The 288,358-nt window shown below is 33.3% G+C and overlaps 3 protein-coding genes across 4 annotated transcripts; 2 read left to right on the plus strand and 1 right to left on the minus strand.

Annotated features, from left to right (window-relative positions):
- Positions 1–19,999: 19,999 nt before the first annotated feature.
- Positions 20,000–89,662, plus strand: LOC118195999 (uncharacterized). Of its 2 annotated transcripts, XM_035367355.2 has the most exons (23): positions 20,000–20,233; positions 23,541–23,759; positions 33,122–33,901; positions 35,039–35,431; positions 49,430–49,810; positions 51,926–52,315; positions 55,525–55,896; positions 60,864–61,262; positions 62,673–62,891; positions 65,885–66,109; positions 68,272–68,511; positions 68,625–68,864; positions 68,969–69,208; positions 69,402–69,641; positions 69,742–69,972; positions 70,057–70,272; positions 70,397–70,618; positions 71,818–72,051; positions 76,477–76,719; positions 79,373–79,735; positions 84,169–84,351; positions 84,536–84,814; positions 89,420–89,662. In XM_035367355.2, the coding sequence occupies exons 1-23, from the start codon at positions 20,176–20,178 to the stop codon at positions 89,485–89,487; spliced, it is 6,435 nt and encodes a 2,144-aa protein (XP_035223246.1). In that variant the 5' UTR covers positions 20,000–20,175; the 3' UTR covers positions 89,488–89,662. The 2 variants fall into 2 exon arrangements, with proteins under 2 accessions (XP_035223246.1, XP_035223247.1); XM_035367356.2 differs by lacking the exon at positions 49,430–49,810 and having other exon boundaries at positions 20,001–20,233.
- Positions 89,663–95,397: 5,735 nt separating this feature from the next.
- LOC118205588 (nose resistant to fluoxetine protein 6-like) lies at positions 95,398–155,219 on the minus strand. The gene is made up of 15 exons (XM_085816803.1): positions 154,286–155,219; positions 149,347–149,561; positions 148,974–149,088; positions 142,826–142,922; positions 142,403–142,503; positions 139,538–139,708; positions 138,225–138,318; positions 134,769–134,852; positions 133,052–133,220; positions 128,868–128,947; positions 107,983–108,105; positions 102,916–103,036; positions 100,819–101,005; positions 99,475–99,617; positions 95,398–97,233 (listed from the first exon to the last, which is right to left on the minus strand). The coding sequence occupies exons 1-15, from the start codon at positions 154,611–154,613 to the stop codon at positions 96,976–96,978; spliced, it is 2,286 nt and encodes a 761-aa protein (XP_085672929.1). The 5' UTR covers positions 154,614–155,219; the 3' UTR covers positions 95,398–96,975.
- Positions 155,220–204,342: 49,123 nt separating this feature from the next.
- LOC146997151 (zinc finger BED domain-containing protein 5-like) lies at positions 204,343–209,596 on the plus strand. The gene is made up of 4 exons (XM_085817822.1): positions 204,343–205,011; positions 205,061–205,760; positions 205,824–205,902; positions 209,443–209,596. Exons 1-4 carry the CDS (start codon positions 204,343–204,345, stop codon positions 209,594–209,596), a joined length of 1,602 nt encoding a protein of 533 aa, XP_085673948.1.
- The last annotated feature ends 78,762 nt before the right edge of the window (positions 209,597–288,358 follow it).

Here is a 288,358-nt window from a genome sequence, read left to right on the forward strand (position 1 = left end):
AAGTCGAAAAATTAGCATATCAGCTGAACGAAGAGGCAGAGCGCACAGAAAGACCAATCAGAAGATTAAGTAAAGTGATGTACGGTAGCACATGCGTAGATATGCAGGTAGACGTAATGGGGGAGTGTCTGAGTAGTATAAAGCATGCTGTCGGTGTAAGATCAGTATTTCTGGCAAAGAGATTACACGCCGTATAGCAGTTAAAATCACACCTAGTTGCTGCCTCAGCGAGAAATGGCGAATAATCAATCTGTTAGACGACATCTGGATGCTTTTACCCGAGGTCGAACCATTGGGAAGTTGGAGAAAGGCCGCAGTGTGACAAGTGTGGCTGTAGAGTTCGGAATTGCTCACAGCGTCGTTTCACGACTTTGAAGACAATTTCAAACTACAGGAACAGCTATGCGGGGGTTTAGTAGTGGTCGTCCACGAGGAACCACACCCGCAGATGACCGTTATATTGCCTTACAGGCTAGAAGAAACAGGCGGCAGACAGCGGGAGAAATCGCTAGACACACGACACAGGCGACTGGACGACCGATATCGCGTTTTACCGTGGCCAGAAGACTGCACGGTGGTGGTCTGTTTGCACAACGCCCTGTACGGTGTGTACCTCTAACGCCTGCCCACCGGAGAAGGCGTTCTCCGTAGTGCCGGGAACACCGGAATTGGAGAGACAATGAATGGGGACGAGTACTCTTTACAGATGAGAGCAGATTCAGTCTGAGTAGCGATTCTCATCGCATACTCATCTGGAGAGAGCGGGAAGCCGCAATCATCCCTCGAACATCATTGAAAGGGACAGTTATGGAGGTGGCGGTGTTCTCGTTTGGGGAGGCATCATGCTTGGTAGTCGTACAGACCTTCACATCTTCGACGCAAGTTCAGTCAATGGGACCCGTTATTGTAACGAGATTCTTCTTCCATATGTGCGTCTTTTTAGAGGCGCTATGGGTCCGCAGTTCCTTTTCATGGACGACAATGCACCATGTCATCGCACAGTAGCTGCCGAACAGCTCTTAGAGAATGAGGATATTGAACGTATGGATTGGCCGGCACGATCTCCGGATCTCAATCCCATCGAGCATGTATGGGATTTTCTAGGCAGACGCTTGGCAGCTCGTACCTTACCACCAGTAACGATTCCGGAGCTTCGATTGGCGCTGCAAGACGAATGGGCAGCAATGCCTCAACAACTCATTAACACCCTCATTCTCAGCATGGGAAGACGCTGTGAAACCTGCCTAGCAGTCAGGGGAGATCATATCCCCTATTAAAGACCGGATGTTTCTTGGTGGACACCCATCACAGGGAGTTTTCGGCCTTCAGTCGCATTGCGCTCCATGCTACTTTTTCAATAAAGCTTCTTTTTATCCCTCTGATTTCTCTTTTAGTAAGTGTTGCTTACATTACTCATGTCCTTACGTATTGGGGATCTTACGGTATTAAATGTGTTGATTTGGAAAGCTTTTGTACAAAGTTATATTGAAAAAACCGTCTCGTCCTTAATTTTTGCACACCAGTGTAGGTTAATTGGAAAAGTCGGAGAGAAGAAAAATTAGCAAACGCCTTCGCCGGGAATCGAACCACCGACCTCTGGAATACCGGCCCAGTGTGCAGAACCACTGCACCCCGAAAGCACGCTAGGAAGGCGGGAGAAATACCTTATAACTCTTTTAAAATTGTTTTGTGATATTGCTGTTGAATTGAATTTTATGATTTAAGTGCCAAGAATTTTTATGATTTATGCCAATTGATTTTTATGATTAAGTGGTATTTAATAAATAAAGGTAACACACAAAACGTTAAAAAAAAGTCCCTTTGGGCGTAATATAAAATCTGAAAACTTTCAGATTTTTTTATATTAAATTTCTCTTTTAGTTTTCTTTTTTCCCTTTAATGCTGCACAAAATATTAAATTCGATAACAGTTGTTATTTTGAAAACTCCATGTAAAATTAAAGAGTCTGTTCTTGAAATTAATATTATAAGGTTTATCTTATTTATTAACCATGCAGAAATTTTGTATGCAAGTTATTAAATTATGTCTTGCTGAAAAACAATTGAATAAAACTAATTAACTGCTTAATTTTCTATCTTGCTAAAAAAAGGGCCAGTATCCAATATAAGAATTCTAGACTTTTCACCAATCACATTAAACTCAGGGATATCATCATAAAAGAATGTATATTTTCATTCTAATATATAAAAGTTTTCACAAAAATAGGTACATTGATTAGTGATAGTCAGTGAGGATTAACATATGATTTACATTCAAAATTTAAAAGATTCTACGGAAATGAATACTTTTTTATCGATACCTGTTTTTAAATGTAGTTACAACGCTTCAGACGCTCATCCTTCGAAATTTTGCATCTTCTGCATATTTTCTCGAACCTCACAAGCAAAACTGCACTTTTTCCAAATAATCTTCTAAAATGAGAAATTTAATGCATATAAAAAGCTTCAGAAAAATGTATTTAAGCGAAATTTGAATTTTTCTGGCAGCTTAAAAATGTTGGACGACCACCAATATTCTATTATGTAAAAAACTAAAGCTGTCATTCACAATAGACTATATGATACTGCATTGATCATGCATATTTTCAAGAACTTTTTTCCTCTGAATAAAATTTCCTTTGGCAATTTTCTAGGAAAAATATATTGCATTCTATTTTATTCTATTATACATTACGAACGAACAATAGCAGATAATACACTATATAAATAGGCACTGTTATTCTCACATATATATATGTGAAACATATTCATACGTGAAAACTAAGAAGTTTATGTTTCAGTAAGTAGTTGTCACATATACACTGCGAAAAAAAAAGGGGCAGTTCTAAATCTCCCGTTCTACATGGCCGATTGACGAAATTCAACTTGCGTTTTTCATGCCTCGAAAGCACGACTTACGATGTGTATTACGTTTATATATAGCATTGTTTTAGTATAGGTATATTGACACAAAATCGGACTTTTTGTGAAATGACATGCCAATTTTTTCCATGTTTCGATTCTACGACTCAAATTACGCCAAACTGACAAATTTTGTCAAAATCGTACGAATACTTTTTTTTAAAATTAGCTCTCAAAATTTTAGCTCCTAAATATTAATTGAATTTGATAATATTTATTAATATCTCTTTTTATTAAACTCACTTGATTCTTTCTTCCAGAATTCGAAATTTAGGATTAATCCTAATATAATTCGCACATTTTCTTATTTATTTTAAAAATTTGTATATTTAAATATTTTTTAAAAATTTTTCGAAAAATGTTGCATTATAACCTATACAATTTTTAACATCATCTTAAAGTAGATGTATTTCTAAGCATATCAGAACGAAAAATTAGAGATTTTTATTCAAATTTTCTTAATATACACGAGAATTTATATTTTATTGAGTTTTGAAATTTGGCGTTTTTAATAGAAACGATAATCACAAAAATATGGTTTACGCACTTTGTTAAAATTATTTGAAAGAATGCACGATGGTCCTTTTTTCCTCTCAATGAAAAAAAGGAAAGTAGGTTACTATAAATAAAGAATTTCGCCAAATGAATTATTCTTGGCTCAAGCTGAAAAAAATGCACTAAGAGAAATAATTAACTTTCTTCATAAATTTCTCACCAAAAATTTCAAAATTTAATATCTAGGCAATTCAAAATATGGAAAATCTGATGTATTATTTCAGAAAAAGTCTGATTTTGTGTCAAAATATCTATGTTAAAAATACTATATATAAATCTAATATATATCTTAAGTCGCGCTTTCCAGACATGAAACACGCAATTTGAATTTCGCCAATCGGCCCAGTAGAACGGGAGAGAGTACTGTCCTCTTTTTTTTTTTTTTTTTTTTTTTTTTTTTTTTTTTTTTTTTCGGAGGGGGGGACTCCAAAGGAGCTTAGTTCCTGAAAGGCTGTTGGTCTCGTTTTGCGATTTTGTGTTGAAAACTTTAAGAGGCTGTATCACTTTTCGATCGTTGCCATCAAATACTATTGCCCTATGTTCGTTTTTATTGAAGAAATTTCGTTTATATTTGAAGAAATTAAATATTCGTATTTAATTTCGTATTGTGATAAAACAACGGTACCTAGAGCCGTTGTTTGTCGTATTGTTTGTCGTATTGTGTCGTATTGGGATATTTGGACGTACTTAGAGCCATCCAATTTTGAATGACGTAATCCTGCTGCGAATATGGGCAGCTGAAAGCTCAAATTTGAAATTTGGAATTTGTTTTATTATCGCTTTCATATTTTGTAAACCTTTAACGAATTTTAGAGTAACAAATTAAACGATTTAAAAGCGAGCAGTGGCAACACTCTACGGGGGGGGGATAACATGTTTATATCCAGCGCGCATAACTGTGTATCGGAAATTCGAAAGATATGCTCATTTTTATTTTGTGACATTGCTGTTGAACTGCGTTTTATGGTTTTAGTGCAAAAAGCATGATATTTAATAAATAGAAGTAGCATACAAAACTTTAAAAAAACGCCCTTTTGTGCAATCTGAAAGGTTTCAGATTTTTGTTTGGCGCAGTTTACCTCTGAGGTCATAGTCGCTTCCTGTAAATTGTGATTAATGTTTGATAATTTGAAACAATTAACTCAAGCAAGCTGAAGCGTAATGCATTGGTTATTGAAATCGAAATACAAATGTTACAAAATATTGTTAAAGGAGACTTTGTAAGTCTGATACGTAAAGAATTGAATGTTGGAATATATATAGTGAATAACTGACTCGAAAATCATAAATCTTTTGAAGTTTTCAACATTTTAATATAAACTGGAAAAGTATTTTTAAGGAGGTCATAATAAAAAAATACCCAAACATACGATGAAATTATTTATATGAAACGAACATAAATGTCATATGTATTAAACCGTATTAGCACTGTTTAAAGTATACTTTTACAGATTAACCAGCAATCGTTTATGCAGTATAACTCTGGATCCCATATGAACCGATTAAGAGAATGTACTATGTATATAAACTGAGCATGAAGAAGACCGGTTTATTGACTACGTATTTAGAAATGATATTTTAAAAGTTCAAGATGAAAGAAATTTAAATGAGTACCTCATTAATTATAGCACATGTGAAATGTTGATGATATTTGTGCTTTTATATTTATTTGAAGTTTCACAAAGTGTAGTTTTCCTTAATTTTTGAAATTGTATCATTTATGTATTAATTTTTAATTGGTAAATTTTGGACTAACTTTATGCTTCAAAATTATTTTTCGAATATTAATAATTGAAACATTCATGATATGTTTGTGTTTGACTAGAGACCAATCAATCATTTAGTTAAATGTTTTGGCACCCTTTCTGTTATCGGGACTGTATTAAAAAATAAATGTATGTATGTGCGTATACATGCGTACGTACATATATACATGCATAGGTAAACACATCCATCCTTACATGCATACATAGATACAATTCTGAATTCGGTTCCGATAACGGAAGAGTACAGAAGTATTTTTGAACAAAGGAGTAAAATATTTAGAAAAATTCAGAATTCAAATATAAATGGTGTAATAAATTGTTTTTAAGGATAATGCTTCTCATTGTATTAAAAAAATGTTTTAACTAGGAATATCAGAAAGGTTATCTTCTTTGATTTCTTCCTTCAGGACTTTATGAAAAATCAATAGATTGCTGAAAGGTAAATCACCAGTAAGTGAATACAGCTATTCTCTTATATAAAAATGTTACCTACTGTTGCCATCTGCTTACACAAACACAAACATTTTACTTAATTTAGAAAAATGAGATGGAAATATCGTTGTTTCAATACCAAATTTTACTCCAATAGGCTTTATCATTGATTTTTTACATAATGCTGTACAAAAGTAAGCCAGAAATTTCGTAGGATTTCCATAATGTATGGCACTAGGAAGTTTTTCTTTAATCATATTAATTGTATCGCCATAATGAACCTTACATACATGCCATATAAAACTATTAAAAAGTAAATTTTTAACGGTTCACTTCGTTTTACTTCTGCAAAAAAATTGCTGTTGCAGTACATAAATTAAATAAAATTTCTTCAATAAAATAAAATAAATTACAAACGGAATGAAAATAATAACACTTGAAAGAGTCTGACACGTGCTACTAAATAAATAAGTAAAATATTAAAGAAAATTTGCTACTTAACATAATTTTACTAAGTATAAAGACAAAAATACATTGCGGCCTTTTTCTCACATTAACTACAGCTTTTAAAGTAAATCTTCATCACTGCTTGTTTCAGTAAACAAAATTAATTATTTTACGGGTTTGTTACTTCAGTAATTTTATCCTTTTAGTTCAAAACATAATCAAGCATAGAAAAACAAATATATATTCTTTCATATATGTATAGAAATAAAGAAATGGAATTAAATAATAAAATTTCGTCTTCGCTTACGATTCAGCGTATCCAATTATCATGTGTTGAAAATTTTTTATTTTCTTTTAATTGATTTGAAGAACATAAATGAAAAAATTGCACGAGTTTTAATTACTTTCCTCTATAAAATAATATATTACACGGATCTAAAAACACTCAAATTAAAAGTTTTTCTGCGATAAAATAAAGAATTTTCCCCCAAAGACGTGCTGTTAATATAAGCGTAGCCCTAAATTAAATACAAATGGACAAAGTCTGGGCCGCTCATTTCATTATCTTTTCAACGTGCTAAATAAAAGATAAAAAATTCATTTCAGATTACCTTGGAAATTTGTTTTGCAGCAGTCAAAACGATAGCAATGAAAAAAAAAATGAATGAAATTATTCAACAAAAAATTTTTCTAACTCATCTTTGGATTCTAAAATTCGCGATAACAGCATTCAGAAAGTGTCACTCACTGGCGACATAAATTATTCACACAAATCTCATAATACCCGGAAGGTATGCGGGAAGATTTGTTTGAAACGGAAATATGTTTCGTTGGTCTGAACATTATCGCCCTTTTTAACATTATTTTTCTGTTTCTTTTCAGCTCTTTGGAAATTCTTTGAAAAAAGTCACCAAGCATTTTGCATTATATTGCTTGCACCGTAAATATAATGCACCAGTTTCGAAATAATCTTATTTGCAATACTTATTATTGCTATGCTTGTAGAGACATTAGGTATTTTTTGAAGGAGGCAAGATGAGCAATCGCATTCGCCGGGAATCGAACCACGGAGCTCTGGAATACCGCCCCAGCGTGCAGAACCACTTTATCACGAAGGCACGCTAGGAAGGCGGGAGAAATACCTCATGTGCTTTTTATTTATTATGATAGTAATATCCTCGGCAGTACGCAAGAAATACAAATTTGCATACAGTCAACACAACGGATCTGCAAAATAGTTTTCTTCGAGAGGAACATGTGTAATGTTTAACTGACTTCGTTCTTTGAAAAATCAAGTTGATTCTCGTATATCTCAGAAAATACTCATCTTTCTGTCTGACGGCAGTGAGTGCCGTGATCCAGTATTTGGTACAGGCACAAAAATAATTGAGAAAAAAAATGTATATAAGTGAAACAGGTGACAGATGAGAGCGAGTCCGGACACTCGAACGGTTTACAAAGACTGTTCGTTTATAGTCCAAATCAGGAATTGTACAACACAAGGACTTGCTGTCGCCCCATGAGCGCGCGTGTTTCATAGGAACTTTTGACTGTACACGGCCGGCCATACAGGAGCAAGCTATAAGACAATTGTTTCATACAAGATGTTGTTACACTGATTTTTTACACTGTTAATGCTCTTTGTTATACGGATACTGTAACTGATATTTAAAAATTTTACGTTGATAATTTTACACTGATATTTAAACATTTTCGTTGATACTTGGGCATTTCATACTGATTCTACTCTGAGATGTATTAGTTTCTCACTGTTGTGTGTAATATAATTGAAACAGCGGAAAGTTCAGAACTGTGGTTTTCGCTTGGTGCCCACTAATTTTAAAGGTTGAGGAAAACGAAACTAATTTTGGTTTGGTTTGATAGATTGTAAAATAGAAAGTACACAAGGACTATCTCCCTAAGGGGATGCATGCTCGGCCACTGGTGGGTGAAAACAAAACTAGAGTTCTTTAGATCAGAGTTTCCCAATCAGAGCTGTCCCGAAGCAGGGTTCCAAATATTGTTACGGCCTGCCTCATTGATTAAAAAGTATGTAAGTAGCGACAGGCAATCTGATTGTTAAGGCTTCTGCAAGAAATAAGAAAACAGCAAGTACATAATAAAAGGAAAATAATTTGTTTTCCTGATGATTCGATATTGTACTCGGGTAACATCGGCGGGGAAAGCATGTGTGACTCATACAAGACTAGCCGATGATAACTGAAAAACTGCCTTTCGCTGTGCGGCTAAGCTCTATTAGACTTTCCAGACGTCTTCAATAGTTGCATGAATTTCTTTGTCACTTGCATGACCAGTTCAGTCGTTAAAAATTATATTTAAATTTAAAAGAAATTAACTTTTTCAGTTAGCAGTTTTCGTTAAACTGTACATTGACATTACATGGCTATGCATAGCCGAACAGTCAACCGGGCATAGCCAAATAGTCAAGACGGCTTTTCAATTGACAAGAACTATAATCTAGTGTGACTGTGTCTGCTTCAGTGATGTAAGAAATGTAGGATTGGTGCTTGTGTGTATTTTTCATTTTATTTTATTACACTATTATTAATTTTTACTGCTATTTTATTAGTATTTTATTCGGTTTTGTTGCACAGTGTTTAGAATCTCGTACGAAATTTCAGCGGACTGATAAAGAAATGCAAGAAAGATTTGTTTTTGCAATGAAAGTTTTATTTATCAATGGGATTTTCGTGGACTGATGGTTCAGAATGTCTTCTTCCACTGCGTCCCTTTTATGGTAAAAAAAGGTTTGAACACAGCAATGGGTACAACGAAACTGAACAGATATTTCGTGACAAATTCTACAAATATAAATGTTAAAACTGTTCATTATTTTGAAGCTCTGTAAAAATCTCGAAGTACAGCTTTGTAAATACATTTAGAGTTGGTAAAAATGTTCAGGAAGCAAATTATTTGATAGCAGAGATTATTGTTCAGAAAAGAAAATCACACAGGCGATAAGAATCTGATAATGCCAGCATGTAAAATAATAGTGGGTAAAAATGTTAGGAGAAGATGCACTAAGGAAAACTGAAAATATTTCACTTTTGAACACAATGAATCAATGCTTTGTCAAATGATGCTGAAGAGGTTTTTTGTGATAAACTGAAAAATGATAGTTTCTCAATTAAAGTGGGCGAGTCAACAGATTTGCAGACCAACAAATGTTATGTTCTAGCATTTGTAAGATTTGTTAATGAGGGAGAAAGTCAAGATAACTTCCTGTGCTTTAAACAGTTATTTGAGACGAGCACAGCTATAGATAAATTTAATATTTTATCTGTATGTCTGGAAAAAGATCTTTTTTGTAAGAATTTGTATTGGCACTTGTACGGATGGTACTACTTCGTTGGTTAGCTCCATAAAAGACTTTGTTACTGTTATGAAAGAAAAAATTCCAATTATTGTTTCCGCACATTGTTTTATTCATAGGGAAATGTTGATGTAAAATTTGTTGGTAATGAATTACAAGCGATATTTGATTATGTTATAAAACGAGTGAACGAAGCCACTCGAGAATTTTTTAAAAGCTCTGTGGAAACATGCCTAAAGACGACTCAAATCTGTTTTTATAGACCAAAATTCGGTGCTTAAGTAGAGGCAACGATTTTAATTGAGATTTTGAGCTAAAGAAGAAATGCAGGCACATTTCCAACAAAACGACGAACAAGATTTTAATAAATAATTTGAGGATCAAATGTGTGTGCAGATGTTAGCTTATTTAAATTGTTTTAATCACTTGAATAAATTAAATAAGTTACTGCAAGGCGGCGGAGAAAACATACTAACTTCAAATGATGAAATTTTTTGATTTAAAGGAAATTATAATTACGGAAAGATTTTGCTGTTAAAGGAGATCTTGATATTTTTTAATTACTAGCGGGATTTGAAATTTGATGGATACCAACAAATTTCAAGTCTTATTGTGTCTTACCTATAGGAGCTGTAAAAGAAAAATTATTATTATTTTCCATCCCTATCTATCCCAAAACTATACGATTATCCCAAAACTATACGATTGATATATTGTATCCCAAAACTATACGATTGAGGGAGGAATCCGTTGTCTCGCACTTCCGTTCATCCTCAGAACCTAGCTATAAAAGAAGCAGAATAACTCTGTGATTCTCAATCGGGTGGTGAAAAAACATCAACTCAATCGCTGGGAAGAGCCTGTACTTGGATGAATTCCATCATGACATAGATTCCTCTCTACTGTTTTCTATGAAATCAAATAAATAAAAATCAGGCCTTTGTGTGAGCAAATCCATCTTTGCTAATGATATTTTGTTATCTTCGAGTAATCTGAGTTCCATAAATCTTGGAATCAACGCTCCAGAATTCGCCATTGTCTTCAGAGGGAAATTTCTAGTGACAGAATGAGATTTTATGTCATATGCTCAAATAGCAAATTTATTTAATTTTACTGATGCACAACAATTCTCAGCTTATTTCATGGTACAGTAGAAGTCCGATAATCCGGCACGTTCGGGACCGGCTCGGTGCCGGACTACCGAAAATTCCGGTCTATCGGGCGGTAATTATAAGAAAAATTAGGTTAATAATTAAACTAAAAATACAGTATGCAAATGCATACAACAAAGTTTATTTTACATTTCATATAATGTATGTACACGTACTGTAAAACATATTTCACTTAGATTTAAAAAAGTCTCGAATGTCTTTTTGTTTTCTTGACTTTTGGCGTTTAGTATAAAATTTATTTCTAATGATATGGAAATCAATAATTTCTGAAGCACTGTAGCTAGTACTAGCCTCGGCAAAAGAGATAAACTTATTTAGTGATTCTGCAGCTTCTGCCCAGCTGATTTTTTCCTTTTCTTCCGTTTCGGCATCTGAGTCATTTTCTTCAAGATTTTGAGTAGGCTGAGGGTTTACTACAATGTTGATAATGTCCTCATCGGTTAGTTCTTGTTCAACAGGCTCATTCTCGTCGATTAAAAGCCACTCCTCTACCTCATCTTCAGGCAGGTTTTTCAAGGGATTGTCAGTACTTCTAACGACATCCAAAACTTTGGTCAGAGCGTCTTGATGGTTTTCTTCCTCATCAGTCTGTAGAGTTAGGTCAGATGCAGGGTTTGCAGCTGGCCAAAGTTTTCTCCAGCATTTTTGGAGTGTTGTATTTTTTACCTGGTTCCAAGACTGTGCAATAGCATAGACGGCATCTTTTACTGTAAACTTTTTTTGAAAATCAGTCACGTCACAGTCGGCATTTAACAGGCCTTGAATAAAAGACCTTCTATAAAAGCATTTAAAATTTTGAATAACCCCTTGGTCCATGGGTTGAATCAAAGATGTTACGTTAGGTGGGAGCAGAGTAGCAACAATATTTCCAGAAACTAACTCATCTACTGGCGGATGGGCTTTGCAATTGTCCAAAAGAAGGATGGCTTTAGTATCTTCTGGTAGACCAAGGCTTTTGAAGGATTCCTTGACCTCAGGCACAAAGTGGTGATAAAACCAGTCTTTAAAGAGGGCGGCAGTTATCCACGCATTTGATTGAGCATCGTATTGGACAGGCAAGTGTGTAACATTCTTAAAAGCCCTGGGTTTTGCAGATTTACCTATCACAAAAAGGGTCACTCGGTGGTTTCCAGACGCATTAGCACATAGCAAAACGGTTAATCTGTCTTTGTTTTTTTTTAAACCCTTGGCTACTTTTTCTCCTCCCCCAGCTAGTGTAGATGTTGGTAAACATCGCCACAATAGCCCTGTTTCATCAGCATTGTAAATCTGTTCAGGTGTTAAATCATTATCAGCCACGATTTTCTCAAACTCGTCTTTGTATTTTTCTGTAGAGTTTTGGTTTGCTGAAAGGGTTTCTCCAGTTACATCAAGTCTTCGAATTCCATGCCGAAACTTAAAGTTTCTGAGCCAACCATCAGAATAATTACATTCACTTTCAGCAACTCCTAAATCTTGGCCGAATTTCTTTGCCTTTTCAACAATCATTGGCCCTGTTACCGGCTTTCCTTCAGAACGTACTGCACTAAACCATTTGAACAATACACTATCTAGCTGTTCCAGTTTTGGTTTTTTTAATGTTTGTCTAGAAGCCAATTTTTCAGTTGTTACCGATTGAGAAGCAAACTTCATTAGTTCATCTTTTTGTTTTTTAATGTCATAAATAGTTGATTAGCCAATATTAAACTCATTCATTAAAACATTTCTATTCTCGCCTTTTTCTAGCCGTTTGATGATTTCTAGTTTCTGATTGAGAGTCAGTGTTACGTGTTTTCGTTTCTCTCCTTTTGAACTCGAAGGCTTAGGTTTTGAAAACATGGTCACTGTACAGTTAGAACGAAAATCACTTTTTTTATAAACAGTTTCAAAAGTTACGTTTACTGCGATGTGAAAGGACACAAAACAACAACGCACAAAAAAATGGCGAAGACGCTTCGTGATTGATTAACGGAGCTGCACTGCACCTGAATTTGTTGTCACAGCTGAGACTAGCCGACCGCTAATTGTTTCCGAACAATACCGAGCGCTTCCGGATGATCTCGAACTACCCCGAAAACTTCCGAATAGCTCTCGAGCGGTTTTATTTGCTTTAAAGACACACTTTTGGAGAAAACCAAAATTTTTACAATTTTCCGGAGCGATGCCGGACTATCGGGCATTCCGGACTGTTGGATGCCGGACTAATGGACTTCTACTGTAACATAAAAACCTTCCAGATCATAATACTTTCTTCGACGTTTGTACAGTGGGTAGAATTAATCTGAAAGTAATTTCTTAAGTCTCTTAAGCTTAATATTTCTATCTTTTCCAACCTTTATGCTTTTATCATTTTGAAACAGCGTAAATGTGGATTCACTTCACTGCACATTATTTCCTATTGTTCTGAATAGTTTGCATTTTTCTGAATGTAATTTATCTTTGGGTTGTATATTTTCTGCTCCTGCTTCTGCAAGCCAATAATTTGACATTCTTTTTTTCCATAACGCAATTTTTTGGTATCATAACACTCATGTTTTCATCACAAAAACATCATTAGCCACGATTGCTTTGAAATGACCAATTGTAATATTTTAAGGCAGTGTTAATTAAAGAATACATTTCACGTAAAATTATACAGTTTTGTAAATATTTAACCAATTTTTTTCACGCTTAATATTTTTACTTTCAAATTTATACTGTGCTTTTAAATTTCTATTTTTTATCAGATACAAGACACCTAGTGTCCCTAAAAAAGAAACCACAGCCTGAATTCTTTCAAACGTTGATCCTAAGCTTACAATTACTTTGCGTTTTAATAAGTACGAATCTTTTTAAAAAGATTTTCAGTTATGCTTGTGAGTGTGTTTTTTGTCCATATATATGTTTAATTTTAAAGTGCATAACTGTTTTGTATGGCTTTATTATTGAGGTGAAAACATTTTTATCAGTAAGACGGTCATTATACTATAATAAAATGCAAAACGCTCTTATTTCAATAAGATAAGAAATATTCTTTATCATCATGTGTGAAACTTGAAGATATATGTGCGAATAATAGTTTTATTAGGTAGGCTATAAATTAATAGCATAGTACTTCGTCACTTAACATGTAGCCTGCTGTTCTCAATTGAACTATAAGTTCAGCTGAAAACTTTTTAATATTTGTTTGAAACAGCACTGTGAAAAGATCTATTCGTTAACTCAAATATTCCTGCAAATTTTGAAAATTGCATACCTATTTTGTTAATGTTTGTAAATCCTGTTGTATTAAAACCGTGTACAAAAACTTCCGAAGTCCTGAAACTTTGTTCTAAAAATGCTTTGCTTCGAGAAACTTTGTAATTCAAAACTTGTGTCTAAACTATATCTAGAACTTTATTTTCCAACACTTCGTCAAATCTATAAATCGGTATTATTGAGCGCAAGGCTAAATGAATAAAATCCTAAATATGGCACAAAATGATATCTGTTTAGCTGTGAACTTTATCAGCTGAGCATTAAAAATGCATAGGTATCAAGCTTAAGATTGCCAGCACTACCACTACTCTTTGCGTCTCAGATTTTACTGAACAATCTTATTCTGAACTTTTGATTAAAAACAAGTTAAAATTCAAATGTAATTTCCACCAACTCAGAGAAGAAATGTTTATTAAAACTGCTGTTGTGCCAAGTCATAAAATATGCATAAATATAAGTAACATGATTCTTAGACAAAAATCCCGAAGGCTAAGAAAATGTCATCTTAGCGTATTAATTGGAATAAGATGTTAATTGGATTACTGCGTCGTAAAGTTAGGTTTCAAAGCCGAATAATGTGAAACCCTGCATTTTTCATAATTCTTATTTGAAATATTAGCGAAACAGATGCACAGTGAGTGCCAGAGTTAAGCTTATCAATGAATATGTCCTTAATTTTACTAGTTACCATTTTCTGCATTTAAAAATTAAAATCTTCTTAAGAAGAGAGGATTATCTTTCATTTTCTATCATATGTAACCTGAACCTCATTACAAAAACAATTTTTCGCCTCAGAAACTCTAGACTACAGCATTTGGCACGCCAAATGATGGTTCAAAAATCCCATAATCATTGCTTTATGGATCAGTATATAAAATATGAAATTTCGCTGTTTATAGAGTACTGCGTTAAACAGGGTAATGTAATTTCTTGAAATGAAGTATATAAAGACTTGGAAGTTTCAAGCCTTTAGTTAAATGCCCTTAGTTAATGCAGTAAAAATCAAAAATAATTCTTAATTATTGTAATGCTCTTGGACCTATGTGACTATGAGCGTGGGCTAATGATGTGAACTTTAAATCAAAATTGTTAAAGAGAAATTTAATTTAATTCATTATGATCATTTTTACACATGTCATATCTATATGATTGCTTCTGTTACTCCTTGAAATTCTGTTAACATCTTAATAAAACCCATATACTAGCGCTCCATGATTTTATTAAAAAATTGCGTATTGATAAAACAATATAGATAAAAATATTTTATAGTTAACTTTCTACAACTATCTTTCTGAACTAACTAACTATCTAACTTTCTGAAATGCTGTAAAGAAATAATGGTTTAAAATATTGTAAAAAGATCTCAAGGGTTAAAAATAAAAACAAAGGTGATCTGCCAGCCGTGTGGTGGCCTACCGTCTTGTAGCATGTTCAGAATCAAAGAAAATTATAACATTAGCGTACTAAACTACACAGAAAGCAGCAATAAATAAATAAAAACAAATTATATACTTTTATTATATTACCAGAGGATTTATTACTTTGTCAGACTATTATAATAAATTAAACAACATTATCAGAAGAAAGCATTGATATGGTCTTTAAGAGGACCTTACTTTTAACACACAAAAAAGCACTTCAAAAGATATTGTTCAAACGATATTATTTGATTCACACAAATACTGCACATGTATCTCTCAACATGACCAGAATTTTTTTTAGTTCTTGAGAGATCTCCAATAATATTCATCAAGGTAATGATGCAGCATCGCAGATATTGTCCTAATCATATGCTGTAAAGTATCTGTTTAAGATAACTTTATAAATTTTCTGTGTTCTTAGTGTTGGCAGTATGGCAACATCGACAAAATTCGTCTAATGATTTGCCGTCTGGTGGGTGTATCATGTGATTAGTACTGTTACGAATTTTGCAGATATGTAAAGAATTTTGATGAAATTATATTAAATTCTAGTACTAAATTCTAGTACTCTCTCCGTAATATAAAAGGCCTAAAAAATGTGAAGCTTTACCAGAAAAATAAGGTTACAGAGTCAAGTCCATTTACCAGCTGGCGAAAAATTAATTAACACTTAAGCAGATAACACAGGCGCCAGTGTGACGCCAAGCTGGCGATGGCCCTAGATACTAAATTTTGTCTCAGCCATAATTCGCCAAAAGTAGCCAAATTTGGCTATCATTTGTCGAAATTTTAGTCAGGTCCCTGTATAACTGTAATTGCATAACTATAATTGATCCCTAAGTGAAACCATAACCGTATCCGACTCTTATTTGTAGCTTTAACCGTATATGCTTCCAGTAATTTCGAGAAATGGAAGGTACTAGAGATTTCCCAGCGGACGGGTAAAAATTATATGAGGCAGGAGAGAGCACCAGTGTCAGTTTAGTTCGGAGTTTAGCTCACAGTATTGAGAGATAACTATGCGAGTTACGCACTGAGCCTTTTTTGTTTAACACTTTAGTAGTTTGAAGTGGTAACTACTTGTTGTTCGCTGGCATACTCAAAAGTGTTATACGTGTATCTTTGTGGAACGTTTCAGAATTGTAAAGTGTTTCTTTCGAGAAAATAAATTTTACCAAGCAATTCATCGGTTAGGTATGTATTCAATCCATTGCGAACTCGTACGCACGTAACAGTACTCATAAACAAAGGCAATACAAGGTAGATTATCAGTTGTTATATATACAGTCCGGTAGGTCGCCTGTAGTGAGAATACCAAAAATACTCCTTATGCTATAAATTTCGTATAGTATTCTCAAAAACACACGCCATTTATTTAAAACATTCATGCAGTAAAGTCAGCCTATTTGAGTTTGTACTCTTTTTAATCTAAGCAGATTGAACTTCATTACCAAACCAGTCAGCACATTTCTCATCACGACCTAATTATTTTTATTACTGTAATATAAGACTAAAGAACTCCAGAAACCCCTTGAAGTACTATTTCAAGAATGCTTTCATCCAATCGGTCTTCAACATTTGTATTTCAACTAAACGGTAATCAAAGTAATTCAACTGATTATTATAACGTTAAAAGACGGGCCTGAATTGTCATTTGAACACTGATAGTTATTCGTTAACGGCTGCACAGACAGGAAATGAAATAATTAGTATACACATTTTAAGACTGAGATGAATGATTGATGCATCCTGTATCATAATGCCGAATTCTGCAGCATGAATTACAGCATTCCGAGTAAGAATAAAATTCATGAATGCGAAATGTTTAGCTACTGTTTTCTACAGAAATAATTTTCTGCTATGTTTTTGCTGCTAGGTTTAATGAATAAAATACTAATGATATAGGTTTCTCTATGAACATAATCAGCAGAGAATTAAAAATACATAGGAATCGAAGCTTGGAGATTAAATGCCTTGAAGCATTTAGTGAATACGAATATTTAATTTAATAGAGAAATCAGAGTTTTCGATGATCATTTGTAAACGCATTTGATGGTCTTGTGTAGTTTCTCAGCTTTTTTGCTTAACATTTCACTAAGCTTTCACCGTTACATTTCCAGGTTTTGTGGTTATTTAAATCTGATTTCTAAAACCCTGATTCTGTTTAAGTGCACGTTATCAGTCACAGAATCTAAAGCCAAATATTAATTTGACTAACAGTATAATTTTTGTTTAGTTATGAGAGCAGTACTATTAACAAATTATAATACAACTACCAATATCGATATTTATTTATGTCCTCAGAAATGCTCATAATTTTTCAGTGATGGCCTTTGCTAAAAGCGGTTACCACGATAATTTACTACACACTAAAAGGCAAGAAAACTCACAGACCTATCAGATATTTAACAGGTCCTTCAAGAGAGCATAATACGCCGAGAAACATTGACTTTGTAAATATACAAAGGTATTCTGTAAGCAGTGAACGTCATACTTCGTGTAAAGCAGTTCATAACTTTTTTCTATTCCGAGATGAAGAATTTCTAGGTTCACAAACATTTCCATAACATCCCAGGTGGGGTTCACAACTTAGGTGGCCATTAAGACTCCAAACTTAGATCGGTGATTTTCTTTAACCTTAATCTGGTACCCCTAGACATATCTGTATGCAAACGGATCCGTTAGAAGAGGCCAAACCGATCGTATAGAAATGTGGATCTGAATGGTTATAACTCGTTAAAAATAATGTACCCTAGGTTGTTGACTTGTCGAATTTAAGAAATTATAAGGTTTGTTTTAGATGCACAAATTCTTCCATCTTCCGAAAACGATTGGAAATACGACTGATCAGATCAAGGAACTCGTTTGCAAAGATTAAATGCCCAGTATCCCAGTCGCTGAGCTCAGCTATGCTGCATGGCTCTGTGTACAGTGCATTCATAAGTTTTACTCTCGTTTGAGCGTCGGATCCCAAAGCCCTTTTACTGGAGACTTACTCTACTCACTAAGACCCTCGCACTGAACTCCATTGTTACTGCAGGATGTGTTTTTCTTTCCTATCGCGTAACATTATTTTTGCCAGTTAGTGCTGGTTATGTTCATCCAAAGTCCTTTAAATGCCACACTTTGTCAAGAGCTCAGAATTTTAGCATAATTGTAGTGACGGTACAAAGTTAGTTTAAGTGAGTTTCTGCCATTATATCATAGTCAAAATAGCTCAAATTGCCAAAATTTGTTATTCTGCTGTGTCACTACAGACAGTGTTGCATTCCTATTGCGTCGAAAGAGCTTTCCCAGTTAGTGCTGGTAGTGTTCATTCTTAAATTATATGCATTCTTAAATTTGTAGCAAAATTTGAGAACTTGAGACAAAATTCAAGTTATTTCCTCTGACATAGGAAATTTTTAATGTGCTTAAACGCGGATGTTACATGTTAGTGGGGTTCTACGTATAAATCAAATATGCGCTATGAATCGCTCCTTTGAGATATGAAAAATACAAGCTAAATTTTGCTGATCTACTTACTAGAACGTGATGTGTAGAAATGACCAATCTCTTTTTTTTCCCGTAGTATACAATTCTCCGTCATAATAAATAACTATATTATTTTTAACAGGAGAATTCTACACCTTTCTCAATAAAACGGATTTTTTTCCGCCGTGTCCAATATTTATGATTGTGGAGAACTAACTGTACTAAGAAATGGCTCAGAAGGCAAATAATTTTAAGATGGTCTCATTAAAATTCCCTTACACTTCGTTATATAAAAGGAAATTAGAGGTTTAACATAAATTGAGAAATTTTGTTTCTGTTATCAAAGATCCTATAACTCAGAAACATGTGATATCTTTTATAAACGAGCAACCCGCGAAGAATGTCATTTTGGACAAGCTATTGAGTCAATACATAACTTTAACGACCAGCTGAATTAAAACTGAAAAAGAGAGATAGGAAACATCTTCCAGACTTTGCTTTTACGAGACAAATATAATGAAAAATATTCGTGAATAGCATATTCTGTGGTCAAAATAATAACGGAAATATTATATTGTCATCTTTTTCAGATTTTAGCATAAAAATATAAAGAGAGAGAGAAAACTGTTTCTTTTGAATTGTGTATACACCCTAAAATGCAAAACACTTTTCACATTTTCAAAACTTTTGGGTTTTGTTATTCTGAACAATCATGTAGTTGTAAGTTCTAAATAAAGAAATCGGTATAGCCGTTAATACCTTTATTAATATAAATTTTAATGCGAAACTGCAAGCCGAGGAATTTTTATTTTTAACATCAATTGCCCCTACTGCCCTTCAAACTTACGGGGAACCTAACGGACCTACAATTTTTTTCCCTTTCAACTGTACGTTTTCTTTTTGAAAAGTAAACTATGAAACTATGTCAAGCTTTTGTCCAACTTTCACTAACCTTTCAATGTTGCATTCCTGTGTTTTGATTATTAAAATTTGATCTCAAACTTATCTAAAATCCTGAAGCTGAAAGAATGCATGCTATCAGTCAGGGAATGTGAAAATGAATCCTATTATCATTCGGTACACATCCTTAATGTGCAATACCTTTAATCCTACAAAGGCTTAAGGTGTCTGATGAAAATTTGAAATCCGTTTATGGCATGCAAAAGCCTCGATGTTTTAGGACGTTAACTCAGCATTTTTATGAAGGACTGATATAATTTTTACCCTGTTATTTAAATGATAGTGTAAGTTGAAAAGAAAGTTCATTCAGCGACAGAGCGTGCCTTTTCTCTGAGAGCCATATTAATATCATTTATAAAACTCTTTTGTTAGCGTGTCTGATCATCAGTATTGTAATTACATCGTCCATAACAAGAGGAGAATTTAAATGCAAATGCAGTATTTCAGTACTCTCGATTAGACTGCAGATCTATTAAGATGAAAATATTTCTCATTTTTGTTTCAATTCTGTTTATAACTTCTGTTCTTGCAGAAGGTAGGTAATTCGTTTCATTATATTTAAGTTTAAATAATTGTGTATTATAAATAGTACGCGTATTATTTAATAAATTAAATCTGGTTTAATACAATTGTAAATTGAAGAATTTTAACTTAGACTGAGGAATTCTTTTCTGTTATTAAAAAAAAAGAACTGCAGCTCAGAAATTGACACATGTTGCATTTTTAGAAGTAAAAGCATATTAGCCTATGTATTCTCGCTTCTGTATAACACAGAACTTTTAAGCATATCCGATATTATTATTACCATCATTCTTTTATCGAGCAGGAATAGTTCCAATTGTTGCTTGTATTCACATTTACGATACCAAAACTATCTCTAGAAACATTTATGTTAACTAATTAAGTATTTATTTTCGTATCTTTATTTAAAGCTTTAAATTAAAATTTTTAATCAATATTTAAGCCCCAGTGACTTTATTCTTAATAATGAAATTTAATTTGTTGGCCCAAAAGGACTGTTAATCTCGAAACACGACTTTGCGTCGATAATTTTAAATGGCGTCCACTGTAAATGCATTGTTTTGCATTTTATTCGATTCTGTTTGGCATTTGGCAAAATATAAGATGTTTATCGTTCAACTTTAATAGGTGTGTTATTGATTACTGAACTAATTATTTAAAATTATTTTACTAGTTAAGTAAGTAATAATTTAAAACTAGTTATTTAAAAGCAATTAATGCCATTTTTAAGAACATTATTTTTACACTTTTAATCTGATTGATATTAAACAAAATGCAATAAATTAATAATGTATTTAATTAAAATATTACAAATGTTTTCAGAATTAATTTGTGTATTTTTCACTTCAAAATTTATAGATTATGAGGTTTTACTTGATCTGGAATTATTAACCGCATCAGACTAGAAGTAAATTATCTCTTATGTCTAAAGACACAACAAGTCATGAAAGGGTTTAATGACTTTTGTTGTTAAACAGAAATTAGAACATGAATGCACGTTCTTGCGCTAACAATAGCAATGATATCTGTAGCATATTAGTATGTAAATAAACATATCCCATATTAGTATGCAAACAAATAACCTACATTCGTGGTGATGCAACTAAAAGAACAATCAAATTCAATTTAAAACTGGATTAGTTGTGAAAGCCTACACAATTTAAATCTTGTTCTAAGCTGTCTCAGTAGCTCTACTGGCGTATCAGATTCAAATGTCGGCAGTGATATAACGCAAAGTCGAATAATTATAGCTTATCAGAGCTAGAAAGGACTAAACGTAGACTGAACGTGCAGGATAGAAACACGCTCTGTCTTACAATCCAAACGCCTCAGTTTAAATACTAGCTAAATTCATCTACCTTCTGGTGAAGAAATGAAAAGAAGAAGCTATTGTAAAGGCTGACATAATAAATATCTGGTTAGTTTAAACAGAAATCTTACAAGATATATTAAATACCCATTATAATCTAAAGGCATATTCTCCATATAACTATTCAACATTTCTCTGTTCTACCTGGGTCTTCTCTATTAATAATCTTTGATAAAAAATCATATTACACTTTAAAAAAGGCCATTCTGGATCACCGTTAATATCTGGATGCTTTCGTATATTTTTCTTGTTTTAATACGTTTTTAATTTTCAAAAAGTATTTTAGGAATACTTTTTATAGTATGCGGTATGAGAATATTAACATCAAGACGTATTTTTTAATATTTCGTATTAAAAATGCAAAACCTACAACTCCATTAGTTATGAATGCTGGAGTGATTTACCTCACCTATTTGATCTAACCAGAACAAGTCAACGAATTTTATCGTATCAAGGAGCGCAAGTCGTTGGCATGAGTCTTGAGTACCCCCCCCCAATGTGACAGTACCCATCTCGGCCCCAGTTTTAAAAACAGCCCATCGGGCGATGAGTTCGAGAGTCTTCCACCTCTCTTCTCTTACTACCAAACAACTCGAGACTCTTGACGGCTCCCTTGCCATACAGACACTACACATTAATAAATATTCATGCTTTCTGTGGGATTCGAACATAAATTCAACGAACGATATAACATCCAGGAACACTAACAACACTACCGATCCGTGTGTTATAGACTTGATATTTCTAATTTCTTTATGTTTGTGAAACAATCTTATCACGCAAACGTTCATAATATCCCCCCCCCAATATATTAGATTTATCAACTTTATTTTACTTAATTAATTCTAAGCATTCTTTTTATTGTCCAAAACTATTCGTATTCCGATAGAAGATCTAATATTTTTCTTGTAATTTATTCAATTATTAATAATTTTCTATACAAGTCAATGTTGCAATAATGGCCATACAGTAATAATAACAGTCGCTTAATTACCTTTTTGTTTCGTGTTGTTTAATATCGCTGATTTTATCCTAGAACGTTAGTAACAGCTTTACCAGTAATGCGTTTTAAACGTAGTTGGCTAAAAATCTTAGTTTCCTACTTTAGTTTTTAGTTTAATACAAAACTGAAAGTGTCATTTACTAAAAGACAAAACAATCCTAAGAACACTTTTTATTAGATACAATTTTATATTAACTAATAAATATGGATATATTTACTTGCATACTAATATGGTATATATATTTATTTGTGTACTAATATGGTATATATTTATTTACAGGCTAACATAGTATAGATTTATTTGCATACTGAAATTGGATATATTGTGTTTATTTGCTTATCATGTGACTTTATATTCCGGAAATAAGAAGGCTGTTTAACCACTGATAGTAGTATAATAACTAAGTTTGGGATTCAGCTGCAGAAAAGCAAGTAATGGTTGCCTGCTTCCGGACAATGTCGTCTAACCAGGTTTCTTAACTTGACTTAGGTAATAAATTAGCAGACATAATTACATACAGTGAGAAAGAAAACGAGCGTAAAGTCCGCTTATTTAATAGAAACTCTTCTACGGTCGGTAAACGAGATTAAGATAAAACACTAATGTCCACTGATCTTGTCCACATGAAATCTGTCATCACAAGCATTATGCTTCATCTCATGAATTTGATAAGTGGAAAAAGAACTTCTAAATGAACTTGCTTCCTATATCTGACATTTCAGTATAAAATAAAAATCGGAAAAGGAGAAAAAAGAACACCCCCCCCCCAAAAAAAAGAAGAGGAAACTAACAATTAGTCAGAAAATATTCATCGGCTTACATTAAGTGTCCAGTTAACAATTATATATAATTTAATTGTAGAAAAAACGATTAATTGAAAGCAACCTTGAGAAAATTACCTTTATTACCTGCAATTTTTCCAATATTTCCTTTCTTGCGTTCAATAGGATCTGCTGTAGCTTCTGGTCCTTTATGTCGGGGCCGCATATGCGATGACAGGCCTGAATGTCCGAGGACAACATGTCGGTGCATTTATCCCAGTCGACTCTACTGCGACGTCTATTATCATTGTCTTAATGGAAAACCATACCAGTACATATGCTCTCCCGGTTTGTACTTCAATAATGACACTCTGTCCTGTGACTACAGCTATAATGTGAACTGCAGTGAGTATGATTTCTCTAACTTAATTAAAGCTTGGTTTAGCTTTTCTAATAATACTAAAATTAGCTATAACGTTAGAGTTTGGTGTCCTTGTCCTTAACTTTCACTAGTGATTAAAAATTTCAAGTTTTTGTACATAAAAATATTCACTCATCATTGCATTGATAAATTGTTTTTATTACTATTTCATTGTTACTTATATATCAGCCACATATAGAAACATTTATGTTTTTGCATGAGCGTGATACATATGCATGATATATTTAGTTTACGAAAACTTAATTACTAATTTGTTTTAGTCCAAACAGGACGTTAACCCCGAAAGGGGTATTTATCAGTCTCAAAAGCATATTTTGCGCTGAATCACTATAAACGGCGTACTACTTTTCAAATTGCTCTCACCAAATATTATCGCCCTGTATTATATTTTAAAAATTAAATAATGAAGAATCTTCATAAATGTATGCATGCTTCTCGCATTGTGATAAAACAACGGTACTTCCAATTTTGAATTCAATTTTGAATAACGTAATCCACCAATAGGCATCTTGAAGCAAAAATTTGAAATTTGGAATTTGTTTTATGATCGATTTCATATTTTGTAAAACTTTAACGCACTTTTGATTAACAAACTCAAGGATTTCAAAGCGAGCCATGGCAACTCGTACAGAGAAAAACATATTTATCTCCAGCGCGTGAGTTTCTGTATCGGAAATTCTAAAGGGGATATGCTCAATTTAAAACTATTTTTCGATACTACTGTTGAACTGAATTTTATGGTTTAAGTGCGAAGAACGTGATATTTAATAAATAAATGTAACAGATAAACTGTTCAAAAAAAAAAAAAAAAAAAAAAAAAAGCCTCTTTGGACGTAATTTAAAATCTGAAAGCTTTCAGATTTCTTTATTTTTTATTTATTTTTACATCTGTGACATTTTCTATCAAGCTTTGTTTCTGAAGAAGACAGCCAATGCATTAAATTCTTTTTTTGCCTTAGCTCTCGGGCTGTATTTCTGTTGGTTATTTCATACTGATTAAAAGAATAAAAGAGAATACTTTATTTGCTTGCTTTAGAAAGAGGGGAGCCATTATTTGCCACAAGTTACACTGAAAGCTTGCATTTCAGCGTATCCGTACTGCTTTTATTTATATGCTGTTCACTTTTATTTGGTTAAACAAAAATGAATTATAATAGAAATGAAATAGGATATAGAATAGAATAGAAATGTAGAACCCCTAAAAGAGAAATGAATTTCTATTTTGGGGAAGCGATATCTTAATATAGTTTAACCCTCTCACGATGAGGGCAGATATAAAGGAATCATGTCTGTAAAAGTAAGAGGTCATTGATTTAATTTTATTGATATTTGCCTAGATTTATCTCATTGCAAATTTTTTAACATGATAATATGATTTTGTTTACTGCTGAAAAATAAAATGCCTTTATAGTTCAGCTCAATAGATTTTACTGTAATCATCAAAATACACATGTTAAAGCATGTTCGTTAATCATTTTGAAAATATTTATTATTTAAACAGCTGGTATAATTTCTACAATTAATTCTGATATTAAATGAATTTGTATCATTTTAGTAAGTAAGTTAAAAGATACTCTTCAAATTTCAGAAAGAAAGGTTTTTAGGAGAAAGAATATATGCAGATAATTTATGCCCTTTTAAGAAAGTATGTAAAAAAGATCTCATAGGATCTATTGAGAGTAAAAAAGAATAGTTAAATCATACGAAATAAGATTTGCTATGAAGCTCCTTCAAACTAAACGTGAGGTTCTTTAACCCACGAGGAAAATTAATAAGCATTCAGAAAAATTATAATGTATTTAATTAAACTAATGAACAAAACAGAACGCAAAAATCAAAAATTTTATCTCAAAAATAAAAAAAAATCGCATTATATAAAAAAGACCTAAAATTTAATTTATATTTCCTAATTCCTTATTTTCCTAAAGTGAAATGCATTAGAAATGGAATATAACTTCAACAGCATTCTATAAACAAACACAATTCGAGTTATAAAATATTAGGGTTAGGAAATGATTATTGAAATTTCCTATTTACCGTCCGATAAATGAAGAAATAGAAAAAAAAACTCTCTTTTTCTCACATCCATTATCTACAACTTGAATGACATCATAGCAGAAAAGTTTTAGAAAAACCTTTTTTGAAGTTGATTAATTACACGCATACGAGACCCTGAGAAATGACGCATCAATACTGAAATTTGTATGAAAGAAAGCAACCAATTTCCTTTAAATCTAATGAGTTGTATTTGTAAAGAAGAAGGAGAGAGAAGTTTTAAAATTTTAATAAGTGAGTGATATTCTTATACCAATTTTAAAATTCCGTATTTTTAAAAACGAGTTTCCTCTAAATTATTTTAAATTGCACCTTAATGTAAAACATAATTTTAAGATGATCAAGAATAAAAAGAGCATTGAATGAAAACTAAACTGCACAGAAAATTTTCTGGCGCGGTACTATAAATAGCATAACTAAATAATGATGGGACTTATAATTAGTTTTATTTATAATAAATTTAGTTTAGGTAAAAGTTTATAATTAATATATTTAATATAAAAGTTAACTGCATTTTCAAGTATTTTAAATAGAAGATTTATTATTAATCAAAATTAAATACTTAATCCAGTAGGTACTGAGGTATATGCTTTAAATTTAATATCCATGGAATTTACTTTGACTTTTCTCATTTGTTTCCTTTTCAAAATGCATGATCCATCTATTATATATAACCGTAAAACTATAATTGCCGTAAACTAATAATGTAATATGTTCATAAATGTTAGTTAAAAGTATTACGCATTCAAAATTAAAAAGGTTTAATTATGAACTATAGTAATAAATTATAATATATTTGTTATAAAACATTCATAATAATTACATTTTAATGCTGTGCACTAAGAGTATGGCATTCAAAATGAAATAAACAGAAATAGCAATAATTATTAAGTAAAATGTATTTTATTCCTTATTCATTTAGTCAGCAGCTATTGCAAGGATTCTGCTCTTTTTTATTTATTTTATTTTTTATTTTAATTATATTTAATTACATAGATAGAAAAGTACGAAGGTGTAAATCTTTCAACTGTTTTCAGATTCTAAGATTAAAAAACTTTATTAATACTGTTGTAGTAACTGATACAAATATATCATATTCTATAAAGCGCCCTTGTAAATATACCAAATCAGTAATGATTTTCTTAAAAACATTTTTATTATATTAGATTCTATATATTCTTTATGATTCTTTCCTTAACAGCCTTTTTTTTATCAAGCATTTTAAGTATTATAATTGTATTATACAAATTTCTTATTTGATTTATCATGTTTCACTATTCAAAGAGTTCCCGCGATTTCATGGTATAGATAACTAAATATGATAACAGCATCATGACTAAACCATAATATATATAATGAGCTTTCAAAAATGTTATTTCAGTAGATATAACTTATGTTAAAGTATGCAAAATTTGTTTCGCATAACAGGACTAACATAAATTCTCTTCACGTTATTTGTGTTACTGTACTTCATGGAATGTTAAAAATCATACAGAGTTATTTTTTAAATGAAATTTTATAAATATCTATGTTTCACAAATCTTTTAAATAAATACAAAACTTCATACAGATAAAATTAATATTTTACAAAAATGTATTCATTGACTGAATTTTTATATTTAAAATCTACTTTCCCTTGAGCATTCTGCGAGAAACTACAGCTTATTTTGTTATGAACCTACGCCGTATAACATACAATATTTTGCTTGCTTTTATTTCGCTTCAACATAGAGCCAGCGTTACATAGGCACAATATAAAATATTTTGATGAAAATTGCGTCTTTAAACTTACTGTTAATACCGAAAAATTTCAAAACTCTTACAATGAAAATGAGTTTACACCTTTACTTCCATGTTTTAATTGTTTCAATTATTTTAGATTTCAATTCCGTTTTTATATGCTTTCTGCTGTTCTGAATATGCTTAAAACTATATATTAGAAACAGAATTTCATTTCTCAAGTTAAGAATATTCTTGTTTTAAAATTTTTAATTTAAATTTATTAGGATCAATTTTAAGTCCAAGACCAAAGAAAAAAAAAAAAAAGAGGTGTTTTATAACTTTAGTTTACCGTCTGACATCCAAAAAAGTGTTTATAATGAAAAATTCCAAACATTTTTCAAATACTGAAAATATTCAATATAAAATTTCATTGAAATGGAAAAGCAATGCCATCTTTCTATGAAAATTTCCATTTAAAGCCTGAATGTTAAGTCTGCTAATTAAAAACTTCATCCTGAAAAGTTCAAGTATAGAACAAAAAATCGTGTATTTAAAATAAGCTGTTCAATGTTATAATAAATATTGTTTAAAATTAGCCATCAAATGATCAAGGAGATGAGCCTCTCACGATATTATTTCATCAAAAATTAAAGCCCGGTGGAAACTATGCATTTATTAAATAAAACAAATCGTTATGTTATGCATTTATTTTCCCTCAGTTGCTTGTGCGCAATTGTATGCAACTGGTCTTTGAGGTAAATACTATAATATATTTTATCAAGTCACAAAATTCCCATACAGTGAATAGTGGTATTTCCATCCATATTTTAAAATTACCATATTGCTCATAAAATGTTAGGAATCTGAACTTCCCTTTTCCCCTTATATTCCCAGAATCTACATAAGGTCTTTGAGGTAAATAAGCTGTTCAATGTTATAATAAATATTGTTTAAAATTAGCCATCAAATGATCAAGGAGATGAGCCTCTCACGATATTATTTCATCAAAAATTAAAGCCCGGTGGAAACTAGGCATTTATTAAATAAAACAAATCGTTATGTTATGCATTTATTTTCCCTCAGTTGCTTGTGCGCAATTGTATGCAACTGGTCTTTGAGGTAAATACTATAATATATTTTATCAAGTCACAAAATTCCCATACAGTGAATAGTGGTATTTCCATCCATATTTTAAAATTACCATATTGCTCATAAAATGTTAGGAATCTGAACTTCCCTTTTCCCCTTATATTCCCAGAATCTACATAAGGTCTTTGAGGTAAATAAGCTGTTCAATGTTATAATAAATATTGTTTAAAATTAGCCATCAAATGATCAAGGAGATGAGCCTCTCACGATATTATTTCATCAAAAATTAAAGCCCGGTGGAAACTATGCATTTATTAAATAAAACAAATCGTTATGTTATGCATTTATTTTCCCTCAGTTGCTTGTGCGCAATTGTATGCAACTGGTCTTTGAGGTAAATACTATAATATATTTTATCAAGTCACAAAATTCCCATACAGTGAATAGTGGTATTTCCATCCATATTTTAAAATTACCATATTGCTCATAAAATGTTAGGAATCTGAACTTCCCTTTTCCCCTTATATTCCCAGAATCTACATAAGGTCTTTGAGGTAAATAAGCTGTTCAATGTTATAATAAATATTGTTTAAAATTAGCCATCAAATGATCAAGGAGATGAGCCTCTCACGATATTATTTCATCAAAAATTAAAGCCCGGTGGAAACTATGCATTTATTAAATAAAACAAATCGTTATGTTATGCATTTATTTTCCCTCAGTTGCTTGTGCGCAATTGTATGCAACTGGTCTTTGAGGTAAATACTATAATATATTTTATCAAGTCACAAAATTCCCATACAGTGAATAGTGGTATTTCCATCCATATTTTAAAATTACCATATTGCTCATAAAATGTTAGGAATCTGAACTTCCCTTTTCCCCTTATATTCCCAGAATCTACATAAGGTCTTTGAGGTAAATAAGCTGTTCAATGTTATAATAAATATTGTTTAAAATTAGCCATCAAATGATCAAGGAGATGAGCCTCTCACGATATTATTTCATCAAAAATTAAAGCCCGGTGGAAACTATGCATTTATTAAATAAAACAAATCGTTATGTTATGCATTTATTTTCCCTCAGTTGCTTGTGCGCAATTGTATGCAACTGGTCTTTGAGGTAAATACTATAATATATTTTATCAAGTCACAAAATTCCCATACAGTGAATAGTGGTATTTCCATCCATATTTTAAAATTACCATATTGCTCATAAAATGTTAGGAATCTGAACTTCCCTTTTCCCCTTATATTCCCAGAATCTACATAAGGTCTTTGAGGTAAATAAGCTGTTCAATGTTATAATAAATATTGTTTAAAATTAGCCATCAAATGATCAAGGAGATGAGCCTCTCACGATATTATTTCATCAAAAATTAAAGCCCGGTGGAAACTATGCATTTATTAAATAAAACAAATCGTTATGTTATGCATTTATTTTCCCTCAGTTGCTTGTGCGCAATTGTATGCAACTGGTCTTTGAGGTAAATACTATAATATATTTTATCAAGTCACAAAATTCCCATACAGTGAATAGTGGTATTTACATCCATATTTTAAAATTACCATATTGCTCATAAAATGTTAGGAATCTGAACTTCCCTTTTCCCCTTATATTCCCAGAATCTACATAAGGTCTTTGAGGTAAATAAGCTGTTCAATGTTATAATAAATATTGTTTAAAATTAGCCATCAAATGATCAAGGAGATGAGCCTCTCACGATATTATTTCATCAAAAATTAAAGCCCGGTGGAAACTATGCATTTATTAAATAAAACAAATCGTTATGTTATGCATTTATTTTCCCTCAGTTGCTTGTGCGCAATTGTATGCAACTGGTCTTTGAGGTAAATACTATAATATATTTTATCAAGTCACAAAATTCCCATACAGTGAATAGTGGTATTTCCATCCATATTTTAAAATTACCATATTGCTCATAAAATGTTAGGAATCTGAACTTCCCTTTTCCCCTTATATTCCCAGAATCTACATAAAGGAGACAGAATTGATTGGGATTAAAAACAGAAGTGTAGAAGCTCTTCTCTGAGAGCTCATCTATTGCAAAAAGGACTTTGAATGGAAATATAGCATTGAAATCAAAACATATTTCATTTAACTTACCAGTACCTTGAATAATGCTCGTACATAAGGATATATACATTATACAAACATTAAAAACTCAATTACGATCGGTATCCTTGAAAAATAAATAACGATGTCTTAGTAGAAACGACGATGTCTTAGTAGAAAAAAAAATAAGAAAACAGCTTTCTATCAAGTTGACTGATTAAGTCTAAAAATTAAGGGTACACGGCCTTAGGCCCTCAATTCCTTGCTTTCTATGCAAGCATGAAATATTCTTGCTATGCATGCTCTTATACAATAGCATTCTTAAGTCAGTTCGAAAATTCTTTGAATTTATGTTTCATAAACCAAATACAATTATTTACAATTATGAAATTTGTAATTCAATTTAGTTCACTAAATTCAGCTGGTGTAAAATAGATTATTATTTTGGTCAGTATTTACTACGCTTTATCTGTAGTATATATCTAATCCGTTATCAGCATGTTAATTATTACATAAAGTACTTACTACTTGTTTCGTGCTAAAAAGACTGTAGTGTGAGACATCTTTCTACAGAAAGATAATTTCCAAAATTTTTTATATTTTGGCAAAATGTTTTTTTTAAGATTAAACTTTAAGTAATTATTTTTAACTTTTCACTTTAAACTGTTGTGTATTGTTACGTGTAGACACATGGTAACATATTTAACAACGAAATATGTTTAGCTTTTGCTTTTAATACTTTCTTTGCAGGAATTGGCGATTTTTCTAGTTTTTAAGCCGCATTTTAAAAATTTGGCAGCCATCAAATAATGTTTTATTGTCAATTAAATGTTTCGCTAATGTATAATTCTTGAATACCTGATTCATAAATACTTTTGCTCGCAAAATAAAGAGCTAATCGACTTTCTTTTTTAGCATGATTCAAAATTCTGGTTTGGATTTTCGAATAGCAATATATTTTTGCAGACGATCTAACAGAAAATAAAGTAAAAATTGTTTTAATATAAATAAAATGTAACAGAGAAAGCGCAACAGACCTTAAAAAATAATAAGAAAAAATCTGAAATTCGCGCATTTATTTACCATATACGGAAAACTTGTTTTCACAAAATCAGAAAATCCTCTGACATTCGCACTGCAATAAAGTTGTTTCACTCTTGATAATCTATAAGGCAATAGAATTATAATATTTATATGATTGTTTAAAGTAAAGATATACTTTTTTCTTACTTAATTTGAACTAACGGGAAAACTTTAATTCTCTCTCTCAGTTCTAAAAATCTTAATAACTTCTCTGGATTGCTTCATTTCTAGATCATTCCATTTTGCATGGCCTGCGCAGCGCTGATGACTTTTAACTTAAACCAAAACATTCCTCTTTGTGTGCTTCTGTCTGGCATAACTACGCACTTTAGCTTTTGCCTCTGTGCCGCTTAGACGCTGTTTCATTCTGCTCTGTTCCTATCGCAACAGTATCAAAAATGTAAATTTTCTTGAATAGGCACGATTAGATTGCCAAGTGAACTGTGGCCACAAATATCAATTGCAAATAAAAATGGAATTACATACATATTGCATACATATTACATACATACACACACACTATATATGTATGTATGTATGTATGTAAAATATAAAAAATACGACGGCTCGTCTAATTAACTTTCCACAATTTCAGGATCTTCCCCCTAGAGCAGTATTTTCGAGAACATTCAAGCATATTACGTAACCACTCCTATAAATGAAGAATTCGCGCCATTTTGCGTCAGAGATCGCTTTCTCCCTCTACTGCTGTTAAGATCTATGCTGACGCTCTTCTCATCTGCCTCCCTTTGTTTGGACAGTATGTCACAGTAAATTTAAAGTTAATACTATTTAGTTGAAATTACTATCGCATAAGACATCTTGAATGATTTGCGATTTGCATTGAATAAAGAAATGGAGCTAAAAGTTAAGTTCTTCTGTGCCTTCAATTCTGATGTTTTCCACTTTTGCCACGACCACACCCAGACTCTGAAGTGACCAGATTGCTAAGCTTTATCATTTTCAGTGCCTGACTACCACAATATTACATATATATATCAGAAACTTAATTAATTTAGTAGAAGTAGGTTAAATCATCCTAGGAAAATTTTAAAATTGTATCAAAAGAAACCTATTAAATTTCATCATGAAGCAAAAGTTAAGCCTATCCTATTTTTGAAACAATACTAAAAGTTTCCGCAAGTATAATGCTTCATTCAAGAAATGCGTACGTAATTTCTCTCTGCTTAAGCATTTCATTTCTTTTGTTATTTAATACTTTCTCTTTAAGCTTAAGATAATCTTTGAATTAAAAATTTTATTTATATTAATTATTATTTATTACTGTATTATATTTCAGCGCTTGGAACTTCACCTGCAGCAACTCACACTACTAGTTCCATGCCTCCAACAGAGATAACGAATGCAACAATCAGGAGTACTACAGAGGAAGCTACAACTACTGAAGCTCCTGTGACAACTATACAAGAAATTACGACAAAAACAGAAATCAGCACAACTCAAAAAGTCTCAACGACTTTAGTTCCATCGACACATAAAGAAGAAACCACAGTAACTGCGGTTAGCACAACTGAAGGAAAAAAAGCAACGACTATACTTAGTACTACTGAGAAAGAAACAACTCCTGCTGATATCAGCACAGGAAAAGAACCAACAACAACTACTAGAATCCGTACAACCAAAGAAGCAAAAACTCCAGAAATGAGTACAGTATCCGAAGACAAATTAACCACTAAGAATTTTAGAACAACTCTTGAAGATACTACAACTACGAAGAATGCAACAAAAGCAACAGAAGCCACAAAACCATCTAATATAACTAATGTACCGGTTACATTAACCACAACTGAGACTTTCTCAACTGAAAAAGTCTTCACAAACAGCAGTTTTACTACCAAAAGCGTTGAAAAAACAACGGAAAAAATGGTAAGTGCAAGTACAGTCCCTCCATCTCTTGAATTCAGCTGTCCCTCGCGGTTTGGTTTGTTTCCCGACTCAAGAAGCTGTTTCAGATTTTATCATTGCTCACATTGGGTTCCTCACCACAAATGGTGCCCTTCTGGTCTTCATTTCAATCCCACATTAAGAGTCTGTGACTGGCCTTATCGAGCAGGATGTGGTAAGTCGATTTTAATTCCATTTGAAATTATCATTTGAACAGTTTTAATCTCATTTAAAGTTTATTACCGCAAATTTTAATCTTCATAAATTTTAATGAATAGTTGTTGTAATATTGTTCTGTATTTGCAAGAAAGTTTTCAGTTATTTATTTTGAGAAAATTTATGAGACCTTATTTAAAAAAAAAAAAAAAAAAAAAAAAAAAAAAACACCTAATGTCGGATTCTAACGGCTTATCAGTTGCTTGTAATATAAAAGCTATTTTCATTTTAAGAAGTTATAATTATAGGATTAACGGATTTCCACCCTTCGGAATTTTTTAAGAAGTTATAATTATAGGATTGCGAATTTACTCATTCGCGATAACGTGAAAGCAACTGCGTTGGGGCACTCCGCGTGTTGTGTAAGATCTTTAACTTCACAATCACTAAAATGATTCAATTGTTTGAGTATTAACACCGTCTACAGGATTGATAAAGGTTTTATGTGGTTTACATTTCAATGATCATATCCTCAGAGATCTTTACTATAGGGGGGGGGGAAGTCTAAAGTTTAATTTGAACCTTTACTTCCATAATTCACTTACTCCCTTGAGCATCAATTAAAAAGCTCGTAAAATATGGCCAAAAAGAAAGATCCTGACGCTTATTTAAGAGCTGAAGTCTCTAACGCTTCGTTCAGACGAATGTTTTATTATCATAAAGCTTTCTGTTTTAAGGCATTAAGTCCAAAGTCCATTCACACCTGTTTAACAAGGTTTAAGCCATAACTAGACAGGGAAGGAAACCCTGCACATGCGTAGCTGACTCAGCGAAACCGTTGACCGATGTTTGCTTCGTTGTGTTCCAATGACACTTGCAAACTGATGTTTACACACATTTTATTAACACAATAATAATTTTATTTTGTGTACTTTTCTTTGTTCCGTATAGCTTAATTCGTATGATATGTCATTTATGACGAATGTGACCACCATAATATAGACAAGTTATCTTAATTAATTTTCAAAGGTGTAAATTTTCATTAATAAACTTTCATTATTTCTTTTCATTACATATGCATTATTGTTTCCATTATATATACATACTTATTAGATATTTGTAAATAACTTCTGATTTGTTTTATATTTATTAACAGGTAAAATACAACCATCTACGATAATCGATATTCAGCCAACTCCAGGAATTCCTGGTGAAAAAAATATTACTCACTGTGATTGTGACTGTTGCGAAATTCCAGTACCAGGGGAATGCAATGCTTATATATTGTGCATTGACAAAACAGCTTTCAAATTAACGTGTGATAAAGATTTGTATTTCAATCCAATGACTGGTACTTGCGATTTACAGAAAAATGTGCATTGTGAAACTGATGTGAAATGCTTGAAGCCTTTTGGGAGATTTTCGTATCCAAATTCGTGCAGTCATTTTATAGAATGTCAGAATGGACTAAAAACTGTCAAAAGTTGCCCCGAAGGGCTGAAATTTGATAACGTCACACAGATGTGCAGTTGGACTGGATCATGTGGAGGTAAGAAAACTCTAATTTCTAACATTTGCACTAGATGGCAGCAGTAAGTCAGGAGCTGTTCGTTTTCGTAGAGTAGGTTTAATTAAATTCACCTGTTCTCAAATTATTTACAAGTTTTCGTTCTCAAATGAAGTAAAAGATCTGCAAATATTCATCAGAAATTTTGAAGAATGCTCCAAATCTTTCATACTGATAATTTAAGAGTTTTATTCACATAAGTTTCACATAATAATTAATCAGTCAATGTCAAACATTGCAGGCTTAAATTTTTGGATTTCCTTTCTTTAATTCTGTATTTTAATGTCCAGATTTAAAATTAATTCCTAATTATTACATTTAAAGGGTAATTTTATTTATACGAAATTTAAATATTTATAAAAATTATATTAGTATTTTTACCTAATCCCCGAACTTATAGTATTCATTCAACATATTTAAGAATTTTGATATCTTCGCATTGTCCTTGACAACTTTTACAATTCAGTCTTATTAATAATCTCACGTATAAATGATCCGACCTGATAAATTCACAACAAAGTTTTCTAAATCAATTCTTCTTTAGAGAAATTATAACTTAATACATTTAGTTGTTTACTTGTTTAGACCTTAACAGTTTTAATTTTGAAAAAAAAATTCAAATTAAAAACTAGGCAAATCACTTTTTTTTTTTTTTTTTGTTTATTTATATATTTTTAATAATATAAAGTAAGCGAACTGCAAAATAAACACTGTGGCAAAAAATTCTTAATTAAAAAAATTCTTAAATTTAGTTTAAGCAAAATTTATTTTATTTAAAAGTGGAAGATACTTATCTACTTATATTCGCCAATTATTACTAATTTTCTGCAAAACATATACAAATCTTTATAATAGTATTATAACAAATAAATATTTTATTTTAGTTTCAAATAAGCAAATAGTTTATTTCTGTATCGGTAGATGGCAGCATAACTGTTCGTTATTTTAGTTTTAAATTAGGTAAAGAAACGATTAAGAAAATTGCTAAATTCTCAATTAATTTATAAAACACACTTTTAAAATAATAACAAATATCTTACTTTTAATTAAAATTTTTTTAAATCCAGAAATAAGAATATAAGTATAGTGAGACTGAAGCTGGACTAGTATTGGCAGAAAATTTTCTAAGTATGTAAAAACGTAGTGTGAATTAGTGTTACGTCCAGGCACGTGTTATCAATGGATTAATTAGTTCATGTTAATTCCGTGACGTTTCTAGAGAGGAATATTTTCCAGTTAAATTTTAGTTAACATTTAATGTTTAAAAAAAAGCACACTATTTTCCATACACGTGCCGTTCAAGTATAGTGTTTTCACGCGTACTGCTCGCATTGCATTTGTTCTAGAGGTCTTTTGCGTTTTTTCCCGTTCGCTTTTGAAAAGTAAAATTAGTAAAAAGGACAAAATTTATTATTTAATGTTTTAATTTTTCACAACTTTCTTCAAAATTGCACTGTTATCTCGTAGTACTATAGCTGATAATTGATGTCGCGAAGTTTACTAAGCATTTTTTTTTTTTTTTTTTCAATTTTTTGAAAAGAGGTGACATGTTTCTGTTCGACGGTGGAAAAACTGCCAGAAGAAATGATTCCTCCATTATGGGAAGAACATAAATCTTTTATTTCAACATTTTTTCCATAAATTTGATTAGTAACTGAGAAAAGATTTAATTACGCTAATTTGGTCTTTCCTCTGCAGTTAAAAAATTAACGGTTTACACAGTAAAAAATAAGTTAAAACCGTGAAAAAATATATATATATATTTCCCTTTTTTTTTATATTTTGTTTGAATAACTTTAAATAAAATATCATCAAACTATTAAATTCTTTTCAGGAAGGACTGTTTTTATGATTAACATTAGTAATATTATTACTTTAAAAAAGAGAGAAGGGTTGCCTCAGTAAGAAGTTTTGTTTTGGGCTTTCATTATTCTAAATTGGTCCTGGTTTCAACGAGTGATGTCACAATGTATGTCATCTGCACTATCCAACCATATTATATGAGATTTATACTTTCAAGTTCACAGTGTCATCTGCACATCCAACTACATTACATGGGACCTTATGCTTTCACACGCACACACACACACACACACACAAAAAATAAATAAATAAATAAATAAATAAAAACAAAGATATAAATATCACCAGGTATTTTCCGTTCCTAGAAAGAAGAAGAATTATGCCCTATCATTCCAATAAAGCATTATAAATTTTCAAAATACACCAAAACTATTCATAAATTGCGAAATAGATTTTTCTTTTGTTACTTTTTTGTTCTTTTTTAAAACAAATTTTTATTCACTTATTTATTTGCTGTGCGTCAAAGTAAAAAATATTAATTAATTTGTTATAAGAAGATAATTTTCAATGCTCCCTTCTAATTTTAATCAATTTAACGCAGCATATTTTGCATTAATATTTATCCCCTGCTTGTAATAAACATATATATTATATACATTAACTATATAAATATGTATATAAATTTAAACTTATGAAAAATTAAACTATAATTTTAGATCATAAATTGCATTTATAATAATAGCACAAAATGAGAGAATCTGCAATCCTGCTAACATTTTTATCACGGTTGACAACTCGGTTGTATTAATTTTAATGCTATGTAAAAAACCTCTAGAATTATTTATTTTTAACCCAAAAGAGCTATTAGTGTCGAAACGCGATTTTGCACTGTTTCACTTTTCATTCTGTTGCCATTGGAAAAAACGTAAGATATTATTCTTTCGTATTTAATTATATTCTTTCATATTTTATAAATATATCTATTTTTTATTAACAAAGTACACAATTTACAAGCAATAGATGCGTATCTAGAATATATCATTATTTTATTTTTTAGTTTGACTGATATAAATAAAAAGGAGTTTAATTCATGATACATATCTATATCAAAACAATAAATATTTTTATAAAATTACATAACTTATTTGTTCTCTTTTTAAACAGACAGAAGATATGTATCTTTCCTATGCTATGATATGTATCTTTCCTAATCTAAATGCATATTCATCTAATATCCTATCAAATGTTTTACTGTTTCCCATGGGCCATCTCTGTCTGTAGTCTGTATTGGTAAATCGTATTAAACTTTAAAAGAGCCCATTTGGACGATCGTTGAAATCTGAGCCATTTCAAATTCTTTTTCCTTTGTTTCCTTTGTTCATAGGTGAAAAAACTGAGAATCATTAAAAATTAACATAGCGATACTTTGTAAGCATTTTTTTATTCCATATGAATCTTAATTCCTCCACTAACGGAATTTCATTTTTTGCAAACCTAAAAATAAATGAAAGATAAATTTTCTAGTTTTTATTCAGATTTAGTTATTTGTTTTTCCACTCAATGCCTATTCATAATGTTCTTTGTCAAAAATGATAAGAAAGTATAGTTGGGAAAACTCCTTCACGTCATAAGTCAGATTTTTTGTATCAGACGTTGAAAGTCTTGCTTACCAACCCTATAATAATAATCTATAGTTATTGCATGTTTTATCGTTTAATTGTAATCATTTAGTAACTGACCCTTTTAATTTTTTATTACCTGTTCCTATTTCTAAAATTTCACCCACCAAAGAATTTCTTGTTGAATAAAAATTAGCAAATAAGCAAATCATTTATTTAAATATCCCTATATGACAGCAATGTCAACAGATATTTTATTGACAGTCAATGAAATATTGTTAAGTAGTTCTTGATGATTGTCAGTATTTTGTCACCCAATAAACATTTCATTAATTCCGGGAGATTTATATTTTATTCTTAAATGGGAGAACTCATATCATGTTTATTTTTTTAATTGCTAATTATATTCTTGCCATTCGCGTAATTTACATATATTAAAGTAACTAATAGCATCATCATTAAACGACTGTCAGAAGTTAGTAGGTTTGAAATAACGGAAAATCTAAAACGAAACGAAGTTTATTTGACTCTTCTGAAGTTTATGGGAAAGTTATTCTTCTAAGTCACAGACTTAATATATAGTCAGATTATAGCATTATCAGTAAATTATAAGATTATAGCATATAAAGTAAATTTTAATTTTATAATAAGTACTTTAGAAGAACCCTTCAACACACTTGTACCGTAGTAGGTATGAAGATTTTTTACTTCCTTGTACGAAGTAAAAAGGAAGTATTGTAATAGCGAAAAGTTTCAGACAGCATATTTCAACGAAAATATCCATTTTGACCGCTATCGAATGCAATTTAACGATGTTTTTGCGTGATATCTGTACGTAAGGACAGAATAAAATACTCTTTTCCTTCAAAAAAATTAAAAACTGCTTCAAAATTAATTCTGAAGAGAATTTTTCGTGGCGTCTGTACGAACGTATGTACGTACGTACGTGCGTGAGTACGTACGTATCTCGCATAACTCAAAAACGAGTAGCCTCAGGACTTTGAAATTTTGTATACAGGACTGCTATAACATGTAGATGTGCACCTCGTATTTTGGTTGCAATCGACCGCACCAAACGTATATAAATATATTTATATATATATCCACTCTATTACCCGGCTCAGTGATCTCAGTTTCTTTACTCTTATATGTTTGTAAATTGGACATTTTTTGCTTTAAAAATGATTGAATTATGTTGTTTTTATCTTCCGGTTAAGGTTTTATGCCTTTAGTAAATCTGTGTGCACTATTTTTAGAATTATCAGCAATTTTAAAGTTGTTTAATTGCCGCTAAGCCTGTTTTTAATGGCGGTCATTGATGTTTACATTTGAAACAGGAGACTAGTGGATTTGTTGCCAATCTAGAGAAACTTAGCTTCGCAACAACAAAGATAACGCATTCATTTATTATTGCCAATTAAATCATGCTTAATTCTTTCTGGAATTTTTTCGAGGAAATAAGCGTTTGAGATTTACTTCGTAATTTTTAATATAGATATTTTTAGTTTTTATGTATTTTTGCCTTCTCGCGAAGTGAGAACTGAATTAATTCAATGAGAAATACTCAATCGTCTGTGAAAAACTGTTTCTTTTTTGTTTTGTTTGCTTAATTTCTTTTACACATAGTTCTAGCTTTATTATAGTATTTGAATAGAACATGTGGCAACGATTAGATAATTCTTTAAATGATATACATTTTGTGCATTCTGAGTTATAATATGAATGAAATATAATACTGTTAAGTAAACCTAGCGCCAGAATGTCGCTATGGTAAACAAAGTGAATTTTAAAGAATGCATTTATTCTATTGTGGTTTATGCGCTGTCGGCGAAGTAGGTTTAATTCAATCTAATAAGTTTAAATAAAATGCAAAAAAAAATGCGTATAATTTAATATTCCGTACAAAGAAGTCATGTGGTGTACACATCAGATTTTTTTCTTCCTATAGCGATCATTCCAGTATCAGAGACATCATTATTTTCATTCCATACGTAAAACCAAGGATGAATATAACACTATTATAAATAATATATTATTTCATTTAATTGAAGTAATAATAGCATTATTGATGTTGAGCACTTTATGCACAACGTCTTTGCATAAAATCAGTTTTATTTTAATTAAAGCTGCCACTTTGTAGCTTCCAGAAAATTAAATTTAATAGACCAACCCCCCCCCCAAGATTTTTATTCAAATATATTTGCTTTGGAATATATCTTGTCTAGACATTTCTGGACTTTTGAAGCTATCGATCTAAGAAATATCCTAAGTTTTAAATTCATATGAGCAATGACGTCTATGCTGAAATGTGCAGAACTTGAAGTAGTCTAGATACTGCAGTTATTTGTGTTTTTAGTGGACAATTTTCAGAACGCCTAGAAGTTTTAGATGATAGGAATAAGTGTTTTGGATAGCAACGTTTTTGACAAATAACACGAAATCCTGTTCTTATACCATGATGAAAACTTTGTAAGGATCTTAAGTTTTACTAACGTTTATTTTATTTTAAATCTTTACTATCACTTCTTATTTTCTACTTCCGGCCAGAATTATAAGCGTTAAGGTTTTTATGCAAAGTTTGTCTGGCGAACGCCAAGTATTTAAGTTGTGGCTTTTTGCCAAGCGAGAGAGAGGAAGCTGTGAGTCGAAGCAGGCCGCTTACCTTAGAAGTTACGCAGTTACTTGTTGCCTTCCAGGCCAGAGGTTTTAATCCTCTTGATAAATTGTAAACGTATTGTAGTGTTCCCAGTTCTCTGTACTTCATACGCTTCCTGTTATTATAAGGCCAATCTTCCACGTGTATTATTTTAAAGTTAAATTAGAGTTTAGATCTATTTTTTATATTTTTACGTTAGACCCCAAGTAGCGGGTCTGTGTATTCCGAAGTACGGAAGTTATTGTAAATAGAGAAAATAAAGGGTTTTGTATACTCTTCTTGTGTATCTTGTCTACTTCCCACAGTTTTGAACATAGCTTTAGTAAGCTCTCTGTTCCGAGTCAGGTCCTTGCATGTTCCCGAAGAAGGTAAGAAGGAACATTGATCCTGATAGTGGCGCCCAACGAAGAAGAATAACCATGGCCGAGTTTCAAGAAGAACCTGTGCTGCCTGCAGAAGCGGCTCAGAATCTAGAAATGCCAGCTGCCGCCCTGGAAGGATTTGGTTACATCGTCCAGACCATGCGCGCTTCGATGAAACCAGAAGCAACATTTAATGGAAACTCACCGGTTACCAGTTTTTTGGAAAAACTAGATAACCACTTCATGCTCTACCCCGTGCACGAGTTTCAAAAAGTTACCTTAGCTATCAGCGCTTTGAGGGGCCAAGCGCTTAACTGGTTCAAATGTATAGGCAGAAGTCTCTTGGGTCAAGCAGGAAGTCCCACCTATACTTACGAGAATTTCAAGACTGCCCTACTAAAAGCCTTCCCTGTTGAAAGGGATCGTGCGAAATTAGAAACGGAACTTTTCAGTATATATCAGCAAAGAATCGAAAATCTCTCAAGCTTTATTTTAAGAAAAATTCACGTCTTCAAACTCTTGTATGGAAACCGTCCGGATCCTGAAATAATTCAAGTGATTTTGCCAAGGTTACTGCCCCAAGTGCAAGACTTTATTGAATTAAGTGCAAGAAATCCGACTACACTGGAAAAGTTATTTGAGCTAGCAATCCAGTTTGAAAGTAGAAGAACGGCGTACGTCGAAAGAAGACGCCAATATCAACAACGAAACCAATTTGGTACGCCAAGACTACAGCAAACTCAAGCACACGGCTACGGAGGCAAAGCGAATCAGTGGGCAAGGAAACCCGAGCATTCAAAAACAGCCGGCGAACGTCGACAGTTCAATAGCATCCCAGGAAAAAAGTCTCAAGGCCAGTGGAAAAAGAAGGAAAGCATGGAAACAAAAAAGGATTTAAACTAAAACGGATTTCTGCTGACGGGAGGGTGCGGAAATCCGAAGGCCACGAAACCCCTCTTCCTACAAGTTAAATACAGTAATGGTGAAAAATTTGACTCTTCCGAAGATTGAAGTGTTGGTGAATAATATCCCAGCCACCGCACTCCTGGATACAGGCGCGCAGTGTTCCTGTGTAGCAGAAGATTTTTTTAGGAAGTATTTTCGTAAATATCGCATATATAATTCGGATAATACGACAGTGTTAGCTGCACAAGGAGAAAGATGTAAGTGCATAGGTAAATTACCACTATACATCCGTATCAAGGGCGAACAAGTAAAGGTGATGTTTTTTATAGTAAAGAATCTGCAAGCACATATAATCTTAGGAATAGATTTTCTTTCAGACGCACAAGCAACACTGGATTTTAATGAAGCGTCCCTTAAGCTGACAATGAAACCAGTTCGTGCAGAAAAGGCTGAACCGCCAAGGTTAAATCTTGACCACCTGCCTAATGACGAGCAAGGAAGAATCCGACAAGTGGTAAGTGAATTTGCTTCGTTATTTAGTGATATTCCAGGATTTACTCAGGTTACTAACCATAGTATTGACACCGGAGATTCAATGCCAGTTCGTCAAAAACCATACCGGTATGATAAGAATAAGGAAAAAATTATAGAATGGCATATTACCGATATGCTACGTAAAAAGATCATAACGCCCATCTCAAGTAGTTATGCTAGCCCGGTGGTTTTATGTAAAAAAAATAATGACTATCCTTTCACGCATCCAAAAAGGTGGAGATTCGCTATTGATTACCGTAAATTAAACTCCATAACTAAATATCCGGTATATCCGTTACCGATCATTGAAGAAATTCTAAGGAACATAAAATCAACCAAATTTATGACGACTTTAGACTTAACGACTGGTTATTTTCAAATAGGAGTTAGGCCTGAGGACGTGCCTAAGACTGCTTTTATAACCAAGTCTGGCACTTATGCATTTTTGCGTATGCCGTTTGGCCTTTCAGGGGCCCCGGCAACATTTCAGCGATGCATGGACATTGTGTTAAGACCTGTTCTTGGAAAGTCCACATTTATCTATTTAGACGATATCATTATTACTAGTGATAATCTCGACCAACATGTACAGGATTTAAGACAGGTGTTTTCTTTATTAAATGAGGCCGGTCTAAAAGTTAATGTCGAAATGTGCAAATTTGCAGCCCCTGAATTAAAATATTTAGGTTACAAGATATCTCAGAAAGGAATCGAGACAGACGAATCAAAAATAATCGCTGTACAAAAGTATCCGACTCCAAACACGGCAAAGAAGCTCTCTTCTTTTCTAGGACTTTGTTCATATTATAGGTCCTTTATAAAAAATTTTGCAGCTATCGCTGAGCCATTGTTAAAATTAAAAAGGAAAAAGGCAAGATTCTCGTGGACGGCCGAAGCCAATAGTGCTTTCGAAAAATTAAAACAAGCATTAACGCAAGCCCCTGTGTTGAAATTTCCTGAAAAGGATGAGAATTTAGAAATTTCAGCGGATGCTTCGGATTATGCGGTAGGAGCGGTATTCGCAAAATCAGCAGCCCGTGGCATTTTTAGCCGAACTTTAAATCAAACACAAAGAAACTATTCCGCGACCGAGAGAGAGGCACTTGCAGTTCTGTTAGCAGTGCAAAAGTTCCGAGTCTATTTTGGAAAGGCGCCGATAACAGTGTACTCTGATCATGCGGCGGTAACTAGATTGTACTCAGGGAAAAATTCATCCCCAAGGTTAATAAGATGGGCACTCAAGCTGCATGAATATAATCTGGTAATCAAGCATACCCCCGGAAAGGAAAATATCGTAGCAGATGCCCTATCAAGAATTAAAATAGATGAACAAGTAATACCGTAAAGGTGGCAATGCTCACAGCATGTACAATAAATTCCCGAGAAACTGTAATAACCGAACTGGGTAAGGATCCTGAGTTTGGAAGCATTTATGAGTATTTGAAGGATCCTGAGAATTTTAGTCACCAAGATATTGTGGCGATAAGAAATAGGGCGGCCCATTACGAACTAATAGATGGTCTATTATTCTATACAAAAACTACGAATTCCAACAACGAATTTCGACCTGTTATTCCAGCTAGTCTTAGATTAAATATCCTGCAGGAGCTCCATGACAGCCCTTTAGCTTCTCATGCTGGTATTCGAAAAACGATCCACCGCGTACGCGAGGCAGTCTACTTTCCTGAACTGCAAAAGTTAACAAGGGCGTATGTCCAGTCCTGCCCAACATGTCAAGCAGTTAATTATATTAATTTCCGCCCGGCCGGTTTCTAAATAGTATTAAATCCGAATTTCCAAATGAAATAATTGGCATCGATTTATTGGGCTCTTTTCCAAAAAGTCAGTTAAATAAAAGTCGCTATCTCCTTGTTATGGTTGATCATTTTAGTAAATGGACCGAAATTGTTCCCTTAAAACGAGCCTCCGCGAAATTAGTTACTGATTCTATTTTAAATAAATATAATTTAAAATACGGGGCGCCCCTAAAAGTTATATCGGATAATGGTACTTAATTTGTAAGTAATATATTTGAAGACATGTGCCTAAAACTGGGCATACGTCATTTAAAAATAGTCCCGTATCGGCCGCAATCAAATATAGCGGAACGGGTCAATAGAAATATAGTGAAAATTATCCGTAGTTATGTTAAAAATTTTCATAAAAGCTGGGATAACTATGTCAATGAATTTGCTTTCGCCCTTAGGACCGCAAAACATGATACAACGGGCAAAACTCCTGCTGAGTTATTTCTAGGCAGAAAGATTATAACGCCGTTAGATAAATTATTTTATGTGCAACAAAGAGCCCCAGAATTTAAAATGGGTGATATAGAAAAACTAATTAAGGAAGCAAAGAAGAATACTGAAGTAGCACAGAGAAAACAAAAATTATATTACGACTTGAAACGACGGGGAGTAACTTATAAAGTAGGGGATGAAGTTTTAAAAATTAAGCATTCACTTTCTTCAGCACCAGAAGATAAGACTGCCAAATTTTTTCCACGATTTGAAGGACCATATGTTATAGAAAAAATACCTCACGCTGTAGTAGTGTTAAAAGCCATAAATGGTGAAACCTGCTCCGCAAACTTTGATCAAATCAAACCCTACTTCGATCGTGATAAAATGCAAATATTTTCAGATCTTTTGCAGGATCCGGCACGGCAGACACCGCAGGCACAAGCTCCAGAGGTGGAAAAACGACAAGTACAAGGGCAAGCCATTAAGAGGCAGGAGCAAATGAAAAGAAAATTTCCCCGCGGAAAAATTGAAGGTAGCAAGAAAAAGAAGCCGTTCCACCGTCCAGAAAAGAGAGTTCACGAACACCCCCAGAATGAAGAAGGGAGAAGGACGACGGATGTGAAGAGAACCAGGAGAAATGACGGCAACTATAACCCGGCTCTAAAACGGAAGATCTACTCATCCGACAGGACTCTCCGCAGCAAATGTCGCCGAACTGCGGAAGGGCCATCAGCGGCGGAGGAAAAGTTACAAGGAAAATTTGAACGGCCAGCAACGAGGTCCAAGCAGGAACACGAAAGATGTTTCCCGGTTCCGCCAAGACCAGCTGCCATCAAACGGCCAAGACCACAAGCAGAGGAGAAAAAGAAGGTATTCAAGGGTGACCGAACTGGTGAAAAAAGGAAGCTTCCAGAGGAAGGCACTGAAGGCGAGCCCGTACAAGAAGGAGGATAAATCAAACAACTATCTGCAATACCTTTAAGGAATGGGCCCAGAAAAGGATGTCCGAATATCACAAAGATAAGTAAAATTTTATGTTACTTTGGAAACTTAAGTTAATCTTTCATTCTTACTGCAAGCGGCAGATTTCAAGAAGTTTTACCTCATGCGAGGTCTACCTTTATCGCCAAAAGGGCGAGAAATGAGTTGTTACCGATTTTGGTATTATGTTTTTCAATTACTCGCGCGTAAAACTAAAGTTGATGTATAATAGCGTTGTGTAAAGACTTAAATATTGTAAAAAGTTATTGTATAAATTTTATTTAAAACATTCTAGCAAGAAAGAAGTTTTAGTCTGAAAGACTTTTTGAAATGTAGTATTTCAATGTAGAAAGAATTGGCACTTGTTTTGAAAAGAATAGAAGTTAACAATGTACTACTAATGTATGTTTTCAAATGTGTAAAATTAACGGCATGTTGATATGTTCTTATATACAATGTGAACTGTTATTTTAAATGTTAAGAAATACCGTGATATGGTAAAAGTGAATGTTAAATTTTTTTTTTATTCGTGTGACTGTAAAAAGACTAAATCATGGTGAATATGTGTTAAAGGTTGAATGATGTAGTTAGGCTCTCTGACGCTGCACTTCAGAGTTAGACACTTTCAGAATAGTACCTCAGGGTTTAGAGTTGAAATTAGGGTGTGTTAAGAGGTCTTGTTATGTTGAATTTTAACACGTTAGTGTTTTGATTGTAGGAGGAAGTGTGGAACACGTAGACAGAAACACATTCGTGTTTGGTGTTCTTTTACAACACATGTCAGAGAGCACGGGGAGAGATAATAAAATAGTCATGAATGAAATAAGAATGTAAAGAGAAATATAATTATACATGTTACTTGCCATTTCATTGTGTAACATTTCATTAAACTAGTTTTCCTTCCAGATCTCTGGAAGGAACCAGATTTGAATAAGAGCTCCTGTTTGGATGCAGTACAGATGAAAAAAAATTGTGTATCCTGGGAGCTGCTATTGTAAAAATAAATTTCTTTCTTTTAAATTTCTAGTTTCTAGCGAAAAAAATGTTTGTAAAAGATTGGCCTCGCGTTAGATTCTAGAGCTAAAAGTTTTCAACAAGGTCGTTTTTAGACCTCAGTTTCAAACTAATTAACTCTGGCGGGAAGTGTGTAAGGATCTTAAGTTTTACTAACTTTTATTTTATTTTAAATCTTTACTATCACTTCTTATTTTCTACTTCCGGCCAGAATTATAAGCGTTAAAGTTTTTATGCAAAGTTTGTCTGGCGAACGCCAAGTATTTAAGTTGTGGCTTTTTGCCAAGCGAGAGAGAGGAAGCTGTGAGTCGAAGCAGGCCGCTTACCTTAGAAGTTACGCAGTTACTTGTTGCCTTCCAGGCCAGAGGTTTTAATCCTCTTGATAAATTGTAAACGTATTGTAGTGTTCCCAGTTCTCTGTACTTCATACGCTTCCTGTTATTATAAGGCCAATCTTCCACGTGTATTATTTTAAAGTTAAATTAGAGTTTAGATCTATTTTTTATATTTTTACGTTAGACCCCAAGTAGCGGGTCTGTGTATTCCGAAGTATGGAAGTTATTGTAAATAGAGAAAATAAAGGGTTTTGTATACCCTTCTTGTGTATCCTGTCTACTTCCCACAGTTTTGAACATAGCTTTAGTAAGCTCTCTGTTCCGAGTCAGGTCCTTGCATGTTCCCGAAGAAGGTAAGAAGGAACATTGATCCTGATAACTTCAGTAACGATACATTTTTAGAACACATTTGCACACATTTTATCAAATCCTCTCCTCTTCAGCAGAAAAATACCCTCAAAATGAGAATGTTGACACATTTTTATTCCATATGCGATGAATTTTTATGTCTTCTTTGCTTGATCTAAATATGATGTATCGAATCCTTTTCATTCGGGACAATTTTCCCCCAAATCTTTTCATTTCTAGACTCATCTCTTCATTACTCGACTTTCTAATGTCTGAATACTCTAACAAACTGCTACTATAATATTTACCTACCAGTAACTTCTTAAAATAATTTATGTTCATTTTTTGAAAATATCGAGCTGGAGATTTCTAAGAAATTTTGTTGATCTCCGGCATTTAATCACAGATGCCTCCCCGGTTTTCAGATTCCTTAACGAATGAAGTCTAATTTTGACATCAGTGTGATTTAACGTTCGTAATTACCCTTCTCTTGGTTTAGAAATTGTCAGTTGCCTTCGTTCTCTCAAAAGTAAACTGCAGTGGAAGGTGGTGAGTATTTCACATCCTAATATGTGAACTCTATATCTTTCACAGTGTACAGCCATGGATGCATCTCAACGCTTTTATTCTGCTTCTGAGTAGGCAGTTTTGATGACTCTGGTATTTGATGAACTTCAGAAATCCCTGTTCTGAAAAATTAGAACAGAAAAAGTGACAGATTTTCATCTTTTAATTAAAAACATTTTAACTTTATCCATTTTACTGTTAGGATCGTTTGTACAAAACGGGAGAGGAATTCAGAAGTACAGACAAAAGAACTATGTGAAAATAGTTATTCAGAAGGAAAAAGGTAATATTCTAATATTTTTTCCTTATTTAATGCACAAATAAAGTAACAACACTTTAAAACTTACTTTGGACAGCATTAAGGACTTCTATTTTAATCCAACGGAGAGTATTCAAAGCATTCATACTGGTACTTTTTATTAATTTGCATTATAAATTTATCCTTTAAAATTATACCTTATATTCAATATATTTGAAGTCATTTTTGTAAACATATAATGCAATGTGATACTTTACAATAACAATTTAATATTTTAATTTGGGTAACCATTGTAATAAAACGAAAGCATGCTATAAATAATTAGAGCTCTCATTATTATTTTATACATACAGGTAATACATACCCGCCTGCTATTCCCGAAACAACTGATCCAAGCATTTGCTATGGATGCACCTTCTGCTTTAAACAAGATTTGCAAGACTGTACTCGCTACATCATGTGTTCTAACGGAGAAGCTTTCAAAGGACAGTGCAGTGAAGGATTGTTCTTCAATTCCAATTCCCAGATGTGTGACCATGACGTGAATGTCAAGTGTCCCGAGCCAGTTTCTTTCCCAGAATGTCCGGCAGAGAATGGCTATTTTCCATATCCAGGAGAATGTGGGTTGTATCTACATTGTATAAAAGGAAATAGATACGTGAAGCAATGTACTGGTATTTTGCATTTTGATCCGAAAAAGAAGCAGTGTGATTGGCCATGGTCAGCCGGATGTCGTAAGTATTATGTAACAATGCGATTTTCAAGAAACTCATTCCTGAACTTCAATTTGATTTTAAACGGTTTGCCACTTTTAAAGACATTATTTTAAACAAGAGCAACACAGTCAATATAAATGAAATATTCTAAAGCATTTTTAATCATTTCTTTTATGGGAACCAACATTTGAGAAATTAACTTCGCTTAGTCACATAAAACGCAAAATTTGGAGGGTGGGAAAGCATAATAAAATTTTGGCATTCCAGTTTATATTTAAGGACGTTAATTTATTCCTGTTTCCTCGGAAAGTATAAAATGTATTTGAATACTTTTAGGAATGCATCAGATTATCGACATTAATACTCATTGTTTCAAATCTACAAGCACTTTTAATTAAATTTGCATAGATTTGTTCCCCTTGACGTTTTCTTGTGTATTATTATGTCTTCAAAAGTAAATCGCAATTAAAAAATTTAATTAACTGTAAAGTCCATTTGATTCTCTGCTAAAACAAATGTCTTCTAGAAAGGGATCGAAATTACGAGTACAAAAGGAAAAACAATGTTTATATAAAACGCAAGTTCCAGCTCCCTTTTTTATTAAAAATTTTTCTAATTAATTAAGGGAACTAATTCAGAAGTCAAACAACAAAAATCAACGTTATATTTACAAATTTTTTGTTGTTTGACTTCTGAATCAGTATTTATTCGGCGTGTTATCGTGTCTTAATCAAAGAAAGCTTAAAATAAAATTCATATCAAATTTATAGTTTATTTAATTTATCAATCAACTTGTATTTCACTATATTTTCTTAAATATGTAACAGTATTTTTTAAAGCTTTTATTATTTTAAATATATAAAAATATTTACCTTATTTTTCTGAAATCAATTGTTTCACAAAACTAAATTACTTTGAATTGTGATCGAAACATAATAATATATGTATGTTTTTAAGTTATTACGTTTCATTCAGTAATGAAAACGTTTACAAAATATAATTATTCCAATAATAGGAAACATCATTTTTAAAATGCTCGCATAACTTTCCCCTTTCTCAATGCGTTCAGAAAACGAGGTCCCATAAATTTTAAGAAGGAGTCGTTCACAAAATGATTGTTTTTCGTCATACGAACAAAGACAAACCTTTGCAAACTACCTGCGAAGCTCATGCCGAAACGTTTCGTTCTAACTATTGAACTTAATGCAGCCTAATACCAGAACCGTGCAATCACAGCAAAGCAAAGACGAACTGACTTTCAATCTACGATTTTTCCGAGTAGGGGTAGCAGAGACATCAGTTAGAACGGAGAAGATTCAAAATGTGAAAGTGAAGGGACATTTCATGGAAAATGAAAATATCTTATCAGGCATTATTATGTTAATATTGCTATGTGTTCTTAATGGAATGTAGATTTCTTTTAAAGAAATAATACTGTGATAGTTACTTATAGTTACTTATATTAACGACTACTTTTCATTTGTTATATTTTTATTGTAACCGCAGCCTTCTGAAATTAAATTCTTCACTTAATTTTCCCTTCTTTATTTTTGGACGATAAAATTGTTGAAGGAACGCGCAGTTCATTTGTTTTTCATCTTGACATAGTTAACTGATAAGCAAATACTAAAGCAGAATCAAAGTTTCTTACCTGGTTAAGAGATAATCCAAACTACAAACACCAGAAACACAATTAGAATATAGAAATATATTTATTATTAGCTGCAAGAATAATATATATACATGTATATTGCGGTGATATAAACATTATCAGCTCTCCATCAGTAGAGAGTAATAAATTATATAAGTGAGAGTTTTCTCAATGATCAGGTCTATGTTTCAGTTAAGGTGTGAGGTAAGGTCGGATCGACAGCTAACTGGCTTTCCTTCAAATGGCGATTCTATAAAAATTAGTGTAAAAAGTGGGGATAGGCGAGAAAATACAGTAAATTAAAAATATCTCTTACGTACTTCAAAAGCGAATAAAATAAACATTTAAAAATTAAAAAATGGGAAAACGAAAGGCGGTAATGAAAAATATTCACTTTCTTTTCGAAAATATTAAAATTTATTCAAAGTACGAACATTTCATATTTTAATACTTGCATTTTAAGAAGCTACCTTTCTTCTCAGGTGACGAATCGCAAATTTCTACCCCCGAACCTGTTTCCAACACAACAACATGTGACTGCAACTGTTGTCTACAACCCGTCGGCAATGATTGTAGAGGATTTATACTTTGCATCGAGCACATAGGTTTCAAGGGCTCTTGTTCCTCTGGACTGCTTTTCAATCCCAAGACAGAGAACTGCGACTTTCCAGAGAATGTACAATGTGAGGTCAGTCCAGATCCATCTGGATACCAGTGTCCGGAATATGAAGGTCTCTTTCCTCATACGGACGATTGCAAGAAATTTATTCACTGTGCACATGGATTTCCATATATCAAAGACTGTCCAGTGAATTTACACTTCAATCCTACTTTAAAAGTTTGCGATTGGCCATATTCAGCCGGCTGTGAAGGTAAACGCATGTTTATTTTCATTTTGCTAAAGTTTATTCTCCGGGCAGTTGTATAATGTGTTCCATAACAATGAGTTGTATGCTTTTGGTAAAACAAAATTGCAAATATAACAGAAATTTTATAGGTAGAAGCAAACGTGCGCGCCTGATGTTTAGATAGAAATTGGTGAAAATGCAATGAAAATTTTTGATTCCATTTCAATATTATATGAAAACACAGATACATTCCTACTGGAATGATTCGGAATTCCATGTTTTTGTTTTATAACAAAAAAATTAAAAACACCTTTCTTTATAGAGCATAACAACACCTTTTACATATTCGAGTGCAATGTATGATATAGCAAATTTTCTTTAATATACATTTACTGACAAACTTCGAACAGATGTTATTTATTCAAAATTAAATACTCCTTAACACAATATTTCTATTTAGGCGTTAAAGAATCACAACATAAAGACTAATAATGACTATCGAAAAATTGTATTATCTCGGTATATTTATATACTACAATGCAATAAATATGCTTATCCGGAATCGATGTGGAAAAAATTATAATCTTCCCATTATTCCAAGCTTTCTCTACGATTTTCGAAAATAAGTTCAAATTATAAATTTCAAGTAAAACACACTTGACCCCCTATGCCATTTGTGGACTTTTGGGTCCGGTTCCTGCATCACAGTAATAGGTATTGTAATTGAGTAAACGTAATTGATCACTGCATTAGCTGTAACCATAATTCGACATATATATTGCCTTTCAGTAATTTCGGGAAGCAGAAAGTACTAGAAATATCTCGGCGGCCGGGTGAGAACTATATAAGGCCGGATAGAGCATCTGTTCTCACTTGCTGCGGTTAGCTCTAGCTCGGCGTGAGTTCGGAGTACTGAGATATCTCCGGGTAGCTCTTTAGCTGCAATTTGCATTGCGTTGTGTTTAACGTTCATGTAATTCCTGTTTGTTCTCTGCAATATTGTGAAGAATTGTACCACTATCTTTGTGGAAAGTTTCAGATCTCTGAAGTGTTTCATCTGATAAAATAAATCTTATCAATTTATCATCGAAGCTGTGTGCATTCAATATATTACGAACCCGTACGGGCGCAACAATATATATAAAAATTAGATTAAATAATTAATTAAAGAAGATGAAAGAAGTATCAAACAATAAATTAAATTATATGAATTGATCGCATTCTAAAAATCTAGGAATGAAAAAATACATTACAGTCCTTCTGTTCCACAAAAATAGTTGCATCTTATGATTTAATTTGTCCCATAATAACAGTAGCAAAAGAAAATAAATATTGAATGCAACATTTATTATCAAAAAACTAAAACTAAACTAAAATTAAAATTAAACAATAAATTAAAAATATTACTAAATTTTATTTTATGAATTCAGATGCTTTCTGGAATTTTCAAAAATTTAGTTACTTCATATTAAATTTGCAGGAATGATCCCTCGGTATAAAGGGAAGCTCTTCTTTCCCTTATATTGCATTCCATCGCTTAAATTTAATGGAGCTATCGTTCTTCATTGCTTCCGAGAAAAATGTAACATCGAGTATTTCGGGAGAAATAATTTCAAGGCTATGCTTATTGTTTTTATGGTACGTCTTCTGCTAACTGAAATATGTCATGTTTTTCATGTTTTTCTCCATAATCTTTGCATTTACGTGCACAATTTTGTTTTTTCAAACAATCAGTATTATCATAAGATTTACTTTGACAATTATTTTCGGAAACTGTTTCCAGATTCTTGATATGGTCATTCTGTTTCACTTAAATTGTTTTACAGCTAATGTAATTGCAGCTTTTTACAACTTTTCATTTTTCTTTTGATGCATCAAGGACTGGACAATCGCAACTCTATCTTTGTTTGAAAATCCTCTTTTTTCTCTTCAAAACTCTTGCTTTTATAATGGATTAATATTCAACTGAAATAAAATAGCTGATTTTGATCAATGAATCAAATTAGAAAAATAGTTATTCGTAATAACTAAGTTAACCTAAAAAATGAAAATGTGCCGAAACAAATGCCATATATCGTGAAACATTAATTTTGTTTGAAGGCTTCTCAATTTTGCGCTACAATATAACTTACAACTGCATTATCCCATAATTCCCATTTAAATATTCACTTGCTGATATTGTTATGGAACACAAGGAGTTTTATATACAACTAGCTACGAATGTTAACTGTATTGAAATACAAATGTTTGGCATGAAAATGCGTATGCTCGCACCTTTTTCTAGTTCCCATCTACTACAAATGCGCAAAGGCGTCCGCAAATGCGCAGTGGCTAAAGTTTTAAAACACTGTATTTTTAATGCTTTAAAGCATGTACAGCGGAGCAGGTAACGAAATTAAATATAAAAGTTCTAAATTATTTGGAATATTTACATTAATAGGCAACAACTGCTTGTTCCTTTCCAATTCAGTTGCAAATATATTCCCTTTTCAAAAGTCTTTATGCACTCCTTTCAACACAGAAACAAATATTAAACAAAATAAATATATAGTAATTAAAAATTCCTCTCTTCATTCTGCAGTAACCCACCAGTAGTCAAGCAGTAAAGTCTCTAAACGCTGATAGTTCGACCCGACTCAAATGGGCTGGCTGCATAAGCGTTTTCGTGGTCTTCCACATGTGTAAAGTGGGTACTAGCTATTTCCCCTCAAAAAGCCTTCTCAAAGGCATCATCCTTTTAGGCAGATAGCAGTTGCGTGCTTTGCTCTAATGAAATAAATCAAACCATTTATCTATATTAATGTACAGCGAAATGTGAAGGCCAACCTGTAAATCCCTACACTACACTTGTAAGCATTTATAACTTAATGTAGTGTCACATGATTATTTTTTTATATATCTCGTATGTGCTTGTTGTATTGTCGTAATAGTTTATCCGCCAGTTCCTTTGTGACATTCTTCTTAAGTTTTGGCCAAGCCATTATCTTTCCATAATAGATGCAAAGTTTTCGTATGAAATAATTTAATTACATTTTATGATTTAAAACACCACGTGTAGTGCTAATGCAGCGCTTCAAGACTTACCAAATGCATTGTGCCTCAACCTTAAAATTCTGATTTTTTTAATTATGCAACTTTTGTAGTAATAAACTGAGTTATTTCAGATTTCGCTTAAATATAAGACCAAAGTTTCTTTCAGTTTTCCAATGTAGTAATACACAATAATGTTTCAGGTTTTCCAACTGTTGAACCACCTCCAGATGATCATAAACTTCCCTGTGATACCTGCAGTTCATGTTTCATACCCAACGAAAACGACTGTGCAGCATACTTGTACTGCAAAAATGGAACAGCATACAAAATGAGATGTTCTGATAATCTTCTGTTTAACCCTCAAACAGAAGTCTGCGATTTGGCAAGCAATGTGGACTGCGCGATTCCTCCTAGCGGACATTGTCCGAAACGAGATGGTCTTTTTCCGTCACCAGATTGCTTTAAGTTCATCCACTGCTCAAACGGCATTCCTTACTTGAAGAATTGTCCAGATGGATTGCAGTTCAACTCGTATTCTCTCGTTTGTGATTGGCCAGAAAATGTAAATTGTGGTAAGGCTTCTCTTTTTTTCTTCTTAATATGAATCACTCATGAGTTCTATATTTTTATCGTACTATAATTTTGAATTTCCCATTCAAACGGGGTAGTGGCCAGCTGAAAATCCTCTCGAGAAGTTGCTGGTACGGGAAGAGAACCGTAATAAACCTCGAACCCATGCCCCGTGGTGCTTTCTTTCAAAATTTCAAAATTGGGGGCGAAATGGAGCTAAAGTCAGGCTGTCACGTAAATGGTACTCAAGGCTCTTGTTCAAGGCACATTTGACTCCTTGCCACAATGAATGCCGTGGGCTGGTGCTGACACTTGTCAAACAAGTGATATTTGTGACACAACAACGACAATTTTGAAGTTAGCCAAAACTCTTCCCTCTCCACGAATCCGCTTAAATTAGTTAAAAGATTCACTCTTGTTTTTGTAAAAAAAACATTGATCGATAATTATAAAAATTTATTTTTTAAAGTTTAAAGCAATGCTTTGAAATATTCATTGAGTACTAACATTTCTCATAACCTGTAAAGTTAGTTGACCCTTAACAGGCAATTCGGTGGCTTTGATGAACTATCAAAGCTTCAAAGCTAAAAAGAAATTTTTTTCTGTTACTATCTGTCGCAATAGAAATATTTCGCAATTTACTTCTTTTGTAAAAATCATACATCTTTTCAAAAGTAAAAAATAATAATCCCCCTCTTCTGACATTGTGATGTGCAACGCCATAATTTCTACTATAGCGCAAACCATTTTATTTTCATCAAAGCCACCGCAGCTGCGTTTTCCTGTAGTGAAGAAAGATTTTGCGAAAGAGATTTTGGATTGATGAAATCATAAAGCTGGTTTAAGAAACAGCCGAAGAATTAAGTTTGTGGCTTTTTTCCTGATTCTTCGCAGTAGAAAAATGTGTTCTTACCTTAATAGAATATAAATTGCTGTATACTACCTCTCTTTCTCAACGTACTTTAAAAGTTTTTTTTTTCCCTTGTCACTGACATTTTGCGTATAATTATGATTACGAAAACCAGACTAATTAGTACTTGAGCAATGGACATTATTTTAAAAATCAGCAAATTATATTCCTTACTTAGTGTCTGGAAGGTTTTCTTTTTCTAAAGATTTAAAAATCATTTGAACACCAATAGGAAAAGTAACATGGATGGTATCTGTTATTTGAGCATATTTTGCAATACATACATTATTTTTTTCAATAAGCTCATCTATTCCTCCAAAAACGAGTATTCCATTTAAGGCTGGAATTGTAAGTTATATTCATTTAATTTTAAATAAATATGCATTTAATTTTTGTTTCAATATTAACTTCTGAACAGTCATCAAATTTCGAGGTTTGCTTTAAATTTATCATTATTTAAATTCCCTTGTAAAATTTTAAGAAGTATATTGAAAAGTAGTAAAGCATTAGGAGAACTTTATAGATTCATGTGCAGTGTAACTCTGATTATGAGCGGCGATGAAAACTGAGTCATTTCTGATTATAAATCCCTTTTCCCTTGCCAATTAATCCATGGTCGAGCTCATTTTCATTAGAAATAGAAATGCTTCATTTTAGGTAATATCAGTTTTGGAAATTATGTCATATTTAAGTACCTTTTCTCTGCAATAATTTTCAACATTTTTTTCAATTATTTTATTTTCAATAAAAAGCACATAATAAATGAAATAATGTGCTTCTGTAACTGAGAAAACAGTTGTTAAATATTTATTTCCATTATAAATATATTCTTGAAACATTGAGCTTGAATTAGGTCGAAAAATGCATATTGAAAATTAATATTACCAAAGCTTATATGCTTAGCAAAAAAATTACACATCTTATAAAATCCAGTAATTCCTCATAAATAATCCTAACTCCATTTTCTAAAAATGTCTCATGAAATATTGCCAAAATATGTAATAGTCCAATGAAAAATTTCCACATATAATGATAAAAATTTACTTGTCTTGTTATTTATCAGTCTTGTTTAATAATTTCGATGAATCCTTGATAGTACCGATTTCGCTAACTTATTTATTTTATGAAAATTTTTCAGAACAAAGCTAATTTTTGTTGAATGCCCATTAGTGCTCAAAAGTAATAGAATTTTCACATTTGGTAGATTAGATCCAGAACTGAAGCATAGATTTTAATGAAGTTCGGTATAGACATAAGCTGATATTATATGCATATGCATAATCAGATTCGTATGCATTCATATGCTTATTTTGCTTATCTAGTTACAATGCCTAAAAAACGCATTTGCATACCAAGAATTTGGATTAAAATCTGTATCAAATGTCAAACAAGTAACGCGCAAATTAATGTAAGAGTTAACAAAGGGTTGGATTGAAAGATGTATTGGAGATGTTAATTTAAAGGTTTTTGTTCAAATGGATACCCAAAAATGCGAGATGCGAATTTTAATTAGAGATAGAGAAATGTTTTATATGAATTTTGATTATGGAGAGATAGAATTTTGATTATTCATGTAAATGTTTATATGAATGTTAGCAAGAAATTATTTAAAAATATGTGAAACTTTGCTTCTTTTTTGGTCTTTTAAAGCAATATGCAAAAGGAGGAATTACGGTAAATAATTAATTCTGGTGACTAAGGGATACTTCAGTAGGATTAAAAAGATAAGATGACATTCATGAATAATAAGATTGCGAATAATGTGTTGCCTGATGTGCAAATTTCCAGCAAGACACTAAGATGTCGTTCTCCGAAATAGAAAATCTTCAAAATAAAAATAAGACACTTGAGTTTTTCAACATTCATATCAACAGTGCTGGCATTATTAAAATATATATTTTCTGATAATTGCAAGCACAAGGTATTGAATCAAATAGCAAAAGATTTGTTGAGAAGACACTCAACAAAGAGTGTCCTTCTCTCTAAGAATGGGAAAACTTTCGTCAAAATATATAGGACGTCATTTCACCCTTCGGAGTTTCACAAGCTCGCAAAAGAACAGCTAATTTATCTTTTATTAAAGGTAAGGTGACACTTCATGCTTATACTTAGCTGTTACTAGATATTTTAATAAATAATGACCCAAATGAAGGTATCAGCTATTCGTATTAGTTCTGACAAAGCTGTGGATCTGCAGAACAGTATTTCTGAACAGTGCACATTTAAATAGTTGTAAAATTTTTGAAGAAAATTAAACTAACAGCTTTAAATACACAAATTTCAGAATAAAAATTATACAAATGCTTCTAGATCAAAGCATTATTTTAATTATAAATAAGGATATCGTGTAAAAAATTACCGGAAGGAATTCCCCATTACCCATCAACACTGACGAAAGGTAAGCGAGACAGTTTTGATGTACAAATTGCTTTCTATACAATTCCTGCAATTTTTACTTCCTTGTACGAAGTAAAAAGGAAGTATTGTAATCGCAAAAAGTTTCAGGCAGCATATATCAACGAAAATATCCATTTTGACCGCTATCGAATGCAATTTAACGATGTTCTTGCGTGATATCTGTACGTAAGAACAGAATAAAAGACTCATTTCCTCCAAAAAAATTATAAAACTGCTTTAAAATGAATTCTGAAGAGAATTTTTCGTGGCGTCTGTACGAACGTCTGTACGAACGTACGTACGTATCTGGCATAACTCAAAAACGAGTAGCCTCAGAACGTTGAAATTTTGCATATAGGACTGCTATAACATGTAGATGTGCACCTCGTATTTTGGTTGCAATCGGCCGCACCAAACATATATAAATATATTTATATATATATCCACTATGTTACCCGGCTCAGTGATCTCAGTTTCTTTACTCTTATATGTTTGTAAATTGTACAGTTTTTGCTTTAAAAATGATTGAATTATGTTGTTCTTATCTTTCGGTTAAGGTTTTTATGCCTTTAGTAAATCTGTATTAAATATTTTTAGAATTATCAACAATTTTAAAATTGTTTAAGTGCCGCTAAGCCTAATAATCTTTTTGATGGCGGCCATTGCTCTTGTTTACATTTGAAACAGCAGGATAGCGGATTTGTTGCCAATCTAGAGAAACTTAGCTTCGCAACAACAAAGATAACGCCTTCATTTATTATTGCGAATTAAATCATGCTTAATCCTTTCTGGAATTTTTTCGAGGAAATAAGCGTTTAAGATTTACTTCGTAACTTTTAATATAGATATTTTGAGTTTTTATGTATTTTTGCCTTCTCGCGAAGTGAGAACTGAATTAATTGAATGAGAAATACTCAATCGTCTACGAAAAACTGTTTCTTTTTCGTTTTGTTTGCTTAATTTCTTTATACATCATTCTAGCTTTATTATAGTATTTGAATAGAACATGTGGCAACGATTAGATAATTCTTTAAATGATATAAATTTTGTGCATTATGAGTTATAATATGAACGAAATATAATTCTGTTAAGTGAATCTAGCGCCAGAGTGTCGCTATGGTAAACAAATACTAGAGTGAATTTTAAAAAATGTATTTATTCTATTGTACTTTATGCGCTGTCGGCGAAGTAGATTTAATTCAATCCAATAAGTTTAAATGAAATGCAATAAAAATGCGTATAATTTAATATTCCGTACAAGGAAGTCATGTGGTGTACACATCAGATTTTTAATATACATTCTCTTTTTATTTTTTTCACTTCAGTTTCTTTGCTTTCACATTTTGTGGTTTTAAGTGTATACTTTTAAATAACATGAAGTTACAATTTCTCATGTTGTTATCAATTTATTAGGCCATTCTAATAAACCGTCTGTTCATCGGCTTTTACAATACTCTGAAATATACTTTCTGGTCGTATCGTACAACTAAGATAAATTATTATTTTACTCCGGTACTTCTCAAATTCTTCTTCAAATTTATTAACATACATTAAAAAACCAAATGCGTTGTTTATTGCTGTATGGATAGTATTTTAGAAATGATCAAAGTGATATAGATTTTCATCAGAAATATTATTTCTTACTCCTCTTTGTACCCCTAGATGAGCCACCAATAAAGCCTACTAAACCAGACGATGAGAATCCCATCATCTTGAACAGAACTTGCGATTGCGAATGCTGTTTTTACAGAGATGAGATAGATTGTTCGAAATATCTGTTATGCCTCGATGGTTTTCTACACGAAGGAAAATGCTCTGATGGTCTGTTGTTCAATTACCTTAGTCAAAACTGCGATTTAGCAGATAGAGTGGATTGTGGCGACTTAACTCCTATATGTTCATCACCAAACGGATTTTTTCCAAATCCGAAAGATTGCTCCTCTTATTACCGTTGTTCAGGAGGAATTCCACACCTAGAACAATGTCCTAAAGGCAAACATTTTAGTGCTAAGACAAAGCAATGCCTTGATCCTTGTGATGCCGACTGTGATACAAGTTTAGGTAAGAAGAAATAAGTTTCATTAAAATTATATAATAGAATATATTTATTTGATCGTAAAGGTTTAAAATATATTTATGGTAAGAAAGATTTTTAGTTATATTTGCTGTTTAAAACCACTGTTGTTCAGCTATTAACGTATAATGTATGTTGGCAAAATCAGGAATCCAACATTATATGTATTACTGTGTTTTCGGATATTTCAATTCTCAGCTCTTTCTGCTTTTGTACCATGAATTGTATACCCGAGCTACGCTCTTCAAGTTTCAAAATTTGTAAAAGAATATTTCCATTACACGTCGGTAAACAGCAATTGTGAGCGGTGAACAAGCAGTTTCTACATTAAAAATAAAATTCTATCATTTTTAAATAAAGTTAAGTTATTCATGCTTTCAGATATGAATTTTCTAAGAAAATAATAGGTTTTCGAGCTAGCGTTTAGTCTAAAATGTGTGCAATCTGTTAAATAGAATACAGTTTAATAATAATGAATAAAATGATAATGAAAAATAATATTTGTAACCAGGATTCTAAATGGATTATGCCTTACATAAAATTTGATTATTTTTAACATAATACTACCTATTAAAAGGAGCATACAGGCATTTGTTATGTATTTAATCTATAAATTCTAATATTTTTTACGATTTGTTTAGCACAACTGATACAGATATAAAGTAATCTGAAACCTGCTTGGATTTGCAAGTACTGCTTCTAAAAATGCTTAAATTCAAAGAGTCTGATATAGAGAATAAGAAGGTGTTTAAGTAATTAGATTCTAGATTTTTTAAAATTAAAGTTTAATAATGAACTACTAAAATTCTTACTACTTTTAAATAATGTAGCAGTGACAAAACTGCTTTCCAAAAGCTATCATTTCTTCTTTTAATTACCACTTACATAATGCTTTGCTCAATTGATAATTTTAAATTTCTTGTTTTCAGAGTAGCTGTAAAATAACTCTACATTTGAATTGATTTTTAAATAATATAATATTTAACACTTAAGCACAAAATCTTAAAACATAATCCTCCCTTTTCTCATCATTTCAATTATTGTTTTTCATTTCTTTATTTTATAAGGTTTTTATTTGTTTTTGATGGATTTTTAGAATGTTTTTAAATGTTTCATTTGCCTTTTGTTATTGTCCGGCTTATTTTAAAACCTAATGATTGTATCTATTTGGATTTGGCGTAAACATATTGCAGAGAATATTGATTATTGCAGAGCATTTGACATATTACGTAGTAATTATTTTACAAAGGAAAACTTACTCAATTTATTAGTTGAATTATTTATTCACTTCCTGAATGTTACAATTGTAAATTTCGCAAAATACAAAAATGCTTTGCATATTTAAAATAGATCTTCATTCTAATAATACACGTTTGCTATATATATTATTTCTGCAGATTGTACATTTTCGACACCATCCATTGAAACAACAACAGGAATCAACCCACATTGCAAAGCTGCTTACGGCCTCTTTCCAATGCCTGGCAGTTGCACGGCTTTCTTCAGCTGCCTTAATTATACCAGCTACATCTCCCAGTGTCCCGAAGGCTTACACTTCAATGCTGAAGAACTGTTATGTCAAGAACCATGCGATGCAAGATGTGATCTCACAATAGGTAACGACTATTTCTGTTTACAAAAGTATTTTATTTAAGCAAGGACGACAAAATTAATTTGACTTTAAAAATATGAAATGTTGTTGTTGTCTTGTCCATATTACATGGAACAATGGTCGCCAGAACCTACTCCAAAGAGAGGTTGGACTTATTTTACCCCCCAATTTTGTGGAAGAGCCCCCCGGGGGAACTCCCACCCCTGTTTTCTTCCACCAATCCACACAAGAGGACTTTTCGCTAGCCGCCTATTTAGAGTGCCACCATGCCGCGCCGACACTATACATTTACAAACATCCGTGTTTCCTCCGGGATTCGAAACGGGCACTAAAATATGAAATAAAACTTTTGAACAAACAAATCATTAAAAATGACGCAGGTTAAATTAATAAGCAATATGATTAAAAGCTTTCATTACATATAAATAATTTCAAATTCGTGATTAATCAAAGTGAGGAGGCTTGAAGCAGGAGCAGCAGGATTTTTAATGATACCAAGTCTTCTCAATAAGATTTAAAGAAGGTATGGCCAAAACCTTGACCTGGAAGTGTATGCATTCTCTTTTTTAACTTCTATCATATTTTAATTTAATTATTTCATTTGCAAGTTTCATTTTAGGATCAATTATTATTATTATTAACAACTATCATACTAACCCACGTTCATGTTATAATCATTTATACTTTCATTTACTCTTATTTAGGAGCCATATAAATTTTGCGTATTCACGTTTCGTTTATTTTCTGATAAAAATGTGAATAATAATCTATTATTTCTGATTTTAACTTATTTAAATTAACTCTGATCATTAGAGTTTCGTATAAAAACGATGCTATACCCTAGTATTAGAAATTATTTCTTTTTATTTTTATGTATGATTTATTTGTGTTGAAATATCTTTTTTATTATTTATAATGGCAATGTTGAAATATATATAAAATAACGTCTTTAATAGTTTGAAAGCTTTCATTAATTTGAAATAGATCAACATTATTCTGCGGGGATTTATATTTATTTTAACTAACAAGTTAAAGTTTAAACTTTCCCATAAACCTTCATTCCCCTAATTGTCAGTGACAGAATATTAAAATTTTGTAGAGCGCGTGGAGAAATGCAATGCAAATTTCTACTTTGAAGAAAGTATTTAAAAGCTGCGTTTCAGTGAGAAAAAAAAAGAGAATTAGGCTACAGTCGCCACCTCCGCCGTAGATCCGTTTGCTTATTGCTGATTCACGTGGCTTACTTGTATTTACTTGCTGCCACTAGTTTCGAAGAGGGCCCTGTAGTCTAGTTCTATCATTTGTTAATATCTTCAAATTTTTGTTTCGTTATTTGATTTTCAGTTACCGCCCAAGCAGAGGCGAAGTTTGTTAGCGTCGAGTTGACGCATTGTAAATTTTAAAGATTTAATAAAGGGTACTTTAACCCTTCGCTTGGTGCAGTTACTACTATTCTGGTTTTTCACACTGAAGTATATCTAATAGACTTTACAATTCTTATAAATTCTAAATGAAAAATACTCCGTTAGCATATGATATTTTAAAATGTAATAAAACAATTAATAATAAAAAGATGCCAGTATAGGTAACGTACTTATGCTAAAAAGCTTCGAATTTGACAGACAGAGAAAAACAGATTTGTCGCAATCAAAATGCTATATGCCCTGAATAGAATTTAAAGTTTTTCAATCTGAATTCTTTGTTTCACAGATTCTGCTTTATAATTTGACAGAACGAACTCAATCTGAAAGTTTTACTACATTTAGAGGATCGACTCAAATTTGTTTTAGAATCATTTGCTTTAATCATGAATATTTTCATGACATAAAAAGTTTAATCATTCTTTTTCCTGCAACGTTTTACAAATCTCTCATAGAAGAAAAATATCAAAACAATTGGATTGGAAAAAAAATTATTAATTTTAATAACTTCCGAATGTAGGAGTATTCCAGAGTAAAGGCTTTCTGAGAAAGTCAGAAAAGTATAAATTTTAGAAAATTTTCCAGTTATTATTTTCCTGATAGCATTTTTAATATTTTCAATATTTTTACAGCAACTTCTTTTCTTGAGCCAGTATATTACTTGTTCGTAATGATAGAAATTAAAATGTAAATTTCTAATGAGAAATTTATTTCGAAATATGTACGCAATTTATAAACATTATATAAGAATATTAAAATATATACTTAATTTACAGATTATCTGTAGGTTCGAATATTAACTTGCTTTAGATAATTGAAAATTTTAAACAATGCATTGAAGAAATTTCGGTAATGTAGAATGCATTTGTGATTTCAAATTTTTAGTTTTCTTCATGGTTTGTAACTGACTGCAGACTAAATTGAATGAAAAGCTGCAGCTATAAAACTGTCCATCAAGCTACTGGTTATTACCTCATTTTATTTGCTCCCAGAAAATTTTAATCTTATTTCATTGCATTAATTTCTTCATAACTTTAATCTTCTAAGTGTAGATTAAAGGTAAAATGTTTACCTTTGAAAACGCTTTTCATTTTTCATAATTTATAAACAAATTCAAAAGTACTGCATTTTTACTTAAATTTAGACAGGTTTTCCTGTAATAATATTGCCTTTTACTGCAGTAAATTAATGCCTTATAACGTATATATAAGGCAAAATATGAATACATTTTTCCTGTGTTATCATACACTAAAAATGTGATTTAAAAGTTTTAGTATATTTCAAGGAGATAGAAATTTGTAATAATTACTAGTAAGCATTTAATAAATAGGACAGTAATTTTACAGTAAGACAATGTATGTAGCTCTGTGAATGCTCTCAAAACCTAGAATATTAAGAAAATGAGGGTGAAATCATTCACTTAATTCTCTTGTATTATCATAAAATGTTCGTCTCTATAGTTCAGAAATATATATTGCTAAATCAATTTAGATTTGAAAATCGAAATAAATCCTTCAGTAAAAGCAAAGTGATTGGTAGGGAAATATGTATTTCTAAAGTTATGTTATCCTTTTAGACTGTAAATCAACGCCTAGTACAGAAACGAGTATTTTGCCGTCTTCAACGCCATCTATCTGTATTGATGAATATGGTATGTATCCAGTAGATGGTGACTGTACATCTTTCTATCAATGCTCTAACGGACGACCTTATATTGTGAAGTGCCCGAAAGGTCTGCATTTCAGTGTTGAACAGGAAACTTGCGAACATCCTTGTGATGCTCAGTGTGATAGAAGTATCGGTAAGATAAACATGCTTTTTATGAACAGGCTTTTCTCTTGAGAATACTTTTATCCGAAATTTTTAATTTCTAGTTAATATATGTATATAATAACAATCACAACAATAATGCAAATCAAAACTTAAACATTAATTTTCAAAAGCACCTTAACTCGCTACTATAACGGGTTATTTCGTCTAAAATAGTAATTGTATAGTAAAATAGTTGAAAATGTAGCGTATCTTTTAATATTAATTTTAAATCATAATAATTGACTAAGAAATGGTATACGATTATCATAACATAAAACTGAAAACCATTCAAAAAGGAGGTCTGCTAAATATATTTTCAGTGAGGTAAAATTTTAAGTCCATATATCGAGATTCTAGATTCTGTTTCAGATATCCTTGAGAATCTCATAAGTTAAAAAACTGTATATAAAAATATCTGTTAATAAGGGAAAAATTAGGCAAAAAATATTTTCGAAGTGCAGAGAGAAAATACTGAAAACTTTTATTTTTATTTAATTGTTTAATTATGCATAAAAGTGATACATTTGTTTTACGATCGTTACTTGTTTAACAATTGTAACATAACAGTTTTTCAATGCACTCAAGTCGTAAATTGATTTAATTCTTCTGTTTGAATATAAAAACCTCAAAAATGAATGAACCCTCTCTCTTTTTTTTTTTTTTTTTTTTTTTTTGCTGCAATAGATTTCAGGCTAACTATTGCATTTTTTATTATCAAATTACATATTTATGAGGTATTTCTCCCTCCTTCCCACAATATTTTGTGGTCTAACTGGAAGCCCCCTCTATATGCGTATTCAAGAGGTCTATATGCGTATTCTATAATATAACAATAGGTATTATGGTCTATATGCGTATTCTTCTATATGCGTATTCAAAAGGTCCGGAGTTCGAAGCCCAGCAAGAGTATTGCTCCTTTCTCACATCTCCAACATAAAAAAAATCAATGATTCTACAAGCGGCGAACTACGAGTTCCGAACTAAAAGGTGCTGGTCGACAATTCATCACCACAAGGATTTGGCGACTAGGTCCTTTAATCTGCAATCGCCGTTTAAAAAGGTGGAGTATATGAGATATTTTCTACCTTCTTTTCCGAGTGCGTTCGTGGTGTAACAGGAAGAACATTCGACGCGCATTCGAGAGTCCAAGTGTCTAGTCCCGGCGAGAACACTGCACATTTTTCGTGTTTCCTTTTCCAAAATAAACTAATCACTCTCTTTTTCTCATGCACTAACACATATAACGAAAGCAAAACTTCATGTTCTTGATACTACACTGTAGTAACGTAAAAACTGTAACTCTAGTTGTTATGCGGTTTCAAAAGTAGTACATCTGTGAAATTTCGTTTCCCCTTTCAACTGCATTTCCTTCGTACTACTATCTGATAGCGAGTAGATTAAGTCATATTAGTTTCCATCTTGTAATTACATTCCTGCTTTTTTAGAAGTAATTAATGATCAGATTTGATGTTTCATTCCCCGAAACTCAATTAGGACTTAATACATGAAAACGTTAGACACAGATGTCGTAACTTGAGGTACCATTTTCAAATCATTAACAGTAATTTTGACATTTCATTTTAAGTAATTAAACCGTTTTCACATCAAGAGGATGCACTTAGTAGTACAATTTGCTGAGTAAACCAACTTCTCCGTATAGCAAAACATAATATGTGAGATATGTGGAAATAATTTTATTTACTTTTATCACTTTCGTTAAGATTTATTTCGCAAATTAGGTATCGCAAACTATTCAGTTGGTCCGAGATAAATCAAATCCAAAACAAGTGAAGTATCCCATGTCCGGTTCTTGAGCCCTCCGATGTAAGAAAGAAATTTTCTTCAGATTCGAGATCTTCTTATAAATTCCGATTTCTTGCAATGGAATTCGCCAGCACACTCTCTATGCGCAGTTTACCATCATTTCTTAAAAAGGAGCTTTTATTTAGTGCCTTGAAGAACTGAATTTCAACTCATAATAACATATTGAATATCCATGTAATGTAATATGTGACTGAGAAGCCGTAATGAAATAATAATAATGTACAATTAATACGGTTTTACCTTTACTAGGCGTTTTATTATTTTCTTTTAAATGATAATATTAGTATCATTCGAAAACACTTATTTAACATTCCATTTATTTAACAGACTGCACATCTCCAACCATTCAGATCTCAACCTCCTCCATTAGTTTTACATCTTCGACAACTATATCTCCAAACTGCCTTGAGCCGGATGGCCTATTCCCAGTTGCAGGTGATTGTACATCTTTCTACCAGTGCGCTAACGGTCAGTCCCATCTGGTGCGATGCCCTAGTGGGCTGCATTTCAGCCATCAATATGAAGCGTGTGAGCATCCATGTGAAGCAAAGTGTGATGAAACAATAGGTATAAACAACTTGCAAATTTATTTTGTACACTTATTGCTTTTTATAAAAAAATATTAATATTTTTATAATAAATTAAAAGTAGCATATTTTAAATGCTATTTTTGTTTTTAGACTGCACTTCTCCAACAGCAAGTAGCACATCTTCCACTAAACATTCTACTGTTTCTACAACCATATCTCCCCACTGTCCACAATCTGATGGGCTATTTCCCGTAGAAGAAGACTGCACATCTTTCTACCAGTGCTCCAGTGGGCGGGCTCATCTACTACGATGTCCAAGCGGGTTACACTTCAGTCCCGAATTTCAGATTTGCGACCATCCATGTGAAGCAAAATGTGATAAAACAATAGGTAACGAATATTGTGAAGTTCATGAGGATATATTTACTGTGTATTATTGAAAAATAATAACTTTTAAGAAATAGCATTTTTGAGCTTTTAATTCAATTTTTTAGATTGTTCCTCTCCAACGACTGAAAGTATATCTTCTTCTACGACTTTTATAATTTCTACAACAATATCCCCAAACTGCCTACAGCCTGATGGTCTATTTCCGGTAGAAAACGACTGCACATCTTTCTATCAATGCTCCAATGGGCGAGCTCATAAAGTACAATGTCCAAGAGGATTACACTTCAGTCCTGAATATCAAATTTGCGAACATCCATGCGAAGCCAAATGTGATAACACAATAGGTAAAAATACTCTAAAACTCGTTCTATCATTTATAACTTATTATTATGAAATAATATCGGGTAGCCATAAATAAACCTAATCGAACATGAGAAACTTAACTTGCTGCAGGTTCTGTTTACCTTGGGTCACCCGATATAATTTAGATTTGATTTCTATTTAGATTTCTTTAAAAGCATGCATTTTTATTTTTAGACTGCTCATCTCCAACTACTGAAAGTATATCTTCCTCTACAAGCTCTACAGTTTCTACAACCATATCTCCAAACTGTTTGCAACCCGATGGACTATTTCCTGTAGAAGAAGACTGTACTTCGTTTTATCAATGTTCCAACGGGCGGGCTCATCTGGTGCGATGTCCAAGTGGACTACACTTTAGTTCTGAATATAAAGTCTGTGAACATCCATGCGAAGCTAAATGTGATGAAAGAATTGGTAAAGAATAACAGGATATTTGGATAACATTAGTAACTTAACTGTAGAAAAAATTTTTAATTTAAATTTTAACTAATGACGGATGTTTTTCTTTTTGTAGACTGCACTTCACCAACAACTTCCAACTCTATAGCTTCTACTATATCTACAACAATGTCTCCAAATTGCCTGCAACCAAATGGACTTTTCCCGGTGCCAGGCGATTGCACATCTTTCTACCAATGTGCGAATGGACATTCCCATCTTGTCAAGTGCCCTTCTGGATTACATTTCTGCCTTGAATCTCAAACCTGTGAACATCCATGTGAAGCTAAGTGTGATACCACAATAGGTAAAATAGCTGTTCCACTAGGAATTTGTAAATAAGAAGTTCTTTTTTTTTTCTTTAAGCAATTTGAATATATTTGTCTTTTAGATTGCACGTCTCCGACTACATCCACGTCCTCTACAACTATCTCTCCCAACTGTCCTCATGCGAATGGGTTTTTCCCAGTAAAAGGCAACTGTGAATCGTTTTATCAGTGCTCCAATGGCCAATCCTACCTCCTTAAATGCCCAAATGGTTTACATTTTAGTTTTAAACATCAACTGTGTGAACGTCCTTGCCTAGCAGAATGTGATAAATCAATAGGTATAAATAACACTGTCTTTTCATATTAAAACTCATTTTTTTATCATCTTCAAAAAAAAAAAAAAAAAAGAAAATTTTATGTCTACTGTAGTGAAACGATTACATATTTTATCTTTTCTGCTAGATTGTACATCTTCAACAACTGAAGAATCCATATATTCAACAACTGCATCACCACACTGCCCTCAACCAAATGGTCTATATCCTGTAGAAAAAGACTGTACATCATATTATCAATGTTCTAATGGGAAATCACATTTAATGAGATGTCCTATCGGGTTACATTTCAGTCCAGAATATCAAGCATGTGAACATCCCTGTTATGCTGGATGTAATAAAACAATAGGTACATCAAATTACTACGCATCTTTTAGAATTTAAAATATGTTGTGAACATTATGTTTCTAATTTTTCCATGAAAGTTGGCTGATATACTTTTATATCAAGAAATAGAAACTTTTTTATCTCTCTTGATTAATATAGAATTTTGCATTACTAAAATGGGTTACATAAGCACATATTAATGGTTGAATTTTTAAATATAGCATTTTTGTTGGAGTTGGAGAGTTTTAAGTCTTTAGAAAATTTTAGGTACTAAATACCACATTTATGAACTTGAAAGTGTTTTTATTATTAACACAAAAAAGATGTTTTTATTATCGTGACTATAATCTCGCAATTACTGCTAGCATTCTCAAATGTCAGATTTAGTATTTGTTAATATTAAATGCCGTACGTGCTATCTCACTATCTGTGCCGTGATAATAGAAAAATATTACTGTTGTACTAAACTTCGGTCCCCAATATCTTTTTATTAAACTTGTCTCTCATTATTTCCTTTAGATTTATGTTTCATATTTCATATTTTTGAAACTTTACTTGCTGCTCTGACAGCGAGTTTTCAAAAATAAAATCAAAGATTCTATTCGCATGAAAAATTTGATTTTAATGAATGTGTCAGCTGAGGAGCTTAAAATACTGATGCACATGTTTTGATATTTGGCATAAAATTGCATAATTTCATTTTTAAGTCGCTCGTTCAAAAATATTCATACTTTTCCATTCTAGCTTTACGTTCTTCTCGCGTTTCATTTTTTTACATTGCGCTTATTGCATAAAAAATATATGTTTAAAAAAAGAATTATTGATTTAAAAATATATTAAATACTTTAGTGTAAATTTTGACTTATATTTTTATATGATTTCTACCTTATTACATGATAAGCTTTATATCAATGAACAATTAATTAAGACCTTTTTTCTAATCTGTGGAATTTTAATTATGTCGATACCTAAACCAGCGCATATTCAGCTATCAACTCCCAGTCGACCATTTGATCATTAACCCCCTTTAAAATTATGTCGACCTTTGGGGGTCAGTACCGACCACGTTAGGAGTTCCTTTTGTATATGATTTCACGTTTGTTAACCGGACAATATGAGTGGCGATGAAATATATACTTTTCTTTGTCATTTATGTACTTAGTTTTATTGCTTTAGTTACGTAATGTTATTATTTCTGTATTTGTTGACTATCCGTTTCAGACTGTTCTTCTCCAACACCGGAAGAAGTTTCAAGCTCTACAACTGAGAAGATCAGCACCCTGTCGCCTCATTGCCTGGAACCTAACGGCTTGTTTCCTGCAAATGACTGTTTTTCATTTTATTTGTGCTCTAATGGGAAAGAACATCGCATACAATGTCCACCAGGATTGCATTTTAGTGTTGCCCACGAAGCCTGCGAAGACCCGTGTGTAGCTCGCTGCGATCCAGATATAGGTAAGCTGACTTTTTGATATTTTTTCCTCAAAGATGTACACTGCGCAAAAAAAGGGGGGGACAGTTCTACATTCCTCTTTCTACTGGGTCGATTGACGAAAATCAACTTGAGGTTTTCATATGTCGAAAGCGCGACTTAGGATATATATTAGATTTACGAGGGTTGGAACTTTAATAGTGGCAACACAGCTGAAAAAACGCTACGCAACAAAACCGAAGAATATCGCGTATACCACACGTAAACTATATACCTACCTTACCTCTTAGCAAAAAGACTCGTCCTGCCTACGACACGCGCATGCGAAGTGACGCGAAGAACGAATCCTTGTATTAGCTCGCGGTCTAAAGTATGTGTTGTCAGGATGTTTTCAAAACAAGAACAATGTTGTTGGATAAAAATTGAAAGTGCCAGAGGTCGTACAGCACGACAGTGTCATCAAGGGCTTCAAGAGGCTTGCGGAGAATCTGCATTGCCTTACAAAATCGTAGCAAGATGGGTGAAAGCATTCAATGAAGGACGCCAAAACGTGGCAGACATGCTGCGGCCAGGTCGTCCTAATGTCAGCGATGCAGACATGCAAGCTGTTGCCGCTTTAATGGACAGTGATCGCCTCCAAACGATTCGTCAGCTGGCCGGACAAACAGGATTAGCGCATACGACTGTGCTGCACATTCTCGAACGAACGCCTGCCCATGAGAAAAATTGCTTCACGATGGGTTCCACATCAATTGACGGAAATGCAGAAATGGCTACGATACGATGCTGCCCGAATCCACCTGGAGCGCTATGAGCGCGAAGGAGATGCTTTTTTACGCCGTATTATTACGTTGGATGAGACTTGGGCCCGATCGTACCAGCCAGAACTGAAACGCTAATCAAACGAATGGCGTCATCACGGGTCACCACGACGTTCGAGATTTCGTCAGAACCCCAGCAATGTGAAAATTATGGTGATTCTCGTGTACGACTGTGATGGTGTCATCCTAACGCATACCGTTCCCCCACAGCAGACCGTCACTGCGCAGTATTACTGCTCATTTTTGGAGCACAATCTCCGACCAGCTTTGAGAAAAAAACGGCGATACTTTCTGCAGAGCTCTCCTCTCATTTTGCATGACAATGCTCGGCCGCATGCAGCGCAAGCTGTGACTGATTTGTTCAAGTGATGGGGCTGGGAAGTGCTTTATCATCCACCATACTTCCCAGATCTATGCCCTTGTGACTATGACTTAATTCCTAAGATGAAGGAACCACTTCGTGGCACTCGCTTCCAAACTGTTCCTGAGATTCTTGCGGCAGTAGACCGGTCCATTCAAACTATCAACAAAACAGGCGCTGCTACAGGTATTCTGCGACTTCCACATCGTTGGAAACGGGTTGTACACAATGCTGGCGACTATATTGAAGGACTGTAAAACATGGTGACATGAATCACTTTTGTATTCTTTGTAAATAAATAGTTGCCACTATTAAAGTTCCAACCCTCGTATATACAGCACTATTCTAACATAGGTAATTTAACATAAAATCGGGCGTTTTCGGAAATAACATACCAGTTATTTTACATATTTAGATTCTACGACTCAAATTATGCCAGACTGCCAATTTTGTAAAAATTGCATGAATAGTGTTTAAAAAATTAGCTCTCAAAATTTTAGCTCCTCAATGTTAATTGAATTTGGTATATATTTATTAATACCTCTTTTTAATGAAATGTTTTTGATTCTTCCTTTCGCATTTCAAATTTTAAGTTCATTCCAAATAAAATGGAAACATTTTTTATGATTTATTTTTAAAATTTGTATGTTAAAATATTTTTTTTAATTTTTAAAAAAATATTTAAAATTATAACCTATAGCATTTTTACCAGGTATTTCTGGTAGAAGGTGTAGGTATTTCTACTTTCTGGTAGAAAGTAGGTGTATTTCTAAGCGTACCTGCAAAAAATTAGAGTTTTTTATTCGAAATATATCTAAGACGTACACGAATTTACATATTTTCGCGTTTTGAAATTTGGCATCTGCTTTTGAGCGATAATAACGCCATATGTGGTTTATGGATTTAGTTTCTGTGAATTGCCACAACTATATTTAACCTTAAATTTCAAATAAATTTTTGCGGAGAATAAATTATATGAATTTTTTCCCCTGAATGATGCGTTATAAATATTTGTTAATACTATATAAAAAGCTATTTAAAAAAAATACAGATGATATTATTCAAATTTTAAACTTTTTTTTGGGGGGGGGGGATTTTTTTCTTCCTTCCTTTTTTTTTTAAATATTTGTAAGAGTAAATTTTTACTTTCGCCGGATTATCGTCTGCTACTTTACTTTAACTTCATTTAAATTAAATTGTCTAAAACTGATAAAATTCGTTTCATGTTTTTTTTCACAATGTTTTTAAGTAAACAGGACGTTGACAGTTTGGGTCATGTCCCAGCTTTAAAATATATATATATAAATATAAATTTTTACATTCCCTCGGTGGTACAGGATATGCGCTGCTGGAGGGGTTTATTTCTCTCCCATTTAACAAAAAAAATATTTTAATTCAAATATTTATCCTTTGGACTTTGCTTTAAACTTTATTTATAGTTAAAATGCCTAGAAAATGAAAAGCTATCTTCAGCTGAAACGCATTTGATGCAACGGATATTTTAATAAATGTGACAAGAATGCAGAATTTGTGGAAGTGAAATCTTAATTTTCTTGTGTTAGCACTGAAAAAACTGTAGAAGTAAAGAAGGAAATTAGGGGCAAAAAAGCAAAAATTTAAAGGGGAATCTACTTCAAGGAAGTTGGGTGTTCAAAGAGAAAACACTCGGACGTGCACACCAGCAAATAGCAGCAAATGAGTTAGTTTTAACAGAAAAGACAAAAATCATAGCAATGCAGATTAAATTGAAGAGCGACTGGTTTTCTACAATATGGTTGTATAAATTTAAATTACGTCATAGAACATCATATTGTATCATAAACGGAACATCCCATGATTTCTCAGTCGAATTTTTTGAAAATTCAGGAATTTATCCAGTGACGTTATAAGGTATTACTCCCGCCTACTTAGCGTGGCTTCGTGGCGTAGTGGACTGCACGCTCGGTGCGTTGAGAGGTCCGTGGTTCGATTCCCGGCGACGGCATTGTTCACTTTTCATTTCCCCTGCCTTCCAGAAAAAATATGTAAAAAACTTCGTATGTTATTCCAGGAAAAGGTCCGGTTTTGTGTCAAAATACCTATGTTAGAATAGTGCAATATATAAATCTAATACATACTCTAAGTCGCGCATTCGAGACATGAATAACGCAATTTTAATTTCGTTAGTCGGCCCAGTAGAACGCGAAATATAGAACTGCCCCCTTTTTTTTTTCGCAGTGTACATACTAATTCATTCGTATTATGTATGATATATCCGCGGAGCCGCTTTCAAAGTAATCACTTCAAAATTATTGGTAAAATTTTTGATTGGGATTCAATTTCAGTATCGGGAATAACTTCATTACTTTGATAAACTATATTAATCATTCGGAAAAGAATTTAAAAAATTCAATAGCATATTCAAGTTCCTCAAATCTGCTGCATATTAAAGATAAATTACGCAACCTTCAACTCAAAATAAATTACGTAACCTTCACTTTCTACATCTAACAGAGATAAACTCTGAGGAAGTCTATAGAAATATTTATTAATTATTTCAGATAACTGAAAAAATCCACAGCTGCAATTACCGGCATTCAAACTCCGAACATCCTGAATACGTTTCGAGCGAGCTTCCCGTTACACCACGAAGACGTGAGGAAAGGAGGAAGAAAATACCTTATATACTTTCCCTTTTGAAGGGCGACTGAGAATTAGGGGATCCGGTCTCCACATTCTGGTGGCGACAAATTTTCTTCTACCACCTTTTAGTTCCGGCGCCACTTGCAGAGTCTTGGAGAATTTTTTCGAAGCAAGGAGAAATCTGCAATGCTTCTGCAGGGACCTCAATGTACGCGTCGAGCATGCTTCCAGTTACACCGTGAAGGCATGCGGAAGAAAAGGGAGAAAATATCTTATAACTTAAATTGTATTTTTGCATAATAATGCCAAAAATGACACATTACTCAACTTTTAAATGCAGGATTTCCTCGAATGCTGCAATCAAAATAGTTTGCAATGCACGAGTAGTACTAATTAAAAAGGATGTCACATGTCAATTCTCAGTACCAATACTAGCAGAAAAAATACTTTTTAATTAATAGTCTTGATTGAATATAAGCTTTCTTATTAAGAATTTTAAAGCTCTGTTAAAAGCTCTGTTATTTTAAAGCTCAGAATCATTGCGATATCTCAGAGAATTTAGTTACAATTTTAGTTTTAATGTGAATTTCATATTTGATTTGTATACTGCAATTTTATTAAAGTTTATGTCCTGTTATTTCCAGAATGCACTACATCTACAAAACCTACCACTCAAATGTATTCTACTCCTTCCACAACATACAAACCCGTATCTCCAGAGTGCATTGAACCTGAAGGATTATTTCCTAACCCCGAAGATTGCGGTTCTTTCTTCCAGTGTTCCAATGGCCGAGCCCATCTTGTGCGTTGCCCAACTGGATTACACTTCAGCAAAAATGATGAAATATGCGAGATACCCTGTGTTGCTGGATGTAACATAAGCATTTGTAAGTAACTTATTAATGACAGTACAATTATCAAAACCCTCAAAATCTGTTAATTTGATTGATAATTTATTTGAAGTTAACTATAATAAGAGTATTTCCTTCAATTATTTTTTACATTATTAATTGAGAAAGACAGCAAATTATTTAAAAGAGATTTATTTTAAAAGCGTAATCGGGAAATTGCAATTAAGCAAAATTCAGCAATAGACTAATAGAAAGTTTTTAGAAAAACTAAAAGACTTTTAATGTGATATCCTAAGGGTTAAGTTTGAACAAGAAGCAAAAGTATTCTGTTTGACCAGAAATTATACACGCAGAAAAAAAAGAGCTTTATAACTCATTTACTGAACTTAATCAGTTCACATAACGTTTTGTTATTAATGAATTACTGAGCGATTATCTTATGAAAATATTTTATCAGAAATCTTCAGCATAATGTTTCTCACTTTCAGCAGGTTAAAACGGGTAAAATGAAATAATGAAAACAGCATTTAAATGTAAGAACTAATTACTAACTAAGATGCTTATTTGCGCAGATGTAATTCAAATATCAGATATGTATTATCTTCAAAAATATTTTGATACACTGCAGAAAACGGCTTAAAGAATAACGTCATTTTTTTAATATAAGGGGCTTGTTCATATTTTACAATTTATTTCTACCACTGTAATTTTATATTTCATTCATTTGCAAAATATCTTATTTTTTTATTTTGCTTATTTGCGATATATCTGACACATACAAAAATGTATGTATGTAACAAATATTGTTTACACCTTATTATTTGTTCTCCATGATTGTCGATGAATAAGAAAAATAACAATCTAGACATGTGGTGCATTGCGTAAGTATTACGATAAAATAAAACAGAATATTAAAACGAGAAATAGAAGACTGAAAAATTTCCTTGTTACATTTTTTTTATACTGATAAGTTCCTTTCCCCAGAAAATGCTTAATAATGTCATTCACTTTTTAATTCTCATGATAGTTTTCAATATAACCGAGCTAGAATAAGCAAGGTGATTGTAACTAAAGTCCCGATTTCAGAATGTTGTAAAGTAAGAGTCACTGATTAGAATGACCTGAAATACTGAATATACGTGAAGCAATAGATCATTTTGCTCCAAAGAAGAAAAACTTTATAAATGCGTTGATAGATGTCACCGTACTTTTCAGTCGAGAATCTTGGTAACCATAGGAGACGAAAATCAGCTAAGAGAAGATGACAATTTCATTAGCAATTCATGATTTAAGAATTCGTGAAAATATCCCGAAACTAAAGTCATGAAATAAGCATCTATGTCTGATGCCAAAAATGTTCAGTATGCTGCTTACTGTATTCTGGTTCCGGTCGAAAACACAAAACAGCACTATCCACAACACATTGGAGTATATGAATAGTGATGTCGTGTATACGCTGAGTAATGTTTACCTTCAAATCAGCAAATTTCGTAGTTCAGCTACTATTCACAACTTTTTTAAGTACTCCCAAAGCCAGAAATAGTAAATGTTACGGTCACTTACTATTTCTGAATGTGGTTGTCAGGCTACTGGAAAATGACAACAGATAATCCTGTCATTTTCGAAATGCATCCTTTGTATTGGTATTCCTCAACAATCGCTTTACTGGTGCTGAAATTCGTACTTTTATTTATTGTCAACACCCATAAGCCTTGTCTAACTCAAACTAATCATATGGCCATGCATTGTCCTTCTTTCATCCAAACAAGAATTCGTAGAACAAAAGCTCTTGCCCTACGATTTCTTGTTTGGATGAAAGAAGTCACTAGAACACAGCTTCTGAATATGTGCAACTTGATGTGGATAGCATTGCAAGATATTTAATAAATTTTTACGAACCGTGCCGATAGGCAAGTCTAATGGTCAGACAATACTCCATAACACTAGCGCTTCTATCACTAATTTTCTTCCTGCAGTGGTATAGCCACAGATGTCGAAGGATTTGCTTTCTTCTTTCTACAATATTTCAGTTCTAACCAACGATTATATTTTTATTTTTTTTAAATCCGAGAAATAACTTACATAGAACGTTTGCAAATATTTGACCAGGTTTTAAAGTCTCTGATGTCCGAAACTTGCTAAAAGCAATTAACGCATAGTCATAATTTTGAAAAAGAAGCTTGATCTGCAGATTTGGATCCGTCAGTGATTGAGTCATGATGACATTATTCTGCGTCATGAGTCAGACACAAAATTATGGGATTTCAACAAGTGGTAATTAATTTTACCCGAGACCTAGCTGTTAATTTTTTTCCCTCTTCACCAAGCAAATTTACCGTATTTGACGAGTACAGTTTTCTCTACCGCTGCATTAAGGAAGTACTTTTTTTTGTTTTTCCAAACGCAATTTAATTTCTTTACCCATATTTAGATCAAGTTTCAGCTTATTCCGACCCTCAGTTCTTAATTTACAGCATTTTGATATCGTAATTTTAATCGTAATCACCCTGTATATTATTTAAAAAATAATCGAGTTTTCAATTTTTATCATATTTTGGTGTTCTAATGTCTAAATGCAGAATGGTATAAGCATGCTGCTAGCCCTTCACTTATTACGGCGTTATGCTATTATTTCGCAATTTTTCTACTTTTATTTACTCAAAATGGAATTTCTCATTTTTGGCAACAGCGTGTCCAACTGAAATACCAGATATCGAAGGAAACTGCACCTGCGAATCTTGCTTCTTACCAGACCCAACGGACTGCTCTGCATATTACTTCTGCAGCGACAGACATCTTACAAAAGGCTACTGTCCATACGGTATGCTATTTGACAAAATATCCACTCAGTGCGAAAATGAGGATGAAGTAGATTGTGAAGCTACTGGAGACCCCGCAATGTGCCCGGAACCTTTTGGCATCTTTCCTTATCCTGGAGACTGTAAAAAATTTCTGTACTGCGAAAATTCTGTAGCCCATGTAAGGAAATGTGATCCCGAATTAGAGTTCGATCCTGAAAACAAAGTGTGTTCCACTCCAAAAGGATACTGCGGTATGTCTTTTATTTTAACATGTGCTAGTGTTATTTTTAATCTGTCATTTTAGTAACATCATGCCTATTCAGAGTGCAGTTATATACGTATGTCTTACTTTAGTTTTGAACTCAGAATGTTCTAATCGCTGTAGCAATATAATGCTCGAGCTTGTCTCTCCGTAACATTTACTCAGAGGGAACAGTAGTTAGTAATCCTGACTGCTGTACCAAAGGGGCGACACTCAAATCACGGAGAAGGCACGGACATATAATCCTATTGTATCTGTGCGGCAAAAGATCATTCAAAATGCCGGCAAGCAGAAATTCTCTTGAGATGTTGGTGATAGGGAAAGACACCTGGAGGATCGGACCACTCCCCGGGTTATTCTCCCTCGGAATACCGTCCGGGGTAGAAGCTTGGTAGTGAGCGAGGCCTGGCGATGCCTAATATGCCTAGATGGATGCAGAGCGGCTGGTCTTCCTTTAGCCTGTACTTGCCTCTTAATTAACAAACGCTGTCTTTTAAACCATTGCACCTGAATCTACGCTTCACTAATTATATAGTTATGAGTATATGTACTTATTTTATGCTTGTTACTTACAACAGAATTTTCTTGATGATAAAAGTGAAGCACAAAGAACTGTAACTTAGTATTGATCAAGAAATGTAACTCGATATTTAAAAGCAATGAAAATGTTATCTTTCTAATTATTTGTATTTCGTTTACTTCCATATGCGATCCATTGCTTCATTTTTCCTAAATTATATAAATAGGTTATCAAGATGATAGGGAAAACCGATATCTCTGTGTGAATAAATATTATGATTTCAGAGCTTACGCATTATTCACATTTACATTGCAACTTAAATTCGATACGGAGGAAATGGTGTATCACCAGGGCGCCTGGGTTAGACAAGAACCCTACCCCTTGTAGAACATTAAGCTATTGCGAATAATGTCAAAGATAACTTAAACATAAACATAATAGTACATATTTACGTGAAATGATTATAATTAATTTTTTAAATAATTTTAAAGTAGTTCTTACACTAAAAGAAATTAGACATTAATCATAAGAAAATGGAGTGTACCAAAAATCAAAAATTCAGAGAAATACCAAAAAATAGCAATCTGGGAATAGCTGAGAAAGGAAAAGAGCTGGTGATAAACCTGTAAAGACACTTGGCATCTGAACACGACAAACAGACATATAGCAAGCGTGAAACTTACGGTGCTTTGAGAGGAATAAATATATACAGCATACAATAACAGGGCACATATTCATAGACAGAGAATATAAGAAAATATGATCAATATAATAACATTACTACATGAGACCATCGGTCTATAACTATTATACACATATTGATATAAACAAAATTAGGAAGTGTAAACAAAATCACAAACAGAGAGAAAAAAAAGGAGAAATACGATCAATGTAATATAATTACTGAGCTTGGCCAACTGCCAATTATTACTATATATATATATATATGAAGTGAACAAAATGTCAGGGCATGTAATAAAAGTGATTTTCCGATGTTTTTTCGGAACTAAATACATTTTTGAATATATTAAACAATATGAGCATCTTGTCGATGGCATACTCAGCAACTTGTAGCTCTGGCATCCTATCAGTGATTTGTTTGATAAATTTTGTAAACGAGAAACCCTTAAAAATGTCAACAGCAAGTTCTTTTAAGGAACTTAAAAATGTCTATGAATGCATTAAAACTTGCATTTTTTGTTCTGTCCTTAGTACTTTTCATATTATTAGCATGTCTGTTTTCATCAATCTTAACATTAGCGACAACAGTTTTACTTTTGGCAGCGTTAGCGTAGCTAACACCTGGAATTACAGGTTTATTAAGAGTGTTGTTTACATTAGAATTGGCAGAAACAGTACCATTTTTAACATCGTCAGAATTCAATTTTTGTGACTTAGGAAACCGAGGACACCCATAAAAATTCGCCGTGTATTACAACTTAAATTATGCTTAAGTATGCATTATTATTATTTTGCAATCCATATTTGCATTTCACATGGTAATGGAATTTTTCTCACATTTTAATTACAAAGCTAAATTTTTGTAATCTTCCAAGGATTTTATTTGTAATTTCAGTTTAGAAACATTTGTTAATTTGTAATCATTATCGTATCACATATTCTGTAGACCTTTTTTGGTATTTGTTAAAAGATTTTATTCATTTGCTTTATGATATTTTGTGTTTAATCTTTCTGTCTTTTAAAAATAATTAAATTCATAAGCATCTTCATGAAGTTTTCGTCAGCTTTGCTATTTTCAGTACATGCTGAAGTGCACTAATTTACTTCTCTTACATTTTAATTTCATAATTGTGTTAAATATACATGCAAGAGGGTTTTACGTTGTCAAAGATTTAGATTGCTTAAAAATTAAGTATATCGAGATGGATTATGCAAACACGATCACCCTCGATCTTTTGCATCAAAGAAGAAATGACGAAGTTCTGACAAATTTCTACAGTGGTTAACTTTTCAAAGACATCGAGATATCGATATACGTTCGTCTTCATATTTACTAAAAACAGAAATTTAGCAGAGGCATCTTGTAGGGTTTTTCTTAATTTGCATAACACATTTATTTTAAGTTTTCCTGTTCTCAACTTCTCAAACTTCCCCTCACATTCTCTGGCTAGGATGTAAATTTAAAGTTAAATGAAATGCTATTTAAACGGGTGATTATCTCAGTTTATTCAGAGCGTGATTCGCTAGCCTAGCGCACGTTTCTTTGTTATTTCGCGGTCACGCTAATAAGCCTCTTGGCCATTTCAGTTTCGTATCACGCCGGTTAGATTTCTGTGAGTCCATCTCGTAGGAGTAATTTTGAAGTGCGTTCTTGCACTTGTTTATTTTTTTAGATTTTTTTTTATTTGTATTGTAGTTTACGTTTAGTTACCGCCGCAAGTGAACGGTTTTTTGTAACGCCGAAGTCCGTGCTGTCTGTTAATTTAGTTTGAGTTAATAAAGGGTTATTTTGCACCTTCCTTCTGTGATGCTATTTAATTCACGCCTGTGCGAGAATTCGCCAGGTTCAATGTAGGATCTAAGTTAGTGTATGTGGACAAGTAGAGATAGGTCTTACAATCTAAAACACTTCAAACAATCGTTTTTACTTTCAATCGCTATGAATCAGCCGCATACAGTGGGAAAGGATTTGAGATTAAGGATCATTTGATCATTGAAACTCAGATGGTAAGAGGACTTTAATGACCAAAATAATATTTCATATATGAGGGCGCTATTCACATTAATCTCGGTAATTAATGTTACTCATCTGTTCCATGAATGGTAACAGCAACCTAATTAAACACACATGGTGTACACACATGCATTTCGTAAATATATTTTTACAAATCTCTTTTCAAAAATAATTCCGCTACAATCAGATTAAAAGATCCCTTTAAATACTTCACAAAATGTTCTGTCGCAGACTGTATTGCAGTTTTCTATTTTTTTCTTTATATTACTCCCTCCGTATCGAAATGATTGTGCTATTTGTATTAATTATTTGTATCGAAATGATTGCTCCATTTTAATAAATAATGTTTTTTCCTGCTCTGTCACTAATTTGAAGCCGTAAATATAATTTAATAAGTACATACAATTATATCAGTACAATAACTATTTATTTAATCGTTATATTTTATTTATTACATGTTATTTAATAGTTTAAATCAGTTATTGTTTCATAGGCCGCATTAATGGATTCTTCGGCACAAGTAATGAATTTCGGAAGCGTGTTCCGAAGCATTGCCTTAATGAATTCCAAAGAACCGTCCTTTTTCAAGTGTGGCAGAGTATGATTATTTCACCCACCAATCTGCTTCGAAGTCAAAAAATGATAGTTTAATTTTTCGATTTTTAATGTGTTCAATAACATATAAATAATTTGAGTAAGTTGGTCTATGTTGGTAGGAGCAATCTGATGTTGTAATGCTTGTATGACATTAAAGAATTCTAAATCCAAGTCAGAGCTCTTGGTAGGTTGGTATATTTTGGAAACAGTTTTGGCCGACACATCATGACTTTTACCGATAGTGCTATAACGCCATGCTTAGGTCTTTTACTTTTAACGTTTCTCAGTAGCTCTTGTGGAATCACATTTCTTTCTTCAAACCACAAACTTCATTTCTTTTCCACAGCTTTATAACATAGAATGAAAACAGATCTACATATATTGCCAAAATTCTATTTTACGAAAGTAGAAGGTAATGTATTCGAAGCCACTCTTCCCGTTCGTTTCTATTTCCTTAATCCGATATAAATTTATAAATCTGACAATCATTTCTACGCGAAAGGAATATTATATTACAAATTGAATTACATTATAAGTGTTATTTATATATTAAGCCCAAAGTATCATTTTGAATTTTATGTTGACTTAGTTACTATTATTTTTATCTCAGGTTCTGTAACCATTGATCCTCACTGTAAGCGACCAACTGGTCTGTTTCCCTATGCTGGGAACTGTAGTTTATTTTACCAGTGTGAAAATGGTGTAAGCTATTTGAAAGCATGCAACTCACCTCTCTTATTTAATCCTCAAAAGGAAGTCTGTGATTGGCCTGAAAATGTTGAATGCGGAAAAGGTATAAAAATAGTTTCTCGATTTAAATAGTTTGATTTAAATGTTTTATGTCAAATTACTACAGAATAAATTTAGAGTTTTTATCCAGTACATTAACTTATTCGTATTCGGATCAAGAGTGCTGTATGGATATTTCTCGTAATTTAAACATTTATGGCTTCAAAGTAGTTCTCTTTACTTTGCAGTCAAGTCTACAACTTTGCCAACAAGTTCTACTGGCTCCGAACAGACAAATGCGTCAACATCAACGCTGGAACCCATTTCCACCAGTCTGCCATTAAGTTGTCATACAGTCCCTGGCATTATTTGTCCTTGTGCCTGTAGAGTGCCCACTTATGATGATTGCAGCTCATTTTATCAGTGTCAAGATGATGGGACGGCATGCAAGAAATATTGTCCTGATGGTTTGTATTTCAATAAACGAGAAATGGTTTGCGATCTGCCGAACAATGTCGAATGTAGAGGTAAGACGAATATTAAACTAAACTATTGTATTTTTACTAATTCAGAAGACAAACAACAAAAATCAGCGTTATATTTACAAAATTTCCACAGGACTGGTTTCGATGGTTTTACCGAACCACCATCCTCAGCTGGAAAACCGCAAATGAAATGATTGCGGTTTTCCAGCTGAGGATGGTGGTTCGGTAAAACCATCGAAACCAGTCCTGTGGAAATTTTGTAAATATAACGTTGATTTTTGTTGTTTGTCTTCTGAATTAGTATTTATTCGGCGTTATTGTGTCCTAATTATTGTATTTTTATTTGTAAATTATTAAATTAAACAATATGAAGAATGTTTGTTAACGAAGATTAAGTTTCGTAAAAAATGAATATATTTAGGAAAAAAATAAAATGCATTTAAGAATTAAGCAAAATCAATCTTTAAAGAAGAATTTTTTTACAAAATCTTTGATGTAATGCATGTTCCGTCATCAGCAATTACTGAAGAGATAAAACAGCTCATAAAATTATTTTATTCTTGATATTATTTAAGTGGAACAAAAATATTCCAGTGTAAATTTTAAAAGTATACCTAAAATAAAAAAATTTAAGTTAGCGAATATTTTGAATAAAATTTGCTCGATTTCAAAGAAGTGTCAGATCACCTTTGAAATCGACAGAATTTTACACAAAATTTGCTTTGGTTTCCTCTTGAGCTTTTTCCTAACTCTTAATATCAGTCTCAGAAAATTAAAATGGGGTAGCATAGGTATTTTGTAATTTTCTTTATATGTATGAAGATCGAATTAAAGATGATTCTAAATAGATTTCTAGAAAGCAGGTGTATAATATTTACATACAGAACATTCTAAAAAGGGGCTACAGATTTATTTCTTTAAATATCGATTCTAAACCATGGGTAAAATGTTCAACTATTCGATACTATTTCAGTAACGGTAAAAGAAGGGTTTTGTAAACGTAGAATTAAAGCTTTTATATAACCCCGTTTAGTGCTTAATACACTCGATGAAACAGCTCACTTCGCAAAGTAAAACTAGTAAAATGTTAAATGAAACCTTCAGATTTTATGAGGAAAGTTTACCGATACATTACAAAATGAGTTTAATAGCGTACATTAACCAGAGCTTACAGCTAAGGAAAACCGATCAACTTTTGATGAGATTTAGAGAGAAATAACAAAACTAATGTTTCTCATTTTTATGATTAACTATTCTGTGTAGGTTAAAGAGCACTCCTTATTAACTTTATAGCATGAAACTTAATAGTTAATAAGTTAATAATTAATAGTTTCATGTTATAAAGTTAAAATTATTAACTTTATAACATGAAACTATTAATTTCTAATATCTTTCAAAATTTTGTAGACAGAGATATGAATTTTTTTAATTTAATTCATAAATTTGCAATTCACATTTTAATAATAGTATAGTTGTCTTGATACAGGTTATGAAGAAGGAAATTAAACTTCACATTTAGAAAGCCCTCTTATCTTTGGTACTCAAAGTGCTATTAAAGAAGCTTTCATCTTATTTTGAAAACTTGAGCCTCTATCTTATTTGGACTTGACCTTACTTGCAACTGGGCGAACACGTTTAGAATCAGTACTTAAAGAAATAAAACCTAGAGTCACATTTTTTTAACACCCTGCATGTTATCGGGTTATTCAAACTATTCCCCAATACTAAAAGTTAGTATCTGTTCATTCATTTAATTTTATAATGTAATAATTATTTACAATTTTATTACATTAACTTGACTTGAAAATCTATCAATTTTTTACGTTGTTCAGCAAACGGAAAGTCTTGAGTTTTACAAGTAAAATATTTCTCGTTAGAAATCTTAAGAAATGCTTTCTTGGCACAATTTGTTACATTTAAATATAGATTTTTAAGTATTCTACGATATAGAAGTAAGGTTTAATAACAGAAAGGAGTTTAGATGCTCTTGATTAAAATGTTTTGCAGTCAGCAACATTTTACTTCAGTTATCAGCCTTTTGCTAACTGCTAACTGAAGGAATTAGGTTTCTTACATCAAAATCAAGCAAGATAATCGGGCATTTTCAGTTACTGTACACGTTTTAGAGTACTCTTAGTTCAGTATGGAAAGGTCTATATTAAAATATATAAATATTAATTTGCATGCAGTAATTACATACACTATAAGAAAGCCTAAACGAATGTATATTATTCACTAGGCAATAGCTCTCGTTAAGTATTGAAGTGTTTGATGGAAATGGCAGAAAATACGTATGGAAAAGCAGTATCCCATTTAATAAAATAATTTGAATTTATTTGAAATTACTCTGCTGGAAAATGAAATCCCGCACCAAGAAAGAGTTCTGCTATATAAGCGAAATTTGAGAGCCGTGTTTGTGCATCTGAAAGGTAAATCCTATTCGGATTTCGCGCTGGAAGAATAAATGTGGGTCTAGTAGTGTTACTATGAAAATGCAAATTATGTCTACTTTAAATATGTGACGTCAACTTCGTGTACTTTGTTTGTCTTCCGAATTGGGCACTGTGAGAAAGATCTGAGTCAAGAAATTTTTAAAGTGATTAAGACAGTATCAGCGGCTTACTGAGTTTGAACAAGGCCATGTAAATGGCTACGAAAAGGCAGATTTTTCTTTTCGCGACATTGCAGAAAGACTTATCTGGGTTCTATCCGCTGTGCATGCGTCCTGGCAGCAGAGGATACAGAAAGATACTGTTTCGAAAAAATCAGACACCTGTGCCACCAGTCAGAGGTGGTCACACCTATGCCACCAGTCAGAGGAAAGCACCTGCAGCAGATATTCAAGCTTTTGCTGGCACTACAGGAAAACAGCGATCTGTAACAAATCATTTACCTGAGAACAACTCAGAGCCAGACGCTCTGTAGCGGCTCGAAATCACTGTGACCTGTGACTTCGATGGTACCAAGCTAGAGCTGATTGGAGACCGAAGTGGAGATTTGTTGCGTTCTTAGAGTACATCCGTGTCTGTCTTGATCCCAGTGGTAACCATATGTTAGTTAGAAGAGTCTCTTCGCCGAAGAGATTGGAATCAAGCTGTCTGAGGAGTAAACACGTTGGACCACTCCAGGAATTATGGTCTGGGGAGCATTTTCCTATGAAAGCGGGAGGACGCTTGTAGTTATACCTTACACCTTAACAGTAGCAAATCTGTATATCAGACAAGTGACTGCATCAGTTGTGCTGCCATTCTTGAGAAATGTTCCAGAAGGCATTTCCCAACGAGATAACTCTTGTCTCCGTACCGCTGCTATCATTGCATGTACTCTACAGAGTGTTAACATGTTGTCTTGGTCGCCAGATTACCCGAAATTTCTCCCATTTAGCAACTATAGAATATGATTTGATGAAACTCTAATGGCATCTACAACCACCACAGACCTCTGCTGATTTCACTGATCAGTCGCAACTGACATGGACACAAAATGACATACGACACCCTATGTCACAAAATGACATAGGACACCTGTACCACACAATTCATACGCATTCGTATAATTGCATTCAACATCGGGGTGACTACAGCAGTTATTAAATGTATTTGAAATGGCTGTTCTCGAGCATATTTTAACCTGTAACCTTGAAACATTAACAAATAAATATGCTACCTAGACAAATGCCTTGCCTACATTTCATTCGTCTAAAGATATTCTTTCTTGGTGCTGGGATTTTATGGACCATCAGTGTTCAGTGTACTTATTTGCAGAAAACAACAAGTATCATGTAAAAATTTTGGATACATCTCATTTTCTCACTAATCCAATATATGGAAAAAGTAATAACATAATAATTTTTTATTGTTCTTCATTTAAAGAACAGTAACTGATACAAATACGAAAATAATTGCTACAAATATTTCCTACCGTACTTTTGTCGACAGGTGAAGTAAAGTCCTAAATGATGTTAAATTCCTAATGAAACTAATAGCACCTAAGCTATACTTTCATGTTCAAAATGTTCGATGAAAATGCTTCTAGGGCAGTTCTCATTTAAATGCAACAAATAATTACCTAGAAGCGTTCGAAACAGTATTAATAGGTGCAAACACATTTATTTCGGCTCCCGAAAAGTTCCTAAAAGCACTGAAAAAATAAATCTTTTGGTATATGACACTGGCCTTCACGTAGTTTTCGGTTGCTTTAATTTTCGAAAATGCTGACCCCGCAAAGCCACCTTTATAAGATAGAATAGCGAAGCCAAGGGAGAAGAATGTGCAAAATAAGGTTGTTGACACATGGGCAATAATCTGTTTCTGATCAAAGAAAACTATGCTTCTTTTCTAAATAGCCTTTTGCTCAAAATGTGATACCACGTGATAATTACATACTTCGAATGCAAAAATTAACTAGTGTCTCGGATATCATTTCATACGTTTCTTCTATGTTAACGCCCTCTAACAATCAAATTAACTTTCGCAGTTTCCAGGCACATGACGCGTTTTTAACGCCAATTTATCGGTGTAAAATTTTAAGAAAATCAGTTAAAACTGTTAAATTAAACTATCATCTTCTGTTGAAATGCCTTCGTTTATTAATCTACTATTTGAGTATAATTATTTTCGTTTTTTTTTTTTTTTTTTTTTTTTTCAGATTTTTTCTTTACTGCTATGACAATGCTTAAATCATCCAGTAGGCATCAGGAATTTATAACTGAATGAACTGTTTTCCTGTTTTGTACGGATAGTAATTTTGAATGTATAATATCTCATTTCTTACGTTTTAGTGTTTTCTATCTGAAATGACCATCTGTTTGGTAATAACTCTGCATTCAAACTGTAAAATTGCTTGTATTCTGATAAACTTAGAGAAATAAAATTATCATTTTTTAAGCTATGTATCAAGGTACAATTTTTTAACATGTTATACTGTCAAGTATGGCAGCAGATGTGGTATTATTAAAATAATACCACATCTGTAAATAATTAATCAGGAATTCAGAATTTTCTACTTGTAAATCGGACATTTTTAATCAGAATTTAATTGATTAACTTTGTTTTTGAGCATAAATGGCTGCAAAATACAATTAGATGCTGTAAAGAATAAAGCTTTTAAAATTAATTGCAAGTAATTTTGTCGATTACAAAATAGTTAAAAATTTCGTTTTTTTATCTTTTCTTGCGCTCCGTACGTAAATGAAAAAATATATTCATTATAAATATATAAGTCATTAATTAGACATTTGTTTTTAAACCAAAATGTTTCAGAAGAAAATTATTAACCATCTACTTGTGATAAATGCTTTAATGGGGGGGGGAACATAAATAAAAATTTATAATGAACCTTATAATGAAAATTATAATGAAATGCAAAACTTTCCAATGCTAGTTTAAATCCGTTTAAATATTTAATTATTTATTAATTTAATTATTTCTATAAAAATCCTTCATAATAATAATTATAAAATAAATATAAATATCCAAAAGATGGCTTTGGCTCTTTATATGGCTAAAATGTACTAACATATTAACATGTGAAAGAATTTATATACATTCTTTTGCATTAAAATGTATCCTGAATGCATGGAGATGGTTCATTTGTCAAAATTTATTATAAATTGACAGTATTTAAATTTAAATCAATAATAATTTTGATGCCAATGTTAAGTAGATTTAACATTGGCATCGAAAGCGCAGTTTGTAGCTGTTTCCTTTGTAACATTTTCATAAAATCTTCTTTTCTTTCTTTAAGAAAAATTCATATTAATAAATATTAATTAATTAGCCATTCAGTAGAATTACTAGATGAGTTTTTACTCAGAACGGTTTGGATCCAAACATTAAATAACATTCACAGAAAAGCAGATTGAAATAAATAGCTTAAAATTGATGAATTAAAGGGACTTGCTTCAATTATTTTTTATATCAAATGAGACAAAAATAAGTATACAGAACGATTAGTCCAAATTACATGCTATTTCTTTATTTCTCTTCCAAGGGATCTGAACTTGCAAATTATCAGTGCAATATTCTAACACACCAGTACAAATTCGTATTTACAGTAACGTCCGTTATGCTTAAGTATCATGTTTTTTCAGTACACATCACTGCGTGTGCGCAGGATTACAGTTCTTTTTTTAGTTTCTTTTTAAACAACCTGTTGATATAAACGCATACCAATAATTAAAAATTTTAAGAAAAATTACTTTTATATAGTGTGCTGATTTAGTGTACAATTTTTGCTAAATAGCTGTTTCGATATCTTTTCATCACTTATGAAAATTTAATGTACTATGTATTTTAAATTTAATTTACTACTGTCATCATCCCATTGTCTATTATTAATTATCTAAATTATTGCCTTCTTTTTCCTTTAATAAAAGCCAAAATATATTTTCATAAACGGAAAAAACTATGAATATATGTAAGATAAGGTTAGGTTTAATAACGAGGAAGGTAGTGGTATTTTATAGTCCTTAATAAGAAAATAATAAACATGAGGATGATATGTACATAATGAAAGGAAGTAAGGTAAAAAAAAAAAGATGAAAAGTTCAGTTTGTCATAAAAACAGAATCACATCATCAAGGAAATGGCTGTAGTCCTTTTGTTTAATCACATCGATTCGTCTCGGAGATCGGAGATCATCATTCGTTAAGTGGTGTTCGACCCGAAGGCCTTTAACACTATAAGGACCTGTAAAAGTTCTTAAAATTCCATAAAAATGGAAAAGTCCTGTGCACTTGTAATAAAAGTGCAAAGTCTTCAGTAGTGAAGAAGTTGATCAGGGGTTACACCATATATCGGCCACAGATGAAGTCTTCGTTCGATAAGCAATAATAGCAACTAATAATTTTGGCATATCTTTTCGCAATGGCATATCTTTTACACATTATCGTAGATTTGACACAGTATTGTGTAGTAAAAATGGAAAATAATATATACAAGTCCCAGAAATTTTTCTGCTTTCGTCTGAGGGGAAAGTACCTATATCTTAATATCCCTAGGGAAGTAGACTGTCACGTGATATACGAATTTAATGATGATAAAGTCATCGTGGCGTCCTAACCTCATCTGCTTCTCAATTTGCTCACTCAGCTTGAAGAAGTATCTCGCCGCTGATGTGGTTGCCAGATGTAGGAAAAGGGGCGGATGACCATATATATGTAAATATGAATACATGGTTATGCTTTATATGTAGCTGGCGAATCATTTAGACGCTTAAATAAATCTATAGTTATTGTATAAAACTAGGACTAAATTAAAGCATCTTCGTATACATTATATGTTCTGTTCATAAATTATGTACTTCAATTAAAATACAAAGCCTCATAATCAACTTAGAAAACTTCATAAATGTTTGAATATTCTGCTTGATAATCACTATAATGAATGTTCTTCTTGACGTTTGCACAGACTTCATCAGTGCTGGATTTATCTCATTCAGGTAGACTAAAAAATCCTATTCAATGTCAAGTCTGTTCCTATACTTTTTCAAGCAAAACATATTTTAAAGCAAACATAAGGCCAATGTGGGTAAATTGGTAACAATTTAACCACTTTGTTCTATAGTTGAAAGTCATTATTTTAGACATCAGGTCTAGCGACCAGAGCTAAATTATATGCAATTTCATATTACGCTACTTTATTTCTCCAATTTACCATCACTTGGAACACAAATACCAAGTAAAATAAGAAGAGAAAATATCAAGAATAGTTGATTACAATTATAAGTACTGGTATTAAGCCATCATGTTTTTCATATTTTTTTGCAAACAATTACAAGGATAAGATTAAAATTGTGTTTAAATTAATAAAAATAAAAAAATTTGACGTCGGCACCGCATGACTTCCTTGTACGGCCTATTAAATTATAAAAATTTATTGCTCCTCTTTTTTTAATATTTTCCTAACATTCTAACTTAATTAACAGATTAAGGGGTGGCTATATATATATATATATATATATATGTGTGTGTGTGTGTGTTTGGTTCTGCCGATTGCAGTAAAAGGAGAGGTGCACAACTAGATGTTATAACGGTCCCATATACAAAATTTCAACGTTTTATGGCTAATCGTTTTTTGTGAGATAGCTATACAGATACGCGTGCGTAGGGACGTCAGAAAAAATTCATTTTGAATCCAACTTAAATACGTGTTACAATTGATTTTTGAAAAAGCAAACCTTAATTCTTTCCGTACGTACATATGTCAAGCAAAAAAATTGTCGAAATGGATTCGAGAACGGTCAAAATGGATACTTCTCTTGAAATACAATACCGGGCATTTTTCGCGATTGCTATACTTCCTTTACTTCGAACAAGGAACTAGTAAGCTAAATGACTTAAGAATCACAAAACAGTGGAATATCATTTTGAAAGAAATCTCAGCTATTTGGCTTTTAGTGCGGTAATAATTGAAATATAGATCAGCTTCTCCATGTACGTTGCACATGGTAAAACAAAAATACTAATTATAATGAAATAATATTCAATAAAAATATTTTTAAAAAGGATATTCACATTTTTAAAACACTATTTTCACAAAACCGCAATGATCACAGTAATTGCAATTGGATAAAACCTATCCACAATTTCACTTACGGGTGAATTCCAAGCAAGTTATTGCCTGGGTTATTGAAAACATTTCTTGTTTTTACCCAGATGTGAACGTAGTTATAAACCAGTTTCTATTCCCATCAACCAAAAAAATAAAATAAAATAAACCGCGTTCCGGGATAAGTAATCCTGTTGTCCGTGACTCGAATTAATTATCCGCGTATGTGCGCTAAGAGTACAGAGGTGTAAAACAACACGTTACAGTTCAAGTATTAGCGCAGAGATCAGAAATTTACTTTTCCGAATTACGGCATTTAGAATGACTCAGTTTTATTAAGTAGATGAATAGTGTGTGAAGAAATACATATACTTCTCGATTAAAACTGTCTGAAATTAAATGATGAAAGTTGAGAAGGTTTGATTCAATGGAAATATGCCTTTTCTGCCCTCGAGGGACCCATATCTCCAATCCACGTCAAGCTTAATTATTTGGCTTTCGTCTTGTTTAACAGTCGGGAGTAACACCTGAGATCTGAAGCATTCATCAGGACTTTCCACATGCAGTATACCTCGAAATGGCCTGCTTTTCTATTCACGTTTAGGAAGAGTTCAAGAAAGGGGTGAATTAGGTGCGTTGTGATTAAAACGCTAATCTCGGGGCAAAATAAAGTGAGGCGAATGAAGGTATTAATAATAACTCCATAATAAAGTTTTCTAGAAATTATCAAATGAGTCTCTAAAAGCATTTTTACTTGTTTCACTTGTTGAGACTTTAAATAAACCCGAACAAACAGTGCTATGCGATTAAAACTACGACTAAGGCTACACAAGCAGTAATCACTGGTGATACGGGATATTTCAATGCTTGAAATTAGTTTCAGCAACTTAAAAAAATATGAGAAAAAAGTCTTAGTATGAATAAAGTAAAACAGAAAGGGACATGGCAAAATATATTCATTTTATATTCTACTACTCTAGAGTATGAGGTAGAATACAGAAAAGAATATGAATTTTCAAAACAAAATTTTTACTTTTTATCACTCAAATTAGTCATTAAAGAACAAGGTAACCATTAGTATTGGAATTTCCTTTCTTTTATATAAAAGTTTCCCCAATTTTAACACTGGTTAGTTTGAAACTTCATACCCGTTACGAGTCAACTATCCCTACCTCTTTTTAGATGAAAGCATCGGCCAAAACAAGGATTATGTTTCATTATTCAGTTTTTCTTGGCCTTTGGTATAAAGATGGGATTTCAAATCAGTCATTATTATCATTTTATCAACGGGTGTTCATTTTTGCGCAAAGAAGAGAATATTTGTATCTTAAAAACGAAAACAATAATTAAAAATAATAGCCACCATAATTGAAATGTACATAAACATAATCTATCAGTAAATGCTGACACTTGGAAGCGAAAGAGATCACAGACGTTGACGGTTGGGTAGTTGGAATATTTTTCCTTTTTTATATGTATCATTCAAACACAAAATTTCATAACTGGTGCTTCTTTAAATTGCTTTGTGCTAGTGATACTTCATGTTCCTCTGGACGCAATATAGAGAGAAAATGCAAATTGACTTGCACAAAATAATTGCAGTTCTTAGAATCTTCTAAAATAGCAAGCTCATTTTATTATAAGCTTCACTGAAAGAACAATCTCTAACTTTCTAGAACAGAATCTGTAACTAATCTAAACTAATCTGTACTAGAATCTGGAACTCAATATTTTCGGTCCTTTCACGTTTAAGTTCATTCCCATCCCCTGCTTTTCAAAGCTTGAAAAAGACTTATGCATTTATTTAGATTAATTTTTTATGTGTTTTATTAATTAAACAACAAAAAGTATAAAAAATATTGAGAAACCCCAAAATTCGATAAAAGTATTTTTTAAGCTAAAATCTGAACAAGTAAATAAAAATTTCATCGGATTCCTCTAATATTATGAAATCCACCCCAGATAAAATTCCCCTTTGGTTGAGGACCCTTGTTCTAGAATATACCTTAACATATACACATGGAAGGGGATTTAAAATGAATTCCCTATTGCAAATACAAATTAATATTCATAAAATAGTTAAGCAAAAACTCATTTATTTACAACATATGAAATAAAACAGATATTACAGGTATGATGAGGCCTATTGTAAACCAGTTACAAACTAGGCACAGTTAAATATTGTATTTCCAAACAATAGCACTCTTGAGCCATTATATGAAGAGTGAAATACAACTGTAGAATTAAAGAAATGACACAGTAACTACACACCCATTTCATATTCCTTTTATATACAAGCTCAGTTTCATAGATATTTCACCAAATACTATTTTCAGAGAACACGTTTTTACTTGTAGAGGTTGGAAAATTAAAGCTTAAGGTAACCTCTGAAGAGCTATGAAATACGAGTTTATATATTAATTATATAACATTATTATAACAGATCAAATGGTACAGTCTTCGATGAAAATGTCTTAGGTACTTAATGTAGTGGGCTATACAAGATCAACGCTTGTTGTAATAACATTGTAGGGGCAGTTTCAATCCAACGACTCGCGCAAAATGTTTCTAACTGATGAGAGTATGCTAAAATCTATTTTCATTACAGCGACGACTCATTATAAAGTTCTTTCTTGACCCAAAAGGGCGTTAGCTGGAATGGAGTATTAGTCTCGAAACGGGATTTTGCGAGGTCCGCTACAAACGATGAATCACTTTTCAAATTATTGGCACCAAATATTATCGTTCTGTATTATTTTTAAAGAAATTAAATAATGAAAAACTGCATGTATGTATGTATGTATGTATGTATGTTGGCCACAATGTAAAAAAACAACGGTACTTAGAGCCATTCAGTTTTGAATAACGTAGTCCTCCACGAGAACATGTGCACTTGGAAGACAAAATTTTGAATTTCAAATTTTATATTTCATTTTTGCAAAATTTTAATGACTTTTTGATTAACAAACTCAACGATTTTAAAGGGAGCAGTGGCAACGTTGTACGGAATAAAACACTTATGTCCAACGCGCGATACTGCATATACTAAACTCTACATGTATGCAGTTTTTAAATATTTTGTGATTTTGCCATTAAATTGAATTTTATATGGCATACGTTCTAATAAGATAATATTTTATTAATAAATTTAACACACGAAACGTCAATTATAAACAAAAAAATGTTTTGCAATATTGATTTAAACTCAGAAAAGACACACACACACAAAAAAAAGAAGAAAATGTGTATATTAAAATATTATGCCACCTCTGAATACTGCATAGGGAATTCTAAACACATGCTGCTTTTAATTTTTTTTCTAATTAAGCTGATGAACTGCGTATGGCGTAAGTGCAAAGAAAATAATGCTTTATAATAAAACTAAAAAGACAAAAAGAAATGGGTTAGCAGGAGGGAGTTCAAGAGCAGATTAGTAGACTGCGAGCTAAGCAAGAGAGTATAAAAACTTAGCAAGCATTTTTGGAGGAGGGTTAAAATCTCAACCCTTTCAATTTTTTTCAAGAGAGCGAAGAATCGTTATAATGAGCCTTAGCTGTATTATATACTTAATGAAATAGCGAAATATTAATATACTCTCAAAGAAAACCTTTCATTCTTTTTTCCCAAATAACTGAAATATAGAAAGGTACTGTTTCAATCATTAGTATCTACTTTCTTGATCTGTATTGCGTATATTCCAGTATCTTCCGGCAAATTAGATATCTTGTACTGGCTGATGTAATCTGAACTCAACGATTCAGTATTTGGACTCGAATCTGTATTCACGTTTTTCTCTGATTTCTTGGACGATAAAAGAAGCTTTTCCAGCGCCATAAATGGAGACTCAAACAATAGGCTGAACACATAAGCAACTATAAACGAAGCAACTACATATCCCATATACATGAAGACCTATATAAAGAAAGAAAGGAACTATTACATTATGTACTTTATTATTATCATTAGGTTTAAAACAGGAAAAATATAAAAGAATTAAAATAAGAATTGTGATAAAACAAAGTCTTTTAAACAACAAGAAATTTCTTGAAAAGCCTCGAACGAATTTGGCGTCTTGAAAAAATAAATGTATTGCCATTTAGAAGAATTATTTCTTACACTTTCTGCTAAAATAAATGCCCACCCTTAGAAAATTCTCCGCAACCTCCCTTACGCAGTTAGCCCTCGAGTGCTTTGCCATAATTAAAAAAACGGAACCTAAATGCAGAGCTTCATTTTAAATAAAATATTTTCCTTTTTAAATAAATTTACGAGTCTTCACGCAATGGTAATTTGCGTTGAAATAACATCAGCGCAAATGTTTTTCTATCATTTGGTTTTACTTTAAACAGCTCATATGAAATATAAAATGCTATGTTATATACTTTTTATTTCTAAAGCTTAATTCATGATCTGGTAGACCTATCGTATTTCCTTGGCTTAAAATTGTTTCGCTTGTTAACCTGCAACCTGCGTCAGCAGGGAAAGACTGCAATTTCTTTCTAATCCTAGGATTATTTGTCAGTTATGAAACTTTCTTTCTTTAACCTTTTGAGGCCCACCAGCGGCCGAGCGGTAAAGTCGCTGAACACTGGTAGTTCGGTCCGAGGTTCGAATCCCGCGAACGGGCTGGCTGCATGGGCGTTTTCGTGGTTTTCCCCATGTGTAACGTGTATACGAGCAAGTTTCCCTTAGAAAGTCATCCACGAAGGCATCCCTCCTCTTAGGCAGATAGCCCTCGAGGCTTTGCCATATTCACATACGCACACACTTTAACCTTTTGAAATTTTAAAGTCAAATTATTAGATTTTAGACTACAATCGGAAGTTTCCAAAACGCACTTCTTAAACGACCATAAAATTTCAAAGAATTCTTTCCATTTTCAGAATCTATATCAAATAATCAAAAACAGCAAATATAAAAAGAATTATCAGACAATTCTTCTTTGGACCTTGATTATCTACAAATGCTAGCATGTAGATAATCGAGATCCAAATTAACTAACTGAAATTATAAAAAAAAAAAATAATAATAATAATAAAGAAAAAATAGAAAATTGTTTTTGTTGCAGATTCTAATGTCACATAATACATTAAATGTAGAGTACTCAATTTTATTTTAATAATGTACATAGATTTCATTTGAGTCAACCATTTCTTAACTTAATTCTTTTCAGCCTTAAAAAGGGTATTGCAAGGCCTTGCAACGACTGTATGCATAAAGTAATAATAATATCTGTTTTTCCAGGATAACATAGTTACAGTAAAATGTTTCCAGGATACCTCAAAGTCTTGTAGAATTTTCTTTCTAGGTATTTAAAAAATATGGACATATATTTCAGGACAGAGAGAGAGAGTAAATGTCAGTTCTGGCTTCTAGATTTTAAAGATGTTTAATTATAACAATTTATTTAAAATTAATTGAACACCTTTTCTTAAATTAGTAGTGTTACGAATTATTGTATTATTACATGTAAATTTAGTAGAATTATAATTAAAATTATTTTATTTCCCCATGCAATGCAGCGCGAGACGAATTTTAAGAGCTATGCCGGAAAAGTAAAAATACAGGAGCACGTGCATTTACCATTGAATAAATGGATATCTCGGTAATTTATATTTAAATTGAATAAGTTAATTGACTACTATGTTAGATGTAACCGTAATTCCCCATTCTTTTGCTTTCCAGAAATCTCGAGAAGCAGAAATTACTAGAATGATCTCGAGTGACCGATTGAAAGCTATAAAAAGCATGATAGAGAATATCTCAGCTCAGTTGTTTAGTTAGCTGCTGTTGTTATTGTTGTGAATTCACGGTGAGATCAAATTATCTTTCTCTTTAAATGCGCTGTGAGTTGCGTTCTATTTAACTTATTTGCGTTCTACTTACTGCATGATATTGTATAGTATTTGGTACCAATGATATTGTATAGTATTTGGTTATATAGCGTTTTATTATATTTCTTTTCATAAGAATAAATTTTATTAACTTTTTATCGGACTTTTGCATTCAATTTATTGCGACCCGTACGCATGAAACAGTATTTTGTACTTAAGCTTTCTTTTTAAAATGTCTCATTAGGACGATTCCCGAAAAATTTTTAAAAAGCAGTGTTAGTTTCAAAAATATAACTAGAAAACGCAGAGATATATTTACCAAAGTTCTGTGCTCAATCGTAATCACAGTCTTTGTGCTGCCAACAAAAGCAAACTGAATAACTGGGTGAACCAAATATGCCATGTATGTCAAACGACTCAATGGAACAAAAGCTGGCCAGCTCAGAATCTTTGTTGCAATTCCTATTTTGGAAAGAAATTAATTGAATTTTTATACTGTAAATAACATTTATTTTATTTCAAAGATTTATCTTATATAAAAGCTGTTTAAACCGGAATGAATATCTTGTTTAAACTTTGTACTTGATAAATGCTATTGTACTTCATGATAAGTTTGTTACACGAAAATTTCTATCCGTCTATCTTAACATTTCTATAATCAATAATAAATCCATCTCCTTACAGAAATTACTGAACGTGAACCTGAAGTATGGGCTTAATTAATAAATATTAAAAATATAAATGCATGTTGTAACTGGTTCACTGGTTAGAGTTTAAAACATTTTCAGAAGACCGTACAGACTAGAAGATTTCTAAATATATATTAAAATTTATTTTTAAATATATATAATTCACAATTCGTTCTTTTAAAAGCCTCCAATAAAATGATACTTTTTGAAATTTCTTCCACAATGATAAATCTTTTTTAAGCTTTTTGAATGTTGATTAATGAACGATTACATTTCTTGATAATTCTTGAATAATAAGAAATGCCCAGCTCTCATCTTTTACAATAGCCAGACATTTATTTAGATAATCTGTTTAAGTCTAAGAAGAATCTAATCGTGAAAATAATCGAAATTTTTATCGAAAAGTTACCGAAATTTTCAATTTTAATTAAGCGTGACCGATTGTATTGCAAACTGATTTGTATTGCATTTCTTGCCTAACATTTTCTTACTGATTTAAAAAGAATGGAAAAGATTGGATAATTAAAATGCATTTAATAAGTACATTAAAATAATGTTCAAATAAACACTGACAGCTTCGTTTCTGTACAAATAGATCATTTAGCATCTAATTAACTGTTTTATTTGTAACTTATTAGAGAGATAAAATAAAATTTTGAAAAACTATAAATATTGAAGAAATAAAAAAATCTTTATTATATCTAAGTTTCCAAAGAAAAAACTAGTACATAGTTATCTGGAAGCATTTTATTACGATTACAACCACTTCAGATATTGAAAAAATATAGTTCAGCTATTTAAAAATATAGCAAGTGGCATAAAAACGTTGAAACAATTAAAAATGTACTTCATGAATTAATTTGAAAAAAATTTAATTAATTATTCTTTATTAAACACTGTAACAAACTTGTCATTCTTCTTTTTCTTGCTTATATTTGTATGTACGAATGCCATAATTTATTTATTTTGCTTACCTCCATGACCATATGTGCAGGATACAGTTACCCAGCCTATTGCTAAAGCCCACACTAACTTGTGTGTACATGTATAAAGAGTTGATATGGCCAGCCCCGGAATTTTTCCTTGATTCCAGTCATATACTCCGTATACCACACTCAGGCTCAGCCCAAAAGATGCCAACCATCCCAGCAGATTGATTCCCTACAGAAAAAACTTCCAAGTTAATGATATTTTCAGTAATATCAGATAAAAATCATAAACCACAAGTCTTAAGAGGAAAGCCTTTTTTCAGAATGTAACTGATAATCGATTAAATGCTAAACTGGAAAATAAATGAATAAGCTAAAAAAATCATTAATGCGCTGAAAGCTGTATGCGGTTTACTAATCGTAATTTTAAAAAAAAATCAGTCTTTCCAGGATCAGACAGAACTCGATATGCCAAAGTATATAAAAAAGGATTAAAAAAATGTATAAAAATTCTGAACGTTTTCAGATTTTAAAGGTCTCCCAAAAGGGTTTGTTACGGTTTTTCAAGCTTTCGCTGACTACGCAGTCTATAAGTCTGCTGTTAACTCTCTCCTACTAACCCATTTTATTTGTCTATTTAGCTTTATTATTAAGAATCATTTTCTTCGCACTTACTCTATATGCAATTCTACAGCAAAATTACACAATTTTAAAAGCAGTATACGTTTAGAATTCACGATGCAGTGTTAAGTGTTGGCATACATTTTTCTGCTTTTTATATTCTTTTTTAGTTTCTCATATCAATGTTCAGTTTTCTCGTTAAGATGGCTTTACAAAACGTTTCTGCTGCCTTTTTATTATTAACGTTTTATTTATTAAATATCACATTCTCGGCGCTTACGCCACACTAAATTCGTTCCAACAGCAAAATCACAAAATATTTAAAAACAGCATATCTTTAGAATTTCTGCTAGACTGTCTTGCGCCCTGGAAGTAAAAATATTTTATTTCATACAATGTTGTCACTGCTGCCTTTAAAATCGTTGAATTTTGAAATCGAAAATTCATTAAACTTTAACAAAATATAGAATAGATAACAAAACAAATTCGAAACAGAAAATTCGGGCTTTCAGGTGCCCATGTTCGGGCGGAGAACTGTATTCAATATTCGATGGCTCCAGGTACCGTTATTTTCTCACAATGCAAGAAGCATGTACACATTCATGCAAATTCCTCATTATTTAAGTTCTTTAATACAGTGCGATATTATTTGGTGGCAACAATTTGAAAGGTGATACGCTGTTTTTATTGATTCAATGCAAAATGCCGTTTCGAGACTAATATTCCATTCGGGTTTGGTTTGGTTTATTTAATGATAGAAAAGCACTCGAGGGCTATCTGCCTAAAGGAAGAGATGCCTTCCTGCAGAATTTCTTAGGAAAACTGGTTCGTATGTACGTGACACATGAGGAAAACACTGAAAACGCCCATGCAGCCAATCCGTTCTCTGGGATTCGAATTCCGGAGCGAGCTACCAGTGCTCAGCGACTTAACCGCTCGGCCGGTGGTAAGGCATCCCACTCGGGACTAACGTGCCTTTTGGGCTAATAAAACATAATTCAAGAAAAGTAAAACAAGGTGTTAAATATATCATACCACTTCTTTTGGAGACTGATGCTACCAATTCAGAAACAAGCGAACTTGCATGAAAAAAAACCTTATAAAGAGATATTATGAGATACATAAAGTTTTGCATTATTTTTATTCAATTACTATTTTCTTCTTTTCTTATACTTTAGCGTACAGTAGTTCTCCAACTTACGTAAATTTACAGTTATGTAAGTTAGTAAAAGTCATAAACTATAACCTACAAATTTGATTCCGGCGACAAGCTGTCCACTTGTCCAGGTTTAAATGTACAAACACCCTGAAGCCCACAGTCTAGAAAGCAGATATCAGGGCACTGCCCGCCATGGCTCTCCGAGGGCCATTTGGTATTAGTTTTAATGCTAATACGAAAGAATTCACTTATAAATATATTTAAGCGAATTAGATAATAACAGGAGTAAAATACAATGAATATAGCTAATTGAATCGTTGAAAGAAAGACAAATTTAAAAAAAAAAATTTCTATAACTTTACCATAGGAATTTTTAATTTCTGTCTGGTAGCTAGAATATATCCAACAGTGAGACCAACGCAATAAGTTGATACGTGAACATAGGTTCGGAAATAACTTCGATCAAGGAAATGATTTATGTCGCTAAAATAAAATAATACGAACATACATGTCATTTCAATATACAAATTAACCACATACATAAATTGAAAACAGTATAAAATTTTAATACTTTTTTACATGGTTAGTAAAACAATAAATAGTAAAACAATAAAAATAGTAAAACAAGTCGTCAAACCTTTATGGATAAATTTGTTAACGTCTTAAATTAAGTCTTGTCTTTTAAACTATCAAGACTAACAGAAATTTTACAAATTTGAGAATGAGCTTATCGTCTTAGTTAAACTGCTCAGGAAACACATTTACCTCCTTTTAATAAAAGTCGGTGTTTTATTACGAAAGCAGCATTTTAAAATGTAAAGTAAATTCTTGAAAGTGTTCAAAGAGAAGATAAATAAATGCAGTCTCAAATAACCACCAAGTTAACATAAATTTCAAAAAAATTCTCCTTTAAATCTTCTATTGTGGAATCATTTATATTTCCAGTTCTTATCTTAACTAATATTTAGCGCTCGATCTTAGTCAAAAGTATAGAGATGGATTTGACTTTAGTTCCAGTACCAAGAACATTTATAACATAAACTTGTACTCAGTTAGACAAATTAAATGATATGCATATGTTTTTGTTAATTTCACTAATGCAAAACTATCGTTGAAATGCCTGATATTAATCTCTGTTCGACACTTGCTGCTGCACACTAAGCGAAAGGTTAAAAATTTGTGTCCTGTACATGGAGGCAGAAATCTCATACAAAATGAAATTATGTATCACCTCCTCCAGTTAGGGAATCTTACATAATTTAGGGTATACGGCTCTTTAGATTCCCTCAGTAGATCATACAAATACTAAATTTTCTAAAATTTCGAATCCTAAAATGTTCTTGAATCTTTCGATTCCTTCACATAAAAATAATAATAAGAGGGAAAAAAGTAGAAAAATATTTTATTAATATTTAAAGTTCTTAATTAAATCAAAATGTAGAATCTACATTTCATAAAAACAAGAACACAGTCTTTAAAATCCTTCTATATTTATAAAAATGATATAAAGGAAATTTAGTAAATACAACATATATTTAAAATTCTTAAACCTTAAGGTTCATAATCGCACTATACTTTAATAAAATATATTTGCATAAGAGTACTAATATTTAATGTTTTCCAAAACCTTTCTGAATCAAATCAAAGTAGAGGACAAAGAATTAATTTAAAGCTTAACACAGATAAACACTAAACATGGAATACGAAATTTCCTCCAGAGAATGAAAAGTAAAGCACTTGGACTGCCACAAGGGGATATTGGTGATATAGATTATCCGAAAATGAAACATAGCGTTCTTTTTTACTTCCTTGTACGAAGTTAAAAGGAAGTATTGTAATCGCGAAAAGTTTCAGGCAACATATTTCAACGAAAATATCCATTTTGACAGCTATCAAATGCAATTTAACGATGTTTTCGCGTGACATCTGTACCTAAGGACAGAATAAAAGACTTTTTTCCTCAAAAAAAAGTTTAAAACTACTTTAAAATGAATTCTAAAGAGAATTTTTGGTGTCTGTACGTACGTATGTGTCTCGTATAACTCAAAAACGAGTAGCCTCAGAATGTTGAAATTTTGTATATAGGATTGCTATAACATGTAGATGTGAACCCCGTATTGTAGTTAGAATCGGACGTACCAAACGTATATAAATATAATTATACATATATCCACTCTGTTACTCGGCTCAGTGATCTCCGTTTCTTTACTCTTATATGTTTGTAAATTGTACATTTTTTGCTTTAAAAATGATTGAATTATGTTGTTTTTATCTTCCGGTTAAGGTTTTTATGCCTTTAGTAAATCTGTATGCAATATTTTTAGAATTATCAACAATTTTAAAGTTGTTTAAGTGCCGCTAAGCCTAATAATTTTTCTGATGGCGGCCATTGCTTGTTTACATTTGAAACAGCAGAACAGTAGATTTGTTGCCAATCTAAAGAGACTAAGCTTCGCGACTACAATAATAACGCCTTCATTTATTATTGCGAATTAAATCATGCTTAATCTTTTCTGGAAGTTTTTCGAGGAAATAAGTGTTTAAGATTTACTTCGTAATTTTTAATATACATATTTTGAGTTTTTATGTATTTTTGCCTTGTTGCGAAGTGAGAACGGAATTAATTGAATAAAAAATACTGAATCGTCTGTGAAAAACTGTTCCTTCTTTGTTTAATTTGCTTAATTTCTTTTATACATCATTTTAGATTTATTATCGTATTTGAATGAATATGTGGCAACGATTAGATAATTCTTCAAATGATATAAATTTTGTGCATTCTGAGTTATACTTTGAGCACAGCATGTGCACAAGTACTTCCATATTATTGGATACAACTTACTCGATTCTTCAAGCATTTAAAAGTCACGTATAATATATTGGTAAAGGCCGTTAATGGTCGATTGCCTCTTACTAAGTGATAAGACATAGACATAGTTATAATATGAACGAAATATAAGTCTTTTAAGTGACCTAGCGTCAGAGTGTCGCTATGGTAAAATATTTAGTGAATTTTAAAGAGTGCATTTATTCTATTGTGGTTTATGCGCTATCGACGAAGTAGATTTAATTCAATCCAATAAGTTTAAATGAAATGCAAGAAAAATGCGTATAATTTAATACTCCGTACAAGAAAGTCATCTGGTGTACACATCAGATGTTTTAATTAAGGATATCAGTAAAACTACCTTATGTAAAGTGTTAAATTAAATTTTTCTTTATTTTTTAAATTAAGATTTGAAAGCTTCGAATGATTAAAGAATTTCAAAGAATTTTTTTCTCGGATCTCGAATCTTTTACACACTTAAAGGATTTAAGAAATTAAATGTACCATTCCTAATTTCATCTATAGCGCAATATGCATGCATAACATAATGAAATCATGCGAATCAAATCTTACTCCTTCAGTGCTAACACTACTGTCATCTTCCGATTAGTATGTACTTTCTTCTTAAAATATCCTTTCCTACGAACGAATAATAATGTAACCTTATGCTAGATTTTAATCTTTAATTTTTATTCATTCATGTACGATGAAATTTTTGCTTTCTTCTATTTTCTTCTTAAACATTTTATATTTCGCTCATTTGATATTAAAGAAATAATTTATTATGCGTGGTATTGTTATTGTAATTATTACAATAATAATAAAATTATTATAATAATAATGTAATTATTATAATAATGTAATTATTAGTGTAATAATATAATATAATTTTAATTGTTATAATAATAGTAATTATTACAATAATCATTACAATAATAATTGTAATTATTTTATAATAATAGTAATTATTACAATAATGGAAGATCAGAGAGGAACATAAATAATGATACGATAGTGCATTTGCTTTTTCTGGTGTTATAAAGCATGCTTCTAATGCGTTACGTTTAATCAGTGATGAAACCAATCGGTCAGGAAAATAAGCTAAAAATGCTGGTGATAATAAAGACTACACCAATTAACAGACGTTATAAACCAGAAGAAGCTATAATTCAATAGTTATCAATGAGAAATATGGAAAGTAGTCTTCGAACTTATAACATGATATACCCAGAATCTGCAATTTCATGATACTTAAGAATGTTTCGAATTTTCTCCGAAAACAAAACTCTTCACTTTAAAAGAAGGTATCACTAGACGCCGTTAGAATGCACGAGTCGATAGAACAGACACTAGAGTTCCTGTGACAACCGAATTTGTCACAAGCCGAGGTGTGTTTCTCTAAAATAGGTATGCCCGGTTAATCTTCGGATTATCGTAACTTGGCGATTTTTTGGCGAATATTTGGCAATCAACCCTTCTACAGCAAACTGCTAGTTTTTTTTTTTTTTTTTTGACGCCATTCGCTATTTTGTTTTCACGAAGTAAAAGCATGTTTTTTTTTTTTTTTTTTTTTTTTTTTTTTTTATTATTTTTAACAATTTTTTCCGACAATCTGCTAGCCGAATTATGCTTATGCTAGAACTTTTATGGAACAAAAGTGCTTAATCATGACGAAGATTAGGTGCGAAATTGGGAGAAATTGCAGAATCGCCCACTGCTTGCCGCGTTTTTAAGAATTACACATACACGGTATCATCCATGTACACGTCGACATGTTTTCACTTAAAAAAAACATCTTAGAATTGCACAAAAATGGCATTGCGCACACTTTTGACTTTATCCATGTACACTACTTAAGTCCTAGCTAGTAACCTTTATCGCCTTACCAAAATGTCGCCAAACTACCTGTTACCATATTCCAAAGATTAGCCGTATGCGCATATTTTGCAAAACCTAAAGCCTCTTTTGTTAAGCCGCTCGAACCCCTAGCAAGAGGATGCAACATTTGTGGAAATTATAACGATATTACAAAGTAGAGGTTTGAAGTCAGTTTAAAGATATACTATATTACTACTGACACATGCAAGTTACGCAAGATTATTAACATTATTATTATTTTTTACTAATCAGGGTCTGTGTCGCAAAAAAATCTGATTTACGAACATTCCCGGAATGTAGCTCACTCGTGACGCAAAAACTCCATGTTGTGACATCAATTTCTAACAACTTAATTGCATTAAAATTACATCTTTATTTTTTAAGATTTTAGTTTATTCAGTCTTTAATGAAATCAGATTTATCAACAAATATTTAAATTTTCTTCCATCAGTAGCATGACATCTTCCAGAAAAAATATATTTATAACTAACTTAAGTTAATTCATAAGCGATTCTGAAACCTTCGCACAGCAGAAGGTCAAAGGAGAAAATAAATTGAATGTGTTGCGTCGTGGAATTTTCCAACGCGAAATTCGGCAATAGAAGGTCAGACAAGGAGTTTCATCTGTTATTGCAAAGAAGATTCTAAATAGGAATGATAATAGTCGAAACTGAAAGAATAAATTATTTTCAATGTACCACAAATAATATAAAATAAAACTTACTCTGGGTTGTTGAACACGTAAATAGGAAGTGGATGAAGCTCGTAATAAATATGTAACGAAGCAGATATTATAATTGCGGCTACAAAAAGCAAACCATTCATCATAAAAGCCAGTCGAGGATTCCTGAAAAAGAGTTAGAAATAAAATTAATATACTTTGACTACATAAAATTTGAAATCTGAACAAGTTAGAGATTTTATGAAACACGCAAAATATATTGTTAAGATCTATTGCAGGCATGTCAAACTTAGTATCGCGAGGGCCGGATTAAGACTTGATAAGTCCCTAAGCTATTTGATATATGGGTCCCTTTATAAGTCTGTTATACTATATTTTAATACTACATTTATAGTATACTTTAATTTTTTGCGGGGCCCCAAGAAAGTGGGGGACCCCAAGCTATAGTTTGTGTAGCTTATACGTAAATCCTGCACTTGGTATCTCAAGTATGTGTTCCACCGGGCTCTGCACGTATATTTAGTAAAATTTTCTATTTATTAGAAAAAGTAAGAGAAAGATGATGTGATATGAAATTTATAACAAAAACTGACCAAAATGTGTGATAATAAATTCGAAGGTCATATTTAGGTAACCTAAACAAATTGGAAATCAAAATTTTTGTATTTGTACTGTAACGTATTTGCGTTGCTACGCCACCAATATAATTCCACTAAGAAATGTAAAAGAAACCGCGCGCAAAGAATATCCGCAGACGATACACGCGCTTAAAATGTTTTTTCAGTTATCCTGTAAAGTTTTGACAAATAAAGTTGGTTGTTCGTTCGAAAAAATGGCGAGATTTCTTTAAAACTTCATTACAGAACGTAATTAAAATAAAATATTTAGCTTAGGAAATGGTTTCTTATGTTAATATATTAGGGAACGAGCAATTATATGCAGATTATTATGACAAATAGTGTCTATGTGAGTATCGTTTGCTTCATTTTATTGTTGCAAACAGCGTAAATTCCTTTTGCTTTTCTTCCTTTAGTTTTGAACTTTATGTGTGACAACAAGATATTTGATTGATAGAATTGTGTTTGTGACATCCGTGTAGAATGGCTCGCTTATTTTGTATCAATTATTTTGCATCGCTGACAAGTGTAATTTAATAAAAGTGTAGGAATACAGTCCATTTGTTGATTGATTATAGTTTGTGAAACATATTAAGTTTAATAGAAAACATATTGTTGGTCCTTCGAGCCGGATAGCTAATGAAGATAGTGACTGTTCTAAGTGTATTCTAACAACGCAAATATGTATATGGTTTGTGAAAATTATCCACTTTGTGAGGTAAGTGGATTTTGAACAAAAATTCGTTTAATTTGTTGTTAAATTTTAAGAACAATGTTGTAATACAACATAGAATTCGATTTCATTTTAATAATAGTGTTAAGTGATTTAAGAACAATTTCTGTTTTTGAATTGATCAATTATGAGTGATTATAACTTTTAAAACAAAAAGAGCGGTCTTACGCAGGAGTGTTACTAATTATGTAAAGAAAATTGAAACTATTTTAACTGCAGATGAAATTAATTTAATAGAACTAGAGGAATGTGTCGAATTATTGAAACAAAAAGAAACTGAGTTAAAGAAGCTTGATTCTGAAATCGAAAGTTTAATTACAGATACTAAAGAATTAGAAAGCGAAATAGATAATGTTCAGGAGTACACAGATAAAATTTATTTGTGGAAATTTAAAGGTGAAAAAATATTAAAAAATCAAAATAATAAAAATAATTCTAATAGTGTAATTTCAGAACAGGTTCTTGACAATATTAAATTACCCAAGTTAACATTACCGACTTTTGGTGGTAATATTACAGAATGGATAGCTTTTAAAGATCTTTTCAGTGCTTGTGTAAGAAATAATACAAATTTATCTAATGCTCAAAAATTGCAGTATTTGAAAGCTTCGTTGAAAGGTGAAGCATATCGCATTATTCAAACCATTCAAATTTCGGATTGTAATTTTGAAATAGCATGGAATCTGTTAGACGAAAGATATTCAAATAAGAGAGAACAAATTTTTGCATATATTAAACGTTTTTTAAGTTTACCAACTATTCAAAATGAATCAGCATTTGCTATTTTAAATTTAGTTGACAATATTAATGAAATAATTCGTTCTTTAGAAGTATTGAATCAAACCATTGATAATTTTGGTGACACTTTAATGATTTATTTAATTTTGCAAAAATTAGACCCTGCTACAAAATTATGGTGGGAACGTCAGTTAAAATGTAATGAAATTCCAAAACTTACGACTTTAATTGAGTTCCTAAAAACCTATGCAAGAACACTTCAAAATATCAAATCAACAAGTAATAAGGTACCTAAATCTGTGTTTCAAAATAAGAATAATGTTCTGGTTGCTACATTGGGTTGTGGTTATTGTAAAGAAGATCATAGTTTAGCCAAATGTTCGAAATTTCTAAATTTATCGGTTCAGCAAAGGATAGATTTTGCAAAATCTAATCGTTACTGTTTTAATTGTTTATCTAATATGCACTTGCTCAAAAAATGCAAGAGTTTAAATACATGTCAACATTGCTTTAAGAAGCATCACAGTATTTTGCACATTGTAAATAATTCAAAGAATAAAACTCAGTTAAACAGTATATCTCCGCCTACGCAATCTATCATTAAAAGAGATGAATTAACGAGTCCTAAGGACGTTTCAGCCACAGTTTGTGCCTCTCATTATGATTCGAATGCAAAAGGTAATCAAACCAGTCACATTTTATTGTGTACTGCTTTAATAAAGGTTCAAAATTCTAAGCAACAATTTGTGAAGTGTAGATGTTTATGTGACACTGGATCTCAGAGATCATTTATTTCAAGGGATTGTGTGAAGAAATTAGGATTACGAGTGAAAGATAATTCCATTTCTGTGTCATGTCTAGGAGAATTTAATACTATAAGTAATGGGGAAGTCGATTTAGTATTCACTTCTCATTTTAAAAGTGATATTCGTGTATCAACATCAGCTTTTGTACTGGACAAGGTGACAGATAACATTCCCTATGTATCTTTGCCATCAATCATCTTCGATAACTTCAGTGATTTACAATTAGCTGATCCATTATTTTACAAGTCACAACCAGTTGACATTTTATTTGCAGTAAATGTATTTCTGCATTTAATGACGGGAGAAATTGTCAAACGTGGTCCTGATCTACCATTTGCTCTAAATTCGAGGTTGGGATGGATAATTTCGGGTACTACAAATTTTGAATCTACAAATTTTGAGCCAGTATATGTAAATCATTTGAATACAAACACAGATGAGTTAGTAAATTCTTTCTGGGAGTTAGAAAAGTTTCCAAATGTACAACCTTTAACAAATGAAGAAAAACTTTGTGAAGAACATTTTAAAAACTCGCATTTTAGAGACACATCAGGTCGTTATTCAGTTGCATTACCATTCAAACATAATAGAGATATTCTAGGTGACTCCCGTGAAGTGGCGTACAGAAGATTTCAATACTTGGAGAAGAGGCTGTTATCTATGAAAGAAATTTACAACCAGTATATTCAGTTTATGAAAGAGTACTTTTCACTAGAACACGTAGAATTAGTGCCAGACACAGATTATGAATTAGAGAATAAACACTATTATATCCCACATCACTTTGTGTTGAAGGACTCTAGCTTAACAACAAAATTGAGAGTTGTTTTCGATGTGAGCGCTAAAACAACCACAGGTGTTTCTTTAAATGATACCCTAATGATAGGCCCAAAAATACAAGATGACTTAATTTGTATTTTACTAAGATTTAGACTTCATAACATTGCAATAACCGCTGATATTAAAATGATGTACAGACAGATAAAGGTTCATGAAAAAGATAGAGATTTTCAGAGAATATTATGGAGAGATAGCCCATATAAACAAATACAAGTTTGTCGTTTGAAAACAGTTACATATGGAACTGCAGCTGCTCCATATCTTGCAACCAAAGTGTTGAGTCAGTTAGCGATTGATGAAGGATTGAACTTTCCAAAGGCAAAGAATATAGTTTTAAGAGATTTTTATGTTGATGATATGTTAACTGGTGTAAAAGATAGTTCGGAAGGTATTGCATTGATAGACGAACTGCAACATCTGCTAAAAAGTGGTGGCTTTGAGCTTCACAAATGGTCGACAAGTGAACCGTCATTGTTAAAAACCTCTGGCTTAACAAACACAGATAGTGACAATATTCATCGTGTAATAGAAGACAAACCATTGAACGTTCTGGGATTGGAATGGCATCCGGACAATGATGAATTCAAATGTAATGTCGGTGTAATAGAGTATCAAAGTGTTCCGACTAAAAGAATTATTTTGTCATTCGTAGCAAAACTATTCGATCCATTGGGGTGGATAGCTCCGTTTGTAATTCTCGCTAAAATGATCCTTCAGCAATTGTGGAAATTACAGTTATCATGTGATGATCCTGTAACAGAAGAGATTGATCGAAATTGGAGAAATCTATGTAGAGATGTTAAACTTTTGAATTCTATAAATATACCTAGGAAAATTCTGCTACCTGATTATTTTCGATGTGAACTTCACGGATTTTGTGATGCGTCTGAAAGAGATTATGCAGCAGTTATTTATATCAAAACTTGCAATAACTCTGACATTAATGTTAAACTCGTAACAGCTAAAACTCGTGTAGCACCATTAAAATCTATTACGATTCCAAGACTGGAATTATGTGCAGCAGTGTTATTGGCACACTTAATTCAGTCTGTAAAAGCTGCATTAGTTATAAATTTTGATTTAGTGCAAGCTTGGAGTGATTCACAAATCGTGTTGTCATGGCTAAGGTCAGATCCTAAAAAATGGCAAGTATTCGTATCCAATAGAGTTTCTGAAATACAATCCATCTTACCACCTGAGAACTGGAGTTATGTTGATGGAAAGGAAAATCCAGCTGATTGTGCTTCACGTGGGTTATTTCCTGCAGAACTATTATCTCATCAATTGTGGTGGAATGGTCCTTCTTGGTTAAAGTGCAGTGAGATTGCCTTGTCTAAAAATATTCTTATAGATGAAGAGGCATTACCAGATGCACGTAAAACAGTCTCATTTGTAGTTTCTGAACCTGTACAGGAACTTGCTATTATATCAAATATATCTTCATTTCCAAAGTTACAACGCATATTTGCTTGGATATTAAGATTCATATCGAATTCTAAAGTAGCATATCTAGAAAGAAATACGTCTTTTTTATCTAGTAATGAAATTCGAGCTGCAACTTTCTGTATTGTCCGAATAATACAGCGATTTCACTTTTTTAAAGAAATTCAATGTTTGGAGTTGGGAAAGGACTTACCTACAAACAGCAACCTCCTTAGCTTGTGTCCAATTTTAGATGACAACAAAGTGTTACGTGTAGGAGGAAGACTGAAAAATGCGCAACTATCAGAAAATGAAAAACATCCAATCTTATTACCTTCAAAACACAATCTGACAGAAATCATAATTAGACACTTTCATGTCAAATATCTGCATGCATCACCGGAACTTCTTCTATCTTTAATTAGACAGCAATTTTGGATCATAGCTGCTAGATCTGCTATCCGAAAAGTAGTGAAATCTTGTATTACGTGTTGTAAACTTAGAGCTAAAACTGCAAGTCAAATAATGGCTGATCTAACGGAATCTAGAGTAACACAATCACGACCATTTCATCGAACTGGAATAGATTTTTCTGGACCGTTCATGATTAAATATCGTGCAGGACGTGGACAAAAATCATTTAAATATTACGTATGCTTATTTGTGTGTTTTGTAATCAAGGCAGTACATCTTGAAGTGGTAGAAGATTTGTCAACAAAGGCATTTTTAAGTGCATTGAAACGATTTATTGCAAGAAAAGGGAAACCATTTGAGATTTATAGTGACTGCGGTACTAACTTTAAAGGTGCAGACAAAGAAATCAGAAAATGTTTTTTGCAATGTAAGCAAAATCAAGAAATTCACAAATTTTTGTCTTTAGAGGAAATAAAATGGATATTCAACCCGCCATCATCTCCCCATTTTGGTGGACTATGGGAATCGGCAGTAAAGTTAATGAAATTACATCTAAGAAGGACTGTTGGTGATACTGTGCTGACCTATCCGGAATTTCAGACCTTGATAGCGCAGGTTGAGGCTTGTCTCAACTCTAGGCCATTGTGTCCAACATCGGCTGATCCAAATGATTTAACTGCATTAACACCTGGTCATTTCCTAATAGGAACGTCTTTAACTGCCATACCTGAACCAGACCTAAATTATAGTTCCTTCAATCACATTGACAGATGGCATGTGAGACAGTTTATTTTTCAGCACTTCTGGAAAAGATGGAGTCGAGAATACCTGTCTCAGCTTCAACAAAGACTTAAATGGCAAAAAAGTCAAAACAATTTAGAAGTCAATGACTTAGTCCTCATCAAAGAAGACAACCTTCCGCCTCTTAAATGGAGGTTAGGGAGAATAATTGCTGTTTATCCGGGCTCAGATCAAAGAGTCAGAGTTGCTAGTATTAAAACTGGACATGGTGTCATAAAACGACCAGTCGTGAAATTGTGTCCTCTTCCTATTCAGACTAAAAAACTATGAACTGCTTCGCATATAATATTTTGTATTATTTTTCTTATGTTTATCTTTATTACAGACTAAGAAGTTTCAAAATGCTCCAACTGTTGAAATCCCCTGGGATTTCAACGAGGGCCAGGATGTTTATGTGAGTATCGTTTGCTTCATTTTATTGTTGCAAACAGCGTAAATTCCTTTTGCTTTTCTTCCTTTAGTTTTGAACTTTATGTGTGGCAACAAGATATTTGATTGATAGAATTGTGTTTGTGACAACCATGTAGAATGGCTCGCTTATTTTGTATCAATTATTTTGCATCGCTGACAAGTGTAATTTAATAAAAGTGTAGGAATACAGTCCATTTGTTGATTGATTATAGTTTGTGAAACATATTAAGTTTAATAGAAAACAAATAGTGATAAATCTATTTTTTTTTAACTGAAAAACCTATTCATTGAGTATTCATGGAATTCGTGTTCTAGAAAGCACTCGTAGGCTTCGATATTGGTACACAGTCATCTCGTAATATTATTCGAATTAATAAGAAATGAAAGATATTTGTATTTAAATTAATTTTTTGAGCGATTAGCCAGATTATGGTTTCAAAGTAATAAACCTTCATGAGGATATTAATAACGAATTTTTAGACTTTAAAAAAAAAACCTATTACTTTTGTGGAAATTCTTTCAGCATGCTAAATGCAGCAAAATCATAAATTAAAGACACCAACAAATCGCAAAATAAGTTGAAAAGAATAAAATTCTAATTTATTTATTAAAAGACCAATCAATGAAAATTAAAAATGACAACAAAAATCTCTATACTTATATTTAATAAGTATATATAGAGAAGGAAAGTACAAAAAGTAAGATTTTGTAGTTTTTGGAAAACTGACTTCGTTATAACGGCTGAGGAAATAAAGCTGGGTGGACTTTTGTGAACATCGTGTATATTATGTATATTATATATATATGTGTGTGTGTGTGTGTGTGTGTGTGTGTGTGTGTGATGTACCAGCTTTAGTCGTAGCTTAAATTATCAGACGATAAGTTTAAAAAAAAAACAGGATCTATTTATTATTATTCAGGAGAAATAGCAGTTACAAAACCAGATATCCGGAGTAAATAAAAAGAATTACTAATAATTTTTTGTATGAAGTTTACTGCACCGTGACATTTAAGAAAAAGCCCCCGATATTCCTTTGCGAGTTCTTTTATAGCCTCTGGAAAGGCGGAGCTTCAAAGAAATGACGTCAGCCTCGTCAGCCAATCCAGTTCGCTTTAAACATTTCCAGAACATTCTATAACTGTATGTGTAGAAAAGGCGGGAAAAACAACTTGACTACGGGGCTGTGGATTTAATTCCACGTACTTTCAAATAAGAGAACGTCGCCATTAAAAATGAAAAGAACATTCAGTTAGAATTTTAAGTGTATTCTTGACTATGGAATTTTATTATTACATATATATTACGTGTATATGTATACATACATATATTTTTATAGAGAGAGAGAGAGAAAGATAAAGAGAGAGATGAATAGATAGATATATCTGCCACCATCCCAAAAGGAAGAATGAAATTCCAATAAATATAACCTACATAGCAGAAACAGAGTAAGCTTTCCCAAAAACGCACATGCATATTTTTAAGGTTTTAACCAGCAAGTTAAGAAACTGTTCATAAATTTGGAAGAAAATAGACTTCAAAATTATAGCGCATACTCATCTTATGTACGAGCGAATAATCAAAATGAAAATATATTACTCGTATAACAAAGGTTAAAAATAAGTAAATTCATTTCTTAGTAGCTTATTCAGCTCTTGAAAACTAAAATAGTATTTTCTATTATGTTGTATATCTTTGTGCTTTTTTTTCCTTTGCTTTTGTTTTGTTGTATATTAATTTTTGTCTATTTTGCATTATTATGTATTTGTTTTAATTATTTTTTTAATTTATTTAGTGAATAATTTACTTATAGTTTTAGTATTTCTTTTACATCATCTATATGTTTTACTGTGTAGTTATTTACTTCTTTAAATCAGTCCTTAGAAATTAATTTATCTTTAAATGTCTTTTTATTATGTAATATTAGTAGTGTTGGATGTATATTTAATATTTGCATTTCTTTTTTCTTTGCATATTTTATTTTCTCACTGTTTAATTTTATGTTATGATTTACAATAATCTTGTTACTGGCAACGTGCGTTATTTTACTATTATGTTTGTGTGAATAGCAACAGTTGTTCATGTTTATGTTTCAGTAGAATAGCGTTCTTAGCCGCACTGCGCTGCAGTCAATTTTTTCGTTTAAATATTTCATGTTTTAGAATAGCAATAAAGTTTATTATACAAAGCTGATGCTTTTTAGTTCAAGGCAACTATTTGGTTCCCCAGGTGAAGCATATAATGCTATTTAAAGTGTTATTATTATATGCTTTAGAACTGTGTTTAACGAACTTTTAAGTACTGGTACTGCGAATCGTCTGCGTGACGTTAGAAAGATAAGCGGAAGTATTTTTTGCTGCTTAAATATCTTGTTGAAGTTATTTGTGCTTATTAATCATTATTCATGGTAATAATGACAGAATTAAGTGAATCTGATCTTAAAAGATTAAGAGGACGTACGAAATCTACCCTAACGCGGCTTCACAATAGTTTCAGTAATCAGCTAAGTTTAACGGAATTAAAAGCGCGATTAGAAAGAATTGAACAAATATTTAAGGACTTTGATCAATATGATGCTGCTTTACCCGAAGAAGCTTTTGAAACTGCTGAATTCGAAGCTAAATATTTTGAAACGAAAGTAATGTATCAATCCGCTATTGAATCCGTAACGGCCAGAAATGTTTTGATTTCAAATCCCACTGCAGTTAAGGCTAGCTTTAAACTTCCTCGTTTAAACATTCCGAGTTTCAATGGTAAATATACTGATTGGCTTAATTTTAAAGATCTGTACATGGCGACAGTTCATACCAATCAGTCATTAGCGAAAATTCAAATGTTTGATAGGGCTTTTAACAGACGAACCAGCTGCTATTATTAAGCACATTCCGATTTCCGAAACTACATACAATGAGGCTTGGGACAAATTGATGAATCGTTATGATAGAAAAAAATCAAATTGTAATGTCGCTTGTCAGCACATTTCTTCAGCAACCCAAAATTACTAGCGCTGATTCTGTTAATCTAAGAAAACTAGCTGACACATGTGATGAAGTTATCCGTGGATTAAAATCTCTTGGCGAAAAGGCTTCGTCTAGACATGTTTGACTAATTTATTTTTTGTTAGAAAAGGTCGATCCGGAAACGCGCCATTTATGGTCACACAAAAAAATGGTGAAGAATTTCCTACCTTAGATTGTTTTTTGGAATTCTTAAACTCAAGATGTGTTTCACTTGAAAAATGTTAAACACTCATAATACTGAAAAGCGAGTATTGCATAAAAATCAGTGCTCTGTTTCGAAGAATGTTTCACATAATAATAAACATCCCGTTCTGAAATGTCAGCACTGCAATGATTCTCATACTTTATCAAAGTGTTATAAATTTAAAATTGCAGATATTACGACTAGAAAAAATATCATCCGGAAGAATTTATTATGCTTCAATTGTTTCGGAAATCATCAATTAAAATTTTGTTCATCACAGAATTTGTGTTCTATGTGTAAAGCAAAACACCATACTTTACTGCATGAAGATATTAAAAGTATAACGTAGTGGTGTCAAATTCATCTCCATCTGATGAACAAATTTCTAATTCAGACGAACAAAATACCATTTCGAGTTTTTCTATTCAGGGTCAGAGTACTTAATTTTTACCAACAGCGGCAGTAATAATTTACGATTCTGCTGTCAAGGTCACGAATGTATCATTCTTTTTGACAGTGGAAGTGAAGCTTCTTTCATCAGTGAATCATTTATTCGACTATGAAATATAGGCAGACAAAATGGTCGTATTTGCGTGAAGGGACTTGGTGATTCTGAAGCAGCTTTGACTCGTGGTTATGCAAATGTAAAATTGTTTCCGAAATCTGAGTTTAATAAGCAAATGTTGTTTTAATACTAGCATATATTCTTAAAAAATTAACTTCGCATTTGCCTTCAGTAAAGATTGACAGCAAAGACCTTGATTATTTGAATTCAATTAATCTTGCAGATCCGAATTTCAGTGCGCCGAAGCAAATAGACATGATAATTGGAGCTATTTCTTTTCTCTGCTTCAACCAGGGCAGATTGTTGGCTATAAAAATGTAATTGCGCAAAATACTGTTTTTGGTTGGATTGTATCAGGCAGAATTAAAACAGAAGGCAATACTCCGCATCTCATTTGTGTTAATCGCATTAGTTTACATATTGAGGATAACGTCGATGCAACACTTAAGCGCTTTTTGGGAGCTGGAAGAATGAACGTTCCAAAATCAGAAATCAACAGTTGAAGAAGAGTTTTGTGAGAATCATTTTAAAGAAAATTATCGAGTAAACGAAAACGGCAGATTTGTTGTCCGGCTGCCCATTTTCAGTAAAGCTGAAGAGTTAGGCGACTCTCAACCTTTGGCTATTTCTCGTCTTCTATCCATGGAAAGAAAATTTGATTTAGATAAAGAATTTGGTAGGCAATACAAGGAATTCATGCAAGAAACGAAACTTTAAATCATATGGTTCCAGTTGTTCAGACTGAAGAAAATAAGCAAATATATTACCTACCACATCATGCTGTTGTTAAACCAAGTAGCTCTACCACTAAACTTCGTGTAGTATTTGACGGTTCATGTAAACCTAAAAATTCAGTTTCTTTGAACTCTGTTTTAGGGGTAGGTGCAACAATACAACGAGATATTAATATTTTCAATATTCCTCAACTTTCGTATACATAAAATAGCTTTTTCTGCTGTCATAGAAATAATGTACCGCCAGATTTTAGTAGATAATGAGGATCAACATTTACAAAGAATTGTTGAGAGCATCTGTTAATTTAAAAATGCAGACATATAAATTATGTACAGTTACTTATGGCACTGCATCTGCACTATTTTTAGCAACACGCTGTTTGTGGCAAATTGCTTTGCATGCAGAACATGATCATCCTCATGTATCTTCCGTTCTTAAAAATGATTTCTATGTAGATGATTGTTTATCTGAATCAAACAGTTTACAGGAAGCAGTTGACCTACGTTCTAAGCTTTCACAGCTATTAGAGAAACGTGGATTCAGTTTAAGGAAATGGAGATTAAACTGCTCTAAGCTTCTCGAAAATTTATCCATTGATAATCATGAAGAAGGTGACCTGGAAGTTCACTAAGATGAATGTGCCAGAACTTTAGGGCTGTTTTGAACTCTACAGAAGACGTATTCTTATTTAACATTTCTATGGATTTCGGTACTGAAATTACTAAAAGAAGGGTCAAGTTGGAAACATTTTATCAGCAGTTGTGGTTTTTAAAACTTGACTGGGATGCCCCACTGCCTAAAGAATGGGAAAAGAAGTTGCAGCGACTTCAAGAAGATCTTAAGGTTCTCAGAAATGTTAAAATTTCGAGGTGGCTTCAAACTACGTCTAACCACATCTATCTGCATGGGTTTTGCGACGCGTCAGAATCTGCTTACGCTGCTGTCATCTGTTGTGTTCAACCAACATCTCACGACAGAAATAAAGTCAATTTGGTCAACATCCTCGAAAATGGAAGCCTTTTGTGGCAAACAGGACTTCAGAAATGTTAGATGCTATTCCCTATCAACAATGGAGCTATATTTCGTCGAAACAAAATCATGCCGATCTTTCTTCTAAAAGAATCGATCCTAAACTTCTACCGAGCATATCCCTATGGTGGCATGGGCCATCATTCTTCGCGTTCGACAGTTCAAAGTGGCCTCTACAATGTTCTGTCAGTAATGAGACCAATAGTGATGCAACTGTCTTAACTGAACAAAGGAAATGAGACCAATAGTGATGCAACTGTCTTAACTGAACAAAGGACAACATCAATTTTTTGTACAACAGCTTATTTGACTAATGACACTCTGGTCAGTTTATTTCAGAACTATTATTCTTTATCTAAAATAGTTAATGTAATTTCTTTTATTTCTAGGTGCAAAGAACGGGTCTTTGGTTCTGAAGATAATAGGTTAAAAAATCCTGCAGTAGTACCTTCATCTAATGAAAGGCAAGCAGCTATGACGTTGATCATTAAATGGATCCAGTTTGTGCACTTCCATAAAGATATAAAGGATCTCAAAAATAATTCATCTTTAAGTCCTAAAAGTGTTTTAAGCTCACTTTTTCCTTTTCCAGATGATGAGGGGGTTTTACAGGTGGGAGATCGGCTGCAAAATTCTGACTTATCATTCAATGCTAAACATCCCATAACTATCCCAAGTCAACACAGGATTGCCTTGTTACTTGTTAAACAATATCATGTAACTTATATGCATACAAGGCCCAGTTTACTAGCTAACATTTTAAAGCAAAACTATTGGATTGCAAATGGTAAGAACTTATTCAGTCTTTTATCCATAAATGTATTGGTCGTCAGTGTTGTCACAGATATAAATTGTCATCTAATAATCAATTAATGGCAATGTTAGAGTTGTTACAGTAAAAACTGTTAATAGTTATTTTAAAAGACTTGTAGTAAAACTTTTACCATTGCCAATGCATCGGAAATGATCTATTTATTGTTAATGCAATGGCAAGGGTGGGAGTTAATGTTGGATGTATATTTAATACTCGTATTTGCATTTCTTTTTTTCTTTGTATATTTTATTTTCTCACTGTTTAATTTTATGTTATGATTTACAATAATCTTGTTACTGGCAACGTGCTTTATTTTACTATTAAGTTTGTGTGAATGGCAACAGTTGTTCATGTTTATGTTTCAGTAGAATAGCGTTCTTAGCCGCACTGCATTGGAGGGAATGCGTCCTTGTGGCTTAACTTGTAAATAACGTTATTTTGAGTTGGAGCATAAGGCGCCAAAGGTAAACCAAACTTCAAGAAGAAGAAGAAGTAGCCGCACTGCGCTGCAGGCAATTTTTTCTCTTAAATATTTCATGTTTTAGAATAGCAATAAAGTTTATTATACAAAGCTGATGCTTTTTAGTTCAAGGCAACTAAGTAGGCTCTCGTAAATAGACCTTCAGCTTGTGCTGATTATATGTAAATAAATAATTAATGACCGAGTTCGTAAACAACTAATGGAAACAAGTGTACATTAACTTCAAGGACGTAACTTGAGAATTTCGATTTTCAGTGTGAAGGGAAGTTGGCTAAATCCCAAAGTAGGCTGCATCAGTCGATGCTGTGTTTACTTCTCTTATGCTTGGACACGCCTTTTTATGACGTAATATTGGTTACGCCTCTCCTTAAAAACAAGTTATAAGTATGCTATAGCTTCCTATTTAAAGAAAACTTAAATGAAGTTTTAACTGAGTTGAAATAGTAGGTTTATAATGTTCTGCGCGAGATTTTTTTAATTAAAAATGTACTTTTGTGTGGTGTGTGGTAGTGTTAGCATTTAACGCAACGAATTATCTCTGACAAATGCATTATTAAGATACCAAACGATTGAAAACGATCATTACCAAACGATTGAAAACGATCTTTACCAAACGATTCAAAATATTGAATGCATGAGTTAAAAATTATAACCGTAACTTCTGAAAATACAGAAAAGAATTCTTTTGCTTAAAGAATGTTTTGATTATTGATGAGTGTGTCAAAATCGGTGCTTACTGCAGAATGGATGACAATCTGAGTCTGGATTTTTTTAATCAGTTCGAGCGAAGAGGCAAAAAGAGCGTTATTGAGTGGTGTATGGAGAAAAGTTTGATTGCAATATCGTATAAGTGCCCAATTTGTGGAACAAATGTGAAACTAGTAGAGAGACAGTTTTGAGACGCATAGACGATTTTGAGTGATGCGCAATGCCGAGTTTGTGCAATTCTGAGATTTTTTTTAAGTGAAAATTGATCGATGTGCCATGGGCAAAGCCAATGTCGTGCGCGATGCGGAGTTTGTGCAATTCTGCGATGTTTTTTTAAGTGAAAATAGATCGATGTGCACGTAGGCAAAGACAGTGTGGTGTGCAATGCCGAGGTTGTGCCCGATGCTGAGTTTGAGCATTTCTGGGATGTTTTTTGAAGTCAAAATAGATGGATGTCCACATGGGCAAGCCAATGTGGTGCGCAATGCCGAGGATATGCTCGATGCCGAGTTTGTACAATTCTGGGATGTTTTTTGAAGTGAAAATAGATCGATGTGCACATGGGCAAGCCAATGTGGTGCGCAATACCAAGGTTGTGCGTGATGCCGAGTTTGTGCAATTCTGGGATGTTTTTTGAAGTGAAAATAGATCGATGTGCACATGGGCAAGCCAATGTGGTGCGCAATACCGAGGATGTGCGAGATGCCGAGTTTGTACAATTCTGGGATGTTTTTTGAAGTGAAAATAGATCGATGTGCACATGGGCAAGCCAATGCGCTGCGCAATGCCAAGGTTGTGCGCGATGCCGAGTTTGTGCAACTCTGAGATTTTTTTAAGTGAAAATTGATCGATGTGCACATGGGCAAGCCAATGCGCTGCGCAATGCCCAGGTTGTGCGCGATGCCGAATTTGTGCAATTCTGGGATTTTTTTTAAGTGAAAATGGATCGATGCGCACATGGGTAAAGCCAGTGTGGTGCGCAATACCGAGTTTGTGCAATTCTGGGATTTTTTAAGTGAAAATAGATCGATGTGTACATGGGCAAAGCCAATGTGGTGCGCGATGCCGAGTTTGTGCAATTTTGGGATGTTTTTTTAAGTGAAAATAGATCGATGTGCAATGGGCAAAGCCAGTGTGGTGTTTAATGCCGAGTTTGTGCAATTCTGGGATTTTTTAAGTGAAAATAGATCGATGTGTACATGGGCAAAGCGAATGTGGTGCGCAATGCCGAGGTTGTGCCCGATGCCGAGTTTGTGCAATTCTGGGATGTTTTTTGAAGTGAATATAGATCAATGTGCACATGGGCAAGCCAATGTGGTGCGCAATGCCGAGGATGTGCGCGATGCCGAGTTTGTACAATTCTGGGATGTTTTCTGAAATGAAAATAGATCGATGTTCACATGGGCAAGCCAATGTGGTGCGCAATGCCAAGGTTGTGCGCGATGCCGAGTTTGTGCAATTCTGGGATGTTTTTTGAAGTGTAAATAGATCGATGTGCACATGGGCAAGCCAATGTGGTGCGCAATGCCGAGGTTGTGCGTGATGCCGAGTTTGTGCAACTCTGGGATGCTTTTTTAAGTGAAAATAGATCGACGTGCATATGGTCAAAGTCGATGTGGTGCGCAATGCCGATTTTGAGCAATTCTCTGATTTTGCTTTAAGTGAAAATAGATGGATGAGCACATGGACACCGAGTTTGTGGAATTCTTTGATGTTTTTCGAGCGAATACTGATCTTTGTGTAAAAGGGAAAACGAGGTTGTGTGTGATGCCGAGCAGTAATGTAACTTTATTTATGTGCAATGTTTAACATATCGTTAGTGTATTTTAAATTTGTATTGTTGTTTCAATTGTGAATTATATTTAAGACGACATTTCTCATTTAAATTGTATTTTTAATTTTTTGGCTTTGATATGCTTATAACGCTTTCCGACTTACGACATATATCGATAGCCCGACGATCTACTCAAGAGTAGCAAAATTGTTAACTTTAAATCTTGAAGTAACGTTTACCTCATATTTTAATACGTAGTGTTTGGTATCGTAATTGCACTTGATAATATGAGTTTATTGATAATATGTGTGTGTGTGCGTATGTGAAGCATTGCTTAGTGTTCTAAGTTTGTAGTATTTATTTTATTATATTATTTTCTTTCATTCTGAGAAATTAAATTTTTTTATTTATTAATGCGTAGAATTCTAGCATGCCTACACAGAATATGGCGTGATTTAGGAATTTTAGAAACTGATATGAAAGCTGTGTAATGATGTTCATATGCAATAAAAAATATTCTTCTTTTTCTATTAATGTAAAGTTTAAAATTTTTAGAAATAATGAAAATTGTCTAATTAATAGTATGTAAAGAATTATGTCGTTACTTAGCAAGAAGGTAATTTGTGAAAATGATAAAATTGAAATGTTCCACAATATGAGTTTAAATTTTTAAAAAAATATTTTATTTGTATAAATACGAGTAAAAAAATTAATAAAAATAATAATAATAAAAATAATAATTTAATAAAAATCTTTGAAAATATTGAAGCACTACAAGTATTAGAGACTGCGACGTTGTTTATTAATAATTGGTAGAATTCGCTCACTGTATCATGTTAATTTTAAATATAAACAATTTATTGTACTTATTATCAGTAACGCCTAAGCTTAAATGTTATAAATGTAAATTAAAAGTAAAGAATTTGATATTAATTTACAATAATAAACAATTTATTATTGTTATTTTTAAGAGAAAATAGAAAGTACACGTAGTGTAAATGCGAGACTACATTGTGACGTCATAAGCTTAGTCCCACCCATTTATGGACGTCACACAGCTTCTCCTACTGAACTTTGTTGATGCAGCCTATTCTGCGCTTTTACCAGGGAAGTTTTCCTTTCAACAAAGTAGAAAAACTCATGTGTATTTTATAACAAGAAGCTGCTTCTGGATTAATAGACCTTTCGGTAAAAGCGCAGAATAGGCTGCATCAGCAAAGTTCAGTAGGCGGAGCTGTGTGACGTCCATAAATGGGTGGGACTAAGCTTGTGACGTCACAATGTAGTCTCGCATTTACACTACGCGTACTTTCTATTTTCTCTTAAAAATAACAATAATAAATTGTTTATTATTGTAAATTAATATCAAATTTTTTACTTTTAATTTAAATAACATTTAAATAATAAATTGTTTATATTTAAAATTACCATGATACAGTGAGCGAATTCTACCAATTGTTAAAACGATAAACAACGTCGCAGTCTCTAATTGTTGTAGAGCTTCAATATTTTCAAAGATTTTCATTAAAGCATTTATACAAATAAAAAAAAAATAATTTGAATTCATATTGTAGAACATTTCAATTTTATCATTTTACAAATTACCTTCTTGCTGCGTAACGACATAATTCCTTACATACCAATAATTAGACAATTTTCATTATTTTCTAAAAATTTTTAACCTTACATTAATAAAAAAAGAAGAATATTTTTATTGCATATGAACATCATTACACAGCTTTCATATCAGTTTCTAAAATTCCTAAATCACGCCATATTCTGTGTAGGCATATTAGAATTTTACGCATTAATAAATAAAAAAAATCTAATTTCTCAGAATGAAAGAAAATAATATAATAAAATAAATACTACAAACTTAGAACACTAAGCAATGCTTCACATACGCACACACACACATATTATCAAGTGCAGTTACGATACCAAACATTACGTATTAAAATATGAGGCAAACGTTACTTCAAGGGTTAAAGTTTACAGTTTTGCTACTGTTGAGTAGATCGTCGGGCTATCGATATATATCGTAAGTCGGAAAGCGTTATAAACATATCAAAACCAAACACTTAAAAATACAATTTAAATAACAAATAAGGTGTCTCAAATATGATTTACACTTAACACAATAATACAAATTTAAAATACGCAAACGATATGTTAAACATTGCACATAAATAAAGTTACATTACTGCTCAGCATCACACACAACCTCGTTTTCTCTTTTGCACAACGATCAGTATTCGCTCGAAAAACATCAAAGAATTAAACAAACTCGATGTCCATGCGCTCATCCATCTATTTTCACTTAAAGAAAAATCAGAGAATTGCTCAACCTCGGCATTTCGCGCCACATTGGCTTTGCCCGTGTACACATCGATCTATTTTCACTTAAAAAACATCCCAGAATTGCACAAACTCGGCATCGCACACCACATTGGCTTTGCCCATGTGCACCTTGATCTATTTTCACTTAAAAAAAATCCCAGAATTGCACAAACTCGGCTTCGCGCACAAACTCGGCATTGCGCACCACATTGGCTTTGCCTATGTGCACATCAATCTGTTTTCACTTAAAAAAAACATCTCAGAGTTGCACAAAGTCGGCATTGCGCACCACTCAAAACCGTCTTTACGTCTCAAAACCGTCTCTCTACTAGTTTCATATTTGTTCCACAAATTGGGCGCTTATACGATATTGCAATCAAACTCTTCTCCATACACCACTCAATAACGCTCTTTTTGCCTCTTCGTTCGAACTGATTAAAAAAATCCAGATTCAGATAGTCATCCATCTGCAGTAAGCACCGATTTTGACACACTCATCAATAATCAAAACATTCTTTAAGCAAAAGAATTCTTTTCTGTATTTTCAGAAGTTACGGTTATAATTTTTAACTCATGCATTCAATATTTTGAATCGTTTGGTAATGATCGTTTTCAATCGTTTGGTAATGATCGTTTTCAATCGTTTGGTATCTTAATAATGCATTTGTCAGAGATAATTCGTTGCGTTAAATGCTAACACTACCACACACCACACAAAAGTAGATTTATAATTAAAAAAATCTCGCGCAGAACATTATAAACCTACTATTTCAACACAGTTAAAACTTCATTTAAGTTTTCTTTAAATACGAAGCTATAGCATACTTATAACTTGTTTTTAAGGAGAGGCGTAACCAATATTACGTCATAAAAAGGCGTGTCCAAGCATAAGAGAAGTAAACACAGCATCGACTGATGCAGCCTATTCTGCGATTTAGCCGACCTTTCAAACGTAAATGCCTATACATTACAACTAAATTTTCAAAAACAATCGTGGTCATTTCTAGAGAAAGCGGGACTTGTTGAGTATCATGGTCAATGTTTTCTCTGCGTCCCTGAAAGTGAAGATTCCAGCTGTGAGTCATTTACGGTTTAGGCATGCTACACACTTTTCCTTCTATCCAAACTGACAAATATATATGCATATTTTTTATTACAAGTTCTTTATGTTAGAAAGTTTTCTAAGAAAATTTTTTAAATAATATAAGTATCCGAAAGTCCTGTAACATTCAGCTGAATTAATACTTTTTAAATTCCTAAAGATACTTAGGTACACGTGAGATGCGAAACAAGAAGAAATCATTTCTTTGTTTGTTGTTTTTCTGTGTTTTAAAACAAATTACTACTCTAATAACTGAAAAATATTGTGTTGAAAATAGTCGTGTTAAAATGTTTGCGAGATCCTTTTATTTTTTGAATCAACAAATCCAAAATACGTTTTTCATTGCAAAATTCTTTAGGCTTCAGATATTTTTGAAATAATATGTTTAATATTTATACAAAATACTAATATGTATATGTATATATAAATATATATATATTTTCACCTGAGAAAAATCTTCGCCGTTTTTAAAATTACATTGAGATGCCTTCAAAACTTTGCCGTCACTTAACTCAGCCACCCGACATGGTCATATAGTTGTTATTGTTGTTGCTGAAACTTATCAGAATAAGTCCACAAATTTTATTGTCGCAAGGAGTCCGCGATTGCGTCAGTCACTGGCAGCGGCTTTGAACACCAGTCCGACTTTGCTCAGTTCCGCCCCAATTCGGAAGGAAGCAACCCGCGGGACGGATCCAAGGGTCTCACCCAGATTTCCCTCTTCAACCAATCTCTCTAAGGACTTTCGGCGCGCCGTATATTTTGAGTGTCCCCATATCGTACAGACACTATACAGTTACAAGCAGCCATGCCTTCGCTGTGATTCGAATCCGGGCCCTTTGATACAGCAGTTATAAGGTATTTCTCCCGCCTTCTTAGCGTGTCTTCGCGTTGTAGTGGTCTCTGGAATACGCTGGATGCGTATTCCAGAGATCCTTGAATCGATTCTCGACGAGGGCGTTGCTTATTTTTCATGATTCCCGCTTTCAAAAAATACCTAATATTTCCACAGTGGAGCCTGAACAAACGACGGTGGGGGATGATGATTCTCCCCACCAGGATGTGGCAATAGGGTCCAATAATCCCCAGTCGCCCTTCAAAAGGGGGTGTATGTAAGGTATTTCTCTCACCTTCTTAGCGTGCCTTCGTGGTGTAGTGGTCTGCCCCCTGGGCGCGTGTTCCAGAGGTCCGTGGTTCGATTCCTGGCGAGGGCGTTGCTGATTTTTCATGATTCTTGCTTCCAAAAATATCCTAATGCCTCTACACAGTCAGCATCATTAACCATTTTTTTATTTGGATGGCGGTAGTAAAAGTTGCACTGACTATAGCGCTAGGCTGAATTATTACAAAGTAAGTAAAAACAAATAACACACAAGTAAAAATTTTGTTTCTTACCTTTTGAGAGGAATGAGTACTATGAGACTAAGGAAGTACAGATGAGTATCTACCGGTATGTACCAAGCCCACTGCATACACTATATGTAAACAAAAGTTATATGATATAGTTCATAATAATATATTAAGAAATACTCGAACAGGCAAATAAAGTGCAGTTTTAAAAATAATTAGAAACTTTCTTTTTTGTTATTAACTTCATCAAAACTATAATTGTAAATAATTTAAAATTCAGCACAGACTCGCATCTTCAAAAGCAAAAAACTTTTCCTCTAATTGAAGAATGGGACATCCAATATTATTTTCCAAATGAATTCATTATCGTATAAATAAAAATCTTTTAAATTATTTCTGAACATTGCAGTAAATAAATAAATATGCATGAGAATTATAAAAGAATCTATAAATTTCAGTTACATGTAAATTTTACGTTAGATCTGTTACAATGCATTCCTTACATATTAGCGAAATATTTAAAAATAATTCTTTATTTCTGTTACATCAAATATATGCATTTCACATCGCCATTCCTATGAAAGGAGTTGTATCTTGTAAACGTACTTAAAAAGCATATTTATTTATTTTGTATTTAAAATTTAATTTTTAGAAAGTTACATGCAAAATAAATATGTAAATTTAAAAATACTGAGGTACAAAATAAATATATAATTCAAAAGTATTGAGGTGAATAACATTATAAAGAGTAATATCTTCGGAAAATATGGATACGTAAATGAATTTCAAAAACCTGAATATCCAAATCAGAACCAAATCGTATGACCTCAAACGCAAAATATAAATACGAAATTCTGTGAACAAATCGGGTGCTAGATGAATGGATTTATTCAGAATACTTTGAACTATATTTATTTTCAAGTACTCAGCTCGAGAATATTCTGAAACTGATGTCAGCTCCCTTGCATTAGATTAAATTCCGATTTAGATGGCGTATTACTTTAATTACGGTAAATAAATTTCTTATTTAGCTAAAGAATTTTTGCACATATTGCAAATAAATAATCACTTTGAAACTATTATCAGCTGATAAGCCCGATACGTTCACTACATAACTGGATGAATAATAATTGTAAATAAATTATTAATTAAAAGTAAGTTTTCCTATCCAAAAGTTAATTCAGACTACTAAATGTTGTCGAACAGTGCAAAATACGTATCACGGAATATTAGTTTATTCATGTGCAATGGTAAAACATATAAGATTATACAGATAAATTTATGTGATTTCAACAACCCAAACTACTAAATTAAAATGATCTACATGGCATACTCAGTGATAGTTCTCTGAAGGGTAGAAAAGAAGAAATTTGATGTAAAAATTCATTCCCTTAGAAAATTTAAGAATAGAAATAAAATACACGTTTACCAACTGAATTTTAAAAGATAGAAAATACCAGAAGAAAATGCGAAAGTAAATATTCATAATTTATTAAATATTTGCTTAAATACAGGAATTTGCTTCTACAGAGAAATTTTCATTCCAGATAGTAGCAATGAAACTTGTTTTCGAAGAGTTTTTAAGTCTATATATGTAATGGTTTATAAAATATTATAAGAAGGAATAATTTGCTTCTACAGATAAATTTTCATTTCAGATAATAGCAATGAAACTTCTTTTTGAAGAGTATTTAAGTCTATAATATGCAATGATTTATAAAATATTATAAGAAGGAATTAATCTAATTAAACTAAAGTCCGATAATCCGGCACCGAACTGACCGGCACACTCAATTATCCGTCACGCGTATATTTTACAGAAATGCTACATGAAGAGGCGTGTCAGTCTGTAGCAATCGGTAACTTAGGAGATTTATTTCGGGGCCATACTTATTATGGCTCAGTGTTATGCAGAAAATTCTGTTTAAAAAAAGGTAAAATATCGTCTTCTGATTAACCAGTCTCAATAGTTAAAGCTTTTCTTCGAGCTTTTCTTCGAGCAAATCCTTTAGCCCCACTTTCAAGAAACAAATTTAGTGAATGGATTAAGAAGCCAAGGATGAATGAATTGTGGAAAACTTCGCTGCTGTGAGAAGAAATGAAAAGTGACGAGGAAGAATATTTTAAGGAAATTTTACATTTTATTCAATGATGTTTTGATTAGATGATTGGACAATCAGACTCTGAAACGTTTTCACGCAACAGCAGTAGTAGATTTCAACAATTGATTAAGAATAGTAAATTTAGTATATTCCGTAATTTATCTTGTAGTATGATTTCAATCGTTAAATATAAAGTTCCGTTTTATGTTTGACATTTATATAATGTGTTAAATTATGTTGTTTCTCCAGATAATAATCAGGCATACTTGATAATTCGGCATTATCCCAAAATGAAGTCATTTTCCTCGAAGTCGGCATTATCCGAAGTCCCCAAAATGAAGAATTATCGAGCTTTTTTTGTGTATTAAAATAGATATATTACATGCTGCTATTTAAAAGGGAAAAAAGAAAGAAATGGAAATGTCATTGCACTATATCCGGTAATAGAATTTGCTCAGAACGACAAAAATATCCCTAAGGACTTTAGGAAAGCTCAGAGAAGTCGGTTATTCCCTTTCTAACACACGCGCTCAACTCATTTTCAACCTTGTAAGAAAACTTGTTTTTTTTTAACTTAATAATAAGCCTCTTACAAACAAAGACAGGTTTGAAGCGAATTGGCGCAAATAGTAGTATGATGTCAACCTTGGGTAAATCGTGATATTTCGTTTAGCTGACATATCCCATCCGAAAGAATTCTCAGCATTGTAAAGAAAATACTTATTATTCAATGCACATTTTTATGCAATATAAATTATGATGATGAGGATTGCTTTCAAAGAAGTGCTAATGGGAAGCATAACAACTCTGGCAATAGATGCAGAATTTAAAGAGAACTGCTTGCGTAATAAAAGTAATCAACAAATTGCTCATTTCCTCTAATTCAGGAGTTCTCAACCAGGGGCAAAATTTCTTAGTTTTAAGGGGGGAAACCTGTCATATATTTTGAACTATTAGATATATGCATTTTCTTATATTTATCAACACATTACATAAACGTAGTTGCATAAAAAATTAAATTAATTTATCTGTTTTTCCCAAGATAAGATGATGATTTTTTTTTTCGAAGAAGATTTTCAGCTCAGTACCTTACAAACCTTACTACGTTAAAGCAATTTAGGATGTATTTAGCTTTTATTTTTAATTTAATTTTAGCTGATTTAAACGTTAACACTAGTTAAGATCAATAAACAATATTATAAAATTAAAAATAAATATAACTCCTATTAGAATTGCATATTTAACCAAAAAGTTAAAAATTTCAGTAAACACACACGCATATTTTTTATCGCAAAAAAGAGTTCCAGGGAGAGACAGATTAACATACTTTCCCTATTATTTTGCTAAACCTCATTAATATAATGACAAATTTTAAAAACATTTTAACAAGTTTTAAAATTTTTAATAAATTTCAAACAAGTTAAAACAAATAACTTAAAAAAAGTCAAAACAAGTTTATTACTCCAGCAAATAAAGCTGCAAAAATTTTAATTACTCACTGTAAATTAAGCATATTGTTAAAAAATAAAATAAAAATAATTTTTATTTCTTCTGTATTTTTCGCGGAAACACTAGTACCTTCTTATACAAAAGTGAATTAGATTAGCTATTTTTGTTTCCAATTTAATTCACTCTTTTTAATACTTCAATCATTCTGGATTGGATTGGATTGTTTAATTATGGCAAAGCACACGAGGGCTATCTGCCTAAAGGGAGGGATGACTTCGTGGAGGATTTTCTAATCAAAATTGGCTCGTATACACGTTGCACATGGGGAAAACCACGAAAACGCCCATGCAGCCAGCCCCCGTTCGAGGGATTCGAACCTCGTACCGATCTACCAGTGTTCAGCATCTTTACCGCTCGGCCGTTGGTGAGCCCAATCATTCTAACTCAAGTTAATTCATTGCTATACTTTAGTATAAATCTTAAATAAGTATAAATCTTAAATAAAGAGATAGCCCTCGAGGCTTTGCCATAATCACACATTAATCGGAATCATCACACACATTAATCGGAAAGCAGAGTAGCAATTAATAATATAAAGAAGCAACAGTAAATGTTAATTTGATGTTGAAACTGTAATATAAAATTTAAGATTCAAACAAAATCAAGTAAATTACATACCATATCAGCAGATGGCACAAAATTATTGATATAAATAAGATTTGTCCACCAATTGGCTTTACATTTAGCAGTTAAGTCTTGCTCAACTGTTTCTTTCCATATTGGGCCCGATCCAATATATGGCACAAGATATATTACAGCAATAACCAGCATGAAAGGGGGAGTCAATCTAAATTATTAAGAATAAAAAATGCGATTTAAAATATAAGAATAAATCTTATAAATACCACTATGTTATTTGAATGAAACGGAATCATTAGAAATCTGGATAAAGTGGTTAGCCAAGTTATTTCTTTAAGGAAATGGTTAAGCCTATTTGATACAGAAAAACAAAGAAGTTTTCAACAGTTATGTGTTTTTGAGAAGGTAAAAGACACGAGGAGAAAACAAATTATATCTTTATTGTTCATATAAATTTACATTAATATGCATATACAGATATTTATGGTATTAAATGTTTTATTTAGACTCAAGTTACCTTTCTGTAATAATAGATTTCCTTAATTTCATACATTCATGAGACGTATACAATGTTATTATTTTTAAAATTTTTATCAGTGCTGTAAGTTAAAAAATAAATATTTGCGACAGAAAAATTATTTATGAATTATTTTTTATGATTTGAAGGCTGGAATAAAAATTTTAGAAATAAAATATGTTTTTAATATTTACATCGTAATAAATGTATTTCTGTCACTGAGCTAAATAAAACAAAATTAGCTTAAAGAATGGACTTCGAAAGTGAATACAGTTTTTATGGAAATTCAAAAATATTTCAGGGAAAATTAAAATATCTGGATAGGAAACCGTGTACAGAGCAATAAAAGTACTTGCTTCTTTCAGCTCTCCTTTTAAACGGATAAAAAAAAAAATAAACGAAATTAAAACTGAGGAAAAAAATAAGGGAAAGTTCATTGATAATAAAAATTATTCTTTTAAAACTTGTGATGGCTTATTAATGAACACTTAAGGTTTTATAAACCAAATTCAAAGAAGTACATTTAATTAAAAAAAACATCGCGAATTATCCAATGTAATTTATAATGTTTTCTATTTTTTACAATAAAATCACAGTCAATTTTTAAATCAAGAAATCTGAGTCAGAAATGTCTGAAATTTCTCATCATTAATTTTAAAATATACTCAAAATAAAAATCTAAGATGGCAGGAAATGTTAGATTTCTCTTATTAACTTTATAGGATGGAATATGGCCAAAATTAGCAATGGCGATTCTTTATATTTTTTTAAACAGGGGTTAAACATTTAGTCATGTGATGGCGATAAAAAAGATCCACGAATAAAAATAAAAAGGATTTTATTATTATGAAAATTAAGATAAATTACATTCGTGGCCTCTTTTAACGTTATAATCTTCTTTTGACCTTGCATGTTTTATACAATTTTTTTTTATTTATATAAATAAAGCTCCGTTTTTATACATAAATATACTATGAAAGCAGTTCAGCAACAGTTAGACAAAATAAATGTTTCTGACTGCAAAAGTGCCCTTGAAAGAATATATAATTTTTTCTCGTTTCTTATTTTTATTTCTATAATAGTAAATTGCCGCAGCAAGCGTTTAAGGTCATAATTTATCTCGACCTTGTAATGATCTTTTGATCTTGTAGAGCAGAAAAAATTTTCCCCTTAGTGCATTTAATGCCATAAGTAGAATTTAATTTCAGTTCTAAAATAATTTCAATAAATGAGACTTACCTCCAAAGTCGTCTGGCGATATAAAGAAAAATATTTAACTTCCTTTCTTTCCCTTTCATAACACCATATGAGACAAGAACTGCACTGTAAACACATTTAAAATTCTTAAATGTAAGAAGAAAAACTGAAAAGCTTCAATTAACAATATTATTATGTTACATGAAGACATTTTCCACCTCAAAGATTATTATTTATAAACTTTTCTGTAACTTAAAGACATTTAACATTTACCTAGAATTAATGAATTAGAAATGCAGAATCAAAGCATTGCTATGATTTTCCTTCGAAAATGTAATTAAAATGTGTTCAGGTTTAGAATTTTCGTTGGCATTAAAATCTTGACATAAATTCAGCACAAAATATAATTATTAGTGCATAATCACTACTCAAAATCTCTAAGAGTACGCAAAAGTGCAGAGATTTTTGAAGATCATTTACAAATATTAACAGCTTTGAGATTTGATAGTTATTACATAGTCATTAATGGAGATATGAATTACAAACATTCCCTATGAGGTCAAGAAAGAATGAACAGCCGAGGGAAAATACTGGCAGAGTTTTTTCTGTTGACAAATAGATTTGTGACTACTAATAATAAGTATGATCTTCTGACATTTTGCTCCACTTTGGGGAGCTCTTGAATTTCCGAATGTGTAGATCACTTGTAAGACGGCGGAAGAATAAGTACTGGTTCACATCTCCTTTGACTCTAATCGGCGCAATTCTCGCTATTGGAGAGGTTCCTTTTGAGAAAATAATCTGCATATGGGTGACCGGTGAGGTAATAAGTTAGGAAGGGCTTGGAGCTTCTGATTTCTGTGCCGATTTTTCGAAAAACTGGTGAGTGCGCCTGCCTATTATTATAGCATTATTCCACTCTTCTTGCCACTCGTGGCTTAGATGTTTCTTTAGGATTTGTCGTAGTTGCAATTTCGGAACCTTGATGTTGAGGAATTCGCGTTCTTGGGAAAGAGCTGCTGTTTTTGCCAGATTGTCAGCGGTATTGTTGCCGCTATGCCCTTTGATACAAGTTGTGGTTATTTCAGTATTAAGATGTTTAGAGATTTGATTAATTTCATGGGCCAGGTCAGAACAGTTCTCTGGATTTCGGATGGAGAGTATGGCTGCTTGGCTGTTTGAGTTAATGGATATTTTGGAGAAATTGTCTATTGACGCAATGTTGATGGCAACTTTTATTGCCAAGAGTTCTGCTTGATGTATGCTATTGGAGTTGTTTTAAGTACCCTTTTCATTTTATTTTAGAGTACAGATGTTGTTGCATTGAAAAGAATGCTGCACATTCTACTTTTCTTTCGATTTTTGATTCATCAGTGTAAGCTTCAATTCTTTTGTTTCTTGAGTCGATGTTCTTTTGGATTTTTATTTTGGTATGTGGATCGACTGGATGTTCTTATATAGAGGAGGCGCTGTTCGTAATCATCTGCAGAATAGATGCAATCCTTGAAGCTTATGCTTTTTCTGAATTGAAGGACTAAAGAGTAAATATCCTCATCAATTGCTTGAAGATACAGAGGCATAATACCTGCCAAGACATTGAGGACTGAGCTGGAAGTGGTACGAAAGACACGCATGATGTTTAGCATAAACTGTCGCTGTATGGACGTTAGCAATTTCTTTTTTCTTTCCGTCATCGACAGGGCCCATATTGCAGCTCCATATGTGACTATTTTTGTGATGACGGTTTTGTATAGGATCTTGCTGATGTGAAGATTCAATCCCCAGTTAAATCCATGCATCCTGCGAAAGTTCTATCCAATTTCGCGGGTGTTAATCTTTATATCCTGGAGATGTTCTATGAAGTTGAATTTTTGGTCGAGCAGTAACCCAAGATATTTTAATCATTTGACGTTTTTAATTTTACTTGTTTCTAATTTTATTTTGCGTTGGTTTGTAATTTTCTATCCCGGCTTATGAATGATCATTACTTGGGACTTGGAGATTGAAATTTCTAATTTATGTCTCTTGCAGTGATGCTGGAATATATTAAGTATTTCTTGGCAATTTTGTTGAAGAACTCTTTGTGCTCGTCAGCTAACCAAAACGACATCGTCTGTAAACGTTATAATTTTGGCGAAGTTGGGATATTGCTGGTTTATGATATCGTTGAACGTGATGCTTCAAATATCTGCGCTCATGCAGGCTCCCTGGGGACATCCATGTGCTTGTGCTCTAGGAGTTAAGGTGTTGTTGTGCAGTATCACGCTACTGCTGTCTTGGAAAAAGTTTTCAATGTTTTTGTTAAGTGGGTAGCGGATGTTGTGGAGAAAATGGAGGATGGTGGGCCACCATAATGAATCAAAAGCATTTTTGAGATCAAGACACAGGAAGTATTTGGTTCTTCGATTGTTTCTCACTTTTACTAGAGTTTGTCAGGTATTTTCGGTACGGTTTATAAGTTGACTTTAGGTTCACGAACATTTCGGACCAAGGAATAAGGCGTTTTATTTACGGAGTACCTTTGTAATAAAATTACAATGACCTCTATATCATCCAAATGAAAACTTAAATAAATAAATGATGCAATAGCTAAAGAACGAGAAGAAAATCGTCGTGGATTGGATCGTTGAATTAGAATAATTTCCTTTGATTTTCAGTTATGAACCTGTGTACAAGATGCTATTGTTAAGTTTAAATAAGCGATATTCTGTAATCCCCAAAAAAATTAATTCAGTTTACATTAAATTTTACGGAGACAACTGTTTTGGCTTACGAACATTTCGGTTAACGAACTGTTTTCAGGTACAATTTAAATTCGTAAACTTATAGTTTAGATCTTTAATCTTACGATTAATTAAGATTTACTTCTGAATCCGAGACACGAATACCCTTAATACGAACAACTTTTAAGCTAAACTGCCGGACTCTTTTAGTTTTTGGCATATTTACAATAAATTTAACTGCTTGAGTCAAACTCTCAAACGTATTAAAATATCTTAAGGTAAAAATGTGAATTACTTAAATTATGTACTTTACGGAAAATTTACGTAGAAACAAATATTCTATTTAAAACTGTATTAAATACGTTAATTATATTTTCAGTATTTTCATTATTAGAATAGGTTAGAATAATCGTCTGGTAGTCGGGGCAAATTCTATGTCGAATGACGATTAACGTCTGTGATCTTAACGATCTAATATCTAACGCTGAATACTAGTAGTTCGGTGCGGGAATCGAATCGGATTGGTTGCATGGTCGTTTTCGTGGTTTTCCCCATGTGTAACGTATATACGAGCCAGTTTCCCTTAAAAAGTCCTCCAAAAAGGCATCCCTCAGCCCTTGAGTGCTTTGCCATAATTAAATAAACCAAACCAAAACTAACATCTGACATTCCTAATTTTATCAATTTCATCATGACTCAAGCATAAATTAATTAAAACTGGAGTGGCAAGATTTTATAGACTTGCGTGAATGTACAAGCGTAATAATACAAATACCTGATAAAGAAAAATGTTTCGACGTTTAGGAATCCGTTGGCCATAAACTGAAATGCTATTTCTTTGCCTTTCTCTCTTGCAGCCAAAAGTGCACCTAAAATTTTTAATGCATATTAATAAATATTAATAAAAAACTATATGAAAAACTCTTATAACTTATAAACGTCTTTCATTAATTATACTAATGATGTAAATCTTCATCGTTCACGCGCATTGTAAATTAAATGAAGCTGATATATTCAAAAAATAAAATACATTTAAATAAATATATTAATACTCTGCTGATTTTAAGCAATATGACATTTAAAATAAACATATACCAAATTTTAGTTTTTCAGGATATATAAAGGAGTTAGTGCTGAATAAATGATTAATATTGAAGGTTCATTGACCAATAGATTCTAAATGCGCAAATAAGAGCTCGAAATATATACGAATGTAAAATATCCTTGATTTATGGCTGGACAGGAGTTTCAGACTTTGTTTAGAAGCCTCTGAGTGGAGCACAGCAACCATATCTGTGATTTTAACTGACAACGTATTATTGGTACGTTTTCATGCTATATCTCACTGTTTCTCTTCGTAACATGGTACTACCAGCGGCCAGGTGATAAAATCGCTGAAGACTGGTAGTTCAGTCCGGATCTAATCCCGATGAAAGAGCTCGCTGATTGAGCACTTAAGTGGTTTTCCAAATGTGTAACATGCAGAGAGTCATAGAAAATCCTTCACGAAGGCATCCCTCCTTTTAGGCTGATAGCCGTCCAGTGCAAATAAAATAAACCAAAGCAAACCAGTCTACGTAACATAATCAGACGAATGAAACGAAGTGCTTCTGTGATGCATTTCTATGGTTACATAAATTATGATTTTTAACAGCACTAACTAGGGCCTAAGTCAATATTACACTTGCAAGAGAGACTGAAATTCACACGGGAGCTATTCAGATACGTGAGCACATCATTTTAAATAAGACTAAAATAACAAATTTACAGGAATTTTTTAATCGAATTGGATTTATTTAAAAAAGAACCATAGGACATTTTCATTTGCTTGGTTACAGCCTACTGAATTTTTATACTTTGGTTAACAAATTAGAAATAAATTGTTATTTTTTCTAACCTATTAATTTCATTAGTAATAAATCTAATACCTTCGAAACAAACTTCGCTTTAAAATTTCAGTCCCTAAACAAAATATTGCAAAATTCATGCTACTTTGCAAATTTTTCTTTGTTTCAACTGTTGCATGGCATAATATTGCATCATTTCATTTATTCAAAACAATTAAAAAACGTGAGTTAAATTACTTACTGCATCCAGAGAAATTGAGATAATGATAAGTGTGGTTAAGGATAACCCACAATATTGTTATCACTTTAAAGCCGTGAAATATTTTAATGGAGTCAGATGATTTGTCGCTCTTCAGTAGTCGTTCGGTATTTGCATAAAATGAAAAACATAGAAGGCACTTGACTAGAATACCTAGAAAGCAGAAGATATATTAGTAAATTTCCGCTATCATCATAGATGAAAGATAATTGATAAGTGGAGAGAAACTAATTGTAATATTTATTTATAGTATAGTAATCTATAGAGCTTCTGTTATTTTTCATATAACTAAAATATTTATACAGATTCTTCGCTTATTCATTTCAAAATATACATATAAGTAAATTAACAAAAAGGGAAGAATTTTTTTTTAGTTTGCTGTTGTAGTTTTACTCTGTCGATTATAATCTGAACCATACAGTCCGAGCTCGTAAAGTCTGAGCTAAGAGCAGATATTAGCCCATAAATCATCACATAGTTATTTGTAAAAACCTGATTTCTTCTGATTCTCTTTCTTCTCTTCAGCTTTTGAACAATATTACCAAGCTGTGACAAATTAGTTATTGAAACCCTATTAACTATCAGTTCGCTTGGAAATAGCGGAATTGATATCCGCTTCGCTTATGTGCGTGCCCATTATGGTTTCTTTGGAAATGAAAGAGCTGATTTCTTAGCTAAAGATGCTTAAATTTACGCACTGATATCAACATTAGCATTCCAAAAAGCTATTACAATAGCTCTTTGAAATGCTAAAATCCTTTCGTTATAAGAAGTGGAATGAGGAATATATTTCATCTTGTAATGCTGAGGTCACCAAAATGTTCTTTCCTTCTATTTACCATAGACTGCATTCCGAGTCTTTTCTCTCTATAAATTTTAAAGTTTATCAGTTTTTATCTATTCACGGTAAATTTGAAAATTACTTGTTTCGTTTTAATCTAAGATGAAACAATTTATGGTACTGTTCTCAAAAAGAGTACCTCAGGATGTGGAACATTTAATTTTCTCGTGCTCTACTTTTGATGGCCTTTGAACGATTTGAAAATGTTCGGAGTGACTTGGCCAGTGAATTTACGTGTTTTCGTCAAGTCTAAATTGCTGTTCTCTGCTTTTGTTCGCTTTATTTATGTTCGCTTTACTTTTAATGTTTTACTTAACTTACTTTTGTAAGCCCCGCGTTGTACATATGTGGTGCGTGAGGAGTCTTTATGTTTTCAAATAAAAAAAAGGCTGGCTTTTCGGACGTCGAGAAAAGGGAATTGAATCCCTTGGAGGAAAGGTACACTTTAATCTTTTAAGTTCTGACTTTTATTACGTAATTTTTATTCATTTGAGAGAAAATTATCACTGATTTTCTCTCTTCTTTTTTTGCCGAGTTACTTGGATCAGATTAAAAAAAACCGCATTATTCGGATCAGAATGATATGTGATTTTCGTGATGCGAAAATGATTTAGTGAAATTACTTTTTAAATAACGAATACTCACTAGCATTTAACAAAGAGGAAAATCTGATAATCTGATTATTTAAAGACCACAAGAAAGTCTTTTCTTCCCCTTTATCAAAACAATGAAAAGTAAATGGTTTGCCTCATTTATTTACTCAAAGACGGCCATACTTTAGTAAGTATATTATCTCGCAATTCTTAATTCACAATATTAATGAGAACCAGTAAAGTTTGTTTCACTTAACATGTTATTTTTATGTCCAGTCTGTTTTGTATTTCTGTTTTTTTCCGACAGCTGCACCAGATATGTAATTAGGTGAATTTTAAATAGCAGTGTTTTGCTAATATTTAGGCTTATATTTCGTTCAAAAATTAATAGCCCGATTAATAGGTATTTAAATCTGCTTAGCTATTTTATACTTATTTAAACTTGTATTTCCAGACTCTGAAGTAATTCTAGTCTTGTTAATTTTTTAATTATAACTACAATTTCGTAGTGAATAAAATTTTAATTTGCTTTTACTTGCTTGTACTTCTGGTATAAGCAAGTTCTGCTTGCTGAAGTTGTCTGGTAGAATAAAAAGGTTAACCCCGTGTTCATAGTAAGTGTAAATTAAGCTTAATCTAACACTGGATGCCAGTATGATGGAAGAGTTAACAAACCCCTTTTCGTTAATTTATATTTTCGTTCGTTGTTTAAAAGCCGCCTAATTTACAATTCTAGGGAAAGCGATGAGAGAAATACAGAAAAAAAATACAGCAATGAAAGATACAGGACAATCGAAACCTAAAATTGCCCAGTAATTAACAAAAATCTTGTAACACTTCCTCTAAAGTTGATTTCCAAGGAATGCTTTTCCACTGTTTTACTCAAATTATCATAGTAAAAATACATGAATTTATAATTACCTCTATATTTTCAGCTTTCAAATCAAATTATTTTAGCATCAGATTTCACAAACGATATTTCTAGAAGTTAATGCTAAAAGAATGCTTAAATTTTAGTGACTTACCTTTTCAGTAACTAAAATTATATTGTTTACTTTTTTCCCCCAATTCTTGGAGAAACAAATTATTTTTACGTGTTAGTGATATTTTATATCCTCAAAACTGTATTTATATTATTATTAGATTTTATATCAACATTTTGCTTTTGATTTCTAATATCTAGTTTCTTAATATTATATTTTAATATTATATATTATCTCTTTTATAATGAATTATCTTAATATTATCTCTTTTATAATGATTTAAGTAAAGTTGACAGTATTCTTCTGGGGAAGATGAAATGACTATAAGTGAATAGTTGAATGCGTAGCAGTGATACCTTTGCGTTGGAGATACACATATTTCATATAGGTCAAAAACATGATAAATTTCTATTTTTTTAGAACCACATACTTAATTTTTCTTTGTATAATTCGTCTTCTGACATCAGTCTCAGTATCACGTCTGTCACGGTGGCAGTGATTCCCAAAAAGACTATCACAGATAGAACACATCTATAAAAATATATAAAACAGCAGAATCATAAATAATTGCTTAAACGTTAACGTAAACATTATTAAACCAATTTATATATTAAATGAAATCTGTTTCGTCCATTTAAAGTATTGACGAATTCACTTCAAATATTTTTAAATAACAACTTTTCAGCAATTCTTTATTAGTTTAAAAATTTGCTGTTCACGATACTAATTAAGGAAGGAAAATTTACCGGCAGTGTTTTTTACTATTACAGTGAACGATATGGTTAACTTTTTATACGATAATCATAATACCTGATACATTAAAAATATATAAAAATAGAATATTCTTACTTACATTATGATTATTTCGCTTTTGCTAAACATTATTTTTTCTTCTTTTGATTCGCAGTGTGGCACCTTGACATCAAACTCTATTCCAATCATTTCCATCACTGTTGAAAAGAAAGAATTATTCAGCTCAGTATTTGGCAGCTTTTTACGAAAATGTTGTCTATAACTAAGAAATACGTATAACGAAGGATGTATTATAAAAATGCCGAGAAACCTATGTTTTTTATTAAAAATTCTGTTGACAGATAAAAATAAAAGGATCGCTCTTGAATGTTAGTTATATACGTTATACAAGCCAAAACCTAATAAACCACGAACATCACATGCAAAATATTTCAGTATTTTATGCAATTAGTATACATATTTTGTTTTGAAACATGGCATCAGCTTTACCAGTGTCGTAGAGGTTTTGACTTCATAAGTGTAACTGATCGCTAAGATGATAAAACCTCTAAGCATTCCGCTCGCTTACAAATCCTGATAAAAGAGTTGTCTTCATGAGCTTTTCGTATATTTTCCCATATGTAATTCTAACATGAGCCAGTTTTCCTTTGAAATCCTTCACTAATGCATCCCTCCCCTCAGACAGATATCCCTAGTATACCTTGTCGTAATCCAATCAGTCAAACAATCTGTCGTTCAGATGAAAAGATAACTCATGCATGTTTGAGAATGCTTTCTTTTTTTATGAATTTTCATTTGAACACTGAGCAGGAATAATATCTTTGGATTAATTGCACATTTGTTAAATTAAGGATAGTGACCATATAGGGTCAAATGGCATTTTTGTTTTTGAGCCGAAGAGGTTAAAAATGTGTAGTGCCTTCGCCAGTATTCGAACTCTGCGCCATATTGGACCATAAGGCACGCGTTAATGAGGGTGATAAACTTTATTAACCGTATCATAAATAATGTTTCTTCTACGTTGTACCGGTGTTCGTCCGTGGGCTGATTTCAACTATGTTGCGGATATTATTTTGCTCTTTCACGTGCATAGCTGCAGGATATAATCATGTACAATATTCAAATGATGTGGAACAACGTTTCTCAAACATTTCTCTAAATGGGGATCTTTTTTTATAAATTAGAATGCTGTAAATTAGAATTCCCGCCCCCCCAATGGCGGACCCAAACCGTTCACAGACATTGCCATTACTAAGGCCAGAAGCAGTGGTCACTTTATTATGAAGGCTCCTAACAGGTGGGCCTCCAGATAAGTACAACCATTGTTTCTCCGGGATACGAACCCGGGCCTTTTGGTATCGCAGTCGACTTCCCTAACCAGTGTGACGTCTGGGCAGCATAAATTAGAAAGTTATAAATTAGAATGATCACCTTAATTTTATCCGCTTCCAAAGTAATTTTTTTAGCATAAACTACTATCAATTTACTAACGCTTTTAAAATGCAATTAATTAAAACCCATTTAATTTTACATTGGTATTAAGTTAACAGAAGAAAATTTATATTTGTTTTCGATAATTTAAAGCCGTTATGGAGTTCGGATATTTTTTTTTTATTTTATTAATTAAAAATTAAATAAAAGCCTGCCGATTTATGCAGAACTGTTCTACGTTTGGATGAATGTTGAAAAGACAATCACAAACAAACGCTTTAAATATTTGTTTTTAAATGCTAAGATTGGGAATTCTGTTGGTAGAGTAATCAGCAATAAATTTCATGAAATGTCAATCTTTTAGGAGAAAAAGGGATAGGCGTTTTCCATGTGTACATTCCACAGTCTGAGATTTTCTTCTATAGTATATGCAGTTTGTTTCAATTTTATTTTTAGTCCAAAGGGATTTGAATCCCGAAGGACTATTAGTTTCGTTTTGGCATTTTGCGTCGGACTCATAAATGTCGGTTCACTTTTCAAACTGTTGCCATAAAATGTTAGAGTCCTGCATTATATTTGAAGAAATTAAATAATGAAAATCTGCGTAAATGTATGTATATTTCTCGTATTGTGATAAAACGACGGTACATAGAGTCATCGAATTTTGAATAACGTAATCCTCCAACGAATATGAGCATGTGGAAGACCAAATTTGAAATTTGAAATTTGTTTTATGATCGATTTCCTATTTTTTAAAACTTTGACGAATTTTTGATTAACAAACTCAAGGATTTCAGAGCGAGCAATGGCAACGTTGTGCAGAAAAAACATTTTTATCTCCAGCGCGTGAGTCTCTGTATCGGAAATTCTAAAGATATGCTCGTTTTAAAACTATTTTGCGATATTGCTGTTGCACTGGATCTTATGGTTTAAGTGCGAGGAACATGATATTTAATAAAGAAAGGTAACACACAAAATGTTAAAAAACGCCCCTTTGGACGTAATTTAAAATCTGAAACATTTCAGATTTTTTTTTTTTTTTTTTTTTGTCTTTTTTTTAGAAAACTAGCAGTACCACTAGGTCAGGCATGGGGAAACGACTGTAATCCGCAGACCACAGATCTAGAAAAGCAGATATCGCGTGTAGCGCAAGTGTATGCAAATGATCTAAAAGAGACATCAACAGACTAGAACACAAACTGAAGGTTTGGTAATTGCGTAAAAAAAGGATACAATGCTCAAAAACGAACCTTGACATGTCTGATTTCCAGAAGTTCATTGTGAGTTAATTTCGCAAGACTACCAAACCGCTGATAGTTATTCAGAATGTTACTAATGCTCAGTGCCTGACAATTCAAGGAAAAATAAAGTAGCTGATAATGACGAAGTGTTAGTTGATACTATCAATAACAAACGCGTTTTGAAAAGCTAAAAGTGAGAAAGGAGAGTATCGCGATAGGCAATTACATTTCCTGATTAGCGGGGAATATTTAAGAAAGAATCAAAGTCACTATAATCGGAAAATATTGCTTTTAAAGTATATGCATGTGAAATATTGCATCACAGCGTTCTCTTTGCAGAAGTGGTTATAGTTGAAGGATTACGAATTTCACAACAAATTTAAATCAAAGCAACTATTGTTTTATTCTCATGCATGGAGAAGGGCTTTCTTATACTTCTAAAAGAGACACAGCGGACAAAAATTTCATAAGTCCGATCATTGACATCTTATCAATGATATCTTATTTTGGTGTTTCACGTTTTAGAAACTTTAATTAAAAACTATAATTTTAGATGTGGGAATAATAATGATGTACTTAAAATCTTTTGGTTTAGTCATGGTGTGCCCTTACACTTTAGATTCTTATTCAGTATTCAATTCAGTTCTTATGAATTGAAAGAAGAATGAAAATAACTGGTTTACTAATGCTAAATATACCATTCCGTCAGTCTACCAGATATAACTGATATTTAAAAAGTGAGAATTCATAATACTCAATTGCTAAACATAAGTTTTTTATGTGAGAGGGGGCGATTCAAATTCTAAAATTCTATGCCGATCGTGCTGGAGATTTTGAAAAATCCCTTCAAGGCAATTACAGCTGTACGAACGAAACATAACGAAAGTATCATCAACAGACTAGTTGTACATCATTACATCCTGGTACTTTTGGTAATAGCATTTTCCAGCTGATGTTTACCTAACCTTAACAGGAAACCTAAAGGTCACTTGAAAACTGAGAAAACATCTGCTGAAACATATTAAGCTTTTTCACATAACTGGGCCAAACCGTGTTGCGATTTGTTAAATTTTACCTGAATTTAAAAACTATTTTCTCTAAGAAGCGTTTTCAGTGATGGTTTTGCATTCAGATGTACTTTTTAAAATTTTACAGAAGCAAAACCTTGATATTTCTTACTGTGAAAAACTACAATATATGCTTGCATCACACAGAAATGATTTTGAAGGAACATGGAAAATGCCAGCCCACAAGAGACGAATGAATTGTCAGCAAAAGGATGTATGTTGACAAATGAGAAATCAGACGACTTTGAGATTTTAAGTAACATCAAATACCCTAAAAATTTAGTTAATCAATTATCCCACAAATATCCTAACAATTTAGTTAATCAAATATCCTAACAATTTAGTTAATAAAATGTCCCAAAGATCTGGTTCCCTTAATAAACCTGAATTTATGATCCTTCTGAATGAAGAGAACTTAAATTCTCACAACAATTCTGATTTTTTCGAAATACTGCTAAATGAGTAAAGCGTTAGCCAATACTGCAGACAAACTGATTTTGTAAAGCTTAAAAATGAGATGATTGCTTAATATTCTTCTGGGTTTGAAAACGAACTTGCGCATGAACTAGTACCATATATGAATGGCAATAATATTCATTGCTTGATGAGTGAACCTTACAAATAATCTTAAGTCATTCTGTCAATACTATCTCCAGCTGCATAAGCGGAATGATAATTTTTAGCATTGACAAGAATTAATAATTATATCAGAGTGAAGCAGTCACTCTCACGAGGTTAAGCTCAATTAGCATAAACCGAGAAACAGCTCCTTCTAAAAGATGTCCCTCGTTTTATGAAGACGTTATTAAAGAATATACTACTCAAAATAAAAGGGCAGGATTCACGTTCAAATAATTTTAATTTTAAAGAGTGTAATCTAAGTGTTATTTCTAGACTATTGACTGCACCTTAAGCCCCCAGGTATAAACTGTTATTTCCATAAAATAAATAATATGTGTATCTTTTATATATTACTTTTATAAATATTATTCGATTGTATAATGCTCAGGTTAACCGATTACTGGTGAGTTTTAAATTTTTATAATTTATAATTTATAATTTTATTTAGTATGTGTTGTTATATAAATATATTATAACAAAGTATTCAGTCCCTATTCATTAATATAGAACGTTCTTTTTAATTTTCGTATTTAAGAGCATGTCCTTTACGAATAGATAGGATAAGCCCCAACTCAGACTCCAATATTTCAAGTTACCAATATTGCCAATAACCAAACTCAAGTTAATAACATTACCTGCTTGTAATACTGAGTTCTAATATCTCAAGATTGAATATTTTCATTGTTACATTCACGATAGAAACATGATTTATTTTAATCTGCATATGCTTTTAAAAATAAATAGATTTTGCTATATATATAACCTTTTTGACTAATTTAGCAATTTTTTCTTCCTTTTCATCTCTTTACCGTACATAAGCTTACAGAAGTACGTACATCCTGCGATATGTGTATGAAATATTTTCAACAGTGCGAAAAAGTATGCATCGATATACTTGAACTAAATATGTTTTCGGACTCCTAATTTCTGGTTAACTGAACTATATGATACATCTTAAACATAGCATCTTTCTCGGTGTTTCCAGTCTATTATATTAATGGTAAAGGAATAAATTTCTTTCACCAGTTAAAAGTTTCCTTAAATAGCGTGTGTCATCCAAAGTTACAGTGCTCGTCCACCTACGGCTCACCTGGTCAACGATTACATGAAAAGTGAGGATATTCTCCACATATATTGGCAGCCAGATCTTGCGACCTTAACTTTATACATCATGTCTGTACTTTCGTAGGAGAGCAATTTCGTTTTGATGTCCTCCTCTGAGAACCATCTCAGATTTGAAAACTGCCTTGCTGTTGCTGTAGGAGTGGGATCGACTGTCACAAGGATTCCTCAACTGCCTCCTGTCCAGCATGCCGTCACGCTGCTTGACCTGTTTAGCTGTGAGAGGGGACCAATCCCTATTAGACTCCTTTTCGGTTCGATATCGCAACGTGGGTTTCGGATATCCCTGCACTGTGAGCTTCACTGATAATCATGAATATATAAACTGAGTTTTGAATCGTACATCTCTTTCTCTGTTAAAAATGAATATTTATATCAAATGTCCATAAATTCTGCTCATAAATTATTCATAAATTTAACTTAGTGCGAATTCCCATAATTTTGCTACCTGTCCGTCATATCAAGAGAAAATATTTCAAAATTCAAAATTAAATATATGCTGAATATTAATTAAATCTCATAATAAGAATTTTTAAAATAATGGTGAACTTTTACGCTAATAGCTGTGCCTTCTTGTAATAATGTCCTCCAATGTATCAAGACTGAATAATTACATTATTTTTCAATTTGCAATTTAATTTGACAGTGAACACCAAATAAATCTTTTAGTTTGGTAACTGATCTCCTCATATCCCTTTTTATAACTTGAAGTTCGTGATTACGTCTATTATATGAATATGAATGAGTAACCAAGATTAATTCATACCTTGCTCAGCGATTTTTTGCACCTCCTCTGCTGAACATGTAGACGGTACGCAGACTGAAGAACGGAAGCTTAAATAATGATAGTAGTAAGCTTTCTTCATAAATTCACCTACTACCTAGAAGATGAAAAAAATATGATGCTGTCAGGTTAAAAAAGTGTTTTTGACTCTAACGTGTGATAATTTAGTCGAAATTACATCATTATGTAAACATACATAGAGATGTTTATTTTTAATATCTACCAATAATCAAATAAAATTTAATTCAAATTCTAGTATATTTTAATTATTATCATTATCATACATCAAGATAAAACTGATTTTAATTTAAATGATTTATCAGTATTGCATTGCAGTATAAAGGCCTGTTCTTACCAAACCGTCTCTCGTTGCATTAACGAATTCTGGAAGTTCATCATCAGCTGAAGTGAAAGGTCGTCTTTCTGGTACAGGAGGTGAAAATTTGACTGGGCAGTACTGACCTCGGAAATGATTCGGTACGTGAACATTTAAGCATTCTTCATAATCTCCAAGTGAATTTATATTCCCACTCATTACACCGTTTGGTATCTTTCCAGAGGCATCAATCACTGAAAAACACATAAATGCCACCATTTCTATAGAAAAATCCCAATGGAAATAGGTAATGATAGCTGCATAAGAGTGATATAGATTAAGGATTTTAATGTTGGCTTATGCTTATACTGTTTACAGCCTGTTAAATAGGGAGCAAGAGCCAATTATATATGATAACGCTCTTCCTCTTTTGATAACTATTTTGCAAATTATTCTCTTTTAATAACTATTTTGCAAATTATTATTAAATTCTGACTTTACAGTCTGAATTTAATTAAGAAAGAAAATTATTAAACCAAAAAAAAAAAAAAAAAGAAAGAAAGAAAGAAAGAAAAAGTGCATCTGAATTGAAATAGTTCAGCTAAAGGATTAAAACTAATAAGTTTTAAAAGATTCTAATTACAGTATACTTCAAATAAAATCCTGAAATAATTTAAAATTATCAAAAAATTTCAAATATATTTATAAGAATTAAATTTTAAGTTCATGCTTTAAGATGAAATAAGATAAAATTTAAGATGAAATAATACAAAACTGCAAAAATTATACTTCTGACACGCACTAAAATGATTTGCACTTTAACTTGCATATGAACAATGAATTTTGTTGCGCTTTAACCTTGATTCTTCAAGGTAATTCTTACGCAAGAAATATGCGCAGATAAATGTTTAGCCAGCAGCAAGTATCTTTGAAAACCAGTTTTAAGTCCACTTTTTATGTAAACACAAATATTTTATGAATTCCCAATACACATTTTATGACATTATAATTTCTAAATAAAAAGGCTTCATAAAATTATTTATGTCTTAGTAGAAATCTGGGTTTGAGAGTGCCAACCTGTTCATGATGCTTTAATGGTCAAAAGATAATGCTTTTTCGCAATTATTTATGCTCATGAACTTTGTTCACTTTTTAATAAAAATGTGCTTTTAATATATAACAGCCCACATTTAATTTTACTAAAATCTCATCAAACTAACTTCCATGATGAAAGGATTTTAAATCCACGTCCACTGTTATCTAAAATTAATATACTAACGCGAAGATATGAGACATAAAAAGAAAGTGGATAGGGAAATCTTTTTCCATGACATTTAACCTTTTGATAGTCTTCAAAACACAGCTGGCATTCCAGTTGATCAGAGCAGTGGGAGCAGACGAACACAGCTAGCATTAAAAATTTACGACTGAGATATATCCCCATTCGTGAATAATTATTTTGTTGCCAAACTAGGAAACAAAAATTTTTTATACTTAAGGTTAATACGTATGCGAATGACGTCATGATTTAAATTTAATGTAATATAATAAATTTTTATCAACACCAATAAAAGAATTAACTTGGCAATATATCGTGTCAATTATCCTAACCTGAAACAAAAACGTTGCCAACAGCAACTATTTATTTGAAATGCTGACATTAACGAAACATTTTCGACGTACACCGGACGTCACATGCAGTCGCATGCTTTCTTAGCTTCAGAATATGACCTTATATAATAATAATATATTTAATGTTTGGAAATGCTAATTTTATATCATATTTTGTAAAACTTACAAATTTTTGATTAACAAACTTTACGATTTTAAATGGCAGCACTTTTCGAAGTAAAATATTTTTATCTCCAGCACGCGAGACAATAATGAGGATGGTCGAAATGGCTTCCCACAAATTTTTGAAATCGGGGGAACTTTTTGAAATCGAAACTCTACTCACCACCGTTCTGGAGGAGATGATTTTACAAACAAACAAAGAAATAAAACAGACAGTCCTGTCCGTCTTTAAGGCACTGTTTTTCATCCATGTTAATTCATGTTTTCATGTTAATTCGGCTTCACCCCGGAATAAGAATGACCGCATCTTCCGATGTTCAGTTTTTGACTCGAAAAAGGAACTTTCATGGAAATGCTGGCACCTTTATACTCAGCAACACTGTTCTTGAGTAAATTTAGGGTACTACTATTACTAGCTGTAAAAAATCTCTTAAAAAGTACACGCAAGCTTATATAAATAAGATTAATTAATTTATGTTTACACCAGCATTTCATTGCATACGTGATCTCACATTACCTTCCTTAATGAAAAGTTGCTGAAAATAGTCCTTTATCTTATTTTAACGACTTTTACACAGCTGAAACGAATTCAAAATTAGCTTGGCATTGCTGACCATTAAGAATGCATAAATAATGTTCTGATTTAAAGCACTCATTGTGAACTAATCCATTTTACAATTTTTCAGATTACATTTTTCATTTTACAATTTCAAAAGATTGTTAAAAACGGCCTTTGCATATATTATTTTAATTATTACCAGAAATAAAGTTATTTACTATTTAATTTTAATATCAGAAATAAAAATTATTTAAATAAAAGACAAAAGAAGGAAAGCAGTGACTGAGGCTGAGTCTTCTTCTATATTTCTTTTACTGTCGTAATAATTACTGAATGTAGAGAAGCGTTTACTCTTGCTTATAAACTAATAATTATTTTGTCTACATTTTTAATATATTTGAAATGGGGTAAAATAAAACATTCTAAAAATTTATCAAGTCAATCAATTCCTGTTGTAGCTGTTGAAACTCTAATACAAAAGGTTTCCGACCTATTTAAAAATTATAGCTTATACACAGCGGAGCAAGTTCAAACAAAAAATGATAATGCAAAATATTATATTTTTTCTTTTAAACTTTTTAATTTATGTGCACTCTACTTTTGAAATAAAACTAAATGTTTGAAAGGCGTTTAGGAAAAACACGTCTAATATACTAAATTGGATTAATTCACTGCGATATCAGCATCTGAATGATCTATTATTGTCCGATTAGCACGCTATTTGTCGAAGTAACTAGAAGTGGTAATGATGCGTTCATAATGAAATACAGGAAATAACCATCATATACCAACAAAACAATCAAGAAAATTTAATCACTAGATGTTAAGAAACTATCAGGTTAAAACCTCTTTCGTGACTTTCGTTCATAAGGAAGTTAGATTAGGTTTAAATAAATAGATGTCACTCCATTTGTGGAAAAGATCTTTTCCTTTTTCTGATGGATAATTTAATTTGTTTTCACCTTCCGTGACATATTTTAACAAGAAGACCATAAAACACGTAGTTAAATTTTCATCTTTTTTTTTTTTTTCTTTTTTCTTTTTCAGAATGTTTTATTTAAAACTATCTATGAGACTTATATGCAAATCGTAACTTTTTCAATTTAAGACGCTTTATTTTTATAACTAACTTTTTTGTTCCTTTTCAATATCTCTGTTCGTAGTTTATATGCTGGGTGATTATTAATATTTAATATTTTTAGCAATTCCTTGAATTCATAATTTTGATAATTAATAAGAAAAATATTTTAAGGAAATTAAACGTGATATTAAGAATTAGCTGAAAAGTGAGTTTTAATAAGAAAGGAATAGCATCAAAAAATGATTTTAAAAATACTTAGCGTTCAATTCAAAAGAGATAGACAGAATTTTAAAATCATTCGAGAATTAGAGCTAATATATAGACCAAAAAATAGAGTAAATGCCATACGATTACTAATATGTTTCAAAAATAGAATTTTGGAAGAAATTGGTCTGCGCAACCTTGTTATGTGAGATTGAAACGTTTTACACATGCTTTAAAATTAACTCTTTGTTGCTGAAATATAGGGTTGTTTCAGTTCGGTGTCTCGGCATTAAAATTGCCTTTGCCTTTATTACATTTCCTTATTCAGAAGATTTATATACATTTCCTTATTCAGAAGATTTAAATTCACATCACCTCTTATACTAATATACTTTAGTCTCGCTAACAGAAAGTTATATTTGCTTTTTGCATGGTAATTATCAATAAGAAGCAATCTTTGTTCAGTGTTTTAGAATTAAAAATTGTCTTAATATATGTATGTATATATATGAACATTTAATCCTTCAAAACTAATGATCAAATAATTAATAGGTAATCACATTTCTGGTTAAAATAAAACAATAATTGAAATCTTTTTTTAATGACTAAAATTCGCTTTTTAGTTATCTTCATTACTAAGAATTTAAAGACTTAATCCTGAGCAATGTTTTTGATTTTCATTAACAAAATTATGTATTTTAGCTTAATATTTCAAATTTCACTTGGTCGTTTAAGAAATACGAGAAAAGAGCCAAGTAGTTTTTTCGTCTAATCCATTTTTCCGAACATTAAACGTACTTAGAAAAAATATGCTACAAGTTTTCATGCAACTTCGTAATTTCTCTATCATGGTAAAATTATTAAATTGGTTTTAAGTAAGTTTTAATACTTCAATAACGTTGTTAATATAATGCATTTCTTCTAATCTATAGACGATTTAAAGAATTATTATCATAGACAGACATAATATGTATTATCATCATATCTTGACGTTTCCATGTAAATGTAATATACTAAAATACTTGACAACAGTGGTAAATTTTGCAAAGCAAATAAGCCTAATGTTTTATACTTTTGAATTTCGTAACACTAATAGAGAAAATATTCTAATAAATGAAACTGGTTTGGAAATTATGTATTATAACTAGACTATGAAACAAAAAACTGCAAGTTAAAAATTATTTACTGAAGTACTTTTTGTGTTATTGAATGAAGTGGTTTAGGACAGACCTCATCTCAAAATAATGCATAGATTTGTTAAGTCAAATTGAAACATTTAGAGTCATTGCAAACTGAATGGGAATATGATAAGCAAAATATTTATGAAGACATATACTCACTTCTATATGCCCAAGTTTTAGTCTGTTTGATCCCATTTAGCATGGTCATTAGTCCTCGAGTGCATTTTGAAGACAAATTCAAATTCTCTGTTGCTCGCAAGGCATAAGGCAGAACATTTTTCACAAATGTTGCTGACATTTTTCTTACAACGTCTTCTACTTTTCTCCATTTCTTCACCGAAATGTGCACATCTTCTTTTAGTTCAGACGAGGAAGTAGTAGTATTTTCTAGGACAGTGGGCGTCGATGTAACATCGGACATAGATATACATGGTGCAAGACTTAAGACAATAAAAATAGCAAATAAATTTAAGTTCAGTATTCTCATTATTCAACTCTTTCTAACAAACTGCGTCAAGCGAATGCACCTATAAAATGGCAAGAATAAAATTCTATTTTCAGGAATTGCAGCTTACCGTGAGTTCGTTCAGATTTTTAAAATGCAATATTATTGTATAATATCTGCTAAGAAATTGTATGAATTGGCAAAATTTTATACAAATATGTAAAAATCATCTTCCGTGACGAAACTGTACAAACTGAAATAACCTTAACTTAATAAACTGAAGCCCTTATACATAAGTTTGCTAACATTAAAAAAAATGCTTTTAACAATAAAATAATAAAATCGATGTGAATTTAAAAAACGAATTGGAGTGCCAGTTAAATTCTGAGCAAACGGTACACTGAAGAAGTAAGTTTAGAAAACGCGTGATGGAAAATGAGTTACAGAAACAAAAATCCAAGCATTTTAACAGCAAGCGTTTAAAAAGGGGATGTCGCGTTTGTTAGTAACGGAGGGGGTATCGCGAGCGTCAATATTTTGAAACTTTTCATTGGCTGATCCCGTAGCTTCACGTCAGAGGATAGTGCCCGACCTTCTACTTTCCTGCATTTATAACTTTCACAACAATTTTACAACAACCGGCAAAGTCAAGGTACTGACTGCGTGAAGAAGCAAGCAAATTACCTAGCAGCGAACTGGTTCCTTTTTTTATATATATATCAAAATTCTTGTTAAACCGCTCTGCAAAAAAGAATGCAATTAATAAACGTGATACTCCGCAGGCTGAGAGTGTGGTAAAAGTATTGCTGTTCGTTTGTAATGAAACTTTCGTACTTATATTCAGATGGAAAACTGGAAGAACCCTTTGCTGTTACCGCTGCAGTAGAAACTACAAGATATGAAAATCCTTTGATGTGACATTTAACAAAAAAAGAAAAACGGTGCGTTGTCTTAATAAAGCGAAATTTACCTGACTCATTTTAGCGAATACATTTCAGATTTTTAGAGCAATACTTTTTTTCTTTGTTTCTTAGTTCCAGGTCTTTTAAGTCAATTATATTTCAGAAATATGATTGAACGTACATTAGCTTATCCACTTTTTTAGTGTTTTACCTAGAAATTTCTGAAATATTCTTTTTTTTTTCCCCCTATTTTGGGATTTTCTTTTAAACATTGCATCTGTTTTTATATATTATTTCGTAGTAAAATCTGTTAAATAATAAGTTTAAATTTCATTTTTAAATAATTCAGATTAATATTTATATGGAAACTTAATTTGAGATATGCTCATTTATTTCTGAAATTTTCATATGTTATCATATGTCAAGATTTCTTTCTCTGTTGTTCAATTTTTTAAAATGTTCCAGTTTAAATGTCTTTCTTTTTTTTCTTTATAGTTGTTGTTGTATTCGGTATATTTTATAATTCTGTGCATTTCAGACCTTGGAAATGTCATCCAAGGTGTGCAAAAGAAAATTAAAAAAACTGAAAGCTTTCAGATTTTATATTACGCCCAGAGGGACGTTTTTTTCACGAGGTTGGGGAGTGATACAGACATTCAGAGTCATTCGTCTCAAAATACCGTTAGATATTGTAACGTCTTTGCGCTCGTAAAGAAACCTCGCGCATAAAATAAACGTGCTTGAAAATACACACGATGTTATTTTTAATATTTGAGTGGAGCACTACGTTATTCAAAATTTGATGTCTCTAGGTACCGTTGTTTCTTCACAATGCGAGAAACATGCATACATTCATGCAGATTCTTTATTATTTATTTTTTTAATGCAGGGCTCTAATATTTGGTGGCAACAATTTGAAAAGTTATTCAGACTTTTATAGTGAACCAACGTGAAATGCCAAAACGAAGTTAATAGCCCTTTTGGACAAACTACCTCTTTGGGCTTTAAAAAAAATAAAGAAAGAAAAAGGAGTAAAAAGAAAACGAAGCAGGGAAAAGAAAGAAAGCGAACTGAGCGAACTTCGCATTAAAACGCTCTTATTATTAATGTGTGTATTGTGTACATAATGTATTATTAATGTATAATCTCCAGAAAAAATATTTTTATGACATGCTCATTCGGATTTTACTCAGACTGCTATTTTCCTTATTTTGAACATTTTTCTGTGAATCCATTAAAGATTATTAATATAAAAAGGTCTCATTTAATAATATATCGTTACGAATTTTATACATATGCAAATAATTTTGGTGAAATTATATGTGAAACTGTAATATCTTTTGTAAAATGTAGCATGAAGTCTGAAGAGAGCAAGCGCTTCCGGAAAAATTAGATCACAGGGCAAGTCTATTTAACATTGAGGTAAATGGCTGTCTCTAAATTCGTGAGATATCGCCAAGCTGGCAATGGTTTTAGCGACTAATATTTGTCGCCAAACTTTGGTCAGAAATAGCCAAAAGTCGCCAAACTTGGCGACCATTTAGGGACATTTGGTTGGATTCCTGCATAATTGTAATTGATAATGTAACTGAATAACTGTAATAATTGATTCCTATACTTTTCTTATAATAACTGTAACCTTATATGTATTTTTAAACGTATATGCCTTTCAGTAATTTGGAGAATCTTGGTGGCCGGGTGAAAACTATATAAGCCAGGAGAGAGCATCATTTTTAGTTCAGAGCTGACCTTGGCGTACTGCTAGCTTCGCTATGCATTGAGCTGTGTTTAACGTTCTTCATAGTTTGAAGTGTAACTGATTGTACTCTGTGATACTGAAATGAGCTGCATAAGTAGTTTTGTGAAATGTTCCAGAACTGTAAAGGGTTTCTTTTGGTAAAATAAGTTTCATTAACCTATCATCGGTAATATATGCATTCAATCTATTACGAACTCGTACGCACGTAACAATATGCTTTCCTTTCCCTAATATTTTAGAGATATATTTTAGATTACAGCATGCAAGTTTATCATATGTTTATCATCTGCGCTGTCCTTGTACATTCGTTTCGAGGAAGAACTGTAGTACTTAAATTGCAAAATAGATAACACAACAATCACTTTAAATTATTGAAGTAATCAGTTACCTTGTGATTGCTTATCTCTGAATAATATTGCTTATCTCTGAATAATATTAGCATTAATCAAATATTTTTGCTCTTTATGTTAGAGTTTCTGAATAACGTTTTCATTTCAATATGAGCTAAAACTTTACTTATTTTCTTTATTACAGCTGATTTTAAATAAATAGAATAGGAACTTTTTCATATAAAATTATTTCTATCAAAATATTATAAAGATCTTATTTAAATTTATTGTGGATATAAACTGTAGACAGACTTAATCTGTAAAGTTAAACATCCGGTAAAAATATAGAGTTAAGCATTCACTGAAACCATCTCATTACTCATAGTGATAAACAAGTTTGATCTTATAGAGATAGTTAGTTACCTTAGAAAACCTGAATACCGTTGATGTTCAACAAATAATTTAATTATATTCTTACATTTATTAAATGCTTTTTGTTTAGTTGAAAGAGTAAAATGGATTTACAGTAAATGTTTAAATGAAGGGATAATGTTTTAATTATAAAGTTCAGTGTTTTCAGCTCAGATCAATAAATTATAAAATATTGTGTACCTAGATGTAGGTCATTAATTCATTCCATATCCTTGACTTATACCAAACAAATTTTTCCAGTAAGAAATAGAAGTAAAATAATTAAGCCATTCTTAAAAAAATTAATTGTTATTATAATAACACTGTTTAATATTAAAATACAAATGCTGTGGGTGAAATACATAATTCAAATGACTGAAATAGTATGCATACATTTTTTTCTGTTATCCACATGGAAAGCAACTTCTCAACATGCTCTAATATGTTTGATCTTTCTTTGGAATCCATTTCACCCCCCTCGCAACGTACGTTAGCCTATTTAATAGCATCTTTGCTTTTCACAATCATACATACCGTCGTTTTCGGCATTAAATATGGAAAAGTCAACCTCTGATACAAACTCTTTTTTCACCTCCACTGTGATGTGATTCTGTTTTCTTCGCTGCTTTGACTCTTCGCAGCAACTTTCTTAAAACTCACTGTGAAAATATTTACAAGACATTTACGCGAAGAACACAAAAACCAAGTGAAAATTCAGAGCTATAGCTCGGGTTGTGTACTGAATCATAGGTAAAAGGCGTACTCATGCTCATGGGGATTTGTTGCAACTTCTCGAAAAAGGTAAACAATCGCAGTCCGCGCAGTCGGAAATCATCGAATTCAAGTCGTTATAAATATTGTATACCAAAATGCGGCAAAGTGAAGAAAAGAACTGCTGCTACACATAATAAATTTTCCAATTTCAGTGGAAGGAAAAAGAAGGCTCATTAATTCTTATAAATAATAAATATTTTTCAAAAATTATTCTTTTTTTTAACGCCTTGTCGATTTAAATCAATCTTGAAAACAGAAGGGGACACCGATCCATATGGCATGACAGTAAATTTTCATTTTGGAGAAAATTTAATTTTTCTGTATTACATTGCTTACTTTTTACCTCTGAAAGGGACGTAACATTTACAAAACCCCCATGATGCAATTCATTCACGAAAATGCTACTCTTACACCAAAAAATGCGTTCCTGCTTTGAGTTAAATCAGTAACGTAGTAAACTTAAAGGTTTCCTTTACGTCATTGCATTTTTCGCCAAGCTGAAATGCGGCAAATGCCATTTGTTGTCGAACATGAGCCTCTGCAAAGTCAACTGGTTTTTCTGGTACTACAGTGGTGGCCAAAATTGTGGACACTTTTGGAACTTTTTATGTTTTTGAACTTTGTATGCTTATAGAAAATGTTACGTTTCGCAAAATGCAAACTTGTATATATAATTTTAAAGAGAATTTATTACTGAATTCAAAACAAAACACAAAATTCAATTATTTGCAATACAAAAAAAGTTATGTGTACTTTAATATAAATAAAAAACACAGTTATGAAGTGGTTTGTAATGTCTAGCTTTCCTGGCCAATCACTGTTCTGAGAACCAATCAACCTGCCAGTAGAAGGTGACATCATGTTTACACTTAAAACAATTCATTATTTTGCTCTGTTCTGTAGAAGGAGGACCTACACTGCAATTATAAGTAGGAATTTTTGTAAAAATTTTAATATTTAGTCAAGAAGCAATGACATCAAATAAAAGAGTAGATTGGACACCTAGGAAGAGATGTAATATTATTGTGTTACGAGAAAGATGTCTTTCCTATGCTGAAATTGCAAGACAGGTGGGTGGTTCAGTGACTAGATCTGGAGTCCGAAAATTTTGTTTACGAAATCAGGAGACAAATTCAATAAAAAACAAAGTAGGAAAAGGCCGAAAAAGGTGCACCGCATCTATTGATTACAGAAGAATAAAAAGACTATGTCTCCAAGATAGAAAAATGTCATCAGCGGCCATCAGAAGTGATCTGAATGATGCTGGTGTTTCTGTCAGTTCAAGAACAATCAGGAGAAGGTTACCAGATGTTGGACTGAGAGGTAGAATTCCACGAAAAAAGCCTTATCTTAATTTTCAGCAACGAAACAAAAGACTACAGTGGGCTAAGGAACACATTAATTGGACAGCTGATCAGTGGTCACAAGTTATATGGAGTGATGAAACTAAGATATCGTTATTCGGGCGAAAATATGTAAGACGTAGAATAGGAGAAGAGCTACATCTTGACTGCATTCAAGCAACTGTTAAGAACCCAGTTAGTGTTATGATTTGGTCATGCATATCAGCAGATGGTATTGGTCACCTTCATGTCGTCGATGGGACACTGAATGCTAGAAAATACATTGACACTATTCTAGAACCAAAACTTCTACCTTCCATCAGAGATCTCTTTCCCAACAATGCTTCGTTTATTTTTCAGCAGGATTTTGCTCCTTGCTACATGGCTAAAATATCGAAAGTTTCGTACAAAGAGCATTAAATTGTTGTCATGGCCAGGAAACAGTCCTGACCTCAATCCTATCGAAAATTGTGGCACCGTTTGAAAACTCTTGTCCGAATGAGGCGCCCATCAAATAAAAGGGAACTAATTGAGGCTGTAATTGTTTCCTGCCATCATGTAGTAATGAAAGAAGAGCTTAAAACTCTTGTCAGCTCAATGAAATGTCGATGTGAAGCTGTAATAAAAAATAAAGGGTACCCTACTAAGTACTGATAACTCACTGCAATCATCACTATCTAATGTATATCGATAACTATTATCGTTTAACTTTTTTGTATTGCAAATAATTGAATTTTGAGTTTTGTATTGAATTCAGTAATAAATTCTCTTTAAAATGATATATACAAGTTTGCATTTTGTGAAACGTAACGTTTTCTAAAAGCATACAAAGTTCAAAAACATGAAAATTTCCAAAAGTGTGTTCAATTTGGGCACCACTGTATATCCCCATATACTATTCAAAAACTTTATCGCAGAAAGGCGTTCTGCGAATGTTTTCCCTTCGCAATGGTCTTAACGAGCCATTTTCGGATTCTGTTAGAATAAGAGCGAAACAATAATTCCGAGGTACCTGGGCTAATGACTGAATATATTCAATGAAAGTAAATTTCTCAAACGCAAAGTTTGTTTCATAGCTATATAGAATTCAAATAATAAAGTATATGAACATTATCAATAAATACTATTAATAAATATTCCTTTAACAGTTACAGTCTAAAATGACTTTAAGCTTGTGTGAACGTGGAAAGATCTTCCGGTATCTTTCCAGATATATCCAGGAATATTTTTAAAATTGCTTCAGAGTTGGGAAAAGTCAATTTCAAACCATGCTACAAAACTACATGCATGTTGAAATGATATTAACATAGAGGTAATTTAAAGAATTTAATTATAGAAAAAAGAATGCATTCAAATGATACTTATATTTGGTGAATAATTTCATTATAATGGGTCAGCACTTTATTGGACACTTTGGTATTAAGAATAAACGTAAATCATTGAAAATAGGTTTCGGATATTTTGGATAATCTGTTGTTTTCTATGCCAGATTAATATGCTTTTAGAAAACGTTACGTTAAAAGTAAACTTTGGCTCATTTTTTTATAAAACATTCGACCTTTTCAATAATTCTAATCATATGTTGAAACGACAAAAATCAAACATGCAGACAGCCCATTTGTCTGGGATCAAACTCAAATCAGGTCGAATTAAACAGTAGTCATCTCTCTTAACTACTCGGCCACTGATAGGGAACTTAAACATGAAAAACAATCTAAAAGTTTCAATAGAAAGCAGAAAACAGTGAGGGGAAATTAAATTTGCAGATTTATTTAATGTCATAAAATCACTAAAATTCCCTTAAAATTAGCGGAAATCCCCACTGTAATTTAAACAAATGGTAATAAATTTATGTTGCTGATAGTTTGTCTACTGCGTGGTGTAGATTCTTTGATTGTCAGATCGTGAAATAATAATTAATGGCAAAACAACTGAAAAATCTTTACATAGATAAGCATACTTACCCAAATTTCAACATTCATTTCGACATATCTCTGTACGTTTTAGACGTAAACACATGGGGATAGTATTTAATTTCCTTTTCACAAGCATTAATTTTATTTCCTTATAAAATTTTAAGTGATATTGAAAAAAAATAAAACTTTAATGTCTAAATCTGTTACCTACAGACTTTACTCTGTAAATCATTAAAAGAGCACAGAATTTTTTTCATTTCTGAACTGAATGCAGCGTCTTGATATCCAGGATCTTTATAGCTGTAATTATTTCTTGCTGCATAAAGTTTTTCGTGCGTATCAAACCTTTTCTGTGCATGTATAAGTCCTTGGTAAACCTCGATAATCTGCTTTTTGTAAAATTATTATACTGAATAGGTGCAAATTATGAAACACTAGCTTGAAAAGAAAACCTTTGAACAGAATAAATAAATTTACTAATTCTCTTCATTATTAAGTCTCCTTCTTTTTCAAATTTGCATGGACGTATATCTTTCAACTCATCTTCAGTTTCCGTATTAGTTTTCTAAATGTACTAGCAGTAAACATTTCTAATATTCTCTTGATATTCATTTACACTTTTAGTTTGAAACATTCTGAATATTTTAACTGAATCTCTTTGATGGACATAGATCAAATATCTTGTTTTCAGTGATTATCCACAACTATTTTTATAACCGATTTCAGGTGAAGTTAGATGCAATTTTTAGTCTCTTGACGAACTTAAATATGAAAAGTTATTTTTGAAAATGCGGCCGAATTTGTAAGATCACTATACAATGCCATTTTAACCTCGGTTTTGCTTATGGCACAAGGCCTTGCTGTGAACAATTTTGCCCTACGTGTAACATGTAAGAACCAGTATCGATAATCCTACACAAAATTATTACTCCTTCAATCAGAGCCCTCATGTACTTTATGTAAGTCTATAATGTACTTTATGTAAGTACAGGTGACAGGTGAGAGGTGAATGCAGGGCCCGGACACCCGGACGGCTTAATATGACAAATCGGGTGTCGTCCGGTACCCGCACCTATTTAGAACAACACAACCCTGGCGACTTCCTGAAAGGGCTGCATCGGAAATATATTAATGGAGAATATGTGGTATTGACGTGGCCAAACAAGGGCGTGTGCATACATATGCTTCAGTATACAATTAATAAAAGGTTTCATACATAGGTACATTGGTGGTATAGGTACATTGGATACATATGTATATTGGTCTAAGGGGTTAATGAGATAGGCAAACAATAAACACTTATACATTAAAAGAAATGAAACACTGACGCAACTGGCGCAATAATGCAGAAGATGACAATTAATGAATACACGTAATCGTGTGTATATGACTATACATATACACGTTTATGTATATGACTATACATAAACTACTAGAAATGATATGCATAAACACATACAAATGATGGCGATAAATGAAAACACATAATCATATACTATTATTCTACTGGACTATACACACATCAATAAAAATGATACATACACACCTATACGTTGACAGAAATGATACACTGAGAATGAAAATTGTGTATCAGTGTGAACGATGACAATTAAAGGTTACACATATTCGTGTATTACCTTACTTGGCTATACATATATATTAGTACAAATGATACACTTAAAGACTTATACATTAATGGAAATGAAATACTGAAAATGGCACTTATACATTATACGATAGATGAAGAATAATGGTAACACGTAATTGTGTATCATCCTAAGTGGCTATACATACAGTAATAGAAATGATACACTTATACATTAATATACATTTACATAAAGGATAGGGTTGTGGTTAAGCCGAATCACACAAGTCCTGGCCTAATGCTTGCAGTCTGTCCATAATACTTTTGAGTTTTTTAAGTACCGCTGGTTGGCGAATGAAGAATCTTTTATAGGCTGGATCTGTGTTGTAAAACGGCATGTGCCCCTCTCGTGTTAGTGGGCAGAAGGTGACATAATGGTCCGGGTTACCTGGCTGGCCACACACACAGATGTTGGTGTTTGTTATTCTTCGCTCTAGAAAATAATCGGGGAATGGACCATGACCCGTTATAAATCTGGTGATGTGTGGCTGAGATATCTGTCTCTCAAGGCTGACTTTGTGAGCGAATTCGTAGGTCCTTCTTCCTTGCGGAATAGAATTCCACTCTTCCTGCCATTGCTTGAGTGCGGCGTTTAGAACAGCCTTCTTTACATATGATTTTGGTGATTTTATTGCCAGTTGTTCAGCATCGAGATTGCTCGCGGCTTCTTTGGCTAGTAAATCTGCCTCCTCATTCCCCTGGTGTCCAGCGTGTGCTTTAATCCAGAAGATGAGGATGCGTCCTTCGTACTGGTGCAGGGTTTGCTGAATGCGCCCTATGATGGGCGACCTGTGAAAAGGATTCCGAATTGCATGAATTGCTGACAGGCTGTCGGTGTGTATTTCTGCGGTGGAGTAGCTAAATTGACTCGCTGCTAAAATTGCCTGGCGTATGGCTTCGGCTTCCGCCTGAAAGACCGAGTTGCCTGCTCCCAGAAAGCCTTTCCAAGACCTTAAGGTGCTTCCATTTCGTTTGATGGTATAGCTACAGCCTGTCGTTCCATTCACCTGGGAGCCATCTGTATAAATCTTAAGGGCATTAGAGTGGTCGTTGTTGTCTTCAAGCATCGTTGTATAAGCATGGACATTCTTGCAGAAAAGGGCCGAGTGTACTTCCGCAACTTGTAGATTGCTCTCAAAGTCCTCCGGTGAGAAATGGAGGTTCTGGTATTGAGCAGGTTGCTTAAGGAGAGTAACTTTTGCGATGACCGCTTCCATTTAGGCCCGTATGTGCAGTGGAATAAGTCCAGCCAGCACTGTGGCTGCTGCAGTCGCTGTGGTCCTGTAGGCCCTCATGATGGCCAAAACAAATGGGCGCTGAACGCTGTTCAAAATTTGTTGCTTCCTTGTAGTCATTGGAAGTACCCATATGGCCGCTCCATAGATAAGTATTTTTTCTACCACTGTGCTGTATATTATCTTTAGGATGTGGGGGCGGAGCCCCCAGTCTGAGCCTTGCATGCCCTTTATTCGGGAGGCTATTCTATGAGCTTTAATGCGTTGAGCTCGCAAATGAGGGAGCCAGGAGAGTTTTTCATCGATTAATAAGCCGAGAAGCTTTAGTTCTTTCACTCGTTTTACTCTCTTTTGTCTAAGGTTAATACATGGATTGCGAAGGAGTGTCTGGCCAGGTTTATGGAATATTATATATTTCGACTTGTGCTCCGAGATTCGTAGCTTCTTTTGGTTGCAGAGCATGTCAAACTGCGAGATAACGTCATTGCAGCGGGCTTCGAGAACGTGCCTGCTGTGTCCTCTGACGATGAATGTAGCATCATCTGCAAATGCAAATGCCTTCGCTCCTTCCGGCCACTGAGTGCACAAGATCGAATTGAAAGTCATGTTCCATAGGACAGGACCAGCGCATGATCCCTGTGGACAGCCCTGGTCTGTTGTCTGGTAATGATTCCGCCGTCGTGCACAACTATGAATTTTCTGTTGCTGAGGTAATTTTTAAAAAACTGTAAAAGATTGTTTGGAATATCAGCTGTGAGCAGGGCTTCGAGCACAGCAGGCCACCACAGGGAATCAAATGCACTTTGGAGATCTAAACTTAGTACTGCTACGTGTTGATTGTTACTGCGAGCTTCCGTGATTTCTTTCTGAAGAAGATCAAGGGCATGGACCGTTGATATGCTTTCCCTAAAACCGAATTGTAGCTGCGACAAGAATTTTTTCCGGGTGAGGTGATGCTTTAGTCTGGTGACTGCAAGTTTTTCTAAAACCTTCCCTATTGCCGACAACAAGCATATCGGGCGGAAGGAGGTAGGGTCATTCGGATGCTTCTCAGGTTTGGCAAAGAGGACTACTTGCCCCGTTTTGAATGCCACTGGAAAATACCTGTGCTCCAGCAATTTGTTGAAATACTTGCAAAGGAATCCGGGTTTTGCCTTGTGTACAGCTTTGACTATGCTGTAATCAAGCGAGTCAGGGCCTGGTGCTTTTCGCTTGGGCAGAATACGCATGATAGCGTTGACTTCCGGATCCTGAAAGGGAGGATCGTCAGTTGCCGTCGTGAAGAGCTGGTATGCCAGGTGAGAATTTTCTGTGAATTCCTCCTGACTGTCGTTGGGAAAGACTGCATCCAGGATTTTGGAGAGTACTGCCTCCTTTGTAGTCTCTTGCTCGGGTGGCGAACTGTCAAAAAGGCGAAGCTGTGGCGGTTTAAAGACACTACCTCGTGCTATTTTGAATAGCGCACCATAAATATCGTTGTTATTAGTGCAAAAGTTTCTCCAACACGCAAGCTTTGCATCAAGAATTGCTCTTTTATATTCCGCTTGCGCCTTTCGGTATGAGATGCTGAGTGCCAGCCTAGCTTCCTGGTCGTATTCTGCTTTCATGCGCCTTCTCATTGCGCGTGTTTTACTGCGCTGCGCTCGGAGATCTTTCGTCCACCAGTTCGGCATATGCAGCGTTTTCCGTGTCTTCAGGGAAAAAGTAATGTTGCAGATGTCCTGTATTGTGGAGATCACAGAGCTGGTGAACGACTCCAGGTCCTGGGATGTAGTGCATGCTGTGAGATCTTCCTCTGCGCTTCTAAGGGAAAAACGAACTTTGTTTATGAATTGTGCAGTCTTTCGCTTTGTAAGCTTATAGCGCTTGAGGGTCATTTTCGTATGTGGATGGCAAATATTGTAAGTAATATACAAATGATCAGAGTTGGATGGTAAGTCTTGCACGGTCCATTGTTGGATAAATGGGGCCAATGAAGCTGAGGTCAAGGTTAGATCAGGCCAACCCCTATCATGAACCGTTTCATACGTTGGAGGACTGTCTTCAGTGTTGTGCAAAGTTAAATCATTGCTGGCCACGAAATCTTCTATGGTTCTCCCTCTTGCGTCTGTGCTTGGGTAGTTCCAAACTTTCGAGTGCGCATTAAAGTCACCTGCAAGCAGATGTGATGCACTGGGATATTGTACAAGAGTTCTCTGAATTAGTTCCAAGGAGTGTATCATGTCATCAGATGGTGAAAGGTAAACATCCGTGATAAGCACATTGATGTTTAATGTCTCTACAGCTATAGTTATTACATCGCGTGAGGCTAGAACGATGGTGGGAGACCATTTCTGTTGGCAGCATATTATTGCCGTTCGCGGGCCTTCGGCAATATTGCCCTGAAATACAGTCCACGAGAGAGGAAAATCGGACACTCTGTTGTCGTAAAGGTAAGGTTCCTGGGCTAAGATGAAGTCTGTTTCCGTTTCCATGGCGTACTGAATGACTTGCGCCGTTGCTGCTCTAGCTCTTTGCAGGTTAATCTGAACTATTTTTAGTGCATTTTGGTCAATGTGTCGTATGTTGAAATCAGTCATTGGATCTGCTCGTATAGGGAAATGACCAACAGACGTGTCTTGCGTCTGGGCGTTGACATTATTGTCTGTGTTAATATTCCGTGGCATCTCTGACTCGTTTTACTGTTCTCTGATACTCAGGACAGGCATGGTGGTAAGCTGGGTGCCTGGTATCGTACTGCATTCCGTGCTTATGATTTGCGTCCCCACAATTGATGCATGCTGGTTTTCGTGCGTGACATTCTCGCACGTGGTGTGGACCTGCACAGTACGCGCAGTACTGGTATTTGCAAGGACACGAGACTTGTAGGTGGCCAAGCTGTTGACATTTAAAGCAGCGCTTGATCCCGAGATATTCGCGGATGGTGTGTGCATGCCATCCTGTGTATAAATGTCTGATTCGGAGAGCTGCTGCGAAGCTATGCGGGTCACATTCAAAGACCCATTTGACGTTCTTTTCCTTGCGTTCCTTGAGCTTGAAGAGCGGTCTAAAGGTGTTTCTTGGGGCTGCCGTGGCTGTACTGAGTTCATCCACGAGTTCCTCTGGCTTCGTGTCCTCTGCAACATTGTGTACTGTACAACGTCTGGGCTGTTTGGTCTGTCTTAATGAGGGACTTCTTTGTTTGAGGATTTCAGCAAAGGTAGGATGAGGAGGAGAAATATGAGATGCTTCTTGCAGTGTGTCTGAGTTAACAGCAACTTCTGCGTTCTTAGTAACCACGTGATCCGTATTGGTTGAGGCTTCCTTGATCTGTGATGATATCCTACAGAAGGGACCTTCTAGTGCCAGAGACTTAAAGGCCTGTAGTGTTTCCAGTAAGCTACTCCGTATGTATAAGGGAAGCAGAGGTTTCCCTCCTCGTTTTACTTGCGCTATACGAGTGCACTCTGCGTGCAATGTTTCAATCTTTTCTTCGTGAGACACGACACTGGAATTTACTAGAGAATCGGGGTTGGATGTATTTAGAACTGCAGAGGTATCTGTATTAATCATTGTCAGCCGAATTTACACTAAATCACTCAAAAGTAGCACTGCGAAGATCTGTGTTACTGTCACTAGATCAGAGTTCGTCAATAGGCCACTAATTCGCTAGGCCATTAATCACTTATTTTCACCAGGTAATGAGTACTTACGCTGATTCACAGTTCCGAGTGACACATGTGCAAGGTAGGAGAGTGTTAAGTAAAGGCACAAATCACAGAGTGTCACACGAAATTACTAAATATAACACATATGTATACTAAAATATAGCACAAATACTACAATATATACACTATAATAATTCACACCACAGCACAAATACTATAATGTATATACTATTATTATAAACCAAATATTACAATGCGTGTACAGAGGTTACATATAGATGTATATTATTATATATCTATACTAAACACCATAGCACTAATACTACATTATACATATTATTATAATACTATAGTATAAACCAAAATATAGCAGCTTGTAGTAGTTATTATTTTAATATGAAGTTTCTTTTAAGTTAAGTTAGTATGCCTTTCTTACATTATATATATATGTATAGACAACTGAATTTAAATTGCAAAATTTAAGTGTCTACTGAATATTCCCCGGTTCAAATTAAAGATAAGAAAAAAAAAAAAAAAAAAAGAGAGAGAGAGAGAACTAGCGTTGTTATGTTTAGCGAAATATAAGGGAATCAGTTATAGCTAATTAAAGCTTGTCTAATTAATTAGGATGAATGCAGACAATGACAGTTAATATGCAGAATTACAATAAAAAGCGTACAGTTACATAATCTAAGGCAATACAATTAAATATAAGTGCGTGCAATGAAAGCGCTGCCAACAGTTAGCGTGCACGGGTACAAGGTGACAAGTAAATGAGAAGTGAATGGAATTTACAGAAAACTCATTAATTTCCGTCACAAATGCTAAATGTACGGAACTGAATGCTGTGAAGAAACCAGCCACAGAGCCTATTTCTCATACAATGTATACAATACACAGAATAATTGCATATACAGAAATAAAATCTAAACGAACTTAACAAGGTATGGAAACAGAGTACAATAGATGGCTATCAGTAAATAAGCACAAACAAAAATTTACAGGAAGATGAAATTAAATAAGTATAAAAATTATAATAATGATGATAAAGTAATAAAAAAAATAAATAGAATAGAATAAAAGTTAAATGCACAGTGAAAAACTAGAGCAGGGTTAAAAATTTGGGTGTACTAAAGGCTGGCTAATTACCGTGCAGCTAAGTTCAAATTGTAAACAAAAGCACGTGCAAGACTTCTAGCAACTGCACTCTACTATGCGCGCATGCGCTAGAAGAGCTTGACAAGGAGTTGTTCGACAAGTTCAAAAGGCGACCTGTCCTGCTGGACCGACCCTTCACCGCTGTGTCGTAAAAACGAGCTGGGTGAGGATACCGGGGAAAGAACAAGGTCACACAGGAAAATTGCAATTAAATCTTACGGCGCTCAGTCACTAATTAAGCTAGCATGACGAATGATACGCTAAAAGAAAGGTAATCTAAAAGCCTACCTTATCGTCTAAGAATGGTGTCGATATTCCCACTTAGACCGGAGGTAAGGGCAGATTAATCCAGAAGTATGGCACTTTTATGTCGCACAATAAACACACTGTAATAAATCGCACAAACACTTCACAATCACAGCACTGGTATCAATGAAGAGATCATATCTTCCACTTTCCAATGGTACTAGGATTGAAATTGGATGCCTGTAGGTGCCAGAGAAATCTTAATAGATGTAAACACCACAAAACGGCACTTCACGGGGTCACGGTAACCCTCAGCAGATATCACGAGATCGCGATACGAACAATGACTTCTGCTTTAAAGACTTAATTAATCCACCACTAATAAACGGAATCGCTCCAGATGTATATCAAATTGCTCAGCTTTTGAAGAACTTTAAATTGATATAACTCTTGTGTAAACTATATCAAAACTAACTTAAAATAATAAGGCGAAAAGCGAGCTCGTGAAAACACGTCGTATAGCGTTGACGGGGTAACGGCGACCTTTTTTATGTAAGTACATTATATAAGTCTCATTTACTTTATATAAGTCTATCTATTTGATTAACAGTTTGTTCCACAGCTTCATAATTTCACTGACAATTCGGCCATTACAAGGATCCAGGTGAATAGACTAGTTGCATAAATGTTGCAATGAAATGTTTAAAGGTGTAGAGTCATTAGGTGTTTTGATTCGAATTCGCGTCGAGTATGCTTCCTATTGCACCGTGAAGGCATGCGGAAAGGAGAGAGAAAATACCTTATAAAGAAACTTCACCATTTTGGTCGAAATCGAACTACTTATTTTTCAAATTAACAGAAACTTAGGACATTTTTAGCCCGAGAATCTTTAATTATATTTTAAGTGCGACGGCTTAAACGTTTCTTATTCGATATTTATTTTTTAGCCTCACAACCCAAAGACATTACAGTCCTAAACTTATTCCCTTACAAGGAACATTTCAAAGAAATGTTACTTTTTCTTTTATTCTAAAAAAAAGAATTTATTAATGAATCATTTTTGATTTTGGAGAATATATCACTTTGCTCTTAAACTTCTTTGAATTAGAACCATATGCAGTCTACCTTTCATCAGAATAAGCAAATTTTTTGTCTTTTACAGGCAGTTCAAAATGTTCCTCTTATAAGAAGAATGATTTCCTTTGAGAAATATTCTGTTAAAATGATGCATCAACAGACTAGTGACAAAAGCTTTCCTTTCTTTTGCGTTTTCCTGTCCATGATTTTCTTATCTACAAGTCCCCGTTTAGAAAGGAAGCTTTAGGTTCGTTTTCATTTAATAAATCAGGAATTGAATCAGATTGGAATTATTTTGATATTTTTCCCTTTTATTACTGTTTTTAGTCCAAAGGGATTTGAATCCCGAAGGACTATTAGTTTCGTTTTGGCATTTTGCGTCGGACTCATAAATGTCGGTTCACTTTTCAAATTGTTGCCACAAAATGTTAGAGTCCTGCATTATATTTGAAGAAATTAAATAATGAAAAATCTGCATAAATGTATGTATATTTCTCGTATTGTGATAAAACAACGGTACATAGAGTCATCGAATTTTGAATAACGTAATCCTCCAACGAATATGAGCATGTGGAAGACCAAATTTGAAATTTGAAATTTGTTTTATGATCGATTTCCTATTTTTTAAAACTTTGACGAATTTTTGATTAACAAACTCAAGGATTTCAAAGCGAGCAATGGCAACGTTGTGCAGAAAAAACATTTTTATCTCCAGCGCGTGAGTCTCTGTATCGGAAATTCTAAAGATATGCTCGTTTTAAAACTATTTTGCGATATTGCTGTTGCACTGGATCTTATGGTTTAAGTGCGAGGAACATGATATTTAATAAAGAAAGGTAACACACAAAATGTTAAGAAACGCCCCTTTGGACGTAATTTAAAATCTGAAACATTTCAGATTTTTTTTTTTTTTTTTTTTTTTTAGTTTATTTTATTAACTGGCAGTCCAACTGGTTTAGGTACAGAAATTACTTTAGCAAACCAGGATTTCTTTCTGATAATTTTCCTTCTTGTCTGCATTCACTCAATCATTTCGTTCTAAGCCCCTGGTTTAGAATCACGTTTAAAATTCGTAAACTCAGCATCCGATTCTTTAGAAGCGCTTACTTCAAGCTGTTCTTTACCGCAATTACCACTATTACAAAAACTTTACAAAAGTACATTGTAAAGCAAATATTTCAAACGGCAGGTTGTTTTTGTAATTACATATTTCAATTGCCTGTGGGGACAGCTGTGAGTTCTCACAGTGTAATGTTAAAATGGGAAACTTTAATGCTTTTCTTGATTTTGTCACTAATTTGCGAATTACCCTTTTTGGAGGACAGGTGTCGTAACTACTTTTCAACAAAGATCCTTTATTTAATAAAGAGGCGGGTGGCGAAGGTTTTTTTCCTTTTTTTCAGAAAGAGAAAAAAAAGTATCTTTACTTCTTTATAGAAAGAAAGGTCTAGAATGACTATGTTATTTCAGTAACTGAAAATCTGAATATTTGGAGACTGGTTAATTCGATCTCTACTGTACATGTAAACTTCTGTTCAAAATTAAGAAAAATTCCATATTTTGGGAAATTTCTGGAAAAGTACAAGAGTCCGATCCTAAAGTTATTTAGGAGCAAGGTATTCGAAAGTTAGTATTACTCGGTGATGCGTGTATCCTGACTCCTCTCTCATTTTTTTCTGGAAGTATCTGTTTTGATAAATCTAAAGTTCCATATACAGGATCCAAGGAATATTATTTTAAATCTAAACCAGTGCATAACTAAAAAGCACAGAATATCTACATCAAGCTTCAAGGCTTATTCAATTCCATCAAGCATTCAAATTACGTTGCCAGATCCAAAAACAAAAATTCCATCATCAAACATTTAAGCCCTCGCTCTATAGGAGATAAAAATATATTTTCAGAAAAAATTTCTTACACACTTGGCCCGACTGAACAGATCTTCAGAACATGTTACATGAGTAACAAAAACAAGTAAAAAGTTACCATTTATTTCAAGATTATCAAGCAAACTTTCATTTATATCAAGGATATCCGTCATAACATTTCTGTTCAAGCGTCAGGAAATTTAATCAAAAATTTATATACTCAAGAAAATATTAAACAAGTAACATTTCAATAATCAAAATAAATTACTATAATTATTGCCAGAAACCTGACTTTCTCAAAGTTAAATACGCTAACAAATATATTTTAACTTTAAACATTAAACTTACATATAAACAGTTATGTATTCAAACAATAATATTCTATAACATAACATTAATCCTTTTTAGCACTCTAACCTAACTTGCGGGAGGTTATTTTAGTTTGACTAATAGTTTATTTCTAGTTAAAGCAACTTTCCTTTCCTGCCAAAATGCTAATTAGCTAGCCCGCGTGTATTCAAATTAAGAAGTGCTACTTAAGCGAAGGTTTTGGAAGGGGCTTTGGAGCGTATTATGCCTGCTTGAAGGCCACGTTGTTACTTTGAATTACTATCAATTTGATTCTGTGGCGTTGAGTGCTTCTGACCATTAGGTTTATTTCCAGCGGTTTCTACGAGCCTTCCTGCGCGTTAACTTATCCTGTGAGCCGTTACGCTAAATTTAATAACATTTTATTTTAAGTTCAGCGTTACTTACCTGTTTGACTTGAACCTGAATTTCTGGCTTTATATAAGCCCAAGTGGGACCATTTGTGAATCTGTGCTGATTGAATAAATGGTTCTTTACATCCTTTTTCTGACTTTTCTGTCGTACTAAAACTGGGGATAATTCCTTTAGAGATGGTTAGCTTATGTTACCAAAGACTATCAGACTATGTAGACTAATAATTGTAAAGAACTCTTTATCACTTGCATTTTTAACTCCTGTATCACCTGCATTTCACCCTGTATCCTTTTTCAGTCTTTATTTCACTATTTCGAGTTAGTCCATCTTTTCCAGATGTAAGTGACATCCAAGTAGCAAGTGGAGATTAGGGAAGCAAGGTAGTCTGGGAAAGGTCCTGAAAAAACTTTCCCAATCTTCACTTGCTATGTGGTAAGTGTTCATCAAGTATTATCACCATACCGTTCTCAAGTCCTGTTTTGCACGGTGTTTGTTCACATTCTCAAATTTAATATTAAACAAATCATAAGATTCTTTGAAAGTTATTTAATAGTTTTTCATAATATAGATCCGTTTATGAAAGAATTCCTTTAGCAATGCACACGTTATCTGTGTATTTTATAGGAGGTAAATTTGCAAGTTTCTGTCCTTGCAGAAAATGAACAGGTGCTAGAACTTGTGGCTCATTATTTGTCTTGGATGTATGTTAAGGTTGATGGTTTATCACCACTTCAATTTTAATCAATATAGTTTCAGGTTCTTCGTATAGCAGTGATGTTCGGCAAAGAATTTTTCTTAATATTATTTTGACGGGCCGCACAAGTTTCTCATCAAATACGCCCCTACAGGCTCCACTTTCGATGTTGTGCCACCAATGAATGCTTTTTGTGACATAATAATTCTTAATTATAAATTAAAAAAATTAAAACAGTCGAATATTTTAATTTCTTTCTTATCAAATTATTCCTAGAACTTTAATCTATTGACAACTCAATATGTTTTGAACTTTATACCGGTTAGAAAAGCTTTACCGAATTTAACTTCATCCACCAAGCCATTTACTCTTTACGGTAGCCATACTTCGCCTATCATTCTACACTTTGTAAGGTTTATCCTAAGTTTTTAATAGTTAATGTTTAGTTTAAACTACTTTCCTGTCCATTCTTAATTTCAGCTTACAACTTCCGGCCAGAACGTATTTTCAGAATTGCGGTCAAATGCAAGTGAGAAGGATAAGTATGTAACTTTGAAGTTCTATTGACTTTCTTAGAGAGCCACATATTCTGAGCAGAGCGCGTTTGCCTTTTGGGTTACTCTCTCTCTCTTAAGCTACATATTATTATGTTCGGCCGTACTTTTGGCCCTTGATAGCTTCGCCGTTAGTTAGCGTTAAGGGCCAACTCTGTTAGAATCTTGATAGCTTCGGATATATCTTTTTAGTCAAGTTTTACTTCTTAGTATTCCTGAGTTCAAGCCCAAGTGGAGGCTTTATTGTAAACTCCGAGAAGGAGTCGTCTGTTAAATTTATTTTGGAATAATAAAGGATAATTAACCCTTCGTACGTTTACGTTTCTATGTCTCTGAACTAAGCGATTATTCGCTTACCAGTGCTTAAGGTTCCTCATTCTCAGCTTTAACTCAATGTAAGACAGGAATCTTACATTGGCGCCCGAATAATTGAAGCGAACTATGCTGATAGAAAACGTAAAGTTTTCATTGACCCCTCCGACTTTTCAGATCCCTCAGACGTCAACAAATCCGATTGGAAGGAAACGGATGTATTGTAGCGGCAACATTTGATAGAAAAGGCTTTCCATCGACCTTCCTAGAGCAACTGGACCTGCATTTCACCTTGTATCCAGTAAACCAGTTACAGAAAATCGCGATAGCTACGACTAGCCTAAAATGTCAAGCTTTTAGCTGGTACAAGGGAACTGGAAAGTTCTTGTTGGGGGATCTAGGTTTGGAGACTTACAACTGGGAAAATTTCAAAGCTACGTTGTTAAAAGTATTTCCATTTGTGAAAGATCGTGCGAAGCTAGAAGCGGAACTGTTAGCAAATATCAGACTAGTTTTGATGATTTAACGGAGTTTATCTCAATAAAAATTTAAGTTTTTAATCTACTATACGGGAAGATGCCCGATAGCGATCATACTGAGAACATATATCGTTCTAGATGTAGTTTAATAAGCTATGTAAAACGCTCAGCAATGTAAAACGCTAGTGTTGACTTACTGGTCGTCTGTTAAATTTATTTTGGAATAATAAATGATAATTAACCCTTCGTACGTTTACGTTTCTATATCTCTAAACTAAGCGAAAATCTCTTTTCTATGGTTTTATTTAATTTATGTAAGCAGTTTCTTTCAAATGTCAGCTAAAGCACAACGAGTTGTTTTTTATGCTCTCTAATGAAGCAAATTCTTTACTTATTTTGGAACGTTACTTGTAGATATTTGTGTTTTTACTTAAGATTTTATTAAAGGTTATTTTAAAATGACAAAATATCGAGTATCTTCTTAAACAGCCACTGATCTTTTATTTTTATAGAAATTTCATTTCATAAAATCGCATTTGCGCATTAATTTAAGAAATTATTGATAGAGACTTTATCAGGACTATTCGATCGTCTAATCTGTTTACATCTAATGTCCTGAATGGAAACAAGGAGCTTACTCAAGCTATGTTCGAGTATGTGCGGAATGGACAACACAAGCAGGAAGAATTAACTTTACCCTTTATTCTCCACGAAATTACAGGTGCTTCCGCACTTCGGGATACAAATACCAACCACTTGTGGACTGAGCGTAAAATGATAAGAACTACCATACTAATTAAATTTAAATAAGAACTAAAGTACTTTACACAGATGATTAACACTAAGTTTGGCCTTTCGGATTATTTCGTATGTAGTATGCAAACTGCAGAAAACTGCAATACGTCTTAGATATCAAGAGGACTAAACCTCTGGCCTTAAAGGCGGACAGCAACTGATTGAAAGCTCGCGTGAAGTACTACAGTGAGTGGCAGGAAGACTCACTCTCTCCCCATCTAACTCTATTCTTGGCGAAAAGCCACAACTTATATACTTAAGCGTTAGCAAGTACAATTTGCATAACCAAACTAACGCGTTTATTCTGGCCGGAAGTGGAAAATAAGAGAGGACAGTAAAGTTTCAAAATAAAATAAACGTTAGTCAAACTTAAGATCCTTAGAAATTGATGTAACTGATCTAGGTGCAAATTGTTTATTAACTGTTTTAAATCAACTAACAACAGATTGTATTGCTGTTATACACAGCAGTAGAAAAACTTAACATAATACAAATTAATGTAATGAAATGTCTAGGGGAGGGATTCTCGTTTAAAACTGGAACAGAGCTGCGCAATATCATACTGTCACGTAGAAATTGCCCAAGACCAATGGCAACGACAATTTTATGTTTCTCGCTATGAAAACAATTTTGTAGACTTGTTCTAACGTTTCTGTCAAACAAGTGAGACAACTTATAACGACATATGTGAAAAATGTTTGACCTATTTTAGTTTCCTTTCTGACTAATTTAGTTGTCATTTTCTAATTTATTAATGATACACAAAAGCAAATATCCCACGCATTGTTTTTTAATCTTGAACTTTTCTTTGTAACAATGAACGCTGCACCCGTTAGTTACAACAGAGAAAGAATTATTTAAGAAAACGAAAAATCTCATAATTCCGAAGAGTCAGTTATTTGTGTTAAAAGTAAATTTTTTATTAATATCACAGCTGGAAATATTACTTTACTATATCTTTTTCTTTTCTTTTCTTTTCTTTTTTTTTTCTTTTTCTTTTTTTTGGGGGGGGGCAAGGGGTCATTAGCCGTATCATTCTCGAATGAAAATAAGAGTCATTTTTATTTTACGTTTTCCTTATTATTCTGAAGTCACGTTTTACTTCCACAGATAAGGAAGCAGAAGAGACTTGCCGAAAGTCTTTGAAACTTTCGCGAAGGTTCTTGCCTGTCAATCAATGCTGTTTACTACTGCTCTTATTTCATTCAGGTTTTTCCTTTTCTTGGCGGATTAATAGATCGTAGCAGTTATGAAATGTAAAACAGTTTATACTTATCAGAAATCAACGGATGAAAACGTTTGAAGAAATAATGTATTGAAATTTCATTTCAATGAAACTGTTATTTCTATTTATTGACTGATTTATCTTACGATTATTTCTATTTATTGACTGATTGATTTTTAATAGTAAAAACTGTCCTGTCATTCGTCGGCTTTAAAAAATGCATGGTCTCTTTATCAGATTCAATGTTCCGTCTTACTTTCTTCGGGAACATGCAAGGACCTGACTCGGAACAGAGAGCTTACTAAAGCTATGTTCAATACTGTGGGAAGTAGACAGGATACACAAGAAGGGTATACAAAACCCTTTATTTTTTCTCTATTTACAATAATTTCCGTACTTCGGAATACAAAGACCCACTACTCGTGGTCTGAACGTAAGAATATAAAAATAAAACTAAACTCTAATTTAACTTTAAAATAATAAACGTGGAAGATTGGCCTTATATTAACAGGAAGCCGTATGTAGTACAGAGAACTGTGAACACTACAATACGTTTAAAATTATCAAGAGGATTAAACCTCTGGCCTGGAAGGCAACCAGCAACTGAGTAAAACTTCTAAGGTAAGCGGCCTGCTTCGACTAACTGCTTCCTCTCTTTCGCTTGGCAAAAAGCCACAACTTAAGTACTTGGCGTTCGCCAGACAAACTTTGCATAAATACATTAACGCTTATAATTCTCGCCGGAAGTAGAAAATAAGAAGTGATAGTAAAGATTTAAAATAAAATAAACGTTAGTAAAACTTAAGATCCTTACATCTTTACATTAACTGTAAAAATTACTGTTGTGGATTTATGGTAAGCTAAAAGTTCATTTTTATCAAAATGAGAATAAAACTTATAAACAAAAAAATTTAAAATCCAATTTATTCGAACTATAATATTTTTATTTCAAATAACCAATAATCTAATTCCAGTTTTTTTTTTAATTGCTCACGCATCACAGTAAAACATCCAAATACACTCCACGCTTCCAACTGATTTCGGTCTTCTCTGAAGGTGGTCACCTTAAACAATATAACAATGGCTGATTTCAAATCTAGTCTTTAGTTATGTTCTCAGGAATGTCCTCCACTTTAGAAGTGGTCGCTATGACAGTATTTATTATCGAAATATGCAGTGTACTACTGCAGAAAGCCTAAATCAGTAAATAATATTATGCATTGGAAGGAAACGTGATTCTTCCAATTATGAGAAAAATCTCTAACGTTTTCACTTAATCTGTTTTATATTCCAATAATAATTAAGCTTTTCAGGTATTTCATATTTTCTAAATCCACTGTTTCTTGAAATAATTTGTTATCAAATAACTGCCCTTCACTAAACTGTTTTATTTCAGAAGTTCAGCTTCCCTGTACAAGTATTCTAAAATATTTTCAAAACGTGATCCGAAGTAAATTGTTTGGATGATGTACCGTGTTTACTTTTAACAGTAGCCCTCGCGTAATAGTCGCAGTCGCGTATTTGACTTTCATCTAGAAAATAGAAAATTATCAGCTGCACTCTTCTCAGATCTAGTACTCATAATGGATCCATCCGTTCTGTCACTCATTGACACTCTCAATGGTCATCCACAGCGAGATAATTGCTGCTTCCCCTGGGAGGATGGGAGAGCTTCTTGGGGGAAGGATTTCTTATCCCCCTCATTTTAAAGGTTTCAACTTGTTCTTCGTTAAAGAAAGCATGCACATGGTCTAAATTTACGGGCTGCACGCATCTAAAGTTATAGAAAAAGAATCTTTGCCGATATTTCGTTTTGCGAAAAAATTCGTGATGGTGTGTTTTTGAAGCTTTTTTTTTCCTTGCTTGAACACTTGAATTCAGTGTTCAAGCAAGAAAAAAAAAAAAAAAAAAAAAAAAAAACTTTCAAAACACACCATCACGAAGTTTAGAAAGAATAACAGTTATACGGCGGGAGTGTTAAACTAAAGATTATTGAATATGCTGAAGAGAATGGAAACAGAGCTGATCAAAAAGAATAAGTGGAAAATTACTGAAAAAAAATCCAAACAATCGTTACAAGAAACAAATGTAAATAGACGAGCATTCAGAGGACTAAAGCTTGGAATTTTCCCAATGATAGAAAATGAACTTCTTTCTTATGTTCTTGCATGACGAAATGATGGATGTGTAGTTTCGTGTGAAATGCTGCAAAGAAAATCAAGGGAAATTGCTATTAAGCAAAATGTTCCGAAAGAAAAGTTCAAAGATAGTCGTGGGTGGTTAAGCAGATTTAAGCGGCTTAATGACTTAACAGTCAGAAGAAGAACAATTATTTGCGAGAAACTGCCACCGTATTTTACTAACCGAATTTCTACTTTTTCAGAAATGCATTATGAAAATAAACTTAAATCTTGCGGGCAAACAATTCCAGGTGCTGCAAAGGTTTATGCAGAAACACCGGAACATTATAAAACGATTGTCAAAATACTAAATAATCTGGGTATTGAACATCATTCGTATATCCTGCCGGAGGAAAGACATATTAAAATAGTAATTAAGGGGCTTACAGAGCACACAGAGATTGATGATATTAGGGTTGATTTGGAAAGTTTAAATTTCAAGGTGGAAGATATTAAACAAATGTCTCGACATAGAAATGGGGAGGTAACGAACTCCCACTTTTCATTGTTTCCCTACCTAGGACGGAAAACTCAAAGAGGATTTTTCATGAAAGCTACTTGTGTGATATTGAGTCAGGATTCAAAAATACAAGGGCGTCAAGGCCCACTCCAGTGCTTCAGATGTCAGGGTTTTGGCCACACCCAGACAGGATGTAAATACGCCCCCAGATATGTTCGATGCAAAACTGATGTTTCTTTATGCTGCGCGAACTGCGGACTATCTCACACCGCCGGCTTTAGAGGGTGTGAGAAATTCCCCAAGAAGAAAGTTGAAAAAGAGAAGGTCTTCAGTAACAGAGTCATAGAAAATAAATCTTATGCACAAGCCCTGTCTGCGGGGGCCTACTCTGACATGATAAATGAAGCTAAAAATGTCTTTGGAGATCTGGCGGAACTAGTTTCCGTAAGCAAGAGCGCTGGCTTTCATATCACCCAACAGGTCAGACAGATCACAAAACCAAATTAGGAAAATTTAATCTCTAATAATGATAACAATGGGAAGTAGATCCCCTTTCAGAGCTCCCATCAAATTCATGACGTGAAACTCTAAAAGCGTTTTATGTAAACTTTACGAACTTTCTGACTTTTTAGTCTTACACCACATCTATATTGCTATGCTCACTGAAACGTATGCTACGCCGGACATGAATTTAAAAATACCAAATTTTAGGAGCTACAGATGTGACCGGCAAACTCATAGAGGTGGGGAAGTAGCTATTTAAGTTAAGAACATCCCCCAGTGCCTTTCTTTGTTTCATTAATGACTACCGAAGCAACGGACAAGAGCTCGTCACTGTTTCCGTTCTCTTACCATATTATGGAGTTGTTTATTTTACTTCGTTATACAATTCTCCTCGGTACCCGTTAGAGGATAGCTTATTGAAGAATATTTTGAAACTTGATAGGCCTATGATTTTGGCGGGTGATTTTAACGCCAAAAATGAAGAATGGTTCTGCAGAAAATTCAACCCTAACGGTGAGAAATTGTTCGAATTTATTTGTAATTATCCTGTATTCTTCTATGCAACAAAAGAATACATTTACCTGCCTGATCAGCCGGACAGGAGACATCTTAGATCTGATCATCATCACCACTCTAATTCCTGTCGACATTGAAGTAGTTCATGACTTAAGTTCAGATTATGTTCCTGTAATTGCCACTTTAGGAACCACGAAGGACTTAAACACTGAGCGGCGTAATATCACTGTCTGAAAAATGTTCAGCATTTATCTTTCCAGCCATCCTCCCAGCAGCTGTAGTCTTAAGACTGCACAGGACAACGATTTTGCTGTTTATCAGCTTACCCAGGCAATTAATACAGCGCATGATAAGGCCGCTAAGTCGATCTCTGCAAATCACGGTACGAACAAACTCCCCCCACATATAAGGGAGTTAATGAAAGAAAGAAAGAAATTAAGAAAAAACTGGCATAGATCTTGGAATCCAAACACTAAGGCCGTTCTGAATAACCTTAATAGGACCATCACTCAACAGATCAGAGAATTTAGGAAACAAAAATTGGGATGAGAAAATTATGAGTTATAATGAGCCAAATAAGTCCTTTTATTCTTTCGTTAAAAGACTTAGGAATAAATCTTCGATCTCAAAGCCCATTCATGAGAACAGTAAGACTGCTTTAACAAATAAAGAAAACGCCAATATCTTACCGACCACTTCTTTGATCAATTCAAACCGCACGATGATCCATGTGACATGGAATTGGTTTATGACACTCGGTATAGCGTTAAGAACTGGCTACATGTTAACAGCAATGCTACCAACCTTGAACTCACGAATCCTCAGGAGATCCTGAACATTATTCAGAGATTGAAAAATAGAAAGGCACTGGGTTACGATAAGATTACGAATGTAGCGATTAAAGTTCTACCACTCGGCATCATCACCAAATACATAGGAATTCTCAATGCGTGCATCACAGTAAATTATTTTCCAAGTCTATGTAAAAGCGCAAAGATGATCGTCTTGCCCAAACCAGACAAAGATACTGCCCTACCGGAAGGGTTTAAACCTATCAGTCATTTTTAAGTGCATGGAACCATACTCAGACAAACTACCTGCAGAGCAGTTTGGTTTCCGTAGCTCACTGTCAACTACAAAATAGCTCGTGAGGCTTACTGAATATATTGGAGTATCTCTGCATAACTGCCAGAATGTCGCCTTACTCATGCTGGACGTCTGATCTGAGGGTTTATTTCCAAGTTCATTAGTTTTGGTTTCTTTCCTGCACTTACCAAGCTTATCCAGTCGTTTCTGAATGGAAGTACATTTTACGTCTCGATTGGTAATGATACCTCTGAAAACAAGAGAATTAGACCTGGTGTCCCCCAGGGTAGTACCCTCGGATCCGTTCTATATCTATTTTATGTTGCAGACCTGCCGAAAGTGAACTTAGACTAAAATTACTTCCTTGGTTGTTATGCAGACGACACCGTTCTTACGGTGCCCAAATTTCATGCCCAAATTTGGCTATTACAAAACTTCAAAGAATCATGCCCCAGATTGAATCATGGGGTCGCAAATGGAGAATCAGCATCAACGCGGGAAAATTGCAACTTTTAATTATTAGAAAGAAGCATTCTCAGACCCCTATTACTGCAAGACTTAGACTCTTCGACACGGAAGTGCCAATTGTAAATAAAGCGCCATATCATTGGAGTTATTTTTTAACTCAATATTCAACTGGAAAGATCATTTCACTCATGTTAGAGGCAAGACTATAGGAGCCATGCAGCATCTCATGCCGCTCTTAAATTCTGACTCAAAACTTGACTTAAGACGGAAAAGACACTTCTATATTGCAGTTATACGTCCAATTTTTTCATAAACATCGGCGGCCTCGGCCGCCTTTAGAAATAAGGACATAGAAAAACTTTAGATCACACAGAATAAATTGCTTCAGACTATGACGAACGCCCACTTCTTAGTCTCGAACAAGACTCTATAGGACTTGAAAATCGAGCCAGTTCTTACTTTTCTGCACAAACTTAGTCAAAACTTCTTTGCAAATGCTCAAACCTGCACTCGTATGAGGCATTTAAAAGTGTTCGACTATGTTATACTGGAGGAGGATAAAGAGTGGAGGGCCCTAGCTGCTCACCTCACCCGGGACTTAAATGTTCCGACGTAGCATGCACTCCTTTATGTACATATTATATATATTTTATATATTTTTCTATTATTTAATATGCATTTCCATATATTCATTATGTATCTGTTTCTTATGTACCTCCCAAGTAGCACGGCAACGACATTGGAAACTGGTCCGAGTGGACGCAAAGTGGTCGTGGTAACTTTTACAACGTCTTTACAACGTTGCGAAGACGCAAAATATTTGCCGTTGCATTTTGGCAATTTGGCGACGTCGCTGAAAGATCATGATATGACCGATTTTAGACGTGGTCGTTTTAGCATCTTTTTCATAGTTCATCAGCGTTACTTTTAGAACGAAAAGAATCTAAATCTACCCTTTCAAGAATCTGAAGTCCGCATAAGATTTATTTTGCAATGTTTCATTACTTTATTTCATCTAAATATATTAATCTTAGGTAGATTCATCTAATGAAATATAAATTTAATATAAATACTTGAATTATTAAATTTAATTAGTACTAAAAATACGTGCTAAATTATTGCTAAAATTTTGTTAAAATAATTAATACTTAAAATATTATAGTAAAATATTTAAAAATGAAATTAATCTATAAAGTAAGTTATTAAGGTATGCATTTTACATATTTTGAAAATTCATATTTTCCAAATCAATGCAAATCACATGTTAGCAAATATTTTACTTCTGAAATATGACTTTATTATTTTTGAAGTAAGGACGTATTTATTTGAATTAATTTACTGACATAATATGAAACATTTTTACCCTATACAAAGCAAAAAGTAAAATTTTCGCGAAGATATGATTGTGCGTGAAGACGTATTCACGATTATAAATGGGGCGATTTTAAGAATTCCGAGAAAACGTCCAACGTTAAAAGACGTTGCACATCCATGCATATTTAACGGCTGTCCAAAATATCTGACGGAAAATTAATGGAAAAGGAGAAAGAAATATTGACACTTTTAATGGAAAACTACAAAATTAATGGCTTTGATAAATTACTAATAAATGTTGACATCAAAATTAGAGAAACTGTGAACAAAAATACTGAATTCATTACCTATAAAAGTTCTGATGAACTGTTTGTTACGTTTTTGTCCATCTCCATGCATTTAAAAATGCTTGGTTTAATCCTAGCAAACGGTACACTCGGGATTTGGCGATATTGGCATTACAAATGTTTTAGCGAGCCCGATAAATATTTTTTATAAATATAATCTTGTGAACATTGTTCGTAATTCTATTCAGTTGAAATAATTCTTCTATGCCATTTAAGAAAGATTCTATTAAATTATCAGAAGAACCGTCGAAAGGTTTAATGCCATCGTATAAATCGCTGAAAAGTTTAGACTAAAGTGCTGTTCGAGAGATTGACATTCCATGCACATATTATTTACTAGATGATTATATAAACGAACATCTGAGGTAGAGGCTTGCGCGCTTTAGCTAGCTTCCAAATTCGAACAAGTCAGTTAACGGCGCAAAAATTTCAAACACCATTTTATTTTCAGAAATATTTTCTTCACGGTTTTGTGATTAATCGTCGGAATTAAATACTGGAAAGCTTCAATACAGCAAGAGTACGGTGGAAAAGAATATAATGATGGCAGTTTATTTCGAATTGAGGAGAAATCATGGTGGTAATGCCGCATTTCTGCTTGTTTTGTTTGTGAATATCTGCTCTACAATGCAATGTGCTACAGTGAAATAGTGTTCTGTTTTGGTGTTTTATGTTTCTGGTGATTAAACTTACATGGTGATATTCTCCAATTTTCAGTGATCCAGCGGTGCAACATTTGGATACACGTATTCGGTTATAACGTCCTAAGTGCTATATCGTATATCACTCATATTAAACGAACAGGTTGGTTCTCAGACTTTCCGCCTATGCTCGAAAAAATAGTGTTAAGGAAACATTAGGATTATTATGAAATATTGTAATCTATAATTATGCGATATTTAAGTGTGTAATACTGAAAAACACTAAATATTTTTTTATTGATTGCAAATTGCAGTTTTATTACTTGTCGTTTAGTAGCTTTCTTCCAAACATTGTGCAATTCGGGTTTTTTTAAACATTGCTGTTATGTATGTCTATTAGATTATCTCAGTAACTGAAAGTTGGAAATTAGGTTTTATTCTTTATTAAATTTAAATATATTCTATTTTCTTCGCTTACATTTTATGTGCATATGATAGCAAAGAAATTCATAATAAAACAAAAAGTTTTGTCGTGTGGTATTTAACGAAGAGCTTACTTTAACGTACTTAGCTTACTATGGTATATTATGTTATTTAAATTATTTTTGTACAGTATCAAATATTTTTTTATTAATTCGAAATTTTAGTTTTGTTACCTTCCATCTGCTATTTATACTTTCAAACACTACTAGTTCATGTTTTTTCTTAAATAATGCTGTCATGTATGTTGTTTGTTAGGTTATTATTTCATTTTAGATATGAATACGGGAAGTTATTAGACTTAGGTATATTTTCTATCACATTTATTAACTACTTTATACTGTCTTTCATTTGCATATCTTGGAGATATAGAAGTTAATGGTTATATTTTTTACTGTGAAACGCGAATAAATTTATACTTGAATTCAGGTAAAATACTGGTTATATTACCTTAAGAACTGCTTCCTAATTTATCATGACAGGGGCAATTTTCAGTGCCTCTGAGATTTAACAGAAATAAATGTGATAATGCTGTTATCAGAAACGCTCTTTTTTTTTTACCCACATATGTCTCTTTACTTTTATTTATTCCTAATTGAAATTTATTTACTTAAAACCTACTATTAATGTTATATTTTTATAATAACTATTTTCATAATTACTCTAACTTAAAGAAAAAAATGATGAAATCTTAAATAATCGTAACTTAAAGTTCAAGTTATTTAAAAAATCTAGTTTAAGGTATTGAAAATAATTAAGGCTTTTTTCAATTATGCATATTTAGTCTAAAGAGAAATTTAAAAACTATAGTTTAAGGTATCTGCCTACGTTCGGAGCACTTTTTTTTTAAAAACATAGAATTCTGATGAAATATATATTTATTTAGTCAAAATATGATATCAAATTATGAAAATAGGTAAATTTTTAGGAATATTTTTATAAATTTTTGAAATATATGCAATTTTATGCAAATTTTTAGGAGAATTTAACACTTACGTTAAATGCCGTATATTTTTTCTCACAGCATATATTTCAATTTTTTTTATACTGTATACTACTACAACACTTATCTGTGTTATGAACTAAAATGTATATGATATTTCTAAAATTTACTAAAATATGTGTAATTACATGAAAAAACACAGTTTTTTGTAAAATATTTCTTATCGTTTTATATAGAAATACTTATAAAACAATCAAATTAATAAATATTACTTAGATTGTAGCTTAAAACCTAATAAATAATATAGAAAACATTTTAGTGAAATTTAATAGAGATATCTTTAGAACATTTTGAGTAATTTCATTTCTTGTATGTAAAAACACTAGAAAAATTAGTTTTTCAGAAAACGCATTTAAAGATTTCACATTAACAGAAAAACTGTTCTGTTGTATTTACACACTTAAAATTCTCCACATTTGTACATCACACCCTCCATATCTTTATACTTAAGTAATTTTGATTTCCTATTTGATTTTAATTTTTTTCTGGCTATTTTCGAAATGAGCGACGAATGAATTTTCGAGTTCTTTATTCTTTCGTTATCAATTCCAAAGTAATTTTTAATCATTTCTTGTTCAATTGATATGCCTAAATGTTCAAACACAGGAAGTAATCCAAGATACCCTGAATTAAAAATTAAAACAGCTATATATGCACCCAGCAACATAGTCTTTATACCTAATCGCAATGTTGTCAAACCCAGTTAAAAAACCGAAATGTTGCCAGTCCCGGTTCAAAGAATTAAGGCAAATAATTATTGCCAGAAACAAAAAAAAAAGTACCCAGAATTAAAATGAAATGTTTTAGCACAATTTTACACACAAACAGTTAAAAAAAAAAAACACGGATAACAACATAGTTTACCTTTAAGTTGAGCCTTTTAAATAGCACTTCCGGTCTTTCTGCTTTCATTTCCAGTGCAGTTAATTGGCTATACCTTCTCTTCTAATTATCACAAACGTAAAAATGAACCATTTTCGGAATCCTACAAAATTGACCTTTCAAATTGGGCAATAAAAAAAAATCGAATTTTTTCGCCGAAATCGTTTTTTTAACGTAGGCAGATACCTTAAAGTACTGAAAATAATTAAGGCTATTATTAGTTATGGATATTTAGTCTAAAGAGAAAAAATTGTATTATCTTCTGGTTTTCAGGAAATGATAAAATATTTAAACTTTAGTAAACTTTAGATAAATACAAAGAATACCAAATTTTAAAAATGTAGAAAAATATATTAATTATTAAGCTTATTTTTCTGCATTAATCAATATGTAACACAAGGACATAATAACGACATTTTCACAACTGTTGCAAAGACGTGGAATTTGACGAACATTTAGGCGTCTTTAAGATACGATGTGATGCGATGATACGATGCTTTCACAACCAAAATATCACCTGCGAAAGACGCAATAACGACGTCTATGCGACAAAAATCTCATCTGTAAAGACTTAATAAAGACGTCTTTGCAACGGTTGCAAAACAGTGGATGTTCGCTGACATCTGGGCGTCTTAGAAAAGACATATTGCAACGTTTTTGCAACGACATCAGCGACGATCTTGCAACGTCGTTACGACGTTGCTGTGCTACTTGGGCTTTTATCTTGTGTCTTTTATTATGTATCTTTTATTATATAATTCTTGGTATCGTATGTATTATGTGCCTAATCTCTGATTTTAGCTACCTTCGAATTTACTTGCCAGAACATACAATTCGTCAGGACTTTGTCTCTGCACTCTATGCATTTACGTACTTCCGTAGCTGCATTTTGCTCCTAGGATCCGCCCTGTTTGCTGTTTGTCGGGTTTTTGATCCGTTTTCGGAACTTGTGATTTTCTGGTCACTCCCACTTCTATCAGTTTAGACCTCCCATATTATCGGTCCAGACTTTTTCAACGTTAGGAGCCCACTAGACAGATTTTCAAAAAGCTGAAAACATCGCGCTTCGCGCGATAATACGACAATATCGGTTTGGATTGGACTGAATTGGATAGTCCGTCCGCGCGGAGTCAATGTGAGTCCATCGAGTTGCTAGTCTGTCAGTGAGCGCCGAGTTGGTCGTCGAGTGCAATGAAAGAGTCTCTTAGTGTATAGCGAGTTACTGCATCGTCGAGTTTTATCTTAGAGTGCGTTGAGCTCCGGTAACGACTGAACTGAGGAGTTTGGAGCTGTACTCCAGTGTATCGCCGAGTGCATCGCGAGTTGTAGCGTGGAGAGTCTTGAGAGTACTTAGAGTTTCGAGAACGACTGAGCAAAGTTGTACCCTGGTGCTTTGCCGTGAAGCTATCTTCACCGTTATAGCCTTATTGCCTGAATGCTGTGTCGCTAATTGTTAGAGCGTGTGTATAGTAGTTCTTCGACGACTGTAAAAACGTGATTTGGAGCTGTCCTGAGAATACTGGCCAATAAAGTGTGTTTTGATACTTCATCAAGTGCTGTTGTCATTATTCACTCCAAATCCAAGAACCCTTAAACCTAACATAAAGAGAAAAATACGTAACAATATGTATGTATTTAATTTAAATACGGTGCAGAAACGTAAAATCTATAAATATTTCAGCTAAAAGCATATATACGTGTGTATATGTAGATGTAAACTGCGAAACAAAAATGGGACAGTTCTATATCTCCCGTTTTACTGGCCGATTGGCGAAATCATTTATTTCAAGTTTAATTGTGTATATGTTAGTTCAGGAACAGGCTACCTCTTTTGAAGTTTTTCGGTAAATTAACCCCGTGAAGAAGATATGCTGAGAAATGTAAATTCTTTGCTATTATTTATTTATTTATTTATTTTCGTATTTGATTACTTTTCAATCGTTTAATTCAATGGGTTTTTGCAATACATGGGGCAATTCTTATATTTTTCAACCAAATTGAGTTTCGAATATTCGAATTAGCTTCAAATTTGTTTGAACTTAATTATTGCCCCCGTTTGACTGCAGCTTATAGCGCGCAATTTGGTTTTGATTTTTTTAACTTATTAGCCCAAAAGTGCTGTTACTCTCAAAATACGATTTTGCGTTGCTTGAATTTTCATTCGAGTCTGTTGCAATTTAGAAAAACGTAAGATATTATTCTTTCATTGAACTATTTAAAAGCTACAGATGCAGTTCTTGAAAATACTATTTCTTTGCTTTTTAATCTGATTGATTTAAATAAAATGTATTTAATTCATGATATATCTAACTAAAAACATTAAATATTTTTGTAGAATTACTCTGCATATTTTCCCCTTTTTAAATATGCAAATGATATGTAACGTTTCCATGTGTATCTGAGTGCATACGCACATAATATCCTATGCCATATTTCGCTATTCCACCTGGGCCACGTCTGTTGATAATCTCTACTGACAAACCATAATGAAGAGCCCTTTAGGAGATCCTTAAAATCAGAATTATTTCTCTTTTTTTCTTTCTTATTTTTTTTAAGTTTTTCACTTTATACATATATATGCGTGTGTGGGCGTAATGATAATTTCTGGAATGTTGTTTCCGAAGATGACGACGAAATACAGATCTTTGAAGAACATTATCTTGAATAATAACACGAAAGCAATAGACGCAGAAATTTCACATTTTCATTGAAATGCAAGGCATGATAGAATTAACATGACATGCATACTGTTACTGGCACATAGAAATGCGTCAGAAAAGAATGTAGAATATGATATGGATGCTAGACTGAGAATAGTGAAGGTACGCTTCCACTATGTTTTCACCAGTTGTTTTGTTTACAAATTTAATATTGTTTTTCCTTAAAAGACATTAGTTTCCTTTTTGTCGTTAGATAGTACATACGTCATGCGCGTCATGTAAAGCGCTTTGTTTATTCAGCGACAAACCAGAAAGTGATTGTAGGTATTAAGAGGAAAGATAGTTACGATGAAGAAGATGTTATCACAAACCATATTTAATTGGTGAAAACCACGAAAATAAGATAGAGTCAGACGTCGAGAGAAAAGTAAGGCCAGCCAATCAATTGATCTTAATCAGTTGATCGCTTTGGTAATAATTGATCGTTTTTGTAATAATTGATTGCTAATCAGTTGATCGCATCCGTAATAATTGATTGATTTGAAAGCAGTTGATCGCTTTCGTATTTGGGTAACTCTATCTGACGTAAGCAGTGTAGCGAAATGCATATACTGGGGCAAGAGTACGTGTTGCCATTGCGGTGGTTTGCCAAGAGGAACGACATGGTTGACTACATGAGCGAGGAATACATTTGATTCACTGATGAACAGAAGATTGCAACGGGCGCTTAGCATACCAGATGTGCGAAGAGCAATATAGGAGGAGGCGCTGTTAGCAACACAAAGACTGATTCTATATGAAAGACGGGATTTCTTCAAAGCATCGAGATAGGATGTAGAATTGTAGAGCAACCCCACTTACTTGAAATCAAGGGTGGACAACGTTTTTCGTCATCGGGCCATAGGAAATTTTCCACATCGTGACGTGAGCCGATTAGATTAAACAGTTTTGTTTTTTTTAGCAGGAGCATATGACTGCCATTAAAAGAAAAAGATTAAAGAATTTAATAAAATAAAAAAAAGCAAAAAATAAATAAGTAAATAAATAAATAATAATAATAGTAGTAATAATAATTTGTAGGTATACAAATTTTCAAAACTAAAAATGAAATATCTGCTAGAAATCGGTTATAGGTGGTAGATTTAGGGTAAAAGAAGCACAATTTCGAAGAAATATTTTTATTGTGATAATATCAAATTAAATACGAGAAACAGGAAAAAAAAAGTTTTAAGAAAAATTAAACAAGAAACAAAAACTGTAATGAGAATGATTATCCATAATTTCTTCGAAATTTGGATTCAAATCACTGGTGGCTATTCGTAAACCAGCTCCTAAATTTTCATCCTTAATGTGATCTAGTTTTGCTTTTTGTAGTTTTTAAAGAAAATATAACTTTACGTATATGTAGGCACATATAAGTATGTTTTTAGCATTATGCACTATATTTTTGAACATTTCTGGATTTAATGAAGCATAAAATTCTCTTACCGTTATTTCTGCAAACTGGTTTTCATGTATCAGATTTGATGGTAAATTTATTAATTCCAACTGAATGCAAGGCGGTGCATCGGCGACTTTAAAATTAAACGGTCGGCTTACTAACGATAAATCTGTGGAAATCTTTTGAGAATCATCAAATGTTCTTATAAATTCATTGTAATATGCTATAGCTTCATATTTCTTGAAATCACTGCCCTTAAAATAGTTCTCTCTTTCTCGTAAAACGGCCAACCAGCGGCCGAGCGGTAAAGACGCTGAACGAGCGGTAAAGACGGTCCGAGGTTCAAATCCCGCGAACGGGCTGACGGCATGGGCGTTTTCGTGGATTTCCCCATGTGTAACGTAATACCCCATGTGTATACAAGCCAGTTTTCCTTAGAAAGCGCTCCACGAAGGCATCTCTACCTTTAGGCAGCCCTCGTGTGCTTTGTCATTATTGAATAATCCAATCCTTTCTTGTGAAATGGGAAAGTGGGTTAACTGTTTATTCACACATTATTGGAAATAGTTTTAATTTAGTGGTAATATTACAAAACATGTCAAAAACAATTGTCCCTTCAATTGCAATAACAGATTTATTTGATTCTGATTGGAAAACATATCAACGGAAAAGAAAAGATCGTTCAGCCAGTGTTCATGCTGTAGTTCGGAGAATTCATTCATTTTGTCCGTAGCACAAAATTAATAATTTCATTTAATCGCTTTAGGATTTTTGCAAGACTAAGCCACCGTATTTTCATGTGGAAAGAATATCAGTAAACTCCCAGGGGTTTAAAGCTCTTTTATGGATAAAATTAACTCTCTTTTTACAACCGATATTACACATTTAAGTTCTAAAACTTTTGTGTAAAAGCTATCCTGATGAATAGTACAGTTTAAGAAAATTCTTTCCCTGGAGTCTTCTTTATTTCTTCGTTTTTTTTTTTTTTTTTTTTTTTTTTTTTTACACTCTCATGTTTTTTTCCTGTCGAACTAGAACATCCATCAGTTGAAATATTAACAATTTTCTCCCATTTTATACTACTACACTTTGATCTTAGCTAAAAGGCCGAGAGCCTTCTTAAAGAGCAATAAAAATACCTTCGTCAGTCGCCGTGTCTTTCATGGGATATACAGAAAGTAATTCTTCTGTTATTTCAAATTTATGATTTATACCTTGAATAAAAATTAAAAATTGACGAGGCAGGCATCCATCCAACTACTAAGAATTTTAGTAGAGAAAATAAGCGCTTTTTCGACTTCCAATGCAAGATCGCCAAAATAGACAAGAATGTGCCGCCATCTGGTGACACGGCGAGATGATAATAGCTCTTCGATTTCTTTCAATTAATGTAAGTTTCAGTTAATGCGTGGGAGCATAATTAATCTTCTTCATTTTCGTTTCGGTGAAATACAAAACTATCAGTCACATGTAATACACTCAGCTGTAATTAAAGTGCGATAAAAATTTCTTATAGCAGTACTAATCTCATTTAATATATTTTTATTGGTAACAATTTCAAAATTATTAAAATATTCTGCATTTGATGTATTTAAGTAGGGCCGAACTCGACAACTTCGCGGGCTGAATGCAGCTTGCGGGCCGGTGGTTACCCATGCCTGCCTGAAATGGAAGAACGGATTTGCCCATTCTACATCACCAAGTTCATTAGCAGTTGAAGCTGAACTATATGTTGCGCTCACAACATTGTGATTCTTTCACGTGCAAAATTCTGCATGCGAAAAACACGTCCACTTAAGAAACATGCAACTTTTAAATCTGATAACGACCGTTCCTGTCTATAAGTATAGTCTAATAGAGTATTTGTACGTTGAATGCTTGACGCCACCAGGAATAATGCCCAATTTCCCGCTATTGCTTTTGTTCTCTCATGAGACCAGTTTTTTACGCAAGGATTCGCGCACATTGCCGACATGTGATTGACGGAAAATCCTCACACCAGTATTCATCCGAAAAATTCAACCCAGGTTCGGCATCAATATCTGAACAAGAATCCTCAGTGGTAGGCGTAGTTTTTTCTGCTCGACCTCAGTTGTTGGTTGGCTTCCATGCTCGTTGCACCTACATTCATTGTACTTCCTCTTCTGGAAACACTTTAAATCACACATTTAAGAGACGCCTGTGCATAATCTCATATCCTGGATCGCCATCACTAAAGTAGTCATCAAGAATAAACCCAGCACCCTTGTGCGTTTCTCTGTCTTTGTGAGTTGTACAATTACATCCGCAGCCATCATTTCAAACATCTGTAATAATTTATCATTGTTCTGTTTCAGGCACTATATTTTGCACCATACGCTATGTTTTAAACATGCTGTGAAATCAAATGCTTTTTGTACTTATATTTTCTTTGTTCTTAGCTTGAAGTCAGATTCTGCATAAATAGTTAAGCGTTTCCACTAACTAAACATCATTTGCTATAGCTTGTTCCTCTACGGTTAATATTGTTCTTCAACATATAAATATGTGAATGTGCGCTCAATAGTTAACAGTGGATACCCCTCTTGCGGGAGTTTAAATATGTGTTTATGTGGATAATGCAATGCCTTAAATAAATACTCGTATCCACTTCTATGTCTACGACTTTCTTATAATCTCTAGCTGTCAATACATCATTACCATCTTCTATGTGAGTCCCAAAATTTAATTGCAATTTGTTTCAAAACTATTCCCCATCAAATAGAATTTGGAAATGTATTTCTTTCAGCTGCAGGGCTAGTAGCATTTATACTTGGCTTAAATTTCTGTCAATAAAATTTGATGTGTACACCACATGACTACATTTCCACGGAATATTAAATTATAGTTTAATATTTAAATATTTAAATTTTTTTTAATATTTATTTTTGCCGCATTTCATTTAAATTTATTTCCTCGAATTTCATCCGAAATATCTGAAAAATATATATACAGATATATTTCTCATTCAATGAATTCAGTTCTCACTTCGCGACAAAGCAAAAATACATAAAACCTCAAAATATCTTTATTAAAAATTGAAAAATATAGAAAAATATAAAACATAAATACAGTTAAAACAATTTTTACAATTAAAATTAGAGTTTCTACGCAAAAACAACTCCCACTCGGCAAAAAACGCTGAAGGCGTAGAAACTGACTAATTTGTTGCTCACGCTATGCTGAGTCAATAGTGAGGTAGTGTAATAACTTAAATGTTAATTCCAGAATGGATTAAGCACGATTTAATTCGCAGTAATAAAAGAAGATGTTATCTTTGCTATTGTGAAGCTTAGTTTCTCTACATTGGCAACAAATCCACTACTCTGCTAAGTTTCAAATGTAAACAAACATGGCATGTCTGCTACGGTAAGAAAATTAAGCTTAGCCACACTGAAGCAATTTTTAAATTGTTGATATTTGTACAACAGTTGCATTCAGATTAACTAAAGGCTTAAAACCTTAACCGGAAGATAAGAACCACGTAACTCAATCATTTTTAAAGCAAAAAATGCACAACTTACAATATAGGAATCAACAATATAGGAATAAAAAACTGAGCTCACGGAGCAGAGTAACAGAGTGAGTATGGATGTGTATATTTATTACATACTTTTGGTGCCACCCAAAAGGGAGGTGCACAATTACATGCTATAGCAGTCCCATATACCAGAGGTGCGCAAACGTTTTTCGACTGCGACCCCTTTTGTAGAGAGAAAAATTTTGGAGACCCCTAGAGATAAATGTTTACAAATACGATGTATATTTCGCGCATTTCTTTCGTTTCATCGAATAAAAACATCATCATATTTGACTCATATTAATTTTATTTATAATTTTAAGAAAATACTTTTTGTATAACACACATATCAGTAAATTGCTCTTTAATGAGATGTATGTGGCTGCAAGTTTCTAATTATCTCATCGATGTTTGGATGTATGTTGCTAATTGCAATTCGCATATCATCTTCAGGGTTTAAACGCGAGCGGTATTTAGTTTTATTGAAACTAGTTTGCTAAGTCTAATTTCACATAAATACGTTGATGCAAATTGTATTAACACTCTGATGGCATTCTTGCATAAAACGGGATATTGTTTTTCCACTGATAGCCAAAATTTTTGGCAAGGCTGAGTCTTAAATTGATTTCGAAGAGTATAATCACTAATTAGATCTATCAATTGCTCTTTCTCACTAATTTGAAGAGTTGAACTGCATATGTCAAAGGAAAACGGATCACGAATCCAACCAAGATCGTTTTCAGGAAAATCCTCGAATCTTCTCGAAAATTTTTCCTTCAACTTTTCAATGTCTTTGGAAATGATGTTTTTAAATGCAAATATATCTGTATTATTTTCCTTGATAACATCGTTAAAGCAAAGGAACATGTCGGTGTTGTTTTTATTCAGTTCTGTTTGCCAGAGACTAAGCTTATTCTTAAAAGCTTGAATTTTACTGGCTGAAATTATGATAGTTGAATTCTCACCCTGCAAGCTCAAATTTAAGTCGTTAAGTTTTTCGAAAATATCAACTAAATAACTCAGCTTCCCTAGCCAAACTTCATTGATATAATAACTTGCCAATCTATGTTTCTTTTCGATTAAAAACATGTACACTTCATTTCTCAAATCAAATATCCGTCGTAGTATTTTCCCATGTGAAAGCCATCTGACTTCGGTGTGTAACAGTAATCTCTCATACGTTGAGCCCATCTCATTGAAAAGAGACGGCTGTTGCATTTAATGTATTTAATTGAACTAACAGCGTCTTGTAATATGTTGTGCAACTCTTCATTCATATCTTTTGCAACAAGAGCTTGCAGATGAATCATACAGTGATTAAATACCATATGAGGCGCCAACTTCTGAATTAAGCCTCTGAGCTCTTTATTCGAACCTGTTAATGCTGCAGCACCATCAGTACAAACCGCAACACAGTTTGCCCAGGTAAGGGACTTTATTTCAAAATATTCATTTATTACTTCGAATATTTTTTCTCCAGTTGTTTTTCCTTCCAAACTTTTGCAACATAAAAACGTTTCTGTTATACCTTCATTAAAAATAAACCTAACGTAAGTAATTAGTTGTGACATTTTAGTAATATCGGTAGTCTCGTCCAGTTGTAAAGCAAATACAGATGAATTTTGTATGCGTTTTATGACTTCTGACTCGATATTTTGCGACATTTCGGAAATCCGCCGAGACACGGTATCTCTTGATAATGGTATTGTTTTTAGTTCATTTCCATATTTATCGCCATGCATAATTGATGTCATTTTAGTTGCTGCAGGAAGGATTCTCCAATTGTATGGGGTTTCATTGTATTTCTATTAGATAAGAAACTTCTAAAGAAGCTCGTAATGCTTTCTGACGTACTGTTGTAAATTTCTTTAAATGTAATTTTTGAATTTTTAGATTTTCAGCTCGTCTTTGAAAAAAATCGGCATGTTTATTTTGAAGTTCTTTATGTTTAGTTTCCAGGTGCCCTTTTAATTTAGCTGGATTCATGCTCTGATTTGCTAATTTTTCGTTGCAAATGACACATATCGGGCGTTCTTCATCATCATCAACAACACAAAATGTAAAACCGTACTTAATAAATTCCTCATTGTATTTTCTTTTTTTTTTCTTAGATCGGGCATTTAGTTCAGTATTTTACGACTCCTCGTCAGCATTTGTTCGTTTGTTAGCTGAATATGTACCTGGTGTACGTACTACCCATTTATCCATTATGAAGATAGGGGTTAAATTATTTAAACTAAAACAAATAATATATAAAATTTTATAGTTTTTTTTCGAGAAATTCAATAAAATTAACACTAGAACACAATTAACTAGATCTTTCTCTAATGATAGTGCATACCTGATAACAAAAAGCAAGCCTGATAGCAAAGCCCGATAAAAATATATAAAATCATAATTACACAACGTCACATGATAAAACTCGAGGATAAACTAAAACAATTGCAATAAAATTGTATTTGCAAATATATCATGTTTTTTCTTAGCATACCTATCATGAACAACTTTAACTCTGACACTCCACACCTTGCTGCCTCTCCTGGTCTTGGGCTTTAAGTTCGATTCTCTGCTTGTGGCGTCCAGTGGTCACCCGCTCTTTCTCTCATTTCCTATTGCCTCCTATCACTCGGTCCAGACACTTTTATGTCATGTGCCCCTCGGGCATACTTGTCATGAGCCGGACACGTTGCATCAAATGCAATATTTCGGCATAATTTGTAATGAATGAATGAACAACTGCTACATGCTACAACTTCATGCGAACACTTCACGTCTTCACTCTGACTATCAGATACACCGCGTACCTCGCCATCTTATTGGCTGATCACAGAAGCGAATTTTTCCCCTTTCCCTGCGGTTAACGTCTAGTCAAATAGGCGTTTTTCAGTAAAACTGGCGAATTACCGCGAAGAGGGCGCTATCTACCGGAGTGAAAAACTTGCGTCTTCATACTTTCACGGTCAAAGAAAGAGCGGACAGCATGAAATTGCAATTAAACAGTGAGTGACGGCGCTTCACTCTTTATATGGTCACTTTACTTAACCTGTTCCGCCAAACTGAGTTAATGGCACTACAGGGTTAGGAAGTTATCCTATTCATTGCTAGCAATCTGACGGTTAGGCCGCCTTTCTACATTTTACTTTAATCTGTAGTTTCTTGGATATAATTATTTTCATTCACTTGCTTCATTATCTCTAAGATGCCCTTGTTGCAGTAATAGTCCGTGAACAGTCTATTCACAGGATATGTGATGTAGTCGGAAGGAAAGAATTGCTGTCGAAGGTGCTCTGTCAGAGGGCAGGAGAACAGGTAATGAAGTGCGTCCGCTCGTTCGTTGCCTTTCTGCCCGGTATGTCCTTTTATCCAGTTGATCTTTAAAGGTATGGAAGAGCCTAACGTCAAGAAGATCTCTCTAAGGGCTGCCGTGTGCGGATGTTTTGGAGGAAAGGAATTCAGCGCATTCAGAACGCTCATGCTATCTGTGAAGAATGAAGTGTGAGCTGCTGGTTGTGTACCTAACCATAGTGCTGCTTCTTTGAGTGCTAGGGACTCGGCTTGGAAGACTGAAGCATGATCGCTTAGACGGAATTGTGCTTGATAAATTTCTTCATTGTTCGAAAAGACCGTGAACGCTGCCCCTACTCGTCCTGAAATTTTTGAACCGTCAGAAAAAATCTCTCTTTGTTGTCCTGAGGGTGGCGATTTGCACCAGGAAAGGATGGGTAGATCTCCTGGGTGTAAGTTAGGGGAATCTTGGAAGCTTTCTATGCTGGCATATGATAGATGTAAATCTTTTTTAGTGTGAGGTCCTCTTTGTAATGTAGAAGTCGATAGATTGATCTTTCTAATTCTGCTTTTAGGTCGAGTGGGAGCGTGCCAGCTAAGACCTGAAGTGCTGCGGTTGATGTGGTGCTATACGCACTGGTGATTTTTAACAGGATTACTCGCTGTATTTGATGTAGTTTTTGACATATTCTTGCTGTGCCATTCATCCAGACTGGGCAGCCGTAGAGGATCATGCGTTCAATTGCATTAAGGTATAGATGTTTTAACAGGCGCCCCTTTTGGCTCCACTTGTCTGTGATTGTCCTGTTTAGTTTATTGATGATTCGATGCGTCTTATCTCGGACTTCCGTAAGATGTGATACCCACGTGAGCTTCTTATCAAGCGTGAATCCGAGGTATTTAATGGTATTCTGGCGTCGCAATGGATGCCCTTCCCACTTTATGCGTGGTGGATTCGCGTCTATTTTTGAACTTTTTGGAAAGACTATCATCTGTGTCTTTTCAATACTGAAACACAGTTTGTTGTCTTGACTCCATTTTGCAAGCAATTTGAGTGCTGCGTCTGCTTTACGCTCTATTGTTGTCCTATTGCCTCCGTCTATTATGAGTATAATATCGTCGGCGTAAGCTTGTATCCTGGCATTGTCTCCAAAGTTGATGTTCAGCGCTGAGTCTGCAATTATGTTCCACAAGATGGGTCCGATATTAGACCCCTGTGGGGCTCCTTTGTGGTAATTCATCGTGATATTTAAGCCGTCTCTTTTGTAGGTCACTTGACGTTCTGTGAGGTAGCTTGCGATCAGTTGGTAAAGATTCTTTGGACATCGCAGGTCTTTTAGTTTTGTTTTGAGCGCTGGCCACCATAGTTTATTGAATGCGGAAGCTACGTCAAGCGATATTATACACGTATGGAGGTTATTTTGTCTGTTATTTAAGATGATGTCTTGAACACGGTTGAGGGCGTCGGTGGTGCTCCGCCCTTTAGTAAACCCGAATTGGGCGGGGTTTAGTAGTTTGTTTTTGACCAGGTAATACGTTAATCTCTGCGTAAGCATCTTGTCAAGGACCTTGCCCCACGCTGAGAGTAAGCAGATAGGTCTGTAAGAACCGAGCATGGACTTTGTTTTTCCCTCTTTCTGGAACAATACTAGCTCTGCGTTTTTCCATTCCTTTGGAAAATAACCTAATTCAAGGCACTTGTTAAAGAGTGCTAGAATTTGTTTGTCGTCCGCGAGCCTAAGCTCTTCAATGGTTTCAATCGTGAGGCCATCCAGCCCAGGAGCTTTACCTCGGCGTGTTGAGTTTATCGTACGTTGCATTTCTTCGAGTGTGAACGGCTGATCGTTTTCCGAGTTTGGAATCTCGGTTGATTGGGAACGAATATCTGCATGGTATGTAGAGTCCTCGTTGGGGTCGTCTTCTGGAAAATGGAACCTCATGATTTCTCTAATTGTATCCTCAATTGTGCTCGTCATTGTGCCATCTTCTTTTTGAACTGAACCTATCCGTAATGGATCCATGCTCTTCCCTTTAGCTAGATCGAAGTATGTTCCGAACGGAGAGCTAACAGTGATTTTGTTCCATGTCATGTCCCATGCTTTTTTCTTTTCTTTATACATCTTTTGCCGGTACTGTGCACGTACCCTCTGGTAAAGCAGCCTGTTATGGGTCCTTTCCTCTCCAGTTGTTTTTTGGAATCTTTTCCTTGTTGCTCTGACCTTTTTCCTGAGAATAGTGAGATCTTTTGTCCACCATGGACAGGTGCGCGATCTTGGTTTCGAGTTATGTGAGAGAACTGTTCTTTGATAGATCTCGTGAAGACTAGTGGTAACTTCTCTTACATATTTATCGATTTCTTCGATAGTTGTCAGATTTCTAGGGTCTGCTAAAGATTTTGAGATATACCTTTTGAAACTTAGCCAGTCGGTATGTCGTACATTGATTTTCGATCTTCTCCATGTTGGGTAATGAATGCTGGAGACGTCAAAATAGATATTATTATGATCGCTATTGCTTGCTTCGTCCGTTACCTTCCAATTATCGATCCGGATTCTGTCTCTACTTATGATAAGTGTGAGGTCAATCCAGCTGTTACCACTTACTCCTGCGAAGGTTGGCGTATCCCCTATTTCATTGACTATCGATAGTCCAGTGCTGGCAATGAATTCGCATACTTTGAGGCCTCGTGTGTCCGTATTATGTGAGCCCCATAGGGGACTTTTGGCATTGAAATCTCCGGTAATTATTGTAGTCATGTTGTTATTGTCCTGCATAAACCTTTCTAGGGTTGTCAGGATTGGTGCAATATCTCGCGATGGAGGACAGTATACCGTGATTAGTATAAATCTTGAGTCACTGCCTATTGCAAGCGCTATAATCTCCGGAGAGCTTAAAAGTTCCAGAACTGGGAGATTTGAGTCCGCTATAATCACTGCAGTTATTGCGTCTGTTCGAGAGTAGAACTTCCTATATTTTATGGGGAATCCGTACAGTTTGTTCTGTACTGTGTACGGTTCCTGGATACATGCTACTTTGAGTTTGTCGTTTTGTTCAAAATTTATCTTTAAGTTTTCTGTTGCACTCCTGGAGTGCTTAAGATTAATCTGAATTATTTGGATACTATCCATAATTTGTTCGTTGTTTTAATCTTTCGAGCTCTTTTAGGTAGCATGGGCATTTCTTATCTCGGCTATCATGTTGGGCATCGAGGCCTGTATTATATCGTTTATTCACCTTTGTGCAGTTGACACAGCTGACTGCTTTTTGGTCACAGTTGGTCTTCTCGTGGTGTGTGGAGCCGCATCCGGCACAGACTTTATCTTCCTTGCAATATTTTGCTGGGTGGTTATACCCAAGGCATTTGACACATTGCGAAACCTTTATAAACTCCCTTACGTTATATCTTGACCATTGTATGTTCAACTTCTTCGTTTTCATAAGGATCTTGAAAGCTACTGGGTCTATGGATAGAACCCAGTGCTGTCCAAAGCGGGCCTTCATGGCGAACAGAATCTCTATTTCACTTTCTGCTAGGTCGGTGTTCTGTATTTTAATGAAGTTTACTATCTCGTCTTTATTAATGTTCTCGATGACATTGTAGACTATTATTCTGGGGTTTCTTTTTTGTGGATGTTTCGTCTCCACTACGTCCTTCAGCTTCCGATTTTCATTTATGGCCTCTTCAAGTTTTGCCACTTCTTCCTTTTTCGTAACTTCTACTAGGAGCCCTCCTTTGTTGACTCTCTTTATATTCTTGACGCCTACTTTGAGTTTTCCTGGATCTATGTACTTCACCAGCTTCTCCTTTACCTCGTCGGATGTACTACCCTCAGTCTTAGGATAGACTAGTAATACATGCTCTGTCTCTTGCCGTGATCTTGATTGTGATCGTCTAGATCTAGAACTACTTCTGGATGGCCGTCGAGATCTTGCAACTTCTGCAAAAGACAGCTTTTGAGTGGCGACTATTCCTTGGATGTATGTCTCTATATTCTTAGTTTGTTCAATTTGTCCTTCCAAATTGGCAATTTTGTAACTCTGCTTCGAGACTATTCTTAACATATGGTCAAAGAAACCTCGTATCTTTTTGTTTGCTTTTGTGGAAATGTCGTCTCTATTTAAATATCCAATTAGATTAGTATAGCACTCGGAAGCCTCTTGATACTCTGTACTGGCATCTACCAAAGTTATATCAACGTCTAGCTGTCGTGTACTGCTCTGTTTCTGTGTCTTATCTATTATTGGAGCACTGGCCGACTGCGTCTCATTGTCGGGGCGTTGCCCCTTAGGCTCTTTATTTTTTGGACGAACCATCTCACTTTGTGTTTTAAATGGTTCCAAAATAATTTTTTAAGCAGAAATTTGAATTATCTGACGGAAATTAAACAAATCGATCAACGAGCAGAAAGACTTCAAATTCGGTGCATCAAAATTTTCGATCTTGCCCCCTTTCAGAGGGCAGAAAGACTTCTGCTGATGGTGCGCCAAATTCGTGGTGTCAACATTTATCCGCCACACTAAGCCTAACGCTTACTCAGAATTACAAATGCATATAACATTTTTCATACATGTACCAAAATCACAATTTTCAAAAAATAGGTAGAGAAACAGATATAAAATCCTATTTTGTACTCAAAAGTTATTAGCACAGTATATAAAAGCCTTGAGAGACAATGCTTACTCAGGATATGCAAATGAAGGCGGCGGACAGCAACAATTTTAAAAGTCTTCCTATCCTCGGAGATTTCCCTTCTTCGCAGAGAAACACCACAAATATCGCAACCGGAACTAGTAATCCATGGAAGAATCACATTTTCACAAACACAAGTGGTATAATTACCAAGATTTTAGCACACACGCAGAACCTCACTCTTTATATGTACACTATGGTATGCAGCATGCAGGCATAATGCATTTCATAAAAATTTGGCGACCCCCAGAGGGGTCGCGATCCTAGTTTGCGCACCGCTGCCAGATACAAAATTTCAACGTTCTAAGGCTACTCGTTTTTGAGTTATGCGAGATACGTACGTACGTACAGACGCCACGAAAAAATATCTTGTGAATCGATTTAAAATCAGTTTTACAATTCGTTTGGGGAAAACGAATCCTTTATTCTGTCCTTACGTATTGATGACACGCAAAAACATCGTTATATTGCATTCGATATCGGTCAAAATGGATATTTTCGTTGAAATATGGTACCTGGAATTCTTCGCGATTACAATACATCCTTTACTTCGAACAAGGAAGTAAAAAAAAAATTCTCATTAATTATTTTATCTTTCCTGGTTGCAGCAGTATACTCAAAACGTGCTGGGTCCCATTCCCAGCGTTTCTTCTAGAAGCGTAGTCTACTGTCAGCCTTAGTCCACTCATCAGTTCTTTTTACTGAAGGAAATTATCGTCCTGTTAGAATTTAAAATATCATAGGTTTCCGAAAATAGCCGAGACAGGAAATGTTGCTGCAAAAATGTAACCGAAATTAAAAACCCGTGTATGAGCCGAATTTAAAATTGCCTAACCAATCTAGCTGTATATATCGCCGAAAGTGCAAATAATTAATTGGTTGTATAATTTAGACCAGCGGTTCCCAACCGCTGTTCCGCGGCACACCAGTGTGCCGTCTGAAGCACCGTGGTGTGCCGCCGGGTCTGGGTGTCACGGTGCTGTTCGCCCGCTATAACTCCTCCCGTCACTCCCCCCGCCAGTGTCATAGGTGGTCACGGCGCTGTGCAGTGCTATAACTCCTCCCCCTGCCAATCTTGACAAGTGTCCGCCGTGTCCCCGCCCCCATGAGACGCAGGCAGACGCCTCACACAGTGTCAGAGAGACAACGGCTGCTGTGAGGAGAGAGACACTGATACTGCAGTGATGGACAAGTTTTTGAAAAGGAAAGAACTGGACTCTGAACAAAATCTGGAGCCAGATGAGAGCCCGAGTATGAGTGGGGGTCAAAAGAAAGCAAAGATGGTTAAATTCTCTGGCGCAAGGCAATATAGCGAAAGCTATATTTCAGTTGGATTTACTTTCACTGGAGATGAACACAAACCAACTCCACTGTGCGTGGTGTGTGGTGAAAAGCTAGCTAACTTAAACGCCATCCCAAGCAAACTTAAACGCCATCTCCAAACGAAACACCCTTTGCTTCAAAACAAGAATGTGGACTATTTTGTTCGCCTGCGTGACAACATGGAGAAACAGGCAACTTTTATGAGAAAAACAACAAAGGTAAATGAAAGAGCTCTTAAAGCTAGCTATCAGGTTGCTGAACTTATAGCCAAGACAAAAAAGTCGCACACTGTGGCAGAGACATTAATACTTCCTGCCTGCAAAGCTATTGTAGAGGAGATGCTCGGACCTGAAGCAGCAAAGGAAATAGCCAAAGTCCCTCTCTCAAACAACACAATTTACAGACGTATTAATGACATGTCTGCAGACATCGAAAGTGTGGTTTTGGAAAAGATCCGTATCAGTGAGAAATTTGCATTGCAACTTGACGAGTTTACTGATATCAGTGGACATGCTCAACTCTTAGCTAACGTGCGTTTTGTTGATGGTGATGCAATTAGAGAAAACTTTTTTTTGCAAGGTATTGCCAGAAAAAACAACAGGAGAAGAAATTTTTCGGGTCACATCAGAATACCTTGAACAAGGAGGACTTAAGTGGGAAAACTGCACAAGTGTCTGCACCGATGGAGCTGCAGCCATGGTCGGGCGCACCAAAGGCTTTGTAAGCAGAGTGAAGGAAAGAAATCCAGATGTGATTATTACGCATTGTTTTTTACACCGCGAGGCCCTCGTAGCCAATACTTTACCATCGGCCTTAGTTCATGTGTTGGTTGATGTTGTGCGCATGGTAAACATTGTAAAGTCACGACCCATGAAAAGTCGCATATTTGCAGCTTTGTGTGAGGAGATGGGAGCAAAGCATAAAACCTTGCTGTTTCATACGGAGGTCCGGTGGTTGTCGCGTGGCAAGGTCTTGGTTCGTGTGTATGAGCTGCGGGAGGAACTTAAAGTGTTTCTGACAAATGAGGGGTCAGATTACGCAAAGCAGCTTGCAAGTGATAAGTGGTGTGCAAGGCTGGCATACCTGGCAGATATATTTCCTCATCTGAATGAATTGAACACCCGAATGCAAGGCCGAAATGAAAACCTGCTTACAAGTACAGATAAAATAAATGGATTCCGTTCAAAGGTGCAACTCTGGCATCAACACGTGGAAAGTGGCAATCTTGAAATGTTCACACTCACCATGCAATGGCAAGGTGTTCACACTGCTGCACTGTGTGAGATAATAGTTAAGCATTTAAAAACTCTTGAGGAGAAGTTGTCATTTTATTTCTTTTCAGTCTCCACTGAATGCCTTGACTGGGTTAGGGACCCTTATAGCTCAGCATCAGTTGTTGGAAAGGAAATGACTTTACAGGAGTAGGAGGAACTAATTGAACTGAGACAAAATCGTGGTTGCAAGCTAAGATTTGCTGATCTACCTTTGGACAGTTTTTGGTTGGATACTGCCAAGGAGTTCCCCCTTCTGGCAAACAAAGCTATTTTGACATTGCTCCCTTTTTCCACTACGTATCTGTGTGAGATTAGCTTTTCAAGCATGATTGCTATGAAAACCAAATACAGAGAGAGACTGAGAACTGTTGACGAAGAGCTACGTGTGTGTCTTTCTTCGATTCCAGCCAGAATATCAGCTTTGTGTTCAGCCAAACAGGCCCAGGTTTCGCACTGAAAGTATTTTATAATTTTTCACTATTCTGTTTACTTAATATTTCATAATAAAGTAATTGTAAAATACTTTCTTTGTGCTTATTTGATTCCTATTCAAAAGAATTACTTTATTATAGTCAATATAGGCACAGAGTTAATTTTTTAACATTTTCTAATGGTGGTGTGCCTCGTGATTTTTTTCCCCGCGACAAGTGTGCCTTGGCGAAAAAAGGTTGGGAAACGCTGATTTAGACTCTGTGAGACGAGTTCAAAATGGACACTTTAATATCTGTTCAAAAAATATATTTGAGAGTATTGTGACATGAAGAGGTATTTTTCCCAAAGCAGCCTTTCTTTCTGTTGTTTCCACAAACTTTAGTAACAAAAGTAATTTCTACCCAGAAATATAGGATAGTACAGTAGAACTCCAATTATCCGAATCAATTTGGGACTAGACCCCATTTGAATAATCGAAAATTCATATAATCGGATTTTTTCCGAAGAATGGGTCTACGTACACTTTAATTAATTACTGCACGTTGAAAATGGGAGAAAAATATTTTTTTAAAAAAGAGGTTTTAATTAATTAAAATGAAAAGGCAACACTTTTACGTGCATGTTGCATAGCGTACTGTACCGTAGGTACAAGTGCTGAAAGTCATTGCTTGCTGAACATTTCAGTCAAAGCTAATAAGCTGTTTGACTAAGTGATAAGCTGTTTGACTGTCTTCCGTTTTCGACAGCCAAGTCAACAACTTTAATGCAGTTTCCAAGCCGATCTCGTGTCTGCTTCAACTTCGACATTAAGGTCATCTTTTTCCTCGACACTTTCTTCTCTCACACTTTCTATAAGTTCATCATTATTTAGAATTTGAAACCCTGAATATGCTGAATCACATACCATCATTTCTGCTGTATCCTCAGCACTAACTTCGGAAGATCCAGGAATTTTCAAAAGAATGTTTCTTAATTACTCGAGTGACACGGGATCCTCATCTTCTCCTGTCTTCTTTTTCCTTTTCTTGAGCTTCTTTTCTTCAGATGATTCTGAAAAATTATGAAATTCTGAAAGCGGTTCGGATAATCAGCTATTTTGATAGTCGGAATTCAGATGATTGGAGTTGTATTGTACTCATTTTTTATCAGTTTGCGTCATCGATAGTTTCAATAATAGCTTAATAACATTGCTCATTTTCATTTAATTTTGCATCCCATATTAAAAACCACAGTAGTCCTTTGCGTTGAAGTTAATTTTCACTTTATAATTAACATTCATTCTCTGTTTCATATTCTCTGTTTCATAGAACTCAATCTGTTTTATAGAACTAAACTGAAAGATGCTTTATTACTATTACGGACTAAGCATGAGACCAGTATTAGATGTCTGAAATGTTTTCTATTTGTAAACATAAACCATTAAAAAAAATTCTACTGAAACGCAATTTTTATTGAGTTTAATACATACAAATTTGCAATAACAGATAGCTACGTAGATGACAATGCTTATGGCTGGTGACTTTAGAAGCTGTTAAAATTATTTCATAATAGATAGAATTTTATTCAATATAAATATATATTTATGTATTTTTGCATGTAAAAGTCGTAGAGGGATTAGGTTCTTTTGGAAGCAGGAGAGATGAAAAATTAGCAAATCCCTCGCCGGAACTTGAACCACAGATCTCTCGAATTCGCGTCGAGCGTGCTGACCACTACACCACGAAGGCATGCTAAGAAGGCGGCAGAGATACCTTATAAGGTCGTATCATACATTCTAAGCATTTTGGAAGAACAGTTGTTTAGTACAATTTTTCTGCTCTCTCACACAATATAAAACCGCCAATCACACGGATCACTTTTTGATCACCATGTAAAGAGGAAACTAATCCTTCATTATAATTGATGGTTTATGATGGGGGATTCTATGCTGATAGCTGATTAGTTTATACCAAGTTTATGTAGATAATTGATGAACATAGCCGGATTCAGACTTGATAATGCCTTAGGCTGTTTGAGATATGGTGCCCTTTATAAGTCTGTTATACTATATTTTAATTTTGGGGGTTTGGGGGAACCCTAAGCTATAGCTTGTGTAGCTTATAAGTAAATCCTGCACTGTTCATGAAGATATTGAAAACTGTGGAACTAAAACAGAGCCCCAAAATATTTTTGAATTTATTAATTTCTTGTCAGAAAGAGTACATTAAATTTAGTTTCGGTCTTGTTGATTAAGTAAGAGAACAACAAATATTTCGGTGCAAATTTCAAACAGTAGATTCAATCATCATACTGTAAAAAAATAAATAAATAAATAAATAAATAAATAAATATCCTCGATAGATGGCACCACAAACGAACATGCCATAAATTTGCTAATTATTTCCAGCTAATATCATTTCAAATTATCTGTTTCAGCTTTTAACTTTCAGTTTTAAATATATATTTAATAATTTTTATGCTTAAAGGAGAAAGAGTAAGGAAATGAGATATTATAAAAAATCAGAAATAAATTCACATCTATACTATTAACTTTCAAATTAATTACTCTTACTGTCATTTTAGCAGGAACGCTTAGCACGCGTTCCTGCTAAAATGAAAAAAATAGCATTTTTCTAATTCAAAATAAATAACACTATTTTTTTGGCTTAACGCCTGTTTTTGCGTACATATCTATCTACCGAGAAAATAAGCAATAATGAAGAGTCCTTGCACAAAATGAAATTGTATATCAGGTTACACTTCAGAAACCTACAAATCACAGTCGGAAATATTATTTCAAAAAAAAAGTTAAGGAATCATAATATCACATATTATTCTTTTTCAAAGATTATTATTTTTTCCATTTTCCGCTGTTATACTGGACTTAGCCTGCGTGGATTGCAGGCTTTTTGCCAGTTGTCGTTTAATAAGGGTTCCTGGAAGTACTAAAAACAGAACAAAGGTGTCGCAGAGACAAGATGTGAAAATAAGGGAAAATGTAGCACTTTGCCACTAAAGAGTGTAACATCGTGGGGTGGTGTAAAATACAAATCAGATACAAATATGCAAAAAGGTTGAAATGATGAAAGTCAAAAATAAAATATAGTTATTCAGAATGAAGTTCCATAATTGAATCTTGGTTAAATATGAGTATTTACAAATATACAATATTAGCGTAGAAAGTCAAAAGTGGAGCCATGTCATGTGATGGCTAAGAAAACTTGTTTTTTAAAAATATTTGTCATTCAAATAATGAAAACATATTTTTCTCTGAAGGGCAAGAGTTCCAGTCAATGGATTTCACAAGAGTTTTTCATCAACAGTTCGTGAAATTGCTGCAAAGTCCAAAATTTATGAGCACTGGGCGTGGCTTAGCACAGAGTTCATCAATCTCAGTAGTGCTCAGTTGACACAAAATATGCAGTTGTAAATAGCTTATTGAGGAATATATACACATTGCATAGAATAAAAATAAGGTAATAAAGTAAAATAATCAGTAAAATATGTACAGATATGTGCAGTCATTTCAGTAGCACTGAGTGATCCAAAACAGAGATAGAAATTTTCTAAGTCCTAGGTCACGTGAGGGGCCACCCTCCCGAACTGTGGCTTCGAAGGATGCTGTTTGGTTTTGGGAGATTAAATAGGATGATTATCGTCGGCATTTAATGAAAATGCAGCAAACGGACGTAGAAATTGGTCTTCTGCAAGGATTTCATAGTTTAAGGTTTGAAAAAAGTTTAACTGACTGCAGTTAAATGCTTTTTGAAAAAAGTTTTCGTTGCTCTTGTGCAGGAAATCTTTTAAGGTGTCAATACGTAGATCACTATGCAACACAGAGTTCCTCACATAGTAAGGGGCGTTTGTAGCGATTCTCAAGAATTTATTTTGCACAATTTGCAGTTTATTAATGTCGGCAGGTTTTGCCGCAGTCCATGCAGGAGATGCATATGTGAGGATGGGTCTCACAGCAGTCAAGTAGATAAGTCGTTTCTTGCGTAGATCAAGATTGGAGTATTTTCCTAAGATGGGTAGGAGACAATTAATGACTTTCAGGGCTTGATTCCTGACATTGTTAATGTGCGGTGTCCAGGTAAGCTTATCATTAATAGTGACCCCGAGGTATTTGGCCTGGCGAACTATGGGAACAATTTCATTAAACAGGAGAAGGTTGTTATTTACAGGGCGGTTTCGTTTTCTTCTTCTGATGAGCAATAGTTGTAATTTACTTGCATTAATTTTGATCTTCCATTTGCTACACCAGTTTTCGATGGATGGGGTGAAGTTCTGTAGGACTTTGATGGCGTGGTTGAGTTTAGCTGATTTCACGGCAATAGCCGTGTCGTCGGCATAGCAGGCAAGGATGGAGTTGGTAGAACTAATTTTAGGAAAATCAGCAGCGTAGAAAATATACATTACAGGTCCCAAAACACTGCCTTGAGGGATGCCGCTTTTAATTTTCCTTTCAGTGGAGAGAGCATCGTTGACACAGACTTTAAAGTTCCTCTCAGTGATGAACGAGTGAAGGATGCGAAGTAGTTCGGGTTCAAAGTTGTAGCTCATTAGTTTGATAATTAATCCCTCATGCCAGACGCGGTCGAAGGCTTTCGCCACAACATGAGGCGAAACATGAGGATAGCCACATTTTGTCTGTTATGCAGAGTCGAGACTGCGAATTCGATAATGCGTACCAGTTGTTTAGTAGTTGAGAGATTTCTTCTAAATCCGAAATGCTCTGGAGGAAGTGCATCCAGGTGGTGTTGGATTCTGGAGAGTATGATGCGCTCGAAAATTTTACTGAGGACCGGCAGGAGGCTAATTGGTATGTAACCATCGGTCTGGGTGTGATTTTTTCCAGTTTTGGGATCATGACAATTTTTGCAGTTTTCCATGCGGTAGGAAAATAACAGTTAGTCAGTGCTGCATTAAAGATACTGGTGATTTTGCAGATGAAGTTAAGAGGCAGTAATTTAATAGATTGATTAGTAATTCCATCAATTCCTGGAGCTTTTCTGGGCTTGAGTTTCTTCATTATTGTAGATACTTCTGCCGGAGTAGTGAGCGGGATTAGGTTATTAACAGTAGGGGAGTTAAGCCATTCTTGAATTTTAATGAGAGTATCTTGTTCAAATTTTGCATCACAAGGGGTTAAGTTAGGCGAGAATTGTTCTTCTAGATGTGTAGCGAAGGAGTTCGCTTTTTCTTCATTCGTAATGGCTGGGTTTTCCATTGTGCATAATGGGTCTGTTCGTTGCGTAAGTATTTTTAAAATTTTTGACAATTTTCCAAAGAGAGCCATCTGAGATTAGAGATTTTTTCTGCCCAGATTTCATTTTTGAAGTTATTAATTTCGTTTTTAATTTCTTTGCCAAGTCGATTAATCGCGCTTTTGACTTGCGGGTCCCATGTCAGGTGATATTCTTTGCGGAGCCTATTGCGTTGCCGCATCTTTTCACGTGTGCTCCGGGGGAGGCGAAAAGCATTTTCCTTAGCACTGAGATGTTCAGTAGCCTCCGTGATCGCCGCCTGGATGGACTGCGTTACGTTACTGATTGCTTTATCGATGCCATTTGTGTCATTAAGATTACCTAGAGCCAAATTGCTTGTCACTAAAACGTTTTGAAAAAGAGTCCAATCAACTTTGGTGCGATACTTTCCATTAATTGTCTTTGTGATTCCTAAATATGCCAGTACAGGAAGATGGTCAGAGGAAAGTTCATTTTTCACGTCTAAGACCATAGGAAGTGTCGTTGTGGAAAGTGCAATATCCAGTATGTCTGAAAATTCGATGCGTTCCGGACGATAGGTGAAGTCATCCGGCACATAAATGGAAACTGGATTATTGATAATAAAGTTATGTAAAACTTTGCCATTTAAGTTGGAACTTCGGCAGTTCCAAGCAACATTTTTAGCGTTCAAATCTCCAGCTAGAATTGTAGGTAAGTTGGAAGGTAAGAGGTTATTTAAAATTAAATCTGTAAGCTTATTATTAGGAGGATTGTAGCACGCAGTAAAATACAATTTGTTGAAAGTAGGTAGTACTACACATACGGTGACAACTTCCATGTTAAAGTTTCTTGATACACTAATTAAACATGAAGAAAAGATATTTTTAACATATATACATACACCACCACCACGATGACTAGTCCTCTCACATCTGTAGTCTCTAAAGTTTGAAATTTTGAGCAGGTGACACATTTGTGCATGAGTTTCTGTAACTAATGCAATGTCCACATCATGCTCTTGAATGAAATGTTGAAATTCTAAAAATTTGGTATAAGTCCATTTGCATTCCAGATGCAGAGTTTAATTGGGGTAACACTTGTGGGCTGATTGTCCATTATTTGGCTGCCTCTTCGGTGCCATCTTCAGTTGTGTTTTTATCATGTGCTAGGGGTAACCCCGAGTCCTTAATAAGTGCAACGAAAGTTTTCAGTTCATGAAGCACTTGCTTAGCTTCCGTGACACTTTCGGGAGCCAGTCCTGCAGTGAGTGCACTTGAGTATGATTTGTTCGTAACAAATCTATCCGCGTAAGATTTTTGCACAGCAGCTTTAGGCTTGGGAAACTTAACGCACCCTCTGTAGTTCGCAGTGTGCCCGACTTCATTACAATTGGCACACTTAGGAGGAGTATCCTCGGATTTTGTGCACATAGAGGATTGATGTTTTTCGCCGCATTTAACACAGCGAGCGTCGTGATTACAGTGACTTTGAGCATGGTGGAAGCCCTGACAGCGGAAGCACTGCAGGGGGCCTGCTCTTCCTTTATATCTCTCCACTTCAACCTTCATGCCGAGCATGAATTTTTCGTGATAAATTTCTTTGCTTTTCTCTTTCTTTTCCAGCGTGACTAGAAATAACGGCAAATTAATTATTTCTCCGTCTCGTCGTCTCTTTAGCTGGTCGACTCGTTCAATTTTGTATCCACGATCTATTAGTTGTTCCGCTATTTCGGCGCAGGTCACATATGATGGCAAATGTCGGATTACTATTTTCACTAACTTTGGGAGTTCAAAGCAGTGGAAGGATATTTTTTCATCTTTCAAAACTTTCACTAGTTGTTTATAAATTGTCGGGTTGTACGCCTGAATTTTAAATCCTCCCTTTATTTGTTGCCCATGATAATCCTTACATGGGGATAGATTATAACCAGCCAAAATACCTTGCAACTTGATAAAGTGAAAGGATAAGTCCTTCACAATGATCGGAGGGGTACGTTTCGATGCTGGAATATCCTGATTGGCCGCCGGTTGATCCTCGGCTACTTCCATGGTTTCCGTAGCTGGTTGCTCCGGTGTCTCTACTACTGACGAATTAGCGGGCTCCGTTAGAGCGGGCTTCTTCTGCTTTTTTGGTCGTTTCGTAATGTCTCCTCTTGGTCCAGAATCTGAATCCGAGGTGTCTTCATCTAGAGCTTTATACTTTTTTGAAGCTTCCTCATCAGATCTAGCCGGGCTTGAAGCTCGTCTGACGTTCTGCTTAAACCCTTGCACAGGTTTACCTTGTGGTATAACAGGAAGGATGTTGGGTTTGGGTAACGCTGATGTTCTTTCGTTGTGGATCTCTCTTTCAACGAAGATTTTAAGTCGCCGGAAAAACTTCAGATCACTTGCATCCTTTTCAGAAAGCAAGCCATCAGCTTTTTCGATACATTCTAGGTTGGCGATTTCTGTAGCAATAAATTCTATGATGCGGTCCATGTTAAGACTTTCAAAACAGAAAATGAGGCAGCGTAGATCAGAGCAACGTCATACCGGCCTACTTTTACTGCGATATATACTCTTAGATTATTATACAACGTTTAATTTTATTTATATAAAATATTTCAATCTCCCCCCCCCTCGAGTTGGCTTCAGTCATGATTGTCTAGTGCCGCCATCTTTCGGCAGAGAGCTAAGATACTTCGCTAACTCTCCTTTCAAAGTTTCAAATGTCACTGAAACTATGAAAAAATTTGTATTAGTAACATTAATAATGAATTCATTTTCAAAAAGATGTAAAATTGCAGAGACAGATTACCAAACATCGGAAATTTGTTTCTACTTTTGCGAACACCTCCTTGATCGTCTCCATGTAAGTACAAATCTGCTTATTCCGTTCTCTGACATATGGCGCCATCTGACGGCAATTAATGAACTGATAATAAACTATTTAAAATAACTTTATAAAATTATTTCTCGAATTAAATTACACAAAATGTTTTCTAAATTTAAGAAAAAGAATATAAAAATAAAATTTAAAAGAAAATAAAAGGAGGAAGAGATAAAATTTAAGAAAAAGACTTCTGAAGGAAAATTTATATTTTACTAGCTTGCAATTTAATTATTTGCCCAGAATTGCTGTTCGTCTCAAAATGGCATTTTGTGGCGTTTCACTATATACGGAGAATCACTTTTCAGATTGTTGGCGCCAAATATTATCGCCCTGTATTATATTTAAAGAAATTAAATAAACAAGAATCTGCATGAATGTATGTATGTTTCTCGCATTGTGAAAAAACGATGGTACCCGGTACTTAGAACCATCAAATTTTGCATAAAGATAAACCTCCACCCGAACATGGGCATCTGGAAGCCCAAATTTGGAATCTGGAATTTGTTTTATTATCTATTTCACATTTTTTAAAACTTAAACATATTTTTTCTGAATAACTCAACGATTTCAAACCGAGCAATGGCAACACTGTACCGGGGAGGGGGCATTTTAACTCCAGCCAACGAGACTGTGTATCGGATATTCTAAAGATATACTCATTTTAAAATTATTTTGCGATATTGCTCTTTAACAGAATTTTATGGTTTAAATGCGAAGATTATGATATTTAATATATAAAGGTAACACACAAAACGGTAAAAAAAAAACCCTGTGAAATTAGTGTAAACCTGAAAGCTTTCATATCGTATATATATATATATATATATATATATTTTTTTTTTTGTGTGTGTGTGTGTGTGCGCGTATTGATAATTTTAAAGACTAATAATGATGATGCTAATAGAAACAAAATTCAAATAAAGGAAATATTTGAGACACACACAAAAAAAAATTAAGTATAAGACTATTTTAGATTTACTGCATTAATGAGAAAATTAAATCCACGTTACCTCTCGTTATCATTGCTAAGATGGGGAACAGAAGGCTTTAAAAAAATTAATACAAGATTACGAATGCTAATTTTGAAGTAAAATACAGTGCTTTAGTGCAATATTATTGACTTAAATTAAAATTATTTGAGCAAAGTTAATAAAAAATTCAATTGCATTATCATCATCTGGAATTTATTTAAATTTAGCAGATAGTGCTCACTTCTAAAAGCAGTTTTTTTGCTAAGATTATTTTCGATATTTTTAATGACTTGAAATCACTGCTCATGTATTAGCCAGATGGCACGGCAGAGTAAGTTAGAAGACTGTTTGTCTTATAAATTTAGTTGCTTATAAATATCATTGTTTGAAAGTAAAAGTGAAAATTCGGTACTTTTTCATTTCGCTGGCGCAGGATATAGACTCACCGAAACTGGTACAACATAAGCCGTATCTCTGCTGGTAACTTTTTACCGCCACCATTTTCAAAACCAAGTGGTGGACATTTCTCATGAGTCACGTATTTTTCCTAATACGTCAAAATTGGTTGAAAAAAAAAACCAATGAAAATTTGGGATTTGCCCAGAAGGGCGCTGCAGCCTTTCAGCTTGTCGCAGTGAAAGAAGTATCCGGAAAGGCACATAGTTTGCATCATCGAAACCGAGTTTCTTGAAGTGCATGAAACTTATGATTGAGGCGAAGAATTAACTTTAGTTAAATGAAGTGAAAAGCAGCTGAATTTCAATCACGGAAGAGTTGTGGAGAGCGAGAGGTTTGTGTTGATTTTTTGCTTAAACATCAACAACGGAAAATTGGAAGACCTGGTATGATCGTCAAAGTGGGTGAAAGTATGTTCTCGAAGCACAAAAACAGCGCGGGACGGATTCTAACACAACAGTGGATCTTTGGTGGAGTTTGTCGTCAAAGAAATGAATGTTTCCTTGTGAATGTGCCAAACCGATCCATGAGTATTATATTAGAAACAATTAAGGAAAATATCGAAAAAGAAACTATAATATAGTCCGATTCGTGAAAATCATACTGCACTGAAAAACTGGAGAAGTAAAGGAGCAAAGTTTCGAAAATTTCAAAGTGAATCATAAATACAATTTTGTCAATCCGGAAACTGGAACGAACGCACAAAAAATAGAATTCTGGGGGGTAGCGCCAAATTGCAAAATAAGAAACAAAGACGAAAGGCACGTCATCATCTGGAAAGTTATCTCGCAGAATTTAAGTGAAGAGAAACGAAAAGCTAATTTGAAAAAGTCTTAAACGATATTAAAATGTTTATGCCTCCAAAGTAAAACATTTTTAGAACTAAAATTTTTTTTATGTGTGTACTGTTTGTTGTCATCAATTAAGTCTACTTAGCGAGATTTGCATCATTATTAAAATTTTTTATGTGTATACTGTGTGTTATCGCCAATAAAGTCTACTTGACGAGATTTGCGCCATCGAAATGGAAAAGTACCCAAATTTCTTTCCATTTTATTTTATTTTTTAGTGTAGAATACCGAAGAGAGAATGAAACTGAACCTAGATTGATGCAGCAGGGCAAGAACTCATCCATTCCCTCATGACAGTTGCACAATTTACAAATTGGGGTCGAGATAATGCTCATTCGATGCAGATATTTTGAAAGGCAATCATGGTCAGTACTAAGCCAAAAGATAGCAACAAATTTCTTTTTAAGCCATAAAGGAGTGTCAGAAATTCTGTTAATGCATACTTTATGACTGTTCTTTTCGGTAAAGTCAATCCAAAAAGGTTCTCTGCAGTAACTTTTGATTACTTCTTTTGGCAGCATAAAAAGAGATGTGGTTATAAGTTATCTGGAAAATATTGGCCCCTTTGCCATCAAATCTGCCTTATCATTTCCCGGAAGCCCACTGTGTGATCACACGTATATATATATGTTGTTGTTATTGACCTTTTTATTGCATTCTTGCAGCTCAAATATAGTGAAATTTTAATAAATTGAAATTAAGCTAAGCATAAAAAATACAAGTAATTCGAAACTTTGAATCCATTTGGCTTATAAACACTTGGGATTCTTTTTTATCTAGCTTTTATATATCAAGAAACAAATAAATGTGCTTATCAATATATAAGGTTGGGTAAAAAATAGTGACAATACATCGATAGTTTTGAAAAGACTTTAGAAATTAACACCTACAGTTCTTCAATACATAATCACTGGCTATCTCTACTACCATCTGCCAAGTTACCGGAAATCGTCATCCACTCTCAGCACGCCCACTTCTAGTGGTGTCCCGCAGTGATCACACCATAGCACTGAAGATCTTTCTATAACTGAAATATATCCCTCACTGTAGTTCTTGAATTTTGATGAAGAGATCATAGTAACGCGGATTCACATTGGATTAGTATGGAGGCTGTGGTGTTGTCATTAACCAGTAGGAGGCTGTGGTGCTCCTGTGGTGTTGTCAATGGGAGATAAAGTACCTCCCATTGACAACACCACAGGAGATGTGTGACAACTTTGTATTATGACAGCGCGCATTGTCATGGAAAAAGAAGGGATTTGGCACTTGAGACATCATTTGCTTCCAGCACTCAGGAGGAAACGACAACAGTTGTTGGTGACTGATCCTATTTCCTGCATGATAATGTGATCGCTGTCACGGCTCTCTTGCGATGGCGATGATGGGAGGTACTAGAGCATAATATCAACAAATTTAATTTCTTCCTTTGAGTGCTGTCTTAGGTGACGAAACGTATCATTCCCTATGACAGTGCGAGATGTCATAATGTGTGCGTTGTTTCGGATGACCTGAGACGGTAACAACAGAAGGTACTACGACACCAGTCATATTACACATGAATCCATATAACTGCAATCCCTTCGCCAAAATTACTTCCTTCCGGAAAAAAAAAATTCGCGGGATCTATTACAACAGTAGAGATTACGTTATACTTGGAATAGGTTGTTTACTGCGGGCCATCAACAGAAGTGGACGCACTGACCTGAGGTATGATGCATTTGGCACACATGGTAGGTAATATAAATTGAAGTACAATAAGCGATTCTATCTACGTTAAATTGTTTTCGAACTATCGACATGTTTCCAGTATATTTATTCAACCCTTGTATTTGGCAAAGCAATTTGGGAATCACCCAGCACATTTTGCGATGCCTATTTGATACCAAAAGTAATTAAAATGAAGAAACGCAATTATACAGGTGTTTATGAAGTCAACACACAAATTCAGAAGGAAAACAGTAGTCATCAAGAGTATGGAAAATTACCATAGAACTTGAGGTCACAAACCACGTTTAGTGGGGGAAAATCGCAAAAATAGACGTCGACACAGGGCTGTGGAAGATTCTATGTGCAGAAAACATGCACCCCTTCCACGTAAACAGCATTCAACTACTAAGCGATGCCGACTACTCCCTTGCGGTAGAGTTCGTACGCTGGATGCTTGATGCCACACAGACTGATTCACAGTTCCCACCACTGCTATCTCACCTGAAACCTGCTTTACAAGAGAAGGCATTGTTAGCATGCACAATGCGCTATGCCGTCATCAGAAAATTTTCACAGCAGTATCGTCGAAAGTGCAGCACAAGTTCAATTAACATTTAGGTAGGAATTCGCAAGAGATTACCTGTTGGTACCGTTCCTTTTTCCCAAGCGCCTCAAGGACGCAAATTACCTTGTCCCGGACTTTATGTATGTTTACAACACGTCCTCCCGGATTTTATGTAGGGAATACTGGCCACTGTGCGCCAAATCATGCGTGTATGATGGTGCACTAGTCCATTTTGCAATAGCGGAGCATAGCCACTTCGAAGCTATATATCTCAGGAGGTGGATTGGACGCGGCGGACCTGTTACTTCGCCTCCACGCTTCCCGGAACTCAATCCTTGGATTTCTTCTTCTGAGGTCACTTGGAATCGAAGCACCTTAAATAAGTGAAGGAACGCAAAATAACTGACAATTTTAGACATGAAAAATTAGTATAAACTGTACATTCGGTGGACGAAATAAGCAGCTTCACAGAGGGAAGAAAATTCTTTACACAAAAGAGCAAAATGTCATTACCAGTGATTCTTGGATTTATTACCACTACGATGCCGTTATCAGGATAATATATTTACATTGGCTGTAGTCATAAAAATTCTATGTAATCTGCGTTAGAAACATACAGAGTGATTCAGAGTTTTCTCCAGATATAGAAATATTTACATTAAAATGACAAATACAGAGAAAATATCGCAAGCGTATGGATTCAAAAATATGTGCATTTGCTTAAATTTTCAAGCTGAGAGGGATATAATACGTTTATCTACCCCAAAATATGAAGATATTTTAGAAGCCGTGCGTCCTGAGGTCTTTGACATAAGAGCCTCTGGATGCTATACGCATGTGCATATGTGCATCCCTGCCATATACCTGGCGTCAATCCTGAAATCATGTTTTTGGCACGTACATCCCAATGTGTTATAATGAATACTACCGAATTAGTGAGTAATTCTTTAATCGTAGTTGCGCTATATCACGTGATACGGGCTAGACAAATAAATTATCTGTGATATAATACCAAAAGAAAAAAAATGGATGTCAAGTGATTGATGAAATATTGGATGTCAAGTGAGCATAGGGGGCCACAGAAGAAAATACAAATGATCTCCCGAAGCATGCCCCATTCCAACGATCATGTGTCTCAGCCCTCAACTAAGGATGACTGTTTTCAAGAAAATATCTGTGGAGAGCATATTTTGAAATGCTAAAAGTGAAGTATTTCAATTTTAACCCAATTTCGTTGAAAACGTGCAGTTCTCGTTATTTTCTTGTTATTTTTGCAATAGCAGCTAGTGTAGCATATCTGAATACAGTATACCCGTAACAGTTCCTTTTACAAAGAAAAATGGATCATAATGTCTACATTTACAACTACATGATGGGGTTCACTGCGAGAAGATATCTGAAGAGATTATTTATGTATCTATGCATGATTTTACTATGTTCTAATTAATATGATATAATGTTTAGAAAGTCTGGAGGAATCTATGAATCATCCTTTAATTTAGGGGAGGGTGTAGAATAAGAACTTTAGGAAAAGCACATTTTAAGAAACTCTTAACCGGTAATCTGTCAATTGGAACTTTAGAGGTAGAAAGAATAAATCAAAATCGAAAGTTGTGTTTCCTTAAATAAAAATAAATCATTTATATGTATAAAAATATCTTCCAGAAGATGAATAAAAATTTGTTTTGTTTAATACAAATAAGAGGAAATGTGAATCTTATAAAATGGAGACAATGAAGCATTAAAATAATTGCATACGTTCATGAACAAGCGATTATATAATTATGTGTAATGGAAGTCCATTATTTTCCTTTCTAATTCACAGTTAATTGAGTGAGAACTCCCTCTATCTGAGAAACAAGTACAAATCATAATTATGAAGCATTCATTCTTACCTTCGGACTCTCGTTTGCATTCAGCTCCAGGCAGACTGCCATGGTAATAGGTGATTCTAGATGCTGATTACATTTATTCGAAGTCTGTTAGCGAAAAGCAGGTAATTAAACGTAGGGATATTGTTATTTATGATTGCATTAAAATGATAAGCATGAACTGCATTCTATTTTAAAACATGCTGACGTTACTAATATGAACTGCAGGAACTGCAGGATAAATTTAAGTGTGAGGAAATGATAGCATTTCTAAAACACCTTACCTTCTCATCTAAAGGCACTTAAACGTTTTATTACTATATCAAATACTAAAAATGAGGAGTATGAAATGAACATAAAATAATTATCCTTTTATCTGCAGAATGAATAAAATCATTGAACACTGGTAATTCTACCCGCAATCGCAAACAGCGAATGGGCTGGTTACATGAACTTTTTATGGGTTTCCCCCCATAATGTATGTGAATTAGAGCCAGTTTACTATTGAAACGTTCTCCACGATCCCATCGGTCATCTCAAGCATACAGCTATAATGTGCTTTATAGTAGTTTATCAAACCCAAAAGGATTGTTATACAAAGGTTATAATTGAACTTTTTGCTAAACAAACTTTTAAAGCAATCAATCAAAAGCTACCTCCCACCAAAGAGTGATTTTCTAGTTTCGTGGTTTTGCTGTTATATTTCTGTGAATTAATAAGGATTACGTTGAGTATTAGGAATTATATATATTAGTTCCATCGCTAATTAGACATTTCTAATTATTACCAAGCCATTTGAAGATAGTCATCATTAGTAATTTAATGCTTTTAGTCGTTTATTAACTTTAATTTAAAAAAGAAAACAAACATGATAAATTAAATAATTTTAATTCTAATTCTACAAGTTTTTATACTGCTAAATCGGTTAAATTACTTCAAAGAGGACTTAAAGGAACAAACTGAGAAATAATAGATCTAAAATTACGTGAGGTTATCGTTTTATTGCCTAAAATAATATGACGTCTAAAATAATATAAGAAAAAGATAAATAAATAAAGAAATAGATAAATGAGAAAAGAAAAGGCTCGTATTTCAGTACTTATGAGAGCGAAAATAAAACTTCTAAGACAGAAAAAAGCAGTTACATTTTTACAGGGCCAGACCATTAATTTTCAAAGGAAACTGCCTATATTTATATAAAGAGACTGCCTATATCTATCAAAATTTTAAAATGCTTCGAAAATGCTTTGGATTCAGTTTACTTCTCATTTACAGCAGGGAACAAAGTGTGTTAAGGTATGATTTATGCTTCTGTTATGGATTAATTAAGAACAATAAATCTTCGAAATGTTTGGAAAGGAATAAGTTAAAAATGAGTCAAATGGATCTATACCAGATAAGTAACACAGGCGTTATAAATCTCTTTCTGTAATTATAGAAACGTCGCATGCGTAACATTAATTAGATTAAAATCTAAAATAAATAGCTTAATTTTTGAGAAATATGTTTATTACTTTTAAATTTCTTCGAACAGCCACTGATTAGTTTATTTCCGAAAATAAATGTCTAATCTTTTCGCCTAATAACAATTTAAAGAATTGCTTAAGTATGAGTGAGCACATGTAAAAGAAATATCTTATATTCCACTACTTGCCACTGTCGAGGGAATATTTTCATAGGAATGTAATGCAACGTAAGAATGTCCGAAACTTTTGAAAAGGCTGTGTTGAAGGTATTCTTAACGTTTATGTACACTGGTGTGCAAAAATTAAGGACGAAGTCGAAAAATTAGCATATCAGCTGAACGAAGAGGCACAGCGGACAGAAAGACCAATCAGGAGATTAAGTAAGGTGATGTACGGTAGCACATGCGCAGATATGCAGGTAGACGTAATGGGGGAGTGTCTGAGTAGTATAAAGCATGTTGTCGGTGTAAGATCAGTATTTTTGGCAAAGAGATTGCACGCCGTATAGCAGTTAAAATCACACCGAGTTGCTGCCTCAGCGAGAAATGGCGAATAATCAAATTGTTAGACAACATCTGGACACTTTTACCCGAGGTCGAATGATTGGGAAGTTGGAGGAAGGCCGCAGTGTGACAAGTGTGGCTGCAGAGTTCAGAATTGCTCACAGCATCGTTTCACGACCTTGGAGACAATTTCAAACTACAGAAACAGCTATCCGGGGGTTTAGTAGTGGTCCACGAGAAACCACACCCGCAGATTACCGGTATATTGCCTTACAGGCCAGAAAAAACAGGCGGCAGACAGAGGGAGAAATCGCTAGAGACACGACACAGGCGATTGGACGACCGATATCACGTTTTACCGTGGCCAGAAGACTACACGGTGGTGGTCTGTTTGCACGACGCCCTGTACGGTGTGTACCTCTAATGCCTGCCCATCGGAGAAGGCGTTCTCTGTGGTGCCGGGAACACCGGAATTGGAGAGACAATGAATGGGAACGAGTACTCTTTACAGATGAGAGCAGATTCAGTCTGAGTAGCGATTCTCATCGCATACTCATCTGGAGAGAGCGGGGAAGTCGCAATCATCCCTCGAACATCATTGAAAGGGACAGGTATGGAGGTGGCGGTGTTCTCGTTTGGGGAGGCATCATGCTTGGTAGTCGTGCAGACCTTCGCATCTTAGACGCAGGTTCAGTCAACGGGACCCGTTATTGTAACGAGATTCTTCTTCCATATGTGCGTCTTTTTAGAGGCGCTATGGGTCCGCAGTTCCTTTTCATGGACGACAATGCACCATGTCATCGCACAGTAGCTGCCGAACAGCTCTTAGAGAGTGAGGATATTGAACGTACGGATTGGCCGGCACGATCTCCGGATCTCAATCCCATCGAGCATGTATGGGATTTTCTAGGCAGACGCTTGGCAGCTCGTACCTTACCACCAGTAACGATTCCGGAGCTTCGATTGGCGCTGCAAGACGAATGGGCAGCAATGCCTCAACAACTCATTGACACCCTCATTCTCAGCATGGGCAGACGCTGTGAACCCTGCCTAGCAGTCAGGGGAGATCATATCCCCTATTAAAGACCGGATGTTTCTTGCTGGATACCCATCACAGGGATGTTTCGGCCTTCAGTCGCATTGCGCTCCATGCTACGTTTTGAATGAAGCTTCTTTTTATTCTCTGATTTCTCTTTCAGTAAGTGTTGCTTACATTATTACTCATGTCCTTACGTATTGGGGATCTTACGGTATTAAATGTGTTGATTTGGAAAGCTTTTGTACAAAGTTATATTGAAAAAACCGTCTCGTTCTTAAGTTTTGCACACCAGTGTAGTTTATTTGTTACTTCCGTGTATGAAGTAAAGGAAGTACGCGAAAAATTTCGGGTATCATTTCAACAAAAACATCCATTTTGACTGTTCCCGAATTCATTTGGATAATGCTTTGCTTAACGTCTGTATTTATGAACCGAATAAAGGATTGTTTCTTCCAAAACATACTGCAAAATTGATTTTAAAGTGAATTCGAAAGGGTTTTTTTTTCGTGACGTCTCTACGTACGTAGGTACTATGTATGTATGTATGTATGTATGTATCTCGCACAACTCAAAATGAGACTGCTATAACATCTAGTTATCATTTATATTGCAATCGACAGAACTGAATTATATATATAAGAAATTATTAATATTTCAAAAAATTTACAGACTTAAATTATTTAAAAAAAATCTTCTTTCTTTTATTATTTTTAAATATTTGCATTCCGCTAGTAGAGAGCCGAAGGAGTAATTCATATCATTTTGAGAGAAAAAGAAGTATTATTCAACATTTTTGAACATTTAGTTAGTAGTAGTATGGATCTTAAAAAGATAGGAATCACGAAACGCGTATTTTACCCTCATTAATTATTCAGATTTCATGTTTCAAATGCTTACCTCTTGGGAAGTTTATTTGAATCATTAAGCAAAGGGTGGTTAATAGTTCTTAATTTTTCCTATTTTATAGTTTAATTTTTCCTATTTTATATTTTTGGTAAATAAATTTTCGTCAAATTTATTTCCTATTTTGTAATTTTTCCTATGCTTTATTCCTAGTTTAATTTAGTTTAATTTTTCCTATTTTATATTTTTGGCACTTTAATTACTTTCCCATTTCAACTTTTCAGAATCAAATTTGTCGTACTTTCCAACTTAATAATACAAATATTAATATCATATAATAACGCAATTCTCATTCCCGATTAGCATTCCTTGAGAGATTGAAGACTGATACACATATTGCAAGTATGCCTTTTCAACGTATTCCTACAACGCACATGACTTTTAACGAATGAACTATTTTATGCATTTGGTCTCTTGAAAAGAATTCATTCTAAGCGCAGATCCACCATGATTGATGGATTCTGAGAAGGAGATGAAGAAGAATGGAAATCAATATCCCTGGAAATTTAATAAAAAGCCCTGGTATCATGTAAATCACAATGCGGACTTAAAAGTCCAGACAAAAGACTATCAGATCGAACATTAAAAAAATTCTTTGCATTTTAAACATTAGTTAAACAGCACCGAAATCCTTAAAAAATGTGCAAATAATCTGTACATACATTTAGGATACTGTCATTTTTGCGGATTTTTTACCCCATTAGTATTGTTTGATGAGCTATACTGAAATAGGCATTTATGTCAAGACTAATCTTTTAACAGACATCCTGGGAAGAACCCTAGCTTGTGATCAAGAAACTGAACGACGTAGTGGTATATATACAAAAAACTTCTAAACCTAAGGTAAATCTTTACGATAGACTTGCGATCACTACGATAGACTTGCACCTTGTTACAGTAATAAGAATTAGTTGTCCTTGATCTAATCCACTGCTCTCGTGATAGGCACTCCTATAAGCTAGCAGGAATAATGACAAGTTTTGTTCTCAGTCCTGCTGGCTCTGAGACACAAAAACTGCCGTATAGAACTGACTTCATAACAGCACTGGATTTTCTCTTTCCATGCACAGTCCTTGATCTCCGCCGTGAAGATATTTGCAGAACGTAGATCTGTGTTACTTTTATGACATAATCTTTGTTTTTGAACTAAAGAAGTATCACTCTGTTTTCGTAGATGTCCTCTTCCATAACAATTTCATCATTTTATATTACTTTTATTATTAGTTCAAATTTGTCTTGGATACCTCCATTGCCTTCATTGTTAGTAACTGCACATCCCGGGCTATGCATTCTTTAAATTTTGACATCAGTCTCTCGTTCACTATAGAAATCTCTCTTTTATTTCCTTCTACAGCAAATACATGTTCATGCATAACACTGACGACTTTTTCTTTAAATATTCTCCTTTATTTCGACTGCTTCTCTCCTCATCTCAGTGGCCACTTGCGAAATGGAGTGTAATGCGAAGGTATTGGTGGTAACGAAGAGACTCTACAATTTTCATGAACATTTCTTCTGGGACAAAGGGCAAAGCAGACGTAGAAAAGTGGTGCAAATTCTATGACGAGTGTGGAACCTTTTACCTGGCTAAAGGGAGGGATACTTTTACGGAGATTTCTTTTTTGCACAGGAAACTAACTTATATTTAAGTTACACTTGGAAAAAATCACGCCACCAAGCAGAAGTAAAGTAGGAAGAGCGAATGTGAGGATTCATGTCTTTACCTGCAGATATTACAGTGCTTACGAGAGAAGCGAGAACAAATTATTTTGAAACGGCTATTTTAAAGTTACGTTTAAGGGAAACTTAGTTCTTTGTAATGTATACGTTGCTTTAAATTGATATGCGAAATATTATTATATAGGGTGTCTCGACAAAAGCGCCGGATTTAATATGCCCGAGAGTATACTTTATTCTTAGGAAATGGAAAATATTTTTATATACTTAAAACAGGTAAATATTGCGATTTAAGAAGGTCATGTCTCACCTGGTAATACTGGCGCTCTATCACAAGCAGTTTATTTCACAGTTTCGTTGCAATTTAGTTGACACTGAGCGCTAAACAAAGAAACAACTTTTAATTGTGAAAATTCATTGAAAGAATGGCGAGTGTTATGCACAAACTATTAAAAAGCTTCGTGCAATCTCTGAACGGGAACATGCACCTAATGAAACAACAGTTCGCTGATTGATAAAGAAATCTGAGGATACAGGTTTAACAACAAGCCCATTGCATTACCACACTCTCCGTCTTGCCACTCTGGAGAAATCATTGCTATTTTGCGTGGCAGTGTTACTGCAACTTCGGAAACATCCAAACTTAAAGAGGAACAACAACAAACAAATTTATATCGGTTACTGAATGCGTCCTTAGCCACCTCAGGTACGTGAAAAAGGGATTAAGAATTTCATCGAGAGAGTGTGGGGCTGCAGAGCAAGTCATAGAGGACATATTCCATACATTATGTTTCATTCCTAATCACAACATTTTTCTGTTGCATATTAAAATAGTTTCCATTTTCTGGTTAAAAAAATTATTTTTGTCACAACATTTTTCTGCTGCATATTAAAATATTTTCCATTTTCTGGTTAAAAAAATTACTTTTTTCATACAAGGCTCAGTCAATCCTACCCTAGTTAATTGGGAATGGATTTATAACTACGGCGTTGGATGAAAGCATAACCATTTTGCTGCCTAATGAACATTTAAAAGGCATAGTTTTTAATTCGTTACAAGAAATGATATTTTCCTTACTTATTATATAATGCGGAATTGATATTAATAGCTGTTTCTTTTTAAACTTCAATACTGGTGTATATGGCAGAGATCCTTGGCAAAGATTCCATAGTAATGCAAAGCAAATCATTGCAGCGCCATGGCAGAATTCAAACAAGGAATCAAACAAGGACAAAACCGCACACATTTCGAATTGAGTACGTCATAAATAAAATCACCGCGTAGGACCCAATATTGAGTTGAGAGTAAGGAACAGAAAGTAGTACTAAGCACGGAATAACATCCTTCAGCTTCTCTCTCTTTCTGTGTAAAATAAACTGTGGGTCCGTGGCTGGAATTTCATCATCTTTCACTTTTGCAATCCAATCAGCCGAACACTATTTTGAAGACGAAAAGCGGCGAGCTGCAGGAATAAATTCAAGGAAGCATCGCTTTTATGTGTCGTAAAATATAGAGTTGCTGGTATTTCCCCCCTCAATCTTCGAATCTTATTAGAGAACGTTTATCATTTTGAGATTCATATTGGAAGCTGCTGACAAACTTGCTACTCCTCTGTAGTATAAAATGCTTTTGAATTCGGAATATGACACGCCATTGGATTCTCCGTCCGATGATTTATTACCGTTATTATTACCTACATTCTAACCCCAATAATGCCTCTTGTTACAGAAAGTGAGATTTTTATTCTTCCATAAAAGAACCTAGAATAAGTGTTTTATTAATTTAAGCATTTCTATTATTTTAAATTATAAATAGACAATATATATCACATTTTTCTTATTTTTAATTAACTATCTTAAATTATGTGTATACTAGAAATTGTGCAATTTCGTTTCCAGTTTTTATTGAATATTTATATAAACCAAATGACACAAAGAAATCTTAGCTGATGACACTTGTAAATCTATGAACTACGCTCAATATGTACAAAATTAAAAAAAAAAAAAAAAAAAAAAAAAAAAAAAGATTAAGCGGAGGGGGCTTTCTGAGCAAAATTATTTGGCTGATTTCGGTAGTTGGTAACAAAGAAATGTTTTGCTTATAAACCTGAAGTAAAACGTGGCTTTTTATAGGCATTCTTTGCCGATTTCAAACCTGCTTATAAAATGTTTTATCACGCAAGATATAAACAATCACATAAGGGAAGCAAGAATAGTGGTAATTGCGGGGGAAAAAAATAAAGACGGCGCCAATCGCGCAAACCAAAAAATACCCATTTACTAAATACTAGAAAAAAACTATATTCTTATTTTTCTTTAAAATTTATTATATTATCATTTATTTATATTCAATTTTTCATTAACCATTTCGGTACTATTCCGTTTTGAGGACGGTAAAAAAAATTGCAGCGAAAATATACGCGCAAAAGCGCCAAATCTAGCGTACGCTCTTATTTCAAATTGCGTAAGTAGATAGTTCTACTGTGGGTAAAAAAAGTATTTGCACACCTACATTTATGTTTGCAATTCATAAAAAGAAGCATTAAGAAATAAAAAAAATGGGTATTGCGAAATCAGAATAAGTTTAATCATCCAAAACAAACAGAAAAATTACAATAATATAAATAACAATGCTTTTTTGTAATAAAATTAAAATATCTCGTATCAAAAAAGTATTTGCACACCTGCATGAATACAAAAGAAATAAAATATATAAGCAAATTTCAAATAACTAATATTTAGTATGCATTCCTTTAGCATCCATTACTGCTTGTAATCTTGCTGGCATTGATTTAATTAAATTTTTGTAACAGTGGGGTCAGTATTCGACCACTCTTCAATAAGGACTTGTTTAAGGGCAGATTTGCTTGAAATCTTCCTTTTTCTTATTTTTTAATCCAAAGAATTCCACAAATTGTCCAAAGGATTTAAGTCTGGTGAATGTGGTGGAGTGGCAAGTTTTCTGGGTACATTATAAAGCAACCACATACGTGTTATACCGGCAGTGTGCTTGAAATCATTGTCTTGCTGAAAATAGTACGAATTACTGATACCCAATTTTATTGCACTTTGTGGCAAGTTATGGCGCAACACATCAATATAGGTTCGAGCTGTTTATTCCCATCAATGAAACACAAATTACCAACTCCTTTGCTAGCCATGCACCCCCAAATCATAACAGAACCTCCTCCATGTTTAACTGTAGGTAACACATTTTTGGTATGAAAAGCAGTACAAGGTATTCTCCAAACTAATTTCCTGCCATCTGATTTAAAGATATTGAACTTACTCTCGTCGGACAATATGACATTTTTGCAGAAATCAATAGGCTTATTGATATATTCCTTAGCGAATTCAAGTCTGTTCAGTCTATTTCGTTCACTTATGAGAAGTGTTTTCCTTGGAGATCTCCCATAAATGTGTGCATCGTGCAGGACATTTCGAACACTTTGGGCACAGATTTGAACTCTAGATGTTGAAGCGACATCATTCGCTAAAGTAATTGCACTAAAAAATGGATTTTTCGATGCTTCTCTTATGATTTTTTGCTTCATTCGCAGTGAAAGTTTCTTTGGGCGTCCAGAGCGCAAGTTATTTGATGTAGATCCTCTTTCTTTATGACGTTTTATAACATACCGAACAGTAGAGAAGCAAGCATTTACATTTTTACCTATTTCTCGATAACTTAGGCTATTTTCACGTAAAAAACGTAGAAAAAATTTTTTCTCGTAACGAAATCGGCAATTCAGATTTCTTAGGTGCCATTACAATTTGAAATCGACAATCAACTGATAACGTTTCGACAACACCTCCTTTTATAGTCGTCTTACGTATGTTATATACTGCAGGATGACTGTCAAATAATAGCATAAAAATGCAAATTTGCTAAAGATGAGTTGAATGTGCAAATACTTTTTTGACATAAGCTATTTTAATATATTGCAAAAATATTTTTTATTTATATTATTGTATTTTTTGTAATTAATTTAAATGAATAAGCTTATTCTATTTTTTAAATGCCAAATTTTATATTTCTTAATGCATTTTCTTATAAATTGTAAACAAAAATGTATGTGTGCAAATACTTTTTTTACCCACTGTATATTTCTTAAGACGCCATTGAAATACTAGTTTAATTTTTAAATCATTTTTTGATATCCTATGGATTTAACAATTTCGGAATTGCCCATGACGAAAAGTCTGCAATAGAAGTTTTTGAAAGAAAAGACATCATTTATGATAGAAAATTATGTTTGGACAACCAACGAAATAAAATTCTGCTTTAGCGATAACTCGTTAGGAAATTGCGATGCAGAAATCCATTCTGTTATGTTAACCTTTTTTTTATATAAATTATAATAATGATCTGAAATAGTTATTTACTCTTATGCTTCCATTCAGTTATGTTTAGCATTTTTTACATAAATTATAATAATAAAAAAGTATTATATGAAATTAACCTTTCATCTAAATTAAAACAATCATCTTAGATAGTTATTATATAGTACAAAGTCCGTAATTCGGACGTTCATTATCCGAACGTACATTATCCGGAATGATCTATAACCTCAAAGCCACCTCAAAGCCACGAACTAGGACCTCAAAAGCCACAAACTTACGCATGCGCGTTTAATGCGTCGCTTCCGCTACGCATGCGCGTAAAGAGAAGAGATACTGTTTATATATAGAGAGAGACTGTTTATAGAAGAGAGAATTAAAGAGAAAGTAATAGCACAAAAAACGAAACAACTTAAATTGAAAGAAATGTTTAATAAAGTAAAAAAATAAGTATTAAGCTTTTTTTTTTTTTTTTTTTTTTTTTGTAAATTTTGATACCCTTTAGATCATAATTACTCTTTATTTCATAAATTACGGTTTCATATTTTTATTGTGTAATTCCTGCATGCCATCTTACCAGATTTAAATTATGATCTATAATCCGGAAAAACCCCTAATCTGGAATCGCCGAAGTCCCGACGAGTCTGGATTACGGATTTTGTACTGTACTTCCTTTCTTGCGTTAGGGTTGCCGCAATTATTTTTGGCAGCACTGGCATCAACAATAATTTGGCGATTTTTTACTGTCCTCAAAACGGATTAGTCCCAAAATTTCCATTGCTTTTTTTAAGAAGATGTAAAAGCAATTATTTTCGCTAAGTTTTAATTTTCTCGAGAAAATATAAATCTCGTGAAATACTTTTTTTTTTTTTTGTCTCAAATAATAATAAAAGATCAGAAATTTTTCAATTACCAAATTTGGCAAAATTTTCAACTCGCGAAATCTCCGATATCTTCATTTTCGCGAAAATTACAGCCACGTGTAATCAAGGTTACACCAAACTAGCGTGTTTGAAAAAAACTTTCCATTTTTGGCGAAAAATCGCATAGTTTGGCATCTTTTCTTTAATAATAGGCAAAAATGGTCGATGGGATTTTCCGTAAGTACCAAAAAGTAATTCTTGTGTACTATAATATGCTAATTCATAATCAGAACTGACATATTGCTCTGACAAATTCTTCAATATTATAGGAAAATTATCAAGATAAATATGCTGGTTCACTTCGTAATTGATATGCTGCTCTGATAAAAAGTTCTATAATGCAACATTGTAATTTTTATGCAAAATATTTGGATTCTTATCAGAAGTAATCTCTGATAAATTCTTCAGTGTATCCTGTAATCCTTAAAATCTAATAAAATCTTCAGTATATCCCTGTAATTCTCAAATATAAAATGCTGATTTATGTCAGGTCTAGCATATTACACTGATAATGCGTATTATGTGCAGTAATGTAATTCTGATATATATCTGAACTATAAAACATATCAAAAATGAACTTAGTAAATGTAAAATTTATGCAAATTACAAAAATAAAATAAATTCTTTTTATTCATTCACGTGTAATTTTATAATACGAAATTACCTTTTTTCATGTCTTCGTTGCTTGCTTTCTTGCAATGCTTAAAATATCCTGTGTGATGGAAAAATTTCGATACCTTGATACAAAGTTGTTTATGCCAGATTCCACTATTAAAATAGCATTTTTCAGCAACCTAAGAAAATCAATATTGAGAGTCTGATATGGAAGAAAGTTTGTTAAATGATCACGATACTGAGAAATCCGTGATAAAGGAAATAAATAAAATCGCATGATACAGGTACCAGATACAAGTGATGTATGTAGTAAACCAGTCGAAGGAAATATCCGACGATTTCCAAAGCAATGAAAAATTGCAATATAAGGCTCCCAGTGTGGAAACCACAGAGTTTCTTTTACGAGGTGCCATAATCTCCACGAGAATGGGAGGAAAGTCCGATTAGCATTTAGGCAAACCGTACTGCGTCATGGGCTTTGGGCAAAATTCGTTCCTGTGACTGGTTACAATGCAAATGACATCGCGTACGTTCTCTTTAGATCGTATACCGTCGTTTTAGAGTACGTACTTTTAACTCAGCTAAATTTAAGCGACCACACCTTTCACACCACAGTTTCAATTTACTGTTTTGAGTATTTGCGTTTCTCTACTCAATATCTGTAATTTCGGGTACACCTACTGATTTACAACGTATAAATCATCGGTTCTCAACCTTTTGACTAACGCGAACCATCTAAACAAAAATTGAAAAACTTTAGTACCGCCACTACATTTTACAATAATTATTTTTCAATTTCTCAATAGAAATATTAAAAACAAGATATTTCACTTAGCAATACCCGTAAATTAGGATCCCCTTTTAATTTTGTTCTGTATTTTTTTTTTTTTTTTTTTCATATATAACATGGAATAAAATCCTTGTTCCCACAAATAGGTTTTGCTAAAAGGGAATAAAAAATTAATAGCTTTATTTGAAATGCCTTTAAATTCTTTTTTTTAGTTCAGCCAAAAGTTAACAAGTGTGTTATTTTTGAAATTTTCAATTAGAGTTCAATCACAGAAATTTCCTATCAATTGTTATTTTTATTCACGAGATTTTTGAATTCAATTGTTAAAAATGTTTTTTTACTTCCTTTGTTTCTTTGCGTACCACCGGTTGAGAATCGCTGGTATAGACCATTTTGCTTCGTTACTTGTGAAAAAAAAGAAAACGTGCTTAGCCTTTAACCACGTATAGTTATTTCTAAAGTAAACATACATTTACGTCTGAGTTAGTAGAGTTAACATTTACATTTGAGTTAACAGTGTCTGAGTTTAGCAATCAAGTTCATTTTTGGCCTGAGCACGTATAATACATCATTAAGAATATTATGAAGTTGAACTGACACCTAAATAAATTTCAACATTCCGTTTAACCTCTGCAAATTTATTATTTTGCTAACTCAACTGCATTCTCTGTTTCAGTTTGATTTGAATTTACTTCTGTCATCGCACATGTGTGCATTTGTTCCGGAATAAAGATACAGATTATGTGTTCCTATTATACTGAGCGAACAAATTTTTTTAGGGTGCTCTTGATCAGAGTTTTTGCTTTTATTTTTTCCACATTCTAATGCTTTGTGCCCATTTCGTGCAATTACAACACATAAAGATTTTTGCATTTTTAGAATTTGCTTTTATCGCGTTGCCGTGATATTTAAAAAATAAAGTATCCTATTCTTGGCTATTTTGTTGTACTTTAAATTGGCAACTTTTAGTCACTTTTATTTTACCTTTTAGCTTGTTTAAGTTGGACACTTTATCACGAGATTTCATTGCAATTCCGAAACTTTAAAGTTCTTCCGCTGTTTTTCTTTTCAGCACTGAATAGATGCAAATGGGAACGTTAACTTCCTATTTATTATATAATAATACTACCCATTTTTTATATAATATTACAATAATTCCCAAAATATTACCATAATTTTCCATTTAGTTTATAATAACTACGATATAATACTTATAAAAAAAATTCTCACTCCACAATATCACGATATAATGTTTATATAAATAAATTAAAATGTTTTTATAGGTGTGTAATGTGTATATTTGTGACTGTAATTATATCCTGTGATATATGAACCCAACAGTGAATATATGAATCACATAACATGCAGTAACAGTGCTGGTGGGCGGGGACGATTTCACGTTAACTTTCGAACGTATTCTTTTCTACTTATCCAGAAGTCTAACAAAATTGAGGACAATTTAAAATTCTAGTTTGGATTTTGAAATAAGGTGAATCTACATGTCATTTTATACATAAATTCTGATAAACGTTAAGTTAGTTAAATAAGAAAAATAATCTAACAGTTTTAATAATAATGAAAAGCAATAAGAAAAAATATGATAATCGCAGATATATTCAATATTTGCAAAAAAATTGATTTTTTTGAGAAATTTTTAATCATTTCTCTAAAATTCTGGAATATAATCGTCAGTATTTGTCAATGAATATTATTAAATTATTGCCCTTTATCATAATTATTCAAATCCATTATTTAAAATTGTATGAATAAATAATAATATATCGTGTATTATATCGTGTATTATATAGTGTATCCGTGTATCCATAAATTGAAAATTATTTGAGTAGTTGAAAATATTGTTTGCACTACAGTGTCTTTTTTATATAAATAATTTCTCAGCAAATGAATGGAGAACAAATTATGTAGTTTTCCAGAACATAGCCGTTAAAACAAATGTTTGCTTTTAAGAATGTGTATGTTATATATTATTTTTTTAATTAAATGCGTATGATGATAAGCGATATTCTCAGAGTAATCGTATCATCTATAAGCATCCATTATCATTACGAAATTCGTGCATGCTCGCAAAAATAAGTGGTTGAAAAGGAGAACTTGCCTTGCGTAGTTTTTCAATAAATGAAATTCGCACGAACTCTGAGCCATTTCATGCGTAGATGCATTCATGTCATAATGCATTTTTAGATCTCTCTCTCTAAGAAAGCTCTGTTTATAAACACTTCTTATAAGGGTAGCAGCACTAAGATACGCGAAACTGTTTCGCGTTTTTGGTAACTTTATGGGTTTCTAAGAAAAATGATAAATTTGAGTCATGAATATTGGAGAGAAAGGAATAAGTTGAATAGCAGATATGAAGTCCGCTTTAAATATTCTTATCACTAAGAGAATGAAAAGTGTCGAGATAGCAGCAGTCTGTATGCGAAACATTTCACTATACAAATTATATTCTAATACTTTTCTTCATTGTATCCTTAACAATTCTTGTGCAATCGTGTCAGACCGGTTAGATTAGGTTAGGTTAATTAAATACCCCAAAGCCCACAAGGGCTATCTGCTTAAGGAGAGAAATGGCTTCGTCGAGGACTTTCTAAGGAAATCTACCGTTACATATGAGGGAAACTATGAAAACTTATCATTCATTTGTATCTGAACCTGGGTCGAACTACCAGTATTACGGTTAATGTCATTTACTAAGGAAGATAAACTTTTGTAAATGTGAAAAACTTCAAAGAAATCCACTTTGCAAAGTAAAGATACTTTGTGTTAAGTTTCGAGGAACTAAATTCAAAATTGTGGTACCCAACCATAATTAATAATTGGATATACCTTGATCTTCTTATTTAAAAAAAATATCGTTTATTATTAAAAAATATTATTTCTTATTAAAAAAATTAAAGTTCCTTGACGTTAAATTTTAATATACCTTTAGTTTGGCTTATATATATATATATATATCAAACCGCATTGATAGATACGCTGTAAACTACGCTTTAGTATGAGTGGGCTCTCAAAAGTGCAGTGAAGTGAGCTCGCCACTGCATGCATATAAATCGCAATGCAGAGCTGAGATTCATATTATTGATAAAGTTGGCAGAAAGCTTAATTTCTCTTAAAACGTTCTTATTTTTGTATGTTGCATATAATATATATTCAGATAACATCTGGTATATTTCAGTGCAGTTATCCATTAGCTTTACTGAAATTTATGAATGAAAACCTTTTCTCCCTAGTGATAGATTATTAGTAGCAATCCTTTCTTTCACTAAATTTGAGTCACTATATTTATATGCGGTATTTTTACGATTTTTATGTATATTTTACGATATGTGTATGGTATTTTTTAATTTAACGTAATTAAATGTGATCCCATTTTAATAATAACAGAATTTTGATTTGATTTTATATGATAAATTCCGAACACAAATGCATAACAATTCTTCTTTCTTTTCTTTTTAGCCGAAACGGACGTTAGCACAGAAGGGTTATTAGTCTCGAAGCGGCATTTTGAATCGAATTCCTAAAAGCATTGAATCACTTTTCAAATTTTTGCCCCAAATATTATCGCCTTTTTTATATTTAAAGAAATTAAATCATGAAGAATTTACGTGAATGTATGTATGTTCCTCTCTCTGTGAAAAAATAACGGTTTCTACAGCCATCAAATGTTGAATAACATAGTCCTCTACCTAAATATGGGTACTTGGAAATCCGAAATCTGAATTTCGAGTTTGTTTTATTATCTATTTCTTATTTTGTAAACCTTTAACGAATTTTGATTAAAAACACAATGATTTCAAAGAAAGCAGCAGCAACACTATACGGAATAAAATACTACTACTACTAATACTTTCTACTGAAAAAAAAAAAAAAAAAAAAAAAAATTCTAGGTTTCTTTTGGGAGAGACGCAGCAATGTGAAACGTAAAGCTTCAGATTTAGTAGATTATATATGAGTTTATATCGATTTACAGAGCAACTGATATAGGTCCATGCCCAAGTGCAATTGTCCTTAGGCAGCTGAAGAAGCTGGTTCTGTATTTAAAACATCGAAACTAGTTCTGCAAAATTTATAAACATTACTCTGATTCTTGTTGCGTAACTTTTCCAATAATCGTTATTCGGCGTGTTAGTTTAACCTAAATTATAGGCCTATCTTGTTTAAGGCGCAAAATTATTCCCATTCATTTTCTTCTTGAAGATATAGGATTATTGTACTCACTGAGAGACAGGGTCCTACGTGAGTAACTTTTGAAACTCATACAGCTAAGTAAAATTCTCATCAAATTTTCATTTTTTATTAATTTTATGTAAGCTTATTTAATTTTATTTATTAAAAAACTGAAATCTTAGTTTTGTATTAATTAACCTAACTTATGTTAATATTTTTCTGTTAGTAGCACTTCTTTCCTTGCAATCGAAATATCTTGTTCCTAAATGTTGTTCGAAAACTTTCAGTAGAGTCTGCTGTATTGTTTTTTTCATAAAGGTAAAAGTGTTTAGAAATTGTATTATATAATTTGCAATGTGTAATTTGGAAAAGAAGAAGCAAGATTATGAATATGTAGTTACCATGTGTAAAACGTGATTTGCGGTTTGTGTGGTTTACGTGTAATAACAATTTGTGGATTTCCTTATTATTTAATGTACTTTTTCGCGATATAGGTAACAAAAGTAGTAGTTTCCAGCAGAACAGTTGCTTATCCCATGGTACTGTCAACTACCCCTTATGTGGAAAATCAGGCTGAAGGTTTTTCATTCGATTTTGTAGTACGTGGCTTTTGCGTTATTTACGTTAATTACACTTACAAATTTTGGAAGTATATGTTTCCCGGGTATTAAATGCGTTCAGTTATTTGTATCCAAATATAAATTTTCTATGGTAAACAAAGAAGAATGTATATCAGGTATATTAAGCTATATTTCAAGAAACCAATCAATCATCAGAGCAAAACATTGCGAACCGCAAGGGAAAAAATGGCATATTTAATAATGCCAAAATTTTTCATATTTAATGATCTATTAAAAATGTCAGTAAGTACATGAAATTTACCTAACATTGTATTTTTCAAAAAAAGTTGACTAAACAAAAGAAAATCTGGGTAGCACCCATTGTTTCTTTTCTAATACATAAAATCTTTTTCTTGCAATTTCTTTCTTTTGGATACCCGGAGACATACAGTGGGTAAAAAAGGTATTGGCAATTGCCTATAATTGATCATATTTCCTAACAAAGGAAATGCTTGACAATTTTAGCTAAACATAACAAACACAGGTAATAAACACACAAATCTAATGAAACTTTCAATTTAATATGCCTTTTACGCAAAATATACAACAAAAACGTAAATTTGCATCTCAAAAAGTATTGGCAAAGTTCTAACTGCTATACAAATTTTGTTATGTTGAGGTCACGTGTTTAGACTGTTAATATAAACTTTCAAAACGTTATTTTGCTAATACTGTGATAAACTGGCTTCAGAGTCCAACGAGTTGTTAAAAACATGATTATTCAGCTCAGAAATGAGGGTTTAACTGATCGTGCTATATAGGATTACAACTGAACATAAGTTTATTTACTGTTAGAAGTGCTGTAAAAAAGTTCAGAGGGTCGATGGAAAATAAGATTAGAAGTGGACGGCTTCGCATATTTTCTGCATCATAAAACGTAGCATTATCAAAGAGGTTAAAAAAGCCCCTAAAATAAGCGCCCCCCAGTTAGCCAAAGATGTTGCTAATACTTCGCATAAAACTTTTAGTGTACATACTATACGGAATGCTTGACACAGAGGAAGTTGTTACGGAAGAGCAGCTAGAAACAACCCTTTCATTTCAGAAATAAACAGGAGAAAGAGATTAGATTTAGCAAAATCTCATGTTAATTTATCAGAGGAATTTTGGAACAGTTATTTTGTCCGACGAATCAAAGTTTAACATTTTCGAGAGTGATGGACGACAATATGTGTTGAGAAGGACTGGAGAAACCTAACTGGAGAAACAACATTTAACACTGACTGTAAAACATGTTGGAGAGAGCGTCGTAGTTTGGGGCTATATGGACGCAAACGGAGTTTTAACCTGTTCGTTATTGATGGTATTATGACAGCACATACGTAAATTTACATTTTGCGCCATAACATGAAATTCAGTGCTCAAAAACTTGGCTTAGGAACATCATTTGTGTTTCAACAGGACAATGACCCTAAGGATACAGTGAACCTCACCTGGCAATAGTTACTCTGTAACGCTCCTCGCCATTTAAAGACACCGCCTCCATTGCCTGACATAAATTCAATTGAAAATTTATGGCGCAATTGGACCAAGAAGTCAGGAAACATAAAATTTCGTGTAAAGATGGACTAAAGCGTATACTCCTTCAAAAATGGCACAAAATTCCCAACAGGACTTTTTCAACAAGCAGGACTTTGGTTTTTCTCTATCAGGAATAGATTACAAGGCGTTATAAATGCAAAAGGTATGAATAAAAAGTATTAAATTTTGTTCCCACATTTTACTAATCTTGCCAATACTTTTTTGACGTGCAAATTTACGGTTTTGCTGTATATTTTGTGTAAAAGGCATATTAAAACAAAAGTTTCATTAGATTTGTATCTTTATTGCTTCCTGTGTTCATTATGTTCAGCTAAAATTGTCAAGAATTTCCTTTGTTAGCTAGATTGATCAATTATAGGCAATTGCTAATACTTTTTTACCCAACGTATTTATCGTACTAATAGTTTTAAGAGCAAAGGTCAGATGAATATCTGTCGCTGGGGACGCTTTTTCATAAGTCAGAAAAGATATTCACATTGATGCATGCTACCAAACATGGGAATCATGTAACAGATTCAAATTTGCGGATTTTTGAAAATCTTGCAAGCAAGTATTTGTAAAATTCGGGCATACCCACTTCACTAAATTTTCTTTAGACTGAGTCAGACTGAATTTCAGGTAATTCCATCTTTAAATGTGTAAGAAATTTTCCTTTTCCTAACATCATGCCTGAGAGATATAATTGTAATGCACATCCGGCTAGCTATCAGAAGGTCCAAATTAGAGTCTTGGCCAGAGCGTTACTAACGTTTTAGCTTTCCTACTCTAAGGTAAGCCTATGATCCACTAGAAGCCGAGCGGTAAAGTCACTTAACACTGGTTTTTCTGTCCTCTACGAAGGCATTCTTCCCCTTAGACAGATAGTCCTCGTGTGCTTTGCCATAATAAAATATACCAAATCAAAGTAAACTTAATGCCTGTACAAAGGGGCTGGAACTTTCTCAACGTCGGTTCAAAATTGTTCTTGCAAACAGACTGCACGGTAAAAAAAAAGTTCGCTCTTTACAGGCAAAAGTTTTGTAAAGTTACAGAAATCAAAAAGTTACAGAAGAATTTCCTGTAATGGTAACAGGTTGAAAGCAAACTGTAGCGGTAACAGCTGATTTGCTTGTAGAATTACAGATAATGTTTCAGTAGTCGCGCGGAAGAATCACGTGACTGACTGGAAATTAGCCAATCAGGAGAAAAGTGTTTGAAAGCTAGTTGCAGAAAAAAACATGGCTGAATGCATGTTGGTTGTATAGCGCAGGTAAGTAAGAAAATGTTTACAATTACTGATTGAAATATTTTTTGTTCATTTTATGCAGATTATTCTCATGCACTTTGCACTGTTATATGTAGTCAGTAAGTATTTAAACGTTTAAGCTTTGCGATTAATTAATATCAGTGTTCGTAATGTCTAATGAGTTGAAAGAGTGCAAAATATTTATTCCAAATGCAGATCTAATAGTAGTATTTTGTCATTGTGCATCCGATAAATTACGCCTTAAATTACCCGTATTATTATTTAAAACTAATTATTCCAAAATTTAATCACTGTTTGTGGTATTTAATTGAAATGGTAATGTGGTTGTTGAAAACAGAACTAATCATGTTAGCGTTCTTTTCCAATCGTCTGACCAAAGAACGTTTGACATCTTTTTCCCGGCAGGCTTTGCGAGAAACGTTTATATAAACATTTAGAATTCTGAATGTAATGTATATATTTTTTGCTTACTAGGTTTAGTTTATTCTTTTTCTAGGATTATCTAATTAGTTATACCTGGTTTATAATTCAGTCTAATATGTTTATGTACGAGTGTGTTATGAAGTAAAATTACAAAAACTTGAACAACGCGGTCGAGAATCTCGTTTATTCCTTTAGTGTGATAATATTTTTTTCAGTGGTATTAAATTACGAAAATATTATAATTCCAAAATGAAGTAATTATATTGATTAAAAATATGCCGTATCATACTTTTCGTAATGTTTTGTTTTACTAACTAGATGCAACTTAATTATTCCATATATTTTAATATACCAATATCAACAGGGCAAAAATGGAAATGACCTAAAATATTTTTCTAACACTTCTTTAAACTAATTATAAAACAAAACTAAAATTTTGTGCATTCTTTCCAAAAATATCATTTCATTAATATTTTATAAATGACAAAATATATTATATTGTATATATAACTACCATTGCATACTTATAAGTATTTAAACATTTAATGTAGAATTTATGTTGATTTTATTTTGCCCAGTTTTAATACAGTTTTGAAGTATGATAGTCTTGTTACTAGGATAGCATGAATCTGCTAATACAAGTTTAATACATTTCTTGACAAATGTTTCTCTTATTCATGTAATATAATATATAAATCATAAAATAAGTTTTCTTAAAAATAAGTTATTATTGTTTATTGGAATTTAAAATAATTCTGTATCTGTATGTTGTATTAAAAATAAAATAATAATGAATTTTTAATGAAGCATTGATTTTAGCATTAACAATGTAAATATATATATATATATATATACACACATGAATAAATGAAAATGCAAGCTACTTTTCCTTACAAAACCGCCCATGAATATATACTTCCCTTTAGGCTGATAGCCTTTGCATGCTTTGCCATATTCTATCAATCCAAATGATGCAAATATGCAGAAAATTTTACTTTCTTTGAAAGTTAATACCGGAAATAAAATTCAGTGCATTTGTATACTACATTAGTTCTCTTATAGCTTGGCATTTAATTGCCCAATGATTTACTAGTCCAAACTAAGGCAGAATTCAGATATCGTTCAAATAAAAGAAAATTAATAAGGTCTGATTGTTAGACGTATATATGAAGATTTATTTTTTTAAATATTGTTTCAAGTCAACCAAATTAATTTCAAATTTAAGTAAGTATTCATGCCTTTCAGTAGCATTATTTTTGATATCTTAAATTAAATAACTGAATGCAATATTTCTTGTTAATAAAAGAAAAGCAATGTTATGAAAGACTAGCGAAGTGGATTTGCAAGTTCTAATTACGAAACGTCCCATGCTTTAAGCGGTCATTTTAAAAATACTTAATTAAAAAAAAATATTTAACGTAAAACTTCCAAACTTCACACATGTGGAATATTAATTCTATATATTTTATCTCATTCTTATTTTATTAATTAATTTCATAGCATTTCGTGTGACACTAGTAGTAATTATTAGTTAAATTTTATGCTGTTTCTGATCTATGTTTTGATTTTGTTATTAATTACGTTAGTTTACATAAGATTTAAAATTATGTAAGGTACAAAAACCTTCTGCATCTATTAATATATGCTGAAGTGAATGAAATTATGCCAGTGAAATTTTTTAAAATCAAAAACAAATTTCTGTGGAAAATTAAAGTTATAAATTCTAAATGCAAACAAAGGAGTGAATTTGAAGGTTATCAAATAAGCCAAAGTGTTGGTCATTTTTTCAGTTTTGCAGAAGAATTTTTATACTTTGCAGAATGGAAATATGATGTTTGGTTTTGTTAGTATTAATTATTACAATTGAATTATTGCAACTTACATTGCAACACGTAATTTAGCTTAAAATTTATTTGAACTTAATTTTCTAATTTATTTTGATCATGTATATTTCATGTGTCATAAGTCTTTGAAATGAACTTAATTCTCATCCTATTTATTTACACAATTTTTTTAAAGAAGAAAAAGTCACATTTGTTTTGCTTAGTTGCACACGAAGATACATGTCTATATATAGAGAGAAAAAGAGGAGTTATGTTTACTTGCAGACTTTTTTCCTCCTTTTATATTATAGTATGAAAATCAAGGGGGAAATTAAGCAATCAATTTAATTTTGAAGGATGTGATTACAATAAGATCATAACCAATCAAAAATATTCATGAATGAACTACTGGTAACTATCATAGTATTATTATTTAAAAGAAACCTACATTCCAATAAGAACGCTTAGTAACATAACCATTTAAGTTATCTGATAAAAGTAATTTTCATTCCTACTTCCCTATACCTTGAATTTCACTTTTAGTATTGCCCACTGCTACTCCTTAGACCTCAAATCATTTAATGCATCTGGAACTGCAATTTGTGTCTTCTTCTACAGCATGCAAGTTATCACCGTTTAGTTTGTACTGCCATGAGCAATGATCTTCAGAATTACCATATTGCGTTGCATATTCCACCCCAACCAGCTTTAGAACCAGATTCTGAAAATTAAAAAAATATTTACATAATTTCCCCCCTTTTAATGCATTCAGAAAATGAATATCCCAAGATTTTAAAATGGATTTATCAACATAATGATTGTTTCCGTCATACTAACAAAGGCAAACTTTTGCACACTTAAGGCCCCGCTGAATCGTTCTCTTCTAACTGTTGAATATTATGTCAGCCTAATACAAACAATGATCTATGATAGTGAAAGCAAATACCAACTGCCATTCACTGTGCAATTTTGCCATATCAGCTGAATGTTCACCCGAGCAAGCATAGGACCACAACCTTCTCTAATTATTTATCTATGATCTGAGGCCTAAGGATTTGCAAGAACAACAATGAGAATGACAGAAGTTCAAATTATAAAGAAGAAATGAGATAACTTATTAGATGTTGCAATTATGTGTATTCTTATTGAAATAGAGGTTTCTTTTAAATAAATAATATTGTGATAGTAGTAGTTTATCCATGATTACTTTTCATTTGTTATATTCCTACTGTGACTGTGTCCTTTGGAAATTAAATTATTCGTTTAATTTTTCCCTCTTAATTTTCGGAAGATAAAATTAGTAAAAATAAGTGGGAATATGGCATCAAGAGCATTAGATATCGCCATTTTCTTGAAGCTGTTCACTATTATTGTTTCATCAATGATAGGCTGATAGGCCATGCCCCCAAAATCCACTAGCAAATCAGTTAGTAAGATGAAAATGACCACTATGCGAACAAAACATTTAGGGTAACTTGTTTTGTGAGCGCCTTAAGGAAGACAAACATTACCTAAATCATTAAAACATACTCAGAATCCTGTGCTAAAAGAAAGCTAGGGGGAAATGTTGTCCGAGTCCCAGTGATTCCTTTGGACGAATATGTAATATTGTTTTAGAAATTTAAGGTAATAAATATAATATTTTTCGAATACTAAAACAGTTCGAGAAATTTATTCAAGTTCTGAATTCTGAATATAAGTATACTGTATATTATATTTAATAACTATGGTGGCTTCATTTATGAAAATATTTGAATATTGGCTGTTTTTGTACAATGAACCTTCTCTAAGCTAGCTATACGTGATTCCTGAAAATTTTGGTCTTTAAATGATAGTGGGCATCCTAGAAAAGTTATGTTTACTAATTAGTTATTTTATGAGGAATGCTGGTTAAATTTAAAAAGTGATTGACTGAGGTAGCTTGTCGTAATGAGACGGTTCACTGTAATCCAATTTTTTAAAGAATTTAAGCTGTTCTTAATTAATTAAGATATTATAAAGAAATATGATTAAAAGTGTTATATAAGCACATGTTTAAAACATCTATTAAAATAATTTTTATAAGCTTTTTAAGAGCATGATTATGATTTTAAAAGGAATGTTTTTTTCTTTATTTAGGAGACATGGTTTACAAAGAGGGGAAAAACCATTCATTTTTTTCCAAGCAGTCCAAACGAATTTTTATGAAATGTTTATTAAATTATATTATGTTATTTTTTAATTAATTCTTTTTTTCAGGTTTTATGTAAAGTTTATGAATTAAGTAATAAATTATTTTTACTTCTGTATTTTAATTAGCATTTATTTGCTTCATAGTGTTTCACAATAAAATTATAAACTCAATAAACTTCTTAATTAACATGCTGTAATATAGAGAGAGCATAAAGTTTGTTTTCTGTTGTCACATGTTTACTTCACAATTTTGTATGCGAATCTTGAAATTTATAATAACTAGGAATATTTTTTTAGTATCACTTTCGAAATGGTAAATATTAAGCTTAGATTTATTACATATTATGTTTGTAAAAAATTATAGGTAAAATTAAAATGCATTAAATTTTAAGCTAAACTGAAGTATTAATTTTAGAAATAAATTTCTTAAAGGCATAATTGTATTAAGAATTTTAAGGGAAACAAGGCTTTAAAAATTAAGGTCAGTTGGCAAAGTTTTATGCTTATTCAAAAAGCATGACATTAGGTTTTTAATGAAAGACTTCTATCTGTTAATTCAAAGGAAATTATTTGAAGGTAAGTAAAAATGTTATGCATTATTTCAAACAATAGCAGACTGTTGACAAACACTGAGTGCAGATAAGAAAAAAAGATTAGTTAGACGTTGTAATTCATGCGTATGAACAAAATTTGAATTCCTTGTAGTAACAAAATGAAGTTCATTGCTCTGTTGAATTCTTTAATTTACTGAAAATGTCATTTTTAGAAGGAGAAAATATATTTTTGAAATATGAAGAACAGCTGTTCTGAGTTCTTCATAGAAATATTTCACAAAATGTCTTTTACTGTAATAATATGATCATATCAACATGCAACACGTTTACTCATATAACTTAAATCTAAAGCAACATGTGTCTGTTTTAGCTAAAATTACTAAAAAAACAGTTCTAGAACATATCTTATTAACTGACACTAAAACATGCAAATAAAACATACTATTTTTTCAGCTATTTTACAGGGCAAATATAAGGAGTAGCATATCAATTTGAACTTTTAAATTAATCAAAATGATAATATGAACGGTCTTTCAATAATATCAGACATAAGTTTCTCTTCATAAAACAAAAATACTCTGCAACAGACTAATGTTACTTTTTGAAAAAAAGAACATTGCTGTTGAAAGCACATCTTTTAAATTAATGCTATTCTGAGGTCAAATTGACTAATTTAAAAAGCCAAACTATTATGCTTCACTTGCATATATCTGTATAATGATATACACATGCAGATATTGTTTTACTCAAAACATCTTGATTTCAATATATTTTATTATAATAAGCATCATCTTAGACAAAAAAATCTAATTCTTTTATAGACATATCCTTTAGTATTATCTATGAAAAATATATTCTACACACATAATTACTTAATGGGATATTAGAAGGAAATAATCTGAAACCTTTACAGATACAACCATTGGAATTTTACGTAAGAAAAGTATCTTCTACTCACATAATAACTTGCTATAATAATACAAGCAAATAACCTGTAACGGTTACAGATATATCTGTCGAGATTTTACATGAGAAAAACATGTTCTTTTTACATAATTATTTGCTGTAATATTACACTCAAATAATCTGTAACCATTACAGATATATCGTTTGGGAATTTACATGAGAAAAATATGTTCTACTTACATAACTATATGCTGTGATATTACAAGAAAAAGATATGTAACCATTACAGGCAAAACTCTTGTAATGTTACAAAGAAAACACCTGTTTCTGTTACTCAAATAACCCATGGCATCCCAGTTTCCATGAGTTTCCTTAGTAACCTTACAGATTTTTTTACAGTGAGTTTCGAGGGTCCTTTTCAGCAGCCGAGGTTATATATACGTTTCCATATTTGGTAGAAGTTTAAATTCTTTTATTGTATTATAACTATACAGTTTTCGTTATTTTCTCGTGTGAAAAATATATAAGGCCGCAAAAAATGGAGTCAAGGGCCACATGTAGCCCATGAGCCGTGAGTCTGAGTCCTTTTATTGATGAAGAATACTGTTTAAATAGTGGAAGTATATTAAATGATGATTCGGAAATATTTATTTATTTGGGGCTATTATATATTGTAATTCACGAATGTACATGTATTATAGTACACGATTGTTGTTTCGAATAATGGATGACATAACAGCAAACATCCTAAGGAGAACTGGTTGATATTCACGTTAACACATTGGAGAACTTCGAAAATGTACAACCCTTCGCTGAGATTTGAAACATGGTACAACTACAAGTGTTCAGTCACTTTAACCTTTTGAGCATCAGCGAGCTCAATTCGCATTCCAGTCATGCTCCGCTAGTGGCGCAAACGAACATACAGGGGTTGGACAAAAATATGGAAACACCTTTAAAAAAACATGTTTCTTTGCTTAATATGGTGTAGGAAACCCGTTGGCATCCAAAACAGCTTGCAGTCTTCTCGAAATGGATAAATACAGTTCCTGTATGTTTGCCAAGGGAATATTGTACCATTCTTCCTGCAAAACAGTGGCAAGTTCAGATAACGATGTTGGCGGTGGATAACGAGAACGTACTTTCCGTTCCAATGTAGACCACAAAGGTTCGATAATATTCAGGTCTGGTGACTGTGGTGGCCAGGGGAGATGGGACAACTCATCCTCGTGCTCAGAAAACCAGTCCTGGACAATGTGAGCTGTGTGAACAGGGGCTTTGTCGTCTTGGAAGACACCATCACCATCAGGGAACAAAGTTTGTACCATGGGATGAACTTGATCGGCCAAAATGTTCACATAAGTCTTGGCAGTCATGTGCCCTGACACAGTTATCATGGGGCTAGCAGAGAACCACGATATGGCTGCCCAAACCATAACAGAACCCCCGCCATGTTTCACTCTTGGCAACAAGCAGTCTGTATTATAGGCTTGAGATGGCGTTCTCCAGACGTAAACTCGGCCAGAAGTGGGAAACAATGTGAAAGAAGACTCGTCAGACCATATTACTCGCTTCCACTGCTCTATAGTCCAGGCTTTATGACTTAAACACCACCTTTTCCTGTTACGGGCATTAGCATTACTGATGAGTGGCTTCTCGATTTCAGCACGGCCAGCAATTCCCTGTTTATGAAGCTCCCTTCTAATTGTTTTGGTACTCACAGGGTTCGGTAACCCAACATTCATTTCAGCAGTAACTTTTGCAGCTGTGGTCTTCTTATTTTTCGTCACAATTGCCCTTAATGATCGTCTGTCACGATCACTCAGGACACACTTTCGTCCGCGCTGTGATTTAGCAGATGATGTTTTTCCGCTTTTCAAATATGCGGAATAAATCTTCGATACAGTACCTCTTGAAACACTAAACACCTCGGCTACCTTGCTTACGGAAGCACCTACCATACGTGCTCCAACAATTTGCCCACGTTCGAAGTCTGTTAACTCTGACATAATGCAATGACAGCCTCACATAACAGTACTCCGACAACAACTGAACTGTTTAGCACATTTACGAAGTTGTATAGGTGGCGTCAGTAGTCAAAAACGCCAGCGCCACCTACATATTTCATTAAAATCAATCTTTCTTTTCAAACATGCATTTCACAAGGTGTTTCCATATTTTTGTTCATCCACTGTAGCTTACATTACAAATTTACTAGTGACAGGTATCGGGCGTATGTGAGGAAAATGCTTAATCTCGCAACCAAAGGTATAATCACTTGCGCAGTTGTGGGCCGTTTAAAACATGAATGATTAGAGATACTAGATTAATATTTTCAGCCTTAAGGTTACGTTATTACTAGTGAAATTTGCACTTGGAAGAATAGGGAGAATGTCTTACATGTTTTTTTTTTTTTTTTTTTTTTTTTTTTTACTCAATAATTACTTTTGTAAATAGTAATCAGACTAAATAGCAGTCAATTTCCGGTTATCTCGAAAAACTGGTTTTAAAGATGCTACATCATCCGACTATTGATTTTTAGGACAGCGCATGCACTTGAGAGGAGCAACATAAGATGAGATGATTTTATAAAATATTTAAGTTACCTCTTCCTGAATAATATAGTCCTCGTTTTGGAATTTTAAAAGGATTGAACACGAATTGAAACTCAGGTTTCCGAATCAAATATCAAGAATGACTGTAAAGGCTGACACACCAAAGTTTTTGGATGCTTAAAAGACTCTTTTAACAAGCTTGCATCGTACGCGTAAATGAATTATTGCTTGAATTGAATTTCAAACGTTCAATTTAAGTTTACCAGTTTGAATTTGTGTCAGAGATTTTAAAAATAGCTGAGCCAAATTAAACGGTCGTTGTTTGACAAAGTATACTGCTTTAAATATATTGATTGCTTTAAATACGTATAAAAAACTTGTAATTTAACAATCACTCCCATAGCAGAATACTAGATATCTCAACAACGAGTTACAGATTTAAAAATTCATTCCATAGAGTAAAACTAATGAGATTAGGTTACTCATAGCATATGAGGTTTATCTGCTTAAAGAGAAGAATTAAAACTTATCAAAGTTAGATTTTTGAAAGCGATATTCAGCGTTAAGATTTCTTAAGATTGAAATGCATCTTAATGTTATTAAATTCCGATATTAGTTTCCTTCGGCAGATTAATTTCTTTAAAACAAACTATTTAAATACTTATTTTTGCTTTGTTTTGTTATTATAGTTAATGATAAACTATGATTTCAGTTCCCTTGTAGTTCATAAAAATATTTCAGTTTAATTAATTTAAAATATTCCTCTCGTTTATTCTTGTGGTGTAATGGTCGGCATATTAGTCCGGTAATCAGATGACTCAAATCGGTTCCCGGCTAAGGACACAATTTAACAGCATTAAAGCATTAAAAGCACATCAATTTTTTTTTTTTTTAAATTTCGAAATTTCTGCTATGTTTCTTCCATGGTGTCAGAATTGAAAAGTGCATCACGGCATTTCTCTTGTATCATCTGCGATTTAGTGCTCAATATAACTGTAGAAAGATTTCTATATAGATGACGCTATGCATAAAGAGTGTTTAATCGTTTGTGTTTTAATTGTTTATTGTTCTCTTTAATGTTGACAGGATCACCCATTGCTCCTCTTTAAATAAACATATTGTTGTATTTTAATCAGGCTTCATAGATTGTAGTCATGGCTCACTTATCAACGAATTCTGCGGATTTCTATTATGCTAGAAGCTACTCCAGAAAGATTTAACAGAATTCAACAATAACAAATGCAATTATCTCAATATATAATGTAACAAACAATAATATAATAAAATCCACTAATCTCAATATATAATGTAACAAACAATAATGTAATAAAATCCACTAATCTCAATATATAATGTAAAAAACAATAATATAATAAAATCCACAAAACTCAATATATAATGTAACAAACAATAATGTAATAAAATCCAATAATCTCAATATATAATGTAACAAACAATACTATAACAAAATCCATTAATCTCAATATATAATGTAACAAACAATAATATAATAAAATCCACTAATCTCAATATATAATGTAACAAAAAAGTAATGTAATAAAATCCACTAATCTCAATATATAATGTAACAAACAATAATATAACAAAATGCACTAATCTCAATATATAATGTAACAAACAGTAATATAATAAAATCCACTAATCGCAATATATAATGTAACGAACAACAAAAATGTAACAAACGTATAATCTCAAAAACCTCTTTCAATTGGCTGCGTTAAGTAATATATAAGAATCTTCACTCCCTAATGTTCGATTCTTGGCAAAGAATCAGTTAAATAAAGAGCTCCTGTCGCTAAAATACGGTAAATTAATTACTAGGGGTTGGCATTCAAATCCTTGAATTACTACTAGGGTTGGGACATCCAAATCTTCCAATTCCGCGAATATCGAAAAAGATGATGTATAAAATTTATTTTGAAAGGGTTTTTGTGTTACCTCTATTCTATACAGCTATTTTTTTCTGCCAGACTAACCCAAATGTACCCACCTGTGCTCCAAGCTAATTTCAATAAGAGTTTTTCAACAGCATTTATGTTTAGAGATAGTGCATTATTTGGAGAGGAATTGATAGTATTCAGCTTGATATTTTTGTTATAAATATTTAAATCGTTTGTATTAAGACACTACATGGAGCACTTAATGAAGTGTGCTGCATTTTATTTGTACAACTTAAATAGTAAATAAAATTTAATTTATGTTACTCTTTTTTTGTGCTCATTAGTGTTTTAAATTTAAGGTTAAAGCATTAGGGCAGTAATTCGCCTGTAGCGTAGGAAGAGTAAACGTGTTGCAAATTAGAGTAAATTAAATTCATCCTTAGAAATGGGGGTTCAAAAATTCTAATCTTCCCGAATTTTCACCTTTCGAATCCTAATCTAAACACTAAGCTCAGAACTTTGGAATGATAAATTCTTTATAAATTCAACTGAACATTTATTGAAAAAATGAAACTAAATGTTATTTCAGTATTGCCCAGATACCGAACCCAGTATTACTTCATGCCATGAGTGTCATATTGTTTCATTTAACATCTAATAAAAATCTACTGGAATTTTCAAATGATCTATGCTATGTCCTTAACTGAAAATTCTCGGAACTAATTCAGGAACCATATCGATATTTCTGGATATTGATAAACTTTCGAATAAATCTTAGATTTTTCAACGACGCATGACACGATGCGTAAACCTTTCACGCACGTGATAGTATTTTTCTACTAAATGAACTAGTTAACCGTTGCTGTTTAATTTAGTTTGAACTGCCATTCAAATATTTTTGTCAAATTATATTCAGAAAATGAATCTCGAAATTTAGTACTGTTAATTTTGTCTTCATTGACTGAATTTTATTTGTATCAGCTTTACAGATATAGATCTGTGAAGATTTAGTCATCTGGTTAACTTCCTTAAAACAATAAAATCATAATATCTACCTACTATGAATAAAATAAGAGCTCAGATGATTTAATAAACAGACTTTTTAATAGTTACCGATTTTTGAAATTTGATAATTAATTTTTAAAAAAAGCGTTTGCTCTGTTTGTTTACTTCAAAGACTTAATAAGTTATCGATTTTCAACATGCGATAATTAAATTCCAAGAAAGCTTTTACATTATTTCCTGTCTGTTCTCTTCATTAATTGTTTACACTGAGCACAGACGTTATTAGTTTTTTCTCCTCTCGCAGTAAGAAGCCTTGCGCAGATATACATTAATTAGGTAGCAAGAGCCGTGAAGGCCATGAACAAATAATGAGGATGAGCGACAATGGTGTTTAAAGTTTTCTCAGAATAAATTCATTAATTTCAAGGGAAATCTTAAGAGCTTTTAAACTTAGATATTACTAATTTAGTTATCATTACACTTAGATAATTTCTGTGTTCAATACAGCCTCGAGTTACTATTCTCACAATAAGCGTTTTCCCGCGTATATTGTTTACTATATCTGAACCCAAATGAAGTTCTATTAAAATAACAATATTTGCTCTCGCACTCCTCCGTCCTACAGTAGTCTTCTAAACTAGAGGTTACTCCTTTAAGTGTTTGTAAATCACCTTTGTATTCATTTCGTGCTTGGATCATTTAGGAGGAGCAAAAACAGAATTGAAGAGAACAACGGATTTATAACAATAAATAAGAAAGTATATTTTTGTTCGTTCTATGTGTTTCTATATTAATTCCTTCTCTGTTACAAATTTGGGAATATACTTACTATGTCACAATGCTTCATACATGGCCCTCAACTCCGCATTCGCATTATTGTCATTTGTTACTTCTTTAGAAGTTGCAATAAGTTGATTTCTGTTTAGATTTCCGTAGTAAACAAAATTGTATATTGTACAAACTCAATAGTACATAAATTAACTGGGACAAACCGATTTTTTTTGACAGAATTTTAAGTTGATTGCCAACTGGCGCTAGAATGTTCCTCAGAACTATGTGCCTGAATGTCGTCTGGATGTCTGCCTTCGATTATTTAGAGCTGGTTTAAAAAGAAGTTAGGATTGGTATACCAAGCTTATTTCTACGAGAAGTTAATTTTGAATATTTTAAAATACTTTTTTTATTCATTCCTTTTAATGTACCAAAACTGAATGTAACGTTCAGAAAGAGAGCAAACTTTATCGCACTTAACAGTCACACATCCATGACTTCAATAAAAATTGCTTTCACAGTTTGTAAGGATTATGTTAATTTTATTAACAATTAAATTTTGAGTTAAATTTCCTTTTCTATCGATTCTTATTTCAACTTACCACTTCCGGCCAGAACGTAGTTTTAGAATCACGTCTGAATGCTAAGTGAGGGAGATACCAGATATTCTGGCTGCACGCGTCCGCCTTTTTAGGCTACTCTCTCGTAAGCTATTACTACGCTCGGCCGTACTTTAGGCCCATGATAGCTTCGCAGTCAATTAGCCTTAAGGGGCCAAGTCCGTTAGAATTTTGATAGCTTTGATGATATCTCTTTAGTTACGATTAGTTTAGTTTAATTCTTAGTCTCTTAAGTTCAAGCCCAAGTGTCGGCTTTATTGTGCAACTCCAGGACGGAGTTTTGTTAAACTTTAGTTGGAATAATAAAGAGTTATTTCACCCTTCTTACTTGATGTTTCCTGTACACGAACTCAAGCGATTATTCTCTTACTAGTTCTTAAGATTCTTCACTTTCAACTGTAACTTAGAATTACACAGTGGAGAATCCTACAAGCTGATGTTGGAAAATCGAGTTTCACGAATTCCGAGGAGATACACTGCAACTGGATCATTTTCTCTGGAAAAGAAGGACAAATGTGGAAGGAAAAGAAAAACAGAAAAGCAACTCCAAAATCTGAGTTGCTTTTCTTTTTCATGATCGATTCTTATTACGAAATAGCATTATTAATCCAGCAAAAATTAGCCTTAAAACTGTAAACTATTGCCTATTGCTATTGATATTCTTTCTTCAGATGTGCGGCGTAGACTTATCGCTGCTTATCAGATGGCGAGACAGACATTCATTTTTAACACATCAAATGGAGTAAGCACGATTATTATGAGCCAAAAATATCAAATCTTAACTTATAAATGGCTGACAAAAAGTCATTTTCAGGAATGAGATTTATTTATTTGTTTCTGGTTAAACATCTAATGTTTATTAGACGAAGCAAGAGTGACTCATTAAGGCCTCAACATATCCAACAAAAAGTAAAATATCTTCAAAAAACAATCTTTGTTGTTTTATTTTGCCGCAGATGCCATTGGAAATCTAGTTTCTATCGATGGATTGATGAATTCATCGAAGTATATAGAAATTTTAAAACGTAGGATTGTTGTCATTCTTGGAAATCTTTACAGGAACATTTCAGCATGACTTGGCTCCCTGACAAAAAATCTGTAAGAAGGTTCATGTTGGAAAATAAAATTATTGTACTTAAATCCGATCAAAACTTGTGACAAATTCTTAAGGAACATCTTATCAAAATGGATTGTACGATAAAAGAACGCATGATTAAGAATGCTATAAAAGTGTGGTTCCGTGATAAAGAAGTAAAACATATATGAACAAGCCTATGTTTTAGTGTTTACGCGCGTTCTAGAGGTCATTTCTGTTAAAAGAGATCATATCTCCTTTTCATTTTAATTATTTTTTACTGTATATGAAACTATATACGTAAATTATCAAAAACATCGCTTTTTCCCAATTAATTTGCACACTATTGTACGTGGTTAAAAACTTCTGAAAGAAAAGACGATTTCCAATCAACTGGTTGTAAAAGTTCTTGTACATCTAATTTCAATGTGTCCTCATCCAAATCCCAAATTATTCCCAGCACCTTTAACGTTTTCTTATCCAAACTATCTTCCTTATTAATTAAACCAATATCTTGCCAATGATTTTTTAAAGATACAGAATTTGATTCAAATTTTCTCAAGTTCATACCAGCGTCTTGAATAATTTTAACTGCATCAATTTATAATGAGAAATTTCCGTTAACGGAGCCTGCTCCATGGATAAGGTCATCAACATATAAGGACTTATTTAACATGTCAGCAGCTTTGCTATATTTCTTTTCATAACCCTTAATATGAAGTTTGATAGTGGCGGACAAAATAAACGGACTTGTTGTCATCCCAAACGGCACTCGGCACATTCGCAAAACCTTAAAGCCTAAACTATTGTCACTATCATCGTAAGAATGATCAAACCACAAGAACCTTAAAAAAATTCTATCTTCACTATCAATTTAAATTTGGTGAAAAGCCTTCTCTATGTCTGCACAAAATGCAATTTTATGTACGCGAAATTTTAAAATTATATCCAACAGGCTAGGATTTAAATTAGGGCCTGATATCAAATATTCATTTAACGATTTAGCTTCTTCAGACCTAGAGGAGGCATCATAAACTATTCTTATTTTTGTTGTTACTTTTCCTTCACGTATAACGGGCTATTGAGGCATATAATAACAGTTAGGTTCATTTTCAACAAACTTACATTGTTCAACAATCCCCTTTTCAACTTGTTCTCTTATTATATTAATTATCATATTCATTATCATATTAATTATATTATCATATTCATTATACAGGAAATCATTTCCCTTTGATTTATGCTTTAGTCCTAGAAACCGTTGTTTAGCAACGAAAAAATTATCAGCGAGTTGTGATTTATTGTTCTTCCAAAAGTGTTTTGTTTCATACCTGCCGTTATTAAATTTCAAACTGTCGTTAAAATGCTTAATAGTATCCAAATCAGTTTCCGAAAAGGTTTTATTTTCATTTTCAATTCCTATCGAATCCAATCTCCAAACTGACTGCGAGTCAAATGTGTTTCCTTCAGCATTAATTCGAGTATTATTAACTTAAAGTTCCAAATAGGATTGCTTTAAAGAAAAGAAAAACCAGTCAATCATAGGTATAGAATAGAATAATATATCTTTAATAGAAGGATTTAAAAACTGGTATTATAAGGGTTAAAATGCGAAATAGACTGATGTTTTGCTACATTAACAGGGCATTGTTTTCTCTGTAAATGGCGTAGACAGGTAAATACAGAAATTTATAATTCACCAATCGAAGTAATGTGCAAGGCGTGACTTAGAATTTTCCGAAATTTTGGGTGGGAATAAAACGAGTAAGATTACACGCCCTTGATTAGGTGTTGCTTAAATCGTAAATCTAAGAGCACTTTGTTTTGATGAATGCTTTTATGATACTTAGAACTTGTGGTTGAAGCATACAAGATATTTAAGTTATAGTGTGACCGTAGCCTCTTTCGAAAGACTGGAATGACGGCAAAGCCATCATTTGTTGTGGGCAGCTGATTTTTCGTTATAAGTTACTTATGGATTTTTGGTTACAGATTTTACTCCTTCCAAAGTGCAAGATCCTAACTCACTTTTCAACTAAATTTTTGAAGCCTTTTACACAGATTGAAACACCTGGCAGATCCATTCTTTGTTGCGGTTTCCTTCACAAGTTCTTACCATAAAGAATATTCAGGTACTTACGTATTAACGCAACCAGGCCAAAATTCGGATAAATTGCAAAATTTGGCGACCCTACTTACGGCAACCCTACGTGTTATACGTAGTTTTGTAAAAAGAGCATGTGGCGATTCACAAAATTCTCCTGCATTTTCGTGCAAATTTCTGTAATTTATTAGCAATTAAACCCTTCCGATTTCGAATTTGAATAAGTTGCAGAATTATTTTTTCGGCGGAAATCTTTTCGCTATTGCTTTTAGCACTGATTGAAAATTGTATTCACCATAACCATGTACACGTCGACTTATTTTTACTTAAAAAAACATCCCAGAATTGCAAAAAAATGGCATTGAGCACACTCTTGACTTTATCCATGTACACTGCTATTTTCTCATAAATTACAAAAATTTGCACGAAAATGAAGGAAAATTTTGTGAATCTCCACATGCAAAATAGCAGTGTACATGGATAAAGTCAAGAGTGTGCGCAATGCCATTTTTGTGCAATTCTAGGATGTTTTTTTAAGTAAAAGTAAGTCGACGTGTACATGGTTATGGCGAATACGGTTTTCAATCAGTGCTAAAAGCAATAGCGAAAAGATTTTCGCCGAAAACATAATTCTGCAACTTATTCAAATTCGAAACCGGAAGGGTAAATAGCGTCAACCTGGTTGCGATAATACGTAAGTACCAATATTCACTTCTCGAAATTTCCACTTCCTGAAGAGTTTACAATATGTTTCTTTGCTTTCTATGGTGAAATTCTTTGATCTTTTCTCACATACATCTAGCTGAATACCTCAGCTATTTAAAATTCACGTGTATTACTTATGAAAGAGGTGAAGCTGTACATATAAAGACTATAGCTTAAATAATAATTAATTTCTAAAAATTAGCTTTTTCATTCAAGAAGCCACAACGAAAACGATCCAATAACACGTATTTTGAGCTTTGCATATGTTAAGTAATATATTATTATAATATATTAGAAATATAGGAAAATAATTTAAAAAATGCAAAACACATTTACTGCATTGTATTACGCTAGCCCCTAGACTATGGTTCGTTACACATCATAAGTAAGTTGGGACACAATTTTGGTGGGTTGCAAAATATTTTAAATACTGCTTTTCTCGTTGTGTACTTACACATATCTATCTATAATTATGAATTGCATGTTATTTCATCATACCCGTAATTACGAATAACTGATAACTAATATTTAATTGTTAATATCTATATTTTTTATTTTTCATTACTTCATCCTTACATTATCTCTTTCTATGAATCTCTTTATTCCTTTTTTTTTTTTTTTTTTTTTTCAGATTAACTGTATGTATGTTGCGGTAATCAGTTGGGAAATGCTGTGTAACATAACATAACACATAATTTTACGTACATATAAAGTTATGTCCTATGTTTCCAAGATAAAGTATCTTTCTGTTGGTGACATAGTATCATTTTAAATAATGTACACTGATTCGCCAAAACATTAGAGTCGTCTCTAAACATATAGGTTATAACTTAATGACCCTTTAGCTTAATAAACCTTTAAGTTTGGCTGCGGCTGACATTCTTCTAGACATGGATTCAACAAAGTGCTGATATCGTTACTGAAGAATATTCTAACCAGCTCTAATTTTTTTCGGATTGAATGGTGATGGGTCTAAGAATTGAAGTGGTCTTTCTACTTCTTCACATATTTAATAAAATTGAGGTCAAAAAACAAAGCTGGTCATAGAAGCAATTTGAACTCAAAATCCTACTCTTCGAATGAATTTGAGATCGATCGTGCCAGATGAAAAGTACATTGTTCCGCTAAAAGTAAATACATGCATGTGAGAATATTATTGCCACAAAGTAATGATCCGCAACTATACTAAGTTGTGGTGTTAAGAGTTGTTTTCAGATATATAAAGGGAAAGTTGGGATAGTACCAGTTGGGATAAGAACCCACTGTACTACAGAAAAGTATTCCATAGATTTTAATTTCTCTGGCACCAGCCTGAAGAAATGCCATTATGCAAGAAAAATCCATTAACCAACTTTCTCTTCCCAAATTTTAATCCTGCTGTTTGCTGGCTGAAGCAGGAAATAAGCAGCGGCTTTGCAGTTGTCCAATTTTATCGTTAATCGCTGATTCCGAATGGAATTTAATATAAATTAATGATAACATAGGAGCTCATAATTGTTTTCTGCTGTTAAAAACCAACCGTTACAAAGTCCGTTCTAGATGGATGTACTTGATGATGCACCTAAATTGCTTTGAGTTTGAATATGGTATGTTGTTGCTGTAGATGATTCGTGCCAGTAGCCTTTCGCCCTTTTCATTCAACAACATTTTCTTATCAGAGTTATTCTTATTACCTGAAAATATTTTGCTCAACATTTTCTGAATACATACGATATTATTGCACAAAACTGGCCTTGAATATTAGCAATTTCAGAGATATTGGAACCCGAGTCTTTCTGCATCCACAATCCTTTCCTCATTCAGTCATTCGCAATCATTCTTCCTTCGTTCCTTCAGAAGGTTCCGTGGCACCTATTTGCACACTAACCACAATAACTACTACTTAACGAGATGAACATTCTTTATATAATTAAATCTTGGCTAAGTCGCCGGACGCCACTGGCAGGTTAGCCTATGTTAAATATGCCGAGAGTTTAAATGTTTTTAAATTATGGCAATGCACACGAAGTTTCGCCAAGGGTCAGAACACATTCATAGAAAATAATTCAATAACAACTAGCTAGTTTCCATGTTTTACATAGAGAAAATAACGAAACCTCCTATGCAGTCCTCTTCTCTTAAATTGGTTTATTTATTTGTTTGTTTTATTGGAATATGGTAAAGCGCACAAGAGCTATCTGCCGAAAGACAATGATACTATTGTGTACGACTTTCTAAAGAAAACAGGATCATAATACGCTACAGACTGCTTTCCGATCATTGCATTCAGGCTGAAGTCTGTAACAATTTTGACCTTTCAGTGTGAAATACTGCCTGATACTTATTGCTATGGATGAGCAGACATTTAGGAGACATTACTCACATATATATATATTTTTATTATTTCTAAACTGAAGAATAAAATGACGTCTTCTATGTACATAACAAACATTTATTTAAACTACGAAGACGTTGAACAGCAGAGTAGAAACATGATATTACACAGCGCTTAGCCCTTCTCGCTTATATGCATTACTCACCATTGACTTTGGCTAACTACATACTAAGTATAAGTATTACGCAGCAGAGAACTTGCTTATCATGCGCATGCGCTAGGGGAATCGACGGCGGTTGCCAACATACCCCCTTTCGACGTTGATTCTCCTATTCCTGAAAAGTAAAACAAAATACATATTAAACAGTATTCAATCCTATAATTGTACAACAGTTTTGATGTTTAACAGGAGTCAGGGGTTTGGTTAACACATCAGCTCCCATTTCACTGGTAGGTATGTACTTCACATCTAATTCACCGAGTTCATACACTTCACGCACAAAATGATGGCGAATGTCTATGTGCTTTGTACGGGAGTGAAACACAGAGTTCTTTGTAATTTTCTGAGCTCCTTGATTGTTGCAGTATATTGTTGTTGGGTGTTCTATGTTGTAACCCAGCTTCTTCAGGAAACGACGTAGGTAGACAGTTTCTTTGGCGGCCTCAGACAGAGCCATATATTCCCCCTCCGTTGAAGATAGAGCTACACTGCGTTGTTTTCGTGATTCCCAGGTTATAGCTGAACCACTTAATATATATACAAAACCGGTGTAAGATTTTCTATCATCGACATTTGATGCACAGTCTGCATCCACAAAGGCGATGAGTGGTTTTCCTGTTTTCGTATAAATTAGTCCTTGATCTTGGGTTCCCTTTAGATATCGAAGTATTCTTTTCGCAGCATGCCAATGTTCTTTTCCCGGATTGTTGTTAAATTGACTTAAGAAATTCACGGCGTATGTGATATCTGGCCTAGTAGCTACTGAAAGGTACATTAATGATCCGATCAGACTTCTAAATGGAACATTTTTCATGTCAGCGATTTCATTTTCGCTTTTAGGACTCATTTCTTTTGATAATTTTTTGCTGTTATCTATAGGTGAAGACACAGATTTAGCATTTTGCATGTTATACCGATTTAAAATATCATCAACGTATTTCTTTTGAGAAATTTTAATTGAATTCTCATTTTGGTAAAATTCTATTCCTAAGCAATAATGTAATTTTCCCAAGTCTTTCATTTTGAAAGCAGAAGCTAAACTATCGCGAATTGTTTCATACGTTTGCTGAGAATCGGTAAAAACGATAAGATCGTCTACATAAACGATTATAATAGTTTCACTGTTAGGCGTCTTTTTAATATAAACACAATTATCTGAATTAAGAGATTTAAATTTCATAGATTTCAATTTTTCATCCAACTTTTTGTACCACTGACGTCCTGACTGTTTAAGACCGTATAATGATCTCTTTAAAAGACACACTTTATCTGAATTAGTTTCATCGCGAAAACCTTCGGGAATTTCCATGTAGATTTCTTCATCTAAATTTCCATTTACATAGGCCATTACAAAATCTAATTGGTAACCTTTGAGATTGTGTTCTACTGCGTAGGCTAAAACTGTTCTTATGGAACTTAATCTAGCAACAGGGGAAAAGTTTTCAGTGAAATCGAGACCAGGGATTTGAGCGCACCCTTTAGCAACTAGCCTAGCTTTGTATTTTTCGATAGTGCCGTCATGATTATATTTTAATTTAAGAACCCATTTGCTACCAATAACTTTCTTGTTTTCAGGTCTTTTTACTAATTCCCAAGCCTTTTTTTGAACAAGTCAGTTATATTCTAACAGCATGGCATTATGCCAATTTTCAGCATATGGTCCATTTAATGCTTCTTGCACCGTAGGATTAATGCTTTCCTCAACAACATTTTGAGTTTGTTCATTTTTATTTACAACTGTATAATGATATTCCTTTTCAGGCCTTCCTGGCAAACCTGTTTTTTATTTTCTTGGGTCGACCAGGCCCCCTTTTAATCAGGATAGGAAGCATTGATTCGCTATCTAAATCACTTCCGCTTTCCTTTTCAGCTTCAGAGTGAAGTGGCGACTCGCTACCGTCCAGAGGTGATGATTCATCACAACATGTTTTATTTATAATTTTTTTCCTCCGGAGCGAAAGGCAGATTTATTTCTTGCTCTGAGTCATAACTACAGCAGTTTTCAAATTCATTAATAAATTTTACGTCTCTGCTTATTATCACTTTACATGCCTCGGGATCCCAAAGTCTATACGCTTTTGATTCATCAGAATAGCCAATAAAAATACATTCTTTAGATCGAATATCAAATTTGCCTATTTCTGGCCTTTTATTTAGCGAAAATGCTTTTTGACCAAAGGTTCTGAAGTGAGAGATAGCAGGTACTTTGCCAAACATCACTTCGTAAGGTGTTTTTATTTCGTGTTTTAAACCTCGCGTTGGGCAGCGATTTCGAATGTAAGCAGCCGTATTGACGGCTTCGGCCCAGAATTTCTGAGGCAGATTGGATTGCAATAACAAACATCGCGCCATTGAAACCAAAGTGCGATTTAATCTTTCGGCGACGCCATTCTGGGCTGGCGTGTAAGGAGTGCTCATTTCGTGTTTTATTCCCGCATCATTAAGAAATTTATTAAAGTCTTTCCCTAAATATTCTAGCCCGTTATCGGTTCGCAGGATTCTGATTTTAGAGTTAAGTTTATTTTCAAAGGATACTTTAAAATTTCTGAAAGCTTCTTTAACCTCATCCTTAGATTTCAGAAAAAAAACACGAACATATCGAGATTTATCATCAATAAATGTTGCGAAATAAAATGAATGACCGATTGATTCAGTTCTCATGGGACCACACAAATCAGAATGAATTAGATTCAACAATTCAGTACTTCTATATTCAGATTCTTTGGGAAGAGGGGTTGCGGTTTGTTTACCCTGAATGCATACCTTACAAGTAGAAAGAGAGTCATTTTGAGAAAAAGACCTCTAACCATGTTATTTATTTGAAGTTTTTTAAGATCATTTTCATTTAAATGGCCAAATCTTATATGCCACTGATCTATTTCTTTAGCAATTGATACAGATTCAAATATTGGCATGACAAAATAAAGATCATTTTCGCGTTTAGCTAAAATTACTATTTCGTTATTAGAATTAATTATTTGAGCACATTTTTCTTTGAAAATTACTGAAAGATTATTTTCAGTTACTTTAGACACCGAGATTAAATTATTTTTCAAATCAGGTACACACAATACATTTTTGAGTTTGATATTTTCAGTTTTAGAACCTATGCGAACTTTAAATTTAACAGTTCCTTTTCCAATAGCTTTAACAGTTTTATCAGCAGCTAATTTAACATAAGTATCACCTACCTCGTGAATTTCTTGAAACAGTTCCTTGCTGTTACACATATGCGATGTTGCACCACTATCCAGACAAAAAATGGCTTTAGAATTAGTATTAGTGCATGCTACGGCTTTTTCTTGCTCCAGGGAATTCTGATATTCTGCAGACATCGCAGTTTCACTGAGGCGTTTGCTTTTAGTTTCTTTATTTTTCTTCATACATTCCGATGCTCTATGCCCATAGATATGGCAGAAGTTGCATCTGTAGTTAACTGGATACTGTCTTCGGTTTGCAGATTTATCTGGTTTCGGTTTAGGAATCGGTCGTTGAGTATACTTCCGATCTTTCGAATAGAACGCATGTTGTGGTTCAGAAAACGATGAATCTTTATTTTTGCGAGCGTTAGCTTCTTCCAACAGTTTAATTTTCAGCATTTCTGCAGAAGGCAGTTCATCACGAGATTCGATTGCTATTCGAAAGCTTTCATAAGAGTCCGGTATGCTATATAAAAGCAATATTGTAAGCAAATCATCCGCAATGTTTATTTCCATATCTTTAAGTTTGTCCACAAGAATGAAAAAAATCATTTAGATGAACAGTCATTTGTTTAGAATCACTCATTTTTGTAAAAAGCAATTTTTTTAGAATTGTGGCCTTTCTAGCTGGTCCCTTCGATTCGTAAATAGAATGCAATTTACGCCACAGTTCGTGAGATGTTACACAATTCTTTACTTGCGGAAGTTCGCTGGGTAAGATGGATAGGATTATATCCGCTCGTGCTTTTTGGTCAGTAGTTTTCCATTTAGCAAATTCTTCATCACCAGGTTCTGGTTTCGGAATTTTCCCAGTTACATAGTCCCAATGATCATTTTTAATCAGTATTGCTTCCATTTGCAACTTCCACGTATCAAAGTTGTCCTTGTTTAGCTTTTCAATTGACACTGTAGTAGGCGTTGTCATTTTGATTTCAATCGACGCAGCTTGGCTTGCCGGAAGAATTTAACAATGGTAGTTGCACTGCACAGTTAAGCGCTATCTGGGCCCATAACCATTGAAGAATAAAATGACGTCTTCTATGTACATAACAAACATTTATTTAAACTACGAATTCGTTGAACAACAGAGTAGAAACATGATATTACACAGCGCTTAGCCCTTCTCGCTTACATGCATTACTCACCATTTACTTTAACTACATACTAAGTATAAGTATTACGCAGCAGAGAACTTGCTTATCATGCGCATGCGCTAGGGGAATCGACGGCGGTTGCCAACATAAACTATACCTGCGAATGTTTTACAATATCGTAAAATGTTTTTCCAGTGGTTTTTTTCTTACAAAAAATGTCTTATATAACGGAAACTATTCAATTCAAACGCTCCTTTTTAAAGCGTCAACTTTATTGAAATAGAAATAAATTCATTCCTACGTGGAAAGTTTACTACCCATTGCTAAAACATGATTTCACTTCCTCAGAGAGAAAAAAAGTATGGTAAATAACTGAACTAAAATAGTTATTTTCTTACTCTATGTATACGTATCAAATCGACAGTTTCATATGCCACATGTTACCATGAACATTTGAATACCATTTGAGTGTAAAAATTCTATTTTCTGTTACTATTTTCTTCTTTGCATGCAGATGATGTCATATTCCAGATGGTGAAACACATGCTTAACTCAATATATGCGGTTTACAGTTGCTTTCAGTTCAGCTGTATACTTAAGCTTCTCTTTTATGCGTACAAGCTACATTATTATATGCACTGTCTGTTTATAAAAATATATTTATACTTCGCAGAAAATTATGTTTCAGCAAAATTTACATGAAAATAATAACTGGGTTAAATAAATAGCAGTGTTTAGCATTTTAAACAACAGAAATTGTTTACCTAGTGACTAAGTAAGAGTTGTTTAGGCTTAAAAAATGACAACTGTCAAAAATTGCTTTAAAACACATTTAAAACTTTGGTAATCACTCAGCATGAGAATAAGAAAATCAGTTAAATGTCAAATAAAACCTTAAAATCTTAGGTCTCGTGCAATCATATAACCTGCGGAGATAAAAAAGAACAGTTCTATATTTCCCGTTCTATTGGGCCTATCGACGAAATTCAACTTGCGTTTTTTATGTCTTGAAAGCGCGACTTAGGTTATGTATTAGATTTATATAAAGCAATGTTCTAGTTTAGGTATTTTGACACAAAATCGGACTTTTCTGAAATGATATGCCATTTTTTACATATTTCGATTCTACAACTTTAGAGTTGTAGAATCGAAATTGGCGTAATTAGTTACGCCAAACTGCCACGTTTTGTAAAAATTGTACGAGTAGTTTTTAAAAAAATAGCTCTCAAAATTTCAGCTCCTCAATGTTACTTGAATTTGATATATATTTATTAATATCTCTTCTTTTATTAAACTTAATTCCTTCTACCAGATACAAAATTTAGGCTTAATCCAAATATAATTCGTACATTTTTTATTATTTACTTTTTAAATTTGTATTTAAAACATTTTTTTTTTTAATTTTTCAAAACCATTTTCGTAGTTTTAACCTCTAAAGTTTTTAACATGTATTCCAAAGCATACCTGCAAAAAATTAGTGTTTCTTGTTCAAAATTTCCTAAGATATACGTGAATTTACAGTTTGACGCGTTTTGAAATTCGGCGTATTTATTATAGGCGATAATAACGAAAATGTGGTTCACGTTATTTGAAAGAATGAACGATGGACCTTTTGTCTGCTAGTGCATCAATGAAAAAAAAAACAAAGTATGTAGATTACTATAAATTAAGAACTTCACCAAGTGAATTATTCTTGGCGCAAGCTGAAAAAAATGGGCCAAGATAAATTTTTAAATTCTCACCAAAAATTACAGAGTTTAATATCTTGAGTCGTAGAATCGCAATATGGAAAAAAATGGTATGTTGTTTCAGAAAAAAGTCCGATTTCGCATCAAAATACCTATATTAGAAGAACGCTATATATAATTTGGTATTATTCCGTTTGGAGGACCGTAAAAAGTGGCCAAACTATTGTAGATGCCATTGCTGCCAAAAATAATTGCGGCAACCCTAACGCGAAAAAGGAAGTATAATAGTAAATAACAAAGATTAATTTTGTTTTAATTTAGATAAAAGGTTAATTTCATATAATACTTTTTTATTATTATAATTTATATAAAAATGGATAAACATAACTGAATGGAAGCATAAGAGTAGATAACTATTTCAGATCATTACTGTAATTTATATAAAAAAAGGCTAAACATAACAGCATGGATTCCTGTATCACCTACTATTTTCGCTACCGAGTTATCGCTAAAGCATTATTTCATCTCGTTGGTTGTTCAAACATAATTTTCTATAATGAATGATGCCTTTTCTTTGAAAAAAATTCTTTTGCAGACTTTTCGTCACTAGGCAATTCCCGAATTGTGAAATCCACAAAACATTATTTGAAAATTAAACTAGTATTTCAATGACTTTTTAAGAAATATAAAACTATGTAAACTTACGCAATTTGAAATCAGCGTGTACGCTAGATTTGGCGGGTGGTAAATGGTCGCGTTTGCTGGATTTGGCGCTTTTGCACATACATTTTCGCTGCAATTTTTTTACGGTCCTAAAAACGGAATAGTACCTATAATTATAATGTATATATGAAGTCACGCTTTTGATACATGAAAAACGCAATTTGAATTTCGTAGTAGAACGGGAGATATAGAGCTGTCTCCCCCTTTTTTTTCGCAGTGTGCCTTACCAAGCCATGTGTATATCAAAAGATTTAGCAGAATAACTTTACAGATTATGATGCCACTCAGAGGCCTCTAAAATGGAAAAGACGTTCCCCTAATACTTTCTAATATTAAAAAACCTTCTCTGAACTAATTTTCCTTATGATACCGATTCCTTATGAATAATAACCGATTCCTTATGAATAATACTTCATCCGAGATGTCTCTGTGAATGATAATGCGAAATACTTCTGTCAATACTTTTCTTCATTTAAAATACAGATTTCTACATAATTTTATGATTGAGAAATATGTTAAGTTAACGATTTATTACAAGCACGTTTTTCCCTCTTTACGCTACAACCCGGTTATCGATACATAAATATTATTACTCACTACAAATTCTCTGGTTGCATTATACGAGAGGCAAAACTAGTACAGGTTATTTGGTTTAAAATTCGATAAGATACCAGATTTCAATAATTTTTAAACACTTGGCCAATGATTAGCCCGATAATGAACGGCACAGCATTGCAGAAAACAATAATGTTACGGAAATTGCGATAAAACACAAAGATAAAAGAGATAAAAGTATTTGGGAGCAGTAATCTCATATTATTGGGTGGGGGAGAAACCTTAGTAAGCAAACGGTTAATTTTTAACAATTGAGCATTGATTTAGATTTAATAATCAAATATAATGTATTCAGACAGATGAAAGCATGAGACTTAAAGGCGACTATTTTGTGTTATCTTAAATGAGAATATTCGAATTCGTTAAAAGAAGAGCTATTGAAAACGATTTAAAAAGCTATAAGGTAGTTTCGCCCTCCTTTCCGAATGCTTTCGTGGTGTAATTGGAAGCATACTCGACGCGTATTCGAAAGATTCAGGGCTCGAATCCCACCGAGGGCATTGCTCATTCATGTCTCCTGCTTCAAAATACTTAATGACTCTACAAATGGCGTCCTTACAAACGGCGGTGGTGTGGAAACTCATCACTTGCACTCACAAATCCAGTACTCGATTTGTGAGCACAAAATAAATTTTAATAAGGAGAAATAAAAAGCACTACTCAAATAAACATGAATGCTCTAAGAAAGAGTAAAATATCTATTGCTTAATATGCATACAGTATATGCAGCGTAAACATAGTATTCATATATACTGAGAAACCAAAAATGTCACGTGATTTGTTTTACTAAAATATTTATTTCATTGCGATGGACTGGAACCGAAGAATACCTGCAGTATAAACCATTTCATGGCATTGGAGTTAATTGGATTATAGCAGTGGAAGTTTAAAAGAAACTGACTCATATTCACCTTACATATGAACCACGAAAGCTAGTAAAACCATGACAATTTCCCAGCAGCCCAGCCCCTTCTACAGATTTGAGCCCTGGTCGAACGACCAGTGCTCAACTTTACAACAGGTCAACCTCTGGTGGACTGTATTTAATGGGTAATACTTAAATAATATTCAATCATAACAAAGATAGGAACTTTGGAAGTGTAAATCTCTAGCTGCGCTGATGCACTGCGTTCTTCCTTCTCAGTGTTAATGCTTCAGTACTTTCTCCATTTTTCACAGTCAAAGAAATCGGTAAAAAACTGTCATTTAAAGTTTTGCGATTTCCTTCGGACAAACCAATTTATTTTGAATGTACCTTTCAGTTCAATTTCACTGCAGTTGTTGGTTTTTATCAAACTTCTACGTCTTACTGAGGTCATGACATTTCTTTCGAGCCAAGAAACATCGCTCGAAGCCAGTGGCCAATGTCGGTCTGATAAATAATGACTGCATTTACGATTTTGTTGCCACTCGTCATCTAAACGCTTCTCCCCATTTCAGAGGGAAGGAAACGAAGATATTTTCATCCGCTCTTCCTCTTGAGTGACGCAAAATCGATAGCTAGAATAACCTTATAATGACACGCGCCTATAACTTTAGACTACCACAGTTCCATGAAGAGAAATCAGTTAGTTATGAACTTAAAGCCCTAAATTAAATTCCGGAATACGTTCATTTCATCCCCAATACTAAGTGTTCAGTTTCAAATACATATTTTGTGTCAGTTTCTGGTTGTGGATTATTACGTCTTTTCAAATATGTCTATCTTGTAACAGTATGTTAATTAAAAGAGAAGAGAAATCAGTTAGTTATGAACTTAAAGCCCTAAATTAAATTCCGGAATACGTTCATTTCATCCCCAATACTAAGTGTTCAGTTTCAAATACATATTTTGTGTCAGTTTCTGGTTGTGGATTATTACGTCTTTTCAAATATGTCTATCTTGTAACAGTATGTTAATTAAAGTAATAAGTGCAAATGCATGTATAGGTATATACTGACATTTTGTAAAAAGCGCTGCAGATAAGAATGGGACACATTTGAGATTTTTTATGCTTTTTTATCAAATGAAATGTTTTTCATGATATTATTTACTTCTTTTATAATGAGCACATGTGAACTGCTGTGTAAATTTCTTTTTTGAACTCAGTTATGAAGATTTGCTCTAGTACTCCATTTGTACTGTTCATTTTCAGAGTCTAATGTAATTCTTCTCAAATTATCAAGTTTCAGGCTACATCCTTTCATTGGAGTATTCGCTTTTAATAATGTCTCTCAAAACTTTCGATGTCTTTAGATAGGAGTATATTGAAGGTATATTCAATATAAGCACAAGATTAATTTTCTGATTTAATTATATAGTTGAAAACCTTCCTCTGAAAATAGCTGGTACATCAGAGTACGCAAAACATCGTATCTCTATTTGGTGATGATATGTAATGAAAGGAATCATACCTTTCCTAACGCATTGATTAAAATAAATGAATCACATGTGGTTCTTTGAAAAACTCTGGTTTAGAAACATAGCCCTAAGAACCTAACATAGCGTTAAGAATTTTTTCATTAGGCTTAACTACTCGTATTATGGGTGCAGAGTTGAAGAGTACTGAATGATAATACTTTGTATCGCTATTGATATTAGAACCAAACATAAAATACAGTTCATTCACCTATAATGAGAACTCCCCCCCCCCATTTCTGAATGGAGTCAATTGCTTAAAAAAGTTTATAGAAAATGTTTACTATATTTTCTTGACCTTTTCTCTATTTTGAATCATATTTTAGTATAATATTTTCAGGTCAAATCTTTCTAAATTCGATCAATAACTTAGCTATTTGATCAATGACGATTAATAATTCGATTCATTATTTATATCTTAATTAAATGCTGATTTTAAGTGAATATATCAACAGAGAAACGACACCATTCAAATCCATACATTGGAAGTACCTTCAAGTAATGACGTTAATTGTTTATATGCAAAAGTCTTCAGAAATAAAAATTTATAATAATATGGTTCAAAATCCCGTTTTCCTTTTTATTAATTACAGAGTTGCACAAATACTCCAGATTTCAAACCTTTCAATTTATTTCTTTTCTTTATGCTATTTCCCCTTTCTTTTTGGAAAATTTATTTAATTATAAATAAGTTACACTCTTTATTCTGCTCTATACCCATGAGGACAACAGGTCTGCTATTATGTTTAAGTTATTATTGCTTGTCCTCTGGGAAGGAAAAAAAATGCGTGCATCATGGCCCGGGAGGACATTATATGAGCGCACAAGACGCTTGAAAGAGATACATTAGAATCCTGTGTTGCTACAAATGAACAGTATATATCATAAGCTTAAAAGTTGCACTGCATAAATTATAGCAGAATTTACATCAGTTTCATAGATTCACATAATTCACAGAAGAGTCTACATGCTGCTTACAAAATAATGGTTTAGAAAACGTAAAGAATATATGCGCGTTGCAGACTGAACAATGTACTTTGCAGACCGTTCTGAGTTAGGAGTAATATGTTGTACGAAAGGCCTAAATTTTATCAGGGTGCATCGCATGTTAAGACCAATATTGCACCCGTTACAAGAGAGGGAAAATTCCAACAAACAACCAAGATTTACGCAGGATTCCAAGCTACGACATTTGGAGTTCGGATTAGCAGTCACCCTCATTTGAACAATAAATCATCCAGGGCGACAACAATTCCAACAACTTGTTCGGCAAATTCTTGAGCAACAAGTTCGGCAAAGAACAGCAACAGATTCAAATTAAACTGATTCGCATGTTATTATAATAGTATTTTAAGAACATATGCCTGGTTTAAAGAAATCAAGCATATATTCTTGCTTTTTGTTTGCTTTGGTACGTCAGACTCTAACTATTCTCCGAAAAGAAATCACAAATCACTTGATCTCAGGTCGCGAATAAAAATTCAAAATCGTGGAAATAAGGGAGTAATTATTTTTTCCCTGAGAATTTCCACCACAATGCTCACAGTACTGGCACCCAATAAAGAGTTATATTTTGTCTGCATAAATACGTTGAGTAGAAGAAACTTCGTTTTAGAAGTCGCCGAATAATATAAATGACAGCATATCTTGACAGCTGGCAGGAATGTCAGAACAAATCATTCTTCCATTAATGATTTTCTTCGAAATGACACGCCTGTGATGAATGATGGAATGAAACCGCAAACCACACTGTGATTTACCGTACACTTGACTTCGTGAGACTTGAGGTCTCTCTGCAAAAATGTGCCAAATACATATATTTAAAACTGCCATTCAGTTAAAAATGTGCTATTTCACTGGAATATCCAAGGCGGTTCCCAAACTGTGCTCCGTGGAGTTCTAATTGTTCCGGGTGTATTATACAGGGGTCTTTGACAGCTCCAGGAAAGTGAAATAAAAACACTGAATGAAATTAAAGAGTAAAAACAAAAAGTAGAATAAAAAAGTAGAAATTTAGGTATTTCATTTTGAATGCGGAAATTCATTAAGTTTCGTTTCTTCTCTAGCAGACAGTGCTTGACCATTCCTTAGAACTGCACGTTCAAGAAGCTTCTCGTTCATTATAGATCCATTAAGAATTTGTAGAGTCATTAGGATATTTTCGTAGCAAGAGTGGTGAAAAATGAGCAACGCCTTCGCCAGGAATCGAACCACGGACCTCTGGAATACGTGCCCAGCGTGCAGATCACCACACTAAGAAGGCACGCTAAGAAGGCGGAAGAAATACTTTATAAATTCTTGGAATCATTCCAAAGCTTTTTAAAATATATTCCCATATATATACAGATAGTTCGATTTGTTCTTCACAATGAATGTTCACAGCAATAATGCTATGCTATCTATACAATTCTACCACGAGTTTCTGTACGTTTGATTTCTATTTAGGCAGCTAATAAGTGTTTATAAATAAAGGTAATAATAAAAGTAATTAATTATATAAAACCGCGATCTCTTAAAAGCAAACTTAATTAAATGGTATGTAAAAATTATGGAAAGCCACCAACTCTTTAAATATATTGCATTTGAAAGGATTTGTACCAACTGTAAAATGGTTAGAATTGTGGATAATTATAGCAGAAGCTAAGAAATTACTCAGCAGGTATAAGCTACTACATCCAATTCACTCAGAAAAACAAAAACCTTTTTTATTTACTGAATTTCTGAAATAAATCCATTTCCACTTAACGTGGCACGTAAAGGCGCCATTGTGTACATATCAGTTTGGCGAACATCCAGCCAGCTTTCGTTAGCTTTTTCTTTTTTCTTCGAGGCTCTCCAACTAAATGAACTCACTCACTTGCACGTGCGCGACGACGAGAAGAAAAAGACACTGAACGATAAACATCCATTCACTAGCTGAGGTTCTGTCTCCACTGCTTAGATACTTTTTTCTTTATTTTTTTTTCCTAATGGTCCTTGGATTCTTTTGTTGATGATGAAATCTTCCTACCTGGAACGAAACTGAATACCTCTCCGTTTAGTCAGTACCACAGTTTCAGAAATGCATGGAATTTTCATCCTCACGAAGTGCTTTAGTTTCGAATTACTTGCGTGTCTTAACTCCTCTATGGGAACTTTGGTCCTTTTTTGCTAGGACAATTCTGTCGTACTTGTTGAAATCAACAGTCTCTAAGTAGAAAGAGTTCGTAAGCTCTGACAAGATCATGTAAGGCTGAAATTAGAAATTTACCTAAAAATGTTATATACCTTTTTACAGGTTCAGAAGATATATTCAGAAAAAATTATCGTATTAGTTGTTAGGAAATTTAATTAGTTCTTTTAGTGTCTGAGAAGATAAACATTGAGGATAAAGATATATAAAAAAGCAAAGTATTAAATTCATTTTGAAAAGAAATCTGCAGTCTAATGTATCGATGTTTCAAATTTAGAAAAATGCTATTAAAGAACTGAATGTAGCATAAAATTAGTGGTTAAAGTTTCTGCTTTTCGTTGTTAAACGCATCCACTCTGCGATAATTTTGCAAGTTATGCGTAAGGTGCTGCATTTGAGCAAACTGAAACACTAAACACATTTAAAATTTGTTCTGTGCTTGTGTAGGGTTTTCTACTGAAATCTGTATACTTAGGCTGTACACTGAAGCCTTAAAGATTTCCCAAATAGTTTTGTATTTATGAAGAAATTTCAAGTAAATTTTGGATCCAGGAAATTGGTTCAAATTTATTATTGTCCAAATTATTCACGTTTCCCGTTGCCTTCGCGAATGCATTAAAGTATGATTTAACTCTCTCAATCATGTAAATTATTTAAAATGTAAGTATGTAGTATATGAATTTCCCTCTTCATACGTAAAAGAAAAGTACTCTGAAGTGCCACTGAATTAGAGATAGCAAGTCAATAAAGAGCTGGATCTCCTCTGGCCTTGATAATGGCTGCCACACGACGAGTCATAGATCCAATAATTTTGCAAAAGCATTCTATGGGAATGGCCTGCCAAACATCAGATAGAGCTGTCCATAATTCAGGAAGAGTCGCTAGTGTTGTGTGATGTGGTTTCACACCTTTCTCCAAAACAACCGTCAGGTGCTCAATAGGACTTAAGTCAGGGCTTCTAGGTAGCCAGTGAAGCCCACCAGCGGCCGAGCGGTAAAGTCGCTGAACATTGATAGTTCGGTCTAGGGTTCGAATCCTGCGAACGGGATGGCTGCATGGGCGTTTTCGTACTTTTCTCCATGTGTTAAGTGTATACGAGCCAGTTTCTCTTAGAACATCCTCCACGAAGGCATCCCTCCCCTTAGGCAGATAGCCCTCGAGGCTTTGTCATACTCACACACACACACACACACTCACACACCAGGTAGCCAGTTCATGACAGAGAAGTCAGAGGATTGCTCCTCCAACCAGGCAGTAAACAACCGAAAACTGTGAGAGGTGCAGTTATCTTACTGGAATACTCAATTTCTGAGTGAATGAAAGAACACCATAAATGGATGGAGATGAACTTTGTATCATATTGAGGAAGATTGGTACAAGTACCAAAGAAGCTAAACACTGTCAAGAGAAAATACCCCAGATCCTGAATGAAGTAATTTAATGATAAAAAGAAACTTATCATTATCAACGTGAGATTCTCGTTGTTTTATTGGACTTAAATTTTCATTCATTTCGAAAAGCAAATGATTCATTACGGAGACAAGAGACATGAACTGGAAAAAGCTTTTCTTTATTACAATAAAGATGAAAATGTTCACAAAAATTATTGGATGGTCATATTTTAAATTAAATATGTTCTAAATTTTATCAGTTAGCTATGTTGTTATCCATAAAATAAAGATTTAAAAGATTGTAAAATGTTATTATTGCTTTTAAATTCCTGAGAATCATTTTTAGAGCAATGGCAATACATGCGCAGTTAGGTGAAGATAAATGAATGGTAATGTAATATAACATTTCATATATTTTGGAACCTCTTCTCTTAGAGACGTTTCTAATGTCAAAAAATGTCTTATATTATTTAATGATAGTATTTCCAAAAATATTTTGAACACCCGTTTAAAATCATTAAAATAACCTTTTTTTAACAAGCACATAAATTATATATCATTTAATTACTTATCAGCACAAAAGGGCTATTAGTCTCGAGACTGCATTTTGAGTCGAATCACTAATAGGGTTGAATCCTTTTTCAGATTGTTGCCACCAAATATTATCGCTCTGTATTATATTTGAAGATATTAGTGAAGAATCAGCATGAATGCATGTATAATTCTCGCACTGTGAAAAACCATGGTATCTACAGATATCAATTTTGAATAACGTAGCCCTCCGCCTAAATATGGGCCCTGAAAGTCCAAATTTTGAATTTGTTTTACTATCTATTTCCTATTTTGAAATATTTTGACAAAGTTTTGATTAAAAACTCAACAATTTCACAGCGATCAATGGTAGCACTGTAAGAAATAAAACATTTTTATATCCAGTGGGAGACGGTCTCTCGGAAATTCTAAAGATTTTAAATAATTTTAACCAAAAGGGGGATTAATTCAATGCTCACGAAACGTGTATGTACATGTAAATAAAATAAATGCCCCTTTAGTAATAATATAAAATCCAAAAGCTTTCAGATTTTTGTTTAATATTTTTATTTAATTACTTATTATTTAACTTATTTACTGCAAATTTTATGCTGCTCATTTACGCTGAAACGCGACTAAGCTAAGCTAAGCATTTAACTGTTTCTAATGAGAAATTCTTCCTGTATCTGTTTCCGATACCCACAAAAATCTACAGATATACATTAAAGTAAAATTCGAAACTCTGGAACCTTCTCCAGAATCCCTATTTCTAAGAAACAAATACTTTCTTAACTCTCACGAGAGACAGGCAAAAATCAAGTAGTTAGCTTTGTAATCGGCTTTTAAAACTATCGGTTGGAAACTTCTTCAAAACAAGGAAGTTTTTAGATCTCTCTAGTTGCTGTCTTATTATAACTCAGGTAAAACGTAAGAAACCCCAGTAGAAAGTCTATACCTGCAGAAAGTTTTATATTGCTTAAAGTATGGCCTTCTGTAAAGAAGAATATCTTCCCAGTATAGTATACCTTTCGTATCGTTAAGTTATGGTCTTGAAATATTCAAGTGAAATCATGTTTTAGGTAAGAAGGTAATTACTAATGTATAAGAAAATATGTATTTGATAACATATAAGAGTAAAATACTGCTTAAATGTATAGTTTCAAAAATTCTTGAGAATGTTAATTTAAATATATTGTGAAGAAATACGAATTTCGGAATTTATCGTTACCTTTAACCCAAAGACAAACAGAACTTGAATACAATACTCACAAGCAATTTCTTATTACTTCCCTATACGAAGTAAAGGAAATATTGTAATCGCTATATATTTCGGGTATCATATCAACGGAAATATCCCTTTTGGCCGCTTTCGAATCCATTTGAACCATGTTTTTGCAAGAGATCTGTAGGAACGGTCAGAATAAAGGGCTCGTTTTTCCAAAATAGATTTAACTTGGATTCAATCTACATTTTTTTTTCGTGAGGTCTGTACGCCAGTATGTATCACGCATAATTCAAAAATGAGTGGCAAAGTAGAAGGTTAAAATTTTGCATATGGGACTGCTTTAACATGTAGTTGTGCACCTCCCTACTTCGTTGCAATCGGCGGCACCAAACAAATGCATATACATATATATATATATATATATATGTAAAATAAAAAATAGGAAAGCAAACTTCTAAATTTAATTCGCTATAACTTCTTTCATTTTCTATTTCATTTGAGAACTTCATCTATCTGTCCTAAAAATAGCGCTTACGTCTAAACTGCGTCATTCAAATTAACCATGCGATCTTACGTAACCCTTAATGCAGATGCCTCTTGACCAATCACCGAATTGTAAACCAAAACTTAAAACTGAAACTTTTCACTCCCTCCCTTTTTTTCTATGAACTGATACGTCACTTTTGCTTCTGCTTTCATTCTGGGCCATCTGCTACTTTCGCTTAAGCTTTCCTCCTGGCCAGACGGGCCCACCAGCGGCCGAGCGGTAAAGACGCTGAGCACTGGTAGTTCGGTCCGAGGTTCGAATCCCGCGAACGGACTGGCTGCATGGGCGTTTTCGTGGTTTTCCCCATGCGTAACGTGTATACGAGCCAGTTTCCCTTAAAAAGTCCTCCATGAAGGCACCTCTCCCTTTAGGCAGACAGCCCTCGTGTGGTTTGCCATAATTGAATAATCCCCAAATCCCAATCCCTGACCAGATGTTTTGCGGCTACCTTCTTTGTTAAAGGAATATGTGCTGATGTAACAAAAATGGAGAGCGCAATAGACGCTCGTCCGTATGTGAACCAAATAGTGCGAATCGTGATTTGCTTTCCTAAATAATAAAGCTATCTTGAATCCGGACATGTTTGCCAAGTTTCTTCGCTGCTCATCTATTACGCCACCGCCAAGCTCCAAATCTTTCATTTTATATCATGACATTTTTTAGTCGGACAGGATTTCGTGTACCTGCTGCCTAGAACTCCAATGGGAAATGTATCTGCAAGTTTTCGTTCTTAAAGTTAGACATCATCGAGTATCCAAATATGGTGCTTACTTCATTTTGCGAATTCTTCAGAAAAAGTGCGTGGAACTAACTCCCAATGCAATGCTTCCAAAATTTGTGCTTTCATTACACACACACACATATATATATATATATATATATAATATAAAATGAATATATATATATATATATTTATATATTGCCTCTCTGTTACTCGCTTCGGTGAGCTCAGTTTTTTTCTTTATTTTTATACGTTGGTAAATTCCGCATTTTGTTTTGTTTTAAAAATGATTGAATTGTGTTATTTTTATGCTACAGTTAATGTTTTTATATCTTAATCTGCATGTAATAATAGTAGAATTATCAACAATTTAAAAGAGTAAGTGTAATTTCTAAGCCTAACGAGGCTATCATTTGTTTACATTTGAAACTCTTAGCAGAACAGGGAATTTAGTCAGTTGTTGCAATAACTTTGGAGTCTTTCTGCCTATTCTTAGCCAAAGCTAAGTTTCAGTTTTGTGCATCGAAAATTGTGTCTCTTAGGTCGCTGGCCGCATTGTTTGTTTTCGGGTAGAAACTGTAATTTTAAATGTAAAAACTACTTTTAACGAACTTTAATTCTATTTGGTGTTTTGGAGTTTTACGTGTTTTAGAATTTCTAATGAAGATTGAGATTTTATGCTTTTTTGCCTTGCCACGAAGTGAGATATCTAATGAAATTCGAGGAAATAAGTTTAAATGAAGTGCAGCAAAATATGTATATAATTTAATAGGCCGTTCAAGGAAGTCATGTGATGTCCACATCAGACTTTTTTTTTTAATAGCGTGTGAAGTTTAGTCTTTGCAGTTCAACGTAAACACACATGGCATACAAAACTGCTGGTATCAGCACAGGCAGACATAGAATCTGCATTTTAACCAAAAGCATCTGGACTTATCCTTATGTCATTCTATCATATCTCATGCCAAGACCACGTCATTCTACCTTAAATTTCATTAATTCCTTTTATTTAGGGAATGACATTTCAATAAAGAGTCTTGCATGCACAGGCATTATACTATAAAGAAATTTTATTATAAAAATAATCGTCATTTTTTTAACTCGTGTTATTTAAATATACTGTTCTATAATAAATTATTAATTTGCTTTGTAACGTAATTCGTCGCAGGGAATATTATACAAATTACATCTTTCGTATCAAGGAATTGATTTAGTATTGAAACATGAATATGATAGGAATGTTTTCAAATAATTAAAAAATTATCAAGCAGTAGAAAATTTTGCTGCACCTTATTCATTAATACGGATAAATATTTTGAAAAATCTACTCAAAATAATAGTTATATACCTATTAATTTTACTTAAAATGAAAACAATAAAAATGCTGAACACGAGAAAATGCTTTAAAATTTGATTTATAAAATGACACATAAATGATATTCAAAAACATTTTGAGGCAAAAGCCTGCATGTTTGCAACAAACCTATTAGAAAAGCAGTTGTAAAGAGATATTTCTTTAAATTTTTTATCTTCATAAGCTCATTTTTTGACTTTAAATTTATTTTAATCCAATAACGTTAAAAAACATTAAAAATACTAGTATGCAAATTTATGTTCCAAATAATTTAATATAACTTAATATTTGCAGCATAAGCTAAGATAACCCGCTTAATATTCAATCAATTGTCGAAACGTTGCGAATGTTAACTTTTGATCGTAAATAATGGACAAGGGTGTGGCTACATAAATTGTTTTCTATAATATATTATAGCGCATTTAAAGCCACGCCTTTCTGAGGCGAGAAGAAATGAGTTAAAAGGAGGAGCAAACAATGTGGACTCATTTTGCAGTAATTGTCGACCGTTGCGATTGCATATTAAGTTGCCATATATAAATAATTATTATGATTAGAAGTTGTTGTAAACTCCTTTTATGTATCTAAGGGGAAAGCAATACATACTTTGGCATTAATATATTAATAAATATAATTTTACGAACTATATTAGAGAAGAAAAAAGTTATAGGCATAATTGGTAAGTATTTATTATATTCCTTTTTTAATAACCGCAGTCAAATACCTCAATGAATTAAGTCGAAATTAATTCAGATCTCAAGCTATGTCTCCTCAAAATTAATCTTTAAAAAGTTTCCAATAAGATTTTAGTATGAATTGAAAATGTTTCGAACTTTAAAACACAGTTTATAAATATATGAATTTCAAAGGAAACTAAAAATAGGGCATAAGGAATATCGTGAATAAAATTTTCTCTGATAATGACAGAGAGAACATTAAATAAATTTCGTAGCTCATGAATTAAGCCTGTTATCGTATTGCATCATGAGTACACATATTAATACGTAACCTAAAGCTTTCTCTTTGTTATAAGTGAATTTCAAAATAATACAAAGTGTTCTAGAAACTTACAGGAAAAGAAAATATTTCAATAATATTTGAAGTAGATATTATAACACAAGAAACAGCGAATGATTTTCAAACTCTGTTAAAATTAACAAAATCTAAATTAGAAACCCGGATATCTTATGAAGCATCTGAAGTAAGTTCATTTACGATATCGTAGACAGTATTGTAGATCAGCTTCATATATCAATGCGATACTGATATTAATGTCAATACAGTGTTTGGTGTATTGAGAATACGGCAAAGCACACTAGGGCTATCTGCCTAAGGGGAGGGATGCCTTCGTGGAGGACTTTCTAAGGGAAACTGGCTCGTATACACGTTACACATAGGGAAAACCACGAAAACGCCCATGCAGCCAGCCCGTTCGCGGGATTTGAACCTCGGACCGAACTACCAGTGTTCAGCGATTTTACCGCTCGGCCGCTGGTGGGCAACTAATGTCAATACAGAGAACCCCTGGTGTACACCAATATTTCATTGCGAGGAAGAGGCGAAGGATACACTTAAGGAACTAAGTTTTACTCTTGAGTCGAATCCGCACCTCATCAATTCAGGCTAGCGGTCAGCTTCTGTTTGCCATTATACTGTCCAGTGCGACCGTTAAAATAAAATATACCACTATAATTTTTAGTGAAAATGAATGGTAGAGTTCGATAGGTAAACGAAACAGCATTATCCTTTTCCCTCTTTTACTAAAATAAATCTAATAATTTATTTACTCCGGGAAATAAAAAACAAATGAAATAGTTTTGGATGAGGTGATTTAGAGATTAAGCAATTTTATGCCAAATATTTTTTTAAAAAATCAATGCATTAAGTGTGACCATCAAGTTAATTAAAATAGAACTTTTGTAAAACAATTAGAATCTGTGATATTATTCTTGAAACACAATTAGAATCTGTGATTTTATTCTTCAAAATATGTTTATTTTTTTTTAAATTAAAAATAATAAAACACAAATCTAATAACTAGTTTTCAAAAATCGTTGCTCATATTCTTAGCGTAATTATTATCTTAAAGTTATTTACTTGCAATTATTTGTATTATGATTATATTGTATGCTGTACATAAAAGAGGAAAATGTAAGGGTATTGATTAAAAAAACGATTTTTTTTAAAAGGGTTTTTTTTTTTTTTTTCAAGGAAGATTTTTTTCAAGGAAGACATCCATGGAAAACTATTATTTGAAATTTTTCATAATGAAAAGCCAATTTTCTCATAAAATTTTGCAATATTTGAAATTTTGAAAACTCGCCAAAACAACGCTATATTACCAAATGTAGTTACATAGTTTCGTTTTAGCAATTTTTCAAGTATTGCTTTACGTGCCAATCCAGTTTATGATATGTAAAACGATGAACATAATTTTACTGTATATGAAAATTGCTTCCTTAATATATCACCAAATTTTCAATTTATATTTTAAAAGAAAACTAGTAAGTTTTTTGCGATTTACATACGCTTACTGACTACATATTAGTTTTTAATAACTGTCTGCATAAAAACGAAATGCTGTGATTTCTTTTTAATAAAAAAATTCTTTTTTGCCATTTTTAGTCTGATTGCTTTAATTAATTGGATATCTGTTAATATTGTAAAACAAAACTTCTAATTGTAATTCAGTGAGCAGTTTTAAAGATTTGTCACAAATGTAGAATGCAAGAATTGTCGAGCTTTATTCTGCTGATATAGAAGGAAATTGACCAATATGTTTTGCATATTTCACAAATTCTCAATATGCAGCTCAGTTTATTGGGGCGACAGAATACTTTGTTATTATCCATTCCATCCACAACCACGAAATAGTCGACCAGAGTCATAGCTTTGGCGACACAGTTGTGAAGATCCACAAGACTAGCTAAGAATGGAAGCACAAATAGGTAATATCTTCAACAAAGTCTCATGAGAAAAGTCACATGGTATTAAATTTGGAGACCAAAATGACCACCGCATTAATTTTTATCTCTTCGTTCAACACATAATATCCGCTTTTGTGGTAAATTTTGATTTAAATACTCTTGCAAATAGTTCCGATAATGGCAGTGAACCCGAATAACAGTTTTTTATTGAACGAGGTAATAACCATTGTTTTCACACATCTATGGCATCAGACATTTTCCAGTTAGCCCAAGTAAATCCTCCCCGTGACGTATAGATGTCCATTACACAGGCAAATGTGTATATAGTCGGCGTTTGTGAACTATATAAAAAATATTAAATGTGGTTACATCGATTTCAGTATAATAAATTTTAGTGTCAATTGCATAGGTTTATTTATTACATAATGTTTCGCAGAATTATGTTTAATACTGTACGTTATTGTTCTGATGATTTCTTTATAGTAGTTCTTCAATCTGTGCAGATCATTTAGTCTGTAATTAGCGTATTTGTTATAAAAATCCTCAATACGATGTATCTTCCACACACACACAAAAAAAAAAAAAAAAAAAAAAAAGATACTTATCAGAACCTCACTGAATTCTGGCAGCAAACTTTAAAGCTTAAATGTCTTCTTTAACATTGTTACGTTATTTCTTGATAAAATAAACATAAAAATAGAAACAAAAGCTATCATAAAAATAGGGGAAAAACTGACCAAAACAAATATGTTGCTATCCGAAACTAATAAATTAATATAAATAAATAAAATTCATGCATGAATAAATACATGCAAATTAAGTTTCATTATTTTAAACTTTTGTTCCTAGAATCAATCATCTGTGAGCTTGGAAAAGAGCTTTTTGAAATTCTGGAAAATTGCCAGAAATTTTTACTATTTACATATTCTTATTTGACGATATAAAGCATATCAGCCTCATGTTTGTTTCTAAATTGCGCGGTTTTATATAGGCGTTAGAAAGTGATTTATATATATATTTCAAAATACTGAGAGCTCTAGGTTGGCAAATCTTCCATTATACTGATGTACACTGGTGTGCAAAAATTAAGGACGAGACCGTTTTTTCAATATAACTTTGCACAAAAGCTTTCCAAATCAACACATTTAATACCGTAAGATCCCCAATACGTAAGGACATGAGTAATATAAACAACACTTACTAAAAGAGAAATCAGAGGGATAAAAAGAAGCTTTATTGAAAAAGTAGCATGGAGCGCAATGCGACTGAAGGCCGAAACATCCCTGTGATGGGTGTCCAGCAAGAAACATACTGTCTTTAATAGGGGATATGATCTCCCCTGAATGCTAGGCAGGTTTCACAGCGTCTTCCCATGCTGAGAATGAGGGTGTCAATGAGTTGTTGAGGCATTGTTGCCCATTCGTCTTGCAGCGCCAATCGAAGCTCCGGAATCGTTACTGGTGGTAAGGTACGAGTTGCCAAGCGTCTGCCTAGAAAATATCATACATGCTCGATGGGATTGAGATCCGGAGATCATGACGGATCCATACGTTCAATATCCTCACTCTCTAAGAGCTGTTCGGCAGCTACTGTGCGATGACATGGTGCATTGTCGTCCATGAAAAGGAACTGCGGACCCATAGCGCCTCTAAAAAGACGCATATATGGAAGAAGAATCTCGGTACAATAACGGGTCCCGTTGACTGAACCTGCGTCGAAGACGTGAAGGTCTGTACGACTACGAAGCATGATGCCTCCCCAAACGAGAATCCCGCCACCTCCATACCTGTCCCTTTCAATGATGTTCGAGGGATGATTGCGACTTCCCGCTCTCTCCAGATGAGTATGCGATGAGAATCGCTACTCAGACTGAATCTGCTCTCATCTGTAAAGAGTACTCGTCCCCATTCATTGTCTCTCCAATTCCGGTGTTCCCGGCACCACAGAGAACGCCTTCTCCGATGGGCAGGCGTTAGAGGTACACACCGTACAGGGCGTCGTGCAAACAGACCACCACCGTGCAGTCTTCTGGCCACGGTGAAACGCGATATCGGTCGTCCAGTCGCCTGTGTCGCGTGTCTAGCGATTTCTCCCGCTGTCTGCCGCCTGTTTCTTCTGGCCTGTAAGGCAATATACCGGTCATCTGCGGGTGTGGTTCCTCGTGGACGACCACTACTAAACCCCCGGATAGCTGTTGCTGTAGTTTGAAATTGTCTCCAAAGTCGTGAAACGATGCTGTGAGCAATTTCGAACTCTGCAGCCCCACTTGTCACACTGCGGCCTTCCTCCAACTTCTCAATGATTCGACCTCGGGTAAAAGCATCCAGATGTCGTCTAACAGATTGATTATTCGCCATTTCTCGCTGAGGCAGGAACTCGGTGGGATTTTAACTGCTATACGGCGTGCAATCTCTTTGCCAGAAATACTGATCTTACACCGACAACATGCTTTATACTACTCAGACACTCCCCCATTACGTCTACCTGCATATCTGCGCATGTGCTACCGTACATCACCTTACTTAATCTCCTGATTGGTCTTTCTGTCCGCTCTGCCTCTTCGTTCAACTGATATGCTAATTTTCGACTTCGTCCTTAATTTTTGCACACCTGTGTATAGTTCCGTCGATTATCCGAGTTTATGGCGGCGAAAGTCGCGGATGACTAAACATCACGGATAATCCAAGCTATCAATTTTCATGCACATAATATGTATTTATTTCTTAAGAAAAATCAGTAATTTTACTTTATTTTTGAGAACATTTAAATATCTGCTGAACTTCACTGCGTATTTTTCGAAGTCCTATTCTATCATTGTATTTGAATCCCCTTTGGTCGACGAAGTATAACAAAGTTTTAACAGAAGTTATTGCTGACTCGAGACTAAAGTTATTGTCTGTATTTTCTTCACTTGTATTTTCAGTATCATTCTCTGCTTCTTCTGTTATTTCACTTGAAACAATATCTGCATCACTCAAGTATTCATCACTGAAGTAAAAGCCCGGTTCAGTCCAATTGCCATCGAACCATTCCTTCGATGTTTCCCCCATCGACATTTCCAATTTCTTTCGCTCACAACTTCAGACTTTGCCGTGACATCTTCACAATCATATAAATCTGTACATGCAGAACGAATTGTTCGAGCTAATTGTTGAAACTAAACTTAAAGATGTGCTTACGCTGTCTGTGACTTGAGCATCCTTGTTTTTTATATACTCCCGAACATAACGTTGATTGTGCGTATGTGGGTACCGCCCTGCATGGATAATACGCACCCCCGAATAATTGATAGTGCATTGCATTTTATACAGGTGTTTAAATATTTTATGCAAAAAATGAATTCTTTGTGTAAAGTATTCTGCTAAAGTATACTCAAATTGTTCAGTTAGATACGTTTGTTCGAGATTTGCAAGAACTAACCGTTCTGCTTTCTCCCAATAAACTTAAAGTAACTTTAATATTTCAAAGCGTCACCGTAGAACTACAACAAATACAACAAAGATTAGATGGTTGCCACTCTTACAATTACAAATTATGAAAGAAAGATAACAACTGAGCCTTGGTTCTAACAACGTTAATTTATTGTATACTCATGTTATGAAAGAGTTAACAGAAACTGAAGTAAGTTATGTTTGATGGAGGGAAAAATTAAGTCACTTTCAGATTTTACATTTCTGAGAAATTTATAATAATGTTTACTGAAGTTTAAATTCCTCAGTCTGTGTATTAACATCTTTATTCCATCCTCCTTGCCAGTTGAAGCAAATTATCTATAACTGAAAAGACTGTAGACGGTAGTGAAAAATCCTAATTTATGATACCTGGTTGATGGTCAAATGAATATAGCTCCAGGCTCCCTTACGTAAGGAATTTTCGATTTATTGAATTGTAATTTTTAAATTAAGTCTTTGCTGAAGCAGTTTCTGTTACGTTTCAGTGAACCAGAAATTGTTATGGTAACATTTTATAGTTTGGTTAATGTTTGAGTTGTGTTTATCTACTTAATTTACATACTAAAAACTGAACTCGTTTATTTGTCAATGTAACATTTCTCCAGTCAGTCTTCAAGTACTAAATTTAGCAATTTTCATATGTTAGAGATTATATAGCAGATAAAGTTTAAATACAATAAATTTCATGTAAATTACGAGATTTTAATAGTATTTTCATAATTTTATCCGTTTTGTATTTTCAAGCTTGTTTTAGAGGTAAACCTTTACTTAATCCCAGAAATGAGATTTTTCTCTATTTTTCTTTTTTCCTTTTGAATTTCACTGCTCCTATTAAACCGCATCCGTCTGCATTTGTATTAGCCTTTAAGTATTACTTGTCTATTTCAGTATATACTTGCATTAAACAGACAGAACTCAAAATCAATTACGAATTACGAAACATAAAATAATTTCGAACATCTCCTTTGGGAGACGTACAGCATTGAAATTGCTATAAAATAATAACTCGAATTAACTTACAGAAATAAATTCAAAAATACCCTCCGATGCAATCTGCATTTCGAAGATCTAGTCAGATAATAACTTATTAATGAATAAAGTGCAAAGTATTATTATTCGATTCGGGTACAGAATTTCTGAAACTGTAGTTATTCAAAAGCCTATCCCTAAGCATTCTGGGAAAAGAGAAAACTTTATATCTTTAATTGAGAACTCGGTTAATTATTTATTAATTACAACTGAGATACGTTGCTCCACATTCATCCGAAATACCAAAATGTATTTTCTCTTGGAGAGGAAGTAAAGAGAATTTCAATGCAATGATTAATTTTCTGAGGTATATTTCTGATATAAGCGAATAATTGCTATAACTTTGTCTTTCAGTTCAACTAAGAGAAAATGATTATTTTGATCAGTTTCGTCTTTTCTTCATTAATTTCGACAAAAGTGCTAGGAGAGGAGAAAATGCAACACTTTCTTCCATGTGATATCATTCGAGATGTGTTCAATGTAAACAAAAGTTGGTTTATTAAATTACAGTAATGTATTAAAAAAATCAACGCAAGTTAAAACGACGCATACACTGGAGAAATATCTAATGTATAATTGAAAATTAATGTAATTTAAACTGAAATTAAGTATGACATTAGTAAAAATGATGCAGCCAATACAATACAAATCCATAAATGATTGAATGCACTAAGTAAAAGCATTGCAGCAAGCATATGTAATTCGTAAATTTTAAAATTTTCTTGCATACCCTATTGACATTAGTATCTATTTACATTAGTATTTCAGCTAATGCTTTTAACTAAAAATAGCTTTTTAAATTCACTGAAGAGAAAATGTAAATTAGATGTTTCGATTAATTGAATGAAACAATGAATAATTTAATTAAATAAAAATTTAATTAAACTACTTTCATAAACATTTACAAGTGGGCATATGTATAGCATCAAACGTGGGCACTGGAAAATAAATACAACATGTCGTTTACACAGCATAAGAAATTCTCCGCATAAAAGCTTTCCAATGAATTTTCACAAACCAATAATTCAAACCAGCGGCTTGATGTCATTTGTGTAGTTAATTTGTAATAATTTATTTTATTCTAACCAGTTATTTTTAGTTTCCTTTCCTTTCCCTCCTGATTTCAGTTTCCTGCCGGAATGTAAGTTTTGTATGACGTAGGTGCAAATTCTCAACGTGTTTCAGAAGCAGTATTTAAGCTGAGTTTCAAGAGTTGAAAAGTAGTTCATCACCAATGCTCTCTACTTCGTTAGGAATCGATGTCTTCACTTGGACCTTAAAATGAAGCAATACAAGATTTCATCAATAGACTGAATGAAAGGTTTTACATGAGTAGTAACCCTGCAAATTTTGCGAATGTTCTAGCCTTCGAAATTTTACAAGAGGAAAAGAAAATCAGACCGTTCGCTGCACGTGTTTGCATTATGATCTTCGTGACCAGGCCAACCAATCAGAAAGCGGAACCCCATGAAGTGACTTCTCTCTATCGTAGATTTCATTGTCTCATTTTTTACTTATTCAAGGAATTCATTCAGTACTTCATCTCATAGACAGTCAGGAATCTTCTTTCTTTCTTTTCACCATCGACGGAACAGCTGGCCCACAGGGTTACGTGCTTTTCAGCCTGTTGGATCCCGTCGATGGAATTAAAAATAAATACATACTCAGGAATCTTCTCTAAAAGATGCAAGGTGCTTCACACTCTTTGCTACATCTATTTCTACCACTCCTGAAGAAAACGTCACTGATGTGTTTCACCTTCTCCAGGCCCGTTTGGGACTCATTAAGGAACTGGCAAGAGCAGGAAAGGAAATCTCCTGCTGGTGGACCAGTATATTACAAAAGTATCAAAAGTAGTAGTAGCGGACTTAGTTACGATCTCTTACTCTCTAGTTCTACTTAGCTCTTTCCTTCAGTTTATACCTTTCAGTTTTATACTGATACTTCTCGGTTCAGCTCTGCTGTGTGCAGCCGATTTAGCGTTAGTTTAAGCTAAGGAGCCAGTCATTAGAATTTCTTAATTTACTAGTGATTTGTTACATTCTGATTTTCTGTTACGTAGCCGCAAGTGGTAGTGGTTTCTGAGTGCATCTGTTTTAGTTTAGTTTATAAATAAAAATGTTATTCAAATCTTTATTCTGCAGTATTTATTCTTCAAAACCCAACGAGAATTCGCGATTTAGTTTTCAACGTAGAGGTCAGGGTGTATGCTACAAAAGAATAGATCACATAGACTATATACGTTCACTGTGTTATCTGCTGAAAATCCTACTGTGTTATCAATATCCTATAGTGTGAATCAACCCTACTGTGTTACCTGTTGAAAGAGGGTAAAAGAGAATTTATTGACACAACCACTGGGTACGTATTACTGTACTCGCAAACTACTGGCCTATTGTGCTATCTAAAAGCAAGTAACACAGTAGGACAATCCGAGCATATCATTTACTATTTGTTTTTTCCATACTTTCAAATTGCGATATTTCAAGCTGCAGAAAGAATTTTAGAAAGATATTTCAAATCATTCCAACTTTAATGCTGCTACACTGAAGTGAGAGTTTTAACCTATGCGGAACAGGCGGATTTTTTAATTTGTCGATGTCTAATAAA

This window comes from Stegodyphus dumicola, chromosome 5 (genome assembly GCF_044657685.1).
Source record: "Stegodyphus dumicola isolate Sdum_Otavi_A_Nest chromosome 5, ASM4465768v1".
NCBI classification, from domain to species: Eukaryota; Metazoa; Arthropoda; class Arachnida; order Araneae; family Eresidae; genus Stegodyphus; species Stegodyphus dumicola.

Bases quoted from the DNA above. Each gene is read 5' to 3' on its own strand.
- LOC118195999 (XM_035367355.2), top strand. From the start codon at position 20,176: ATGAAAATATTTCTCATTTTTGTTTCAATTCTGTTTATAACTTCTGTT. The intron at 68,865-68,968 runs GTAACGAATATT...TCAATTTTTTAG, and splicing joins AAAATGTGATAAAACAATAG to ATTGTTCCTCTCCAACGACT. The intron at 72,052-76,476 runs GTAAGCTGACTT...TGTTATTTCCAG, and splicing joins TCGCTGCGATCCAGATATAG to AATGCACTACATCTACAAAA.
- LOC118205588 (XM_085816803.1), bottom strand. From the start codon at position 154,613: ATGAGAATACTGAACTTAAATTTATTTGCTATTTTTATTGTCTTAAGT. The intron at 134,853-138,224 runs GTATTTGTATTA...ATGTGTTTACAG, and splicing joins GAAACATTTTTCTTTATCAG to TGCAGTTCTTGTCTCATATG. The intron at 128,948-133,051 runs GTATGTAATTTA...GTTTACATATAG, and splicing joins TTGTGCCATCTGCTGATATG to TGTATGCAGTGGGCTTGGTA.
- LOC146997151 (XM_085817822.1), top strand. From the start codon at position 204,343: ATGGACAAGTTTTTGAAAAGGAAAGAACTGGACTCTGAACAAAATCTG. The intron at 205,761-205,823 runs GTGAGATAATAG...ATTTCTTTTCAG, and splicing joins TGTTCACACTGCTGCACTGT to TCTCCACTGAATGCCTTGAC. The intron at 205,903-209,442 runs GTAGGAGGAACT...TTTTCTCTGAAG, and splicing joins AAGGAAATGACTTTACAGGA to GGCAAGAGTTCCAGTCAATG.